Source organism: Oncorhynchus tshawytscha, linkage group LG09, assembly GCF_018296145.1.
Source record: "Oncorhynchus tshawytscha isolate Ot180627B linkage group LG09, Otsh_v2.0, whole genome shotgun sequence".
Classification (NCBI taxonomy): Eukaryota; Metazoa; Chordata; class Actinopteri; order Salmoniformes; family Salmonidae; genus Oncorhynchus; species Oncorhynchus tshawytscha.
This window is the reverse complement of record NC_056437.1, coordinates 23,349,894-23,638,251: the sequence shown is the minus strand read 5'-3', so window position 1 is coordinate 23,638,251 and position 288,358 is coordinate 23,349,894. Positions and strand designations below refer to the sequence as shown.

General features: G+C 42.5%; 1 protein-coding gene across 1 annotated transcript; it reads right to left on the bottom strand.

The window, feature by feature from the left end:
* Positions 1-67,596: 67,596 nt before the first annotated feature.
* On the bottom strand, positions 67,597-233,512 carry LOC112257611 (protocadherin-1). Its single transcript, XM_024431308.1, has 5 exons — positions 232,882-233,512; positions 214,723-215,544; positions 211,984-214,170; positions 114,337-114,556; positions 67,597-69,397 (listed from the first exon to the last, which is right to left on the bottom strand). The coding sequence occupies exons 2-5, from the start codon at positions 215,527-215,529 to the stop codon at positions 69,027-69,029; spliced, it is 3,585 nt and encodes a 1,194-aa protein (XP_024287076.1). The 5' UTR covers positions 215,530-215,544; positions 232,882-233,512; the 3' UTR covers positions 67,597-69,026.
* Positions 233,513-288,358: the final 54,846 nt, after the last annotated feature.

The window sequence follows — 288,358 nt, the reverse complement described above, 5'->3', positions numbered from 1 at the left end:
GCCCACTTGGAGTTTGCCAAAAGGCACCAAAAGATTATCTGGTCTGATGAAACCAAGATTAAACTCTTTGGTCTGAATGCCAAGCGTCACATCTGGAGGAAACCTGGCACCATCCCTACGATGAAGCATGCTGTGGGGATGTTTTTCAGCGGCAGAGACTGGGAGACTAGTCAGGATCGAGGGAAAGATGAATCAGAACAATGTACGAATAGGGAGTTCCTGGATGAACACCTGCTCCAGAGCACTCGGGACCTCAGACTGGGGTGAAGGTTCAACTTCCAACAGGACAACAACCCTAAGCACAAAGCCAAGACAATGGAGGCTTGGCTTTGGGATAAGTGTCTGAGTGTCCTTGAGTTGCCCAGTCAGACCCTGGACTTGAACCCAATCTAAAATTGCTGGAGAGACCTGAAAATAGCTGTGCAGCATCGCTCCCCATCCAATCTGACAGAAGTTGAGAGTATCTGCTCAGAATAATGGGAGAAACTCCCCAAATACAAGCGTGCCAAGCGTGTAGCGTCATACCCAAGAAGACTCGAGACTGTAATCGCTGCTAAAGGTGCTTCAACAAAGTACTGAGTAAAGGGTGTGAATACCTATGTAAATGTGATATTGCAGTTGTTTTATTTTTAATACATTTGTAAAAATGTCTAAACTTGTTTTTGATTTGTCATTATGGGTATTATGTGTGGATTGATGAGGATTTTTTATTTATTTAATCAATTTTAATATAAGGCTGTAAACTAACAATGTGGAAAAAGTCAAGGGGTCTGAGTACTTTCCGAATGTTCTGTATATTAGGATAATTTAGGATTTAGGCTGTACACTTTCATAAGCAGGACACAGTCTACACATTGCTTTGGGGAAAAACTATTTAATACGTAGCACATGATTGCAATTTGCCAGAGAAGCCTGTTACACCTCTGGGCAGCCAAATGTTCTGAGTTTTAACTACAAAGAACATACAATTGTTACAGTGCCTTCAGAAATTATTCACACACATTTTTCCACATTTTGTTGTTTTACAGCCTGAATTGATTGTTGAAATCTTTACAAATGAATTACATATTAAAAGCTGAAATGTGTTGAGTCAATAAGTAGTCAACCCCTTTGTTACAGTATGGCAAGCCTAAATAAGTTCAGGAGTAAAAATGTGCATAGTAAGTTGCATGGACTCCCTGTGTGCTATAATAGTGCTTAACATTATTTTTGAATGACTACCTCATCTCTGTACCACCCACATACAATTAACTGTAAGGTCCCTCTGTCGAGCATTAAATTCCAACCAAATAGACCATGGAGGTTTTCCAATGACTCGCAAAGAAGGGCCCCTATTGGTAGATGGTTAAAAAAGCAGATTTAATACCCCTTTGAGCATGGTGAATATATTAATTACACTTTGGATGGTGTATCAGTACACCCAGTCACTACAAAGATACAGGCATCCTGCCTAACTCAGGGACCAGAGAAGAAGTAGTCCACTCAGGGATTTCACCTGTTTGCAACAAGGCACTAAAGTAATTTTGCAAAAAATGTGGCAAAGCAATTCACTTTTTGTCCTGATTACAAAGTGTATGGGGCAAATCCAATACAACACATTACTGAGTACCACTCCATATTTTCAAGCATAGTGGTGGCTACATCATGTTATCGGTATGCTTGAAACTGTAAAGGATTGGGGAGTTTTTCAGGATGAAAAAAATGTACAGAATGGAGCTAAGCACAGGCAAAATCCTATAGGAAAACATGGCATTGGGAGAAGAATTCACCTTTCAGCAGGACAATAACCTAAAACACAACGCTAAATCTACGCTGGAGTTGCTTAGCAAGAAGACAGTGATTGTTGAGTGACCGAGTTACAGTTTTGACTTAAATCTACTTTAAATGATATTGTAGACCTGAAAATAAAATGGTTATCTAGCAATGATCAACCACCAATTTGACAGGTTAAATCATTTTTTAAGAATAATTGGCAAATATAGCACAATCGAGGTGTGGAAAACTCTTCAAGACTTACTCAGAAAGACTCAAAGCTGTAATCACTGCCAAAGATGATTTTAACAGATTATTCTAGAATGAAGGTTTGGTTGTTTACCTATCAGGAAGAGGCATCCAGAGAATTTGCAATGTAGCCACTCTGTATTTTGAATGCCTTTGAGTTAAAGGGATTGACTGACAGATGATTCATAAACAATCAATCAAGCACAGGCTGTCACCATCCATACCATTTATTTTCATTGGCCTTTGATTTTTTGGGGGACATCCATACACTTTTTTAAATAAATGATTTCTTTTGCCATTGGCATTTTTGTTATTGTTGTAGTTGATTTGACTACTTAGCTTGTTGAAAGGATAAATAAACATGTTTATATTTCCATGCTCAAAATGTGTTAATATTGTAGAAAGCTTTAACTGTACCAAATGGTTGGGGGTAATTGTGGGTTCAATTCATACTCAATTGTGTTCATGGTGTTCAGGTTTTTTGTTCTTATGTTTTAGCACAGATAAAATAGAACTATCTGCATGTTGTTTTGGCGTGAAGGTTGTTAAATGCCCTTTGTTTGGTTCCTCTCTTCTCTGTGGATGGTTCACCAACCAGTTATAATTAGAATAGATTTTACTCCCATCTGCTCTAAATGTAGTTGACATGAAAGTCATACTGTATTGTCTGATATGTAGTGACAGAAAAAAATCTGCTATTACTCTGTTTTTATCCCAAGGTTTTGACATGAATGAGTACTATACATTATGCAAATTATTAAGATTAACATTTTGTGAAATATTCATACAAAGGATGTTTACTTTAGTAAACCTTTTATTCCAAACGTACACATTCAAACCTATTTACAGTAATTAACATGCCAATGATTCATTCATCGTGCTCTGAATCTGAGGGTCACATAATAAAGGGGACATTTTGTGTTGAGCAAAATCAAAGTTTGTTCCACTTACCATGCAAATATGGCGTGTTTAGCCCATCAAAGGCAAACAATTTCCTTTTTTCATTGCTCAATTATGTTTAGAATAGCAATGCTTATAACTGTTAGCAAAATAAACAGAATAGCGATTGGAAAAACCAGTCATCATTACCATATATATACAATGTTTTGAATATGAAATTACTTTACCCAGTTAATGCATACTAAGTTTAAAAAGTTTCTTAAAAATATTCCGTAAACTGCAGAAATCATTTTGATTATTAGATAGCTACTGTTATTCCTACAAAATTAGATTTAGAATATCTCAAAGATGTGCTTCTAAAACTCCAGAGTGTAAAAAGTATTAACAAACATTCTCCTACTACCACTAAACCATTGAAAAAGAGACTGAAAAAACTGTGAGAAATGGAAATTCTTAATAGAAAAAAATGTCTGACAGGGCATAAAAAAGGATGTTTCAAAGGGGTAAAGTAAGTTATGCTTACCCACAAAGCAAATTGCTCTTGAGTTCATTGAAAAGGCATTATGTGAGGAAAGCCTTGTTTTTGTGGTCTGACAGTTTGAGTTATCAGGGAAGGCAGAAGCTCATCCATCTGAGTTTGTGTGCAAGGATTAATCCACAATCACATCCCTTTATAGAGGTCTGCTCCCAGTGCATCTCTGCCATCAATCACCCGATATCTCTAGCACAAACGCACTCACACAAGGACGTACGCACACACAAATTAACGCAAACACACGCAGACTTACACAATTATGAGCAGTCCTTGACTTTAATGGGAGCAGTGTTCTCTTCCTTATAGTAAGGAAGCAAGTGGTTTGCTTGTCTTGTCTCTCATTTTCGCTTGTCATTTTGAATGTGGTCATCTGACATCTGATTGAGTGCCTTTTTGCAGTGGCAACAGCATGTTCACAAATACACACATCTAGGTATCTTTAATAGTAAACAAAGCTCCCAAAGACTTCCATTTGGCCTCAGGGAAATAAAATGTACCTGCTGATAGTGTGGATGTGAAAAATAAAGAAGATCAGATCACAACATGTCAATACCACTGTGAAAAGGAAAGGACAAGATGTCTTCTCTGAGCTGTACAGAGAATAAACACAAATTGGACATGTTTCAACGGCAACCCTCATCAGTAATAATTTGCCTCTAGTTTTCATAAGACAAAATACTGCACACAGCATTCTGTTCCTTTTTTTTGTTTAAACTTGATAATTTCTATAACAACATGAGCATATCATTGTCACAGTCGTGTGTATAGGTGGCAGGGAAGTCAGGCGCAGGAGAATCAAAACTTGGTGGAATGGAGTAGTAATAACTTAAAACACATAACTCCAAAACCATGAAATACAATGAAACAAAGTGGGTGCGAGGACCCGTCGGGCACCAAATACAAAACACGAATAATGAACATAAAACGATCTCTGACAAAGACATGAGGGGAAACAGAGGGTTAAATACACAACAGGTAATGCATGGGATTGAAACCAGGTGTGTAGGAAGACGAGACAAAACCAATGGAAAATGAAAAATGGATCAATGATGGCTAGAAGACCGGTGACGTCGACCGCCGAACACCGCCCGAACATGGAGAGGCTTCGACAGAAGTCGTGACAATCATATTATAGCATAATTTACAGTAAATGAACACACCTACTCATTCAAGGCGTTTTCTTTATTTTTACTATGTTCTATATTGTAGAATAATAGTGAATACATCAAAACTATGAAATAACACATATGTAACCAAAAAAGTGTTATACCAATCAAAATATATTTTATATTTGAGATTCTTCAAATTAGCCACCCTTTGCATTGATGACAGCTTTGCAAACTCTTGTCATTCTCTCAACCAGCTTCATGAGGTAGTCACATGGATTTCATTTCAATTAACAGGTGCGCCATGTTAAAACTTCTACAGGATCAGTGTCCCAACCTCGGGATGGTTGAGCTAACGTAGGCTAATGTGATTAGCATGAGGTTATAAGAAACAAAAAAAAATCCCAGGACATAAAAAAATCTGATATGGGCAGAAAGCTTAAATTCTTGTAAATCTAAATGCACTGTCCAATTTACAGTGAAATAATACCATTCTATTGTTTGAGGAGAGTGCGCAATTATGTATGAATGCTGCTTCCATGTTTTGGCCAAAGCCTGGGCTAGAATGATTCATTATGGCCTTTCTCTTGCATTTCAAAGATGATGGTACAAAAAAAAACATGTTTTTTTCTTTGTATTTTACCAGATCTAATGTGTTCTATTCTCCTACATTCATTTCAAATTTCCACAAACGTCAAAGTGTTTCCTTTCAAATGGTATCGAGAACATGCATATCCTTGCTTCAGGTCCTGAGCTACAGGCAATTCGATTTGGGTATGACATTTTATGCAAAAATTTAAAAAAAGGGGGTGGATCCTTAAAAGGTGAAATGTCTTTCCTTCTTAATGCGTTTGAGCCAATCAGTTGTGTTGTGACAAGGTAGAGGGTGGTACAGACGATAGCCCTATTTGGTAAAATACCAAGTCCATATTATGGCAAGAACAGCTCAAATAAGCAATGAGAAACGACAGTCCATCATTACTTTAAGACAAGAAGGTCAGTCATTATGGAAAATTTCAAGAACTTTGAACGTTTCTTCAAGTGCAGTCGCAAAAACCATCAAGCGCTATATGATAACATTGTCTCTCAAGAAGACGGCCACAGGAAAGAAATACACAAAGTTACCTCTGCTGCATAGAATACGTTCATTAAATTTCATTACAGCCTCAGAAATTGGAGCCCAAATAAAAATTCCACAGAGTTCAAGTAACAGACACATCTCAACATCAACTATTCAGAGGAAACTGTCTGAATCAGGCCTTAATGGTCGAATTGCTGGAAAGAAACCGCTACTAAAGGACACCAAAAATAGAAAATACTTGCTGGGCCAAGAAACATGAGCAATGGACATTAGCCTGATGGAAATCTACCCTTTGGTCTGATGAGTTCAAATGAGAGATTTTTGGTTCCAACCCGCCGTGTCTTTGTGAGACGCGGAGTAGGTGAACGGAAGATCTCCTCATGTGTGGTTCCCCCCATGAAGCATGGAGGAGGAGGTATGATGTGTGGGGCTGCTTTGCTGGTGACACTGTCAGTGATTTATTTAGAATTCAAGGCACACTTAACCAGCATGGCTACCACAGCATTCTGCAGCGATACACCATCCCATCTGGTTTCTATCTATCATTTATTTTTCAACAGGACAATGACCTGAAACACACCTCCAAGCTGTGTAAGGGCTATTTGACCAAGATGGAGAGTGATGGAGTGCTGAGGTCCTCCACCATCACCTGACGTCAACCCAATTGAGATGGTTTGGGATGAGTTGGACTGCAGAGTGAAGGAAAAGCAGCCAACAAGTGCTCAGCATATGTGGGAACTTCTTATTTACAATGACAGCCTAGGAACAGTGGGTTATCTGCTTTGCTCAGGGGCAGATCGACAGATTTCTACCTTGTCAGCTCAGGGAATTCGATCTAGCAACCTTTCAGTTACAGGCCCATCATCCTAAAGGATACCTGCCACCCAATGGTTCCATATATCTTATTTCATAGTTTTGATGTCTTCACTATTATTCTACAGTATAGAAAATAGTAGAAATAAAGCAAAACCCTTGAATGAGTAGATGTGTCCAAACTTTTGACTGGAATTGTATATATTTGGTACTGTATATATATATATAGGAAATAAATATATCATTTGTATACATATTTATATATATATATATATATATATATATATATATATATATATATATATATATATATATATATATAAATTATGTTCTATATATTGATTCATGACACGTACTGAAATATCAAGATATGGTCTCCTGAGGCATTGTCACTTCAGGTCTCTTTCCTAAGCAAAAGGATATTCTGAAACAAACCAGTACCCTCACACCAATAACCAATATTGGTACATTTTTATTGGTGTGAGGGTACTGCTTTTTCAACATTTCACCGCGTTACAGATATTCACCCACACATTTTCTGTTGTATCGACATTTTGGAACGTTTTTCATGATGACCAATGGACACATCCAAAAACAGCGACAATGGTATACCATCAACTCTTCAATGTTATCCACTTTACTTGGTTGTATGTGATTTGTAGTAAGAGGTTGTTGTACATTTTGAAAGTTGTGAAGTGGTGATATTTTTGTTCTTTAAGCAGGATTAGCTCAGAGGAGTATTATGAGTGGTTGAGTGATGCTCTTCAGGTAAATCACTCAGAGTGATAATAGTGTACCTCTAATGGATTATTGCTCCTATTAGGGGACTGAAAATTATGGTTTCAAACTAATCGGCCATGCTGATGTCACAGCTCTGGCTTAGAAACTTCTACAACCCACACCAGGAAAAGATGAGCTGGCATCCTTGTGATACTGTATGTACTGCACTCCAGCTGAGTATTGATGTCACATCCTGACCATAGAAAGCCTTTATTTTCTATGGTGGAGTAGGTCAGGGTGTGACTGGGGGGTGTTCTAGTTTATTATTTTATGTGTAGTCTAGTTTTTGTATTTCTATGTTGGCCTGGTATGGTGCCCAATCAGATGCAGCTGTCTATCGTTGTCTCTGATTGGGGATCATACTTAGGCAGCCCTTTTTCGCACCTTCAGTTGTGAGATCTCGTCTTTGTTTGGTTGCATATTTTTGCACGACAAAGCTTTTCGTTTGTTGTGGGTTTTTTTTCTTTGCTGGTTCACATTTTAATAAAGTATGATGAACCCAAATCACGCTGCGCCTTGGTCTCCCGTTACAATTGATGAGCTGCATGAATAGCCAAAGTAAGTAAAGAAAATGTGCTGTAGTCCGAAACTTTAAATATATTTAGCAGAGTCTTTGCATTATATGATTGAACAAATTTCATATTTTCTTTTTGTTTTTTCCATGAAAGTACAGAGTGAATTTACATTGCGACAATGACTGGAGGTTGGCGAACTACACATTTTTTACTGCCGTAATTTTGCAGTGTAACTGCAGTTATTCTGTAATTACCAAAGAGTCCAAAATACCACAGTTTCAAAACTGCAGTCTTTTTTGTAAGTGTTCACAGGAGTTCACTGAACATTGCAAAAATGAAAAACAGATTAAATATTTGTGGAATATAACAGAAAAAAATTGAAACATAAGTACATTCTTTGAAAATATTAAAATGTGGTTTTCCAGCATTGAAGCCAGATTAATATTTTAAGCAGAAATGCTTTGGTTGTGCTGCGCTACAGAGAGCACTTTTTAAACATGTTGTGTTTCTGTCCAGCAGAGCCGTGGGCTCAGAGCACTTTGGCTGCAGCTTGGCGGTGGGAGAATGGCTTCCGTCCAGCTGAGATAATGGAATTGGTGTGTTCTCCCTGGTATGCGCTCCTGACTGGAGTCAGTTCTGTTAATAGCAGGAGCTTCAACTCGCAGACCCCTACTCTGGCTTGGGCGGCACATGGGGAGGAAAGAGGAGAGCAGTACATGAGGCAGTGTGAGTAGCACAGGCAGGGCAATGGATGTATAATGAATGAACCAGGGGATGGAACATACAGACAGAGATCTGTATGTAATGACGAGATGATCATGTTTCCACCCTAACAATGGAAGCCGTTGTCCCAAAGGCAGAAAGGCAGGCTACATACTTAAGTCCAAAATAAGCCCATAGAAATGCATTGGGCTTATTTTGGACAGATTTTGGAGAGAGTGAAACCTCTTAATTCGCCTCTTCCTCTCTGCTATAGTTCAGAATTCTTCTTGGAGCTGCTAATATGTAATCATAAAAGAGACAGGCCCACCACACTTCACTCCAAATGACTCACAATACAAATACATCAGAAAAGCCAAGAGCACATTCTGTATTAAATACCTTTGGTGGAAATATCCTACTGGTCAGACCCTTTTGAAGCACAATCGCAACTGCTCTGCATAGCTTTTCACCCCATGTACTAAACCAATCAAACCGTTCTGCGGCAGTAACTGGTTGTATAAGGCTGGGCAATTTGCTATGGGAAGGTACAGGAATACATGGCAGTTGTGTTGTGGCATCTGTTTTCACACACAGATCTATCTTTGGGTAAGTGTGAATCAGAATGATTAGGTGCTTTAATACCCGATGATGAAATAAAAAAAAAGTAATGGAATATCACAGTATCTTCATGGATATTACCCTTCTGTTTTGAGAATAATCTATTGCAATGTGAGCATGGTTGGGATCCAGTATGAGTCTATGCGGGATGCTCCTCAACAACCTGTAACAGTGCCTTGCACCCCCAGAAGGGAGAGAATGTCTGGTCCCTCCCATCAACATGTTGCTAGTATTCGATTGCAAATCTCTTCGCTCCATCTCATGCCTCCAGATATAATTGTCAAGCCGATGGTGGCTGTGTGGTAAATATTGATGGCAAATGCCAGCTGGATAGATTAGTGTGCGTTTTTGATTGTGGTCAATCCTATTCCGGATCAGCGTGGGCAGATGATATAAATGAGGCTTATTGTCTTCCAGCTCAGCTCAGTGTATGAATTCAGCATGATGTATTGCACACACTCTGTAGGAGGAATCAGGCTTAATCTTCACCTCCAGTTAATTACTGCAGACAAACAGAATGGACCACCAGAGACTCTTTTCTGCTGGCTGCCTCAAACCAGAAGAGATTTTCCCCCCACCAGCTGATTTGGTTTAAACTCACAGTAATCTTTGCTGCAAAACAATCTGTTTTCTCTATTATCAAATGCATTTTCACATGAGCTGAACAGATAGAGAAGGCTGTGTCTGTTCTCACTAATTACAGTGATTATTACTCAGTGATGATATAATAGGCACTCAAACAAATACTCTCTCCCCCCCTCACACACACACACTTTCACATTCACCACACACTTTGCTGCTACTGTCTATTATCTATCTTTTTCCTTAGTCACTTTACCCATATGATATGTACTACGTATCTACCTAAATTACCTCTTACCCATAAACAACAACTCGGTACTGATGCTCCCTATATACAGTGCATTCGGAAAGTATTCCGACCCCTTGACTCTTTCCACATTTTGTTACTTTACAGCCTTATTCTAAAATGTATTAAATAAAATAACAAATAAACAGAAATACCTAAATACTTATTTACATAAACTCTCCCTCACTCTGCAGTTATTTTTCATTTTTTACACTCAAGTGTACGCTCGTCTATGACTGTTGACACACAGGCGAGACACATACAGTTCACCTCTTGTACTGAATGCCAACTCCCTGAAACTCCAACATGTGCAGCTTCACCGGGAGCCAAGTCCTTCCCCACTGAGCATAACATGTTAGGATGATGACACTCTTTATAGGCCAAATTACAAGACTGATGATTAAACACATGGCTGTTCACTCACACAAAAACAAGAGTCCTGCTGCCTGCAGTCCAAATAACTATTGTATGCCAGAGATTCATTGGACTATATCCCATCACATACATCACACCATACAAGCAAAATGTTTTCTTCATTTGTTTTTTGGGGTCAGAATATGTACAACAAATCATTTCTATATGCATACATGTACAGTATAGTATATTCTCATGTTAGACTTTGTAATAGAGAGCGAGATAATATTTAATCACCAAATCCGGAGGTCTAGGATAAATTAGAATGGAATATACTGGAAGGTTCTATCTTGATTGTTTCTGACTCTTCTCTAGGAGAGATTTGGAAGCTGATCTGAGGATGTTCCCTGATGTCTCAAGCTAGGCATCTCCGGGTGCCATATGGCAACGGCTGTGTATGGAATAGAGAGAGTGTGGTAAACGGGCCACATTAAACCGAGCTATGTGTGACACTTCACAGCCAGAGTCTCCCTCCTCTTTGTAGTCATTATTGTATGAAAGTGCTGACCAAAGCGATTGCACCGCAGCCTGTGATCTCAAACACTAGGACATGTTCACCTGTCTTTTGTGGATGAAAACATTGACATCTGCAAAAACAAAACCAGAAGTAAAAAGTCGGCTGTATACGCAAGAAGGGGAACAGAGATTATTAGCGGTTGTGTTCGTTGTTATGTTATGTAGTTATATGCTCAGTCATACATTCTTCATTTAAATAATACACACCCCAGGAATATATTATTGCATGAAGAACAACACATCACTATTTTAATGTTTATTTTGCATGTGACCTTCTGTGAATAATGGATATTGTTAATGGAGCAAAATAATCTAACATTGTTTCCACATTATAATGACAATAACTTTAAGAAAATACTCATATATACTTTCATGGACAGTGCATCTCATTTCATAAAGTGTACATTGCTGCTGGCTCCGTACTGAAACTGAAGTGTACCACTTGAGAGTACTAATCGCCTCCTAAGCATGTCTGGTGAGTGTTTCTCTGTGCATCAATGTGCCTGGTGATGGTCTGTCTAATGTGAGTGCTATGGCTATGCCTGTGAGTCCCTCCTCACTACACTCATCTGGTCGCTTCATTGCACCCTAGGAAATATTTCATGATCTCTAAGTGACTAAAACACACTGTGAGCATTTTTGATCAGATCTTTACATTTTAATCTTCATAAGATGTTTAAAAAGTTTGAAGTTCTTTGCCCCATGATTCATTATGCATACTCTGGCATTCCATTTTGAGAAGTCGTATATTTTCTGCAGGCCACCATTATTATTTTAGTATTATTAAACTCAGCAGAGACCTTGTCTTGTCATCCTCCAGTGTCACTCCGTAATGGTCCTGCACAAAAAGTCTCCTGACTTTGCAGTTCAGTAAATGTTTTGAGACAACAATTTTATTGGCAAGACCTTAAGAGGGGCCCAGTGCACATTGTCAGTGTGACAGCCCATAAACGCCACAGGCTGTCTTATGATGGACCACTCAGATTATATCTTGTGATCAATCTTCAATCAGACCAGCTGTCACAAATTTCACCAGAGACTTCTGGTGAATGGGACTCATTGATTTCTGTCCCGGACGGATATGCCTTTTACTGATTCCACTGGCACTTTCACCATAAAAAACACACACAAAAACATAGATTTTGGGGTCTGAGATGGGACACTGCGGTGGAAGGATACAGTGAATCAGGAGACTAAGGGTGTGCAAACAATGAAACATGATGTTTTGATAATAAATTCTGAGTATGGCTTACAGCCAATGATGTTAGTGACTCACTCTCTCCAATCAGATGACTCCCTAACTAACAGCACAAATCATCATAATGTCAGTATATCAAAGGCTGTGTGAATCTCTACAAGCAGCAATAAAATCCAGAAAACCTACTTCCTTAACATTCAAAAGGTTGAAAATTGGCATACAAATTGTTGTATGTCCATCCAGTGGCCTGTTATGCCCTGATGTCTCAAGTTGCAAGTGAGGCTTACATTAGAAGAAACTTGTGAGATGAGAAGGAACTGGCTGACAGGACTGGCCATGATGAGATGATTGGGACTCAACAGGGTAGAGCAGCAGAGACGTTGGACTTTCATCAGTGGTGCTTGCTCACACGTTGCCTGGCGTGTAAGTTTGATGTGCACGTGACACAAGTAGAAAGGGATAGTAGCAATAGGATTAGTGGCGGACTGCCGGCAGATGCATCTCCCCCCTCTGACAATCACACAGCCACTGATCCTGCAGGGAAAAGCGATGGTCGCTGGGATTTCCATGTTCACCAATTAGCTTTGCTCTCCTGCCTGTCCGTCATGAATCATAAGGGATCTTGATCTCCTAATGGGGACATTGAGAGACTGTCATGTTGAACTTGGGCTATATCCTGTTAATGTAACGCATCAGTCAGTGATTTAAGAAATAGGCTGAGCTGATCGGCACTGAGTGATCTCATCATATGATCTGTGGAGGGAAATGGAACATTCCTGCATTATGTTATGATAGAAGTTGATTGGCTGAGCAAGACGGATGATTGAGAAAATGTGGTTGTGAATTTTATCTGGAGAAAAGCTGTACTGCATTTCCATAGTGACACATAACATGGGTCATGGGTCTGCAACTTGTTAAACAATCATGTCAGAATCTGTGATCTGTGTTACATTGTACAGTAGGTCAAGTTAAAGATAGAAACATCACTGTTGCCTATCAATATGATATAGTTCCTTCAGAAAGTATTCATACCCCTTGACTTATTCCACATTTTGATGTGTTACATCCTGAATTCAAATGGTATTAAATGTGTTTATTTTCTCACCAATCTACATACAGTACAATACCCCATAATGACAAAGTGAAAACATATATTTTTTTAAATGTATTGAAAATGTAATGCAGAAACATCTAATTTATATAAATATTCAAACTACTGAGTCAATACATGTTAGAATCACCTTTGGCAGCGATTACAGCTGTGAGTCTCTCTGGCTAAGTCTCAAAGAGCTTTCGACACACCTGGATTGTACAATATTTGCCCACTATTCTTCTTAAAATTCTTTGTGCTATGTCAAATTGGGTGTTGATCATTGCTAGACAACCATTTTCAAGTTTTGCCATAGATTTTCAAGCAGTTTTAAGTGGAAACTGTAACTCGGCCACTAAGGAACGTTCACTTTCTTCTTGGTAAGCAACGGCAGTGTAGATTTGGCCTTGTGTTTAAGGTTATTGTCCTGCTGAAAGGTGAATTTATCTCAGTGTGTAATGGAAAGCAGAATGAACCAGTTTATCCTATTTTGCATGTGCTTAGCCTCCCAAGTCCTAAATGATTACCCAGAACTGCACACCCAGAACATGATGCAGCCACCACCATCCTTGAAAACATGGAGAGTGGTACTCAGTAATGTGTTGTATTGGAATTGCCCCTAAACATAACACTTTGTATTCAGGACAAGTGAAATGCTTTGCCACATTTTTTAGGTTCTTGTTACAAACAGGATGCATGCTTAGGAATATTTTTTTTATTCTGTAAGGGCTTCCTTCTTCTCACTCTGTCAATTAGGTTAGTTGTGGAGTAACTACAATGTTGTTGATCCATCCTCAGTTTTCCTTAAAGGGATATTCAATGTCTGCTTTTTAAATTTTTACCCATCTACCAACACGTGCCCTTCTTTGCGAGGCATTGGCAAACTCCATGGTCTTTGTGGTTGAATATCTTCTTGAAATTCAGTGCTCAACTAAGGAACCTTAAACATAATTGTATGCGTGGGGTACAGAGATGAGGTAGTCATTCAAAAATCATATTAAGAAACACTATTATTGCACACAGAGTCCATGCAACTTATTGTTGAGCAAATCTTTACTCCTGAACTTATTTAGCATTGTCGTTCTTTAAAAGTAATTTCCTGACCATCTTACATAATTATACCCCTTTCAAAAACTGTAGAACTAAGAACAGATATAGCCCTTGGTTCACTCCAGACCTGACTGCCGTCGACCAGCACAAAAACATCCTGTGGACAACTGCAATAGCATCCTGTATTTCTAACTTCAAAAAGTTTTGGGACACTGTAAAGTCCATGGAGAACAAGAGCACCTCCTCCCAGCTGCCCACTGCATTGAGGCTAGGTAACATGGTCACCACCGATAAATCCACAATAATCGAGAATTTCAATAAGCATTTCTCTACGGCTGGCCATGCTTTCCTCCTGGCTACCCCAACCCCAGCCAACAGCATCCCCCGTAGCTACTTGCCCGAGCCTCCCCAGCTTCTCCTTCACCCAAATCCAGATAGCAGATGTTCTGAAAGAGGTGCAAAACCTGGACCCGTACAAATCAGTTGGCCCTATTACCAATCTGTTCAACCTCTCTTTATTTTTCTCCAAGATCCCTAAAGATTGGAAAGCTGCCGCGGTAATCCCCTTCTTCAAAGGAATGGCAATCTCTAGACCCAAACTGTTATAGACCTATATCCATCCTGCCCTGCCTCTCTAAAGTCTATTTTCACCTCCGGATGAAAAGCATGCCCAAAGTAAACTGCCAGATGCTAGTATATGCATATAATTTATAAATTGTGATAGAAAACACTCAAGTTTCCAAAACTGTTAAAATAATGTCTGTGAGTATAGAAGAACTGATATGGCAGGTGAGAACCTGAAAAAAATCCATCCAGGAAGTGAGATTTTTTTATGTTTGTAGTTTTCCTTTGACTGCCTTTACAGTATCCAATGACTTAGGACTCAGATTGCACTTCCTATGGCTTCCACTAGATGTCAACAGTCTTTAGAAATGGTTTCAGGCTTGTATTCTGAAAAATGAGAGAGTAAAACCACTGTGAATGAGTGGACCCTGCAGTGTCCCAGTACTGTTTACTATGCGCGACCGAGAGTGCACCTTTCTTGTTTTTCTTTTGTATTGACGAAGCTATTGTCTGGTTGAAATATTATTGATTATTATGACTAAAAACAACCTAAGGATTGATTATAAACATCGTTTGACATGTTTCGACGAACTTTACTGACACTTTTGGGATTTTTCTTCTGCCTGTTGTGACCGCATTGGAGCCATTGGATTTTTGGATATTTTGGGATATTAAGAGGGACTTTATCGAACAAAACAAACATTTATTGGGTAACTGGGAGTCTTGTGAGTACAACCATATGAAGATCATCAAAGGTAAGTGGTTAATTTAATCACTATTTCAGCCTCTACTTGGCTGGTAACTGTAATGTTTTGTGTGCTAGGCGCTGTCATCCGATGGTATGCTTTCACCGTAAAGCCTTTTTGAAATCTGAAACGATGGTTGGATTAATAAGAAGTTCATCTTTAAGCTGATGTATAACAATTGTATGTTTTCAAAAATTGTATTTTGAGAATTTCTGTTTTTGAATTTGGCGCTCTGCAATTTCACCGGATGTTGGCCAGGTACGACGCTAGCGTCCCACACCCCCTAGAGAGGTTAATGAACAGATCACTTTTTTCGAATCCCACTGTTACTTATCCGCTGTGCAATCCGGTTTTTGAGCTGGTTAGTGGTGCACCTCAGCCACGCTCAAGGTACTAAATGATATCATAACCAGCATCAATAAAAGACAGAACTGTGCAGCAGTCTTCATCAACCTGGCCAAGGATTTCGACTCTGTCAATCACCATATTCTTATCGGCAGACTCAATAGGCTTGGTTTCTCAAATGACTGCCTCGCCTGGTTCACCAACTACTTCGCAGACAGAGATCAGTATGTCAAATCGTTGGGCCTGTTGTCCGGACCTCTGGGGGTCTCTATGGGTGTACCACAGGGTTAAATTCTCGGGCCGACTCTTTTCTCTGTATATATCAATGATGCCGCTCTTGCTGCTGGTGATTCCTTGATCCACCTCTAAGCAGACCGACACCATTCTGTATACATCTGGCCCTTCTTTGGACACTGTGTTAACTAACCTCCAAACGAGCTTCAATGACATACAACACTCCTTCCGTCTCCACCAAATGCATGCTTTTCAACCATTCGTTGCCTGCACCCGCCCGTCCGACTATCATCACTACTCTGGACGGATCTGACTTAGAATATGTTGACAACTACAAATAACTAGGTGTCTGGCTAGACTGTAACTCTCCTTTGAGACTCATGTTAAACATCTACAATCCAAAATCAAATCTAGAATCGGTTTTCTATTTCGCATTAAAGCCTCCTTCACTCACGTCGCCAAACTTACCCTAGTATAACTGACTATCCTACCGATCCTCGACTTCGGCGATGTCATCTACAAAATAGCTTCCAATACTCTACTCAGCAAACTGGATGCAGTCTATCACAGTGCCATCCGTTTTGTTACCAAAGCCCCTTATATCACCCACCACTGCGACCTGTATGCTCTAGTCGGCTGGCCCTCGCTACATATTCATTGCCAGACCCACTGGCTCCAGGTCATCTATAAGTCTATGCTAGGTAAAGCTCCACCTTATCTCAGCTCACTGGTCACGATAACAACATCCACCCATAGCACACGCTCCAGCAGGTATATCTCTCTGGTCATCCCCAAAGCCAACACCTCTTTGGCTGCCTTTCCTTCCAGTTCTCTGCTGCCAGTGACTGGAACGAATTGCAAACATCACTGAAGCTGGAGACTTTTATTTCCCTCACTAACTTTAAGCATCAGCTATCTGAGCAGCTAACCGATCGCTGTAGCTGTACATAGTCCATTTGTAAATAGCCCACCCAATCTACCTACCTCATCCCCACATTGTTTCTATTTACTTTTCTGCTGTTTTGCACACCATCATCTGCTCATTTATCACTCCAGTGTTAATCTGCTAAATTGTAATTACTTTGCTTCTATGGCCTATTTATCGCCTACCTCCTCACGCCATAGACTTTCTTTTTTTTCTATTGTGTTGACTGTACGCTTGTTTATTCCATGTGTAACTCTGTGTTGTTGTTTGTGTCGCACTGCTTTGCTTCATCTTGGCCAGGTGGCAGTTGTAAATGAGAACTTACCTGGTTAAATAAAGGAGAAATAAAAATAACTAAATAAATTTTTAAAAAATTTAAAAAAAAATTCAAATATAAAAAATTAAAAAATAAAACTTACCATAACAAAGGGTGAATACATATTGACTTAGACATTTTAGCTTTGCAATTTTAATTCTTTGTAAACACATTTAAAAACGTCATTCCACTTTGACATTATGGGGTTTTGTGTGTATGCCTGTGACAAAAAATGTCCATTTAATTTTTTTTTAAATTCAGACTGTAATGCAACACAATGTCAAAAAAGTCAATGGGTTTTCTGAAGGCACTATATATACACAAACATTCAAAAGTTTGGGGTCACTTAGAAATGTACTTGTTTTTGGCGCAGTGGTTAAGGGCGCTGTGCCACCAGAGACACTGGGTTCATGCCCAGGCTCTGTCGCAACCGGCCGAGACCGGGAGGTCCGTGGGGCGATGCACAATTGGCCTAGCATCGTCCGGGTTAGGGAGGGGTTGGCCGGTAGGGATATCCTTGTCTCATCGCGCACCAGCGACTCTTGTGGCGGGCCGGGTGCAGTGCGCGCTAACCAAGGTTGCCAGGTGCACGGTGTTTCCTCCGACACATTGGTGCAGCTGGCTTCTGGGTTAGATGTGCGCTGTGTTAAGAAGCAGTGCGGCTTGGTTGGGTTGTGTATCGGAGGACGCACGACTTTCAACCTTCGTCTCTCCCGAGCCCGTACGGGAGTTGTAGCGATGAGACAAGATAGTAGCTACTAAAAACAATTGGATACCATGAAATTGGGGAGAAAAAGGGGTAAAAAAAAATGTAAACAAAAACAAAATGTACTTGCTTTGAAAGAAAAGCACATTTTTAGTCCATTAAAATAACATCACATTGATCAGAAATACAGTGTAGACATTGGTAATGTTGTAAATGGCTATTGTATGGCTGTTTTTTTAAATGGAATATCTACATATATCTACAGGCGTACAGAGACCCATTATCAGCAACCATCACTCCTGTGTTCCAATGGCAAGTTGTGTTAGCTAATCCAAGTTGATCATTTTAAAAGGCTAATTGATCATTAGAAAACCATTTTGCAATGATGTTAGGACAGCTGAAAACTGTTGTTCTGATTAAAGCAGCAATAAAACTGGCCTTCTTTAGACTAGTTGAGTATCTGGAGACATCAGAATTTGTGGGTTCGATTACAGGCTCAAAATGGCCAGAAACAAATATCTTTCTTCTGACACTCGTCATTCTCTTCTTCTTCTGAGAAATAAAGGCTATTCCATGCGAGAATTTTCCAAGACACGGAAGATCTCGTACAAGAACAGCGCAAACTGACCCTAACCAGAAAATAAAGAGGAGTGGGAGGCCCCGGTGCACAACTGAGCAAGTTGTCCACATTTGAGTCCAACTTGAGATTTTTGGTTTCAACCTCTGTGTCTTTGTGAGACGCAGAATATTTTAACGGATGATCTCTTCATGTGTGGTTCCCACCATGAAGCATGGAGGAGGAGGTGTGATGGTGCTTTGCTGGTGATGCTGTCATTGATTTATTTAGAATTCAAGGCACACTTAAACAGCATGGCTACCACAGCATTCTGCAGCAATACGCCATCCCGTCTGGTTTGCACTTTGTGGAACTTTTATTTGTTTTTCAATAAGACAATGACCCAACACACCTCCAGGCTGTGTATGGGTTATTTGACCAAGAAAGAGTGTGATGGAGTGCTGCATCAGATGACCTGGCCTCCACAATCACCCGAAGGAAAAGCAACCAACAAGTTCTCAGCATATGTGTGAACTTCAAGACTGTTGGAAAAGCATTCCAGGTGAGATATAATGCTGAGAGTGTGCAAAGCTGTCATCAAAGCAAAGGGTGGCTACTTCGAAGAATCTAAAATATATTTTGATTTGTTTAACACTTTTTTGGTTACCACATGATTCCATACAGTATGTGTTATTTCATAGTTTTGATGTCTTCACCATTATTCTACAATGTAGAAAATAGTTAAAATAAATTAAACCCTTGAATGAGTAGGTGGGTCCAAACTTCTGATACTCTGTTTATATATATATATATATATATATATATATATTTATATCAGCACAATACTGTTCATGTGACCTTTCATAATCTACGGAGCATCAGGTAAACACAACTGATGGGACCTATCCAGCATATTACATATCTGCACATCTTTCTACTCCATGCATTGAATATTTGTATTCTTAATGTTAACTTTATATATCATGTGCTTTGTTCTTCAAAATAGTTTGAATATATTTCCCCCAAAATGTATTATGTTTGAGATATAAGATTACATCAATCACAGCAGGCATTTTGTCATGAAGTGTTGTGTTCCTCAACTACGGATGTGACTGACCGTACTAGGTGGCATGCAGACATGCTGCAGTGCACACAGATCAGGGGGAGTGATTGTATTGCAGTGTCATGTGTTGTGATTGTGTTGTGCCTGGAGTGTTCCCAAGCCCTGTGCATTGTGTGGGGAGCAGATCAGCCTGGAGCTGCCTTGACAAGCACATCCATCAGTGCGGCAAGCTCAAGTCCCCGTCAGAGTAGCTGTGCTGCCTCGTACAACGAGGGAGGAGAGGTGTCACTCTTAAACAGGATATATGGCCTCGCACTGAGACACAAATGACAGAGTAAATACATTACAGTGGTGCAAGTCATCTCCATGGCTATATCTCTGTACTCCTGCCTCTGTGGTGGAATCAACGCAGAATACCAAGTTACTTTAGGAGAGCCTGCCAACAACATCTCTTACACACTCACATTAGATTAGCCTGCACCCCATTCATGATCACATTACAATAGAGCTATACAAATGCTCAAATACATTAGAATAGGTGTTCCGTTACAATAGCCTATGACTCTAATGCAATCACATAAGTTCAGCCACCACCTTACACACTTACATCCACATATACATTAATGTTATGTACATGTCACATTTGAAAATGCATCAACATCCTGATCCTAGTAACACCCTGACAAATCCATTCAAATAAAAGACATGTAATTTGATAAATACCTGTTTCACACCATGATCAGGCTATGCTCAATTAAACAAATACTTTGAATAGGGTCCACCCCCATTCACCCAAATACTGTACAGGTCACATACTTACCAACTTGGGAAAAAAAGTTCAAATCAAATCAAATTTTATTTGTCACATACACATGGTTAGCAGATGTTAATGCGAGTGTAGCGAAATGCTTGTGCTTCTAGTTCCGACAATGCAGTAATAACCAACAAGTAATCTAACTAACAATTCCAAAACTACTGTCTTATACACAGTGTAAGGGGATAAAGAATATGTACATAAGGATATATGAATGAGTGATGGTACAGAGCAGCATAGGCAAGATACAGTAGATGGTATCGAGTACAGTATATACATATGAGATGAGTATGTAAACAAAGTGGCATAGTTAAAGTGGCTAGTGATACATGTATTACATAAGGATACAGTCTGATATAGAGTACAGTATATACGTATGCATATGAGATGAATAATGTAGGGTAAGTAACATTATATAAGGTAGCATTGTTTAAAGTGGCTAGTGATATTTACATCATTTCCCATCAATTCCCATTATTAAAGTGGCTGGAGTTGAGTCAGTGTCAGTGTGTTGGCAGCAGCCACTCAATGTTAGTGGTGGCTGTTTAACAGTCTGATGGCCTTGAGATAGAAGCTGTTTTTCAGTCTCTCGGTCCCAGCTTTGATGCACCTGTACTGACCTCGCCTTCTGGATGATAGCGGGGTGAACAGGCAGTGGCTCGGGTGGTTGATGTCCTTGATGATCTTTATGGCCTTCCTGTAGCATCGGGTGGTGTAGGTGTCCTGGAGGGCAGGTAGTTTGCCCCCGGTGATGCGTTGTGCAGACCTCACTACCCTCTGGAGAGCCTTACGGTTGAGGGCGGAGCAGTTGCCGTACCAGGCGGTGATACAGCCCACCAGGATGCTCTCGATTGTGCATCTGTAGAAGTTTGTGAGTGCTTTTGGTGACAAGTCAAATTTCTTCAGCCTCCTGAGGTTGAAGAGGAGCTGCTGTGCCTTCTTCACGATGCTGTCTGTGTGAGTGGACCAATTCAGTTTGTCTGTGATGTGTATGCCGAGGAACTTAAAACTTGCTACCCTCTCCACTACTGTTCCATCGATGTGGATAGGGGGGTGTTCCCTCTGCTGTTTCCTGAAGTCCAGGCATCTCCCACGTTTTAACAGCCACCAAAGAGCTTCCTTCCTCCAAAAATCAGCACAAGCAACATCCATACAGGAATGACATTGACCACAGAACTTACACCCCTCCAACAAAGATGCCTTCAGTTGACGCTCCTCAGAGGAGAAAGGGGAGGAGAAAGGGGAGGACCATCCTTCTTACTGAAATTTCCTAAAAATAAAAATTATGAAACATAATTTTTTTCATTATTTTCAGACAAGACAACACTAAATACAGTGGGGCAAAAAAGTAGTTAGTCAGCAACCAATTGTGCAAGTTCTCCCACTTAAAACGATGAGAGAGGCCTGTAATTTTCATCATAGGTACACTTCAACTATGACAGACAAAATGAGAAAAGAAATCCAGAAAATGACATTGTAGGATTTTTAATGAATTGATTTGTAAATTACGGTGGAAAATAAGTATTTGGTCACCTACAAACAAGCAAGATTTCTGGCTCTCACAGACCTGTAACTTCTTCTTTAAGAGGCTCCTCTGTCCTCCACTCGTTACCTGTATTAATGGCACCTGTTTGAACTTATCAGTATAAAAGACACCTGTCCACAACCTCAAACAGTCACACTCCAAACTCCACTATGGCCAAGACCAAAGAGCTGTCAAAGGTCACCAGAAACAAAATTGTAGACCTGCACCAGGCTGGGAAGACTGAATCTGCAATAGGTAAGCAGCTTGGTTTGAAGAAGTCAACCGTGGGAGCAATTATTAGGAAATAATATTTTTTAGAAATATGTAACTTTCACACATTAACAAGTCCAATACAGCAAATGAAAGATAAACATCTTGTTAAGCTACCCATTGTGTCCGACTTTACAGCGAAACACCACATATGATTGTTAGGTCATAGCCAAGTCGAAAAAAACACAGCCATTTTTCCAGCCACAAAAAGTCGAAATATAGATCAAATGAATCACTAACCTTTGATGATCTTCATCAGATGACACTCATAGGACATCATGTTACACAATACATGTATGTTTTGTTCAATAATGTGCATATCCATATTTATTTGATTCCAAAACATCCAGTGATTTTGCAGAAAAACTCATAATAAACATTGACAAAAGATACAAGTGTTATTCACAGAATTAAAGATAGATTTCTCCTTAATGCAACCGCTGTGTCAGATTTCCAAAAAACTTTAAGGAAAAAGCATAATCTGAGAACGGCGCTCAGAACCAAAAACAGCCAGAAGAATATCCACCATTTTGGAGTAAAGAGAAGTTAGAAATAACATTATAAATATTCACATACCTTTGACGATCTTCATCAGAAGGCACTCCCAGGAATCCCAGGTCGACAATAAATGACTGATTTGTTCCATACAGTTTCATAAAGTCCGTCATTTATGTCCAAATAGCCACTTGTTGTTAGCGTGTTCAGCCCAGTAATCCATCTTCATGAGGCGCAGGCACTTAATCCAGACAAAAACTAGAAAAGTTCCATTACAGTCCTTTAGAAACATGTCAAAAAATGTATGGAATCAATCTCTAGGATGTTTTTAACATAACACATCAATAATGTTCTAACTGGAGAATTCCTATGTCTTCAGAAAAGTACTGGAACGAGAGGTAACTCTGTCGGGAGCGTGCGTCATGAGACCAAGGCTCTCTGCTAGACCACAGACTCAAAGACCTCTCATGAGCCCCTCCTTTATAGTAGAATCCTCATTGAAGTATCTAAAGACTATTGACATCTAGTGGAAGCCTTAGGAAGTGCAACTTTATCCATATCTGAATGTGTATTTGGTAGGCCAAGCTTTGAAAAATTACAAACCTCAGATTTCCCACTTCCTGGTTGGATTTTTTCTCAGGTTTTTGCCTGCCATATGAGTTCTGTTATACTCACATAGATCATTCAAACAGTTTTAGAAACGTCAGAGTGTTTTCTATCCACATATACTAATAATATGCATATATTAGCAACTGGGCCTGAGTAGCAGGCAGTTTACTCTGGGCACCTTATTCATCCAAGCTATTCAATACTGCCCCCAGCCCTAAGAAGTTAAGACCCTTGGAAACAAAGGGCTGTGAGACAGAGGTTTATTCCTGGACACATGAAAAGTGGGATGTATACGGAGAGTGCGGGGCAACAGAAGACAAACAGCAGAGGGGCTAAGGATTTTAGAGATGGGGAAAGGGCCAATGAAACGTGGAGAAAGTTTGCGAGACTCCATCCGGAGGGGAAAGCCATAGCCTCTGCCTAAGCCCATACTGGGGAGCAGGGGTCCGGTGGCGATCCGCTTGTCGCCGATACCTGGATGTGGTCTACAGAAGAGCGGCCACTTCAACAGAAGAGCGTATCTTCCAAATACGGCGACAGCGGCGAATGAATATCTGGACAGAGGGTATTCTGACTTCTTCCTCTTGCTTAGGGAAGAGCTGGGGCTGAATCCCAAGGAACACTCAAAGGGCTAGAGACCAGTGGCTGACCAGGGAAGGGTGTTACAGGCATGTTCCACCCACACGAGTTGCTGGTTCCTGTTGGTGAGGTTGGCAGAGATGAGACAACGAAGAGCCGTCTCCGGTTCCTGATTGTCACACTGACTCGCCGTTAGATTAGGGTGAAAACCGTCTGGCAGACGACCCAATCAGGGTGCAGAACACCCTCCAGCCATCTTATAGAAAACCTATCCACCACCAAACCTATCCAAACCACTCTCACCTCGTCTCAATCCATTTGTATATATCCTGCAGTGATGACGTATCCTAGGAAGGAGATGGTGGAGCGATGGAATTCACACTTCTGATAGACCTTCCAGATGTGGAGAACGTCTGTGCTGAATGGGAGAAGACAAGGACATTTTTGAGGTAGACAAACACTAACCGTTTCAGCATGTCCCATAGCACATATTTGACCAGGACCTGGAACACAGCGGGAGTGTTGGTCAGTCCAAATGGCATAACCAAGTACTTATAGTGCCCGCTAGCCATGTTAAAGGTTGTCTTCCACTCGTCTCCTCTCCTGGAACACAGCGGGAGTGTTGGTCAGTTCAAATGGCATAACCAAGTACTTATAGTGCCCGCTAGCCATGTTAAAGGTTGTCTTCCACTCGTCTCCTCTCCTGGAACACAGCGGGAGTGTTGGTCAGTTCAAATGGCATAACCAAGTACTTATAGTGCCCGCTAGCCATGTCAAAGGCTGTCTTCCACTCGTCTCCCCGTATCCAAACCAGATGGTAGGCATTCCGAAGGTCCAACATTGAGGAGTTGGTCGCTCCCTGAAGAGGTTCAACAGCCGAGGTGAAGAGTGGTAGAGGGTAACGTTTTTTAACTGTGATGTCATTAAGGCACCGGTAGTCAATACACGGGCGCAGGGTTTTGTCCTTCTTCTCCACATAGAAGAACCATGCGCCAGCGTGAGAGGCAGATGGATGAATACTCCCTGCAGCGAGAGTCCTCAATGTACTCCTCCGTAGCCTTGGTCTCTAGACCCAACAGGTGTTAAGGCTGCCACCGTGGTGGTGTAGTGCCCTGGAGAATGTCAATGGCGCAGTCGTAGGGTCAATGCGGATGGAGAGACGTAGCGCGGGCATTGTTGAAGACCTCCCGGAGGTCCAGGTACTCCGCGGGAATGGCGGAGAAATCCAAGCCTTCTCCCAAGCCTGCAGGAAGACGTCCTGCAGGCTTGTCTTTAACCTCCTCCTCTGATAATCTGTGAAAATACATGTCGAAAAGGGCTTCCGGTTTCCAGGCACTCTCAGTAGCCAACGTGCAAAAATCCACCCTTTTCGACATGTCTGCCACACTACCGGAGTCTTGATGTAGTTGGCGCAGATTACGAGCAGCCTCTCTCCTGAACAACGGAGAATCAAACACTTTTCATACCTCCGCCACAAACTCCTCCAGACTGAGGCAAACGGAGGACTGGGAGAGAAAAGCCAAGCAGGTTCCCGAATCTCCAGCGTAGCGCTCCGGAGGAAGTAAGCGAGGTTCTCCGGATACCGGGGTAGGCTGGATAGAAGCATCCCTGGCGGCGGGGTTGCTGAGAGTCTGGGGGATTACTGTAGTGGCTTGGTACCTAGTAGGGAATCTGCGGAATTGCTTCAACAATGTATTGAAAGTACGGTCAAAGCGTTCTGCCAGGTTATGGGTTCCCTCCATAAGGATTTGCAGTAGCTCCTCATGTCTTCCAATGGTGTCTCCTTGGGAGGAGACAGCGTTGCAGAGCTGGTCCAAGTCTGCTGGGTCAGTCATGGCCAGTTCGTACTATTAGGGCTCCTGCTAAGACCCAGATGAAGACACAGGAGGCGGATAGTATGAGTCTCAGAGTTTATTATAGTACAAGGGGCAGGCAAAAGGTAAGTCAAGGCAGCCAAAGAGTCATTATCCAAATCAGAGTCAGGAAGGTACAGGACAGGCAGGCAGGATCAGGGTCAGGACAGGCTGAAAGGTCAGAACTCGGAAGACTAGGAAAAACTAAAACTAGATCACAGGAAACACGAGAACATGCTGGTAGGACTTGATGGGACAAAACGAACTGGCAACAGACAAACAGAAAAAGCAGGTATAAATACACTGGAGATAATGGAGGGAGATGGGAGACACCTGGTGGGGGATGGAAACAAGCACAAAGACAGGTGAAACATCAGGGTGTGACACACATCTAACAAAGGTCATTTACAATCACATTTGCACTACACTCTCCGTGCAGGTGACATTGCACACATATCATCCTCAACAATCAGTACACAATTTCCCCATCCATAAAATATAATGATATAACTTTGGAGCACTTTGACATGATTAATGGAGCGTTTGTTTGAAGCACAGCTGTAATTCTCAAAGCTACTCCCACAGATAATAAAGCGGCATGAGAGACTGTCTGTCAGTGTGCTGGAGGACACAGACATCTAGCCTTGCTCTACTTCCTTCCTCATTCCCCCACTCAGCATGCCTCGTGGCTCATCCAAACATTATCAGATACGAAGAAACCACCCAAATATAGTTGTCGCTCTCCTCATTCACATTGCAATTAGAAATAGTGTCAAAAGCCATTTAGTGGTGTATTTCATAAACATGGTGGTCTTATAATGTTGCCATGTACAATAATGCTATCAGATACAGTAAATCCGGAAAGTATTTGGATCCCTTGACTTTTTCCACATCTTGTTAACGTTACAATCTTACTCTAAAATGGTTGAAATAAAAAACGTTCCTCATCAATCTACACACAATACCCCATAATGACAACGTTTTTTGGGGTATTGATTTTTTTTGATAATGTATTAAAAGAAAAAACTAAATATCACATTTACATAAGTATTCAGATCCTTTACTCAGTACTTTGTTAAAATCTCTCTGGGATAAGTGGGACGGTAGCGTCCCACCTGGTCAACATCCAGTGAAAATGCAGAGCGCCAAATTCAAATAAATTAGTCTAAAAATTCAACTTTGATTAAATCACACATTCAAAATACCAAATTAAAGCTACACTTGTTGTGAATCCAGCCAATGTGCCAGATTTCAATTTTATTTTACAGCGAAAGCAAACAATGCTACACTGCTCAAAAAAATAAAGGGAACACTAAAATAACACATCCTAGATCTGAATGAAGGAAATATTCTTATTAAATCCTTTTTCTTTACATAGTTGAATGTGCTGACAACAAAAAATGATCAATGAAAATCAAATGTATCAACCCATGGAGGTCTGGATTTGGAGTCACACTCAAAATTAAAGTGGAAAACCACACTACAGGCTGATCCAACTTTGATGTAATGTCCTTAAAACAAGTCAAAATTAGGCTCAGTAGTGTGTGTGGCCTCCACATGCCTGTATGACCTCCCTACAACGCCTGGGCATGATCCTGATGAGGTGGCGGATGGTCTCCTGAGGGATCTCCTCCCAGACCTGGACTAAAGCATCCGCCAACTCCTGGACAGTCTGTGGTGGATGGAGCGAGACAAGATGTCCCAGATGTGCTCAATTGGATTCAGGTCTGGGGAACGGGCAAGCCAGTCCATGGCATCAATGCCTTCCTCTTGCAGCAACTGCTGACACACTCCAGCCATATGAGGGATAGCATTGTCTTGCATTAGGAGGAACCCAGGGCCAACCACATCAGAATGTGAACTCACAAGGGGTCTGAGGATCTCATCTCGGTACCTAATGGCAGCCAGGCTATCTCTGGCGAGCACATGGAGGGCTGTGCAGCCCCCCCAAAGAAATGCCACCCCACACCATGATTGACCCACCGCCAAACCGGTCATGCTGGAGGATGTTCCAGGCAGCAGAACGTTCTCCACGGCGTCTCCAGACTCTGTCACGTCTGTCACATGTGCTCAGTGTTAACCTGCTTTCATCTGTGAAGAACAAATCAAATCAAATGTATTTACATAGCCCTTCGTACATCAGCTGATATCCCAAAGTGCTGTACAGAAACCCAGCCTAAAACCCCAAACAGCAAGCAATGCAGGTGTAGAAGCACGGTGGCTAGGAAAAACTCCCTAGAAAGGCCAAAACCTAGGAAGAAACCTAGAGAGGAACCAGGCTGGGGTGTGGGGTGGCCAGTCCTCTTCTGGCTGTGCCGGGTGGAGATTATAACAGAACATGGCCAAGATGTTCAAATGTTCATAAATGACCAGCATGGTCGAATAATAATAAGGCAGAACAGTTGAAACTGGAGCAGCTGCACGGTCAGGTGGACTGGGGACAGCAAGGAGTCATCATGTCAGGTAGTCCTGGGGCATGGTCCTAGGACTCAGGTCCTCTGAGAGACAGAAGGAGAGAATTAGAGAAGGCACACTTAGATTCACACAGGACACCGAATAGGACAGGAGAAGTACTCCAGATATAACAAACTGACCCTAGCCCCCCGACACATAAACTACTGCAGCATAAATACTGGAGGCTGAGACAGGAGGGGTCAGGAGACACTGTGGACCCATCCGAGGACACCCCCGGACAGGGCCAAACAGGAAGTATATAACCCCACCCACTTTGCCAAAGCACAGCCCCCACACCACTAGAGGGATATCTTCAACCACCAACTTACCATCCTGAGACAAGGCCGAGTATAGCCCACAAAGATCTCCGCCATGGCACAACCCAAGGGGGGGCGCCAACCCAGACAGGATGACCACATCAGTGAATCAACCCACTCAGGTGACGCACCCCTTCCAGGGACAGCATGAGAGAGCCCCAGTAAGCCAGTGACTCAGCCCCTGTAATAGGGTTAGAGGCAGAGAATCCCAGTGGAAAGAGGGGAACCGGCCAGGCAGAGACAGCAAGGGCGGTTCGTTGCTCCAGAGCCTTTCCGTTCACCTTCCCACTCCTGGGCCAGACTACACTCAATCATATGACCCACTGAATAGATGAGTCTTCAGTAAAGACTTAAAGGTTGAGACCGAGTTTGCGTCTCTGACATGGGTAAGCAGACCGTTCCATAAAAATGGAGCTCTATAGGAGAAAGCCCTGCTTCCAGCTGTTTGCTTAGAAGTTCTAGGGACAGTTAGGAGGCCTGCGTCTTGTGAACGTAGCGTACGTGTAGGTATGTACGGCAGGACCAAATCAGAGAGATGGGTATGAGCAAGCCCATGTAATGCTTTGTAGGTTAGCAGTAAAACCTTGAAATCAGCCCTTGCTTTGACAGGAATCCAGTGTAGGGAGGCTAGCACTGGAGTAATATGATCAAAAGTTTTGGTTCTAGTCAGGATTCTAGCAGCCGTATTTAGCACTAACTGAAGTTTATTTAGTGCTTTATCCGGGTAGCCGGAAGGTAGAGCATTGCAGTAGTCTAACCTAGAAGTGACAAAAGCATGGATAAATTTTTCTGCATAATTTTTTTACAGAAAGTTTCTGATTTTTGCAATGTTACGTAGATGGAAAAAAGTTATACTTGTCAAAAGAGAGATCATGGTCCAGTGTAACACAGAGGTCCTTCACAGTTTTATTTGAGACGACTGTACAACCATCAAGATTAATTGTCAGATTCAACAGAAGATCTCTTTGTTTCTTGGGACCTAGAACTAGCATCTCTGTTTTCCCTGAGTTTAAAAGTAGAACATTTGCTGCCATCCACTTCCTTATGTCTGAAACACAGGCTTCCAGGTAGGTCACTTTTGGGGTAAAATATATGGTGAAAACAATAGTGGTCCTAAAACGGAGCCTTGAGGAACACTGAAATGTACAGTTGATTTGTCAGAGGACAAACTGATATCTTTCCGACACATAAGATCTAAACCAGGCCAGAACTTGATCATGTAGACCAATTTGGGTTTCCAATCTCACTAAAATAATATGGCAATCGATGGTATCAAAAGCAGCACTAAGGTCTAGGAGCACGAGGACAGATGCCTCAGTCTGATGCCATTAAAAGGTCATTTATCACCTTCACAAGTGCAGTCTCAGTGCCATGATGGGGTCTAAAACCAGACTGAAACATTTTGTATACATTGTTTGTCTTCTGGAAGGCAGTGAGTTGCTGCTCAACAGCTTTTTTTAAATGTTTGAGAGGAATGGGAGACTCAATATTGGGCGACATTATTAAATATTTTTGGGGTCAAGGTTTGGCTTTTTCAAGAGAGGCTTTATTACTACCACTTTTAGTGAGTTTGGTACACATCCGGTGGATAGAGAGACATTTATTATGTTCAACATAGAAGGGCCAAGCACAGGAAACAGCTCTTTCAGGAGTTTAGTTAGAATAGGGTCCAGTATGCAGCTTGAAGGTTTAGAGGCCATGATTATTTTCATCAATGTGTCAACAGATACAGTATTAAAAACTTGAGTGTCTCCCTTGATCCTAGGTCCTGGCAGAGTTGTGCAGACTTAGGACAACTGAGCTTTGGAGGAATACGCAGACTTAAAGAGGAGTCCGTAATTTGCTTTCTATTGATCATGATCTTTTCCTCCAAGAAGTTAATGAATTTATCACTGCTGAAGTGAACGCCATCCTCTCTTGGGGAATGCTGCTTTTAGTTAGCTTTGCGACAGTACCAAAAATACATTTTGAATTGTTCTTGTTTTCCTCAAATAAGTTTGAAAAATAGGATGATCGATCAGCAGCGGAGGCTCTTCGATACTGCATGGTACTGTCTTTCCAAGCTAGTCGGATGACTTCCTGTTTGGTGTAACGCCATTTCCTTTCCAATTTTCTGAAAGCTTGCTTCAGAGCTCTGGTATTTTCTGTATACCAAGGAGCTAGTTTGTTGTGACAAATGTTTTTTGTTTTTAGAGGTGTGACTGCATTTAGGGTATTGTGCAAGGTTAAATTGAGTTCCTCAGTTAGGTGGTTAATTGATTTTTGTACTCTGACGTCCTTGGGTAGGTGGAGGGAGTCTGGAAGGGCATCTATGAATCTTTGGGTTGTTTGAGAATTTATAGCACGGCTTTTGATGATCCTTGTTTGGGGTCTGAGCAGATAATCTTTTGCAATTGCAAACATAATGAAATGGTGGACTGATATTCCAGGATTATGAGGAAAAACATTAAGATCCACAACAATTATTTCACGGGACAAAACTAGGTCCAGAGTATCACTGTGTCAGTGTGTAGGTCTAGAGACATGTTAGACAAACCCACTGAGTCGATGATGGCTCCGAAAGCCTTTTGGAGTGGGTCTGTGGACTTTTCCATGTGAATATTAAAGTCACCAAAAATGTGAATATTATCTGCCATGACTACAAGTTCCAATCGGACTTCAGGGAACTCAGTGAGGAACGCTGTATGTAGCCCATGAGGCCTGTAAACAGTAGCTATAAAATTGACTGAGTGGGCTGCATAGATTTCATGACTAGAAGCTCAAAAGACGAATATCTTTTTTTTTGTAGATTGAAATGTGCTATCGTAAATGTTAGCAGCACCTCCGCCTATGCAGGATGCGCGGGGGATCTATAGTGTTACTTTTCTCCCTCTGAATATTACCTCCCTCAACTGGTTTTGAGTGGATGTTTTGATGCTGTGCAGCTTTTCTCCTTCTTTCAGGAAAACGTGTAAGCTCATGATATGAATCTCACTTTGGCAGGACTGAAACACTGCTTTGCATGAGCGGCTGTAGTGCTCTGCTCTCCTATTGCCCCAAGGCATGCAGTTGATTTGTCACCAGCATACAGTGACTCATCGAAATACTGCAAAGACCCTCTGAGTTAACGTTCCCTATCTGCATGCTTCGTCACCATGGGAACAGGCTAAGGCACAACAGGGCATTAAAGTTACCTCACCACGACTGGAGATTAAAGCACACACATTTTTTGGAAGAAAACTATTCAAATGGAAACGGACTGGCCATTGCATCACCACTGTCTGATAACAACACACACTGTCACCACATCCGCCTAAATTCCTCCTGAAAGGAGAAGCAAAGTAAACAGGCAATATTTAAGTAATTGGCTTTAGAAGCTGTAGCTTTATTCATTTCATTTCCAGGCTGAATCAAAGGAACTTGACCTCGCCCGTCAGATCGTCTTCACTCTCGCTGTGATGAGAGATGGAGAGAGCTAAAATGTTCTCACAAGAGCTGGGAGAAAATACAAGTTTAGTCAAATGTGAAGGAACAACTCATTATAAAAATGAAACATCAGTTCAGCTGAATTTTTTTACATTTAAAAATTAATTTTGGCTTCACATATTCTCCAACAAAAGAGCACTTTGTGGATAAATGGTTAGTGTTACAGAAAAAAGGATATCTTCCTCGCACTTCTCAATTCTTTATGCAGACAACTTACTGTATATTCCCATGAGGGTACTTTTCCTTTCTTACAGGTAACTGTGAAGAGGAAGTCAGAAGGTTATCAAGTGCTTTTCTCTTTCACTTCCATAACATTTAGCAATTTTTCTCCCGTGGATAAACCCAGAAAAATAAAGCCCTGAACAAAATGTAATACATCCACACTGTGAAGCTAAAGCAGTTGAGAGCCGGTTGTAAACCACCTCCCCAATTCCCAGGCCTACTAAAAACACATTTCCATCAAACATGTGTAATATAATGGTACTGAGAGAAACATGCCTAGTACCCTATTGGATTTGGATTGTACTGCACTGCTGTATGGAACCTACAACAGAGATATGATGGTGTGGGTCGGTAAGTAGCTGCGATGTTTGAATCTCCCTTATTGAACAGACTGTTTGTGTCTCCCTAGATTAACAGATTGCTTGGCAAGTCCCAAAACAAAATCACAAAGAGAAGCCTCCCAAGGGGATCCAAAACTAGCAGCACTGGTGCAGCAAACAGGTGAGATACACGGAGAGTGAGAGAGAAACCGAGCAAGTATCTATGAAAGGAAAAAGTCAAATTCCAAAAGGCTTTGTGGAGTTCGAGGATAATGCCGAAAGCAAACAAGCTGGGTTTAGATTGCGAGGAGGCGTATTGTTAGGCCATTGAGACTTCTCACAGCCCAAGGAGGGAGACAATGATCTTCAATTACCAACATCTCTGTTTAATTTAGTGAAGACATGGAGGGGAGAGAAAGAGAGGGTTTTATTCTGTTAAGAGCTGCAGGGAGATGGAAAGAGTGGTTAGACCTTTACTTAGAGGGATAAGGAGATGGACACAGGGAGAGAGGAAGAATGAGACTTTTAATTAGTCAAGATCGACAGGGAGAAAATGTGTGAGGTCTAATTAGATCTGATAGACAGCAAGAAAGTGAGTTTCATTCTGAGTGAAATAGCTCACCAGAGAGAGAGTTATGTCACTGTAAAAGGAAGTTATAGATTTTATATCGTTGACAGCTGACATTTGCGGGGTAAACCTGTCATAATATGAGAACGTGATCATGCTTCGTTTTGTGTGTCAGCTTTATAAATGTAGGCATGTGTTGGAGTTGGAATTACCATAAAATACAAAGAGTCATGTTCCAGAAAGGTCCTTTCTCTGAAATAAATCATTTCTCCCTGAAAGATCATGGCACTGTTGCTCACATTAATTGAGAAATATCACTTTTTGATTCATAACAGAGAAATACAGTAGACTGAAATGCATTAATTAATAAATCAATAATAGGAACGCCTGCATCATATACTTTAAATGAAGTCAAAGAGTCCACCTTTGAAAAACCTTCACAACTTCAATCAAATCAAGTATGGGTGTGCACCTGCCATTTTAGAACGAATACATATAGACCAGTGGCGATCGGTAAAGTTCAAGATTAGGGTTTGTAGGTAGTCTGTCAAGCATCTACAGATGGTCTATCCAGATAAAGTTTCACTGACAATTTTTTTTAATGAGCTTGATTTTTATTACGGTCATTCATATTCCATTCACCCAGCTCAATGTATTTGTATTTATTATGGATCAGTAGCTGCCAAAGCAGCAGCTACTCTTCCTGCGGTCTAGCAAAATTAAGGCAGTTTATACAATTTTAAAAACATTACAATACATTCACAAATTTCACAACACACTGTGTTCCCTCAGGCCCATACTCCCCCCCCTACCACCTATCTACAGTACTAAATCAATGTGTATGTATAGTGCATATGTTAGTGTGTGTGTGTGTGTGTGTGTGTGTGTGTGTGTGTGTGTGTGTGCATGTGTCTGTGCCAATGTTGTGTTGCTTCACAGTCCCCGCTGTTCCCTAAGGTGTTTTTTTAATCTAATTTTACTGCTGGCATTAGTTACTTGATGTGGAATAGAGTTCCATGTAGTCATGGCTCTATGTAGTACTGTGTGCCTCCCATAGTCTGTTATGGATTTCGGGACTGTGAAGAGACCTCTTGTGGCATGTCTTGTGGGGTTTGCATGGGTGTCCGAGCTGTGTGCCAGTAGATAGACAGACAGCTAGGTGCATTCAAAATGTCAATACCTCTCATAAATTAAAGTAGTGATGAAGTCAATCTCTCCTTCACTTTCAGCCAGGAGAGATTGACATGCATATTATTAGTATTAGCTCTCTGTGTACATCCAAGGGCCAGCCGTGCTGCCCTGTTCTGAGCCAATTGCAATTTTAATAAGTCCTTTTTTGTGGCACCTGACCACACGACTGAACAGTAGCTAAGGTGCGACAAATCTAAGGGCCTGTAGGACTTGCCTTGTTGATAGTGTTGTTAAGAAGGCAGAGCATCTCTTTACTATAGACAGACTTCTCCCCATCTTAGCTACTACTGCATCAATGTGTTTTGACCATGACAGATTTAGGACCTCAAGGTTCCGTTTTAGGACCACTATTGTTTTCACTATATATTTTACCTCTTGGGGATGTTATTCGAAAACATAATGTTAACTTTCACTGCTATGCGGATGACACACAGCTGTACATTTCAATGAAACATGGTGAAGCCCCAAAATTGCCCTTGCTAGAAGCATGTGTTTCAGACATAAGGAAGTGGATGGATGCAAACTTTCTACTTTTAAACTCGAACAAAACAGAGATGCTTGTTCTAGGTCCCAAGAAGCAAAGAGATCTTCTGTTGAATCTGACAATTAATCTTAATGGTTGTACAGTGGTCTCAAATAAAACTGTGAAGGATCTCGGCATTACTCTGGACCCTGATCTCTCTTTTGAAGAACATATCAAGACCATTTCAAGGACAGCTTTTTTCCATCTACGTAACATTGCAAAAATCAGAACCTTTCTGTCCAAAAATGATGCAGAAGAATTAATCCATGCGTTCGTTACTTCTAGGTTAGACTACTGCAATGCTCTACTTTCCAGCTACCCGGATAAAGCCCTAAATAAACTTCAGTTAGTGCTAAATACGGCTGCTAGAATCCTGACTAGATCCAAAACATTTGATCATATTACTCTAGTGCTAGCCTCCCTAAACTGAATTCCTGTTAAGGCAAGGGTTGATTTCAAGGTTTTACTAATAACCTACAAAGCATTACATAGGCTTGCTCCTACCTATCTTTCCAATTTGGTCCGGCCGTACATACCTACACGTACGCTACGGTCACAAGACGCAGGCCTCCTAATTGTCCCTAGAATTTCTAAGCAAACAGCTGGAGGCAGGGCTTTCTCTAATAGATGTGAGAGACGCAGACTGTCTCAACCTTTAAGTCTTTACTGAAGACTCATCTCTTCAGTAGGTCCTATGATTGAGTTTAGTCTGGCCCAGGAGTGTGAAGGTGAACGGAAAGGCTCTGGAGCAACGAACCACCCTTGCTGTCTCTGCCTGTCCTGTTCCCCTCTCTCCCCTGGGATTCTCTGCCTCTAACCCTATTACAGGGGCTGAGTCACTGGCTTACTGGTGCTCTTCCATGCTGTCCCTAGGAGGGGTGCGTCACTTGAGTGGGTTGAGTCACTGACATGATCTTCCTGTCTGGGTTGGCTACCCCCCTTGGGTTGTGCCATGGCGGAAATCTTTGTGGGCTATTCTCGGCCTTGTCTCAGGATGGTAAGTTGTTGGTTGAAGATATCCCTCTAGTGGTGGGGGGCTGTGCTTTGTCAAAGTGCGTGTGGTTATATCCTTCCAGTTTGGCCCTGTCCTGGGGTATCATCGGATGGGGCCACAGTGTCTCCTGACCCCTCCTGTCTCAGCCTCCAGTATTTATGCTGCAGTAGTTTATGTGTCGGGGGTCTAGGGTCAGTTTGTTTTATCTGGAGTACTTCTCCTGGCTTATCCGGTGTCCTGTGTAAATTTAAGTATGATCTCTCTTTCTCTCTCTCGGAGGACCTGAGCCCTAGGACCATGCCTCAGGACTACCTGGCATGATGACTCCTTGCTGACCCCAGTCCACCTGGCCGTGCTGCTGCTCCAGTTTCAACTGTTCTGCCTGCGGCTATGTTGCCTGTCCCAGACCTGCTGTTTTCAACTCTCTAGAGACAGCAGGAGCGGTAGAGATACTCTAAATGATCGGCTATGAAAAGCCATCTGACATTTACTCCCGAGGTGCTAACTTGCTGCACCCTCGACAACTACTGTGATTATTATTATTTGACCATGCTGGTCATTTATGATCATTTGAACATCTTGGCTATGTTCTGCTATAATCTCCACCTGGCACAGCCAGAAGAGGACTGGCTACCAATCATAGCCTGGTTCCTCTCTAGGTTTCTTCCTAGGTTTTGGCCTTTCTAGAGAGTTTTTCCTACCCACTGTGCTTCTACACCTCCATTGCTTGCTGTTTGGGGTTTTAGGCTGGGTTTCTGTACAGCACTTTAAGATATCAGCTGATGTGAGAAGTGCTATATAAATACATTTGATTTGATTTTGATTTGTATTTGGGGAGTTTCTTCCATTCTTCTCTGCAGATCCTCTCTGCTCTGTCTGGTTTGATGGGGAGCGTCACTGCATAGCTACTTTCAGGTCACTCCAGAAATGTTTTATTGGGTTCATGTCCGGGATCTGGCTGGGCAACTCAAGGACATTCAGAGACTTGTCCTGAAGCCACTCCTGCATTGTCTTGGCTGTGTGCTTAGGGTCGTTGTCCTGTTGGAATGTGAAACTTTGTCCCACTCTGAGGTCCTGAGCAGGTTTTCATCAACGATCTCTCTGTACTTTGCTCCATTCATCTTTCCCTTGATCCTGACTAGACTCAAATCAAATCAAAGTTTATTTGTCACGTGCGCCGAGGCTATATACAGACACCGGTTAGTCGGGCTGATTAAGGTAGTATGTACATGTAGATAAGGTTAAAGTGATTATGCATGTAAGATGAACAAAGAGTAGCAGTAGTGTAAAAGAGGGGTTGGTGGGTGGTGGGTGGCAGGACACAAAGCAGATTTGTATTTACTTATTTCCCCTTTATTTAACCAGGTAGGCAAGGAAAATGCAAAAAAAGGCCATGGTGGGGAAGTAAATACAATATAGCAAGTAAAACACTGGAATGCTAGATTTGCAGTGGAAGAATGTGCAAGGTAGAGACAGAAATAATGGTGTGCAAAGGAGCTAAATAAATAAATACAGTAGGGGGAGAGGTAGTTGTTTGGGCCAAATTATAGATGGGCTATGTACATGTGCAGTAATCTGTGAGCTGCTCTGACAGCTGGTGTTTAAAGCTAGTGAGGGAGATAATTGTTTCCAGTTTCAGAGATTTTTGTACTTCGTTCCAATCATTGGCAGCAGAGAACTGGAAGGAGAGGCGGCCAAAGGAAGAATTGGTTTTGGGGGTCACCAGTGAGATTTACCTGCTGGAGCGCGTGCTAATGGTGGGTGCTGCTATGGTGACCAGTGACCTGAGATAAGGGGGGACTTTACCTAGCAGGGTCTTGTAGATGACCTGGAGCCAGTGGGTTTGGCGATGAGTATAAACGGGCGAGGGCCAGCCAACGAGATCGTACAGGTCGCAGTGGTGGGTAGTATATGGGGCTTTGGTGACAAAACGGATGGCACTGTGATAGACTGCATCCAATATATTGAATAGGGTATTGGAGGCTATTTTGTAAATGACATCGCCGAACTCGAGGATTGGTAGGATGGTTAGTTTTACAAGGGTATTTATGGCAGCATGAGTGAAGGATGCTTTGTTGCGAAATAAGAAGCCAATTCTAGATTTAACTTTGGATTGGAGAAGTTTGATGTGAGTCTGGAAGGAGAGTTTACAGTCTAACCAGAGACCTAGGTATTTGTAGTTGTCCACATATTCTAAGTCAGAACCGTCAAGAGTAGTGATGTTGGACGGGCGGGCAGGTGCAGGCAGCGATCGGTTGAAGAGCATGCATTTAGTTTTACTTGTATTTAAGAGCAATTGGAGGCCATGGAAGGAGAGTTGTATGGCATTGGAGCTCGTCTGGAGGGTTATTAACAGAGTGTCCAAAGAAGGGCCAGAAGTATTCGGAATGGTGTCGTCTGTGTAGAGGTGTTACAGAGACTCACCAGCAGCAAGAGCGACATCATTGATGTATACAGAGAAGAGAGTCGGTCCAAGAATTGAACCCTGTGGCATACCCATAGAGACTGCCAGAGGCCCGGACAACAGGCCCTCCGATTTGACACACTGAACTCTATCAGAGAAGTAGTTGGTGAACCAGGCAAGGCAATCATTAGAGAAACCAAGGCTATCGAGTCTGCCGATGAGGATGTGGCGATTGACAGAGTCGAAAGCCTTGGTCAGGTCAATGAATACGGCTGCACAGTAATGTTTCTTATCGATTGAGATATCGTTTAGGACCTTGAGCGTGGCTGAGGTGTACCCATGACCAGCTCTGAAACCAGATTGCATAGTGGAGAAGGTATGGTGGGATTCGAAATGGTTGGTAATCTGTTTGTTGACTTAGCTTTCGAAGACCTTAGAAAGGCAGGGTAGAATAGATATAGGTCTGTAGCAGTTTCGGTCAAGTGTGTCCCCCCTTTGAAGACAGGGATGACCGCAGCTGCTTTCCAATCTTTGGGAATCTCAGACAACACGAAAGATAGGTTGAACAGGCTTTTAATAGGGGTTGCAACCATTTTGGCAGATATTTTTTAGAAAGGAAGGGTCCAGCTTGTCTAGCCCGGCTGATTTGTAGTGGTCCAGATTTGGTAGCTCTGTCAGAACATCAGCTGACTGGATTTGGGAGGAGAAATGGGGAAGGCTTGGGCGAGTTGCTGTGGGGGGTGTAGTGCTGTTGACCGGGGTAGGGGTAGCCAGGTGGAAGGCATGGTCAGCCGTAAAAAAATGCTTATTGAAATGCTCAATTATAATGGATTTATTGGTGGTGACAGTGTGTCCTATCCTCAGTGTAGTAGGCAGCTGGGAGGAGGTGTTCTTATTCTCCATGGACTTTACAGTGTCCCAGAACTTTTTTGAGTTTGTGTTGCAGGAAGCAAATTTCTGCTTGAAAAACTAACTGCCTGTGTATATTGGTTTCTAGCTTCCCTGAAAAGTTCCATATCACGCGGGCTGTTCACTGCTAGTGCAGAACGCCATAGGAAGTTTTTGTGTTAGTTAAGGGCAGTCAGTTCTGGAGAGAATCAAGGGATATATATGTTCCTGGTTCTACATTTCTTGAATGGGGCATGCTTATTTAAGATGGTGAGGAAGGCATTTAAAAAAAATTTTTTTTTAAAAACAGGCATCCTTTACTGACAGGATGAGATCAATATCCTTCCAGGATCCCCCGGTCAGGTCGATTAGAAAGGCCTGCTCTTTGATGTGTTTCAGGGAGCGTTTGACAGTGAAGAGTGGAGGTCGTTTGACCGCGGTCCCATTACGGATGCAGGCAATGAGGCAGTGATCTCTGAGATCTTGGTTGAAAACAGCAGAGGTGTATTTAGAGGGCATGTTTGTTAGGATGATATCTATGAGGGTGCCCGTGTTTACGGCTTTGGGGTGGTACCTGGTAGGTTCATTGATAATTTGTGTGAGATTGAGGGCATCAAGCTTAGATTGTAGGATGGCTGGGGTGACCTGTTAAGGTATAGGGGGCAGCATTTTCACTTTTGGATAAATAGCGTGCCCAATTTCAACTTCCTGCTACCTCATGCCAGGAATATATGATATGCATATGATCAGTAGATGTGGATAGAAAACACTGACGTTTCTAAAACTGTTTCAATCATGTCTGTGACTATAACAGAACTTATGTAGTAGGCAAAACCCAGAGGACTAACTGTTCAGAATCTTTTTATTTTTTTTGCCTCTGACCGTTCACTCTGTTGTCTTGGCCAAGGGATATTTGATAGGACCCATTTTACAGTTCCTACGACTTCCACTGGATGTCACCAGTCTTTGGAATTTGGTTGAGGTTAATCATTTGTGCAACGAAGAAGAAGCACATCCTTGAACAAGGTTACACTGTTGAGAGTTGCGCAAGATGAAAAAAAGGAGCATGGTTTGTTTACTTGCTGTATTGAATACAAATGGCCCCGTCTACAATTTGATCGATTATTAACGTTTAAAAATACGTAAAGTTGTGTTACAAAAGTAGTTCGAAATATTTTGGTAAAGTTTATAGGCAACTTTTGAAATGTTTTGTAGTGATGTTGTGTTTTGGTAAGCTGTTTTTTTTCTGGATCAAACGTGCTTTATAAATGGACATTTTGGGTATACATGGACAGAATTAATCGGAAAAAAGGACCAATTGTGATGTTTATGGGACATATTGGAGTGCCAACAAAAGAAGCTCGTCAAAGGTAATGCATATTTTATATTTTATTTCAGCGTTTTGTGTCGCGCCTGCTATGCTAGCTCAGATAATAGTTTACTACTGGTTCCGAAATGCATGCTTTCAGATATATCTGACATATTTTCTGAAATATTTTTCTGAAATCTGACATATTGGCTGGATTCACAACGAGTGTAGCTTTATTTGAGTATCTTACATGTGTGATTTAATGAAAGTTTGAATTTTATAGCATTTTATTTGAATCTGGCGCTCTGCATTTCCCCAGGCAATTGGCCAGTTGAGACGCTAGCGTCTCCCTATCCTCAAGAGCATTTCCCAGTTTAGGTCGCCTAGCAGCACGAGCTCTGAAGATGGATTGGGGGCAATCAGTGTACATATGGTGTCCAGAGCAAAGCTGGGGACAGAGGGTGGTCAATAGCAGGCGGCAACGGTGAGAGACTTGTTTTTAGAGAGGTGGATTTTTAAGAGTAGAAGTTCAAATTGTTTGGGTACAGACCTGGATAATTGGACAGAACTCTGCAGGGTATCTTTACAGTAGATTGCATCACCGCCCCCTTTGGCCGTTCTATCTTGTCTGAAAATGTTGAGGTAAGGGATGGAGATTTCAGAATTTTTGGTGGTCTTCCTAGGCCAGGATTCAGACACGGCTAGAACATCCGGGCTGGCAGAGTGTGCTAAAGCAGTGAACAAAACAAACTTATGGATGAGGCTTCTAATGATGAAACCAATGCTATTACAGTTACAGAAGTCATCAAAAGAGTGCTCCTGGGGAATAGGAGTGGAGCTAGGCACTGCAGGGCCTGGATTCATCTCTACATCACCAGAGGAACAGAGGAGGAGTAGGATAAGGTTACGGCTAAAAGCTATGAGAATTGGTCGCCTAGAACGTCTGGAACAGAGAGTAAAAATAAATAAAAAACACACAGCCATTTTCCCCAGCCAAAGATAGTCACAAACGCAGAATTAGAGATAAAATGAATCACTAACACTCATATGACATCATGTTACACAATACATTTATGTTTTGTTCGATAATATGCATATTTCTATCCACAAATATCGGTTTACATTGACGGCATGTTCAGATATGCCTCCAAAATATCAGGAGTAATTACAGAGAGCTACATCAGATAACAGATATACTCATCATAAACTTTGACGAAAGATACATGTTTTACATAGAATTAAAGATACACTGGTTCTACACTGGTTCTTAATGCAACTGCTGTGTCAGATTTTTTTTAATCGTTACGAAAAAGCATCCCACGCAATAATCTAAAACAGCGCTAAGACGTAAATATATTTCTCCGCCATGTTGTAGTCAACAGAAATTACATGATAAATATTCCCTTACCTTCGATAATATTTCATCAGAATGCAGTGCAAGAGTCCTAGTTCCACAATAAATTGTTGTTTTGTTCCATAACATCCATTAACTAGTGTCCAATTAGCTGCATTTGCGTCCACTTTCAACTCACGTGCCCAAAAGCTGGCGCTGTTCCAGGTGAAATTGGACAAAAACTTCAAAAATATATATTCCGGGTCGAATAAACTGGTCAAACTAAGTAGAGAATCAATCTTCAGGATGTTATTTTCATACATATCAAATAACGTTCCAAACGGAGCATTCGTTTTCATCTGCAGTCAAATGGAACACAGGTGATATCAACAGACAATTGCGCAACCAGGAAATGGCATTCTGTCGGGACAGTGACTCATTCACCTCTCATTCGGTCAAAGTTCAGCCCAGAGGCTCCATTCCACAGTCTACTGAATGCTGACATCTAGTGGAAGGCGTAGGAAGTGCGGACATATCCATATCTTATTTGGATGTGAATAGGCGATGAGTTGAAAATCAACCAGCCCCAGAATTTCTACTTCCTGTTTGGAAGTTTGCCTGCCCTATGGGTTCTGTTATACTCACAGACATAATTCAAACAGTTTTAGAAACTCCAGATGATAAAATGCATATATTAGCAATATAGGACAGAGTAGAATGCAGTTCACTATGGGCACGCAATTCATCCAAAGTGAAAATGCTGCCCCCTATCCCTAACAGGTTGGAGAGGCATGCTTAGTCGAGTGTGTCGAGTGAGTAGTGAGGTTGGTTGAGGTAATGGCGATTCAGACAGCTAGCCGGGCCATCGGTAGCAAGCTAGCATAGGATGGAGGTCTGTTTTTAGCCACCTTGTGCGTTTCCATCGGTAGATTAGTGGGGTTCCGTGTGGTAGAGGGGTTCAATCCAATTGCAAAATAGATATAGTTATAGTGACCCAAGAAAATAAATGTCCGATAGACCTATTCAGATTGCAGCCGATAAGACAGCTAACGATTAGCGGGCCGCATATGGGCGTTCAGGTAACTTCAAGACGGAGGGGCCAGTTGGATAACTCCCTCAAATCAAATCAAATCAAATTTTATTTGTCACATACACATGGTTAGCAGATGTTAATGCGAGTGTAGCGAAATGCTTGTGCTTCTAGTTCCGACAATGCAGTTATAACCAACAAGTAATCTAACTAACAATTCCAAAACTACTGTCTTATACACAGTGTAAGGGGATAAAGAATATGTACATAAAGATATATGAATGAGTGATGGTACAGAGCAGCAATGGCAAGATACAGTAGCTGATATCGAGTACAGTATATACATATGAGATGAGTATGTAAACAAAGTGGCATAGTTAAAGTGGCTAGTGATACATGTATTACATAAGGATGCAGTCGATGATATAGAGTACAGTATATACGTATGCATATGAGATGAATAATGTAGGGTATGTAAACATTATATAAGGTAGCATTGTTTAAAGTGGCTAGTGATATATTTACATCATTTCCCATCAATTCCCATTATTAAAGTGGCTGGAGTTGAGTCAGTGTCAGTGTCAGTGTGTTGGCAGCAGCCACTCAATGTTAGTGGTGGCTGTTTAACAGTCTGATGGCCTTGAGATAGAAGCTGTTTTTTAGTCTCTCGGTCCCAGCTTTGATGCACCTGTACTGACCTCGCCTTCTGGATGATAGCGGGGTGAACAGGCAGTGGCTCGGGTGGTTGTTGTCCTTGATGATCTTTATGGCCTTCCTGTAACATCGGGTGGTGTAGGTGTCCTGGAGGGCAGGTAGTTTGCCCCCGGTGATGCGTTGTGCAGACCTCACTACCCTCTGGAGAGCCTTACGGTTGAGGGCTGAGCAGTTGCCGTACCAGGCGGTGATACAGCCCGCCAGGATGCTCTCGATTGTGCATCTGTAGAAGTTTGTGAGTGCTTTTCATGACAAGCCGAATTTCTTCAGCCTCCTGAGGTTGAAGAGGCGCTGCTGCGCCTTCTTCACGATGCTGTCTGTGTGAGTGGACCAATTCAGTTTGTCTGTGATGTGTATGCCGAGGAACTTAAAACTTGCTACCCTCTCCACTACTGTTCCATCGATGTGGATAGGGGGGTGTTCCCTCTGCTGTTTCCTGAAGTCCACAATCATCTCCTTAGTTTTGTTGACGTTGAGTGTGAGGTTATTTTCCTGACACCACACTCCGAGGGCCCTCACCTCCTCCCTGTAGGCCGTTTCGTCGTTGTTGGTAATCAAGCCTACCACTGTTGTGTCGTCCGCAAACTTGATGATTGAGTTGGAGGCGTGCGTGGCCATCCACGCACGCCTCCAACTCGCACGCCCCCTCGGGCAGATAACACCGGTAGTCCAGTCGTGAAGGCCCGGTGGGGCTCCACATTGGCAGTAAAACGGGTCTGGATAGGTGATTGTAGCCCAGGAGTGGCTGACGGAACTCTTCAGCTGGCTAGCTCTGGGATCGACGTAAGCCAATAGTCACACTGATAGTAGCTAGCTAGCTGCGAGATCCAGGTGTAAATGTCCAGAGCTTGCGGTTGAAATCCGGGGATATGGAGAGAAAAATTTGTCCGGTATGTTCAATGCCGGGGTCGCGTTGTACAAAATTGGCAATAACTTTTCGAGCTAAAGGATAGCTGATGACCAGAAACCGTGGTTAGCTGAATACTAACGTTAGCCAGTAAACTGGCTATTTTCTGGCTGCTTCTAGTTAGCTTCTGGCTAGCTTCTATTGTGGATTTCAGATTTGAGGTAAATAATACCTTTTTGAATTGGTGAGGCGGGTTGCAGGAGAGTGTTTTGAAGTTGAGTTTCTGGAAAAGAGAATATATAAAAGATATGTGAAGAAAGATGTAAATATATACACTGCTCAAAAAAAAGAGAATACTTAAGCAACACAATGTAACTCCAAGTCAATCACACTTGTGTGAAATCAAACTGTCCACTTAGGAACCAACACTGATTGACAATAAATTTCACATGCTGTTGTGCAAATGGATTAGACAACAGGTGGAAATTATAGGCAATTAGCAAGACACCCCCAATAAAGGAGTGGTTCTGCAGGTGATGACCACAGACCACTTCTCAGTTCCTATGCTTCCTGGCTGATGTTTTGGTCACTTTTGAATGCTGGCGGTGCTTTCACTCTAGTGGTAGCATGAGACGGAGTCTACAACCCACACAAGTGGCTCAGGTAGTGCAGCTCATCCAGGATGGCACGTCAATGTGAGCTGTGGCAAGAAGGTTTGCTGTGTCTGTCAGCGTAGTGTCCAGAGTACGGAGGCGCTACCAGGAGACAGGCCAATACATCAGGAGACGTGGAGGAGGCCGTAGGAGGGCAACAGCCCAGCAGCAGGACCGCTACCTCCGCCTTTGTGCAAGGAGGAGCAGGAGGAGCACTGCCAGTGCACTGCAAAATGACCTCCAGCAGGCCACAAATGTTCATGTGTCTGCTCAAACGGTCAGAAACAGACTCCATGAGGGTGGTATGAGGGCCCGACGTCCACAGGTGGGGGTTGTGCTTACAGCCCAACACCGTGCAGGACGTTTGGCATTTGCCAGAGAACACCAAGATTGGCAAATTCGCCACTGGCGCCCTGTGCTATTCACAGATGAAAGCAGGTTCACACTGAGCACATGTGACAGACGTGACAGTCTGGAGACGCGGTGGAGAACGTTCTGCTGCCTGTAACATCCTCCAGCATGACCGGATTGGCGGTGGGTCAGCCATGGTGTGGGGTGGCATTTCTTTGGGGGGCCGCACAGCCCTCCATGTGCTCGCCAGAGGTAGTCTGACTGCCATTAGGTACCGAGATGAGATCCTCAGACCCGTTTTGAGACCATATGCTGGTGCGGTTGGCCCTGGGTTCCTCCTAATGCAAGACAATGCTAGACCTCATGTGGCTGGAGTGTGTCAGCAGTTCCTGCAAGAGGAAGGCATTGATGCTATGGACTGGCCTGCCCGTTTCCCAGACCTGAATCCAATTGAGCACATCTGGGACATCATGTCTCGCTCCATCCACCAACGCCACGTTGCACCACAGACTGTCCAGTTGTTGGCGGATGCTTTAGTCCAGATCTGGGAGGAGATCCCTCCCACCTCACCAGGAGCATGCCCAGACGTTGTAGGGAGGTCATACAGGCACGTGGAGGCCACACACACTGCTGAGCCTCATTTTGACTTGTTTTAAGGACATTACATCAAAGTTGGATCAGCCTGTAGTGTGGTTTTTCACTTTAATTTTGAGTGTGACTCCAAATCCAGACCTCCATGGGTTGATAAATTTGATTTCCATTCATCATTTTTGTGTGATTTTGTTGTCAGCACATTCAACTATGTAAAGAATAAAGTATTTAAAAAGAATATTTCATTCATTCAGATCTAGGATGTGTTATTTTAGTGTTCCCTTTATTTTTTGAGCAGTGTATATACAAGGGACACGACATGACGAGGACAAAGGACGTCTGACTGCTATGCCATCTTGGAACACTTAAGATAGCCTGGTTAGCCAATGTGAGGGAGCACTGGTTGGTCGGGCCAATTGAGGTAGTATGTACATGAATGTATAGTTAAAGTGACTATGCATAGTATATGATAAACAGAGAGTAGCAGCAGCATAAAAGAGGGGTTGGGGAGGCACACAATGCAGATAGTCCGGGTAGCCATTTGAGTACTTGTTCAGGAGTCTTATGGCTTAAGGGTAAAAGCTGTTGAGAAGCATTTTTGTTCTAGACTTGGCACTCCGTTACCGCTTGCCATGCGGAAGTAGAGAGAATAGTCTATGACTGGGGTGGCTGGGGTCTCTGACAATTTTTCCTTCCTCTGACACCGCATGGTGTAGAGGTCTTGGATGGCAGGCAGCTTAGCCACATTGTTTTACTGGGCTGTACGTAGAACCTTTTGAGAATCTCAGGACCCATGCCAAACCTTTTTAGTTTCATGAGGGGGTTTGGCTTGTCGTGCCCTCTTCACGACTGTCTTGGTGTGTTTGGACCATTCTAGTTTGTTGGTGATGTGGACACTAAGGAACTTGAAGCTCTCAACCTGCTCCACTACAGCCCCGTCGATGAGAATGGGGGCGTGCTCGGTCCTCATTTTCCTGTAGTCCACAATCATCTCCTTAAACTTGGTTACATGGAGGGATAGGTTGTTATTCTGGCACCACACTGCCAGGTCTCTGACCTCCTCCCTATAGGCAGTCTCATCATTGTCCGTGATCAGGCCTACCACTGTTGTGTAGTCTGTAAACTTAATGATGGTGTTGGAGTCGTGTCTGGCCATGGAGTCGTGGGTGAACAGGGAGTACAGGAGGGGACTGAGCACACACACCTGGGGGGCTCCAGGGTTGAGGATCAGCGTAGCAGATGTTTTGGGGCAGCCCGTCTGAAAGTCCTGGATCCAGTTGCAGAGGTAGGTGTTTAGTCCCAGGATCCTTAGCTTAGTGATGAGCTTTGAGGGTATTATGGTGTTCAACGCTGAGCTGTAGTCAATTAATAGCATTCTCACATAGGTGTTCCTTTTGTCCAGGTGGGAAAGGGCCGTGTTGAGTGCAATATAGATTGCATCATCTGTGTATCTTCTTGGGCGGTATGCAAATTGGAGTGGGTCTAGGGTTTCTGGGATAATGGTGTTGATGTGAGCCATTACCAGCCTTTCAAAGCACTTCATGGCTACAGACGTGTGTGCTACGGGTCTGCGTCATTTAGGTAGTCCCTGCCACTGAAAAACAGACATGACGCTTGGCATTCAGACCAAAGAGTTCAATCTTGGTTTCATCAGACCAGAGAATCTTGTTTCTCATGGTCTTGGTTCCTTTTGGCAAACTACAAGTGGGCTGTCATGTGTCTTTTACTGAGGAGTGGCTTCCATCTGGCGACTCTACCATAAAGGCCTGATTGGTGCTGCAGAGTGCTGCAGAGATGGTTGTCCTTCTGGAAGGTTCTTCTATATGTTCTTGGTGACCTTACTGACCAAGGCCCTTCTCTCCCGATTGCTCAGTTTGACTGGGCGGACAGCTCTAGGAAGAGTCTTGGTGATTCCAAACTTCCATTGAAGAAGGATGGAGGCCACTTTGTTCTTTGGGACCTTCAATGGAACCTTCTTGTGCCTCAACACAATCCTGTCTTGGAGCTCTACGGACAATTCCTTTAATCTCATGGCTTGGTTTTTGCTCTGACATGCACTGTCAGCTGTGGAACCTCATATAGACAGGTGTGTGCATTTCCAAATCATGTCCAATCATTTGAATTTACCACAGGTGGACTCGATTCAAGTTGTAGAAACATCTCAAGGATGATCAAAGGATGATCAAACAGATGCACCTGAGCTCAATTTCAAGTCTCATAGCAAAGGGCCTGAAAGTTGTTGTTTTTTTGCAAACATTTCAAAAAGCCAGTTTTTGCTTTGTTATTAGGGGGTGTTGTGTGTAGATTGAGTATTTAAATAAAATAAGCCTGTAACGTAACAATGTGGAAAAAGTGAAGTGGTCTGAATACTTTCACAAATGCACTGTATCTGAGGTTGAGACAACCTAGCCTACAAATTAATTATAATCATAACATTCAGTATGTGCACAGGTCGAGTGAACATTTCTATTGGACAAATTATGTAGGTTCCTCCCCGTTTCATTACATTTAGGAAATGTTTTGCAATTTAATCGACAGAATGAATACACCCCTGATCACCCACAAACACAGTCCATTTTCATAGAAGCCAAAGCATCATCACTATGCTTGTGGTGTCATTCCTTCTCGCTTCTCCTCCTCTCATCCTTTCTCGTCTCTTGTGGACTTCAGTGCACAACACAACAGCTGTCTGTGAGCAGGAGCAAAAACCTCTCCAAGCCAAACCTTCTTACCATAACCGTTACACAGCCTACATCGTTGTCACCATATTGTCACCATATGAATGTTATAGTCAACAAACTACAACCAACACATTAGTAAACCAGCAATCCAATGTCTACAATCACACAGTACAATGTACAGCAAGTAGATTAGCAGTTGCACTGGCAGGCTCCAGTGGCAATAAATTAACAAAACCGAAAGCTTACTTTGGCTTGGAAGATTTGCAGTGCTGGATAGCCTTAGTCAGCTACCTAACATAAATAGCATTCCTCTCTGTTTTAGTACGGTTGTTTAGTAGGCTAAATTAGCTTGCATTAGCTAAGTAAGTGAAAGGTAAATTAACACATGTAAAAAAATACCATGAAACATAGCTTGTTCTCCCTCTCTTTTTCTGCTGCTTGTCCTTTATTTTTGAAGTAATTAATCTGTTCAAAAGTGTTCGACTATTTTCTCTCTTTGAGTCAACTACTCACCACACTTTATGCAATACAGTATTAGCTAGTTAGCTGTAGTTTATGCTTACAGTACTAGATTCATTATCTGATCCTTTGATTGGATGGACTGAACATATCAGTCATACTGCAAGAGATCAGATAGGTTGGAGGACGTTCTCCGGAAGTCGGCAACATTACTGTGTAGGTCTATGGAAGTTAAGTACTTAAGTAGTACTTTCACATGTTTTTACTTAAGTAGATTTTTGGGGTATCTGGACTTTGCTTTACTCTTTACATTTTTGACTATTTTTTTTATTTTACTTCACTACATTCCTAATGAAAGGAATGTGCTGTTTACTCCATACATTTTCCCTGAAACCCAAAAGTACTGGTTACATTTTGAATGCTTATTAACAGAACAGGAAAATGGTCCAATTCACACACTTAACAGGAGAACGTCCCTGGTCAACACTACTGCCTCTGACCTGGCGGACTCACTAAACGCACGTGCTTAATTTGTAAATTATGTCTGAGTGTTGGAGTGTGCCCCTGGCTATCTGTAAATTAAAAAAAAAAAAAAAAAATGATGCCATCTGGTTTTCTTTTTATAAGGAATTAGAAATGATTATACGTTTACTTTTCATAATGAAGTATATTTTAGCAATTACATGTACTTTTGATATTTAATTCAGTATATTTAAAACCAAATACTTTGACTTTTTCTCAAGTAGTATTTTACTGAGTGAATTTCACTTTTACTTTTTATGAAGGTATCTTTACTTTTACTCAAGTATGACTATTAGGTACTTGTTCCACCAGTGATGAGAACCATTAGCCTCCTAGTTTTTCTGTTGAAGTCAATGTGCCCAGAGAAGGACAGAAACTAGCTGTCCTCCTGCTACCCTAGAGGGTGCTGATGAGGCTACTGTAGATCATCATTCGAAACAGTGTGTTTTAAACAGTTATTTGGTGATGTGAATATATTTAGTATAGTTTTATCTAAAAATGTAGGATGGTCCTCCCCTTCCTCCTCTGATGAGCTTCTATGATACAGACACACCTGTAGAAATAGTTTAATCTAAAGCTGCTTAACAGCCCAGGTATGTAGTTAATCAGAAGCGCTGCTCCTTTTGATTTCTGTTTGGACAGAAGGAACAGGTCCTCTGGGAATGTCCCTGTCAGCATTCATCTTTTAAATGAGAATCCCTTCTCCCCTCCATCATGTAGGCTGTCTGTCCTTTTTGCAGGAGCTGTCAATTCTGCTTTCTCTGGCAGTTACAGCATCCCCAACCTAACGTAGTGGTCTCCATCTGTATCCCCCACAAACATCTTTACAAACCCATTAGCCAGGCATCAACCAATCACAGTTTTGCTGTTTGAACTCCCCAACTGTCTCCATAAACACAAAGCTAAGAGCTAACACGTTGCTCTTCCTCAAACACTTCAACAGACAAGGCTGCTGCTGTCCAATTGTTCATGTATCCACTTCCAGAGACCTAAGCTTATATACACCACTTAGTGGACACAATCCTACACTATCTGTCCGTACATATCCATCAACAATTTTTTTTTCACCTTTATTTAACCAGGTAGGCCAGTTGAGAACAAGTTCTCATTTACAACTGCGACGTGGCCAAGATAAAGTAAAGCAGTGTGGCAAAAACAACAACACAGAGTTACACATGGGATAAACAAACGTACAGTCAATAATACAATAGAAAAATCTGTATACAGTGTGTGCAGTTGAAGTCAGGAGGTAAGGCAATAAATAGGCCAAGTAATTAAGAAGTAATTACAATTTAGCAATTTACACTGGAGTGATAGATGTGCAGATGAAGAGCAAGTAGAAATACTGGTGTGAAAAAGAGCAGAAAAAACAAAACAAATATGGGGATGAGGTATGTAGTTGGTTGGATGGGCTATTAATGTGAGTCTGGAAGGAGAGTTTACAATCTAACCAGACAACTAGGTATTTGTAGTTGTACACATTATTCCAAGTCAGAACCGTCCAGAGTAGTGATGTTAGTCGGGCGGGAATGTGCGGGCAGTGATCGGTTGAATAGCATGCATTTCGTTTTACTAACATTTAAGAGTAGTTGGCAGCCACGGAAGGAGTGTTGTATGGCGTTGAAGCTCGTCTGGAGGTTAGTTAAAGCTTGGTCGCAAATGGGACTTCCAAATGGACAATGACCCCAAGCATACTTCCAAAGTTGTGGCAAAATGGCTTAAGGACAACAAAGTCAAGGTATTGGAGTGGCCATCACAAAGCCCTGACCTCAATCCTATTGAAAATTTGTGGGCAGAACTAAAAACGTGTGTACAAGCAAGGAGGCATACAAACCTGACTCAGTTACACCAGCTCTGTCAGGAGGAATGGGCCAAAATTCACCCAACTTATTGTGGGAAGCTTGTGGAAGGCTACCCGAAACGTTTGACCCAAGTTAAACAATTTAAAGGCTAATGCTACCAATTACTAATTGAGTGTATGTAAAACTTCTGACCCACTGGGAATGTGATGAAAGAAATAAAAGCTGCAATACATCATTCTCTCTACTATTATGCTGGCATTTCACATTCTTAAAATAACGTGGTGATCCTAACTGACCTAAGACAGGACATTTTTACTAGGATTAAATGTCAGGAATTGTGAAAAACTGAGTTTAAATGTATTTGGCTAAGGTGTATGTAAACTTCCGACTTCAATTGTAGGTCTGTAAGTGTTTTAGGGAGCGTTTGACAGTGATGAGGGGTGGTTGTTTGACCGCGGACCCATAACAGATGCAGGCAATGAGGCAGTGATCGCTGAGATCCTGGTTGAAAACAGCAGAGGTGTATTTAGAGGTCAAGTTGGCCAGGATGATATCTATGAGGGTGCCCGTGTTTACAGATTTGGGGTTGTACTTGGTAGGTTCCTTGATAATTTGTGTGAGATTGAGGGCATCAAGCTTAGATTGTAGGTCGGCCGGGGTGTTAAGCATATCCCAATTGTAACGGTTTTCTTGTGGTGATGGAGAGGCGGACCAAAACGCAGCGTGGTTATATTGATTCATGTTTAATAAAAAAAGATAAACACGAACACTACAAAACAATAAACGTGGAAAATCAAAAACAGCCCTATCTGGTGCAAAACACAGAGACAGGAACAATCACCCACAAACACACAGTGAATCCCAGGCTACCTAAGTATGATTCTCAATCAGAGACAACTAATGACACCTGCCTCTGATTGAGAACCATACTAGGCCGAAACATAGAAATACACAAATCATAGAAAAAGAAACAGACTGCCCACCACCAACTCACGCCCTGACCATACTAAATAATGACAAAACAAAGGAAATAAAGGTCAGAACGTGACAGTACCCCCCCCCCACAAAGGTGCGGACTCCGGCCGCAAAACCTTAACCTATAGGGGAGGGTCTGGGTGGGCGTCTGTCCGCGGTGGCGGCTCTGGCGCGGGACGCGGACCCCACTTCACCATCGTCTTAGTCCGCCTTATTGTCCGCCTCCGTGGCTTTCTAACCATGGCAACCCTTCTCAATGACCCCACTGGACAGAGGGGCAGCTCGGGACAGAGGGGCGGAAAGCTCTGGGCTGAGGGGCGGAAGCTCTGGGCTGACTGGCGGCACTGGCGGCCCCTGGCTGACTGGCGGCCCCTGGCTGACTGGCAGCACTGGCGGCTCCTGGCTGACTGGCGGCACTGGCGGCTCCTGGCTGACTGGCGGCACTGGCGGCACTGGCGGCTCCTTGCAGACTGGCGGCACTGGGCAGACGGGTAGCTCAGATGGCGCTAGGCAGACGGGTAGCTCAGATGGCGCTGGGCAGACGGGTCGCTCAGATGGTGCTGGGCAGACGGGTCGCTCAGATGGCGCTGGGCAGACGGGAAGCTCCGGCAACGCTGGAGAGGAAGGCTCTGGCAGCGCTGGACTGAGTAGCTCTGGCGCCTCTGGGCTGAGGGGCGGGAGCTCTGGCAGCGCCAAACAGGCGGGAGACTCCGGCTGCGCTGGAGAGGAGGAAGGCTCTAGCAGCGCCGGAGAGGCGGGATACTCCGGCTGTGCTGGAGAGGACGAAGGCTCCGGCAGCGCTGGACAGGCGGGAGACTCCGGCAGCGCTGGACAGGCGGAAGGCTCCGGCAGCGCTGGACAGGCGAGGCGCACTGTAGGCCTGATGCGTGGTGCTGGCACTGGTGGTACTAGGCCGAGGACACGCACAGGAAGCCTGGTGCGGGTAGCTGCCAGCGGAGGGCTGGTGTGTGGAGGTGGTACTGGATAGACCGGACCGTGCAGGCGCACTGGAGCTCTTGAGCACCGAGCCTGCCCAACCTTACCCAGTTGAATGCTCCCGGTCTCCCTGCCAGTGCGGCGAGGTGGAATAGCCCGCACTGGGCTATGCAGGTAAACCGGGGACACCGTGCGCAAGGCTGGTGCCATGTAAGCTGGCCCAAGGAGATGCACTGGAGACCAGATGCATAGAGCCGGCTTCATGGCACTTGGCTCGATGCTCACTCTAGCGCGGCCGATACGCGGAGCTGGTATGTACCGCACCGGGCTATGCACCCGCACTGGGGACACCGTGCGCTCCACCGCATAACACGGTGCCTGCCCGGTCTCTCTCGCTCCCCGGTAAGCACAGGAAGTTGGCGCAGGTCTCCTACCTGGCTTCGCCACACTTCCTGTGTGCCTCCCCCCAATACATTTTTGGGGCTGACTCTCGGGCTTCCTACCGTGCCGCCTACTGCTTGTCTCTCCAACTCCATTCTCCTATACCCCTCTTCGCACTGCTCCAGCGAATCCCAGGCAGGCTCCGGCACTTTTCCTGGGTCGACCGCCCACCTGTCTATTTCCTCCCAAGTAGTATAGTCCATACTCTTGCCGTCCAAAACGTCCTCCCATGTCCATTCCTCTTTTCGCTGCTCCTGCCTGTCACCACACCGCTTGGTCCTGTTGTGATGGGTGATTATGTAACAGTTTTCTTGTGGTGATAGAGAGGTGGACCAAAACGCAGCATGGTTATATTGATTCATGTTTAATAAAAAAAGATAAACACAAACACTACAAAACAATAAACGTGGAAAACCAAAAACAGCCCTATCTGGTGCAAAACACAGAGAAAACACAAATTATAGAAAAACAAACATAGACTGCCCACCCCAACTCACGCCCTGACCATATTAAATAATGACAAAACAAAGGAAATAAAGGTCAGAACGTGACACCAATTTAGGTCACCTAGCAGTACAAACTCTGAGGATAGATAAGGGGAAATCAATTCCCCTATGGTGTCCAGGGCACAGCTGGGAGCTGAGGGGGGTCTATAACAAGCGCTCAACAATGTGGGACTTGTTTCTGGAGAGATGGATCTTTAAAAGTAGAAGTTAGAACTGTTTGGGCATAGATCTGGATAGTATGACAGAACTCTGCAGGCTATCTCTACAGTAGATTGCAATTCCGCCCCCTTTTGCAGTTCAGTCTCTACAACGGAAATGTTAGGATGGCTAGGACATCAGGGTTGGCAGAGTGTGCTAAAGCTGTGAATAAAGCAAACTTAGGGAGGAGGCTTCTGATGCTAACATGCATAAACCCAAGGCTTTTATGGTTGCAGAAGTCAACAAATGAGACTGCCTGGGGACACACAGGGCCTGGGCTAACCTCTACATCACCAGAGGAACAGAGTAGGAGTAGGATGAGGGTACGGCTAAAGGCTATAAGAACTGGTCGTCCAGTGCTTTGGGAACAGAGAATAAAAGGAGCAGATTTCTGGCTGTGGTGGGATAGATACAGGGCATAGTGTACAGACAAGGGTATGGTAGGGTGCAAGTACAGTGGGGGTAAACCTAGGCATTGAGTGACGATGAGAGAGGTTGCATCTCTGGAGGCACCAGTTAACCTAGGTGCGGTATCCACATGTATTTGGTGTGGGACAAGTGGGCTATAGAAAGCATATTGACGTTAGAGAGATGCATAAAGCAATCACTTCTCACAGAAACACCACTGGATTAAACAAGTTCCCTTCCGATGAATAAAAGCTAGCAGGAAAATGGTTCCCATAGATACATCGAACACCACAATGTATTGCAGCACAAGGTTCCATCATGGTCCACAAAACCAAAAATATGTAAATGACAACAATACTGGAAATAAATAGACTAAACGACTGACCACAATACCGGAAAAAAATGAGTGACCATGAGGCCAGAAATAAATGGCTGACCATGAGACTAGAAATAAATGATTGGCCACAGAGCTGAAACTAAACCGTTGACCAAAGGAGGAGAAATAGATGACTGACCATCAAGTGAGGCGTGGGCTTAGCTCAGAGGGCTTGACAGCCGTGGGCATCTCTTGAACTCAGTGGTTTTACTGTGAGTACATGCTCAGTCTCATCTCCTAGTCCAAGCTGGCTGTCCCTGAAGATATGGGTCAGCCACTCCTAAAGGTTAGAGTCTGCCACTCCAGAGGAGCCAGGTCAGCTGTTGGAAGAGATTAATATCAATCGGCTGCTGATATTAAGAGTCTGTGGAGTGCCACTGACAGAGCCTGTAGCTGATACAAGAGCGTAGTGTAGGTAGCTCTTCAGATGTCACTGTGGTGACTGTGAATTTATAAGATGGAACTGTGAATACATTATATGAGGCTTGGGGACAGCATGATGAGGTGAGTCCAAATGGCCATGAGAGGATGCAAGACTATGGAGGTAGAACATAATGAACTGTGATGGTAGATTATGAACCTCTATGGATATGCATTATGAGGATGTGTAACATATAATTCCCCATCAACTGGTGAGTCATCATTGATAGTTTGCTGGAAATTTTCCAAACATTATGTGGGTTTGTGGGGTCTCCATTATGTTGAATAATAATAAACTCTATTTATCAATCTGACTCAATTATTATGTGAATGCTATAGGCCCATAATCGTATCCAGTGGGTATAGCCAAGGTTGCGAGCATACATGCTATATTGTGAATAACATTTACCATTAGACATTTCACCAAATAATAATTCTAGGAATACTATTCAGAAATGTGAGGACTATCCATTTAAAAGTAATCCGATTTTTTACAGTTACACAATAAGACTACAATTAACAAATAGTACATATGAGACATCTTAATGATAAAAGGAATACAAAATATCCTGTCTTCATGGCTTAGATAATTCACCACTATGACATGCATCAGGAGATTGGTTTACCAATCCCATATTTTATTCTTCCAGAGTGCCAAATCTTCTAAATAACAACCCTTTGCATGGCCCAAAACATTCAAACAAAGGCATGAAAACAACACACACATTCTTGGATCTAATCATCACACCTCAACACCGTATGTCGCTCCTCTTTGAACTATCTGCCATCCAACGAACAGAATAACACACTTTCTCTGTAAGAATAAATCCATAGCACTTAAAGCATATCAAAATACATAACTCTTTATGAACTCTTGAAACAATCCAAACATGACTATGTAATTCACACAGTAACATTAATTTAGTCAATTCAAGGTTTCGTCTGTCATCGTACCTCTCCTGGCGTTAGTGACCCCAGGACTTTCGTGGGAACGTTTCTTCATTGAAATTGACACAGATATGGTGTTTTTGACCCCTGTGATAGCCCACAGATGGCCTACCATTCAAACAATGCCATAAATCGTGATTGAGTCATCACGCTGTGCTCCCACACCAGCCAGTCACCAGTCGCGAGTATCACCTTTTCTCATTCTTCCACTACATGAGAATATTATGCCCTGAAAGTATGTTAGTAAAGACCAGATGATGAGATTCAGAACCGTATATCCTGAGCCTGTCTGTGTTATTGCATACATTGTGACTGCAAAGTATGACATCTTTGCAAAAGGTACACAGCGCTAATTCCATTTGGATTTATAGTTGTGGTTAATTAGATTACTGCCTAAGTGTCATGTTTCTCAGGTTTAGAGATGTAAATGTGGAGCAGTTTAAGTGTAGCCTGCGAGGCAGGCCACGGCAGGCAGGGAGGGAAGTGGTAAGCAAGCTCTCCCAGCTGACACAGAGAACCTGTAGTGTTCAACATGCCTTTATACAGGCTATAGTACTGCACGTTAATCCCTAACGTATAGCTGATAACCCTGTATGACTTATAATGCTAAACCTTGTGTAGAGGGCGATAAAAAAACATCTTACATTAAAGTGTGGTCATATTCATTAAAGTGGGATCTGTAGTGATGTTAGAGCTGTACTGTTTCACTTTGTTCTTTACAAACAGTACAATGGAGGAGAACTGCCTGCAAAACACAATTTTTTGTTACTTTACTGTACAAACAGCTGATGTTGCCTTTTGCTGCCTGTTGAAAACTGTTGGCCCTGATATGTTTTAAGTGTTAATGTCACATGCACATGTACAGTGAAATGCCTTTCTTGCAAACTCAAAACTCAGCAATGCAGTAATCAATAACATTGTACTACTAGAAAAAAGCACACCAGAAATAAGAATAAGAAATATGGCTATTAAATAATGGCTGGAATGGAGTGAATGGAATGGTATCAAACACATGGAAGCCATGTGTTTGATGTGCTTGATACCATTCCATTGATTCCATTCCAGCCATTACTATGATTTACTGTTACTATGATTGCTATTACTATCATTACTATGATTTAAGGTGCCACCAGCCACCGGTGATTGGAGGCCACAGGAGTGGAAATTGAGGCTAACAGTCACTTTGTAATACTTAATCAACTTTAATGTGATGTGAATGGGAATGGATGTCTTCTGAATCGGTAAGTACTGTGAAAACAAATTATTTCAGTAACAGTTTTTGTTGCAACAAAAATTGATTGTGTTTTTTTATGTAAGGTGATTTTGTCGTCTTTTGATTACTGCAGCAAGACACAGAATTACAATGGCCTAACATTAGCTGTTTGCAATAAATTGGGGATTGCAGCCATACCTCCTTAATGCACCGTGTATTCAGATCCTACAACAATTAAGCAATACAGACAGAGCTAACCTGTGGGGGAACGGAGTGGAACGGATAGGAGACAGTACACAGTGGGAATAGTCAGTAGCAGTGAGTGGGTAAAATTACCAGGGAAGCTAAGCCAGACGAAAAAGCCATATTGCAATCCATGTAACATATTACTTCATATGCCTTGACACCGTGATATACAGTACCAGTCAAAGGTTTGCACACACCTAATCATTCAAGGGGTTTTCTGTATTGTTGTACTATTTTCTACAATGTAGAATAATAGTGAAGACATCAAAACTATGAAATAACACATATGGAATCATGTAGTAACCAAACAAGTCTTAAACAAATCAAAATATATTTTATTTTTGAGATTCATCAAAGTAGCCACCCTTTGCCTTGATGACAGCTTTCCATACTCTTGGCATTCTCTCAACCAGCTTCATGAGATAGTCACCTGGAATGCATTTCAATTAACAGGTGTGCCTTGTTAAAAGTACATTTGTGGAATTTCTTTCATTCTAATGTGTTTGAGCCAATCAGTTGTGACATGGTAGAGGTGGTACACAGAAGGTTGCAAGTTCAAACCCCCGAGCTGACAAGGTACAAATCTGTTGTTCTGCCCCTGAACAGGCAGTTAACCCACTGTTCCTAGGCCGTCATTGAAAATAAGAATTTGTTCTTAACTGACTTGCCTAGTTAAATAAAGGTAAAAAAATATATTAAAAAGATAGCCCTATTTGGTAAAGACCAGGTCCATATTTTGGCAAGAACAGCTCAAATAATCAAAGAGAAATGACAGTCCATCATTACTTCAAGACATGAAGGTCAGTCAATACGGAACATTTCCAGAACTTTTTTTCTCTCACTATCGCAAAAACCATGAAGTGCTATGACTAAACTGGCTCTCATGAGTACCATCACAGGAAAGGAAGACTCAGAGTTACCTCTGCTTTAGCGGAAAAGTTATTTTGAGTTGCCAGCCACCTAAATGGCAGCCCAAATAAATGTTTCACAGAGTTCAAGTAACAGACACTGCACAACATCAACTGTTCAGAAGAGACTTTATGAATCAGACCTTCATGGTCGAATATCTGCAAAGAAACCTATACTAAAGGACACCAATAAGAAAAATACAGTTGATTGGGCCAAGAAACACGAGCAATGAACATTAGACTGGTGGAAATCTGTCCTTTTTGAGATTTCTGGGCCCAACCGTCGTGTCTCTGCGAGACGCTGAGTAGGTGAATGGATGATCTGCGCATGTGTGGAGTTCTGCATCAGATGACCTGGCCTCTATTATCACCCGACCTCAACCCAGTTGAGATGGATTGAGATGAGTTGGACTGCAGAGTGAAGGAAAAGCAGCCCACAAGTGCTCAGCATATGTGGGAACTCCTTCAATACTGTTGGAAAAGCATTCCAGGTGAAGCTGGTTGAGAGAATGCCAAGAGTGTGCAAAGCTGTCATCAAGAAAAAGGGTGGCTACTTTGAAGAATCATTTCATAGTTGATGTCTGCAATGTAGAAAATAATCCAAATAAAGAAAAACCCTTGAATGAGTAGGTGTGTCCAAACGTTTGACTGGTACTGTATAGCTCTAAGGCCGAGACAATAAGAAGAAACAGTGGCAGAATAAATTCAACCACACCTTTGTTTCATCACGACACATGGTTAGAACGTTGGGCCAGTAACCGAAAGGTTGCTAGATCGAATCACCGAGCTAACAAGGTAAAAATCTGTCGTTCTGCCCCTAAACAAGGCAGTTAACCTATTGTCTCGTGAAAGTCATTGTAAATAAGAATTTGTTCTTAACTGACTTGCCTAGTTAAATAAAGGTTAAATATATATATACTGTATATATATACATATTTATTTTTTTATCACAAAACCAGAGAGCAAATTCTGCCCTGTGAAGTCTACAAAACATATTACATGTACCAAACAGTTAAATGACCTACAGTATAGTTAAGCAAGTTAATGTCTGACATTTTCGGACTACTAAACAACTATTGATTTGGAACCACAGAGTCGCAAAGAAAACAGGTGATGTCTCCACTATTCCAGCACCATTTCAACATAATCTAATCACATGTGCTTAGTCCAATACAATGACAACTAAAAGATAACAAAAACAATTTAGTCCATTCAACATAAGCTAAATATGATATGGCTGTCCATGGAACTGATTTCTGTGTGTGTGTGTGTGTGTGTGTGTGTGTGTGTGTGTGTGTGTGTGTGTGTGTGTGTGTGTGTGTGTGTGTGTGTGTGTGTGTGTGTGTGTGTGTGCGTGCGTGCGTGCGTGCGTGCGTGCGTGCGTGCGTGCGTGCGTGCGTGCGTGCGTGTGTGTGTGTGCGTGCATGCATGCATGTGTGTGCATACAAGTAGAATAACATGTTGACTCACCCTACTTGTAGAGAAATGCCAATGCCGTCTCCTCTTTCATGTTGCCAAAACGGTCTGTGAGTCTGTCATGCACAATTTTAGTTTTAGTTTTCCTAGGCTACCTGACTAAAATGCTTGCTCGCTAGCCTAACTTTGATTCATGGGTAACGTTGCACCAGGCCAGCTAGTTAACAAGCCAAATCCAAACTTGCTTCCCTTGATACATTCTTTTGGTGTGCCAGTACCATTCACAGCTGAGCTCACTCAGTTTAGCTCAACGCTAATTGGCTATTATTTCATACTTGTTTTATCAGAGAAGGCCAAATGCTTGCTGACTTCCCTTGCATTCAATGTGACAGGCTGCAACAGTGTCATACTCTTTTTAACCATAAGGCATAGATGGGCTATACAGCTTTTTCAGGTGAGATAAATTCAGTTCTGAAAATTGAAGAACATTTCTGGAACATAGAGAAACAAAAGATACCTTACTTAGTATGTTTTTTATTTCATAACGTTTTTTAAACATTTTTTGGGGTGAAGCTTGGCTTACATGAATACGCGCCACTGGGAATAGGATATACTACTGTCACGTCTAATCAAGGTGGGTGGAATCAGGCGCAGAGAGCAGATAGCGATATAAAGTTTATTCTCCGGTGAACAAAACAAACACGGTCAACCCAAACACACACAGGGTGAAATTATCCAAACACAGGATAACAGACTAACCGGAGAATAAGAAACACAATAACACCGACAGACGAAAATGAATGACAAAATAAACAATCCCGCACAAAACAAGGGTGGGACAACCTACATTATATACAGACACTAATTAACTAAACAACACACAGGTGAAACAAATCAGACAAAACCAACAGATACACGAAAAGGGATCGGTAGTGGCTAGTAGGACGGTGACGACGACCGCCGAGCACCGCCTGAACGGGCAGGAGAGCCAACCTCGGCGGAAGTCGTGACAACTACAGTTTAAAATCATCATGGAAAAGCAATAGGCCTACATGTTGCGGACTGCTAACACAATTCCAATCTAACAATCCAATGTCATAAGAGATTCATCGCTGTGTGCATTTTCACTGGTGAATATTTCAGTTGTACAATTTAACAACTTTGAGTGTGTGGGCCTGGCTGAGTGCCTCGGAGACTGAACCTGACTCTGGGTGATCCCATTGGATCCCATCTGTACACACAATGTTGACAGTGGTCAATTGGACATGTGTTTGATTCCTGATGTGTTTGGGTCTAGTGGTGATGCTTGTATATAAGTCAGGGAACAGTGTTGGGTGTGAGCTGGGACCTCTCTCCGAGTGGTCTGTGGCTATAATAGGGGAGCTGTGTCACAGCCAGTAGAAGGCTCACAGGTATTTCAGGAATCACAGATGATTGGGAGATTGTAGATCAGGTGGGCGCGAATAGACTTACACGAGCAGGAGAGAGCGTTCATAGACACAACAAAGTAGAGGCTGAACTTCATGCGTTTTAGGAAATGCCTGATAAATGTGTTTTTTTCCTCATAGAACCAATTTCCTACTTGTCAAAAACTGATTAAATCAACGTTGTTTCCAATTTCAACGAAACAATCATTGTGATGTTGAATCATCGTGGAAAACTGATTGGATTTGCAAAAAGTAATTCACTTCAGGACATTTAGGCTTTTTTCACCCACGTTTAACCTAAATCCAATGACATGGTGAAATGTTTGTTGATTTCACATTGAATTCACGTTAGTTGAAAACTCAACCAAATGTAAATCAGGCTGTGCTCAGTGGCTTTTGTGTGTGCTGTTGTGTTTCTCTATGTGTGTGTGTGTTTTAAAAAATGAAGTTGGTTTATGCAGGACATGCTGTGCGGAATGTTCTCAAGTGTAGTTATCGACTTTACACAAAAACTGTAATGATGATCCACTTTAAATGGCTCCATTGATTTTAATGCAGCAATTACATCTTTAGTGTATGGAAGGCAATACATAAGACAGTAATACAAATGGCTGGCTACAACTATACACCAGGGTTTACGAACCACAAACCTTTACTGAAATATATGCTGTGTTAGTATAAAGGACAGTCATGCATGATTAAATATTTGTAATTGAAGGTACATCTGAATGAATGTTTATCTGCATGTGGTAAGTACTGTAACTACTGTATAAATCCCCAAGGGGGAAAAAAGAAAAACAAAATGTTTACATGTGCATTACCAGGACACACATCTGGATCAATCAACCAGAAAAGTAGTTTTTTCCCAAAATAAATGTAGATGTTATTACATGGTGTTAGATACATGTCACTGCCTAAAAGAGCATGGTTTGCCCTTCTGTTAAAATGGCATTTGGAACAATAACATGCTAAACTTGGAACTTGATCGATTTCATAAATGCATCACTGCCTGTTATGGCAACTGCTCGGCCTCCGACCGCAAGGCACTACAAAGGGTAGTGCGAACGGCCCAGGTCCTGCCATCCAGGACCTCTATACCAGGCGGTGTCAGGGAAAGGCACTAAAAATTGTCAAAGACTCCAGCCACCCTAGTCATAGACTGTTCTCTCTGCTACCGCACGGCAAGTGGTACCGGAGCGCCAAGTCTAGGTCCAAGAGGCTTCTAAATAGCTTCTACCCCCACGTCATAAGACTCCTGAACATCTAGTCAAATGGCTACCCAGACTATTTACAGTGCCCCCCCCCACCCCCTCCACTGCTTCTCTCTGTTGTCATCTATGCACAGTCACTTCAATAACTCTACCTACATGTCCATACTACCTCAAATAACATGTGCCCCGCACATTGACTTTGTATCGGTACCCCCTGTATATAGTCTCGCTGTTGTTATTTCACTGCTGCTCTTTAATTACTTGTTACTTTTATATCTTATTCTTATCTGTATTAATTTTGAAACTTCATTGTTGGTTAGGAGCTTGTAAGTAAGCATTTCACTGTAAGGTCTACACCTGTTGTATTCGGAGTCTGTGACTGATTTGATTTGATTTGTTTTAGTATATTTGTAAGAAATATGGCTTTTGGACACATTCATCTTCCATAGCAAGTAGCACACAGTTCAGGCTTTAGAAACATGGCTATGGGGCAAATGGTGTATTATATATAGAGAGGATGTAGCTCTGAGAAACATTTCTATTCGACAGTGTTTAATTGGAGAGTATGTTTCAAAGCAGCCAGCCCTGCCGCTGGTTTTATTTCTAATTGCCAGCAGCAAAGCACTTAACGAAGCGAGGGGAGAAGAGCGTGGGTGAAAGAGAGATATAGCGGCCAGGTTTCCATAGCAACAGCAGATCAACAGCGGCAGTAGCCAAGGGGTAGTTTAATCTTGAAGAAAAGGCTACAGGATCACTGTGTTTTCCCTGCTAGAACTCCTGCAACACAATATGTAACAAGACGTTGTATCACCAACAGGAGTCATCTAAAGGCATTCATGAACTCTATCTTCACGTTGAGAAATCTAATGACTAGGGATGTGAAGAGAGAGAAAAATAAATGCAATATATAACTGTCTGGGAGTCCCAAGTTTGGATGACTGTACCTTTCCTCCATATCCTCTCTGATTGTCTCATTATTTGTGTCCAAAAGCTCACATTGCAGTTTCTTTAGCATCCAGAAGGGGTCAGTTTGGTCTGCCTCAACTTCCATGGTCCGCTTTGAGGTTGCACTGTGCTTTTCTGACCACTGTTTTTTTATATCTCTGACCAGTTTGAGTTTATTCTATGAGTTGGTGTAAATAGCTCTAATAGTATACATCATAAGACTGGGGAGTAATTGTTTACATACTAAAAAGTATCGGAAACCACTGGATGTAGTATGGATGAAGATATCAATTTTTTACAGTGCAATCTTCATAGTCTTATCTTTATTTTATGGTTGATTATTGTGAGGTCTTAGGTCTTTCTCTCTATGGTTATCTAGCAAAACACATAGTGACTTCTCTGAATAACAATGTGGACACTTTCATGAGTCCTAAAATCTGATAATATCCCTAACACTGAGCCAGCACATCTCTCAACTGAGAGTCTCCTTCATATCTGCAGAGCGTAGACACATTAATAATTGATTGATAGACAGTCAGCACTACAGTGTAATTCTGAAATCCAATGGCTTGTCCTTATACAGGAGCCATTTGCAGGCCCAGATAGGTCCTGGAGGTGTCAGGTAAGTCATCGTTCAACACAATGCTGAAATGTAATACCCACCTAGTCCAAAAAGCCATAGATAATAGCAGAGAGAGAGAACATGCTTTTCAGACAATATTTGGGGACAATTAAAAATTGCAAACTGCAGGAGTAGAGGGTATGAGTCATGACCTATGGGTGCTATATGAATACAAAACACTACCAAGCTACATGTGATGGGATTTGTAGTTAATTTACACAATCAACGTAGTTGACACATGTACCAATGGAAAGAATTACTCCACTATTCTATCAATAAACATACTCAACACTCAATAAGTCACTGAAAGCATTATTTTTCCTGGACTAATTTTATTACAAAGTTCTTGAGGACTTATTACAAGGGAATTTTCTCAACATGCCAAAAACAGAACGAAATGGAACACATTGGAATTGAACAAATAGGTAGGATCCGACAATCCACTGTTCACGATCAACATATAGTCTGATAAAGTCCTCGGGAGCAGGGAGCCAGTGAAGGACTACGGTGCAGGCATAGAAAGGCCACATTCACACCGACTCAGCAAAGATCAATCCAACCAAGGCAAAATGTGCACATCTCAAGAAACACATTACAATTTTTATATGCCATCGGCTTTTGTAATACGTTTTAAAAAGCTTCACTTGCATGTACATAAAACTGTACAAAAACATGGCATCACAAGCATTTTGTTCTATATAAATATAACCAACAATTAGGATAACAACTTGGTACTCTCTTGCAACGACACACTTTCAAGGCAGCTTGTCTTTATTTTACTGTGTAGAACTGTCTCTGATGGTGATGAAATGTGCAGTGAATGTCAGCTCCTTGGGGAGAGGGTTCTTGAACCAAAACCAGCACTAAGATCTCATCAAAAACACTACTAATTATCTTTGGAATTCATGCTAAACTCATAGCCTGCTTGACAGCACACATGGGGATGTGTAGATCTATGTACAGTACACTTTCAAGAGAGATTTGTCATAGCTCACTTTGATTTTCTATTTAAGGAGGCTTAAGTCTCTATTCAATCCGTAGCGCTGAAGACCCACTTTATAGCACGACTGACAATAGGCAATGTTCCAGAGACTGCATTCACAGTAAACGCTGCATATGTCGGCATTAACTTTACATTTTAACGGGGATCTTCCGCGATACTTCGGCGATATGGATTGAATCCAGCCCTTAGTCTTAGAGAAAACTTCTTTGCCTATTCTCCAGTATCTCATCATGTCCATCAGTCCACAGCCACAATCACCTTACAAGACCACTACAGAGAGGCAGAGGATACTCAGGTGAACTTGACATTAAATAAAAAATACAAACTACACATGATTGGACATACTGTGGAGTGTATCAAGGGTTTTCATGCTATTAATGCTTTGATCCAGGACTTGACAACCATCCTGCTTTCTAGAGAGCAGTCAACACAAATAATAAATTAAGTATGAGTTCAAAGGACAGGTAAAACCATGTGATTCAGGATATTCAAACATACTAATTGATATAGGCTGGAGAGAAAAAGGTATAACACAGTTATTCTGGCTGAAAAAAAGAATGTGTATGCAAACACTGGTGTTGGTAAGCACTCAAACCCAGTGGTTTGATTTGAATAAGGGCTTCAGTCAAAATTGTTCAGACATGCCAGAGAGAAGCCACACCAAGTTATTCAGCCACACCAAGTGATTAGTAAAGAGATAAGCCTGTTGATTTATGCCAGATTCAGGCTGGAGTCAGATGAATCAGCGAATCTGAAAGGAGTCAGACAGAGCATAGGAGACAAAGCCAGTGTTGAGGCTGTATGACGTTGGCTTTATCACTCATCGCAATCATTCACACATATTAATAATTCCAGGTCAGTGAACTCACCCGCTGCTCTAGCTCAGTGAAGCTGCTTTGAGAGGGGGTTGGGGGGGGGGTGGTGTCTGCGACGGGGACCAAAAGGCTTCATCATCGTGTATTATGACTCTTGCTGGATTTTATTTCAGTGGCTAAATGGCTTTGAAAACAGCATAATGTGCTTTTCCCCCCTCAAGGCTAGGATAATCACCTGCCTTATTTATTCATGGCCATGTCCAGTAATTTCCACATGTTTTGAGTTGAATTATTCTACATGTGTTGCCAACGGTGGTGGGGTGAGGTGAGTCCAGATAAAAATACCGCTTTTTAAATTATTGTAGTTTTGCAGATGGATTTGGATTATGTGGCTGTTGTATTGTCTTCAGGCTGTATGCTCAAATATGCCCTGGCTAAGGACTCATTACACAAAGTAATTATGGGAGCCCAGCATCCATTCCCTTCCAGGCCCTTCCACCCCTTGCTCAGACCAGACCCACTGTCTCTCTCTCCATAGAAATACACTGTGGTCAAAACAGGGGCTAAGATACAAATCGAATCGAATCAGTGTACAAATCAAAAGCTATGAGTAATGCTACTGTGCTGCGAGGCAGGCCGGTGGCGTTATCATCATCCAATTACATACTACTGTTCCTGTGTCCTCCAGATGTCTGCTTTTAAATGACTTTGAAAATAAGTATTTGTCAAAGACAGCTGCTGTAGCCTAAAGGAATGTCCTCTATCTAATTGTCAATTGAAAAATGAGGAACAACAGCTAACAGCTTAACAACGTAACATAACCTGGACTCTGTGAATGTCAACTGGACTGAAAATATATGACTCCTACAACCAATATTTAACTTTATTTGAAATGGCAACATGCCATCATTGTTTATAACATGCACCAATGGATGCAACAGGTAAATTATTTTTAAACAAAATGGTGACCTGAGTGACCACTTTTTTTCTTCACCAAAACAAAAGGTCTCCTGAGTGGCGCAGCGGTCTAAGGCACTGCATGTCAGTGCAAGAGGCATCACAACAGTCCCTGGTTCAAATCCAGTATCATATCTGGCCATGATTGGGAGTCCCATAGGGCGGTGCACAATTGGCCCAGAGTCACCGGGGTAGGCCATCATTGTAAATAAGAATTTGTTCTTAATTAACTGACTTGCCTAGTTAAATAAAGGTAAAATAAAAATTAGTCCCAGATGATTACTGTAGCCTTCCTTTAAAGATGTGAGACCAACACAAGGAAACCTATCAGGATGTAAATGTAAAAAGCATAGTTTCTGTGAGACAGGGGAATTCAGTCACAGCACTCTAAGTCACCTTAGTGGCTCTCAGGACTGAAAAGTGCTGCGCTGAAACTCGTGTGAATAACTCCTTAGGCGGAGTTAGAACTATTGAAATTCACGCGGATCGTGAGGAGAAAACCTAACGAGGCTAGAGACACAGGGTTGAATGTAATGGTGACCTCTATGTGGAGAGCAACTGATTAGCTCAGTGTTATTCAGGCATAGGGAGGCATTGAAGAGGAGCTTTTCACACAGAACAGAGAATATATATATTCTCATCTACAGTGTAGGTGGGGAACCAGAGGCTCTACTCTGAGAGGGGCAAACACTATCAGAATGTGTGCTAGGGTTTTGGGAAAGATCAGTGTGATCAGGAGTGATGGCCTCTAAGTGTACTGTTTCCAGGAAAAGAGACGGGGCACAGTGCTGAGGCTCAGTGAAACACACATTATCCCATTAAATGCTGCCACACAGCTCGTATCACTGGCTTAATAGCTATCCAGGGAGCATGAGGTAACATGCTATGGTTCTATCATGATTGGGGGTCACAGATGTGTGTGTGAGATTGTGAGTAGTTGATTAATTCATTCAAGTGCCTTTCCACACTCTCCGTCCAAGTTTTTGGAAAACATTTCAATCAAGTGTTAAACAGCAGCAGCAAAGAAAAGCTCAAATGCTAAAATTCTGAGGCTATTGTTATCAGCTTGAGCCAGACAGAAATATATACAAGATACAGTGTACACCATTCACATGTATTTACAGCACTGTACATTAAGAAAGACCATTCCATTTGATTGTTAATCAAAAATGTTAAGTCTACCCTTAGGGCTTCATTGCCTGTCAGATGAATGTTATCTGGTTATGGCACTGATCACACATTGGATGTTCCAGAGAACATATCACAACAGGTTAGGGCTTAGCTAAGAAAATCACTAGTGTTTTAGGGATTGATTGTATGTTGATTTAGTGTGATATTACCACAAGTGTTTAACCAATGCTTTCAAAGAAACTGCATCGATAAATAAATCCATTAACTAATTAATACATTAATAAACCAATAAATATGTAAATAAATAAATTGAAAAACTCCTATTGCACATACCAATGATTCCACAAATCACATCCCATATTTCATACAGAATGGGTATTTATTTCAATAAATGGACTTTTCAGATCCTCTAAGAGCATGTTTCTTTTTCTAAAGTGGGTGTGTCTCTGTGGCTCCTCCTCTATCTGTGCACCAATCAGATGTGGGAGGTGGGGCTTTCTCACAGGTAGATCTCTTGTTTGGGGGTGTGGCTAGGAGGGGAGGTGGGCAGGAACTCAGAGGCCACGCTCAGGGGCACCTCCTCCTTTGGGCAGTCCTGCCTAGGGGCATGGCCGCTGTTGGAATAGGCACTACGGGAGGGCGGAATGCTGGCTCGGTACTCCTCGCCACCCAGCCTGGCGCTCCCGTTGGCCAGGCGGCCCAGGCTCCCTCTCTCCTGGTAAGGCACGAAGGTGGAGAGTTTGGGGGGATTCCTGGTCTTGCGCACTGGGGAGGGCTGCCCAGGCATCCAGCAGGCGTCTGAGTGACCCAGCTCACTGCACTCCTGAGTACAGTTACCAGTCATGGCCACATCAGGAATGGAACGCATATCTACATGGAGAGGAGAGATAAACACCCATGTTCAGAGAGGTTCAAATGTTTAACAGAAAAAGACAACAGAGGGAGTTTAACTGCAGATATAGCCCCTCACTGTTGACTGAGAATAAACAACAAGGTTATTACTGTGACTTCTAATCGGGAGTAGAAAACATGAGGAGTAGAAAACAGAAAGTTATTCTCATAACCCCGTGTTTGCTAATTAACTTGCAGTTGTTACCATGCACAGTACAACTGTTGCTATGTAGCTGTTGCTATACACTGTGACATGGATGCTACAGCATGTGCAGTCGGGTGGTTGATATTAGAGGAGACGAGATGTAGTTAATGTGTTCTATGAAGTCCTTCACTGCATGGGGCAATCATTGCTATGAGTATTGAGCAATGATTACGACTGTGTGTCTAGTGTTGATTGATACAGAATCTTCATTTGATCACTATTTTGTTGCTGCGAATTTTCCTGCACCGCATAAAACACACAATAGCCTATTTTTGGCCAGCTAATAGCCTAACCACCGATCAAGCAACATTATGGACTAAACGTTAAAATCCTGTTGCTGCAGGATTCTTTTGCCGTTACAAAACAGGTCAAATTAAGATCCTATTTTGTATGTCTGTGTGTGCTTGTTTGCATGTTCTGTTCTGCCCCGTGGCTCTATTGTGCTGTATGTAGGTTTTCATCTAGTATGTACAGGGTAAAAATGGTGCCCCCAATGTGTTTCTAAGGATAAAATAGAAGTTTAACACACAATCACACGTAATGATCAGACAACGCACAATGCTACATGTAGCTGCTACATGTAGCTCCAGAGAGATCCCTGCAGGGCGCCAGGGTAAACCCATTGTGGTATGGCTGTTATTGACTGGCAGGTCTGAAATGAGTCCATGTCCCTGATTCTGATCCATTTTTCATTCTACCATTCCTAATTAATTAAATAGGTCCATGACCTACTGACCTCCTTCCAAACAGCATTGATTCAAATCAATAGCTGGATATGGCTGTACTGTATACCTACACCATTTTTGGGCAGAAAATACAAGGTATGGTGACTGGGTCAAAGGGAACAACCCCTCAGTCAATTTGTACTGTAACTTGAAAGTACCTAGCTATGAACCCCCAAAACACAAATAACATAATTTTGTCAGTTCAGATTTATGTTCAATTCACATAGAAACAAGCAGAGCTAGCATAGCAACACTTAGATGTGTTTGCCTTGAATCTGCAGATGGAAGTCTGTATGCCTGCAGAAAAGCCCCAGGGGGACCAGTTCCCAAACAGTCTCTCTCTGTCTATACCCACAGCCAGCGCTGATGCAGGCATTAGGCAGGACTTCTGGGCTGTTCCACCTGTACAACACAGGGAACAAGAGCCTCCCAGTTCCCTTTAACACAAAGCCACAGTATTAACCCTTTTACCTACCGTGCACATCAACTCAGCCCAGCTCACATTGCTGAAATAAACAGACCCCAAACACACAGTGGACATGGAAGACACATCAAAGGAGTTGCACAGTAGATTAAAGGAGCAGCCAAAGACAGGCAAGTGAAAAAGGTTTTTTTTGGAAGCCTGTTTTCTCCTGGAGTGGAGCCTGAAGTAAATCAAGGTCTATGTCTGGAACAAACCCTTTAGAGTTTACAGTCTGGATAGTGCAGCTCCAATAGGCCGGGAGCAGGATGAGAGCGGGCAGCCCAGAGAGAGCGGATGGGCGAGCCACAGCACTGTAGGGCACTGGGTTTAACAGGGAGGTGATTGGATTTAGAGAGCAGGTGATTTGGTTTTGAAGAGAGGTGACTCAATGCTATTTTTCTCCCTGCACATCAAATCCTGGACTCTCCGGATGTGGAGACAGTACAGTATCAGCCAATGCAGCTCTCATTCTCGCTCATTCACTTAGTCTCTTTAATTTGACATTTCATATATTCCTTTTATTACATCAGACACACTTAGCCTTGAACAACAGGAAACCCTGCTGAGCCACATTCACTATCACATCCACCTCTCGTTCTTTGATTCCCAGTGAACTTCATCATTGATTCCAAATGCACTTCCTTCACACTGGTGTAACATGCACTCTACCATGCAGGGCCATGGAGGAGAGAAGGGGGAGGGGGCTGTGTGCAGAGCTTAACCCCCTCAGCTGATAGACACATGGGAGGGGTGGGTTTGCATGCATGCTGCATCAGGGTGCCAGTGGGAGGTGTTGGGTGTCTGAGGCAGGCTTTCTCTCGTCGACTGATCCCCTGTCCACTGGCATGGAGGGAAGCTGCTCTTCCAGAGATTTCACACTGCTCCTCACTGTCTGATTGCAAATGCTCCTCTTGAGATAATTTAAAGTAGCCACCCTTTGCCTTAATGACAGCTTTGCACACTCTTGGCATTCTCTCAACCAGCTTCACCTATAATTATTTTATAACAATCTTGAAGGAGGTCCCACATATGCTGAGCACTTGTTGGCTGCTTTTCCTTCACTCTGCACTCCAACCATCTCAATTGGTTTGAGGTTGGGGGATTGTGGAGGCCAGGTCATCTGATACAGCTCTCCATCACTCTCCTTCTTGGTAAAATAGCCATTACACAGCCTGGAGGTGTGTTGGGTCATTGTCCTGTAGAAAAAATAAATGATAGTGGGACTAAGCGCAAACCAGACGGGATGGTGTATCGCTGCAGAATGCTGTGGCAGCCATACTGGTTAAGTGTGCATTGAATTCAAAATAAATCACAGACAGTGTCACCAGCAAAGCACCCTAACACCACCTCCTCCGTGCTTCCCAGTGGGAACCACACATGCAGAGAACATCCGTTCACCTGCCTTGCGTCTGACAAAGACACGGCAGTTGGAACTAAAAATCTCAAATTTGAACTCATCAGACCAAACAACAGATTTCCATCGGTCTAATGTCCATTGCTTGGCCAAAGCAAGTCTCTTCCTCTTATTGGTGTCCTTAAGTAGTAGTTTCTTTGAAGCAATTCAACCATGAAGGCCTGATTCACTCAGTCTCTTCTGAACAGCTGATGTTGAGGTGTGTCTGTTACTTGAACTCCGTGAAGCATTTATTTGGGCTGCAATCTAAGGTTCAGTTAGTTGCCGAATTCTGAGAATGGTACCTCTAAATTACCTCTGCAGCAGAGGTAACTCTGGGTCTTCCTTTCCTGTGGCGGTCCTCATGAGAACCAGTTTCATCATAGCACTTGATGGTTTTTGCCACTGCAAATTAAGAAACTTTCAAAGTTCTTCAAATGTTCCGCATTGACAGACCTTAATGTCTTAATGTATCAATGGACTGTCATTTGTCTTAGCTTATTTGACCTGTTCTTGCCATAATATGGACTTGGTCTTTTACCAAACAGGGCTGTCTTCTGTATACCGCCAGTGGCAGCCAGTGTCGTTGATGATGAGGCAGGACCATTTTTTGGTTCATGAGTATGGCCTTATTTCTATTACAGCATGTTGGATGACTGTCATTCATGTTCCATTCACCCAGTTCAATGTAACATTGATAGGTTTAGGCTACTACATGGAACTCACATTTTCCCTATACCCATCATGAGGTTGCTACAACCTAGCCTATGATTGAAAGTTTACAACGTAGGTGCACACAGGTCGAGATACATTTTTAGATGACAGACAGTGGCACATTCAACAGCGCCTTGCACACTCTTGCCTGCATCTAGCATATCTAGTGTGTAATCATTAGCCCAACAGTTGCAAACAAGAGTTTCTATTGGACAAATGAATGTATTTTTATCCCTGTTCAGTTTAAGAAATGTTTTTCAACCGAATCGGCAGAATGAATCCACCCCTGATTACACATAAACACAGTTCACTTTAATACGTAGCAGCCACGTTGTATTCATTCTAGCCTCTATGCTCTCCTCCTATCACCTTTTCCCTTTGTGGACTTCAATGAACAACACATCAGCTGTATATGACCAGGCAATTTTTCCCCCCCAAACCATATCATAACTGCTACACACAGCCTACATTGTTGTCCCCATATTAGCTAAAGTAATGTCGTAGTCAACATAGCTAATTGAACTAATGTTAACCAGCTTCAATCATGCAGTAAATAATCAGTAAGCAGTTAAACAGGCGGGCCTCTGGAATTGGTCATTAGTCTAGAGAAGGGGGTTGAACCAAGAGCTCCCTGGATTTTGTATTGTCCTGCACCATGGTGCTACCCTACAGAGTGCTGTTGATGCTACTGTAGACATTTTTGCAAAACAGTGTTTTAATCAATTATTGGTGACGTGAATACATTTACAATAGTTTAATCTAAAAATGATAACTTTTTCAATGTTTTACCATTTTTAGTTTTGGGAAATTCACTGAGGATGATGGTCCTCCCCTTCCTCCTCTGAGGAGGACCCTCTGTATACCAACACAACTGATTAACACAACGCATTAAGAAAGTGTTACGGTTTTCTTCCGTCGAAAGAAAGTCAGACCAAAATGCAGCGTGGTAAGTTAGATACATGTTTAATAGCGAAGAAAAAACGGACAAAACAAAAACAACAAACGTAACGTGAAAACCTAAACAGTCTATCTTGTGCTAACACACACAGAGACATGAACAATCACCCACGAAACACTCAAAGAATATGGCTGCCTAAATATGGTTCCCAATCAGAGACAACGAGAATCACCTTCCTCTGATTGAGAACCGCCTCAGGCAACCATAGACTTTGCTAGAACACCCCACTAAGCCACAATCCCAAAACCTACGAAAAACCCCAATACACAAACACACCACAAAATAAACCCATGTCACACCCTGGCCTGACCAAATAAATAAAGAAAACACAAAATACTAAGACCAGGGGGCGTGACAGGAAGAAAGGAATTCCACAAATTAACTTTTAACAGGGCACAACTGTTAATTGAATTGCATTCCAGGTGACTACCTCATGAAGCTGGTTGAGAGAATGCAAAGCTGTCATCAAGGCAAAGGGTGGCTACTTTGAAGAATCTCAAATATAACATATATTTTGATTTGTTTAACGCATTTTTGGTTACTACATGATTCCACATGTGTTATTTCATAGTTTTGATGTCTTCACTAATATTATACAATGTAGAAAATTGTAAAAATAAAGAAAAACCCTTGAATGAGTAGGTGTACCCAAACCTTTGACGTGTACTGTATATAGAATTGTGGTTAATGCAAAATGTTTAATTTGTGAATGAAACATGTATTCAAGGCAACCCACAGACAGTGGAAACAAGACCCCATTTATGCAGATATTGTTACTCTATGTATTCTAAATATAGTGATTTAGTGTGATATCAAAATAGTCTGTAAATAGATAGTGATTTGTTCATGCATAGTGGGAAAAATAACATTCCTGGGTCTTGTGTTTGTTTGTTTTTCAGTGACATTGAGTGTGTTTACTAAAGCATTCACAGCAGTTTCCTTTGGTAGGCAGAGATACCTGACATTTTGTCACCCTCAAAATGAGGGAGAGAGGAAAAAAGAGGGGAATACAATTTGTGGCTAAACACATATGTACAGGTAACTGCCAAAATAAAGGAATCACCTAAGTAAATAAGGGATACAAAGTATATTGAAAGCAGATGCTTCCACACAGGTGTGGCTCCTGAGTTAATTAATTAATCAATTAATTAATTAATATCCCACCATGCTTAGATTCATGTATAAAAATGCCCAGCTAACCATTATTTTGGCTACCATGGCTAGAGTAAGAGATCTCAATGACTTTGAAAGAGGGGTCTCAAAGGAGCATAAAGGGGGCTTGTGGTGGCCCAATGCCCTATTAAGACACCTTATGTTGGTGTTTCCTTTATTTTGGTAGTTATCTGTACATAAAAACACACAAATAACCACAAATGCACAAGAAATATACACATTTTTCACCTATCTAATTCATACAAGAAATTCCTTGTTTTCAATAAATATAATTCTGATGTGCTTAGGTGGATTTAGGACAGCATATAAATTCTGCATACGCTCTCATTAAATATCAGTCCAAATTGCCATGGGAATTTTGGGGAAGCTCTTTGAGATCCTGAGACACTGATTGAGAGGAGAGGCAAAGCAACATATCCTCCCAGTGATTATTCCTGCCCGTCCTCCAGTCTTTAGCTGCTCTGTGCATCCTTTCTTCAGGCTAAGGAAGCAAAACTCAGCATGTTAATTTTTCACACAAAAAATGAGAAGTGAGTAACTTTCAAGAGAATATCTGATTAATTGTTGAACCTGTATCTGGTCTACTTTCTCACCCATAACGATCTTCTGAGAAATGCAGCAGCAACTCTGGGATTTAGCCTCATTAGATCTCCTCTGAAGTCCAGTCATCCCCTGCCAGCCAGCCCGCGCCTCCCACCCTCCCTTGTTGTTCCCACCTGTGGACTAATCCCTTTCATTCAGCTTCCTGTGTTTCTGACCGACTTTAAGCTATGAGGAAGAGAGGTCAGTGCAGAAGTCCTTTGGAGAAATCCTTGGAATCCTGGGACAGAAATAATCATAAAGTACAAAAACCACTGCACATCTAAGTGAGGCTCAGATGTGGCAGAACTGAGAGACACAATGGCTCAGGTGTTTCTGTGAGGCCAACTGTTTCGTTAAAGTGACCGTTAAAGCAGAGCTCCCACCTGCCCTTCACTGGTGGTTGTTCTACAAACATTGGACTATATGTTTAGATTTTTAATACATTGACTGCATGATGCAACTCTAATGATGATTTGAAAAAAGAGCCTTGAAAGGCATGAGCTCTGCTTTGTTTCTTTGCACAGGCTGTACACACTTCATCAGTCACCCATTCACAATTTGACACACATGATAATGCCTCGAATTTCACGGCGGCATCCCATTTGTGTGGCCATAATGCACCATAATGCACCATAATGCACCATAATGCACCCTAAAAAGAATCCATGCCTTTGTGCCCTTCTCCCTAAGTGTTGCGCACTCTGAAGCAGCTCTCACTCACATGGTTCTCCATCACGTGATCGGGTATTTCTCTCAGGCTACAAGTGAAGACAGACACATCGGAGACGCAACTGCATGCGTGCTTATCCAATTCCGAGGCGCATATTGAAGAAATTGGAAGAAATGTCCACATTTACTTTTCGTCATCCAACAAGATGAGTAGGCCTAACGAACAGCAAAAGCATAAGCCTAAGTCAATCGACTATTCCCCATAGTACAAAGGTTGACCTGTTCTGTGCGAGAAATAAATATTCCAAACATAGTCTGAGACAGTTGTTGGATTTGATAGATCCCAAATGAATACAACCACTAGCATCAAAACCACTTTTTTTTACGCAATGTGGCTGACACAACAGATCAGAATGTTTAGCTTAAAATGTTGATAAAGTATAAGGCTATTTCTTCACATGATAAGCGCAGCAGTGTGCACACGACAGTAGGCTATATGTGCGAATGTTCCATTAGGGGAAAACACCATTATCAAAAGTCACCACAAATACAATTATGCACGCAATGCTTTTATTATAAAGGTGCATTTTTATGGTGAAAATATTCTTCCCCAAACTTGAAACTCATTCGCTGTTTATGTATGCCAGTTAGGCTCTACACCCCTTGTAAAGCGGATTAAGTTATTTGGACACTTTAGTGGTGATACAAACCTTATCAAAACATGTAGGCCTATGGGCTAGGCTGTGAACAGAAAAAGTCGCTCAAAAAGCCATTGTTTCTTGCCTTAAGCTGGGCATCATTCACAAGTGATATCATTCATAAGAGATTGGCTATTATTGTAACTTATCAGACTATTCTTGATTTAATAATGTCTTTACCTATATTAAATCATATACAGTATTTGTACAAATTTGTCTTGATTTAGAATGGACCAAAAAAATGAAAAAAATTGGAGGATGCTTTTCCTGTGGTTCGTTTTCATACCAGCCTGGTAGGTGAAACTGCTGTTGTAAAGATAAGCAATGTGCTTAATATTAGGAAAGTTATAGTAGGCCTAGCCTACAGAAAGCTAAAGGGATCCTCCTCTTTTAAATAGAGGCCGTCACTCTGTTTTCTCTCGCAATTGCATAGCCTATAGAAATATTGGGCAACGTGAGCTCATGGGCTCTCATGAAGTGTTTGATTCGATTTTCGATAACATTTTCATTGTTGTCAGAATGATTAGAAGGATAATAGAGTGCTGAGTATCAGGCAGTTATCAAGTTTGGTAGGTTACTAATGACCATCAGCAGCATCAGAACTTGGAGAAGCCTAATTACCGTGACTAAACGGTCACATGGAATATGACTGCCTTCATGAGTTGTGACCGCCGGTGTGGCAGTAATACGATCACCGCAACAGCCCTAGTTGTGGATTTGATTCCCATGGGGGACCATTATGGAAGAAATGCATGCACTTAGTGCTGTAAGTCACTTTGGATAAGAAAAAATAAATAAAATACAGTGTTACAAGTACACATCACACAAGGAAGATGGAAACATTTTAAGAAATTGATCTGTGTCCTAATTGACCATATTAGACGGCAAAAACCCTGCAAGGGCACAGCTATTATTTCATATTTTTTTACTAGGCAAGTCAGTTAAGAACAAATTCCTATTTACAATGACGGCCTACCCCGGCCAAACCTGGGCCAATTGTGCCCCGCCCTGTGGGACTCCCAATCGCGGCCGGATGTGATACAGCCTGGATTTGAACCAGGGACTGTAGTGACACCTCTTGCACTAAGATGCAGCACCTTAGACCGCTGCACTATCCCTTGGTGAGCAGAGGGTTAATGACCTGCTTGCAGATCCATGTTTCTTTTGAAAAAATATGGTGAAACTGAGACTCAGAAACACTACTAAAAGAGGATTTAATTATTTTATCCAGATTAATAAATCCAGTCAGAAATGCAGAATTTGGATTAACTGTAAAAAATAAGACGCCCAATATAATTCCTTCTTTGAGACGCTTGACATGGTCCCCGCTGTCAAATGTTTCATGATCTGAAAAGCAAAAGTGATCCTATTTCAGCACTCATAGTCTTGGATACCTTGCAAATATGGGCCCAGAAGTATGCAGTATTTAAGAGAATGGGTGACGTGATGGTGAATAACCCAGTTACCAGTATTTCCCTGGGTTAGTTATGTCTAAGAAGCCTTAAAAGGAAGCATGAAATTCCTGATTGACAGTACTGCCATAGCTATATACCGAAAAAAAGAAGACGCAAGAGAGCTTCCCTGGTGGCACAGAGGATAAAAGACCTCACTTGGGAGCCAAACATTGCCAACTACAAATAAATTGTAAAAAATATAGTTGCGTTTGTATGATTAAATGCTGTTCAAATGTTCTATTAATTAAATAATGGGCAGTTTGTCAACATACAAAGTGTAAAAAATATGGATGGTTGTGCTTGTATGATTAAATGCTGTCCTACAGTATGAATTAAATTAAAATGCCATGTGTGTCTGTATCACCTTGTAGTGGGCCTACAATACATTTATCAAATAGAAATTGCCATTACATCTGGAAAGAAACAAGTGGGGATGTATTCCAATCTGCTTTCTTATGCTTTAAGGAGCGACAATTTCGCATGCTGAGAATGTTGTGGTAATATTAGGTATATAACATTTAAATATAACATTTTCGAAATGGTCTTGAAATGTTCTTAGGTCCTCCAAGACAGGGTAAAATGTATATTGCGTGAACATCAATGGAATATCAAGTTAAACCTCAAACAAATATTCTATGAACATAATAAACGAAAACTCAAACTGGACCGTTTTATCTCAATCTCTTCATTCAAAGACTCAATCATGCATACTCTTTCTGACAGTTGTGGCTGCATTGTGTGATGTATTGTTGTCTCTAACTTCTTTCCCTTTGTGCTGTTGTCTGTGCCCAATAATGTTTGTTTTGTGCCACTACTGTTGCCATTTTGTGTTGCTACCATGTTGTAGTTATGTTGTGTTGCTACCATGCTGTGTTGCTGCCATGCTATGTTGTTGTGTTAGGTCACTCTTTATGGAGTGTCCTATATTTTTGTTTAATTTATTTTTAAACCCAGCCACCATCTCTGCAGAAGGCCATTTGCCTTTTGGTAGGCTGTCATTGTAAATATGAATTTGTTCTTAAATGACATGGCTAGTTAAATAAAGGTTAAATAAAAAATACAAAAATACATTTTAAAATGGTCTCATTTGGAAATTGTGGAACATTGTGGGAATGTACTGTGCAACCTTCGTCAATATCACAACAATCTTATTGCAACATTAAGGGAATGTCCTGTGCAACCTAACTTAAACTGTATGAATGTCATCACACCTGAGCATATTGTGTGTTATGGGAATCTCTCTCTTTTACTGTTCCCACAACCAAATAAAATATTCTGGGAACCTTTATTAAAGAACTCAAATGCTGTTATGTCAACATCAAAAGAATGTTTTGTGCACCCTGATACAAACATGACCTGAATGTCAGCACAGCTGGACAGTTTTAGTGTTTGGTCTCTTGTCATATCCCCACAATGTTCACACAACCTAAATAAACATTCTAGGAACCTTTAAAGAACAGAGAAAATGGTTCTGGTAACATTCTTGTCTTTTGGGATGTCCCCATAATGTTCCCACTAGACTGTTCCCACAGCCTAATGAAACATTCTGGGAACCTTCAAAGAACAGACAAAATGTGTTCTGGTAACGTCCTTGTAACATCAGGTAAATGTTTTTTTGCACCCTAAAAGAAACAGTTTGTGTTTTGGGAACATTTGCAGGGGTCATGAACCACGGTGAATTGTGGGACACCCTCCACTGGCTGTGAGAAAGTCTTAAAGGCCAGAGCGTCTCCATTCCTCTGTGACTCGCTGGAAATAAGGAAGTACATGGCAGACCCACACAGTTCCAGTCCCTCAAGTGCCATCCATCATGGCATGGCAGTGCACTAGTTAGAGAGCGATTGAGCAGCTTTCGGTCCTCGTCGCACTGTGATGGAGAGATGATCCCTGGGCCCTCTCTCTGATCCCCGTTTGAGCAGCCCAACTGGGGCAGCAAACGCTCTATGATCCCAGGGATGGGTGAGACTGGGCTGGGAAAGTCAGCGCCAATAAGACTCAGAGCTCCACAGAGCTCCATCACCACCACTCTCTATTTCTGATCCTCTAATTACCCCCTCCCTGGTTCTGCACCCCTGTTGCTACGGTGGGACCCCAAGCCGAATAGGCCCTCTCCAGTGGCTGAGAGTAGAGTTAGACTAATGGAGACATTATTCTCCCCTTTTCATTATAACCACATACTCTCAGGACCCAGCTCGCACACATCTCATCACTTCCAAAATTGCAGCTTCAGCTCGCCAGTCCCTACTGATATGGTGTGAGCAGGCGCAAACCTATCCAAGCTTTCAATGGACAGAGAGAATGATTCCTCTTAAAATAATATATGCACACAGACTGTACAGTATATAGAGCTTAGAGATACTGGCATACTCGTCCACTATACAAGCTTAGCGGTAAAGCCGGACATTTATAGTGTGTGTGTGGTATTAAGAGCAGACATTTAATACTTGGAGACTGTAGTTAGAAAGATTATTTAGGGGAGCTAATGTGTATTCATATTCACGTGCTCTGACAAATAGCTACATCAATTTATAGTGATAATCTATGTTTTACAGCACTGGCATGGCTTTAAAGAAGCTTATTTTTTCACCCAGGGTTAAATTCAAGTGGAGAGGATTGGGATCAATAGAAACAGAAAGAATGTCAAGAAGTAGAACATGAGAATGTTAATAAGCCCTGTTTGAGTCAATCATGTCCCTCCTGACTTGTGTTCTTCTGGTAATACTGTGGATGAAAACCAAAACGTGTCTTTGATGAACACAACAGTGAAGAAATGGAAACACAGAGCAAACTTCCTGACATCCATTTCAAATGCAACATGGAATGCAGCCAAAATGAATTCAAGGTTCTGTCAAAAATATTGCTATTATAAACAGTGTTATTATAGTCTTACAGCAAACTGGACTGGCCTCACTGAATTATGAAACTTTGGGGAAATATTTTTAAGTGGAAGACAAAATAGTGTGATAGTGGCAATGGGTATAATTTGATAATAAGGCATCCTAATGTAGTTGTTACTGCAATCTGTGTCATGTGCTTTCATGCCAATCCACCATGAAGGACAATGAGCCATATGATTTCCTACATGATACAGTAGATCCTAATGTTCTCTCTTCTCTTTAGGGGGTATAGTTTTACAGCCATTGCAGTGAGTCGTTCGATGCATTTTCTGAGTGTGTGGGTTAGGGTCATGTTGCCAGTGACCACAGACAGATATGAGTTATCCAGACCCATACAGGGGCCTCTAGAGACATCTATAAATATGACACATCACAACATTTTAGTCATTTAGCAGACATTCTTATCCAGATCAAAATGGTTAAGTGCCTTGCTCTAAGGCACTCTGGCAGATTTGTCAACTAGTTGGCTCAGGGATTCAAACTAGCAACTTTTTGGATACTGGCACAGTGCTCTTAACCTCTAGGCTACCTGCTGCCCCTACATGAGACTTTTGTATTCAGCTCTATTGTCCCATAAACTAACCAGAAAAGGATAGGGTGAATCATTGTCAGTAGTGTCAAAGCGCTTGCCAGGTTAGAGAATGTAATTCTGCTACTGTAAGGCACTTTTCTACCACCGACCTGCTGGCTCTGCAGTAAAGATACAACAAAAAAACAGGGGCAACAAACAGCAGCAGCTGATTGGAGCTGAACAGAATGGCTGTGCTAGAATGTGCTCTGTATTAAGACCAGATTGCCCATGACAACATGCCTCGGGGGACCCTTTGCATGGGAGCCCATTGTTCAAACATTTTCACCCAGCCCCCAAAAAAGCTCTGAATCACATGACCTGTCTCCTCTAGGGTGGTAGTCCCAGGATATGCTGGCATAGGCCACAGTCCTAGGAGAGACTGGCAGAGGCCCCTGCAATCAATTCTACTAACAGGCCGGGACTCTGACAAGGCCCAGTGCCATCTGCCTGAGCAAAACCATTCCCCCGGATCGCCACGTCACTCTGGCACCCAGGCAGCAGCCCAAACTGGCACCCGCAAGACAAACAAGCCCCCTCAGACTCACACTCTGTCTCTCAGTCTGTCTCTTTCTCCATGTACCCCTCTTCTCCCTCTTTTTCTCGCCTTCTGTCCTTTTCCATATCACACTCACTGTTCTACTAAACTCACACACAACACAAAGCAGTGCAGTACATACACAGGGAAACACACATACACACACAGACAGAAAAACATGAATACACCCACACCCACGCACACAGAGACACATCATCCAGGAATGGCACCACAGTGTTACATTAAAGTGGCAGTACTGTCAGAAAATGTGATTTTCTTATTTGTTTTTAAGATATTAACACACTATGATGCCGAGAAATAACACTCTGTAATTGTGAAAATGACAATGCCCTTTTAGTGTAAGAGCCTTGGAGAAAACTAAATTGGCCAACAGCATGTCACAATCGGATCTGTTTATTCTGACAAATGACCAGTCATCTTTTATTTGCATATGGATCCTCCTACTTTGAATGGGTAAACTGTAGAGCAGGGTTCCCCAACTGGCTGAATTTGGCCTGAGGGTGGTTTTATTTGGCTCCAATCCGGCCCAAGGGTGGTTTGAGCAAAAATACACTTAAAAATGACTAAAGACAAATTGAAACTGTGTAGAAATGATAATGGGCCTACAGTCATACAGTTTCTTAACTGTCAGGCTCAAGACGAAGAGGCTGTCCAGCTCGAGACCGAGACGAAGAGATGATGCGAGATGCTCCACTCCCGTCAAAATCTGTCCATGCGAGAATACAGCGATAAGCAAACCAAGTGGGGATTTTTTTGTTTGAAATATAACACATCTTCAGTGAGGCCTTCCGGACAGAATGTGGCCCCCGGCACAAAATTTGTTTGACACCCCTGGTCCAGATGATCATATCCGCCAATCAGGGCTCTATTTGTAAATATATAAACATTAATATCAACATGCCCACACAATCAGACTGAGCATTTCAATAGCAAAATGAAGCTGAGGAAAATAAATGATAAAAATATATTTGGAGTTATTTTCATGAAATAAACACACACAGTGTGTTATTAGACATACAGTGGTGATTTTAAAATAACATTAAAAAGACTGCATGGGGCCATTAATGAGTTACTGTACATCTAGGCTGTTGGGCAGAAGGGAGGTTCAGTGCTTTAAAACAACCACAGGTAAAAATCTCTGACAAAATTTTAAAAAACAGAAATATTAGGCTACACACATAATCTGATACATTTGCGGGAGAAGAATCACACAGCATCGTTAAAGATCCTCTTTATTATGCAAATTCCATTTTATCTCTCCCTCTCACTGGCCCATATGTGCAGTGAGTTCGCACAGAGGCAGACATAGCACAGTGAGGCCCCATGCTGGGCACCTAGCCACATGGAAATGCCTCCATCTGGGGCACCCAGAGTGACTGTGTGTGTGTGTGTGTGTGTGTGTGTGTGTGTGTGTGTGTGTGTGTGTGTGTGTGTGTGTGTGTGTGTGTGTGTGTGTGTGTGTGTGTGTGTGTGTGTGTGTGTGTGTGTGTGTGTGTGTGTGTATACCAGGGGTCCTATCAGTGCCAGTGCCCATGCCACCACAGCCAGGAGGCTGAGCAATGATCCCAGTGGGAGTCATCATCAACCCGGGGAGAGGAGAACATGACTGGAATACTAGGAGTACTGTTGTCACTGACCCAGAGTATATGAGTATACTAAGTATACTGCTGGTCAACACTGACACAGAGTATACTGTTGCAGTCGCTGACCCAGACTGTATCATATATGAGTGGGGGCAGTGGGCACACTCAGGCTGTTGGGCAGTGGGCACACTCAGTGACCCAGACAGAGAGGATGTAATTGGGACAGTGTAGTGTCAAAGACTTGAGGTCATTAGTAATGTGAGGCAATGGCTGCGCTGTGGCTCATTACTGGTCTGGGTTACTGCTTCATTGGTTTAGAGATGATGGAAATTAGCAAATAAAATCTGTGATGATCAAGTCTTCTAATAATCATGACATAAAAAGACTGGAGGCACTTCACAAATTGTATGAAACAAAGTCACAACAACTCAATTAAGTGTTGAAAGAAGTGGAAATGGAATGCTGTCACTAGCTGGATGCCATTCCTTTACTTTCATCGCTGATTTTGTTTTGACAGGTCTAAGCTGTCTAATATGCCTAATGATTTTCTGAGAAAACTCACATTCAGACAATGGTAGATGAGTTATGATATTCTCCAAAGTCTGGCTTTGAAAACTGCTCAGGATTAGGACCAGTGTCAGAATATTCAGAAATCGAATTATGCACTTGCACAAGCACACTCAAACAATCACTCCCACTATTTTAGATGTGCTATAGCAGTGTTTCCCCTATATTCTGATGTTGGTCAGACAATCTGATGTTGTAATGTGTCACTCTGATCTTAAAGGCGCGTGTCTAAAGAAAAACATTTAAAAATATATTTTGTTTTTGACGTGACGTACTTTTAAGATCACAGTGGCACATTACAACATCAGATCGTCAGGGAAAGCTCCAAGTTTGCTTGTAATCCTGGAAGTGTAGCCAACCCTATTAATATATGTATAAATGTATGTCCCAGGAAGACCCCCCCTCCCCAAGGGAAACACTGGCTATAGTGTGAAGAGGGCGAATAAAGAATATGAATAAAGCAGTGTTTATGCACATGCACATAGGAGAAAGAAACTTATTGTAGGGCACTCCAACACAGACCCGGAGTCAAGAATGGGAATACAGAGGCCTACTGCTAAGGCCAACTAGAGAAATCAATAGCTGCAGATTATGTAGCATAAATCAAATATCACAGATTTTATTAACTCTGTCTGAACCTGCTCTCTGAAGACAAGAGTCTTAGCGTCAGGAGAGTGGATGCTTCCATCTCTATCAGTGACCCAGAACCTGAGTCAAGGACCGCATACTCCCAACCACACAACACTACACAGGCCTATTCCATTGGAGTAAGAGAACACATTCCATTACACAGTATCAACCCCAATGCTTTCAAATAACCAGCACTGATATAGTGACCAATTAAAAAGCTACAAGAAACTAGCGTACATAGTTCCTTAGGTCATTTAGATTAGACAAGACAGGGCAAACTAGGAGAAAATTGTTTCACTTATGGAGAGCATGTTTTGTATTAGGATAGATATTATTTGTAAGAAAGCTTTATGAAATTGAAAGGTGATTTAGAGCTCTACCAGAGTAGTTTGGGATGCACGTTGGCACTCAAAAAGATTTGTGATTTGTACGGTAGCAAAGTTAATTGAAGGTCTATTTTCAGTTTCTTTACAGAAAGACTAACTTCATCCAACCTTCACGAACAAAGGGGAACATGTTACAAAAGACCACAAAATTAGGAATTAGAATACTAATAAACAATTTCAAAGTAATTTAATATGATCTCCATGTGAAAGACAATGGTGAATCATATCATTACTGAGTCATCCTAACTTCAAGCTGCTTATGCAGACTGAATATCAGTTCACCCAGCCAAAGTCAAAGTGGGACATAAACTACTACCCCCCTATCCAAAAAGATACAGAAAACCCAAATCTTTTGCTGGGAAAACTTGGGGGGCCAATTAAAACCAACCGCAGGCCCCCAGTTGGGGACCCTGATCTAGGGCTTTGATGGTCATGGAATTTTAGATGACGGTTATTGGTCAGCAAAATGACCACGGTCACGGTTTTAATCATTTGAATAGCAAAAAAATTTTGAAAAACAGTGAGGGAAAAAAGTATTTGATCCCCTTCTGATTTTGTATGTTTGCCCACTGACAAAGAAATTATCAGTCTATAATTTTAATGGTAAATTTATTTGAACAGTGAGAGACAGAATAACAACAAAAGAATCCAGAAAAACACGTCAAAAATGTTATAAATTGATTTGTATTTTAATGAGGGAAATAAGTATTTGACCCCCTCTCAATCAGAAAGATTTCTGGCTTCCAGGTGTCTTTTATACAGGTAACAAACTGAGATTAGGAGCACACTCTTAAAGGGAGTGCCCCTAATCTCAGTTTGTTACCTGTATAAAAGATACCTGTCCACAGAAGCAATCAATCAATCAGATTCCAAACTCTCCACCATGGCCAAGACCAAAGAGCTCTCTGAGGATGTCAGGGACAAGTTTGTAGACCTACACAAGGCTGGAATGGGCTACAAGACCATCACCAAGCAGCTTGGTGAGAAGGTGACAACAGTTGGTGCGATTATTCGCAAATGGAAGAAACACAAAAGAACTGTCAATCTCCCTCGGCCTGGGGCTCCATGCAAGATCTCACCTCGTGGAGTTGCAATGATCATGAGAACGGTGAGGAATCAGCTCAGAACTACACGGGAGGATCTTGTCAATGATCTCAAGGCAGCTGGGACCATAATCACCAAGAAAACAATTGGTAACACACTACGCCGTGAATGACTGAAATCCTTCAGCGCCCGCAAGGTCCCCCTTCTCAGGAAAGCACATATACATGCCCGTCTGAAGTTTGCCATTGAACATCTGAATGATTCAGAGGACAACTGGGTGAAAGTGTTGTGGTCAGATGAGACCAAAATGGAGCTCTTGGCATCAACTCAACTCGCTGTGTTTGGAGGAGGAGGAATGCTGCCTATGACCCCAAGAACACCATCCCCGCCGTCAAACATGGAGGTAGAAACATTATGCTTTGGGGGTGTTTTTCTGCTAAGGGGACAGGACAACTTCACCGCATCAAAGGGACAATGGAAGGGCCATGTACTGTCAAATCTTGGGTGAGAACCTCCTTCCCTCAGCCAGGGCATTGAAAATGGGTCGTGGATGGGTATTCCAGCATGACAATGACCCAAAACACACAGCCAAGGCAACAAAGGAGTGGCTCAAGAAGATGCACATTAAGGTCCTGGAGTGGCCTAGTCAGTCTCCAGACCTTAATCCCATAGAAAATCTGTGGAGGGAGCTGAAGGTACGAGTTGCCAAACGTGAGCCTCGAAAACTTAATGACTTGGAGAAGATCTGCAAAGAGGAGTGGGACAAAATCCCTCCTGAGATGTGTGTAAACCTGGTGGCCAACTACAAGAAACAAGGGTTTTGCCACCAAGTACTAAGTCATGTTTTGCAGAGGTTGTCAAATACTTATTTCCCTCATTTTGACATGCGTTTTTCAGGATTTTTTTGTTGTTATTCTGTCTCTCACTGTTCAAATAAACCTACTATTAAAATTATAGTCGGATCATTTCTTTGTCGGTGGGCAAAAGTACAAAATCAGCAGAGGATCAAACACTTTTCCCCCCCTTACTGTATATACAGTACCAGTTAAAAGTTTGGATACACATGCTCATTCCAGAGATTTTCTACATTGTAAAATAATAGTGAAGATATCGAAGTATAAAATAACACATATGGAATCATAGAGTAGCAAAAAAACAAATCAAAATATATTTTAGATTCTTCAAGTAGTCACCCTTTGCCTTGATGACAGCTCTGCACACTCTTGGCATTCTCTCAATCAGCTTCATGAGGTATTCACCTGGAATACATTTCAATTAACAGGTGTACCTTGTTAAAAGTACATTTGTGGAATTTCTTTCCTTCTTAATACGTTCGAGACAATCAGTGGTGTTGTGACAAGTTAGGGGTGGTATACTGAAAAAAGCTATATTTGGTAAAATACCAACTCCATAGTATGGCAAGAACAGCTCAAATAAGCAAAGAGAAATTACATGGTCCGTCAATCCGGATAATTTCAATAACTTTTGAAGAATGGATGATGTCTGCATGTGTGCTTCCCACCGTAAAGCATGGAGGAGGAGGTGTGATGGTGTGGGGGTGCTTTGCTGGTGAGACTGTCAGTGATTTATTTATAATTCAAGGCACACTTAACCTGCATGGCTACCACACCATTCTGCTGCAATATGCCATCCCATCTGGTTTACTCTTTGTGGGACTATCATTTGTTTTTCAACAGGACAATGACCCGAAACACAACCCCAGGCTGTGTAAAGGCTATTTGATTAAGAAGGAAAGTGATGGAGTGCTGCATCAGATGACCTGGCCTCCACAATCACCAGTCTTCAACCCAATTGAGATGGTTTGGGATGAGTTGGTTCATCCAACAAGTGTTCAACATATGTGGGAACTCCTTCAAGACTGTTGGAAAAGTTACTCTGTGTGGCTACTTTGAAGGATATAAAATATAAAATATGATTTGTTTAACATTTTTTGGTTGACTAGATGACTCCATATGTGTTATTTCATAGTTTTGATGTTTTCACTATTATTCTACAATGTAGAAAATACAACAACAAAAAAAGCAACCCTTGAATGAGTAGGTGTGTCCAAACTTTTGACTGGTACTGTATATACTGTGTATACATACAGTACCAGTTTGGACACACCTACTCATTCCATTTGTCATTTTTCTTTATTTTTACTATTTTCTACATTGACTGACCTTCATATCTTAAAGGAATGATGGACTGTCATTTCTCTTTGCTTTTTTGAGCAGTTTTTTTGCCTTCCTGAAGATAAACAATGTATACGAAATGCTTCAGTCTGGTTTTAGACCCCATCATAGCACTGAGACTGCACTTGTGAAGGTGGTAAATTACCTTTTAACGGCCTCAGACCGAGGCTCTGCATCTGTCCTCGTGCTCCTAGACCTTAGTGTTGCTTTTGATACTATCGATCACCAGATTTTTTTGGAGACATTCGAAACCCAAATTGGTCTACATGGACACGTATTAGGACCACTATTGTTTTCACTATATATTCTACATCTTGGGGATGTCATTCCAAAAAATAATGTTAACCTTCACTGCTATGCGGATGACACATGACACTCAATGAATTTCAATGAAAGACCCAAAATTGCCCTCGCTAGAAGCCTGTGCTTCAGACATAAGGAAGTGGATGGCTGCAAACTTTTTACATTTAAACTCGGACAAAACAGAGATGCTTGTTCTAGGTCCCAAGAAACAAAGAGATATTCTGTTGAATCTGACAATTAATCTTGATGGTTATACAGTCGTCTCAAATAAAACTGTGAAGGACCTCGGCGTTAGCCAGCAGCATACCACCCTGCATACCACTGTGGGCTTGCTTCTGAAGCTAAGCAGGGTTGGTACTCATCAATTCATGGATGGGGGACCAGATAATGCTGGAAGTGGTGTTGGAGGGCCAATAGGAGGCACTCTTTCGTCTGGTCTAAAAAATATCCCAATGCCCCAGGGCAGTGATTGGGGACACTGCCCTGTGTAGGGTGCCGTCTTTCGGATGGGACGTTAAACGAGTGTCCTTACTCTCTGAGGTCATTCAAGATCCCATGGCACTTATCTTAAGAGTAGGGGTGTTAACCCTGGTGTCCTGGCTAAATTCTCAATTTGGCCCTCAAACCATCATGGTCACCTAATAATCCCCAGTTTACAATTGGCTCATTAATCCCCCTCCTCTCCCCTGTAACTATTCCCCAGGTCATTGTTGTAAATGAGAATATGTTCTCAGTCAATTTACCTGGTAAAATAACGGCTAAATAAAATTTAAATAAAATACTCTGGACCCTGATCTCTTTTTTGATAAACATATCAAGACTGTTTCAAGGACAGCTTTTTTCCATCTATGTAACATTGCAAAAATCAGAATCTTTCTGTCCAAAAATGATGCAGAAAAATTAATCCATGCTTTTGTTACGTCTAGGTTAGACTACTGTAATGCTCTACTTTCCGGCTACCTGGATAAAGCACTAAATAAACTTCACTTAGTGCTAATTACGGCTGCTAGAATCCTGACTAGAACCCAAAAATGTGATCATATTACTCCAGTGCTAGCCTCCCTACACTGGCTTCCTGTTAAGGCAATGGCTGATTTCAAGGTTTTACTGTTAACCTACAAAGCATTACATGGGTTTGCTCCTACCTATCTTTCCGATTTGGTCCTGCCGTACATACCTACACGTACGCTACAGTCACAAAACGCAGGCCTCCTAATTGTCCCTAGAATTTCTAAGCAAACAGCTGGAGGGAGGACTTTCTCCTATAGAGCTCCATTTTCATGGAATGGTCTGCCTACCCATTTGAGAGACGCAGACTCTGTCTCAACCTTTAAGTCTTTACTGAAGACTCGTCTCTTCAGTAGGTCATACCTAGTCTGGCCGATGTGAAGGTGAATGGGAAAAGGCTCTGGAGCAACGAACTGCCCTTGCTGTCTCTGCCTGGCCGGTTCCGCTCTCTCCACTGGGAATCTCTGCCTCCAGCCCTATTACAGGGGCTGAGTCACTGGCTTACTGGTGCTCTTCCATGCCGTGCCTAGGAGGGGTGCGTCACTTGAGTGGGTTGAGTCACTGACGTGATCTTTCTGTCTGGGTTGGCGCCCCCCCTTGGGTTGTGCCATGGCGGAGATCTTTGTGGGCTATACTCGGCCTTGTCTCAGGATGGTAAGTTGTTGGTTGAAGATATCCCTCTAGTGGTTTGGGGGCTGTGCTTTGGCAAAGTGGGTGGGGTTATATCCTGCCTGTTTGGCCCTGTCTGGGGGTATCATCGGATGGGGCCACAGAGTCTCCTGACCCCTCCTGTCTCAGCCTCCAGTATTTATGCTGTAGTATTTTATGTATCGGGGGGCTCGAGTCAGTCTGTTTTTTCTGGAGTACTTCTCCTGTCTTTTCCGTTGTCCTGTGTGAATTTTAGTATGCTCTCTCTAATTCTCTCTTTTTTCTCTCTCTCGGAGGACCTGAGCCCTAGGACCATGCCTCAGTACAACCTGGTATGATGACTCCTTGCTGTCCCCAGTCCACCTGGCCGTGCTGCTGCTCCAGTTTCAACTGTTCTGCATGCGGCTATGGAACCCTGACCTGTTTACCGGACATGCTACCTGTCCCAGACCTGCTGTTTTCAACTCCCTAGAGACAGCAGGAGCAGTAGAGACACTTCCTGCGCCGACAGAGATGGCCGCCTCGCTTCGCGTTCCTAGGAAACTATGCAGTTTTTTGTTTTTTTACGTGTTATTTCTTACACTAGTACCCCAGGTCATCTTAGGTTTCATTACATACAGCCATACTTACATACTGCAACGAAAACATGCGGTCTCTCCTTCACTGCAGCCGAAGTGAGTAAGACATTTAAACGTGTTAACCCTCGCAAGGCTGCAGGCCCAGACGGCATCCCCAGCCGCGCCCTCAGAGCATGCGCAGACCAGCAGGCCGGTGTGTTTACGGACATACTCAATCAATCCCTATACCAGTCTGCTGTTCCCACATGCTTCAAGAGGGCCACCATTGTTCCTGTTCCCAAGAAAGCTAAGGTAACTGAGCTAAACGACTACCGCCCCGTAGCACTCACATCCGTCATCATGAAGTGCTTTGAGAGACTAGTCAAGGACCATATCACCTCCACCCTACCTGACACCCTAGACCCACTCCAATTTGCTTACCGCCCAAATAGGTCCACAGACGATGCAATCTCAACCACACTGCACACTGCCCTAACCCATCTGGACAAGAGGAATACCTATGTGAGAATGCTGTTCATCGACTACAGCTCGGCATTCAACACCATAGTACCCTCCAAGCTCGTCATCAAGCTCGAGACCCTGGGTCTCGACCCCGCCCTGTGCAACTGGGTTCTGGACTTCCTGACGGGCCGCCCCCAGGTGGTGAGGGTAGGCAACAACATCTCCTCCCCGCTGATCCTCAACACTGGGGCCCCACAAGGGTGCGTTCTGAGCCCTCTCCTGTACTCCCTGTTCACCCACGACTGCGTGGCCACGCACGCCTCCAACTCAATCATCAAGTTTGCGGACGACACAACAGTGGTAGGCTTGATTACCAACAACGACGAGACGGCCTACAGGGAGGAGGTGAGGGCCCTCGGAGTGTGGTGTCAGGAAAACCACCTCACACTCAACGTCAACAAAACTAAGGAGATGATTGTGGACTTCAGGAAACAGCAGAGGGAACACCCCCATCCACATCGATGGAACAGTAGTGGAGAGGGTAGCAAGTTTTAAGTTCCTCGGCATACACATCACAGACAAACTGAATTGGTCCACTCACACAGACAGCATCGTGAGGAAGGCGCAGCAGCGCCTCTTCAACCTCAGGAGGCTGAAGAAATTTGGCTTGTCACCAAAAGCACTCACAAACTTCTACAGATGCACAATCGAGAGCATCCTGGCGGGCTGTATCACCGCCTGGTATGGCAACTGCACCGCCCTCAACCGTAAGGCTCTCCAGAGGGTAGTGAGGTCTGCACAACGCATCACCGGGGGCAAACTACCTGCCCTCCAGGACACCTACACCACCCGATGCTACAGGAAGGCCATAAAGATCATCAAGGACATCAACCACCCGAGCCACTGCCTGTTCACCCCGCTGTCATCCAGAAGGCGAGGTCAGTACAGGTGCATCAAAGCTGGGACCGAGAGACTGAAAAACAGCTTCTATCTCAAGGCCATCAGACTGTTAAACAGCCACCACTAACATTGAGTGGCTGCTGCCAACACACTGTCAATGACACTGACTCTACTCCAGCCACTTTAATAATGGGAATTGATGGGAAATGATGTAAATATATCACTAGCCACTTTAAACAATGCTACCTTATATAATGTTACTTACCCTACATTATTCATCTCATATGCATACGTAGATACTGTACTCTATATCATCGACTGCATCCTTATGTAATACATGTACCACTAGCCACTTTAACTATGCCACTTGGTTTACATACTCATCTCATATGTATATACTGTACACGATATCATCTACTGTATCTTGCCTATGCTGCTCTGTACCATCACTCATTCATATATCCTTATGTACATATTCTTTATCCCCTTACACTGTGTATAAGACAGTAGTTTTTTTGGAATTGTTATTTAGATTACTTGTTCGTTATTACTGCATTGTAAGAACTAGAAGCACAAGCATTTCGCTACACTCGCATTAACATCTGCTAACCATGTGTATGTGACAAATAAAATTTGATTTGATTTGATTTGATTACTCTGAATGATCCGCTATGAAAAGCCAACTGACATTTTCTCCTGAGGTGCTGACTTATTACACCCTCGACAACTACTGTGATTATTATTATTTGACCATGCTGGTCATTTATGAACATTTGAACATCTTGGCCATGTTCTGTTATATTCTCCACCTGGCAGAGCCAGAAGAGGACTGGCCACCCCTCATAGCCTGGTTCATCTCTAGGTTTCTTCCAAGGTTTTGGCCTTTCTAGGGAGTTTTTCCTAGCCACCGTGCTTCTAAACCTGCATTGCTTGCTGTTTGGGGTTTTAGGCTGGGTTTACGTACAGCACTTTGAGATATCAGCTGATGTTAGAAGGGCTATATAAATAAATTTGATTTGATTTGATTCTTGCAATTAATAATGACTTTGTCTTTTACCAAATAGGGCTATCTTCTGTATACCACCTCTACCTTGTCACAACACAACTGATTGGCTCAAACACATTATAAGGAAAGAAATTCCACAAATGTACTTTTAACAAGGCACACCTGTTAATTGAAATGCATTCCAGGCGAATACCTCATGAAGCTGGTTGAGAGAATGCCAAGAGTGTGCAGAGCTGTCACCAAGGCAAAGGGAGGCTACTTTGAATCTAAAATATAAAATATGTTTTGATTTATTTCACACTTTTTTGGTTACTACATGATTCCATATGTGTTGTTTCCTAGTTTTGATGTCTTCACTATTATTCTACAATGTAGAAAATAGTAAAAATAAAGAAAACCCTTGAATGAGTAGGTGTGTCCAAACTTTTGACTGGTACTGTAATATATATATATATATATATATATATATATATATATATATATATACACATATAATTTTTTAAATGCACATTATCTCCTCTCATTTGCTCCTGACCGCATGTGCTGATGCTGCAGGGAGGGGGCGTTGTCTAGGCCACCAAATACTAATTTCTACAACACTTTGCTTATTTAAGCAAGGAAAAACAAAGTTTCATCATGTTCTACAGAGTCCGTGTTGCCGTGGATATGGACTCCATTGCATGAATGCCTGGCTGTCCTGTCTTCAGTCAGCTGCACAGATTCATTTAATTTCCATGACAGTCTTCATCTATAATAATCGTTTACATGATTATACGTAATTGTGCCAGCCCTAAGTCGATCATAAACAACAGTTTTATTCTGCTGTTCCACAGTTTTCTCATAACAAAAGGCCACCCTGCATAGTATATGACATTCACGTCAGTCGTCTGCAGACCAACGACGCTTAAGGTGAGTGTCTCGAATTCACATATTGCTTTTCATCCATTCTAAATGCAATGACACAGAGTGCTCACCTCCTTGCTTTCCATCTGTCAATCATCTTGTGAGCCACGAATGATCCCAGGCATCAGTACACCCTGTCACCCTGTCACTCAATTTCATTCTAACAGAACAGAAAAAAGACACGACTCCTCACCACCATTCAGGTGGAGCTGGTGAGGGAGGAATCCCTCTGTCTCTTTTCATTCATTTCTCATCCATCATTTTTCCGTGGGCCTTCTCTGTAATCTCCCTGAAGTGAGAATCACATTTTAATTAGGTCTATCTATGGTTAGTGGTTCATCTTCCAGTCTCCCAGTCCCTACGTGCTGCTACGTGCTCACCCTGTGGGCTTTGCATCCTTATCAAAGATGACTCAGTCCCAGCTGCCTGTCAGGATCCAACATCTCCCTCATCTCTCTGACTTTTCATTCTTTAACCGCTCAAGCTCCGATCACAATCTTGTCTTCCTGCAACCGACAACAAAGCAAACCTGCCTAACAAAGTCCTATTTTCCTTGAAGGGAGTTTTGTTTTAATGCTCAGCCAATAAGCTGCCTGAGAAAGAATAAAACACAACAACACACCAGAAACTAAAGCATGTTTAATATATAATGTGTGAGGGCAGTGGCTGTGAATTCACAAACCGAACAGGAGACTGACTCCAACTGTTAGCCCATCACTCATCCTCTCCCCTAACACATAGCATTCCCAGGTGGAGCTGACATTTCTCTCCCTAAATGTCCTTTCTCTCCTCTGTCTGCTGCTGGGCAGATGACAGCCACTCCCCTCTTGGGGAGACTGAAGCTCTGGGAGAAGGCCACAGGAAGCCATGTTTTACCCAGAAAAATAGGAAACAGAAAGACTGCTTTGGAGATAAAACCAGTGGAATGGGTAAAAAGGCTAAATATTGGAGATGAAACCAATGAGAACATGTTGTGGAACAGTAAACTATTGGCATGCAAAGATAACTGAACCAGTGGATGATTTAGTGTATTGTGGTACAGGACTAACAATGCATTACTTTGAGTTACTTAAAACCCATTTGTGTACTTGTACTACATGGGTGTCAAATTCATTCACATGTCAAATTCAAATTCACATGTCTCTGGACCCACTCACTGTCACAGTCATACGCTGGACCTAGTTTTGTCCCATGGAATAAATGTGGTGGATCTTAATGTTTTTCCTCATAATCCTGGACTATCGGACCACCATTTTATTACGTTTGCAATTGCAACAAATAATCTGCTCAGACCCCAACCAAGGAACATCAAAAGTCGTGCTATAAATTCACAGACAACACAAAGATTCCTTGATGCCCTTCCAGACTCCCTCTGCCTACCCAAGGACGCCAGAGGACAAAAATCAGTTAACCACCTAACTGAGGATCTCAATTTAACCTTGCGCAATACCCTAGATGCAGTTGCACCCCTAAAAACTAAAAAAAATTCTCATAAGAAACTAGCTCCCTGGTACACAGAAAATACCCGAGCTTTGAAGCAAGCTTCCAGAAAATTGGAACGGAAATGGCGCCACACCAAACTGGAAGTCTTCCAACTAGCTTGGAAGGATGGTACCGTGCAGTACCGAAGAGCCCTTACTGCTGATCGATCATCCTATTTTTCTAACTTAATTGAGGAAAATAAGAACAATCCGAAATTCCTTTTTGATACTGTCGCAAAGCTAACTAAAAAGCAGCATTCCCCAAGAGAGGATGACTTTCACTTTAGCAGTGATAAATTCATGAACTTCTTTGAGGAAAAGATTATGATTATTAGAAAGCAAATTACGGACTCCTCTTTAAACCTGCGTATTCCTCCAAACCTCAGTTGTCCTGAGTCTGCACAACTCTGCCAGGACCTAGGATCAAGAGAGACGCTCAAGTGTTTTAGTACTATATCTCTTGACACAATGATGAAAATAATCATGGCCTCTAAACCTTCAAGCTGCATACTGGACCCTATTCCAACTAAACTACTGAAAGAGCTGCTTCCTGTGCTTGGCCCTCCTATGTTGAACATAATAAATGGCTCTCTATCCACTGGATGTGTACCAAACTCACTAAAAGTGGCAGTAATAAAGCATCTCTTGAAAAAGCCAAACCTTGACCCAGAAAATATAAAAAACTATCGGCCTATATCGAATCTTCCATTCCTCTCAAAAATTTTAGAGAAGGCTGTTGCTCAACAACTCACTGCCTTCCTGAAGACAAACAATGTATACGAAATGCTTCAGTCTGGTTTTAGACCCCATCATAGCACTGAGACGGCACTTGTGAAGGTGGTAAATGACATTTTAATGGCATCGGACCGAGGCTCTGCATCTGTCCTCGTGCTCCTAGACCTTAGTGCCGCTTTTGATACCATCGATCACCACATTCTTTTGGAGAGATTGGAAACCCAAATTGGTCTACACGGACATGTTCTGGCCTGGTTTAGATCTTATCTGTCCGAAAGATATCAGTTTGTCTCTGTGAATGGTTTGTCCTCTGACAAATCAACTGTAAATTTCGGTGTTCCTCAAGGTTCCGTTTTAGGACCACTATTGTTCTCACTATATATTTTACCTCTTGGGGATGTTATTCGAAAACATAATGTAAACTTTCACTGCTATGCGGATGACACACAGCTGTACATTTCAATGAAACATGGTGAAGCCCCAAAATTGCCCTCGCTAGAAGCATGTGTTTCAGACATAAGGAAGTGGATGGCTGCAAACTTTCTACTGTTAAACTCGGACAAAACAGAGATGCTTGTTCTAGGTCCCAAGAAACAAAGAGATCTTCTGTTGAATCTGACAATTAATCTTAATGGTTGTACAGTCGTCTCAAATAAAACTGTGAAGGACCTCGGCGTTACTCTGGACCCTGATCTCTCTTTTGAAGAACATATCAAGACCATTTCAAGGACATCTTTTTTCCATCTACGTAACATTGCAAAAATCAGAAACTTTCTGTCCAAAAATTATGCAGAAAAATTAATCCATGCTTTTGTCACTTCTAGGTTAGACTACTGCAATGCTCTATTTTCCGGCTACCCGGATAAAGCACTAAATAAACTTCAGTTAGTGCTAAATACGGCTGCTAGAATCCTGACTAGAACCAAAAAATTTGATCATATTACTCCAGTGCTAGCCTCTCTACACTGGCTTCCTGTCAAAGCAAGGGCTGATTTCAAGGTTTTACTGCTAACCTACAAAGCATTACATGGGCTTGCTCCTACCTATCTCTCTGATTTGGTCCTGCCGTACATACCTACACGTACGCTACGGTCACAAGACGCAGGCCTCCTAATTGTCCCTAGAATTTCTAAGCAAACAGCTGGAGGCAGGGCTTTCTCCTATAGAGCTCCATTTTTATGGAACGGTCTGCCTACCCATGTCAGAGACACAAACTCGGTCTCAACCTTTAAGTCTTTACTGAAGACTCATCTCTTCAGTGGGTCATATGATTGAGTGTAGTCTGGCCCAGGAGTGGGAAGGTGAACGGAAAGGCTCTGGAGCAACGAACCGCCCTTGCTGTCTCTGCCTGGCCGGTTCCCCTCTTTCCACTGGGATTCTCTGCCTCTAACCCTATTACAGGGGCTGGGTCACTGGCTTACTGGGGCTCTCTCATGCCGTCCCTGGAGGGTGCGTCACCTGAGTGGGTTGATTCACTGTTGTGGTCATCCTGTCTGGGTTGGCGCCCCCCTTGGGTTGTGCCGTGGCGGAGATCTTTGTGGGCTATACTCAGCCTTGTCTCAGGATGGTAAGTTGGTGGTTGAAGATATCCCTCTAGTGGTGTGGGGGGCTGTGCTTTGGCAAAGTGGGTGGGGTTATATCCTTCCTGTTTGGCCCTGTCCGGGGTGTCCTCGGATGGGGCCACAGTGTCTCCTGACCCCTCCTGTCTCAGCCTCCAGTATTTATGCTGCAGTAGTTTATGTGTCGGGGGGGGCTGGGGTCAGTTTGTTATATCTGGAGTACTTCTCCTGTCCTATTCGGTGTCCTGTGTGAATCTAAGTGTGCGTTCTCTAATTCTCTCCTTCTCTCTTTCTTTCTCTCTCTCGGAGGACCTGAGCCCTAGGACCATGCCCCAGGACTACCTGACATGATGACTCCTTGCTGTCCCCAGTCCACCTGGCCATGCTGCTGTTCCAGTTTCAACTGACCTGAGCCCTAGGACCATGCCCCAGGACTACCTGACATGATGACTCCTTGCTGTCCCCAGTCCACCTGGCCATGCTGCTGCTCCAGTTTCAACTTCCACCTGACTGTGCTGCTGCTCCAGTTTCAACTGTTCTGCCTTATTATTATTCGACCATGCTGGTCATTTATGAACATTTGAACATCTTGGCCATGTTCTGTTATAATCTCCACCCGGCACAGCCAGAAGAGGACTGGCCACCCCACATAGCCTGGTTCCTCTCTAGGTTTCTTCCTAGGTTTTGGCCTTTCTAGGGAGTTTTTCCTAGCCACCGTGCTTCTACACCTGCATTGCTTGCTGTTTGGGGTTTTAGGCTGGGTTTCTGTACAGCACTTTGAGATATCAGCTGATGTACGAAGGGCTATATAAATAAATTTGATTTGATTTGATTTGATTCCATGGAGGGCCTAGAGTCTGCAGATTTTTGATTTTCCTTTCAATTAAGGCCTAGACAACAAGGTGAGAGGATGAGTTCCTTTCTCATTAGTGACCTTAATTCATCAATCAAGCACAAGGGAGGAGCGGAAACCCACAGACACTTGGCCATCCATGGAATGAGTTTGACATGTGCTCTACTATATTTAGTACAATATCAAAACGAGCCACAAAACAAATTCTGTTTGGTGTAAAAGCATTACATTTGGAGTCAACATAGTTAGTACAAGTGTCTAGACAGGCCACAATGACATTTTAAGTTTGTCATTATTTATAATAATATTATATTTAAAAAATATTAAAAATGACTTTTGAAATACATTAAATGTATTAAATAGTTTAAAAGCCTATAGTTTTGTTATTTAAAATGTTCAAAGCCCAAATATGACAAATGTATTATTCAATTGTCAGTAGTTTCTGTATAGTACTGTATTTAGTCTTTCGACACATAGGGTTACACATTTTATTTTCAAGAATCAAGTCAAAATGATCTGATCTTAATCATTTTTGGTATATTGATTGCCTGGAACAATATACACTGAACCAATATATAAATGCAACATGCAACAATTTCAAAGATTTTACTGAGTTACAGTTCATATAAAGAAATCAGTAAATTGAAATAATTTCATTAGGCCCTATTCTATGGACTGGGAATACAGATATGGTCACAGATGCCTTATATAAAAGGTTAAGGGCTTGGATCAGAAAAACAGTCAGTATCTGGTGTGACCCCCATCTGGGATATGTTCAGCTTCCAGGAATTGTGTACAGATCCTTGCAGCATGGTGCCGTGCATTATCATGCTGAAACATGAGGTGATGGATGCGGATGAATGGCATGACAATGGGCCTCCGGATCTCATCACGGTATCTCTGTGCAATCAAATTGCATTCGAAAAAAATGCAATTGTGTTCGTTGTCTGTAGCTTATGCCTGCCCATACCATAACCCCAGAGCCACTATGGGCACTCTGCTCACAACATTGACATCAACGCTCACCCACATTTCTCCCACATGACGCCATACACGCCGTATCTGCCCTGTACAGTTGAAACCCAGGATTCATCCGTGAAGAGCACACTTCTCCAACATGCCAGTGGCCATCGGTTAAAACACCGAACTGCCGGCAGGTCAAGGCCCTGGGTAGGACAATGATCATGCAGATGAGCTGCCCTGAGACGGTTTCTGACAGTTTGTGCATACATTTTTCGGTTGTTGTAACATTACTCAGTTTCTGTGTTGTTGTGGGTTTGTGTATATGTGTATTTCAGGAAATGGCTTCCTGGATTCCAAAGCAGCTGATTGGTCGGCCCATCACTAGTTGGAGCTCTCACCCCACCCTCTCGTCAGGGGATACAGCTGTCTGCAATTACTGACTCCTTCTGCAGCTTTAAAAGCCAGTGTTCCTTTGTTAGGAGAGGGAGCTTCTTTGTATGTCCTGTGTTGGTTGTTGAGATGGTAAATTTGTTGAATTTGTTTTTTTTTGTGTTTTTTTTGTAGCTGCTGCTCCTGTAGTGGTATGTGTATACCATAGTACCTGGTGTTTTTGGTTTATTTAAATTGTTCACTAAATTTGAATGATTCTGTTTCATTTGTTCCACGGGGGAAGGCACCGTGTGTGTGTGTGTGTGTGTGTGTGTGTGTGTGTGTGTGTGTGTGTGTGTGTGTGTGTGTGTGTGTGTGTGTGTGTGTGTGTGTGTGTGTGTGTGTGTGTGTGTGTGTGTGTGTGTGTGTGTGTGTGTGTGTGTGCGCGCCCTGTATTTAAGCAAGAGCCCTGCGGGCATACATATACCTGTGGTATTTACTATGTCTATGCACACTAGGTATGACTGGGCGGACCACCCCTTGTATTTTGGTTTGCGCGCCAGGTCGCGCTAAGAAAAGGTAACCAGTGGGTAGGCAGGTAAGGCAGGAGAAGGGGAAACTTTAACCTTTGCTTTGGTTCCGGCCAGCCCCTTTTCCCCACCTTATCGTGTGAAGGAAGAATACATTCCCTGTAAACTGTAATAATCTCTGCCTCTGTCATCCTTACCCGCACCTACAATCACATACCTTTTTTCTACTCCACGGGGAGTTCGAGTTGTTGCAAGGTGTTGCGTTCCATCCAAGAGGCATACGTAACAGTTGTGGAAACTCAGTTTTATCAGCTGTCCAGGTGACTGGTCTCAGATGATCCCGCAGGTGAAGAAGCCAGATGTGGAGGTCCTGGGCTGGCTCCTTACGCGTGGTCTGAGGGTTGCGAGGCCGGTTGGACGTACTGCCAAATTATCTAAAACAATGTTGGAGCGTCTTTTTGGTAGAGAAATTAACAAAATTATCTGACAACGGCTCTGGTGGACGTGCCTGCAGTCAGCATGCCAATTGCATGCTTCCTCAACTTGAGACATTGGTGGCATTGTTGTGACAAAACTGCAAATTTTAGAGAGGCATTTTATTGTCCCCTACACAAGGTGCACCTGTGTAATGATCATGCTGTTTAATCAGCTTCTTGATATACCACAACAGTCAGGTGGATGGATTATCTTGGCAAAGGAGAACATGCTCACTAACATGGATGTAAACACGTTTCTGTAGAAAATTTGAGAGAAATACATTTTTTTGTGTGTATGGAAAAATTCTGGGATCTTTTATTTCAGCTCATGAAACATTGGACCAATATTTCAAATGTTGAGTTTTATATTTTTGTTCAGTATATATATCTAAAGAAGTCCACACACTCTCACATCCCTAGATTATATGCAGTATAAGCAAATACAATGGTGACTGGAAAATGAGTGATTTTACAGCATTCTCTCTCTCTCTCTCTCTCTCAGATCTTAAACATGTTCCAATCTTAACTGTATGGACCAATATAAAAAAAAAATCTAATGAAATTCACACACAGACACACACTCCTAAAGTATATTATAGAGTACAAGCGAATCCAATGCAAATCAATAGAGAATGAGGCATGCTACAGCAGTGCTAAACATGTTGCAAACCCCACCCTACCATGTTTGTGGTATGCATGTACACGTGTGCTTGGGAGAGAAAGAGGGAGAATGCTTTAGAATGCCTCACTTTCCATTGACTTGCATTGGATTTGTTAAAACTGTACAATATACTCTAGGAGTGTGTGTGAGTGGATTTCCTTAGATATTGCTTTTATGTACAGTCCCAGTCAATAGTTTAGGATTTTCTTTATTTTTCCTATTTTCTACATTGTAGAGAAACTATGAAATAACACATGGAATCATGTAGTAACCAAATAAGTGTTACAAAAATCTAAATATATTTTAGATTTGAGATTCTTCAAGGTAGCCAGCCTTTGTGTTGACAGATTTGCACACTCTTAGCATTCTGTCAACCAGCTTCACCTTGAATACTTTTCCAACAGTTCTCACATATGCTGATTACTTGTTGGCTGCTTTTCCTTCACTCTGGGGTCCAACTCATCCCAAACCACCTTAATTGGGTTGAGGTCAGGTGATTGTGGAGGTCAGGTCATCTGATATAGCACTCCATCACTCTCATTCTTGGTCAAATAGCCCTTACTCATCCAGGACGTACTTCCGGCGCCGACAGAGATGGCCGCCTCGCTTCGCGTTCCTAGGAAACTATGCAGTTTTTTGTTTTTTTACGTGTTATTTCTTACACTAGTACCCCAGGTCATCTTAGGTTTCTTTACATACAGCCGACAAGAACTACTGAATATAAGATCAGCGTCAACTCACCATCAGTACGACCAAGAATATGTTTTTCGCGATGCGGATCCTGAGTTCTGCCTTACAACCAGTGTAACCGAGTGGATCACATGCAGCGACCAAAAAAAAAAAAAAAACGACTCGGAAAAAGAGGGAAACGAAGCGGTCTTCTGGTCAGACTCCGGAGACGGGCACATCGTGCACCACTCCCCAGCATTCTTCTTGCCAATGTCCAGTCTCTTGACAACAAGGTTGATGAAATCCGAGCAAGGGTAGCATTCCAGAGGGACATCAGAGACTGTAACGTTCTCTGCTTCACGGAAACATGGCTCACTGGAGAGACGCAATCCGAAGCGGTGCAGCCAGCGGGTTTCTCCACGCATCGCGCCGACAGAAACAAACATCTCTCTGGTAAGAAGACGGGCGGGGGCGTATGCCTTATGGCCAACGTGACATGGTGTGATGAAGGAAACATACAGGAACTCAAATCCTTCTGTTCACCTGATTTAGAATTCCTCACAATCAAATGTAGACCGCATTATCTACCAAGAGAATTCTCTTCGATTATAATCACAGCCGTATATATCCCCCAAGCAGACACATCGATGGCTCTGAACGAACTTTATTTAACTCTCTGCAAACTGGAAACGATTTATCCGGAGGCTGCATTCATTGTAGCTGGGGATTTTAACAAGGCTAATCTGAAAACAAGACTCCCTAAATTTTATCAGCATATTGATTGCGCAACCAGGGTGGAAAGACCCTGGATCATTGTTACTCTAACTTCCGCGACGCATATAAGGCCCTGCCCCGCCCCCTTTCGGAAAAGCTGACCACGACTCCATTTTGTTGATCCCTGCCTACAGACAGAAACTAAAACAAGAAGCTCCCACGCTGAGGTCTGTCCAACGCTGGTCCGACCAAGCTGACTCCACACTCCAAGACTGCTTCCATCACGTGGACTGGGAGATGTTTCGTATTGCGTCAGACAACAACATTGACGAATACGCTGATACGGTGTGCGAGTTCATTAGAACGTGCGTTGAAGATGTCGTTCCCATAGCAACGATTAAAACATTCCCTAACCAGAAACCGTGGATTGATGGCAGCATTCGTGTGAAACTGAAGGCACGAACCACTGCTTTTAATCAGGGCAAGGTGTCTGGTAACATGACTGAATACAAACAGTGCAGCTATTCCCTCCGCAAGGCTATCAAACAAGCTAAGCGCCAGTACAGAGACAAAGTAGAATCTCAATTCAACGGCTCAGACACAAGAGGTATGTGGCAGGGTCTACAGTCAATCACGGACTACAGGAAGAAACCCAGCCCAGTCTCGGACCAGGATGTCTTGCTCCCAGGCAGACTAAATAACTTTTTTGCCCGCTTTGAGGACAATACAGTGCCACTGACACGGCCTGCAACGGAATCATGCGGTCTCTCCTTCACTGCAGCCGAAGTGAGTAAGACATTTAAACGTGTTAACCCTCGCAAGGCTGCAGGCCCAGACGGCATCCCCAGCCGCGCCCTCAGAGCATGCGCAGACCAGCTGGCCGGTGTGTTTACGGACATATTCAACCAATCCCTATACCAGTCTGCTGTTCCCACATGCTTCAAGAGGCCACCATTGTTCCTGTTCCCAAGAAAGCTAAGGTAACTGAGCTAAACGACTACCGCCCCGTAGCACTCACATCCGTCATCATGAAGTGCTTTGAGAGACTAGTCAAGGACCATATCACCTCCACCCTACCTGACACCCTTGACCCACTCCAATTTGCTTACCGCCCAAATAGGTCCACAGACGATGCAATCTCAACCACACTGCACACTGCCCTAACCCATCTGGACAAGAGGAATACCTATGTGAGAATGCTGTTCATCGACTACAGCTCGGCATTCAACACCATAGTACCCTCCAAGCTCGTCATCAAGCTCGAGACCCTGGGTCTCGACCCCGCCCTGTGCAACTGGGTACTGGACTTCCTGACGGGCCGCCCCCAGGTGGTGAGGGTAGGCAACAACATCTCCTCCCCGCTGATCCTCAACACTGGGGCCCCACAAGGGTGCGTTCTGAGCCCCCTCCTGTACTCCCTGTTCACCCACGACTGCGTGGCCATGCACGCCTCCAACTCAATCATCAAGTTTGCGGACGACACAACAGTGGTAGGCTTGATTACCAACAACGACGAGACGGCCTACAGGGAGGAGGTGAGGGCCCTCGGAGTGTGGTGTCAGGAAAATAACCTCACACTCAACGTCAACAAAACTAAGGAGATGATTGTGGACTTCAGGAAACAGCAGAGGGAACACCCCCATCCACATCGATGGAACAGTAGTGGAGAGGGTAGCAAGTTTTAAGTTCCTCGGCATACACATCACAGACAAACTGAATTGGTCCACTCACACAGACAGCATCGTGAGGAAGGCGCAGCAGCGCCTCTTCAACCTCAGGAGGCTGAAGAAATTCGGCTTGTCACCAAAAGCACTCACAAACTTCTACAGATGCACAATCGAGAGCATCCTGGCGGGCTGTATCACCGCCTGGTATGGCAACTGCACCGCCCTCAACCGTAAGGCTCTCCAGAGGGTAGTGAGGTCTGCACAACGCATCACCGGGGGCAAACTACCTGCCCTCCAGGACACCTACACCACCCGATGCTACAGGAAGGCCATAAAGATCATCAAGGACATCAACCACCCGAGCCACTGCCTGTTCACCCCGCTGTCATCCAGAAGGCGAGGTCAGTACAGGTGCATCAAAGCTGGGACCGAGAGACTGAAAAACAGCTTCTATCTCAAGGCCATCAGACTGTTAAACAGCCACCACTAACATTGAGTGGCTACTGCCAACACACTGTCAATGTCACTGACTCTACTCCAGCCACTTTAATCATGGGAATTGATGGGAAATTATGTAAATATATCACTAGCCACTTTAAACAATGCTACCTTATATAATGTTACTTACCCTACATTGTTCATCTCATATGCATACGTTGATACTGTACTCTATATCATCGACTGCATCCTTATGTAATACATGTATCACTAGCCACTTTAACTATGCCACTTGGTTTACATACTTATCTCATATGTATATACTGTACTCGATATCATCTACTGTATCTTGCCTATGCTGCTCTGTACCATCACTCATTCATATATCCTTATGTACATATTCTTTATCCCCTTACACTGTGTATAAGACAGTAGTTTTTTTTTGGAATTGTTAGTTAGATTACTTGCTCGTTATTACTGCATTGTCGGAACTAGAAGCACAAGCATTTCGCTACACTCGCATTAACATCTGCTAACCATGTGTATGTGACAAATAAAATTTGATTTGATTTGATTTGATTTGATTTGATTTGAGGTATGTCTGGTCATTGCCCTTTTGAAAAACAAAACCAGATGGGATGGTGTATCGCTGCAGAATTCTATGGTAGCCATGCTGGTTAAGTTCTAAATAATTGTCACCAGCAAAGCACCCCCACACCATCACACCTCCTCCTCCATGCTTCACTGTGGGATACATGCATGTGGAGATCGTCGGTTCACCGACTCTGCGTCTCACATAGACATGACAGGTGGGACCAAAAATCTCACATTTGGACTCATCAGACCAAAGGACAGATTTCCACCGGTGTAATGTTCATTGCTCGTGTTTCTTGGCCCAAGCGTCTCTTCTTCTTATTGCTGTCCTTTAGTAGTGGTTTCTTTGCAGCAATTTGACCATAAAGGCCTGATTCACGCATTCTTCTCTGAACAGTTGATGTTGAGATGTTACTTGAACTCTGGGAAGCATTATTTTGAGCTGCAATCTGAGGTGCAGTTAACTCTAATGAAGTTATCTGCAGCAGGGGTAACTCTGGGTCTTCCTTAACTGTGGTGGTCCTCATGAGAGCTAGTTTCATCATAATGCTTGATGGTTTTTGCAACTGCACTTGAAATGTTCAAAGTTCTTGAACTTTTCAGGATTGAATGACCTTCGTTGTCATAGTTCCACCTGTCACCATTGGGCTGCATAGACCCTTATGATTTCCCACTTAAATGAAGTGTGTTTTCTGTTGTCCTTTGCTGAAGCTTTATTTATGATTCCTCATCTGGTCTCTTCTCTGCAACTGTGTCCAACCTCCCCATGTCACAGCAAGCTTCAGCCCACAACATGGAGCTAGAAGTGATCACCCAGATCAAGAATGTTGTAACCCACCAAGGAGCACTGCTGGGGTGGCAGCAAGAAAAACTCTTCCAGATATCGGAAACCTTCCGGGCACTTACCGACTCCCTCCAAACACAGTCCAACTCCAACCCAGGAGGAGCCAATGCCCAATGTTCATCATCCAGTGCTGCAGGCGTTGCCGTAGTTCCTCCAGGGGACCTGTACCAAGATCCCAGCCCTTGAGCGGTATGACGGCCACTCGGGAGGATGCAAGGGATTCCTCTCTCAGTGCTCTCTGGTGTTCGAACTACGGTCCTCCTCGTTCCAAACCAATCGGGCCATGATCGCAACCATAATCTCTGTACTCTCAGGCAAGGCCCTGGCGTGGGCAACGGCATTGTGGGAACAACAGCCACCATCCTGCAGCTCCATATTAGCTTTCAATGCTGAGGTGAGACAAATCTTCGACCACCCAGTCAGTGGACGAGAAGCAGCCAGCTCACTGTTCAACATCTGCCAAGGGGCCAGACCAGTGTCCTCACTATTATTCTACAATGTAGAAAATATTAAAAATAAATAAAAACCCTTGAATGAGTAGGTGTGTCCAAACTTATGACTGGAACTGTAAATATACGCATATATATACACATGCACACACTACCACTCAAAAGTTTGTGGTCACTTAGAAATGTTGTAACGTGTGCGTGCGCTAGGAGTCGGGAATCAAGTTTAGGGAGTGAATCATTTAATAAATGAAACATAATGCAAAACAAGAAACACGGACTACACACAGACAGGAAACTAAAACAATAATGCCTGGGGAAGGAACCAAAGGGAGCAATATACAGTTGAAGTAGGAAGTTTACATACACCTTAGACAAATACATTTAAACTCAGTTTTTCACAATTCCTTACATTTAATCCTAGTAAAAATTCCCTGTCTTAGATCAGTTAGGATCACCACTTTATTTTAAGAATGTGAAATAATACTAGAGAGAAGTATTTATTTCAGCTTTTATTTCTTTCATCACATTCCCAGTGGGTCAGAAGTTTACATGCACTCAATTAGTATTTGGTAGCATTGCCTTTAAATTGTTTAACTTGGGTCAAACGTTTCCACAAGCTTCCCAAAATGAGTTGGGTGAATTTTGGCCCATTCCTCCTGACAGAGCTGGTGTTACTGAGTCAGGTTTGTAGGCCTTCTTGCTCGCACATGCTTTTTCAGTTCTGCCCACAAATCTTCTATGGGATTGAGGTCAGGGCGTAGCGATGGTCACTCCAATACCTTGACTTTGTTGTCACAACTTTGAAATTATGCTTGTGGTCATTGTCCATTTGGAAGACCCATTTGCGACCAAGCTTTAACTTCCTGACTGATGACTTGAGATGTTACTTCAATATATCCACATTATTTTCATCCCTCATGATGCCATCTATTTTTTGAAGTGCATCATACCATCTTGCAGCAAAGCACCCCCACAACATAATTCTGCCACCCCCGTGCTTCACGGTTGGAATGGTGTTCTTTGGCTTGCAAGCATCCCCATTTTCCTCCAAACATAACGATGGTCATAATGGCCAAACAGTTCTATATTTGTTTCTTCAGACCAGAGGACATTTCTCCAAAAAGTACGATCTTTGTCCCCATGTGCAGTTGCAAGACGTAGTCTGTATTTTTTATGGCGGTTTTGGAGCAGTGGCTTCTTCCTTGCTGAGCGGCCTTTCAGGTTATGTCGATATAGGACTTGTTGTACTGTGGATATAGATACTTTTGTACCTGTTTCCTTCAGCATCTTCACAAGGTCCTTTACTGTTGTTCTGGGATTGATTTGTACTTTTCACACCAAAGTACGTTCATCTGTAGGAGACAGAATGCGTCTCCTTCCTGAGTGGTATGACGGCTGCTTGGTCCCATGGTGTTTATACTTGCATACTATTGTTTGTACAGATGAACGTGGTACCTTCAGGCGTTTGGAAATTGCTCCCAAGGATGAACCAGACTTGTTGAGGTCTACAAATTTTTTTCTGAAGTCTTGGCTGATTTCTGTTGATTTCCCCATAATGTCAAGCAACGAGACAATGAGTTTGAAGGTAGGCCTTGAAATACATCCACAGGTACACCTCCAATTGACTCAAATTATGTCAATTAGCCTACCAGAAGCTTCTAAAGCCATGACATCATATTCTGGAATTTTACAAGCTGTTTAAAGGCAGTCAACTTAGTGTATGTAAACTTCTGACCCACTGGAATTGTGATACAGTGAATTATAAGTGAAAACATCTGTCTGTAAACAATTGTTGGAAAAATGACTTGTGTCATGCACAAAGTAGATGTCCTAACTGACTTGCTAAAACTATAGTTTGTTAACAAGAAATCTGTGGAGTGGTTGAAAAATGAGTTTTAATGACTCCAACATAAGTGTATGTAAACTTCTAACTTCAACTGTATATAGGGAATGTAATTTTTTTATTTCATTTTACCTTTATTTAACCAGGCAAGTCAGTTAAGAACAAATTCTTATTTTCAATGATGGCCTAGGAACAGTGGGTTAACTGCCTGTTCAGGGGCAGAACGACAGATTTGTACCTTGTTAGCTCGGGGATTTGAACTTGCAACCTTCCGGTTACTAGCCCAACGCTCTAACCACTAGGCTACTAGGAGGTGATAGAGTCCAGGTGACTCTGATGACGTGCAGGTGTATGTAACGATGGTGACAGGTATGCGCCATAACAAGCAGCCTGATGACCTAGAGGTTGGGGAGGGAGCACACGTGACAAATGTCCTTGTTTTTAAAAGAAAGCAATTTTTTGGGCCATTAAAATAACATAAAATTCATTAGAAATACAGTGTAGCCATTGTTAATGTTGTAAATGACTATTGTAGCTGGAAATGGTAGATCTTTTATGGAATAGGTGTACAGAGGCCCCTTATCAGCAACCATCACTTCTATGTTCCAATGGCAAGTTGTGTTAGCTAATCCAAGTTGATCATTTTAAAAGGCTAATTGATCATTAGAAAACCATTTTGCAATGATGTTAGCACAGTTGAAAACTGTTGTTCTGATTAAAGAAGCAATAAAACTGGCCTTCTTTAGACTAGTTGAGTATCTGGAGCATCAGCATTTGTGCGTTCAATTACAGGCTCAAAATAGCCAGAAACAATGAACTTTCTTCTGAAACACGTCAGTCTATTCATGTCCTGAGAAATGAAAGCTATTCCATGCAAGAAATTTCTAATAAACATTTGATCTCGTACAACTCTGTGTGCATCTCCCTTCACAGAACAGCGCAAACTGGCTCTGACCAGAATTGAAAGAGGAGTATATAGACTCTGGGATGCTGGCCTTCTAGGCAGAGTTGCAAAGATAAAGCCATATCTCAGACTGGCCAATAAAAAGAAAAGATTAAGATGGGCAAAATAACACACTGGACAGAGGAACTCTGCCTAGAAGGTCAGCATCCTGGAGTTGCCTCTTCACTGTTGGCAAAGAGACTGGTGTTTTAAGGGTACTATTTAATGAAGCTGCCAGTTGAGGACTTGTGAGGCATCTATTTCTCAAACTTGACACTCTAATGTACTTGTCCTCTTGCTCAGTTGTTCACTGTGGCCTCCCACTCTTTCTATTCCGGTTCGAGCCAGATTGGGCTGTTCTGTGAAGGGAGTAGTATACTGCGTTGTACGAGATCTTCAGTTTCTTGGAAATTTCTCGCATGGAATAGACTTCATTTCCCAGAACAAGTATGGTGTTAAGACTGGTGTTTTGCAGATACTATTTAATGAAGCTGCCAGGTGAGGACTTGTGAGGTGTCTGTTTCTCAAACTATAAGCCTATGTAGATATTCCATAAAAAAATCTGCCGTTTCCATGGAAATATACCAAAAATTATTCAGTTCTTAAACTGCATATACTCTAGGGGTGTGTGTGAGAGAGTGTGTGTGTAGATTTCTTTTGATTTTGTTTATATATATTTGTCCAGACAATTATTCAGAACATGTTTGAGATCTGAGAATAAGAGAAAACGCTGTAATATATACAGTATATTGGTCTAGGCCAGTGGTTCACAAATGTTTTATAGCCCCATACCCCTTCAAACATTAAACATCCAGCTGCGTACCCCCTCTAGCACCAGGGCCAGCGCACTCTCAAATTTAGTTTTTTGCCATCATTGTAAGCCTGCCACACACACACTATACAACACATTTATTGAACATAAGAATGAGTGTGAGTTTTTGTCACAACCCAGCTTGTGGGAAGTGACAAAGAGCTCTTATAGGACCAGTACACAAATAATAATATAATAATCAATCATTTTGCTCTTCATTGAACCATCTTACATATAAAATTGTGAATAACTCACCACAGATTAATGAAAAGGGTGTGCATGGAAGGATGCACACAACTCTGCAATGTTGGGTTGTATTCGATAGAGTCTCAGTCTTAAATCATTTTCCACACACAGTATATGCCTGTATTTCGTTTTCACGCTAGTGAGGGCCGAGAATCCACTCACACATAGGTACGTGGCTGCAAAGGGCAGGATACTCTGGCAGTGGCTTCTGATTCATTTACATTTTCACAGAACCGCTTGTTGCAATTTCGATGAGGCTCTCTTGTTCAGTAAGTGGACTGGAGGCTGGGCATGAAAGGGATAATGAATCCAGTTGTTTGTGTCATCTGTTTCTGGAAAGTACTTGCATAATTGCGCACCCAACTCACTCAGGTGCTTCGTTATATTACATTTGACATTGTCCGTAAACTTGAGTTCAGTTGCACACAAAAACTCATACAATGAGGCCTCCCGGGTGGCGCAGTGGTTAAGGGCCACCAGAGACCCTGGGTTTGCTCCCAGGCTCTGTCGTAACCGGACGCGACCGGGAGGTCCGTGGGGCGATGCACAATTGGCCTAGCGTCGTCCGGGTTAGGAAGGGCTTGGCCGGTAGGGATATCCTTGTCTCAACGCGCACCAGCGACTCATGTGGCGGGCCGGGCGCAGTGCGTGCTAACCAAGGTTGCCAGGTGCATGGTGTTTCCTCCGACACATTGGTGTGGCTGGCTTCTGGGTTGGATGCGCGCTGTGTTAAGAAGCAGTGTGGCTTGGTTGGGTTGTGTATCGGAGGACGCATGACTTTCAACCTTCGTCTCTCCCGAGCCCGTACGGGAGTTGTAGTGATGAGACAAGATAGTAGCTACTAACAATTGGATACCATGAAATTGGGGAGGAAAAGGGGGTTAAAAAGGGGAGAAAAATGTTTTTTTTTTTTTTTGTAACTGATGGATACACTGATGGAAAGACCTGTGTGTTGTCCTTGTTAATGCAGACAGAGAAGAGATACAATTTCTTAATCATAACCTCAATTTTGTCCCGCACATTGCATATAGTTGCAGAGAGTCCCTGTAATCCTAGATTCAGATCATTCAGGAGAGAAAAAACATCACCCAGATAGGCCAGTCGTGTGAGAAACTTGTCATCATGCAAGCGGTCAGACAAGTGAAAATTATGGTAAATAAAAACATCTTTAAGCTCGTGTCAATACTTTGCCCCTTGATAACCAGCACACTGTTGTATGATGTAAAAGCGTTACATGGTCACTGTCCATATCATTGCATAGTGCAGAAAATACATGAGAGTTCAGGGGCCTTGCCTTAACCATTTTCACGGTAGTATCCAAAATATCTTTCAAGCTGTCAGGCATTCCCTTGGCAGCAAGAACCTCTTGGTGGATGCTACAGTGTACCCAAGTGGCGACGGAAGCAATTGCTTGCACGCACATTACCACTCCACATTCTCCCTGTCATGAGTTTTGCGCCATCAGTACAGATACCAACACATCTTGACCACCAAAGTCCATTTGATGTCACAAAGCTGTCCAGTACTTTAAAAATATCCTCTCCTGTTGTCCTGGTTTACAAAAGAGGATATCTTCCTTAATTGACCCCCCATAAACGTAACGGACATATACCAGGAGCTGTGCCAGGCCTGCCATGTCTGTTGGTTCATCCAGCGGTAACGCATATAATTCACTGGCTTATATGCTAAGCAGTAATTGTTTAAAAAAGATCTACTGCTATGTCACTGATGAGTCGTGAAATAGTGTTGTTTGATGAAGGCATTGTCTGTATAGTTTTTTCTGGCTTTTCCCCCCAACATTGTCCCAAGCATATCCGCGGTAGCAAGAAGAAGAAGAATGAAGTCTTCCACAATAATATGGGGCTTGCCTGTATAAATATTATTAAGATCTGATCATGTGAACATGTATTCACATGACTTGATTCATGAAATGTGTAAAAAAACAGTAACCCCATTGGTCCAAAGACTAAATATAGTACAATATCAAGAACTCACATTGTAGACAAATGCTTTGGCCAACTTAAAACAGTCAGATTTGTCAATCAGTATGCTCAGAGAACAAGTGTAACAAAGGTCATTTTTTATTTCCGTTATGGACATGTTTGAGATAAGGACCTATGGTTCTTATTACGGGTGCATGGATGATCTTGATAGGGTTATCACTCTTTACTATGGGTAAAGGTTTTTCCATGGACCTAGACATCTGTGTGTATTATGCATAGTGCACAGCTTATATGGATTTAGTTTTGTTGTTTGAGCACTGTGTACGGTACACAGCAAAGGGAATGCATATCTCTAGATCTGGAACACCTAGCTACATTTGGCTGCGGAGAGAAAGCTTGGCGTAAGGGGAGGTAAATGTTTACGACAAACACAATGTTGTCTACCCAGATACTCCAGTAGTCTTTTTTAAAATTAGCACGCTTGTGTGAGATGGTCATTAGGAATGACTTAGAGCTCTGAGAGAGGAGAGCAGAGGGGCTGCTGAGGTAAAAGACAGAGACACTGAATGCTGACTCCACAACACACAGATCTATTAATCTATCCATCTGCCCCAGCAGCCAAAACAACAGCTAACATATCAATACAACACTCTGCAAACACAACACACATCACTGTCACTAACACTGTCTGCACATCAGCACCCTTTAATAAACAATCAAACAAACACACACACACACACACACACACAGCACAAACAAACACATCCCCACCTCAGGTCACAACCCTGAACCGAATCCCGAAACACTTTACAAACACCAGACTAACAACTACTATTACATACAACAGACACTGAAACTCACAGAGAATACAGGATCGTACCATTTTCAGGGTGCTCCATTTCCCCAATGCTGCCGTCTGGGGTGGTCCTCTCGTAGTGATCCTCAGGCAGGGTCAGGGGCCCGATACGGGGGCCAGATGATGACTTACTGCTGGGCGTCTCTGACTCCTCCAGGCCGCTGTCATAGTAACTGTGCTGAGATGCATCCTGCAGATCCTGCACCGGATTGGCTGTGGAGAATGTCACTCTGCGATGGGGGAGCTGAAATCAGAAAATATCTCCATCAACATAAAAGTCTAACATAAACCTTCTTAATAGATGAATTCACCCCTTGCAGAGATCAGTTTACTAAATGGCCAGTCGCCATATTCAACAATGGAAAGATGACTACTCATGGCCCACATACAGTACACTCCCCCACCCCCACCCACGCACACAAACACCCCTCGTAAAACTGAGGAAACCATTGGTGTAGCAGAAAAGGCCTTATTGCCTATTCTGTGCTGCTGAGAGTTTGTGGTAGAGATCAATAACCCAGGTCTGTACTCCACTCTCCCCTTCTCCATCTTCCCTTGTTCTCTTAGGCAGAACAGATCCATTTTAGCAGGGATTGGAAGCGATATGCCAGTCATTTTAGCACATATACAGGAACCATACAGGGCTGCTTTTAGAGTGTTCATAGAGCTATCAACACTGGGTTGTCAATCAAGTCTACCGGACCACTAATGCTCTCAGGATGGTTTTATTATTGTCAATCATTTTTTATCTATCAACCATTCATTTGCTCTTCCTCTCTGTTTCATTCATTCTTTCTTTCACTCACAATCAGTACTTCCTATTTGTATTCTGAAGTGTGGCCCCACATACACTGCATGTACACTTCTTCCTCCCACATGGCCCATTTGCCCGGGACAATTAAGTGTTAGCCATCATTTTAAACCTAACTGAACGCGATGCTTTCTAACTATGCAGACACTTTATAAAAACTCGCTATGTATGTGTGTGTATATGTACAGTATGTGTTTGTGAGTCTGTGCTTGAATGTGCACGTGTGTGTCTTAGGGCACATGTGTTTCCTCCCTTAATTAAATTATTCGGGGGGGCAGGTAGCCTAGTGGTTAAAGCATTTGGCCAGTAACCAAAAGGTTGCTAGTCCAAATCCCAGAGCGGACAAGGTAAAAATCTGTCATTCTGCCCCTGAACAAGGCGGTTAACCCACTGTTTCTAGGCCGTCATTGTAAATAAGAATTTGTTCTTAACTGACTTGCCTAGTTAATAAATAAACATACATTTATTTTTATCTGTAATAAAAACATGCATGCCGCACTTCTGGTGATACGTAAATGTAAGTGACATTATTTTATCTACCGTGAAAAATGTGGAGAATTGCAAATGGAATTGCTTGATCTACTGTATGAAAGAATACCATGGTCATGAAGAATGCAAATTGCATTGTTTGATCTGTGTTAAGGCCTACAAGTACCTTGCAACTCGGATATAATGTACTTAGTATACAGACTTTTATTGGGACGTGGGTTAGCATTGTTATTATGATATTTCAATCAAGCCGTTTATTGCTTTACTAAAACGGACTGAGGTAATGGTATTCTCAAGGAGAACTCTCAAACTGTGATTAAAGGTATCCTAAGCAGACACATTACTATTTAAATATAAGGGTGTATTTAGTTGTTTAAATATGGATTCTTGCTAAAACTGCTCTTGTAGGCATTGCTCGAGAGTCAGCATTTCCCTGGGTAGGCTATGTATGGTAGACTGGGAGGCTATGGCTACGCAGATGGGAAATAAGATTCATTTTTAGTCAGAACACAGCTACTCCACCAGGGCTGGAGTGGGTACAGAGAGGAGACAGAGGGGGCGTTCCGCTAGCAGTCGGGGTCAATTCTGAGTGCTAGAGGCGAATTGGAGGAGATTGTATAGGACTAGAGGCTGGAAACTCAAAGAATTGGATCTTGGGATGGGGCTTAAGCAAAATCAGAAAGCACTGTATGTGGTGCCGAAGAAGATGGCTGACGTCTTCCATGCTCATAACCGATTGTGCTATTTTGTTCGTTTTTTGCATTGTTTTAAATCATTTTTTACTTATTTTGTACAGAAATTTGCTCCTACCATTGCTTATGACCGAAAATAACTTCTGGCCATCAGAACTGTGAATACTCAACACGAACTGGAAGAAGCTTTTTCCTTTAAAACCTGTTAAGCCTCCCCCCTACTTTTTCGGAAATTCTGTTAAAAATCGCGCAACATTTTGGCGTCCTGCTACTCAGGCCAGGAATATAGTATATGCATATGATTAGTATGTGTGTATAGAAAACACTCAGACGTTTCCAAAACTGTTTAAATCACGGCTGTGACTATAACAGAACGTCTGTTTCATCGAAAAGCGCAGGAAAATCTGATCACTGGAGATGAAAAAAAAATATCCATGCGCCACTCCCAGGAATTGTTAAAGGTGAACCGTATTAAATGAGGCCGAGCTTGCAGTACCTACAGCTTCCACAGGATGTATAGAGTCTCCTCATTTGATTCTGATTTGATTCTTGGTAGATCCGACCAAAGGGAACCGATTCCCTCCGACCACCAACCTGAGGCATTGTCTCTGTGTTTTTCCGGACATTTTTCCACACGACCAACTATCGAATTTACATCGCCTCCTGATGATTTTTATAGCTTATTAACGTGTAGTTATACCTAAAGTTGCATTAGAAAGGTATTTCGAAGTGTTTTGTGAAAGTTTATCGTCGAATTTTTAACTTTTAAAAAATGACGTTACGTTATGAAACGCTATTTTTTTCCGTTTATCACACAGTCTTCATAGATCGATATCTAGGCTATATATGGACCGATTTAATCCAAAAAAAGACCCAGTATTGATTATGGGACATCAAGTTGTGCCAAGAAAGAAGATGGTCAAAGGTAATTAATGTTTTATATTTTATTGTGCGGTTTGTGTAGCGCCGACTATGCTAATTCTTTTGTTTACATCCCCTACGGGTCTTTTGGGGTGTTGCATGCTATCAGATAATAGCTTCTCATGCTTTCGCCGAAAAGCATTTTAAAAATCTGACTCGGTGGCTAGATTCACAATGACTGTAGCTTTATTTCAATACCAAGCATGTGTATTTTAATGAACGTTTGCGTTTTAACTAATACTATTAGCGTGTAGCGTAGCGCATTTGCATTTCCAGAGCTCTAGGTGGGACATCTGCGTCTCAAGTAGGCTCAAGAGGTTTAACGAGTCCAACTAGAAGTATATACTGCTCTCCCGGGGACAGGCCCAAATCCCCATCATTTGCGTGAAGAAAAGACGAAGGAACAGAGGATGCAGATCGGGCTGCCTTCGGAGAATCTGAAGGCGAGCGAGTAAACTCCCACTGCCATCAGTCCTACTTGCTAACATCATTGGAAAATAACATTGATGACCTACGATTTCAATTATCCTACCACCGAGTTGTGGCTGAACGACTGCACGGATAATATAGAGCTGGTGGGATTTTCAATGCACCGGCAGAACAGAGAAGCTATGTCTGGTGGGAGTGTGTCTTTTTGTCAATAACTGCTGGTGCGCGATGTCTAATATTAAAGAAGTCTCGAGGTATTGCTCGCCTGACGTAGAGTACCTTATGATAAGCTGTAGAACACACTATTTACCAGGAGAGTTCTCCTCTATATTATTCGTAGCTGTTTATTTACCACCACAGACCGATGCTGGCACTAAGACTGCACTCAACCAAGTCTATAAGGCCATAAGCAAACAAGAAAATGCTCATCCAGAAGCGGTGCTCCTAGAGGCCGGGACTTTAATGCAGGCAAATTTAAATCAGTTTTACCAAATTTTTACCAGCATGTCACATGTGCAACCAGAGGGAAAAAACTCTAGATCACATTTACTCCACAAACAGAGATGCATACACTGCTCTCCCCCGCCCTCCATTCTGACCATAACTATATCCTCCTTTCACGACTCCCGCCAAAGTCGGCTCCTCTCCTTGTTCGGGCGGCGCTCGGCGCTCGACATAACCGGTCTTCTAGCCATCGCCGCTCCACCTTTCATTTTCCATTTGTTTTGTCTTGTTTTTCCACACACCTGTTTTACATCCCCTCATTACTCTACTTGTACATATTCCTCTGTTCCCCCCCCCATGTCTGTGAGTGTAATTGTTTGTTGCATGTCATGTGTGATGCATCATGCTGTTTTTTTCGCCGGGTCTTGTTTGGAACCCGTAGTATTGTATGCTGTACATTATTTGTGTGACGAGTGTGCCATTCGCTTTTGCCTTTGGTGGGAGTGTCGTTACGCAGTTGTGTCAGACTGTTTTCCTTCTGCAAAATAAAGTGTGCTTGTTCACTCATCTCTGCTCTCCTGCACCTGACTTCAGTTAACCAGTTGCGCACACTGTTTACACCTCCTGATTCCTGCTTACATGCGAAAACTAAAGCAGGAAGTACCAGTGTCTCGCTCAATACGAAAGTGGTCAGATGATGCAGATGCTGCACCACAGAACTGTTTTGCTAGCACAGAATGGAATATTTTCCGGGATTCGTCCAATGGCATTGAGGAGTATACCACCTCAGTCATCGGCTTCATCAATGAGTGCATTGATGACGTCGTCTCCACAGTGACTGTACGTACATATCCCAACTAGAAGCCATGGATAACAGGCAACATCCGCATTGAGCCAAAGGCTAGTTCTGCCGTTTTCAAGGAGCAGGACACCATTCCGGACGCAATATATGAAAATCCCGCTATGCCCTCAGATAAACCAAGCAAAGCCTCAATACAGGACTAAGATTGAATCTTACTATACCGGCTCTGACACTCGTCAGATGTGGCAGGGCTTGAAAACTATTATGGACTACAAAGGGAAACCCAGATGCAAGCTGCCCAGTGACGTGAGTCTAACAAACGAGCTAAATGCTTTTTATGCTCGATTCGAGGCAAGCAATACTGAATCATGCACGAGAGCACCAGCTGTTCTGGATGTCTGTGTGATAATGCTCTCGGTAGCCGATGTGAGCAAGACATTTAAACAGGTCAACATTCACAAAGCCGCGGGGCCAGATGGATTACCAGGACGTGTACTCAAAGCATGCGCGGAACAACTGGCAAGTGTCTTCACTAACATTTTCAACCTCTCCCTGACTAAGTCTGTAATACATATATGTTTCAATTAGAAAACCATAGTCCCTGTGCCCATGGAAGCGAAGGTAACCTGCCTAAATGATTATTGCTCTGTAGCACTCACGTCGGTAGCCATGAAGTGCTTTGAAAGGCTGGTCATGTCTCACATCAACAACATCCTCCCGGATACCCTAGACCCACTCCAATTCGCATACCAATCCCAACAGATGAAGCAATCTCTATTGCACTCCACACTGCCCTTTCCCACTTGGAAAAAAGGAACACCTATGTGAGAATGCTGTTCATTGACTACTGCTCAGTGTTCAACACCATAGTGCTCACGAAGCTCATCACTAAGCTAAACACATCCCTCTGCAACAGGATCCTGGATTTCCTGACAGGCCGCCCCAGGTGGTAAGGGTAGGCAACAGCACATCTGCCACGCTAATCCTGAACACTGGGGCCCCTCAGGAGGGTGTACTTAGTCCCCTCCTGTAATTCCTTGTTCACCCACGACTATGTGGCCAAACATGACTCTAACACCATCATTAAGTTTGCTGACGACACAACAGTTCTTAGGCCTGATCCCGAAAATGATGAGACAGCCTATAGGGAGGAGGTCAGGGCACTGGCAGTGTGGTGCCAGGACAACAACCTCTCCCTCAATGCGAACAATATATAGGAGCTGATTGTGAACTACAGGAAAAGGCGGGCCAAACAGGCCCCCATTAACATCAACGGGGCTGTAGTAGAGCGGGTTGAGAGTTTCAAGTTCCTTGGTGTCCACTTCACCAACGAGCTGTCATGGTCCAAAAACACCAAGAAAGTTGTGAAGAGGGCACGACAAAAACTTTTCCCCCTCAGGAGACTGAAAAGATTTGGCATGGATCCTCAAAAGGTTCTATAGCTGCACCATCGAGAGCACACTGACCAGTTGCATCACCGCCTGGTATGACAACTGCCCGGCATCTGACCATAAGGCACTACAGATGGAAGTGCGTACGGCCCAGTACATCACTGGGGCCAAGCTTCCTGCCATCCAGGACCTATATAACAGGCGGTGTCAGAGGATAGACCATAAAATTATCAGAGACTCTACTCACCCAATTCAGAGACTGTTTTCTCTGCTACCGCACAGCAAGCGGTACCGGAGCGCCAAGTCTAGGACCAAAATGCTCCTTAATAGCTTCCACCTCCAAGCCAGAAGACTGCTGAACAGTTAATCAAATGGCCACCGGACTATTACATTGATTGCCACCCCCCTCCATTTGTCTGTATACTACTGCAACTCTCTGTTTATTATCAATGCATAGTCACTTAGCCCCTACCTACATGTATAAATTACTTCAATTAACCTGTACCCCCGCACACTGACCATGTTCACCCACGACTGCGTGGCCATGCACGCCTCCAACTCAATCATCAAGTTTGGAGTACAGGAGGGCTCCGAACGCACCCTTGTGGGGCCCCAGTGTTGAGGATCAGCGGGGTGGAGATGTTGTTACCTACCCTCACCACCTGGGGGCGGCCCGTCAGGAAGTCCAGTCCCCAGTTGCACAGGGCGGGGTCGAGACCCAGGGTATCAAGCTTGATGATGAGTTTGGAGGGTACTATGGTGTTAAATGCTGAGCTGTAGTCGATCAACAGCATTCTCACATAGGTATTCCTCTTGTCCAGATGGGTTAGGGCAGTGTGCAGTGTGGTTGAGATTGCATCGTCTGTGGACCTGTTTGCGTGGTAAGCAAATTGGAGTGGGTCTAGGGTGCCAGGTAGGGTGGAGGTGATATGGTCCTTGACTAGTCTCTCAAAGCACTTCATGATGATGGAAGTGAGTGCTACGGGGCGGTAGTTGTTTAGCTCAGTTACCTTAGCTTTCTTGGGAACAGGAACAATGGTGGCCCTCTTGAAGCATGTGGGAACAGCAGACTGGGATAGGGATTGATTGAATATGTCCGTAAACACACCAGCCAGCTGGTCCGCGCATGCTCTGAGGGCGCGGCTGGGGATGCTGTCTGGGCCTGCAGCCTTGCTAGGGTTAACACATTTAAATGTTATACTCACGTCGGCTACAGTGAAGGAGAGTCCGCAGTGAAGGAGACTCCGCATGTTTTGGTTGCGGGCCGTGTCAGTGGCACTGTTTTATCCTCAAAGCGGGCAAAAAAGTTATTTAGTCTGCCTGGTAGCAAGACATCCTGGTCCGTGACAGGGCTGGTATTCTTTTTGTAATCCGTGATTGACTGTAGACCCTGCCACATACCTCTTGTGTCTGAGCCGTTGAATTGCGACTCTTCTTTGTCTCTATACTGACGCTTAGCTTGTTTGATTGCCTTGCGGAGGGAATAGCTACACTGTTTGTATTCGGTCATGTTTCCGGTCACCTTGCCCTGGTTAAAAGCAGTGGTTCGCGCTTTCAGTTTCACGCGAATGCCATCAATCCACAGTTTCTGGTTTGGGACTGTTTTAATCGTTGCTATGGGAACGACATCTTCAATGCACGTTCTAATGAACTCGCTCACCGAATCAGCGTATTCGTCAATGTTGTTGTTGGAGGCAGTGGGGAACATTTCCCAGTCCACGTGATGGAAGCAGTCTTGGAGCGTGGAATCAGATTGGTCAGACCAGCGTTGAACAGACCTCAGAGCGGGATCTTCTTGTTTTAGCTTCTGTTTGTAGGCAGGGAGCAACAAAATGGAGTCGTGGTCAGCTTTTCCGAAAGGAGGGCGGGGAGGGCCTTATATGCGTCGCGGAAGTTAGAATAGCAATGATCCAAGGTTTTACCAGCCCTGATTGCGCAATCAATATCCTGATACAATTTAGGGAGTCTTGTTTTCAGATTAGCCTTGTTAAAATCCCCAGCTACAATGAATGCAGCCTCAGGATATGTGGTATCCAGTTTGCAAAGAGTCAAATAAAGTTCGTTCAGAGCCATCGATGTGTCTGCTTGGGGGGGAATATATACGGCTGTGATTATAATCGAAGAGAATTCCCTTGGTAGATAATGCGGTCGACATTTGATTGTGAGGAATTCTAAATCAGGTGAACAGAAGGACTTGAGTTCCTGTATGTTGTTGTGACCACACCACGTCTCGTTAACCATAAGGCATACACCCCCGCCCCTCTTCTTACCAGAAACATGTTTGTTTCTGTCAGCGCGATGCGTGAGCCATGTTTCCGTGAAGCAAAGAACGTTACAGTCTCTGATGTCCCTCTGGAATGCTACCCTTGCTCGGATTTCATCAACCTTGTTGTCAAGAGACTGGACATTGGCGAGAAGTATGCTAGGGAGTGGTGCGCGATGTGCCGTCTCTGGAGCCTGACCAGAAGACCGCTTTGTTTCCCTCTTACGACGTCTTTGTTTTGGGTCGCAGGCTGGGATCCAATCCGTTGTCCTGGGTGAAAGGCAGAACACAGGATCCGCTTCGGGAAAGTCGTATTCCTGGTCGTACTGATGGTGAGTTGACGTTGCTCTTATATTCAGTAGTTCTTCCCCCAGATGACCTGGGGTACCAATGTAAGAAATAACATGTAAAAAAAAAAAAAAACTGCATAGTTTCCTAGGAACGCGAAGCGAGGCGGCCATCTCTGTCGGCGCCGGAAGTACTACAACTAACCTGTACACCCATGCAACAGCACGTCAGCACTGACGTGAGGACTACCCAGTCCTCAAGCCTCCTTGCAGCATGCCTAAGGCACGTTCACGCAGATGAGCAGGGACCCTGGGCTGGTTTCTTTTGGTGTTTTTCAGAGTCAGTAGAAAGACGTCTTTAGTGTCCTAAGTTTTCATAACTGTGACCTTAATTGCCTACCATCTGTAAGCTGTTAGTGTCTTAACGACCTTTCCACAGGTGCATGTTCATTAATTGTTTATGGGTCATTGAACAAGCATGGAAAGCGGACGATACTACAGTGGTAGGCTTGATTACCAACAACGACGAGACGGACTACAGGTCGGAGGTGAGGGCCCTCGGAGTGTGGTGTCAGGAAAATAACCTCACACTCAACGTCAACGAAACTAAGGAGATGATTGAGGACTTCAGGAAACACCAGAGGGAGCACCCCTCTATCCACATTGATGGGACAGTAGTGGAGAGGGTAGTAAGTTGTAAGTTCCTCGGCGTACACATCACAGACAAACTGAATTGGCCCACCCACACAGACAGCATCGTGAAGAAGGCGCAGCAGCACCTCTTCAACCTCAGGAGGCTGAAGAAATTTGGTTTGTCACCAAAAGCACTCACAAACTTCTATAGATGCACAATCGAGAGCATCCTTTCGGGCTGTATCACCGGCTGGTACGGCAACTTCTCCGCCCACAACCGTAAGGCTCTCCAGAGGGTAGTGAGGTCTGCACAACGCATCACCGGGGGCAAACTACCTGCCCTCCAGGACACCTACACCACCCGATGTCACAGGAAGGCCATAAAGATCATCAAGGACAACAACCACCCGAGCCACTGCCTGTTCACCCTGCTATCATCCAGAAGGCGAGGTCAGTACAGGTGCATCAAAGCAGGGACCGAGAGACTGAAAAACAGCTTCAATCTCAAGGCCATCAGACTGTTAAACAGCCACCACTAACATTGAGTGGCTGCTGCCAACACACTGACTCAACTCCAGCCACTTTAATAATGAGAATGGATGGAAATTGATGTAAAATATATCACTAGCCACTTTAAACAATGCTACTTAATATAATGTTTACATACCCTACATTATTGATCTCATATGTATATGTATATACTGTACTCTATATCATCTACTGCATCTTTATGTAATACATGTATCACTAGTCACTTTAAACTATGCCACTTTGTTCACATACCCTACATTACTCATCTCATATGTATATACTGTACTCGATACCATCTACTGCATCTTGCCTATGCCGTTCTGTACCATCACTCATTCATATCTTCATGTACATATTCTTTATCCCTTTACACTTGTGTGTATGAGGTAGTAGTTTTGAAATTGTTAGGTTAGATTACTCGTTGGTTATTACTGCACTCGGAACTAGAAGCACAAGCATTTCGCTACACTCGCATTAACATCTGCTAACCATGTGTATATGACAAATACATTTGATTTGATTTGAGATGTGGCCAGGGCAATAAATTGCAATATCCATACTGTGAGACACCTAAGACAGCACTAAAGAGAGACAGGATGGACAGCTGATCGTCCTCGCAGTGGCAGACCATTTGTAACAATACCTGCACAGGATCGGTACATATAAACATCACACCTGCGGGACAGGTACAGGATGGCATCAACAACTGCCCGAGTTACACCAGGAACGCACAAACCCTCCTTCAGTGCTCAGACTGTCCACGAGAGGCTGGACTGAGGGCTTGTAGGCCTGTTGTAAGGCAGGTCCTCACAAGACATCACGGGCAACAATGTCGCCTATGGGCACAAACCCACCGTCGCTGGAAAAAAACAAGTGCTCTTCTCGAGTCGCGGTTTTGTCTCACCAGGGGAGATGGAGACATCCTCCTCCCTCATGTGGTACCCTTCCTGCAGACTCATCCTGACTTGACCCTCCAGCATGACAATGCCACCAGCCATACTGCTCGTTCTGTATGTGATTTCTTGCAAGACAAGCGATCTTCTGCTCTGGCCAGCAAAAAGCCCGGATCTCATTCCCATTGAGCACGTCTGGGACCCGTTGGATCGGAGGGTGAGAGCTAGGGCCATTCCCCCCAGAACTGTCCGGGAAATTGCAGGTGCCTCAGTGGAAGAGTGGGGTAACATCTTACAGCAAGAATTGGCAAATCTGGTGCAGTCCATGAGGAGGAGATGCACTGCAGCCCTTAATGCAGCTGGTGGCCATACCAGATACTGACTGTTACTTTTGATTTTGACCCCCCCTTTGTTCAGGGACACATTATTCCATTTCTGTTTGTCACATGTCTGTGGAACTTGTTCAGTTTATGTCTCAGTTGTTGATTGTTATGTTCATACAAATATTTACGCATGTCAAGTTTTCTGAAAATAAGCGCAGTTGACCATGAGAGGACGTTTCGTTTTTGCTGATTTTTTAAATTTTTTATTAATTTAGCTTATTTGGTAAATATTTTCTTAACTGTTGGTTAAGTATTTCACGGTAAGGGCTACACTTGTGGAATTCCACACATGTGACAAATAAACTTTGATTTGATTTGATGTAAATGTGAGTATCTGATAATCTGATCGTTGTCATATAGAATGATCAGGATTTGATCAATGTCACATGGAATGATCATGATAGGAGTGCAAGAGAACATACAGATGGAATTTGTCAGAATCAGAGAGTTTGAGTCCCAGACTGAGGAGTTGCTTGACCTGGCACAGTAGAGTGTAAATGATGCCCTGTAGCCAATCGCTGGCTGATGGAACAGACTGGGATCAGTATGTTCCTCTCACTTTAGGTGTGGTCTGATTTGAAGTGCTGCTCTAATGGAAGGAGAGACATTCTCAGCTCAGCATGGGCCAGGGAGGCTGGTGGGAGAGCTTTTTTGTATGCAAGTTCATTCACACCATTACTCCTGCATCCTGTCATATGAAACGGTGTGAACAGTGAGATTCGTCATTAGATGTGCCAGCTACATTCACACTTGCTGAGGCTGGCTGCAGTAGTGCATGGTAGCACTGTGACAACATTATGGCATTTCAAGGCCGGTGCACTCGTTAAGTGCATTTCCTCGGCATAGAAAGGGTTTCCCATGGAGAGTACTGTATTCTTCAGGGACAGTGAAGAGCATGAATACAATACAATACCTCACTGAATGGCAAGATGTAGCAGATGGTTAATCTAGCCATCTACTTGCTCCTTCTCTCCTCTCTTTCCATATAATGGGGCCCCTCCCTCCATATCCCCTTACATAAACGAAGGTTTTCTCTTCCTTTGTCCTAACACGTGTCATGACGTGGCCCTTTCTTGGTGTAGATTCTCTCTCTCACACTCTCTCTTATACCCAGGTTTTGTTATCTAAGGTCATAAATTCCTGGCAAAGACTCTCTCCCTCTGGAGTACAGAGAGAGAACAAAGGACTTCACTTGGCCAAACTCCTAAATCCCCAAAAATGGGATAATTAAACATTCTTTCTACTTTTGAGAACGTGGGAATAATCTGTGGACACTTAAGTGACAGTTATGTTGAGTGTGTTTCATTTGGTGATCTCATGAAGGACAGGAAACACACATAACTATCAGGGATCAAGGTACGACCCAGATGCAGACTGTCGAAGTAACAATGTTTATTGTAGCAACGGGCAGGCAAAGAGAGGTCAAGGTAGGCAGGGGTCAAAAATCCAGGGTAAGGCAAAGGTACAGGATTGCAGGCAGATTCAGGGTCAGGCAGAGAGGTCAGGCGGGCAGGTACAGGGTCAGGACAGGCAAAGTTCAAAAACCAGGAGGACGAGGAAAGAGAGGCTGGGAAAACGATAGGCGCTGACAGGAAAAACGCTGGTAAGCTTGAGCGAACAAGACGAACTGGCAACAAACAGACAGAGAACACAGGTATGAATACACAGGGGTAATTGGCAAGATGGGAGACGTCTGGAGGGGGTGGAGACAAGCACAAGGACAGGGGAAACAGATCAGGGTGTGACAATAACAGTATCTCTTAAAGTGTACATTTCCCAGCTGTCAGGTTTACATCTAAATATTGTGAAACGTATGTGATTAAACATTAAACTATTTGTGAAAAGATGTAATGTGATTTTAACCTTCTAAATTAGAGTATGGATTTTCATAAAGATTAACTAATCAGTGGCCACGCCCACGTGAGCATAGACATTACGTCGGCATCATGGAACCGCCCTTTCCTACTGAAACATATAAACCTACTCTTGATGAAATTCACACCAGACCATGCAAATGGTTGAATTTCTAAGACCAAAACATGCCGGGTGATGCTGATGTGTGAAGTGGCTTAAAACCTGTTAAGCCTCCCCCCTACTTTTTTGGAAATTCTGTTAAAAATCGCGCAACATTTTGGCGTCCTGCTACTCAGGCCAGGAATATAGTATATGCATATGATTAGTATGTGTGGATAGAAAACACTCAGACGTTTCCAAAACTGTTTAAATCACGGCTGTGACTATAACAGAACGTCTGTTTCATCGAAAAGCGCAGGAAAATCTGATCACTGGAGATGGAAAAAAATATCCATGCGCCACTTCAACCCATTGTTAAAGGTGAACCGTATTAAATGAGGCCGAGGTTGCAGTACCTACAGCTTCCACAGGATGTATAGAGTCTTCTCATTTGATTCTGATTTGATTCTTGGTAGATCCGACCAAAGGGAACCGATTCCCTCCGACCACCAACTTGAGGCATTGTCTCTGTGTTTTTCCGGACATTTTTTCCACACGACCAGCTATCGAATTTACATCGCCTCCTGATGATTTTTATAGCTTATTAACGTGTAGTAATACCTAAAGTTGCATTAGAAAGGTATTTCGAAGTGTTTTGTGAAAGTTTATCGTCGACTTTTTAACTTTTAAAAAATGACGTTACGTTATGAAACGCTATTTTTTCCGTTTATCACACAGTCTTCATAGATCGATATCTAGGCTATATATGGACCGATTTAATCCAAAAAAAGACCCAGTATTGATTATGGGACATCAAGGTGTGCCAAGAAAGAAGATGGTCAAAGGTAATGAATGTTTTATATTTTATTGTGCGGTTTGTGTAGCGCCGACTATGCTAATTCTTTTGTTTACATCCCCTACGGGTCTTTTGGGGTGTTGCATGCTATCAGATAATAGCTTCTCATGCTTTCGCCGAAAAGCATTTTAAAAATCTGACTCGGTGGCTAGATTCACAACGAGTGTAGCTTTATTTCAATACCAAGCATGTGTATTTTAATGAACGTTTGCGTTTTAACTAATACTATTAGCGTTTAGCGTAGCGCATTTGCATTTCCAGAGCTCTAGGTGGGACGTCTGCATCTCAAGTAGGATCAAGAGGTTAACATCTTGACGCAACCCATACCGTTAGCAGGATCATTTTCATGAACAACCGCTGAATTGCAGAGCGCCACATTTAAAACATTTTTACTAAAAATATTTATATTCATGAAATCACAAGTGCAATATAGCAAAACACATCTTAGCTTTTTGTTAATCCACCTGTCGTGTCAGATTTTGAAAATATGCTTTACAGCAAAAGCAATCCAAGCGTTTGTGTAAGTTTATCGAAAAAACATTATGAACACCTAGCATCAAAGTAGCTTGGTCATGAAAATCAGAAAAGCAATCAAATTAATCGTTTACCTTTGATGATCTTCGGATGTTTTCACTCACGAGACTCCCAGTTGCACAATAAATGTTCCTTTTGTTAATAAATAAATAATAATAATAAATAAATAAAGATTATTTTTATATCCAAAATACCTCAGTTTGTTTGGCACGTCATGTTCAGAAATCCACAGGCTCGAGCGGTCACGACAACGCAGACGAAAATTCCAAATAGTATCCGTAATGTCCACAGTAACATATTAAACATTTTTTATAATCAATCCTCAGGTTGTTTTTAAAATATATAATTGATTATATATCAACCGGCACTGTCTATTTTTCAGTAGGAAAGGGCGAGACAATGGCTGCCCCACTTTGTTGTGCAAGCAAAACTCATGGGAACACCCAGCAATCCACTACGCAATGTTATCTTTCTCGCTTATTTTTCAAAATAAAAGCCTGAAACTATGTCTGAATACTGTTGACACCTTGAGGAAGCGACAGGAAAAGGAATCTGGTTGATATTAAATGGAGCAAAGGCAGGCTATGGAACACGGAGCTTTCAAAATAGAAGCCACTTCCTGGTTTGATTTTCCTCAGGTTTTCGCCTGCAATATCAGTTCTGTTATACTCACAGACAATATTTTGACAGTTTTGGAAACTTTAGAGTGTTTTCTATCCTAGTCTGTCAATTATATGCATATTCTAGCATATGGGCCTGAGAAATAGACCGTTTACTTTGGGAATGTTAGTTTTCCAAACATAAAAATAGTGCCCTCTAGCTGAAAGAGGTTAAACTTACAACTCTACCAAAGGACAAGACTATAACACATGGAGCATTGGCTGCACGGCTGGAAATTGTTAAACTCTGAGACTATCGATTCACTACAGAATAAGTGAGACATTCTAGATGACACGAATTACTAGACTGAAGCTAGAAATTACGTAAATTTAGGATGAGAATACCGACAACCGCCGAAGCATCTATCTATGAGAACATTTCTGGATGGTACTCTGAAGTATCGTTTCTAACCACATACAACCACAAAAGCCTGACTTCAATGAAAGTTTACCAGAGACTCTGATGAAACCTACAGGATGATCGAGGATTCCAACAGAGAAGACAACAACGACATACGGACGTAAATATATATACATTGCAATTATTCTCTAATGAGCGTCTGTTCATGGGCAAAGGATTAGCATTTCAATTAATATAATTATAGACTGTGTAATGAATCCATTTGTCTTTCCCGCTCTTTCACAGTCCCACCCCTTTCCTTTTGTCTACCCAGCTGTCATATCTGCTTATCCCACTAGGGACTTTCCTGTCATTGTTACTAACCAATTTTTACTGTTTGTTTGTTTCTGTGATTATTTATTTAGTTGTAATGTGTCGAGTAAATAAATAATTAAATTACAAAAAGGAAAATAAATAAATAAATATGGTTTCTATTGACAATGGTGTTTGTTCTTCACTGGTTGCCCTTTTCTTGTGGCAACAGGTCACACATCTTGCTCCTGCGATGGCACACTGTGGTATTTCACTCAGTAGATATGGAAGTTTATCAAAATTGGGTTTGTTTTCTAATTCTTTGTGGATCTGTATAATCTGAGGGAAATCTGTGTCTCTATGGTCATACATTTGGCAGGAGGTTAGAAAATGCAACTCAGTTTCCACCTCATTTTGTGGGCAGTGTGCACATAGCCTGTCTTCTCTTGAGAGCCAGGTCTGCCTACGGCGGCCTTTCTTAATAGCAAGGCTATGCTCACTGAGTCTGGTCAGTCACAGTGGTCAGGTATTCTGCTACTGTGTACTCTCTGATTAAGACCAAATAATATTCTAGTTTGCTCTATTTTTTTGTTAATTCTTTCAAAATGTGTCAAGTGATTATCTTTTTGTATTCTCATGATTTGGTTGGGTCTAATTTTGTTGCTGTCTTTGGGCTCTGTGGGGTCTGTTTGTGTTTGTGAACAAAGCCCCAGAACCAGCTTGTTTAAGGGACACTTTTCCAGGTTCATCTCTCTGTAGGTGATGGCTTTGTTATGGAAGGTTTGGGAATCACTTCCTTTTAAGTGGATGGGGAATTTAAAGTCTCTTTTCTGGATTTTGATCATTAGCAGGTATCGGCCTAATTCTGCACGGCATGCATTATTTGGTGTTTTATGGAGGATATTTTTGCAGAATTCTGCATGCGGAGTCTCAATTTGGTGTTTGTCCCATTTTGTGAATTCCTGGTTGGCGACCAGACCCCATACCTCACAACTATGAAGGGCAGTGGGTTCTATAACTGACTAAATTATTTTTAGCCAGATCCTAATTGGTATGTCACATTTTATGTTTGTTTTGATGGCATAGAAGGCCCTTCTTGCCTTGTCTCTCAGCTCGTTCAAAGCTTTGTAGAAGTTACCTGCGGCGCTGATGTTTAGGCCGAGGTATGAATAGTTTTTTGTGAGCGCTAGGGCAACGGCGTCTAGATAGAATTTCTATTTGTGGTCCTGACGACTGAGATTTACTGTCAGGACCCAGGTCTGGCAGAATCTGTGCAGAAGATCTAGATGCTGCTGTAGGCCCTCCTTGGTTAGTAACAGAAGCACCAGATCATCAGCAAACAGTAGACATTTGATTTCAGATTCTAGTAGGCCGTGTGCTGCATACTGGTCGTGCCCTCGCCAAATCGTTAATATAGATGTTGAAGAGAGTGGTGCTTAACCTGCGTCCCTGTCTCACTCCACGGCCCTGTGGAAAGAAAGGTGTGTCTTTTGACAATTTTAAGTGCACACTTGTTTGTGTACATGGATTTTATAATGTCATATTTTTTTCCCCCCAAGACCACTTTCCATCAATTTGTATTACAGACCCTCATGCCGAATAGAGTCAAAGGCTTTTTTGAAATCAACAAAGCATGAGAAGACTTTACCTTTGTTTTGGCATGTTTGTTTGTCAATTAGGGTGTGCAGGGTGAATATCAAATCAAATCAAATTTTTTATTTGTCACATACACATGGTTAGCAGATGTTAATGCGAGTGTAGCGAAATGCTTGTGCTTCTAGTTCCGACAATGCAGTAATAACGAACAAGTAATCTAACTAACAATTCAAAAAAAAAACTACTGTCTTATACACAGTGTAAGGGGATAAAGAATATGTACATAAGGATATATGAATGAGTGATGGTACAGAGCAGCATAGGCAAGATACAGTAGATGATATCGAGTACAGTATATACATATGAGATGAGTATGTAAACCAAGTGGCATAGTTAAAGTGGCTAGTGATACATGTATTACATAAGGATGCAGTCGATGATATAGAGTACAGTATCTACGTATGCATATGAGATGAATAATGTAGGGTAAGTAACATTATATAAGGTAGCATTGTTTAAAGTGGCTAGTGATATATTACATCATTTCCCATCAATTCCCATGATTAAAGTGGCTGGAGTAGAGTCAGTGTCATTGACAGTGTGTTGGCAGTAGCCACTCAATGTTAGTGGTGGCTGTTTAACAGTGGCCTTGAGATAGAAGCTGTTTTTCAGTCTCTCGGTCCCAGCTTTGATGCACCTGTACTGACCTCGCCTTCTGGATGACAGCGGGGTGAACAGGCAGTGGCTCGGGTGGTTGATGTCCTTGATGATCTTTATGGCCTTCCTGTAGCATCGGGTGGTGTAGGTGTCCTGGAGGGCAGGTAGTTTGCCCCCGGTGATGCGTTGTGCAGACCTCACTACCCTCTGGAGAGCCTTACGGTTGAGGGCGGTGCAGTTGCCATACCAGGCGGTGATACAGCCCGCCAGGATGCTCTCGATTGTGCATCTGTAGAAGTTTGTGAGTGCTTTTGGTGACAAGCCGAATTTCTTCAGCCTCCTGAGGTTGAAGAGGCGCTGCTGCGCCTTCCTCACGATGCTGTCTGTGTGAGTGGACCAATTCAGTTTGTCTGTGATGTGTATGCCGAGGAACTTAAAACTTGCTACCCTCTCCACTACTGTTCCATCGATGTGGATGGGGGGGTGTTCCCTCTGCTGTTTCCTGAAGTCCACAATCATCTCCTTAGTTTTCTTGACGTTGAGTGTGAGGTTATTTTCCTGACACCACACTCCGAGGGCCCTCACCTCCTCCCTGTAGGCCGTCTCGTCGTTGTTGGTAATCAAGCCTACCACTGTTGTGTCGTCCGCAAACTTGATGATTGAGTTGGAGGCGTGCGTGGCCACGCAGTCGTGGGTGAACAGGGAGTACAGGAGAGGGCTCAGAACGCACCCTTGTGGGGCCCCAGTGTTGAGGATCAGCGGGGAGGAGATGTTGTTGCCTACCCTCACCACCTGGGGGCGGCCCGTCAGGAAGTCCAGTACCCAGTTGCACAGGGCGGGGTCGAGACCCAGGGTCTCGAGCTTGATGACGAGCTTGGAGGGTACTATGGTGTTGAATGCCGAGCTGTAGTCGATGAACAGCATTCTCACATAGGTATTCCTCTTGTCCAGATGGGTTAGGGCAGTGTGCAGTGTGGTTGAGATTGCATCGTCTGTGGACCTATTTGGGCGGTAAGCAAATTGGAGTGGGTCAAGGGTGTCAGGTAGGGTGGAGGTGATATGGTCCTTGACTAGTCTCTCAAAGCACTTCATGATGACGGATGTGAGTGCTACGGGGCGGTAGTCGTTTAGCTCAGTTACCTTAGCTTTCTTGGGAACAGGAACAATGGTGGCCCTCTTGAAGCATGTGGGAACAGCAGACTGGTATAGGGATTGGTTGAATATGTCCGTAAACACACCGGCCAGCTGGTCTGCGCATGCTCTGAGGCGCGGCTGGGGATGCCGTCTGGGCCTGCAGCCTTGCGAGGGTTAACACGTTTAAATGTCTTACTCACTTCGGCTGCAGTGAAGGAGAGACTGCATGTTTTCGTTGCAGGCCGGGTCAGTGGCACTGTATTGTCCTCAAAGCGGGCAAAAAAGTTATTTAGTCTGCCTGGGAGCAAGACATCCTGGTCCGTGACTGGGCTGGGTTTCTTCCTGTGGTCCGTGATTGACTGTAGACCCTGCCACATGCCTCTTGTGTCTGAGCCGTTGAATTGCGATTCTACTTTGTCTCTGTACTGGCGCTTAGCTTGTTTGATAGCCTTGCGGAGGGAATAGCTGCACTGTTTGTATTCAGTCATGTTACCAGACACCTTGCCCTGATTAAAAGCAGTGGTTCGCGCCTTCAGTTCCACACGAATGCTGCCATCAATCCACGGTTTCTGGTTAGGGAATGTTTTAATCGTTGCTATGGGAACGACATCTTCAACGCACGTTCTAATGAACTCGCACACCGAATCAGCTTATTCGTCAATGTTGTTGTCTGACGCAATACGAAACATCTCCCAGTCCACGTGATGGAAGCAGTCTTGGAGTGTGGAGTCAGCTTGGTCGGACCAGCGTTGGACAGACCTCAGCGTGGGAGCTTCTTGTTTTAGTTTCTGTTTGTAGGCAGGGATCAACAAAATGGAGTCGTGGTCAGCTTTTCCGAAAGGGGGCGGGGCAGGGCCTTATATGCGTCGCGGAAGTTAGAGTAACAATGATCCAGGGTCTTTCCACCCCTGGTTGCGCAATCGATATGCTGATAAAATTTAGGGAGTCTTGTTTTCAGATTAGCCTTGTTAAAATCCCCAGCTACAATGAATGCAGCCTCCGGATAAATCGTTTCCAGTTTGCAGAGAGTTAAATAAAGTTCGTTCAGAGCCATCGATGTGTCTGCTTGGGGGGATATATACGGCTGTGATTATAATCGAAGAGAATTCTCTTGGTAGATAATGCGGTCTACATTTGATTGTGAGGAATTCTAAATCAGGTGAACAGAAGGATTTGAGTTCCTGTATGTTTCTTTCATCACACCATGTCACGTTGGCCATAAGGCATACGCCCCCGCCCCTCTTCTTACCAGAAAGATGTTCGTTTCTGTCGGCGCGATGCGTGGAGAAACCCGCTGGCTGCACCGCTTCGGATTGCGTCTCTCCAGTTAGCCATGTTTCCGTGAAGCAGAGAACGTTACAGTCTCTGATGTCCCTCTGGAATGCTACCCTTGCTCGGATTTCATCAACCTTGTTGTCAAGAGACTGGACATTGGCAAGAAGAATGCTAGGGAGTGGTGCACGATGTGCCCGTCTCCGGAGTCTGACCAGAAGACCGCTTGGTTTCCCTCTTTTTCTGAGTCGTTTTTTGGGTCGCTGCATGTGAACCATTCCGTGGCACTGGTTGTAAGGCAGAACACAGGATCCGCATCGCGAAAAACATATTCTTGGTCGTACTGATGGTGAGTTGACGCTGATCTTATATTCAGTAGTTCTTCTCGGCTGTATGTAATGAAACCTAAGATGACCTGGGGTACTAGTGTAAGAAACAACACGTAAAAAAACAAAAAACTGCATAGTTTCCTAAGAACGCGAAGCGAGGCGGCCATCTCTGTCGGCGCCGGAAGTATTGCTATGTATGTAGTCTGTTGTACGGTCATTTGGTAAATAGCCAATTTCACATTTGCTCATTATTTTGCTTTCACTGAGGAAATGTACGAGTCTGCTGTTAATGATAATGCAGAGATTTTCCCAAGGTTGCTATTGACGCATATCCCACGATAGTTATTGGGATCAAATTTGTCTCCACTTTTGTGGATTGGGGTGATCAGTCATTGGTTCCAAATATTGGGGAAGATGCCAGAGCTAAGGATGATGTTTAAGTATAGCCAATTGGAATTTGTTGTCTGTATTTTTTATCATTTCATTAACGATACCATCAACACCACAGGCGTTGGGTTGGAGGGTTTGTATTTTGTCCTATAGTTCATTCAATTTAATCAAATGTTATTGGTCGCATACACATGGTTAGCAGATGGTAATGCGAGTGTATTGAAATACTTGTGCTTCTAGTTCCAACAATGCAGTAATATCTAACAAGTAGCCTAGTGGTTAGACCGTTAGACCGTTGGACTAGTAACCGGAAGGTTGCAAGTTCAAACCCCTGAGCTGACAAGGTACAAATCTGTCGTTCTGCCCCTGAACAGGCAGTTAACCCACTGTTCCTAGGCCGTCATTGAAAAGAAATTTTGTTCTTAACTGACTTGCCTAGTTAAATAAAGGTGAAATAAATATAAATATATGGATGAGCGAAGGCTGTGCGGCATAGGGAAGATGCAGTAGATGGTATGAGATGAGTGATGTAGGATATGTAGACATTATTAAAGTGCCGTTATTTAAAGTGACTAGTGATACCTTTATTAAATCCATTTATTACATTTATGAAAGTGACCAGAGATTTGAGTCTGTATGTTGGCGATGGCTGTTTAACAGTCTGATGGCCTTGAGATAGAAGCTGTTTTTCATTCTCTCGGTCCCAGCTTTGATGCACCTGCTCTGACCTCACCTTATGGATGATAGCGGGGTAAACAGGAGTGGCTTGGGTAGTTGTTGTCCTTGATGATCTTTTTGGCCTTCCTGTGACATCGGGTGCGGTAGGTGTCCTGGAGGGATGTCTCTCTGGAAGGCAACTCGTGATGCTAATTTCATCCACCTTGTTGTCTAGAGATTGGAGATTGGACATTGGCGAGTAATATGCTCAGAAGCGGTGGATGGTGTGCTCGCCTTCTAAGTCTGACCTGTAGGCCACTCTGTCTGCCTCTCCTGCGGCGACATCGTTATTTTCGTTCGGCCTCTGGGATAAGATCCCATGTCCAGGGTGGAGGTCTGAACAAAGGATCCGCATCAAGAGAGTCGTAATTGGAAAATCCAGTGGGTTCTGGTAGTCTTTAATAGTTGATTCTAAGATTTGTATTTGATCATGTATATGTTTTTGCTGTAGTTCTGATTTCTGACGTGCTGTTCCTTCTTTTTCCGTTGTGAAGTTCTGCATTGTTTTAGTAATTCACCTTAGTGAAGAAGTAGACTCAGGTTTTCTGGGTCGCTATGTTTTTGGTTGGATAGGTTTCTCAATTTCTTTCTTAGGTTTTTGCATTCTTCATCCAACCATATGTCATTGTTGTTCATTTTCTTCGGCTTTCTGTTTGAATTGTTTTAATTTGATAGGGAAGCTGAAGGTAAAATATACTGTTTAGGTTTTCTACTGCCTCTTTCCCCCTCGCTCCCCCCTCCGCTTGTTGCCCCAGCCTCCTGCCCCTGTCCCCCTCCCTCCCCCTCTGCTTGTTGTCCCATCCTCCTGCCCCCTCCCTGCCCCCTCTGCTTGTTGGCCCAGACTCCTGCCCTTGTCCTCCTCCCTTCCCCCTCTGCTTGTTAAGCCAGCCTCCTACCCCTGTCCTCCCCTATCTACTTCTTGTCCCTGCCTCCTGACTCTGTCCCCCTCCCTCCCCCCTCTGCCTCTTGTCCTCTAGTTTTCTGGTAGCTGTGTCTCATTGATAAGCCTGGATTATTTGAAGACTCCCGTTTCACACTGCTTGCCTCCAAGCTATTGCACCTACAGTACAAACACAACTATATGATAGAGAAAGAGAGAGGGAGCAAGAAAGAAAACGAGAGGGGTTTGTGGTGGTAACAGAGGAGACAGGAGTGAAATCGAAAATAAAAACAGAACCGTATGCAATTCTTTCGCTTCTGCTTCACTTTCTATGATTTTATGCTTGCTGCATCTCTTCAGAGGTGCACTCCTTCATTGTCATATTTGTTCGTGTAGCTCATTTTTCCTGTGCTCTCCTCCATGAATTCAGAGGAAGCGGCTCATTGATCCCCGCGTACACGCCCAGAGTGCCAGAGCCACAGCGCACTCACAACACTCTACAACTAACTGGTAATGCTGCTAAGATTTACATGCAGGGCCACTAACAAACTGTTAGAATTAACAATACATGCAGGCTCTCTCGAACTAATGCATGAGTTTGAATTGAACAAGGTACTGTATATACTGCTATAAACCTATATAACAGTATTATATAAGAGACAAGTTTTGCTTTACAGAACTCCTCAAAGGTGTGGAGAGTTACACACAGGTGTTAAATGTTGTTATATTATGATTTAATTGATCTTGGCAAATCTATGTCAAATGAGTATAATTAATCTCCAGATTAACTTTCAAGAAAAATCATTGACCTTCTAACACACATACTGTGAAGCAAAATAGATCCCAAGCGGCATCTCCCTTGCTAGAACTTGCTCGGAAGTGAATCATCTGACTTTGATCAGTTGGAATAAGGGTACATTGGTAAACAACTGGTCTCCAAAAAAAGCTCTGCTTACATTACTTGATAGACCATTTACTGCCACTTCACTATAAAATGTGTACTTTTGCTATGATTGCCCTAGTTAAACCATTACCCCTATCAACCCCTCTCTCTTTCTCTCCCTCTCTGCTGTCTTTTCCATGCTCCATGCAATTCTATCTACTTCTCTGCAAAAATCCTCCCCTCCCTCCATCTCTGTGCCTCTCTCTCTCTCTCTCTCTCCTTTGTCTCAATCTCTTTCCACACCGCTCTCCCGCACCATCTTCCTCTGTATCCCTCCCTTTCTGTGTCTGTCACTCTTGCTCTCTTTGGCAGAGTAGCTTGCTATTGGGATTTAGAGGAAATTGAATTTAATTATGAAGGAATTTCTCTACAGTACGATTGGCATCATTTCCCCCTCACAATAGAACATCATTCTCATATCTCTTGGTGTGGGGGAATGAAAATAGGCCGTGCCCCATTCTTTCTCTCATCCTTTTAAATTGAATTTTTCATATCACAAGTCCACTGAGACATCTGCCGTTTTCTTTAAGATGAGCAGAAAACCCATTTCATAACATCCGAAAGGCACAAACTGTGATTCAATGGGAAAAGTCAGACTTCCATCAGCACCGTATGTATTCCTCAACACTGAATGATAAAAGAGGGCAGCATTGGTGAAAACATACTAGTACTATGCACTGTATAAGTTTGCTTTCACAACCCATTTGGAACACTCCATTCCAACCTTAGAGGAACTGAGTGTCTTATTCCTGACCTCACTCCTCTCTCTCCTACTCCTGTTCTCTCTGCCTCTCCCTGGGGCATATGAGGCATTCCGTGTCTTTGTTTTAAACTTTAAAGAGGCAGTGGGTCTCATTCAATCTCCAATTGTTTTGTTTTAAGAGACTTAGGGCTGAAATGACAAACAAGGGAGGCTTTTACAGAAGAAGAGAAAATGCTGCATGAATCTACAAAATTATAAAATTACAGTAATTGTCATCATTGACAATACCTTAGCCATTACGAGATATGTAGAAAAACCCTCTGTACAACGTGACCACCCCCCCCAACATTTTGAAATGCTGAGTGACAGATTAGGGGAGGCAGCCTAAATATCATGCCAGATAGGGAATGAGCAAGATGGTGAGCAGGAGAGGGGAGAGAGAGTTGGAGAGGGAGAAAGAGCGAGGAAGAGAGGAAGAAAGAGAGGGCAGGGAATGAGAGAGATAAATGAATCCTCAATATTCACTCTCCAGTGGATACCTTATTCCATCTTTCAGAGTGAATATCTCTATTCCTGCAGCATCTGGCTGGGAGGCATGCACATAGACTCCAATTGCTTAAAAGTGGAACATAATGGGATTGCGAAGTGAAATGACAAAGCCTTCAAGCATGCTTAAGACTTTTCTTCTGGGCTTCCTCGGGTATTGTCTTTTTTTTCTACATCTTTTTTTCCCAGTAACTCTATTAATAGATTCTCATAGCCTTGGCACCCTTCTTCATTTGTTAGCCTGCATAGGAGATGTGATGTTCTGATTGACAAGTCATTTAAAAAGACAGGGACTCTTGGAAATGCTTCTGCAACTCATTCATGCGCTCTAAGTAATCCGTTAGAAACAATTGACGGGCATTCTGTGTGTCCCTTCATCTTATCAAATCAAGGAACTGATGACAAAAACAATAGGTCTTAATTAGTTCCGGAGCGGCTTTTTTCATTTCTGGCTACAAGCACCCTGCCACTGCCAAAGCAGTGGGACATGTTCCCTCACTTGATTTAACTCACCAGACCAGGGGATTCTGCAGGGCCCTAAATGACATACCAAAAGTCATCAGATCAAGAGATTATTCTATATGAGCTAGCGAGATGTGCTGTGTCTGTCTATGGCCAATCAATCACATGACTGCGCAGGCTAGATATAATCTAGTCTTGAAAAAGCAAAGGTATCAAAGCCTGAGAAGTATCAAAGCCTAGAAAACAAATAGACCAGATGATCCAGTGGTACATACAGTATATTGTAGCAGTGTTTATCCAGCATGCTGCACAGAGGCCAGGCTCAGATAGATGCCAGGCTGATAAATCTGCAACTTTCTCTACTTAAAGGGATACTGCAAGATTCTGGAATTTACTTACCCAGAGTCAGATGACCTCATGGATTTAAATAAACATGTCTCTGCATCCACTATAAAGGAAGTTAGCGGTACTGTAGATTTGTGAGCCAATGCTAACTAGCATTAGCACAATGAATGGAAGTCTACTGGTATGGTAGCATGGCGTTGCCAGAATATCACAGTAGCCCTTTGATGAATTAAAAGCTGTTTAATGATTGATAGGGACAGGGCTGGCTGTGGGGAGTAGGAGGTGACGAGGTTCAGCGAGGAAAAATACAGGTTAAGGCTTCAAAGCACTGTCGTAAGCGAGAAACAAACTATACAGTGAAGCCTTGTAATCAGAATGCATTGATTCAGTATTTTCAATTAAGTGTGAATGCATGTAGGGCTGAAAAGTTTGGACAAGTGCTCACTCATATGCATGCGTTTGCAGGGTGCAGTAAATCTCAGGCTTTGCAATTAAGAAAGGATTTTTACGATCCCTCTAAAACATAAGTTGCGTAATTTAGCGACGTGCTCAGAGTATGTTAAATAAACCCACACAAACATGTCAACTATAGGCCTAGACTATCGTCTGGCCATGAAGCCACAAAAGCAAACTAAATGGACAGACGTAGTAATAGTCTATATTCTCTTTTTAAAAAGATTGCTGGGAGCATTGCTATGGTTTTAAAAATGAAACTTATGTCTTCAGGTGAGTAGTTTGAGTTGGTCACAATAAATAATAAGTGTGTGCAGGCTAGGCTGTAGGATAAAAATGTGATAGTGTTGAAATAGATCCAGCATGAGATTGATGACAGATCTGATTAAATGATGGCTAAAACTAATGACACTGGGCCATGGTGGAAGTCCCTAAGCACAATATCTGGCATACATATTCTATCCCAATGTCCCTTCAAAGCTCATTTGAGTCATATCTGACATATTCATGGCTCATCATGTCAAATGCTGGTCATCAGAGGACAAGAATGATGAACCCTATAAGTACTGTGGGCCATTCTGTCATCTCCTGTTAGAAAAATACTGCTGATGCTTCAGAAATGACTTGAGTCTTTGATGTTCAGATTGATGCATGCTTGAAAAGTTAGTTTCATCACTGTGAATTTAGTGAGTGGTTAAGTATGGTCAAGTAGGACAGGGTGTGGAGTGAGTCAGTGGTTCTGAGAGGTTAACACATGTTATAATGTCTATGGTGTATAAGGCAGGGTACAGGAGTCATCATATGGCAAAGCATACTGTTTCATATGGTGGAAAGATTGTTATAACCACTTAAGTTCAATGCATATACAGTATCACGTTGCAGTTGATATAACCAGCATGTCAAGTTTTTCTTGAACTTTTATTGAATGCAATTGGATGCATTAGGGACTCTAGAGGTACAAGTTATCACTGCACTCATAAACAGAATTCCTTTGATGTGAATTAAAATGTCAAACTATTAATACGTCCCTGTTACCCACAGGCTACAACATGCATGTACTGTTACACTTAAGCCTTTAAACTATTTGCTAAGGTGGGGAAAGACATGAAGAAAGAGCATCCTCTATGTTCTGCATGGTAATTCCAATAGCAGCAAAGCAACATTGCCTACTGGTGTAGGTGGTAAAGAAGCAACACAAGTTATTGGCTATCCATAGCTGACTGTAATTGAAGAGTATAATTCTAAAACGCTATATATCCATTTTATGAAATGTTGGTAATTTAGCTTTATTTCTTTCAAGAACTTATTAAGGAGATTGTTGTGTTTTTTCACCATCCAATCATGTCATGGGGTTGCTAAATGACAGAAGTATTTGTTTGTCTCTCTGAAATTAAACTATCACAATTTGTTGCAAAAAATATATTTTCACCTCACTCTTTAATAGAAAAACGTGCACTGCACACAGTCAAATGTGCCAAATAATTACATTTTTCTAAAGATTTGTACAAATTATACATTTGTGAAATCAATATTTTAAAAATAAACATTAAAACATTCATCAATACAGTACAGTAAAATTAAATCGGGGCTCTGGTCAAAAGTAGTGCAATATATAAGTAATAGCATGCCTTTTGGGACTGGGCCTTACTCTAACTAAACACCATAGCATGAGAATAGATTCATGATACGAACATTCCATTCCAGCTAAACAATGGATATATAGCGTTTTGCATCAAAAGCCATTTTAATACACATCGAAAATATATGAAGTAAATATCTGAAAACAGTCATATTTCTCACACACAAAGTTACCCATAAACATTCCTTTCTGATGAAAATCAATTGTGGATACACATGTAGAGTTTAGATTTTTTTTTTTATATATATATTGCTACTGCTGTGCACCAGCTGTAGGGTTACACTTTGTCATTTATATTTATATATATATATATATATATATATATATATATATATATTTTTGTAATTTTAACAACAGCGGTCACATTGAGATTTACATCTCTTTTACAAGTGAGCACAGGCCAAGAAAGCAGCACACATATAGGAAAACACACGTGATACAACACAAGTTAAAACAAGTGCAAAGTGCATAAAGATCTCCAAAGAGCAGGCATAAAAACATGTGCAATTCGTGTTCAGCAGCCCTCCAATCTGGGATTTGAAATCATCAGGTCCTTCAGAAAAGTGTTCAAAGATGGGGCAGCAAAGCTAAAAGTACTCTTACCAGACTCAGTTCTTGTGCTGGGGACATTACAGTGCCTACAGGTTCACATTTTAATGTCATATGCACAAGTTCAGTGAAGTGCCTTTCTTGCAAGATCTAACAAAAAATGCAGTAATCGAAAAACAATGTAATACTAAAAATAACAGGGTAGAACAAAAAAGCACAATATATAAAAAATAAGAACACGACAAAATAAGTAAGCATACTATATACACATACTATATACATACAATATACACTATGTTCCAATCCCATATTTACAATGTGCAGGGAAACTGGATCGATAGAGGTAGATATGTATAGTGGTAAGGTGACTAGGCATCAGGATACACACTATCTGACCAAAGGTATGTGGACACCTGCTCTTCGAACATCTCATTCCAAAATCATGGGCATTAATATGGAGTTGGTCCCCCATTTGCTGCTATAACAGCCTCCACTCTTCTGGGAAGGCTTTCTACTAGATGTTGGAAGATTGCTGCGGAGACTTGCTTCCATCCAGCCACAAGAGATTTAGTGAGGTCGGGCACTGATTTTGGGCGATTAGGCCTGGCTCGCAGTCCATTCCAATTCCGTTCCAATTCATCCCAAAGGTGTTCGATGGGGATGAGGTCAGCGCTCTGTGCAGGCCAGTCAAGTTATTCCACATTGATCTAGACAACCCATTTCTGTATGCTTTGTGCACAGGGCATTGCCATGCTGAAACAGGAAAGTGCCTTCCCCAAACTATTGCCACAAAGTTGCAAGCACAGAATCATCTAGAATGTCATTGTAGGATGTAGGGTTAAGATTTCCCTTCACCGGAACTAACGGGCCTAGCCAGACCATGAAAAACAGCCCCAGACCATTATTCCTCTTCCACCAAACTTTACAGTTGGAGCTAAGCATTCGGGCAGGTTGCGTTCTCCTGGCATCAACCAAACCCAGATTCATCCGCAGGACTGCCAGGTGATGAAGCGTGATTCATGCTGAAGCTTGGCATTGCGCATGGTGATCTTAGGCTTGTGTGTGGCTGTTCGGCCATGGAAACCCACTTCATGAAGCTCGCAATGAACAGTTATTGTGCTGACATTGCCAAGGACAGGCGATTTGTAAACGCTACGCGCTTCAACACTCAGCGATCCCTTTCTGTGTGCTTGTGTGGCCTACCCCTTCACATCTGAGCCGTTGTTAATCCTAGACGTTTCCACTTCACAATAACAGCACTTACAGTTGATCAGCACTTACAGTAGATCTAGCAGAGCAGAAATTTGACAAACTGACTTGTTGGAAAGGTGGCATCCTATGATGGTGCCACGTTGAAAGTCAAGGAGCTCTTCAATAAGGCCATTCCATTGCCAATGTGTCTGTCTATGGAGATTGCATGGCTGTGTGCTTGGTTTTACACACCAGTCAGCTGAAATAGCCAAATTCACACATTTTAAGGGGTGTCAACAAACCTTTGTATATAATAAACAGAGTAGCAGTAGCATACTTGATGATTGTAAGTACGTGGGTGTTTGTAGAGTCAGTATAAATGTACAATGCATTCGGAAAGTATTCAGATCCCTTCAAATCAAATAAAATAAAATGTATTTATATAGCCCTTCGTACATCAGCTGATATCTCAAAGTGCTGTACAGAAACCCAGCCTAAAACCACAAACAGCAAGCAATGCAGGTGTAGAAGCAACATTGTTACATTACAGCTTTATTCTAAAATGGATTTTAAAAATCCTCATCAATCTGCACACAATACCCCATGATGACAAAGCGAAAACAGGTTTTTAGAAGTGTTTGCAAATTTAAAAAAATAATAATTTAAAAAAAGATACTTATTTACATAAGTATTCAGACCCTTTGCTATGAGACTCGAAATTGATCTCAGGTTCATCCTGTTTCCATTGATGATCCATGATGTTTCAACAACTTGATTGGAGTCCACCAGTGGGGCCAGCATCCGGGAGACGCCTCTTCACTGTTGACATTGAGACTGGTGTTTTGCGAGAACTATTTAATGATGCTGCCAGGTGAGGAATTGTGAGGCATTTGTTTCTGAAACTAGACACTCTAATGTACTTGTCCTCTTGCTCAGTTGTGGGCCTCCCACTCCTCTTTATATTCTGGTTAGAGCCCATGTGCATTGTCCTGTGAAGGGAGGAGTGCACAGCGTTGTATGAGATCTTCAGTTTCTTGGCAATTTCTTGCATGGAATATCCTTCATTTCTCAGAACAAGAATAGACTGACGAGATTCAGAAGAAAGCACTTTGTTTCTGGCCACTTTGAGCCTGTAATTGAACCCACAAATGCTGATGCTCCAGACGCTCAACTAGTCTAAAGAATGCCAGTTTTATTGCGTCTTTAATCAAAACAACAGTTTCAGCTGTGCTAACATAATTGCACAATTGTTTTCTAATGATCAATTAGCCTTTTAAAATGATAAACTTGGATTAGCTAACACAACGTGCCATTGGAACACAGGAGTGATGGTTGCTGATAACGGGCCTCTGCACGTCTATGTAGATATTCCATAAAGATATCTGCTGTTTCCAGCTACAATAGTAATTTGCAACATTAACTTCTTATGGCTGGGGGGCAGTATTGAGTAGTTTGGATGAATAAGTTGGCCAAAGTAAATGGCATGCTCCTCAGTCTCAGTTGCTAATATATGCATATTATTATTAGTATTGGATAGAAAACACTCTAAAGTTTCTAAAACTGTTTGAATGATGTCTGAATATAACAGAACTCATATGGCAGGCCAAATCCTGAGGAGAAATCAAAACAGGAAGTGAGAAATCTGAGCTTTGTATGTATTCACCAGAGTCCCCAAATGAAATCCCCTTAAGATATTAATGATGTTGCACTGCCTAGGGGTTCCACTAGATGTCAACAATCAATAGACATTTTAATGAGACCTCTATGGCGTTGTGGGAGTGAATGATAGCAGAATCTATCAGGTGTCTGGCAGTCAGCCATTTTCTGATCATGCTTATTTCTCATGGTATCCACTTGCGTTCCATTGCTCGTGAAGACACGAAGGAATACTCTGGTTGGAACTTTATTGAAGCTCTATGTTAAAAACATCCTAATGATTGATTCTGTACTTAGTTTGAAATGTTTCTTCGACCTGTAATATAACTTTTTGAAGTTTTTGTCCGATGTAACGCTGACCAGAATGAGCGTTTGGATATGTATTCCAAACGCGCTAACAAAAGAAGGTATTTGGACATAAATAACAGACATTATTGAACAACACAAACATTTATTGTGGACCTGGGATTCCTGGAGTGCTTTGTGATGTAGATCATTAAAGGTAAGGGAATATTAATCATGTAATTTCTTGTTTAAGTTGACGCCATCATTGCGGCTATTGTGACGTTTACTTCTGAGCGCCGTCTCAGATTATTGCATGGGTTTTCTTTTTCTGTGAAATGTAAAAAGAAATCTGACACAGTGGTTGCATTAAGGAGAGGTATATCTATAATTCCTTGTGTATAACTTGTATTATCATCTACATTTATGATGAGTATTTCTGTTGAATGATGTGGCTATGCAAAATCACTGGATGTTTTTAGAACTAGTGAATGTAACGCGCCAATGGAAACTCATATTTTGATAAATATGAACTTAATCAAACAAAACACACATGTATTGTGAAACATGAAGTCCTATGAGTGTCATCTGATGAAGATGATCAAAGGTTAGTGATTAATTTTATTTCTATTTGTAGTTTTTGTGACTCTGGCTGGAAAATCTTTTGCTGGAAAAAATGGCTGTGTTGCTGTAACGCATATTTGAAATCGGACACTGTGGTGGGATTATCACCGCCTGCTACGGAAACTGCTCCGCCCACAACCGTAAGGCTCTCCAGAGGGTAGTGAGGTCTGCACAACGCATCACCGGGGGCAAACTACTTGCCCTCCAGGACACCTAACACCACCCGATGTCACAGGAAGGCCATAAAGATCATCAAGGACAAAAACCACCCGAGCCACTGCCTGTTCACTCCGCTATCATCCAGAAGGCGAGGTCAGTACAGGTGCATCAAAGCAGGGACCGAGAGACTGAAAAACAGCTTCTATCTCAAGGCCATCAGACTGTTAAACAGCCACCACTAACATTGAGTGGCTGCTGCCAACACACTGACTCAACTCCAGCCACTTTAATAATGGAAATTGATGGAAATTGGTGTAAAAATATATCACTAGCCACTTTAAACAATGCTACTTAATATAATGTTTACATACCCTACATTACTCATCTCATATGTATATGTATATACTGTACTCTATCATCTACTGCATCTTTATGTAATACATGTATCACTAGCCACTTTAAACTATGCCACTTTCTTTACATACCCTACATATCTCATATGTATATACTGTACTCGATACCATCTACTGCATCTTGCCTATGCCGTTCTGTACCATCAATCATTCATATATCTTCATGTACATATTCTTTATCCCTTTACACTTGTGTGTATAAGGTAGTAGTTGTGGAATTGTTAGGTTAGATTACTCGCTGCTAACCATGTGTATGTGACAAATACATTTGATTTGATTTAGATTTGATTTGGTTAACAACAAGATTAGAGTTAAAATGGTATGAGATACATGTATGTTTGAGGAATTTTAATTATGAGATTTTTGATGTTTTGAAATTGGCGCCCTGCACTTTCACTGGCTGTTGTCATATCGCTCTCGTTAACGGGATTGCAGCCATAATGTCTACACTGTATTTCTGATCCATTTGATGTTATTTTAAAATATAATCTAAAAACAAGGACATTTCTAAGTGACCCCAAACTTTTGAACGGAAGTGCATGTATATTATTTTACTGCTCTAGGGATATAATTATTGTTTGGATAACCTTATTTACTGTTATGTATAGATTTTTGAAGTTAATTTCTTGAAGCCCTCGACCTGCTCCCGTCGATGTGGATGGGTGCATGATCCCCCCCTTTTTCCTATAGTCAACGATCAGGTCCTTGGTCTTACTTACGTTGAAGGAGAGGTTGTTGTTCCAGCCCCACACTGCCAGGTCCCTGACCTCCTCCCTGTAGGTCAGGCTTACCACCGTCGTGTCTTGATGATGGTGTTGGAGTCGTGCGTGGCCACGTAGTCGTTGGTGAACATGGAGTATAGGAGAGGACCAAGCAGACACCACTATGAGGCCCCCCATGCAAAACGTCAGTATAGAGGCAAAGTGGAGTTGCAATTCAACGGCTCAGACACGAGAGTCAGGGTCTACAGACAATCACAGACTACAAAGTGAAATCCAGCCACGTCTCAGACACCGACGTCTTGCTTTTGGACAAGCTAAACGCCTTCGCCCACTTTGAGGATAACACAGTTTCACCGACGCAGCCTGCTACCAAGAACTTTGGGCCCTCCTTCTCCGTGGCCCAGACGGCATCCCTAGCCGCATTCTCAGAGCATGTGCAGACCAGCTGGCTGGAGGGTTTATGGACATATTCAGTCTCTCCCTATCCCACACTGCCCTATCCCATCTGGTGAAGGTTTTGTCTATATACAGTGAGTTCAAATGAGGTAAGATAAGGGGGTTAAGGCAATAAATAGGCCATGGTGATGAAGTAATTACAATATAGCAATTAAACACTGGAATGGTAGAAGTGCAGAAGTGCAAAAGATGAATGTGCAAGAAGAGATACTGGGGTGCAAAGGAGCAAGATAAATAAATACAGTATGGGGATGAGGTAGATAGATGGGCTATGTACAGGTGCAGTGATCTGTAAGCTGCTTAAAGCTAGTGAGGGAGATATGAGTCTCCAGCTTCAGTGATTTTTGCAGCAGAGAACTGGAAGGAAAGGCGACTAAAGGAAGAATTGGCTTTGGGGGTGACCGGTGAGATATACCTGCTGGAGCGCGTGCTATGGGTAGGTGCTGCTATGGTGATCAGTGAGCTGAGATAAGGTGGGGCTTTACCTAGCAGAGGCTTGTATATAACCTGTAGCCAGTGGGTTTGGCGACGAGTATGAGGCGAGGGCCAACCAACGAGAGCTTACAGGTCACAGTGGTGGGTAGTGTATGGGGATTTGGTGACAAAACGGAATAGACTGCATCCAATTTGATGAGTAGAGTGTTGGAGGCTATTTTATAGATGACATCGCTGAAGTCGAGGATCGGTAGGATGGTCAGTTTTACGAGGGTATGTTTGGCAGCATGAGTGAAGGATGCTTTGTTGTGATATAGGAAGCCGATTCTAGAATTAATTTTGGATTGGAGATGCTTAATGTGAGTCTGGAAGGAGCGTTTACAGTCTAACCAGACACCTAGGTATTTGTAGTTGTCCATGTATTCTAAGTCAGAGCCGTCCAGGGTAGTGATGCTGGACGGGCAGGCAGGTGCGGGCAGTGATCGATTGAATAGCATGCATTCCGTTTTACTTGCATTTAAGAGCAGTTGGAGGCCACGGAAGGAGAGTTGTATGTCATTGAAGCTCGTCTGGAGGTTAGTTAACACAGTGTCCAAATAGGGGCCAGAAGAATTCAGAATGGTGTCGTCTGCGTAGAGGTGGATCAGAGAATCACCAGCAGCAAGAGCAACATCATTGATGTATACAGAGAAGAGGGTAAGCCCGAAAATTGAACCCTGTGGCAACCCCATAGAGACTGCCAGAGGTCCGGACAACAGGCCCTCCGATTTGACACACTGAACTCTATCAGAGAAGTAGTTGGTAAACCAGGCGAGGCAATCATTTGAGAAACCAAGGCTGTCGAGTCTGCCAATAAGAATGTGGTGATTGACAGAGTCGAAATCCTTGGCCAGGTTGATGAATACGGTTGCACAGTAATGTCTCTTATCGATGGTGGTTATGATGTTGTTTAGGACCTTGAGCATGGCTGAGGTGCACCCATGACCAGCTCTGAAACCAGATTGCACAGCGGAGAAGGTACGGTGAGATTCGAAATGGTCGGTAATCTGTTGATGTGGCTTTCGAAGACCTTAGAAAGACATGGTAGTATAGACATAGGTCTGTAGAAGTTTGGGTCTAGAGTGTCACCCCTTTTGAAGAGGGGGATGACCGCGGCAGCTTTCCAATCTTTGGGAATCTCAGACGATACAAATGAGAGGTTCAATGGGCTAGTAATAGGGGTTGCAACAATTTTGTCCGATCATTTTAGAAAGAGAGGGTCCAGATTATCTAGCCCTGCTGATTTGTAGGAGTCCAGATTTTGCAGCTCTTTCATAACATCAGCTATCTGGATTTGGTTGAAGGAGAAATAGTGGGGGCTTGGGCGGGTTGCTGTGGAGGGTGCCGGGCAGTTGACCGGGGTAGGGGTAGCCAGGTGGAAAGCATGGCCAGCCGTAGAGAAATGCTTGCTGAAATTCTCAATTATAGTGGATTTATCGGTGGTAAGTGTTTCCTAGCCTCAGTGCTGTGGGCAGCTGGGAAGAGCTTATCTTATTCTCCATGGACTTTACAGTGTCCCAGAACTTTTTTGAGTTTGTACTACAGGATAGAAATTTCTGTTTGAAAAAGCTAGCCTTAGCTTTCCTAACTGCCTGAGTATATTTGTTCCTAACATCCCTGAAAAGTTGCATATAAAGGGGGCTATTCGATGCAAATGCAGAACGCCACAGGATGTTTTTGTGCTGGTCAAGGGCAGACAGGTCTGGTGTGAACCAATGACTTTTTCTATAACTAGTTTTTTTTAAATGAATGGGGCATGCTTATTTAAGATGGTGAGGAAGGCACTTTTAAAGAATAACCAGGCATGCTCTACTGACGAGATGAGGTCATTGTCATTCCAGGATACCCCAGGCCAGGTCAATTAGAAAGGCCTGCTCTGAGGGGTGGTTGTTTGGTCACAGACCCATTATGGATGCAGGCAATGAGGCAGTGACCGCTGAGATCTTGATTGAAAACAGCAGAGGTGCATTTGGAGGGTGAGTTAGTTAGGATGATATCTATAAGGGTGCCCGTGTTTACGGATTTGGGGTTGTACCTGGTAGGAATGAAACAACACCTCCACTTTGCTGATCCACAACACAGAGGCCCCACAAGGGTATGTGCCCAGCCCTCTCTTGTACTACCTGTTTAACCATGACTGCATGGCCACGCACGCCTCCAACTCAATCATCAAGTTTGCAGATGACACAACAGTAGTAGGCCTGATTACCAACAATGACAAGACAACATACAGAGAGGAGGTGAGGGCCCAATGTCGACGGACCAAAGGAGCTGATCGTGGAAAGCAGAGGGAGCAGGCCCCTATCCATATCGACGGGACTGCAGTAGAGCAGGTGGAAAGCTTTGAGTTCGTCTGAGTACACATCACTGACAATCTGAAATGGTCCACCCACACAGATAGTGGGATCCACTGGGATTCTCTGCCTCTAACCCGATTACAGGGGCTGAGTCACTGCCTTTCTGGTGCTCTTTCATGCCGTCCCTAGGAGGGGTGCGTCACTTGAGTGGGTTGAGTCACTGATGTGATCTTCCTGTCTGGGTTGGCACCCCCCTTGGATTGTGCCGTGGCGGAGATCTTTGTGGGCTATACTCGGCCTTGTCTCAGGATGGTAAGTTGGTGGTTGAATATATCCTTCTAGTGGTGTGGGGGCTGTGCTTTGGCAAAGTAGGTGGGGTGATATCCTTCATGTTTGGCCCTGTCCGGGGGTATCATCGGATGGGACCACAGTGTCTCCTGACCCCTCCTGTTTCAGCCTCCAGTATTTATGCTGCAGTAGTTTGTCTCGGGAGGCTAGGGTCAGTTTGTTATATCTGGAGTACTTCTCCTGTCTTATCCGGTGTCCTGTGTGAATTTAAGTATGCTTTCTCTAATTCTCTTTTTCTATCTTTCTTTCTCTTTCTCGGAGGACCTGAGCCGTAGGACCATGCCTCAGGACTACCTGGCATGATGACTCCTTTCTGTCCCCAGCCCACCTGGCCGTGCTGCTGCTCCAGTTTCAACTGTTCTGCCTGCGACTATGGAATTCTGACCTGTTCACCGGACATGCTACCTGTCCCAGACCTATTATTTGACCATGCTGGTCATTTATGAACATTTGAACATCTTGGCCATGTTCTGTTATAATCTCCACCCGGCACAGCCAGAAGAGGACTGGCCATCCCTCATAGCCTGGTTCCTCTCTAGGTTACTTCCTAGGTTTTGGCCTTTCTAGTCAGTTTTTCCTAGCCAACGTGCTTCAACACATGAATTGCTTGCTGTTTGGAGTTTTAGGCTGGGTTTCTGTACAGCACTTTGAGATATCAGCTGATGTACAAAAAGCTATATAAATACATTTGATTTGATTTGATAGTGTGGTGAACAAGGCGCAACAGTGCCTCTTCAATCTCAGGAGACATATGAAATTTGGCTTGGCACCTAAACCCCTCAAACTTTTTTAGAGATTCACAATTGAGAGCCTCCTTTCGGGCTGTATCACCGCCTGGTACGGCAACTGCAGGGTTGTCCAGAGGGTGGTGCGGTCTCCCGAACACATCACCAGGGGTCAACTACCTGCCCTCCAGGACACCTACAGCACCCGATGTCACTGAAAGGACAAAAATATCATCAAGGACAATAACCACCCTAGCCACTCCTTGTTCACCCTGCTATCATTCTGAAGGTGAGGTCAGTACAGGTGCATCAAAGCTGGGACCGAGAGACTGAAAAACAGCTTCTATCTCAAGGCCATCAGACTGTTAAATAGCCATCAGTAGGCGTCTTCCACCCGGTTACGTAACCCTGCACCTTAGAGGCTGCTGCCCCATATACATAGAATTGAAATCACTGGCTACTTTAATAATGGAACATTAGTCACTTTAAAATATATATTTTTGCTTTACTCATCTTATACATACAGTTGAAGTCGGAAGTTTACATACACCTTAGCCAAATACATTTAAACTCAGTTTTAAACTATTCCTGACATTTAATCCAAGTAAAAATGCCCTGTCTTAGGTCACTTAGGATCACCACTTTATTTTAAGAATGTGAAATGTCAGTATGATTGATATCAGCTTTTATGTCTTTCATCACATTCCCAGTGGGTCAGAAGTTTATATACACTCAATTAGTATTTGGTAGCATTGCCTTTAAATTGTTTAACTTGGGTCAAACGTTTCAGGTAGCCTTCCCACAAATTTTCAACAGGATTTAGGTCAGGGCTTTGCGATGGCCACTCCAATACCTTGACTTTGTTGTCCTTAGGTCATTTTGCCACAACTTTGGAAGAATGCTTGGGGTCATTGTCCATTTGGAAGATCCATTAGCGACCACGTTTTAACTTCCTGAAGGATGTCTTTAGATATTGCTTCAAATATCCACATACTTTTCCTTCCACTTGATGCCATCTATTTTGTGAAGTGCGCCAGTCCCTCTTGCAGCAAAACACCACCACAACATGATGCTGCCACCCCCGTGCTTCACGGATGGGATGGTGTTCTTCGGCTTGCAAGCCTTCCCCTTTTTCCTCCAAACATAACGATTGTCATTATGGCCAAACAGTTCTATTTTTGATTCATCAGACCAGAGGACATTTCTCCAACAAGTACGATCTTTGTCCCCATGTGCAGTTGCAAACCATAGTCTGGCTTTTTTTATGGTCGTTTTGGAGCAGTGGCTTCTTCCTTGCTGAGCGGCCTTTCAGGTTATGTCGATATAGGACTCCTTTTACTGTTAATATAGATACTTCTGTACCGGTTTCCTCCAGCATGTTCACAAGGTCCTTTGCTGCTGTTTCAGGATTGATTTGCACTTTTCGCACCAAAGTTGCTGCCTCAGGGCCTGGACAACTTGCTATCAAGTTTGTCAAGACATTTTGCAGGAGAATGTAAGGGTATCTGTCCACCAACTGAAGCTCAACAGAAGTTGGGTGATGCAACATAACAACAATGCAAAAATGGAAGTAAATCAACAACAGATTGGCTTGAGCAGAAGAAAACACACCTTCTGGAGAGTCCTGACATCAACCCAATTGAGATGCTGTGACATGACCTCATGAGAGCAGTTCACACCAGACATTCCAAGAATATTGTTGAACTGAAACAGTTTTTTAAAGAGGAATGGTCCAAAATTCCTCCTTACCATTGTGCAGGTCTGATCGGAAATACAGAACATGTTTGTTTGAGGTTATTGCTGCCAAAGGAGGGTCAAACAGTCATTAAATCCAAGGGTTCACATACTTTTCCCACCCTGCACTGTGAATGTTTACACGGTGTGTTCAATTAAGTCATTAAAACATAATTGTTTGTGTTATTAGTTTAAGCAGACTGTGTTTGTCTATTGTGACCTAGATAAAGATCAGATCGAATTGTATGACCAATTTATGCAGAAATCCAGGTATTTCCAAAGGGTTACATACTTTTTCTTGTCAATGTATGTGACAAATACAATTTGATTTGAGGGACAGCATTGCGAAGGTGGTGTTGCCTACCCCCACCACCTGGGGTCAGCCCATCAGGAAGTCCAGGATCCAGTTGCAGAGGCAGGTGTTCAGTCCCAGGGTCCTAAGCCTGGTGAGGAGCTTGGAGGAGACAATGATGTTGAACACTGAGCTGTAGTTAATGAACAGCATTCTCACATAGGTATTCTTCTCATGTAAGTGGGTGAGGGCAGTGTGGAGTGCAATTGAGATTGCATCGTCTATGGATCTTTTGGGGCAGTTTGCAAATTGGAGTGGATCTAGTGTGTCTGGGATGATGGAGTTGATGTGTGCCATAAGCAGCCTCTCAAAGCACTTCATGATTACAGATGTCAGTGTTACAGGGCTGTAGTCATTGCGGCATGAAGCCTTAGAGTTCTTGGGAACAGGAATGATGTAGGTCATCTTAAAACGTGGATAGAAAGTCTACACACCCTTGAACCTTTTTCACATTTTGTTGAGTTACAAAGTGGGATTAAAATAGATTTAATTGTAACTTTGTGTCATTGACCTGCATAATGTCAAAGAGAAAATAACATTTTACACATTTTTACAATTCGTAAAATTTGGCTTAACAAATCACATAATAGGTGATTATGGACTCACTGTGCGTGAAATAATAGCGGTTGACAATGACTACTGTGATAGAAATATTACATATTTACTTGATTTGTTTGATATTAATAGTTAATGATTATATACTTAACAAATAGTAGGACATTTCTGTTCTGTTTAATTCTGTGCTTCTGTAAAGTGGTGGTTTCCACTCTAGCTTCCTGCAGTTAGTCTGGTCGTATGGTCAAGGAAAATTGGGTTTTGCTAGAGATAGCTTGAGCTGACAATGACTTGGTGATAAAAACCTAAAGATGCCATTCCATAGACAATATGTGGTGTGTGTGACCCGAGATAGAGATAGCCTGGAAGAGTTTAGAACAATCCCTCATTGTCTCATCTTCCTGGCATCTTGGAAACTAAGCCGGGTTGGGGGTTAAACAACAGCCCCGTGCAGATGACCACAGGATATGAACCTAAAGTGGCTTATGGTGACCCAATCTATATGTTAGGGGTGGAACCAGCCATGACTAAGCCTTCTTGGTATCAGCTATATAAGAAACAGCATGGTCTGTAAAGGGTAGGCTGCTTGGTGTGACGAGTCTCATTATTGCAATAATTAATCGATATTGAAAAAAGATGATTGTACTTGAATAGAATATTCCACCACACTACCCTTTCCTCTGTCCCCCATACATACATCTGTAATGTCCCTCAGTCAAGTACTGTACTTGAAGGAGCTTTAAGAAAGCCTCATACAGAAGGGCATTGATTGGTAGATGGGTAAAAATAACAAATCAGTAATTTAATATATATTTAAACAAGGTTACGTGTATAAGTACGCTGTGGATGATCTATTAAACCACCCAGACACATCAAAGATGATGTCCTCCTGAACTGAGCTGTAGGACTGGAAGGAAAGTGCTTAGGGATGTCACCATGAAGCCATTGGTTATTTTAAAACAGCTACAGAGTTCCATGGCTGTGATGAGATACAATTGAGGATTGATCCACCATGATGACTTAAACGACAGCGTGAAAAGAAGAATAGTTAAGAATAAATAGAATAGAATACAGAATAGAAAAAAAAAGAAAAAAAAAACCAAACATGTATGCAACAAGGCACCAAAGTAATACTCGAAAAAACACGGCAAAGGAATACAATTTTTGGCGTAAATACAAAGCCTTATGTTTGGGGAAAATCCATCACATCACAGAGTAACTTCCTCCTTATTTTCAAGCATGTAGGTGGCTGCATCATGCTATGGGTTTGCTTAACATCGGCAAAGACTGGAGTATTTCAGGATGAAAAGAAACAAAATCCTAGAGTAAAACCTGCTTAACTTTTTATGGCTGCAAGGGGCAGTATTGAGTAGCTTGGATGAAAAGGTGCCCATTGTAAACGCCCAGCTCCTCAGTCTCAGTTGCTAATATATACATATTATTATTAGTATTGGTATTATTAGTATTGGATAGAAAACACTAAAGTTTCCAAAACTGTCAAAATATTGTCTGTGAGTATAACAGAACTGATATTTCAGGTGAAACCCTGAGGAAAATTAAAACAGGAAGTGGCTTCTATTTTGAAAACTCCATGTTACATAGCCTCCCTTTGTTGGATTTAAAGGGATATGAACCAGATTCCTTTTCCTATCGCTTCCTCAAGGTGTCAACAGGCTTCAGACATAGTTTCAGGCTTTTATTTTGAAAAATGAGCCAGAACGATAACATCAAGTCAAGTGGTCACATGAGTTTTGCTCACGCAACAGACTTCGGATAGGTAGTGTTTTTCCCTCTCCTATTGTGAAAGACATTTGCGGTTGATATATTATCGATTATATATTTTAAAAACAACCTGAGGATTGATTATAAAAAACTCTTTCCTGTGGATTTCTGAACATAACACGGCAAACAAATGCAGGTATTTTGGATATAAAAATAATCTTTATGGAACAAAAGGAATATTTGTTGTGTAACTGGGAGTCTCGTGAGTGAAAACATCCGAAGATCATCAAAGATAAATGATTAATTTGATTGCTTTTCTGATTTTCGTGACCAAGCTACCTAATGCTAAGTGTACTTAATGGTTTATCTTGACAACAAGGTTGATGAAATCCGAGCAAGGGTAGCATTCCAGAGGGACATCAGAGACTGTAACGTTCTCTGCTTCACGGAAACATGGCTCACTGGAGAGACGCAATCCGAAGCGGTGCAGCCAGCGGGTTTCTCCACGCATCGCGCCGACAGAAACAAACATCTCTCTGGTAAGAAGACGGGCGGGGGCGTATGCCTTATGGCCAACGTGACATGGTGTGATGAAGGAAACATACAGGAACTCAAATCCTTCTGTTCACCTGATTTAGAATTCCTCACAATCAAATGTAGACCGCATTATCTACCAAGAGAATTCTCTTCGATTATAATCACAGCCGTATATATCCCCCCCCAAGCAGACACATCGATGGCTCTGAACGAACTTTATTTAACTCTCTGCAAACTGGAAACGATTTATCCGGAGGCTGCATTCATTGTAGCTGGGGATTTTAACAAGGCTAATCTGAAAACAAGACTCCCTAAATTTTATCAGCATATTGATTGCGCAACCAGGGGTGGAAAGACCCTGGATCATTGTTACTCTAACTTCCGCGACGCATATAAGGCCCTGCCCCGCCCCCTTTCGGAAAAGCTGACCACGACTCCATTTTGTTGATCCCTGCCTACAGACAGAAACTAAAACAAGAAGCTCCCACGCTGAGGTCTGTCCAACGCTGGTCCGACCAAGCTGACTCCACACTCCAAGACTGCTTCCATCACGTGGACTGGGAGATGTTTCGTATTGCGTCAGACAACAACATTGACGAATACGCTGATACGGTGTGCGAGTTCATTAGAACGTGCGTTGAAGATGTCGTTCCCATAGCAACGATTAAAACATTCCCTAACCAGAAACCGTGGATTGATGGCAGCATTCGTGTGAAACTGAAGGCACGAACCACTGCTTTTAATCAGGGCAAGGTGTCTGGTAACATGACTGAATACAAACAGTGCAGCTATTCCCTCCGCAAGGCTATCAAACAAGCTAAGCGCCAGTACAGAGACAAAGTAGAATCTCAATTCAACGGCTCAGACACAAGAGGTATGTGGCAGGGTCTACAGTCAATCACGGACTACAGGAAGAAACCCAGCCCAGTCACGGACCAGGATGTCTTGCTCCCAGGCAGACTAAATAACTTTTTGCCCGCTTTGAGGACAATACAGTGCCACTGACACGGCCTGCAACGGAATCATGCGGTCTCTCCTTCACTGCAGCCGAAGTGAGTAAGACATTTAAACGTGTTAACCCTCGCAAGGCTGCAGGCCCAGACGGCATCCCCAGCCGCGCCCTCAGAGCATGCGCAGACCAGCTGGCCGGTGTGTTTACGGACATATTCAACCAATCCCTATACCAGTCTGCTGTTCCCACATGCTTCAAGAGGGCCACCATTGTTCCTGTTCCCAAGAAAGCTAAGGTAACTGAGCTAAACGACTACCGCCCCGTAGCACTCACATCCGTCATCATGAAGTGCTTTGAGAGACTAGTCAAGGACCATATCACCTCCACCCTACCTGACACCCTTGACCCACTCCAATTTGCTTACCGCCCAAATAGGTCCACAGACGATGCAATCTCAACCACACTGCACACTGCCCTAACCCATCTGGACAAGAGGAATACCTATGTGAGAATGCTGTTCATCGACTACAGCTCGGCATTCAACACCATAGTACCCTCCAAGCTCGTCATCAAGCTCGAGACCCTGGGTCTCGACCCCGCCCTGTGCAACTGGGTACTGGACTTCCTGACGGGCCGCCCCCAGGTGGTGAGGGTAGGCAACAACATCTCCTCCCCGCTGATCCTCAACACTGGGGCCCCACAAGGGTGCGTTCTGAGCCCCCTCCTGTACTCCCTGTTCACCCACGACTGCGTGGCCATGCACGCCTCCAACTCAATCATCAAGTTTGCGGACGACACAACAGTGGTAGGCTTGATTACCAACAACGACGAGACGGCCTACAGGGAGGAGGTGAGGGCCCTCGGAGTGTGGTGTCAGGAAAATAACCTCACACTCAACGTCAACAAAACTAAGGAGATGATTGTGGACTTCAGGAAACAGCAGAGGGAACACCCCCATCCACATCGATGGAACAGTAGTGGAGAGGGTAGCAAGTTTTAAGTTCCTCGGCATACACATCACAGACAAACTGAATTGGTCCACTCACACAGACAGCATCGTGAGGAAGGCGCAGCAGCGCCTCTTCAACCTCAGGAGGCTGAAGAAATTCGGCTTGTCACCAAAAGCACTCACAAACTTCTACAGATGCACAATCGAGAGCATCCTGGCGGGCTGTATCACCGCCTGGTATGGCAACTGCACCGCCCTCAACCGTAAGGCTCTCCAGAGGGTAGTGAGGTCTGCACAACGCATCACCGGGGCAAACTACCTGCCCTCCAGGACACCTACACCACCCGATGCTACAGGAAGGCCATAAAGATCATCAAGGACATCAACCACCCGAGCCACTGCCTGTTCACCCCGCTGTCATCCAGAAGGCGAGGTCAGTACAGGTGCATCAAAGCTGGGACCGAGAGACTGAAAAACAGCTTCTATCTCAAGGCCATCAGACTGTTAAACAGCCACCACTAACATTGAGTGGCTACTGCCAACACACTGTCAATGACACTGACTCTACTCCAGCCACTTTAATCATGGGAATTGATGGGAAATTATGTAAATATATCACTAGCCACTTTAAACAATGCTACCTTATATAATGTTACTTACCCTACATTGTTCATCTCATATGCATACGTTGATACTGTACTCTATATCATCGACTGCATCCTTATGTAATACATGTATCACTAGCCACTTTAACTATGCCACTTGGTTTACATACTTATCTCATATGTATATACTGTACTCGATATCATCTACTGTATCTTGCCTATGCTGCTCTGTACCATCACTCATTCATATATCCTTATGTACATATTCTTTATCCCCTTACACTGTGTATAAGACAGTAGTTTTTTTTTTGTTGGAATTGTTAGTTAGATTACTTGCTCGTTATTACTGCATTGTCGGAACTAGAAGCACAAGCATTTCGCTACACTCGCATTAACATCTGCTAACCATGTGTATGTGACAAATAAAATTTGATTTGATTTGATTTTGATTTGATTTATCGTGTGATCGATACATTTACATAAACGCTTGGATTGCTTTCGCTGTAAAGCATAATTTCAAAATCTGACATGACAGGTGAATTAACAAAAGGCTAAGCCGTGTTTTCCTATATTGCACTTGTGATTTCATTCATATTTTTATATTTATTGATTGTAGCGCTATGCTATTCAGCGATTGTTGATGACACTTATCCCGTTAGTGGGATTGCAGCCATAACAAGTTAAGCCTTTCTTTACACCAGACACTGGTAAAGTAATTCCCCTTTCATCGGGACAATAACCTACAACACAAAGCCAAATCTGTGAAGATTCCTGAGTTTTGACTTAAATCTGAAAACTTCTGTCTAGCCATGATCCCAAACGCCTTGACAGAGCTTGAATTTTTTTTTCAAAAGAATAATGGGCAAATATTGCACAATACAGCTATGCAAAGCTCTTATGAGACTTACCCAAGACGACGCACAGCTGTAATCACAACCAAAGGTGTTTCTAACATGTATTGACTCAGAGGGGTGAATATTAATCTAATGAAGGTATATTAGTGTTTTATTTTTCCCTAAATCTTAAAAAATGTTAGAATTTTTCTTCCACTTTGACAGAGTTCTTGTGTAGATCGTTGTCAAAAAATTACAATTCAATCCATTTTAATCCCACTTTGTAACACAATAAAATGGCAAGAAATCCAAGGGGATGTAGACCTATGGGCATGGTATATAAAACACAGTTTTGAGATCTCAGACGGTAACGTCCATACATTTGGTATAATCATCTGATTTGATTTATTAGGATCCTAATAAATATATAAGATGGAAGAGTCCCATGCACTCATGGGTCTGTATAATACTGTACCTTTCTTTAAATTTGTTCTGGACCTGGGGACTGTGAAATGACCCCTGTGGCATATCTGGCAGGGTAAGTGTGTGTGTCAGTGCTGTGTGTAAGTTGACTATACAAACAATTTGGAATTTCAAACACATTCATGCTTCTTATAAAAACAAGACGTGATGCAGTCAGTCTTTCCTCAAATCTCAGCCGAGAGAGACTGGAATGCATAGTATTAATATTTGCCCTCAGATTACAATTAACCTCTTGTGACACCCCATCCCGTGAACGGGACCGTTGTCATCATCTGACACTAATTAGCATAACGCATCGGACATAAATATTCCTAGAAAATATTCCTATTCATGAAAATCACAAATTAAATATATTGAGACAGAGCTTAGCCTTTTGTTAATCACCCTGTAATCTCAGATTTTCAAAATATGCTTTACAGCCAAAGCTAGACAAGCATTTGTGTAAGTTTATAGATAGCCTAGCATAGCATTTTGTCCAGCTAGCAGAAGGTAACTTGGTCACGAAAATCGGAAAAGCAATCACATTAAATTGTTTACCTTTGATGAGCTTCGGATGTTTTCACTCATGAGACTCCCAGTTAGATAGCAAATGTTCCTTTTTTCCAAAAAATATTATTTTTGTAGGTGAAATAGCTCCGTTTGTTCTTCACGTTTGGCTGAGAAATCGACTGGAAATTGCGGTCACTACAACGCCGAAAATATTCCGAATTAGCTTCATAATATCGACAGAAACATGGCAAACGTTGTTTATAATCAATCCTCAAGGTGATTTTCAAATATCTATTCGATAATATATCAACCGGGACTGGTGGCTTCTTAATAGGAGAGAGAAACGCATTTGTCCTTTACGCACCAAACACTATGAGAGACTTCAGCTGACCACTGACACTATGTTGACATTCAGGCTCATTTTTCAAAATTAAAGCCTGAAACTATGTATTGTGATAGTAGACACATTAGGGAAGCCATAGAAAAAGTAATCTGGTTGATTCACTGCTCAATAGGGACGCATAGGAACGCAGAGCCTTCTAAATAAGAGTCCCTTCCTGTTTGGATTTTCTCAGGCTTTCGCCTGCAACATCAGTTCTGTTATACTCACAGACAATATTTTTACAGTTTTGGAAACTTTAGAGTGTTTTCTATCCTAAGCTGTCAATTATATGCATATTCTAGCATCTTGTCCTGACAAAATATCCAGTTTACTACGGGAACGTTATTTTTCCAAAAATGAAAATACTGCCCCCTAGTCACAAAAGGTTAAGAGCAAGACGAGCCTCTTTGTTCTGGGCCAGCTGCAGCTTAACTTTACCATATGATTGGACAATAATCAAGACAAGTTACACTAGAGCCTGCAGGACATGCTTTGTGGAGTGTGGTGTCAAAAAAGCAGAGCATATCTTTATTACAAACAGACCTCCATCTTTACCATTGAATCTTTATGTTTTGACCATGACAGTTTACAATCTAAGGTAACACCAATTAATGTAGTCTTCTCAACTTGTTCAACAGCCACACCATTCATTAACAGATTCAGCTGGGTTCTAGAACATAGGGAATGATCTATACCAAATATAATGCACTTAGATTTAGAGATGTTCGGGACCTGTTTATTACTGGCCACCCATTCCAAAACAGACTGCAACTCTTTGTTAAGGGTTTCAGTGACTTCATTAGATGTGGTTGCTGATGCATATATGGGTGAATCATCAGCGTACATGGACACACATGCTTTGTTTAATGCTAGTGGCAGGTCATTGGTAAAAATAGAAAGAGTAGAGGGCCTAGAGAGCTGCCCTGCGGTACACCACACTTTACATGTTTGACATTAGAGAAGCTTCCATTAAACCTCTTGAGGATAGGGAGATGCTAGCGTCTCAACTGGCCAATTGCCTGGGGAAATGCAGAGTGCCAGATTCAAATAAAATGCTATAAAATTCAAACTTTCATTAAATCACACATGTAAGATACTCAATTAAAGCTACACTCGTTGTGAATCTAGCCAACATGTCAGATTTTAAAAATGCTTTTCGCCAAAAGCATAAGAAGCTATTATCTGATAGCATGCACCCATCTGAACCAATAGTAAACAAAAGAGCTAGCATAGCAGGCGCTACACAAAACGCTGAAATAAAATATAAAATATGCATTACCTTTGACGAGCTTCTTTTGTTGGCACTCCAATATGTCCCATAAACATCACAATTGGTCCTTTTTTTCGATTAATTCCGTCCATGTATACCCAAAATGTCCATTTATAAAGCACCTTTGATCCAGAAAAAAACAGCCTACCAAAACACAACGTCACTACAAAACATTTCAAAAGTTGCCTACAAACTTTGCCAAAATATTTCAAACTACTTTTGTAATACAACTTTAGGTATTTTTAAACGTTAATAATCGATCAAATTGTAGACGGGGCAATCTGTATTCAATACAGCAAGTAGACAAACCATGCTCCTTTTTTCGTCTTGCGCAACTCTCAACAGTGTACCCTTGTTCCAGGATGTGCTTCTTCTTCGTTGCACAAATAATTAACCTCAACCAAATTCCAAAGACTGGTGACATCCAGTGGAAGTTGTAGGAACTGTAAAATGGTCCCTCTCAAATATCCCTTGGCAAAGACAACAGAGGGAACGGTCAGAGGCAAAAAATAAAAACAAATCTGAACAGTTAGTCCTCTGGGTTTTGCCTGCTACATAAGTTCTGTTATAGTCACAGATATGATTGAAACAATTTTAGAAACTTCAGAGTGTTTTCTATCCACACCTATCATATCATATATTCCTGGCATGAGTAGCAGAAGTTGAAATTGGGCACGGTATTTATCCAAAAGTGAAAATGCTGCCCCCTATACCTTAACAGGCATAACCCTTTGACTTTTATTAGATAGATAGCTCTGAATCAACGATATGGCAGAGGTTGAAAAGCCATAACACATGTTTTCTCAACAACAGGTTATAGTAATTAATATCAAAAGCTGCACTGAAATCTAACAGTACAGCTCCCACAATCTTCTTATTATCAATTTCTTTCAACCAATCATCAGTCAATTAATTTGTTTACAGAGAAATAGGGTTGTATTTGGTCAAACACAATTTTTTCCAACAGTTTGCTAATAGCTGGCAGCAAGCTGATAGGTCTGCTGTTTGAACCAGTAAAGTCCGCTTTACCACTCTTGGGTAGTGGAATGACTTTGGTTTCCGTCCAGGCCTGAGGACAAAGACTGTCCTTTAGGCTCGTATATGAAAGATAGATGGAAAGCTACTGAGGATGGTAGCTTACTCTATAGCCACTCCTATGAGTGGCAGATAGCCTAGCGGTTAAGAGCATTGAGATCGTAACCGAAAGGTTTCTGGCTTGATTCCCTGAGCAGACTTTGTGGAAAAGCTGTAATGTGCCCTTGAACGAGGCATGTAAACCCCAGTTGCTCTGGATAAGAGCATTTGCTATATGACAATCTTGTGAATGTTGTCAAAGCCAGGAGGTTTGTCATTGATCGATAACAATTATTTTTCCACCTCTACCACACCAACTTTACAAAATGCAAACTTACAGCGCTTTTCTTTATGCACCAGTACGTTGGCTCACTGTTCGTTGTTGGCATTTCCTGTCTAAATTTGCCCACTTTGCCAATGAAGTAATCATTAAAATAATTGGCAACATCAAACAATAATGGCGCCGAAGGAGATGGCTGCCATTTTACGATCCCGTAACCAATTGTTATATTGTGTATATTTTTTGTTTGTTTGGTTTGACACCTTTCAACACCCCTCATTATCACATCTATGCACGCAACCACTCACTTACACTGCAGATTAGTGACTACACACAACATTGTTAATTGTCTTAGGTTACTTCAGTCAATACATATATTTTTGTTATTCCTCATTTCCATGTTGTCTCCCTTTTTGTTACCGACTTCGAGCTGGACAAAGGAGATATTCATTAAGTACCAACGCATATTTTCAACTGGTTCTATTACTGAAATATGGTTCCTTTCTCCCACTTGTTTGATGTTCCCAGACTCTATGTTTAATAACAAAGACTATTCAAGAGTCCTTCAGTAGAGTCAGAGAGCGAGGGATGGGAGAAAGGTATTTATGGGGGGGTTCATAAACCTTTACCCACAGGCCAACGTCGTGACAGGAGTGATAGGCAGGATAGGAACTCTGTAGGTAAAACAAATGTATTTTCATTCTGCATGTGTCCCCTAATAACTATTCAATAAATTACACATCAAAACAGGGCATCATCAGAAAATACAACTGTACATCTGTTAATATCGTTGCTGTTAGGGCTGTGTTGGTCATGAAATTATGTCAGTCGGTTACTGTCATGCAAAATGACCATTATTTTTTAAAAGCACATTCAAGTTGCATACAAGCCGCTGATGTGTGCCTTTGGAATATCTACACTGAACACAAATATAAATGCAACATACAACAAAGATTTGAATGAGTTACAGTTCATATAAGGAAATCAGTCAATTGAAATAAATTCATTAGGCCTGAATCTATGGAGGGGCATGGATCAGAAAATCAGTTAGTATCTGGTGTAACCACCATCTGCCTCATGCAGCACAACATCTCCTTCACAGAGAGTTGATCAGGCTGTTGATAGTGGCCTCTGGAATGTTGTCCCACTCCTCTTCAATGGCTGTGCAAAGCTGCTGGATATTGGTGGGAATTGGAACACGCTGTCATACTGTATATGTCCAATGGGTGACGTCTGAGTATGCAGGCCATGGAAGATTTGGAATACTTTTCAGCTTCCAAGAAATGTGTACAGATCCTTGTGACACGGGCCATGCATTTTCTTGCTAAAACAGGAAGTGATGGCATGGCAATAGGCCTCAGGATTTTGTCACGGTATCTCTTTGCATTCAAATTGCCATTGATAAAATGCAATTGTGTTCTTTGTCTTTTGCTTATTCCTGCCCATACCATAACCTACTGGGGCGGCAGGGTAGCCTAGTGTTTAGAGCGGTGGACTAGTAACCGAAAGGTTGCAAGTTCAAACCCCTGAGCTGACAAGGTACAAATCTGTCATTCTGCCCCTGAACAGGCAGTTAACCCACTGTTCCTGCCAATTGCTAAGGGTGAATCCCCGATCCATCTCTACGCAGCTGACACCATTCTGTATACATCTGGCCCTTCTTTGAACACTTTGTTAACTAACCTCCAAACAAGCTTCAATGACTTACAACACTCCTTCCGTGGCCTCCAACTACTCTTCAACGCTAGTAAAACCAAATGCATGCTTTTCAACCGTTCGCTGCCCGCACCCGACCGCCATCACTACTCTGGACGGTTCTGACCTAGAATATGTGGACAACTACAACTACCTACATGTCTGGCTAGACTGTAAACTCTCCTTCCAGACTCATACCAAACATCTCCAATCCAAAATCAAATCTAGAATTGTCTTTCTATTTCACAACAAAGCCTCCTTCACTCACATCGTCAAACTTACCCTTGTAAAACTAACTATCCTACCGATCCTCGACTTCGGCAATGTCATCTACAAAATAGCTTCCAATACTCTACTCAGCAAACTGGATGCAGTCTATCACAGTGCCATCTGTTTTTTTACCAAAGCCCCTTATACCACCCACCACTGTGACCTGTATGCTCTAGTCGGCTGGCCCTCGCTACATACTCGTAACCCATTGGCTACAGGTTATCTACAAGTCTCTGATAGGTAAAGCTCCGCCTTACTTCAGCTCGCTGGTCACGATAACAACACCCACCCGTAGCATGCGCTCCAGCAGGTATATCTCACTGGTCATCCCCAAAGCCAGCACCTCCGTTGGCCGCCTTTCCTTCCAGTTCTCTGCTACCAGTGACTGGAACGAATTGCAAAAATCACTGAAGCTGGAGACTTACATTTCCCTCACTAACTTTAAACATCATCTATCTGATCACTGCAGCTGTACATTGTCCATCTGTAAATAGCCCACCCAATCTACAAAGCTCATCCCCATATTGTTTTTATTTACTTTTCTGCTCTTTTGCACACCAGTATCACTACTTGCACGTCATCATCTGCTCAACTATCACTCCAGTGTTAATTTGTTAAATTGTAATTACTTCACTACTATGGCCTATTTATTGCCTTACCTCCTCACGCCATTTGCACACACTGTATATAGACTTTATTTTTTCCGATTGTGTTATTGACTGTGAGCTCGATATAGTCTGTTGTTGTTTGTGTCGCACTGCTTTGCTTTATCTTGGTCAGGTCGCAGTTGTAAATGAGACGTTTTTCTAAACTAGCTTACCTGGTTAAATAAATGTGAATTAAAAAAATAAAATGCATGCCCCCTCAACTTGATACAACTGTGGCATTGTGGTGTGTGACAAAACTGCACATTTTAGAGTGGCCTTTTATCGTCCCCAGCACAAGGTGCCCCTGTGTAATTATCATGCTGTTTGAGAGAAATACGCTTTTCGTGCGTATGGAACATTTCTGGGATCTTTTATTTCAGCTCATGAAACATGGGATCAAAACTTTACATCGTTGTAGTTATATTTTTTTTCAGTATACATTTAAAAAAGTATAATAAATAAATGTAATATACACCATCACAATAGTTCCATTATTTATTTTAGGCAGGTCTGAAGAAAATGTATTTTCCTACTGTATGTTATCTGGCTATGTGTCATGCCATAGGCTGTAGAATTGTTAATTTAGCAGACAAGATATGCTTATAAGCCCCATGCCATTAATTTATATTAAGAAGAATATATTTTTCCCATTCTGGAGCGAGTGCGCATATGAAGTGGCTATGTTGTGCGTAAAAGGGATCATTAGAAACAGGTGCTATACGGTAGATTTAGAGTAATTTGGCCATTTATTTGTGAATGATACAAACTCAGCAAAAAAAGAAACGTCCTCTCATTGTCAACTGCATTTATTTTCAGCAAAATTCATCCCTTTACAATGAAGATCTGTGAAGTTATTTAGATTTTTATGAATTATCGTTGAAAGACAGGGTCCTGAAAAAGGGATGTTTCTTTCTTTGCTGAGTTTATATGTGTTGCATGATGTGACTATAGGCTGTTGATTGATTTAAATTCTTATGGCTGCAGGGGCAGTATTGAGTAGCTTGGATGAAAGGTGCCCAGAGGTGCCCAAAGTAAACGGCCTGCTCCTCAGTCCCAGTTAATAATATATGCATATCATTATTGGTATTGGATAGAAAACCCTCTGAAGTTTCTAAAACTGTTTGAATGATGTCTGTGGGTATTACAGAACTCATATGGCAGGCAAAAACCTGAAAAGAAATCCAAACAGGAAGTGAGAAATCTGAGGTTGGTCGATTTTCAACCCAGCCCCTATTGAATTCACTGTGGGATATGGATGGGCTTCCACTAGGGCTTCCACTAGGGCTTCCACTAGATGTCAACCGTCTTTAGAAACTTGAATGAGGCTTCTACCGTGTTGTGGGGCTGAATGGTTACTGGCAGAGAGCCATTTCCTGGTCACGCGCATTTCACATGATATCGACCTGCGTTCCATGGCTTTTCTACTCACAAAGGAATTCTCCGGTTGGAAATTTATTGAAGATTTATGATGAAAAATTCCTAAAGATCGATTCTATACTTAGTTTGAAATATTTCTAAGACCTGTAATATACATTTTTGAAGTTTTTGTTCCGAAGTTATGCGGGACCTGCACGAGCATTTGGATTTGTATACCTAAACCCTAACAAAAGAAGTTACTTGGACATAAATAAATGACATTATCGGATAAATCAAGCATTTTTTGTGGAACTAGGATTCCTGGGAGTGCATTCTGATGAAGATAATCAAAGGTAAGGGAATATTTATAATGTTATTTCTGGTTTCTGTTGACTCCAACATGGCTGATAATTTTATTATTTTTCTGAGCACCGTCTCAGATTATTGCATGGCTTGCTTTTTCCATAAAGTTTTTTTGAAATCTGACACAGTGGTTGCATTAAGGAGAGGTATATCTATAATTCCATGTGTATAACTTATGATGAGTATTTCTGTTGAATCGATGTGGCTATGCAAAATCACTGAATGTTTTTGGGACTAGTGAACGTAATGCGCCAATGTAAACTCAGATTTCTTGATATAAATATGAACTTTATCAAACAAAACATACATGAAGTCATCTGAGTGTCATCTGATGAAGATCATCAAAGGTTAGTGATTCATTTTATCTCTATTTGTGCTTTTTGTGACTCCTCTCTTTGGCTGGAAAATGGCTGTGTTTTTCTGTGGCTTGGTGGTGACCAAACATAATCGTTTGTGGTGCTTTTGCTGTAAAGACTATTTGAAATTGGACACTTTGGTGGGATTAACAACAAGAATACCTTTAAACCATGTATGTTTGAGGAATTTTAATTATGAGATTTCTGTTGTTTTGAATTTGGCACCCTGCACTTTCACTGGCTGTTGTCATATCGATCCCATTAACGGGATTGCAGCCCTAAGAAGTTTTAAGGAACATCGCAAAAAAAGTGGTATTACCTTCTGACCATTTGAGCAGACACATGCACATTTGTGGCCTGCTGGAGGTCATTTTGCAGGGCTCTGGCAGTGCTCCTCCTGCTCCGCCTTACACATAGGCGGAGGTAGCTGTTCTGCACTACCTGAGCCACTTGTGTGGGTTGTAGTCTCCGCCTCATGCTACCACTAGAGTGAAAGCACCACCAGCATTCAAAAGTGACCAAAACATCAGCCAGGAAGCGTAGGAACTGAGAAGTGGTCTGTGGTCACCACCTGCAGAACCACTCCTTTATTGGGGGTGTCTTGCTAATTGCCTATAATTTCCGCCTGTTGTCTATTCCATTTGCACAACAGCATGTGAAATGTATTGTCAATCAGTGTTGCTTCCTAAGTGGACAGTTTGATTTCACAGAAGTGTGATTGACTTGGAGTTACATTGTGTTGTTTAAGTGTTCCCTTTATTTTTTGAGCAGCGTATTTTCATCTATCAGACTGTTCTGAATTTAATCTTGTCTTTACTAATACCTGATTTTTGGGAGGATTTAGAATGGCCCCCAGGGGCAGGGGAATAAAGACGTAATCTGCATGCTCTCGTATAGCCACTGTTTGAGGAGCATGCAGACTCTCGTTTCATGACAGGTGATATTCCGCCCAAACTCTGCATGCCATGGGCTCTCCAACCCTGTTCCTGCAGCTACCCAGTGGTTAATATGGGAAATCAATTGAAATCTGTTTGTGAACATCAATAGTAACAGGCTTGATCGAATCCCTGAGCTGACAAGGTAAAACTCTGTTGTTCTGCCCCTGAGAAAGGCAGTTAACCCACTGTTCCCCGGGCGCGGATGACGTGAATGTCGATTAAGCCAGTCCCTCTCTCTGTGCACTTGAGAATGGAGTTAAGGAGAGAGAGAAGTTGGAAACGCACAGCGGTGGAATATGTTGCTAAAGCTAATGTCAGCCTATTAATTATGAAAATATAAAAAATGCCCAATTACTCGACAATTCAAAATCAAATTCACTGTAATTGTAGGCTAACTCCGTAAGCCGCTCTGCACAATCAATGAACCAACAGCATCGCCTAGGCCCATACTTCTCTCCCAGACTCATGGATAGTAAGTTTGGCACATGGCATAAGATAACCAGTCCATCCAGTATGCATAATAACACAATCCACACTAAAGGTGAATACTACAATTAGTTTAATTTTAGAGTATACTAGACCAATTATGAACCAAAGACATCTTACATTTTTGTTTTAAAAAAAGTATACCATGCGTAATATGCGATAGGCTATGTATTGCACAATCATTATTTTAATTACGTTTTTTTTCGGGTTTTGGCTCATATATAAGCCTATGTGTATGCATAAGCTCTAATATGCATATTGGTGTTTTGAATTAATCATCACCTTAGAAAGTGCTGTCCATTTCATTGTGTAAGGCTTTGAAACAACATCCACAATGACCATGCTTTCCCCTCAGTTTCAACCTGTTGTTGAACTTCTTTCTTCAAATTGATCAATTACAGTGAGGTCGGCTTTAAAAGCGCAATACTGTTTTGATGATTAGTGTTTGACGTGATTTTTGATCTCATTTGTATTGATGTCAGAGTGGTTAGAGGGACAATAGAGCCCCGAGTACCAGGCCATTAGCCACTTGATGGTCATTAGTGAGTTGGATACTACCAACACATGTCCAGAGTGCATAAGAGATTACCATGACTCAACCATAAAATTAATTCATAACTGACGAGCTGACAAGTGATGGACACACGTGTACACACATACACATATCTACCGACTCACGCACATCCACACCTCTCATTCTATGCTGCTCACAAATAAGCCCTGTTAATTTCACACTGAACAATGAACTGATCAAACAGTGTTTACTCAAAGAGACCCTAATGAGATATTGATTGAAGGTGGATTCAGTGCTCAACCAAACCCAACACTGAGCTTCTCAATCACACAAATTCATGATTAATACATCATTATTACAAAAAGTATCAGTTCCCCTCCCTCTTACCTGCATACACGGACACATACACACACTGCCCCCACCCTCATGGTTAATACATCAAACAGGATTGGATTCCGGAAGCTTAGACAGACATGGTTCTGACAGCCCATGATTCCTCAGTCGCTACTGCCTCCCCCTCCAGCCTTTCCAGCTTCTTTATTATCTATGAAGTATGTACGGGGGGTTACAGAACCCACTGACAAACTAGTTTCATTTATGTATTACCTTCGCTTTTGTAAGCTTGTATAATGTCATGTTAGAAATCAAACCTTACAACATATCAGGACTTTGTAGACTCCAGAGACATAACAATCAATAAACACATGCATTGATTAACACCTCCTTATTGTAGTAATACTACATCCCATCTGCATGGTGGTTATTTATATGTCCTTTATGAATAGCCTACCTTGTGCTAGTGGTATACAGTGGTGCAAAAAAGTATTTAGTCAAACACCAATTGTGCAAGTTCTCCCACTTAAGAAGATGAGAGAGGCCTGTAATTTTCATCATAGGTACACTTCAACTATGACAGACAAAATGAAAAAAAAAATCCAGAAAATCACATTGTAGGATTCTTTATGAATTTATTTGCAAATTATGGTGGAAAATAAGTATTTGGTCAATAACAAAAGTTTATCTCAATACTTTGTTATATACCCTTTGTTGGCAATGACAGAGGTCAAACGTTTTCTGTAAGTCTTCACAAGGTTTTCACACACTGTTGCTGGTATTTTGGCCCATTCCTCCATGCAGATCTCCTCTAGATCAGTGATGTATTGGGGCTGTTGCTGGGCAACACGGACTTTCAACTCCCTCCAAAGATTTTCTATGGGGTTGAGATCTGGAGACTGGCTAGGCCACTCCAGGACCTTGAAATCCTTCTTACGAAGCCACTCCTTCGTTGCCTGGGCGGTGTGTTTGGGATCATTGTCATGCTGAAAGACCCAGCCATGTTTCATCTTCAATGCCCTTGCTGATGGAAGGAGGTTTTCACTCAAAATCTCACGATACATGGCCCCATTCATTCTTTCCTTTACACGGATCAGTCGTCCTGGCCCCTTTGCATAAAAACAGCCCCAAAGCATGATGTTTCCACCCTCATGCTTCACAGTAGGTATGGTGTTCTTTGGATGCAACTCAGCATTCTTTGTCCTCCAAACACGACGAGTTGAGTTTTTACCAAAAAGGTCTATTTTGGTTTCATCTGACCATATGACATTCTCCCAATCTTCTTCTGGATCATCCAAATGCTCTCTAGCAAACTTTAGACGGGCCTGGACATGTACTGGCTTAAGCAGGGGGACACATCTGGCACTGCAGGATTTGAGTCCCTGGCGGCGTAGTGTGTTACTGATGGTAGGCTTTGTTACTTTGGTCCCAGCTCTCTGCAGGTCATTCCCTAGGTCCCCCCATGTGGTTCTAGGATTTTTGATCACCGTTCTTGTGATCATTTTGACCCCACGGGGTGAGATCTTGCGTGGAGCCCCAGATCGAGGGAGATTATCAGTGGTCTTGTATGTCTTTCATTTCCTAATAATTGCTCCCACAGTTGATTTCTTCAAACCAAGCTGCTTACCTATTGCAGATTCAGTCTTCCCAGCCTGGTGCAGGTCTACAATTTTGTTTCTGGTGTCCTTTGACAGCTCTTTGGTCTTGGCCATAGTGGAGTTTGGAGTGTGACTGTTTGAGGTTGTGGACAGGTGTCTTTTATACTGATAACAAGTTCAAACCGTTGCCATTAATATAGGTAACAAGTGGAGGACAGAGGAGCCTCTTAAAGAAGAAGTTACAGGTCTGTGAGAGCCAGAAATCTTGCTTGTTTGTAGGTGACCAAATACTTATTTTCCACCATAATTTGCAAATAAATTCATAAAAAATCCTACAAATGTGATTTTCTGGATTTTTTTTCTCATTTTGTCTGTCATAGTTGAAGTGTACCTATGATGAAAATTACAGGCCGCTCTCATCCTTTTAAGTGGGAGAACTTGCACAATTGGTGGCTGACTAAATACTTTTTTGCCCCACTGTATATGTAATCAGTTCGTGGAAAGGGAGTTTCCCCATCCATTCAAACGGCCACCTATACATATGTTAAGTTATGCCCTGGGCAATTAGGCTGCTTTTCTTTTAACCATTTGTAGTAAACAAGGCCTCTTCTGACAACAGGCCACTGAATGGAGAGAGCAGGTGGCCTATGGGATCAAAGCCTAATAAAATGGATAGTCATTAGTATATCAACAGCATTGAAATGCTTTATAATTACCACGGGTACTCCACAGCCTGTTTTCCCTATAAATACTGGGCCTAGGTTCTCTTTACAATTTACAATGCTTTCATTATGCTATTGAATTTTGAACAGGGTGCTGTATGCTTGCTGTCGCCGCATGAATTAGGAAACAAAAAGACTGTCTTTAGCCTTCATTTCAATTTCAACAACAACTATAATCTTGGCCCTGCCTCACATCATCAGTGTCTATGATCTGTTTTCCACATTATAATGGATGAATGAAAGCTATATTCTCCCAAGTGTCAATCTGGCTCCATTTCCCCATGTGCATTAGAAAAGACTACTGGGATTCTATGAAGTCCTAAATGCACCTTGCCAATCTGAAGGTAAGACACTTGACAGATGGATGTGAGAGAAAAGGGGAGGGCTCTCGGTGTTATGGGCATCCCATTGGACTGCTGATATGTTAAGTGTGGCAAGACTCAAATGCATGTGATCCACTATACTGCAAATCCTAAAAAGCGGATAGACAAGGCATTAAAATCACATTTCCAGGAGCATCATGCCCACCACTGCAGAGCAAAGGAGGCACGTAAATAAAGACCATAGTGTTAGACCCTGTCCATCAGCACATTTACACAACCTGATTTCTAAACTGTCCACTGCATCCATGTAGATAGATGTGTTTCCTATGTCAGTCAGAGGCTAAAGGGTGTCAGCGCAAACTAAAAGGGCCTCATTCACATAGGCCTGCACTGGACTCACTCTGTTATGCCCTGATCTGATTCACCTGTCCTTGTGCTTGTCTCAACCCCCTCCAGGTGTCGCTCATCTTCCCCACTTATCCTCTGGGTATTTATATCAGTGTTTTCTGTCTGTCTGTCTGTGCCAGTTCGTCTTATTTTGTTCTAGCCTACCAGCATTTTGTGTCTCAGTTCCTGCCTTTTCCAGTTTCTCTTTTCTCGCCCTCCTGTTTTCGATCCTTGCCTGTCCTGACTCCAAGCCCGCCTGCCTGACCACTCTGCCCGTCCATTGCCCTGACCCTGAGCCTGCCGTCCTGTACCTTTGCTCCTACTCTGGATTATCAACCCCTGCCTGCCTTGACCTGTCGCTTGCCTGCCCCTGTTACAATAAACATTGTAACTTCACACAGTCTGCACTTGGGTCTTACCTTGATCCGTGATACACTCTCAACAACAGGACCAGTTTTGAAACCCATAGAACAATGAGGGCCAATTTAACAGAACTACGGCTGATTGGATTCTTGATAAATATCCTCAGTCATTTAGGCTGTCATTGTATATTCATGGTGATGGAAATAGAGGCTAGAATAGCCCTCTGGGACTCTTTGGAAAACACTCAACTGACACGAAGATCCCTCAATATGTGCGGATGATATGGATTTCTGGAAGTGTGTGTGCAAAGATCCATCTGTGATATCAGTCATGTATTAATTGTGTGGATTATTGCCATTTCAAAAAGTATTACAGTACACTGTGTTACAGCTCTTTATAGAGGTATCATTTAGGTGACAAGTTAGGCTGCAATTAGTGACAACATAGGGAATGTGCATGTACAATACAATACCAGTATTTTGTGAAAAATCCACATCAGTGGTATTAACCTCAGTGGGTCTTACCTGGTTAAGTGACATTACCCCAATTTTATCAGTAGAGAAACACAACAAATTGGACATTCTTATTAGTGATGGGGGAAAAAAACACAATTATTTTGAACAATATATCGACACTGTGACTTCATACATATACAAATATGTAGCATTCGGTAGCGCTAGTTGGATGTACCTTCACCAAAACTCCAACTTCTTTTTAAATAGCGAGCCAATATGTTTTCAGCTATTTTTTTCAAAGACTAATCAAAACTCATGCTCTCGTGTCTCTGCAGCAGACATATAGCAAACAATATCTTTGTAATATCAAATCGCAACAGAATCACAGTATCGAATCGCAATACATTTCGCATCGGCACCTAAGTATTGTGATAATATAGTGTCGGGATGATACTGTACCGTGACATCCCTGGTAATTCCCAACACAGCAGGGTGAAGACATCCCCACACACGCATGAACAACGTGCAACTGAGGTTTCACTCGGGGAAGGTTGGTTGAGTTTACTGGCTAGCTTCTCCTGTTTTCATTAAATCTACAAAACTTTTTCAATAGACCTGTCACGCCCTGGTCAAAGTATTTTGTGTTTATCTTTATGTATTTGGTCAGGCCAGGGTGTGGCATGGGGTTTTTGTAATTGTGGTGTGTTTGTCTTGGGGTTTTGGTGGTGGTATTGGGATTGTAGCTTAGTGGGTTATCTAGCAAAGTCTATGGCTGTCTGGAGTGGTTCTCAATCAGAGGCAGATGCTTATCGTTGTCTCTGATTGGGAACCATATTTAGGCAGCCATATTCTTTGAGTTTGTCGTGGGTGATTGTCCTTAGTGTCCTATGTGTACTCTCGGTTAGTTTGCACTAGATAGGCTGTTTCGGTTTCGATTACGTTTATTGTTTTGTGTAGTGTTCGTGTTTCTTTGTTTGATTAAACATGAATCTCAATCGACACGCTGCAGTTTGGTCCGACTCTCCTTCATCACCACTAGAAAACCGTTACAAGACCACAATCTTCTCATCCAAAAGCATCCTACTTAAGGATTAAACCAGTCAGTGTGACATTTCTAGAAGTGTTTTCTGTGTATCAGCCTAACATATGCCTTCACCATTAACACACAGAAAGACATACGAGAAGATACACCGCAAGAGTTAATTTCAAAAGACCTGACATTAACTTGTCATGATGGAAATAAATTATGAAAAAACAGAAGAACTCTTCGGACCCCAGGAAGAGTAGCTGCTGCCTCTGACTGGAGTAGCTGCTGCCTTCAAGTCAGATAGTGTGGCTCTGCTTTGATACACTTCATCAAACATAAAGCACGTTTTGAAATAAAGCTGCAGCTCCAACTCCTTTATATGGACAATACTAGAAAAAAAACGAGACAATTGGGTTGTTTTAAATAATTTATATTTAATCTAAATTTGATTTGATGCCATTGCAATGCTAGCTTGCATTCCTAATCAGATCTACTGATGTGGCTCAGCAGAGGATGTTGATATTTGCTGGAGATAATGAACCACTCGAGGAATCCTGCCAATTATTTTTTTCAAACGTTGGTAGAGTCTAGGAAAAATGCCTCTATTTCGCTGCTGGCATTTTAGTGGCATTTTGATGTGAGGGTGTCTGGAGTGTCCCAGGAGGGTGTGCTAAATCCAATACAGACATTATAAACAACGATTTCCCTGCACCAGCTAACCATCCCATCTCTAACATCTTTGCTCAATACCTAAACCCAAATCCAGGTGACCATCTCAAATCAATAGGGAGAAATTAAATGTATGTCCTTTAACGTTGCATTATACTAACTCCCCCATCCTTTCATAAATAAAGGGAGCATTTCTCCTCATTGAGCAAGCATTTGGCGGACATAAAGCAGGTAACTGGGAGTAGTGCTGGGCTGGGTGACTCAGCGGCAGAAACTAGCAGCTTCCTGCTTAATTTAAGTTGGTGGTTTTCTCTTGCGCCTCCCTCCTCACCCATGTGATTGATGAATAGACTGGACAGCCCCGGCCTGCATTAGAGGTGTAATGGGAGCGTCTTCAATAAGGGTCCAACAACAACTCTTTCCTATTCCCTTTTAACTCTACATGTGACTCCATTCAACAGCCTTCCCGAATTGCTGAGTGGTGAACTCAACATGCTCTAAAAGGGTCTGTGTTTCCCTTAGTTTTTTTTTCAGCGGCAACAGGATATTTTTTATATTTATTTTTTTGGGTGTCCACAATATAGCAGTGGCGGTGCACTGCTGCTACAGTAAATGCATATAGACAGTGCTTGACTTGGACTGGAGCTAACCGGCGCTGAGGACGGGCACCTCAGAATTTCTACTGCTTGAGCTCCTGCACCTAAATATAAACAGTACCAGAACCCAGATATTAGTATCCGCACATATTTCAGTCCAATTAAAGCACTGCAGTGTAGCTATGCTATAACGTTTTCTTTAAGACACTAGCCAGCTGCTTGGTTTATCTGGAAAGCAATTTTTTGTTAAGGATATTCACTGCCCCTATCTACTGTTATTACATGACTGCTCGGGTGAGGCAGGCACGCATGCACAGTTACACTGCTGAGCCAGAATAGAAGATGGGAGAATGCATGAATTAATATACATAATAGTGCTGCTGTAAAGGTCTAGGGGGTTAAGATCAGAGCAGAAAAGCAAATAATATTCTGGGCTGCTATGGAGCTTTTAACAGCGGGTTTATCATACAGATGAATATTGAAGAAAGGGAGTGGAATAAACCACAGTAGCTAAACAACAGAGAAAATGTTACCCAGCTCCTGGTCATCACAACATCTTCAGCTACACAGACCTTTTAGTAATTTAGCATTCACTCTTATCCAGAGCGACTTACAGGGGCAATTAAGTGCCTTGCACATCCGACAGATGTTTTACCTAGTTTGCTCAGGGATTTGAACCTGCACTCTTTCGGTTACTGGTCTAACCCTCTTAACCACTAGGCTACCTGCCGCCCAGACAAGAGGATAATAAGAGTGCATTTTCTTTATTATCCTTTCTCTCTCCACTGTTTCTCTCTCCGCCCTCTCCTCACAGCCTTTCCCCCCTCTCCTCAGCTCTCTGTCACTCACTGCCCGCTGGGTGGAAGACCATGTCTGACACACTTACATTAGAGAGGAGACTGTTCTATTAGCTCAGCTCAAGATGTTTAAACCCTGCCAATTACTGATACATATTCCCTTTAAATGATGCATACACAGAGCTTCTAAGGTTGTGTGTAATGATCATTTCCTTTTGACACCATCCCAGTGTGTTTTACTGTGTCCAGTTCAATTCACATGTGAGAGAGGGAAAGGCTCCTGGATACCTGCAGTATGCTTCAGTTCCCATAATGAAACAGTACTAGGCTATATACCCCAACCACCCTTTGCTTTACTCTGGGCATATTTACAATTCAATCCTAGGCTGAAGTGCTCTACAATAATTTGCCCTGGTCTGCATGACATTACATTCACACAGTCTCTCTGTAATGCACTGAGAAAGCACCCCCTCTCTTTTCCCCAGTATCTTAGCAACCCCCTCCATTTCAGATGTGAGGGATACACCGTTGCACCTTCCAACTCACAACGCGTTCTCGCCTCCGCTCCTTGTCCTCTGACTTCCATCCTTCTACCTTTATCTGACCCCAATCCTCAGGTGAAAAGCTACAATCCTGTAGATCCACATGGCCATGTTTGTGCTTGTCTCTCTTCACCCTCCTCCCACTCTCCATGGTGGTTCTTATCAATCCTTTCAAACACACATACAGTTAAACACAATATAAACTCTCCTTTTCAACATACTGTACATACCCGTCTGTCTCTCTATTGATCAAGTAATACCACACATACCCTCTCTGTCTCTCTGAGTGCTCTATGCTATCCCGGCCCCAGGTGAACTAGAGATGAAGTTCTCCTTTAAAAGGGAAAGGTTGTAGCACTCACTGGGGCTCTCTGGAGGTATCTTTCCAAGCTAATATAACCCCCCTATTTTCTGGTAAGCATTATTACCAGTGAAATCAAGGAGAAGGAATTGAATTATGTTCAAGTCATCAGGGTTCCCCATAGGTAATTGTTTCTGAACCAGTGACTGTGGCCAACAGCAGAGCACAAAGGCTGAGACACACAAACAAGCCCTCAGCTGGAAAAATAAATAGCACAGTCACAGAACCGTAATCAAGCAATGCACAAATTGCTATAGTCAAATATGCAGGCTGTATCAAACGCGCACAGAGCCCTAGACACACAAGGAACTGTTATCAGATTGTATCAAAAACACACAGCTAATGAAATAAACCAAAAGTCATTATCAGATTCATTGGTCGTGTGTGCTCACGCAGGCAGTCGGAAATTGGGCTTTGTCAAAAACACACAAAGACCCGAAACAAATTAACAGGCTGACCCAAAACGTACGCATACAGTGCCATGATAACAGATACACTATAGGCAGAGATGGGACGGCAAGTAGCATTGGTCCAGTAAGCGAAAGGTTGCTGGTTTGAATCCCTGAGCCGACATGGTAAAACATATGTTGATGTGCCCTTGAGCGTCACTCTGGATAAGGATGTCTGCCAAATGACTCAAATGTAATGTGGCCTATACATAGGCTTTAAGACATTTACACAAAGTGAGGATTAAATAAACAAATTCACAGAGAACCTTGATCAAAGACACTTGGCTTTATGAAGAGTAATAATCAAACACAGTGGCTTATTACACTCATACATATAACACAAACTGTGTGTCGAAACTCAAATCTGACATATTAGCATTGCGCGCACAGATATGGGTGTGTTTGAGGGAGTTTATGTATTTCACAGGGTGGGTCCCAGAGTGTAGTTGACAGCTTGTTCATTTGATGAGGTTTCTGTGTGTGTTCGAATTCACAGCCCAAACATTGCTTTGCATCTTTCTATTAACTCTACTTCTCTGTGCCAAATGAGTGTGTTAAAGATCTCTACACAAACATTTGATTAAGCTGATTGATTGATATCAGGGGGACAATGTTTTCTAGACAGCCCGATAACACACAGATAACAACATTCTCCCTGCTCTACTGATTTCAGGTTTAATCAGAGTAGCTGTTGGGCTTTATTGACAGAATCGACTGAATGTTGGCCACCACTGATACAATAGGTTGAAGCTAATTGAGGCTGTATCCATTATCTGGTGTTTAGTAGGAGACGTTTTCTCATAATGCTGCCTTGTTTCTGGAAATAAATTGCTGTTTGTTCACACATCCTTCCTGGAACGTTCTGGGTCAGTGGGCCAGGTGTATGGCAAGTGTATCTAGTTATAGCCTCAGATACACATGGATGAGGAACAGAACCCAGACTGAGTATATGGACAGACAGTACCTTTATGAGATGGTTTTTAAAATGTCTCATACTTGACAATGATGCCGTTGTATGATTAGATTAGATGAGTTTATTAGTCAAGTGAACAGAGTCGCAGATGTAATCGCAGGGTACAGTGAAATGATTATGCTCCGAGCTCCTACAGTGCAGGTAAAAAACATGTGAATGAGACAATACAAATAATAATAACAATCTCCTGTATACAACTGTAGCAATGATAAATGTTCATTGATAACCCAACTGTTCTGAGACACCAAGACTACTCCATGGGTATTCTAAATACTAATGGAACACCCAGTACTATCCATGGTAGGAATTGTACAAAAAAAACAGGAAAACAAAATACAACAATGAATAAAGAAATAAACTACAAATACACTATGCCATTCAAGACAGGAGTGTTGTAAAATAATTAGTATTCAACTTTATTGATAGTGTTTATAAAAATAGAAAAGATAGCATTAGAAGGACAATTATTGAAATAATACATCTTCAAATATAAGTAACTAGAACACAAAAGCACTCAGAAAAAGGAAATTACATAAGAATCAACATGGTAGTGATACAAACACAGCAAACAGAGGACATAGAAGGCACAGTATGTGGGTATGTGTGGGTGTATTGTGATGGAAGAGGGGGTGTGTGTTTTTGTGATTGGAAAAGTGTGGTGAGTTAAGTGAGTGAAAAAGGAAAATGGTTGCAAATGCCAGAGCCCATGACCAAGAGAGTTTTCATTTTTGTGCAGATATGGGACATACATTTTAAAATAAATTACAAATAGTCTATTTATTTATTGTCCTATCATGATGGAACGGTCCCCAACCCTATACCCTAGACACATACCTGAGCGACCTTATGTGTTATAGGCATACTGCAAGTAGCCTATACGCAGCCAAGACAAAAAGATAAACACGGTCAGAGACCGACTAAAGCAGCACAGCCCCTTCAAGAGTCTGAGCCTTCCTGGCAGGGTTGGTCCAACAAAGCCAAAGCCACCGGGTGGATGAGCATAATATACAAGGAATTTCTCAAAGCTTGACAACCTTGTACCTAGCCTGTGTGTATTCTGGTGGAGTTCCCACCCAGGTAGCGGCAGTGCTGGCAACACTAGCAACACTAGCTGCAGATAACCCATGGGGAGGGGGGGTCACACTCGAACAATCAGAGAGGGGGCAAATTGTGTCCCTGGTGGCACAAAATAATCAAAAGGTCTGACTGCTCAGAGATGCTTGGGAAAATGGTCACAATGGAGTACAGCATGTGTGTCTTTTCAGAGGAAAGGGGTGTATTTGAGCTCCATCAGCTAGGACTTTACATTGGTTAAGCAAATCTCCCCATTCTTGCTAAAAATACATACAGCTACAACTGTATGCACTTGCACATCAACTCTTCTCGAGTTGGGCTCGGGGAAGGAAAAACTATTGAACATCTGAGCTTGTGGTTGTTTGTGGGGAAAGGGTGGGGAGAGTGTGTGTGTATGTATCCCACATCTGTTGCTAAGGGGTAATAGTGTTAGAGACTGTATAGGATGAATCACAATAATTGCTTGCCAAAAAAAAAAATGTAATGCCAGTCCTGGTTATAGGTAACATTCCTTCGTATGACTTGCCTACATTATTACACATATTATTAATTCATTGTGGAAATAAATTAAGATATGCAAGTCTGAAGTTTACATACATCTTAGCCAAATACATTTAAACTCAGGTTCACAATTTCTGACATTAAATCCTAGTAAAAATTCCCTGTCTTAGGTCAGTTAGGATCACCACTTTATTTTAAGAATATGAAATGTCAGAATAAAAGTAGAGAATTATTTATTTCCCCTTCAATTTCTTTCATCACATTCCCAGTGGGTCAGAAGTTTACATACACTCAATTCGCATTTCGTAGCATTGCCTTTAAATTGTTTAACTTGGGTCAAACATTTCGGATAACCTTCCACAAGCTTCCCACAATAAGTTGGGTGAGTTTGGTCCCATTCCTCCTGACAGAGCTGGTGTAACTGAGTCAGGTTTGTAGGCCTCCTTGCTCACACACACTTTTTCAGTTCTGCCCACAAATGTTCTATAGGCTTGAGGTTGGGGCTTTGTGATGGCCACTCCAATACCTGGACTTTGTTGTCCTTAAGCCATTTTGCCACAACTTTGCGCGTACGCTTGGGGTCATTGTCCATTTGGAAGACCCATTTGCGACCAAGCTTTAACTTTGACTGATGTCTTGAGATGTTGCTTCAATATATCAACATCATTTTCCTACCTCATGATGCAATCTATTTTGGGAAGTGCACCAGTCCCTCCTGCAGGAAATCACCCCCACAACATGATGCTGCCACCCCCGTGCATCATGATGGGATGGTGTTCTTCAGCTTGCAAGCCCGCCCCCCCTTTTCCTCCAAACATAACGATGGTAATTATGGCGAAACAGTTCTATTTTTGTACGATCTTTGTCCATGTGCAGTTGCAAACCGTAGTCTGGCTTTTTTAATGGCAGTTTTGGAGCAGTGGCTTCTTCCTTGCTGAGCAGCCTTTCAGGTTATGTCGATATAGGACTCGTTTTACTGTGGATATAGATATTTTTTATTTTTGTTTCCTCCAGCAGCTTCACAAGGTCCATTGCTGTTGATCTGGGATTGATTTGCACTTTTCGCACCAAAGTACTTTCATCTCTAGGAGACATAACGCATCTCCTTCCTGAGTGGTATGACGGCAGTGTGGTCCCATGGTGTTTATAATTGCGTACTATTGTTTGTACAGATGAACGTGGTACCTTCAGGCGTTTGGAAATTGTTCCCAAGGATGAAACAGACATGTGGAGGTCTACTATTTTTTCTGAAGTCTTGGCTGATTTCTTTTGATTTTCCCATGATGTCAAGCAAAGAAGCACTGAGTTTGAAGGCAGGACTTTGAAATGCATCCACATGTACACCTCCAATTGACTCAAATGATGTCAATTAGCCTATCAGAAGCTTCTAAAGCCATGACATATATTCTGGAATTTTCAAAGCTGTTTAAAAGGCACAGTCAACTTAGTGTATGTAAACTTCTGACCCACTGGAATTGTGATACAGTGAATTACAAGTGGAATAATCTGTCTGTAAACAATTGTTGGAGAAATTACTTGTGTCATGCACGAAGTAGATGTCCTAACCGACTTACCAAAACTGTAGTTTGTTAACAAGAAATGTGTGGAGTGGTTGAAAAACAAGTTAATGACTCCAACCTAAGTGTATGTAAACTTCCGACTTCAACTGTATATATCTAAATGACAGTATATAATACAATATAGGTGAGGGCATTGGAAATGCTTTTGTCAGTTAACCTGCTTCTGTTTTGTAGGTGACACTGTGTGCGCTCATTTTAAAGTATGGGTCCCAATCTCTGAGGCCCTAGGATCCAGGTGGACAGGGGTGGTCTGCCAGTCACTGGATCAACAAGCTAACTTGGGATGGGGGGGTGTTTAGCACGTGGAACAGTGGAGAACATTTGGAGGTTCTCAGTAGCAGTGAAAATATAACGGTACAGCTATTTTACACTCAATCATTATGGAATTGTTAATGGTAAGTTTACAAACATATTTTATGATAAATAGTATTTAAACATGTATCTAATTTTGGAAAATGGTGAAATAAGGATAGCCAGTTATAATTGTAATTCCTAAGCAGATAATAAGAAAAGACGATCAGAATATACCTGGCTAAAAGAGAAGGGGGGAGTATACAGTGGGGCAAAAAAGTATAGTCAGCCACCAATTATGCAAGTTCTCCCACTTAAAAAGATGAGAGGTCTGTAATGTTCATCATAGATACATTTCAACTATGACAGACAAAATGAGAAAAAAAATCCAGAAAATCACATTGTAGGATTTAATGAATTTATTTGCAAATTATGGTGGAAAATAAGTATTTGGTCACCTACAAACAAGCAAGATTTCTGGCTCTCACCGACCTGTAACTTCTTTAAGAGGCTCCTCTGTCCTCCACTCGTTACCTGTATTAACTGCACCTGTTTGAACTTGTTATCAGTATAAAAGACACCTGTCCACAACCTCAAATAGTCACACTCCAAACTTCACTATGGCCAAGACCAAAGAGCTGTCAAAGGACACCAGAAACAAAATTGTAGACCTGCACCACTGAATCTGCAATAGGTAAGCAGCTTGGTTTGAAGAAATCAACTGTTGGAGCAATTATTAGGAAACGGAAGACATACAAGATCACTGATAATCTCCCTCGATCTGGGGCTCCATACAAGATCTCACCCCGTGGGGTCAAAATGATCACAAGAACAGTGATCAAAAAACCTAGAACCACACGGGGGGACCTAGTGAATGACCTGCAGAGAGCTGGGACCAAAGTAACAAAGTCTACCATCAGTAACACACTACGCCGCCAGGGACTCAAATCCTGCAGTGCCAGACGTGTCCCCCTGCTTAAGCCAGTACATGTCCAGGCCCGTCTGAAATTTGCTAGAGAGCATTTGGATGATCCAGAAGAAGATTGGGAGAATGTCATATGGTCAGATGAAACCAAAATATGACTTTTTGGTAAACTCAACTCGTCGTGTTTGGAGGACAAAGAATGCTGAGTTGCATCCAAAGAACACCATACCTAATGTGAAGCATGGAGGTGGAAACACCATGCTTTGGGGCTGTTTTTCTGCAAAGGGACCAGGACGACTTATCCGTGTAAAGGAAAGAATGAATGGGGCCATGTATCGTGAGATGGAAGGAGGTTTTCACTCAATCAGCAAGGGCATTGAAGATGAAACATGGCTGGGTCTTTCAGCATGACAATGATCCCAAACACACCGCCCGGGCAACGAAGGAGTGGCTTCGTAAGAAGCATTTCAAGGTCCTGGAGTGGCCTAGCCAGTCTCCAGATCTCAACCCCATAGAAAATCTTTGGAGGGAGTTGAAAGTACATGTTGCCCAGCAACAGCCCCAAAACGTCACTGCTCTAGAGGAGATCTGCATGGAGGAATGGGCCAAAATACCAGCAACAGTGTGTGAAAACCTTGTGAAGACGTACAGAAAACGTTTGACCTCTGTCATTGCCAACAAAGGGTATATAACAAAGTATTGAGATAACAAAAGTTTATTGACCCAAATACTTATTTTCCACCATAATTTGCAAATATATTCATTACAAATCCTACAATGTGATTTTCTGGAGAAAAAAAAGTATCATTTTGTCTGTCATAGTTGAAGTGATGAAAATTACAGGCCTCTCATATTTTTAAGTGGGAGAACTTGCACAATTGGTGACTGACTAAATACTGTACTTCTCCCATGGGCAAAGAAAGTCAAAAGGGGTAATGATATTAATTAACAATAATTTTGATCCAAATGTGCAAACTGTCCAAAAACAGATCCGCAAGGTAGATGGATTGTTAATGGACCATAAACATATTTTGTTCATTCATTTACATGGTCCAAATAATCACGATCCATACTTCTTTGAAAATATATACAGTATAAAATAATTGATCAAGCCTACAAGCAATACAATACTTTATTATTATGGTGGGAGATTATAATACGGTTTTAAATACCTCAATGGATCGTAAAGGAAATCACCCTCATGCACTTAAGGAATTGTTTAATATTAATAGTTTACTATTTTTAAGGATATGAATAGTTAAGACATTTCTTTAGTGCCAATGCTGCGCTTCTGAGAAAGGATGGTCCATCTCTTCCATGTTCACTCTCCGCAGCTGGTCTAGGTAAGCAGTCAAGTTCATGAGATAGAGATAAACTTGAGCAAGAGGGAGACCTGTATTGTTTCCAATCACGAGTAACCTGGTCACACGGCATAAGACAAAGAGCCTGTGAGATTGACCACAGTTCATCAGTCCATCCTGTTCTTTTACTATCTTCCAAGGGCACATCTTTTGGGAGAAAGAAATTAATGGAAGCTAGCTTGGTAGAGAAAGGAGTAACGTAACTGCCGTTATTGCTTTTTTGTGTCTGCAATGACATGATACACCTGGCCGCAAGAAGAAAACAAGGTAGCTTATGATGCCCTGATCTGCGGGGAGGGGTGGAACCAACTATGACTAAGCAGTTTTGGGGTTTCTATATCAACCCCTTGAGTTTCTGTATTATTCGAGCACTCAATCGATTCACCCTATATGTGAATTTGGGGATGCAGGGTAGACTAGTCATTAGAGTGTTGGACTAGTAACCAGAAGGTTGCAAGTTCAAATCCCTGAGCTAACAAGGTACAAATCCGTCATTCTGCCCCTGTACAGGCAGTTAACCCACTGTTCCTAGGCTGTCATTGAAAATAAGAATTTGTTCTTAAAACCTCTGGGACCGTTCGGGACGTGAGCATCCCACCTCTCAACAGCCAGTAAAACTGCAGGGCGCCAAATTTATAACAGAAATCCCATAATTAAAATTCCTCAAACATAGAAGTATTTTACACCATTTTAAAGATACAATTCTCATTAATCCAACCACAGTGTCTGATTTCAAAAACGCTTTTCGGTGAAAGCAGAACATATCATTCATTATGTTAGGTCAGAGCCAAGTCACAGAAAGCATTCAGCCATTTTCCAACCAAAGAGTGGATTCACAATAAGCAGAAATAAAGATACAATTAATCACTAACCTTTGATGATCTTCATCAGATGACACTCATAGGACTTCATGTTACACAATACATGTATCTTTTGTTCGGTAAAGTTCATATTTATATCCCAAAATCTAATTTTACATTGGCGCATTACATTCATTAGTTCCAAAACATCTGGTGATTTTTGCAGAGAGCCACATCAAGTTACAGAAATGCTCATAATAGATGTTGATGAAAATACAAGAATTATGCACTGAATTATAGATTCACTTCTCCTTAATGCAACCGCTGTGTCAGATTGTTTTTAAACTTTACCAAAAAGCATAATCTGAGTACGGCGCTAGTGGAGAGTAGTGGAGAGGGAGAAGGGTAGTAAGTTTTAAGTTCCTCGGCGTACACATCACGGACAAACTGAATTGGTCCACCCACACAGGCAGCGCCTCTTCAACCTCAGGAGGCTGAAGAAATTCGGCTCGTCACTAAAAGCACTCACAAACTACTACAGATGCACAATCGAGAGCATCCTGTCGGGCTGTATCACCACCTGGTACAGCAACTGCTCCGCCCACAACCATAAGGCTCTCCAGAGGGTAGTGAGGTCTGCACAACGCAAGCAAACTACCTGCCCTCCAGACACCTACACCACCCGATGTCACAGGAAGGCCATAAAGATCATCAAGGACAACAACCACCCGAGCCACTGCCTGTTCACCCCACTATCATCCAGAAGGTGAGGTCAGTACAGGTGCATCAAAGCAGGGACCGAGACTGAAAAAGAGCTTCTCTCTCAACGCCATCAGACTGTTAAACAGCCACCACTAACATTGAGTGGCTGCTGCCAACATACGGACTCCAGCCACTTTAATAATGGAATTGATGTAAACAATGTATCACTAGCCACTTTAAACAATGCCACTTAATATAATGTTTACATACCCTACATTAATTGTCTCATATGTATATGTATATACTGTACTCTATATCATCTACTGCATCTTGCCATCTTTATGTAATACATGTATCACTAGCCACTTTAAAACTATGCCACTTTATGTTTATATACCCTACATTACTCATCTCATATGTATATACTGTACTGTATGCCATCTACATCTTGCCTATGCCGTTCTGTACCATCACTCATTCATATATCTTTATGTACATATTCTTTATCCCTTTACACTTGTGTATAAGGTAGTAGTTGTACAATTGTTAGGTTAGATTACTCTTTGGTTATTACTGCATTGTCGGAACTAGAAGCACAAACATTTCGCTACACTCGCATTAACATCTGCTAACCATGTGTATGTGACATAATATTTGATTTGATTTGACAAACTCAAGCCAAACAGATTTCCTCCATGTTGGAGTCAGATGTCAGAATAGCATGATCAATTTTCACTTACCTCTGATGATCTTCATCAGAATGAACTCCCAGGAATCCTAGGTCCATAATAAATGCTTGTTCTGTTCGATAATGTCCATCATATATGTCAAAATAGCTCCTTTTGTTGGGTCGTTCAGTACACAATCTAAACTCACCAAGAGCACTCATTAGTTTCAGACGAAAAGTCAAAAAAAGTTCCGTTACAGTCCATAGCATCATGTCAAACATTGTTAAAAATCAATCTTTAGGGTGTTTTTAACATAAATCTCCATTAATAATGTTCCAACCGGACAATTCCTTTGGGTTAGGGTAGAAATGAAGTGGAACGTAGCTACTGTGACGACCCTCCCACTCTGTCTGCCGTATTCTCTCTGTTATTTCCTTATTAGGATGCTGGTGGGCGGAGTTGGGAGGGTCGTCAGCTACATGGGAAACACCTGGGCCCGGTGTCTCCCAGGATAAATACATCGCTTCCCCATTCATGGAGGAGACTCTCTCCATGCAGACACCTTTATGGATTTTGTTGTGTTTCTTGGTGGTTTTTGGGTTGTTTGCGACAACATCTTTCAACACCCTGCATTATCACATTCATGCATGCAAAACACTCACTTACACCATTGTATATTTTCCTTAGTTGCTTTAGTTAATAAATATATCTTTTGTTACGCCTTATCTTCATGTTGTCTCCCTTTTGTTACGGGCTTTGAGCCGGTTCGTGACAAGTGGGGGCTGACGACCCTCCATGGGACAGCTTCTGCGCCACAAATTGATGAGGGTTTACGTGTTCACACTTACAATTTGCCCCAGCCAACCTCCTCCCCAGACCTCAGCGACCTTCGCACAGGAAGCAACATTTAAGAGGAAATACGAAAACAAGACCAGGAGGGAGCAGACAGGACAGAGAGAACATGACAATACGAAACAATGGTCAGTCACGTAAACATTTAGGAACAGGGCGCAAGAGAGAGCGCATCAGCAATCACGTTTTCAGTCCCCCGGATGTGCCTCACATCGAGATGGAATGATTGTAAAAATAAACACCATCGCATTATCCTCTGGTTTGGACACATCATGGACCTCAAAAAAGTGAGGGGGTTATGGTCAGTGTAGACCACAATGGGTACTACCCCCGACCCGACATACACTTCGAAGTGTTGTAGCGCCCAAATGAGTGCTACCGCTTCCTTTTCAATAACCGAGTAGTTCAACTGATAATGGTTAAACTTTTTGGAAAAGAAACTAACAGGCCTCTCAATCCCAGACACATCTGCTTGCAACGAAACTGCACCTGCCCCCACATGACTAGCATCCACCTGCAAGGTAAATGACAAATCCACGCGAGGAGCAGCCAGCACCGGAGTTGAGGTCAGCAACCTCTTTGCATCTTCAAAAGCGTGTTGACAACGAGTAGACCAAACGTAAACAGCCTTAGCTTTCAGCATATCTGTCAAGGGAGCGACCACAGTAGAGAAGTTATTACCTCCAATGTCAATATCATGTTCTATTAAGTTTGTACGTGTAGGTGTATCAGAAAACAAACCTGGAAATCTCTGAATAAGACCAACCATCTCTTTCCGCCCATCAACAGGTAGGTGAGTGAGAAGACTGTCTAAAATATCCAGTGTTTCTGAATTTTTCAATCTACCCTGCAATATACAATCGTCAGGACCAGGAACATCTTCCTCCTCATGCACAGATCTAGCACGACAAGAACCCAAGGAAACAACGGTATCAGCCAAAATAACAGGTTACCGTCCTCTGTAGAATCCCACTGTTCAGTCTCAGAGGAACGTACATAATAGGGTTTTAACATTTTTACATGGCACAGCTGGTGTGCTTTCCTCCATTCTGGAGTGGCAACTAGATAATTTTGCTCAGTGTACTGGCGCACCACTGTATATGGACCTTGAAACTTGGCTTGAAAAGGAGAACCAACAATTGGCAGCAGAGCAAGAACCTGGTCACCTGGACTAAAGTGACGAGGCTCAGTTCGGCGATCAAATATGGCCTTCATCCTCTCCTGTGAAGATGATAACTTCTCTTTAGCCATTTCACCAGCGGCGTACAGTCGTCGCCGGAAATCACACACATACGATAATAGGGACTGAGGAGGCTCGGGAGACTTCCAGTCATCCTGGAGAACAGATAAAAGTCGACGCACCCCATGTCCAAACACAAGGTCATTTGGACTGAAACCTGTGCTCTCCTGTGAAACTTCCCTAGCGGCTAACAGTAACCAAGGCAACCCCTCCTCCCAATCCTTATCCATCTCAGTACAATAAGCTCTCAACAAAGACTTAAGTGTTTGATGGAAACGTTCCAGTGCTCCTTGACTTTGCGCGTGATAGGCGCTAGACAAATTGTGTTTAATATGGAGCTGTTGAAGAACCTGACTAAACAGATGAGGTAAAATTAGATCCTTGATCACTCCGAATTACCTTAGGGATTCCAAACAATGAGAGAAACTGAGTCAAAGCTTTTAACACCGATTTAGTCGTGATAGATCAGAGAGGATAGGCAGCAGGAAACCTAGTGGTCTGACACATCACAGTGAACAGGTAACTGCTACCCTTTTTAGAACGAGGTAGAGGACCCACACAGTCAATAATCAGATACTCAAAAGGTTGGCTGAGTACAGGAATAGGAAACAATGATACTGGTTTAATAGCTTGATTAGGCTTACCAGTTAATTGACAGGTGTGACAAGTTTTGATAAAATCAGAAACATCCCTCTTTAATCTAGGCCAAAAGAAATGTCTTAATATGCGATTGTAGGTTTTCCTCACCCCCATATGTCCAGCAACGTCGCTGTGAGAAGTTTCCAACACCAACTCACGAAGCTTAACTGGTACAACAACCTGACTAATTGCCTCCCCCAGAAAACAACTATCACGAGACACCCACTTTCTGGGGATCAGTGGGGATCACGCAACTCTTCCAACGTGGGGTCATCCCGTTGCGCATTGATTAGATCTGACCGGGTTACAGATAACGGGATAACAGGGAAAACAGTGGCATACTTTGTATTATTATCATTAGTCGGCGCAGTAATCAGTTCGCCACGGCTCATAGAACGTGTCACTACACACGCAGAGAACACCTCTGGGAAACTGTACACTCTCATCAGGAATCCCAACAAATGACGGCTTAGTGGAAACCACTAGAGATGGAAACACGACTGGCCATACACGCTCACCAGCCAAGTTATTCCCAAGGATACCCTCAATAGGCAACGAAGGACGCACCCCCACAACAACTTCACCCTTCACCAGCCCACAATCCAACATCAGTTTATGCAATGGAACTGACAGAGTGTTCAAACCTATTCCCCTAATTAGAACACTATTCCCCGAATCGGTCTCAGCAGAAAAGGGTAACACAGACTCCAACACAAATGATTCAGAGGCATCTGTGTCTCTCAGGATCTTCACTGGCACTAGGTCTTTACTTCCTAACATAGACACAAAACCTTCCGTAATTAAAGGTAAATAGTCTGGATCAATATGGACTTTCACATTCTCCTGGGCCTGAGGAAATGAGTCATGAGTGAACTGATGTGGAACAGGTGCAGCTAACGCGGTAGGCTTAGATTTAGCATAAGCACCCTTTGACCTGAGAAGTGGACATTCGTTTTTCCAATGACCTGAACCTTGACAGTAGTGACACTCCTGCCCAAAGTCAGCTTTACCATGGGAGTCAGGCTCAACCCTAGTTGAATAGAACTCTGCCCGTGAACCAAAGTATCTCGGTGAGCGAAGCCCAAATCTATCCGAACGCCCCCACTCTTTCCGAATAAGGGGCTCTGCAAAGACACTTTTGTGAGTCAACACATACTCGTCCGCCAAAACCGAGGCTTCAGCAACATTCTTTACTTTCTGTTCGTTAATATACAATACGATCAGGAATTGTGTCCTTAAATTGCTCTAACATAATCAGATCACACAGCCCTTGGAAAGTCACAACTGCAGAGGCGGAACACCAGCAATTAAACTGTAAAGATAACTGTCACGCAAACTCAACATGAGTCTGCTTATCATCCCTTTTTAAAGTTCTAAATCGTTGGCGGTAAGCCTCAGGGACCAGTTCATAAATCTGTAACACAGCTGTTTTAACTTTATCATAACTGGCACTGTCGTGTACACTAAGAGCTGAATATGCTTCCTGCGCTTTACCAGTCAGCACACACTGCAACATTTAAAGCGCGGTCAGAATCAGGCCAACTCCTAGCGTCAGCAACCCGCTCAAACAACGAAAAGAATGTCTCGGGGTCCTTTTCATTAAACTGCAATAACCGTAAGTTCCCAACAATATCAAATGTCTCTGGGGCACGACCAAAAGCAGAACTACCCCTAGGTAAATCTGGGTCACCTTCCCAAAACAAACTCTCCCCTGAGATCTTTCCTTCCCTAACCAACTCCATACGTTCTTGTTGCAACTTGATTTTAGCACGCTCCAGATCTTGTTTAAATGCCAATTCCTTTTCATATTTTACACGATCATGCTCTAGCTTCTCACGATCATGCTCTAGCTTCTCACGATCATGCTGCCGATCATGCTCTAGCTTCTCACGATCATGCTCTAGCTTCTCACGATCATGCTGCCGATCATGCTCTCTCTTCTCACTATCATGCTGCCGATCATGCTCTCTCTTCTCACTATCATGCTCCAGCTGTAACAAAAGCAGTTCTTTCTGCTGTTCAAAATGAAGGCTACTAGGGCTAACCGATGGAATGGCCATTGTAACGTTATGGGGAGACGACAAATCCTCAGCAGAGGCTGGCCCAGTGGTAACTTCAAGAATACCACTCTCCATCAGATTGGCCTTCAATATCAACCTAATAGAATTCTTTAGACGTTTATCACTAATCTCAACCTTATAGTGTTCCGCGACCTTCAACAGCTGTTCTTTAGTACCTAAATCTAACAATTCCTCTGATGGAGAGCGAAAAACTTCTGCATAAGACGCCATAATCACAAAAAAAAATTCTCGCTCTTCCCTTCTGCTGAGCACACCAGACCACAACCCGAGAATTGACAATCACCCTGAGCACCACAGAAGAGAGATGAGATACGGAGCTTCCCCAAAACCTACAATAACTCAACCCTAGTCTTCGTGCAGATTTGCAGTGGGAATTTACACACTGTAGCCCGCTGGCAAGGAAAAACTCCCCAGCATGCTGGCAAATTCCACCAAGCCACGGATGTGACCCCGAGACAACTGCTCAGTCCACAGACACCACACAAAAATAACAAACATTAACCATGCCCAACATATTCCAAAAAATGAAACACGTCGCTAAACCTATCAGGGGAAAAAGGCTATAGCTCCGGGTAGCAAGTTCCACTACCCTACCCAAATCTCCCACCGAGGTACACAGCCGATTACTCACCTCAGACTGACGTCCCAACAGAAAGTAGAACAAGAGTTCAGGCTAGGCAGGGCCTGGAAACTAACCATTATACTCTCTCCAACACAGCACACAAACCAAACAACAAAGGCAACCAATACTGGGCCTATCAAACTCAAACAAAATATGCAAACCAAACACGTACCTTCACGGTCTCCCAAACCAATAGTTCAAAGATCCCGGACGAGCCCCCACTTGTCACGAACCGGCTCAAAGCCCGTAACAAAAGGGAGACAACGTGGAGATAAGGCATAACAAAAGATATATTTATTAACTAAAGCAACTAAGGAAAATATACAATAGTGTGTGTAATCAGTAGTGTAAGTGAGTGTTTTGCATGCATGAATGTGATAATGCAGGGTGTTGAAAGATGTTGTCGCAAACAACCCAAAAACCACCAAGAAACACAACAAAATCCATAAAGGTGTCTGCATGGAGAGAGTCTCCTCCATGAATGGGGAAGTGGTGTATTTATCCTGGGAGACACCGGGCCCAGGTGTTTCCCATGTAGCTGACGACCCTCCCAACTCCGCCCACCAGCATCCTAATAAGGAAATAACAGAGAGAGAATACGGCAGACAGAGTGGGAGGGTCGTCACACTACCTTTCATGTGAGCACGCCAGACCGAGGCTGTGGCACTCTGCCAGACCACTCTCTCAAAGAGCTCTTATGAGCCCCTCCTTTAGAGTAAAATCCTCAAAACAGTTTCTAAATACTGTTGACATCTAGTGGAAGCCTTAGGAAGTGAAACATAACTAATATCCCACTGTATCTTCAATAGGGACTGAGTTGAAAAACTACAAACCTCAGATTTCCCACTTCCTGGTTGGATTTCTTTTCAGGTTTTTGCCTGCCATATGAGTTCTGTTATACTCACATACATCATTCAAACAGTTTTGGAAACTTCAGAGTGTTGTCTATACGAATCTACTAATAAGTTGCATATCTTAGCTTCTGGGCCTGAGTAGCAGGCAGTTTACTCTGGGCACCTTATTCATCCATATCTACTAATTATATGCACATTCTAGCTTTTACGGCTGAGTAGTAGGCAGCTTCATTTGGGCACGTTTTTCATCCAATATTCCCAATACTGCCCCCTACCCCAAAGAAGTTTGAACTGTCTTGCCTAGATAAATTAAGGTAATATGTGTGTGTTGCTCCCTTGTTAACAATAATTTAATAAAGTGTTTGATTGCTTGAAGAATTATCCAAGTCTCTCCTGATTCTTTAGAACTTCCACGACAGTATTCACATCCCAAAAGAAATATAAAGTTAGCTAAAGTAGATAAGATCGGGCATCTGAGTGGCGCAGCGGTCTAAGGCACTGCATCGCAGTGCTAGCTCCGTCACTACAGATCCTGGTTCGATCCCAGGCTGTTTCGCAGCCGGCCGCAACGGGGAGACCCATGAGGCGGCACACAATTAGACCAGCTTCATCCAGCTGGGTTGTACTTGTCCCATCATGCTCTAGCGACTCCTGTGGCAGGCCCAGTGCACGCTGACACTGTCGCCAGGTGTACAGTGTTTTCTCAGACACATTGGTGTGACTGGCTTCCGGGTTAAGCGAGCATTGTTTCAAGAAGCAGTGTGTCTTGGTGGGGTCGTGTTTCAGATGACGCACTGCTCTCGACTTTCACTTCTCCCGAGTCCATATGGGAATTATAGCGATGGCAGAAGACTGTAACTACCAATTGGACATCACAAAAAGGTGTAAAAAAATGAAATAAATAGAAAAGTAGATAAGATCTTGCTCCGATGGAAAGGAAATACCTGCCTAATGACTTGTTTAAAAAAATATTCAGTCTTATTTGGAATGGCAAACTAAATTAAATAGGGCTATTTATATAACGGATATAAACTCGAGGGGGAAGAAATGATTAAATATGAAAGCATTAGACCTCTAACTAAAGGCTTCAGTCATACAAAAGCTACCAAACTGGTTATCTAGCAGGTTAGTAGGAATGGCTCACCCCGTGTTCAAGAATGGTCTTTTTTCCCTTTATTCAGATTACAACCTCTCACTTTCGGCTATTTGAAAATGAAATCTACAAAATATTTATTTAAACAAGTCATAGAAAATTGGTTACAATTTCTATTTAATCCATCAGAAATGACAGAACAAATATTATGGTTAAACTCCAATACACTAATTGATAGAGAAAAAAAAACAAGTTTAAAAACGGTATAATCTTTGTCAATTATATGATAAATAGGACTGGTGGAGTTGTCACACACGCAACAGGCAAAAATATATGGAAATGTCTGCCCAAAATTACCGCAACAATGTAAGAGACAAGTGTAAGGGGAAGAAAGTAAGGAACTTGTCTGTCAGCCCTGCATTACATACCAAAATTGGGTAAAGAAAATTGTGATAAATAAAAAAGTATACTAGTTTAATTTAAGGCCAAAAACATGGTTGGGAAGAGATTCTTTATGTACCGATTCCATGGCACATGATTTATGAACTGCTAAAAAATGTATCTAGGGTCATATTGTGTATGTCACGAATCCCGACGAAGATGGTCCCTCTTCCTGTTCGGGCGGCGCTTGGCGGTCGTCGTCGCCGGCCTACTAGCTGCCATCGATTCCCTTTTTTGTTTCTGTTAGTTTGGTCTGATTGGTTACACCTGTTTTGAGTTTAGTTTTCTTTGTGGGCTATTTAAGGGCACTAGGCCCGCCGGCTATTGTGCGGGCATGTTTTCTGTTCATGGTGTTGGATTATTTGTGGATTCTATTTTTCCGGACAGTTTAGTCCTGTTTGTTTGGACTGGTTATTTCATGCACCCTTGGGTTTGGCATGTCCGTTTTTCACTGTCTTTGGAATAAAGATCCACATTCGGAACTAAACCTGCTCTCTGTGCCTGACTCCTCCACCCTAGAAGCCTTCACAGTGTAAGAGTTTTTCCACTTGATACAACCATCCTAACTTTTGCTGCAAAGATACAGATTCATTAGATAATTTGTTTTGGTACACTACATATGTAGCTTGTTTTTTGTCGCACGTTTAGCAGTTAACTTTGCAAATTGCACTGCTGTGTCCTAGTCAGTCCATCAATAATATAAAAATCTTCGCAAATATGTTTATTTAACTTACAATCTGTAGAAACTATGAGAATAGAAGGGTTCAGAACTTTTGTGAAACATCACAGCAGCGTTGAAAAATATATGGCAACTGGATGGTGTTCAGAGATAGATGGGAAGGGTTAAGGATAGCTAAAGAATGGGACAAAAACAAACAAGATATAACTAATGTAAAATACTGTGTCCGTAAAATATATATAGTATGTATAAACTGGAAGTAGAAGCCTAAGTGTTGTTGTCTAATAGTCTACTCCAATTAGGGGAGGGATTGTAGGGTTAGGTTTTAAAAAATAAAGTAAAATGTATTGTAAAAAATGTAAACTATATATATATATATATATATATATATATCAAAATGTTAAACAATTTTAAATATATTTTAGATTCTTCAAAATAGCCTGGATGACAGCTTTGTACACTCTTGGCATTCTCTCAACCAGCTTCATCTGTAATGCTTTTCCCTGACAGTCTTGAAGGAGTTCCCGCATATGTTGAACACTTGGTGGCTGCTTTTCCTTCACTCTGCGATTCAACTCATCCCGAACCATCTTAATTGGATTGAGGTCAGGGGATTGTGGAGGCCTGGTCATCTGATGTAGCACTCCATCACTCTCCTTCTTTGTCAAATAGTCCTTACACAGCCTGGAGGTGTGTTGGCTCATTGTCCTGTTGAAAAACAGCATATCTGTCACGATCGTCGTAAGACCATTCAGACCAAAGCGCAGCGGGATTGGTTCCACATGTTTATTGACATGAAACACACAAAACAATAAACCGCAAACGATACGTGAAGCTATGGCGTGCTCACAGGCAACTACACACAAACACGATCCCACAAAACACAGTAGGGATATGGCTGCCTAAATATGATCCCCAATCAGAGACAACGATAAACAGCTGCCTCTGATTGGGAACCATACCGGGCCAAAATAGAAATAAACACACTAGATCACCCACCCTAGTCACACCCCGACCTAATCAAAATAGAGAATAAAAAGGCTCTCTATGGTCAGGGTGTGATAATATTGCTGCAAAATGCTGTGGTAGCCATGCTGGTTAAGTGTGCTTTGAATTTGAAAGAAATCACTGATAGTGCCACCAGCAAAGCACCCCCACACCATCACACCTTCTCCTCCATGCTTCACCGTGGGAATCACACATGCGGAGATCATCCATTCACCTACTCTTCATCTCACAAAGACACACCAATCATTTCATTTGGACTCATCAGACCAAAGGACAGATTTCCACCGGAATAATGTCCATTGCTCGGGTTTCTTGGCCCAAGCAAGTCTAACTTCTTGTTGTTAGTGTCCTTTAGTAGTGGTTCCTTTGCAGCAATTCGACCACGAAGGCCTGATTCACGCATTCTCCTCTTCACAGTTGATGTTGAGATGAATTTGTTACTTGAACTCTATGAAGCATTTATTTGGGCTGAAATTTCTGGCTTGTCACCGATTTACACAAACATCTGACTCCGAAACACCATGATCCAGAATCTGTTGGATGCTGGATTGGGGCGGTACTGTTTTTGGACAGTTTGCACATTGGGATCAAAATTATTGTTAATTAATATCATTACCCCTTTTGACTTTCTTTGACTATGGGAGAAGTATATTCCCCCTCCCCCCTTCTTTTTTAGCCAGGTATATAATGATACTATATACGTCTTTTCTTATTATCTGCTTAGCCATTACAATTATAACTGGCTATACTAATTTCCCCATTTACCAAAATTAGATACATGTTTCAATACTATTTATCATAAAATATGTTTGTAAACTTAACAATTCCATAATGATTGAGTGTCCATGTACAGTAGATGTACATGTTCTGTACATATATTTTCACTGCTGCTGAGAGAACCTCAAATTGTTCTCCACTAATCCACCCGCTGTCCACCTGGATCCTAGGGCCTTTGTGAGATTGGGACCCATACTTTAAAAAGAGCGCACACAGTGTCACCTACAAAACAGAAGCAGGTTAACAGGTCACACCGCTCAGGTAGGAGACGCGTTCTGTCTCCTAGAGATGAACGTACTTTGGTGGGAAAAGTGCAAATCAATCCCAGAACAACAGCATAGGATCTTGTGAAGATGCTGGAGGAAACAGGTTTAAAAGTATCTATATCCACATAACCTCAAAGGCCGGTCAGCAAGGAAGAAGCCACTGCTACAAAACCGCCATAAAAAAAGCCAGACTGTGGTTTGCAACTGCACATGGGGACAAAGATTGTACTTTTTGGTCTGGTCTGATGAAACAAAAATAGAACTGTTTGGCCATAATGACCATCGTTATGTTTGGAGGAAAAACGGGGAGGCTTGCAAGCTGAAGTACACCATCACAACCGTGAAGGACAGGGGTGGCAGCATCATGTTGTGGGGTGCTTTGCTGCAGGAGGGAATGGTGCACTTCACAAAATAGATTAAATCATGAGGTAGGAAAATTATGTTGATATATTGAAGCAACATCTCAAGACATTAGATAGGAAGTTAAAGCTTGGTCGCAAATGGGTCTTCCAAATGGACAATGACCCCAAGCACACTTCCAAAGTTGTGACAAAATGTCTTAAGGACAACAAAGTCAAGATATTGGATTGGCCATCACAAAACCCTGACCTCAATCCTATAGAAAATGTGTGGGCAGAACTGAAAAAGCATCTGCGTGCAAGAGGCCTACAAACCTGACTCATAAAAACGTTATAAATTGATTTGCATTTTAATGAGGGAAAAAAGTATTTGACACGCTCTCAATCAGAAAGATTTCTGGCTCCCAGGTGTCTTTTATACAGGTAACGAGCTGAGATTAGGAGCACACTCTTAAAGGGAGTGCCCCTAATCTCAGTTTGTTACCTATATAAAAGACACCTGTTCACAGAAGCAATCAATCAATCAGATTCCAAACTCTCCACCATGGCCCAGACCAAAGAGCTCTCCAAGGATGTCTTTCAAGATTGTAGACATACACAAGGCTGGAATGGGCTACAAGACCATCGCCAAGGAGCTTGGTGAGAAGGTGACAACAGTTTATTCGCAAATGGAAGAAACACAAAAGAACTGTCAATCTCCCTCGGCCTGGGGCTTCATGCAAGATCTCACCTCGTGGAGTTGCAATGATCATGAGAACGGTGAGGAATCAGCCCAGAACTACATGGGAGGATCTTGTCAATGATCTCAAAGCAGCTGAGACCATAGACACCAAGAAAACAATTGGTAACACACTACGCCGTGAAGGACTGAAATCCTGCAGCGCCTGCGAGGTTCCCCCTGCTCAAGAAAGCACATATACATGCCCATCTGAAGTTTGCCAATGAACATCTGAATGATTCAGAGGACAACTGGGTGAAAGTGTTGTGGTCAGATGAGACCAAAATGGAACTCTTTGGTATCAACTCAACTCACCGTGTTTGGAGGAGGAGGAATGCTGCCTATGACCCCAAGAACAACCCTGGGGGTGTTTTTCTGCTAAGGGGACAGGACAACTTCACAGCATCAAAGGGACGATGGACGGGGCAATGTACCATCAAATCTTGGGTGAGAACCTCCTTCCCTCAGCCAGGGCATTGAAATGGGTCGTGGATGGGTATTCCAGCATGACAATGACCCAAAACACACAGCCAAGGCAACATAGGAGAGGCTCAAGAAGAAGCACATTAAGGTCCTGGAGTGGCCTAGCCAGCCTCCAGACCTTAATCCCATAGAAAATCTGTGGAGGGAGCTGAAGGTTCGAGTTGCCAAACGTCAGCCTCGAAACCTTAATGACTTGGAGAAGATCTGCAAAGAGGAGTGGGACAAAATCCCTCCTGAGATGTGTGCAAACCTGGTGGCCAACGACAAGAAACGCCTGACCTCTGTGATTGCCAACAAGGGTTTTGCCACCAAGTACTAAATCATGTTTTGCAGAGGGGTCAAATACTTATTTCCCTCATTAAAATGCAAATCAATTTATAACATTTTTGACATGCGTTTTTCAGGATTTTTTTGTTGTTATTCTGCCTCTCACTGTTCAAATAAACCTACCATTAAAATTATAGACTGATCATTTCTTTGTCAATGGGCAAATGTACAAAACCAGCAGGGGATCAAATACTTTCCCCCCCTCGCTGTATATACGTATATAGTGCGTTCGGAAAGTATTCAGATCACTTTACTTTTTTCACATTTGTTACGTTACAGCTTTATCCACATCAATCTACACACAATACCCCAAAATGACAAAGCAAAAACAGGTTTTAGACATCTTTGCAAATGTATACAAATAGCTTATGAATATACAGTACCGGTCAAAAGTTTGGACACAAATTCTTTCCAGGGTTTTTCTTTATTTTTACTATTTTATACATTGTAGAATAATAGTGAAGACGTTAAAACTATGAAATAACACATGGAATCACGTAGTAATCAAAAAAGTGTGAAACAAATCAAAATATATTTTATAAGGGGATTCGTTAAAGTAGACACCCTTTGCCTTGATGACAACTTTGCACACAATTGAACTGTTCCGTGACCTGTAATGAATGATCTGTATGAATGAGATATATGAACCCTGTCAACATGTTCCATAGCTTTTCTGCCAACAGTTAAACAGCATAATGAGGCCTTCAGTAATGTATCAATAGAGGGTGACAATCATCTCCAGGGATAATAATGAGCTTTATCACACAATGACACACAGAAAGACACAATTTTATCAGCAGAACAATAGCAGACACTATGTTGTGGCTCAGTGGAAATCTCCAAAGGGGACTGGCTGCTTCATATAATACTTATCAAATCTCAGGTGACATTTCATATGGCTGCAGATCAGAGACAATCCGTCCCAGGGAGATTTCCTGCAGTTTCTGATAATCATTTTGTTGAGAGAGCAAAAAAATCCTGTGGTGCACCATCTCAGTCTTCGCTGGGAGTGCTTTGTTTACACTGACATGAATATAAGAAGGCGAGGCGAAAGATCAAATCTGATTTCTAAATCAGTAGGCATGGCAAGAGAATGTTGGTTTACATGGAAACGGTTGCCAATAGCAAATACAAAAAACACAGTGAGTTCAACAAATGAGTAAATTGAGAGCTGCATAATATTGACTGTGCAATGTAAAAGTAGGAAGCAAATACGGTTTATTTTCTACTTTTTTTATCAGCCTTGCTAAATTGCACTAGAATTGATAAACAATATTCGCGTGATATCTGTCATGCCTTCCATTGCTCGCTTTACTCGGATTTCATTATACTGTATATGCAATAGTTTCTCTGGCAATTCTGATAGATTTGCATTCATCTTGTATGCACTGCACTGTATACTATTGCAGTACAGGCCCTACAATTTGCATTATAATAAACTATCAGTTGCCTGCTCGCTGTATTCCATTTATGAACAAGATTGCGTAGGCTTTGTACAGGCTGTTCTGTAACTGCTCTACTCTATTGTGTTGATCATATTGAGTATTGGATTTTATAGTCCTCTTACTATTGCCTAATAATGGGTAGTCTTCAGCAGACTGGAGCTGCTGTATTAGCATGGGCATGGTGGATCTGGGAAGATTAAGACAGACAGCTCCACAGCATATCACGGTGGCCCTGCTGCTCTCTCCTTATCAGGCTTCAGCCCAATACACAGAACAACAGGGCTGAAAGAACAACAGCAAAGGAAGCCAAGCAATTAATTGCCTTCTCTGCCTGGCATCCCATTTCAACACTCAAGCAAAGAAAGTATATTAGAGAAGCAGGATGATGATTAAAGCTCAACAATAATCACAGATGAAATATACCTTTTATCCTGCCTTTAGTCAAATAGCACTAGACTGTAACCATACTATTGAAATGCAATACAAGTTGTGATACAGCCCTAGGCAATCTATGGGATTTCAATTGTATTAGTAGCTCGAATATTAGGCTAGTCACACGGGAATAATATATATATATATATATATATATATATATATATATATATATCATGTACAAAGACCTTTTCCATGGCAAAAGCTTCCTGTGCTTATACAACAAGGAAGGAGAAGGGAGAATGAGAGCAAGTTAGAGGAGAGAGGGAAGCTAAAAGAAAAAGAGAGAGAGAGTAAGAGTAGAAGCAGGAGCGAGAGAGTAAATGCAAGAGAGTAAAAGCAAGAGAGAAGTGGAAAGAAAGGAGTATACAGTATCTAGGACAGGTGGATAGTGGATATAAGAGTCAGGGAGGGAGGAAAGAAAGATTATAAGGGTGATGGAGGAGGTTGAGAGGGATGAGGCTGGCAGTTGGGGGAGAGGAGATGGTTCATTTGTCACTGTCAGATTGGTTTGCTTCTCCTTCATAAAAGCGAGGACAGGCCCTGCCCCCCCCCCACACACACACACACACTCCATCCACCCTCCACTCCATCCAAACATCCTCCCGTCCATCCATCCACCTCCCTTTCTCCCTACACTTGCCCCTCATTCCAGAACTGAAGATGAGGATCCACCCTGAGCTACAGTTCATTTTGTACACACAGTATTCTTTCTGCTTGCATGGACACAGTATTGTAACGACACTCAGTACAGTATATAGGCATATATCCAGAATGGAAAGTCCTAGAATGTTTAGCCTCGTTCCACGTAAAAAAAATACTTTACCGCTAAGCAATGCTATTGAAATCTCATTTAGAACAAATATAAAAACGTAATTGACAGAATTATCATATTGGAGTGTGTTTGTTAAGTGCTTGATAATAAAGTACGTCCATATAATCTCATTAATTCTTACAAAGCCTGAATGCCCTAATGAAAAAAAGATGGAGGTTGGAGAGGATAAATGGACATTTTGCTTTGGTGAAGCAGTAGCTAATATGATGGAAAAACAACGGTTCCGTTTGCCCAGTGCACCCATGGCCCCCCTTCCCTCCTCCCTGTATGTATCCCTGGTCCAGGAGCAGAGTGGATGCTGACATAGCACTCCTGATGCATCGCAGGCAGAATTGGACAAACTCATTTATTGGCTGAGAGTTGCCTGCGACCACCTCCATGTAATGAATGGTGTAGTCTGCGTCCTCTGTCGAAGCAGAGAAAAAAACTATTTGGCATGGCATATGTGGCAACCAGACTTAAGAACTGGAGGCTGCAGGTTCAATCCTCAGATGGGGACACCACTGTGTATCCTTGAGCGACAGTAATTAACCTGAATTGTCTGTGGTGTGCACTCAACTGTGTAATATGTAAAACCCAGAGATATGTTATTCAGCCATGCTGGATAATGATGTCTCCTGAGCAATTAAACAACTAGGGTAATATTTGTATTATGATTTATAGTATGTGTATTATTAGAGGTTATGTGTTTGTGTTGGGTCCTCTATAGTGGTCTCCTCCAGCCAAGAGCTGGTCCAACAGTGGGAGAGTGGGAGAGCTTGTCCTACGGTGAGAGAGTGGGAGAGCTGGTCCTACGGTGGGAGAGTGGGAGAGCTGATCCAACAGTGGGAGAGTGGGAGAGCTGGTCCTACGGTGAGAGAGTGGGAGAGCTGGTCCAACAGTGGGAGAGTGGGAGAGCTGGTCCTACGGTGAGAGAGTGGGAGAGCTGGTCCTACGGTGAGAGAGTGGGAGAGCTGGTCCTACGGTGAGAGAGTGGGAGAGCTGGTCCTACGGTGAGAGAGTGGGAGAGCTGGTCCAACAGTGGGAGAGTGGGAGAGCTGGTCCTACGGTGAGAGAGTGGGAGAGCTGGTCCTACGGTGAGAGAGTGGGAGAGCTGGTCCTACGGTGAGAGAGTGGGAGAGCTGGTCCTACGGTGAGAGAGTGGGAGAGCTGGTCCTACGGTGAGAGAGCGGAATAGGAAGAGTATTTTACCAGCAATAGACAAAGACACTGAGGCAAATTACCCATCTCATGCCTGTCTCTCCCATTCAATCCTATCTCCTTATCGCCTCACATACTACAGTGTTTATCCAATTTTCTTGCTTGATTTAAAGCACTTTAATTGGATTTCATCATCCAGACAGGTGTTTTTAAACAGATAATTAACACTGGAGTTTCGTCCATCTCTCTCTCACACACAAACCCACTCATCTCTGATCTTCTCCCTCTCCATTTGCCCTGTGTGGAGATAACAGTGTAAAACCACCATGAACATAATCAGTAGGCCTAAAGCACAAACATCTTAGTAGGTAATGGTTTGGTAATGTCAATAGAGTGAAAGGAGCTCCATTTGGTAGAGAGAAGAAATGCATTAAAGAAGTACTTCATACTGTATTAAAAGGATTTCCAAACATGATATTGAGATGAAACCATAACATTGAGAAAAATCGTTAACATTGAGAAATGTTAAAGACTTCAGGCACAAGCTATTCATCATACCTACAGTAAATCAGTATTCCCCAATATAATCATGATTCTGCTGCATACCAATTAAGCAACGGACAGATATCTTCAGAAGGTTAATCAAGACTGAGTTGGAGCACCCTGATAACACCTGCATGCCCTACAGGCCCTAGCCTGAGGAGTATTAGCCAACGCCTTTAATTAAAATACATGCGCTGATCATTACTTTTCACCGTAGGCTAAACAAATACATTCAGAACCACACTCATGCATTGTAAGCCAAAAGAGATTGAAGTACATTAACATGTCTCAGAGCAGCATGCACAATAAACTGTCCTTTTGACTAAGAAACACAATTAAAAGCTTGGTCGCATAGGCCATTAAAGCTGAGCATGGAAGGTTTAGTCTTCATTTATTCCAAGGATTCTTTTCATCTGTCATGCTGGAACATATTGAGTTCAACAAAGTTGTGTATGACTGATACAGGCAGGCTAAGCCATCAGAACAATTCCCATTGTCATAGATGCTAAGTTCTTCCCTATCATCCCATTTTCAAAGATTTATGCAATTAAGTCATGTTCTTCAGGGCCAACATGAAACAGCAGTGAACATCTTTTTGTAGCAACCCAAGAGCCAGCAGGGTTCAATATTTATGAAATGTTTTAGTATCTTTGGTCCCTAGTGTGGCGAAGACACAGAAAGAAATAATGATCACTTCTCATGTCAGCCAGCATTGGTCAGCAAGGGAAATGAAATTATGCAATTACTTATTGAAGAGTGGGGTTTTTTCAGGGCTTTTGGGTGATTTTGAAAAGTGGATCATTATCCACAGCGATGCACCAGGAAACAATAATTTACGGCCAAGTCAGGGAATCAGCTATTTTGGTTTTAGAAATTCCCAATTGCTGCCTAAAACACGTCTGCCTTTCAAAGATTTGGGTCAAACTCATCAAACGTAATTAGCATTGCACTAATCACTCGAGAGGCAGAGCCCTCACAGCTGCATACAGTGTTCCCCCAGAAATGAGTACAGAGGAGGTGCTAGAGGAGATGCTAGTGGAGGTGCTGTATGTTGGAGTGCAGTTAAGTGGGGTAAACTTCAGGACAAGCACACAATACACTATTTCTGATGCATTCTGTTCTGCTTTCAAGTCAGAGTATATTACATTATTAATGTCATTCATCTTTAATGTTGGGCATTTCTTTCTTGGTTACATGACGTTTTACTACGGGCACCTCATATAACCGAAGTTGCTGCCAAGCCCAGACCTCATGAAAGCAAATCAGCCTTAATGAAGAATATGTAATCAACTTCAGAGATAAAAACACTGTAAACACATGAGAAAACTAATCAGTCATGTGCATAGCGGTTACCAATAAAATCTACATCACAACAATTACTGCCAACAATCCATGTCCTGGCTAACTTATTGAAACACTGTATAAATTGGTATTATCATATTAATAAATATGTATTAAAATGAGCCTCATGTAATCAGATACCACAGCATAACGAATAAAATCCATTGGGAGTAAAGATTTCCAGTGAAAGATAGCCTTATGCTGACTTGGGCATTATGCAAAATATGACATTTAAATCTACAATTAAATAAATAAGCTTGATTGAATCTGTGTAACTGGGCACCTCTGTGGCTGAGTGGCCTTCAAGGTGTATGTGTGACTGTATACTTTCCTAATGGGTCTAAATGGATTGTATGGTGCTCTATACTGGACCTCTAATGGGGTTACATGTCGGACGGGTCTGTTGTTCTCCTCCCCACTTTTCTGTCTCTGTCTGAGTTCCTAATATGACCTGTAGACAAATACAAACCCTTCCCTCTTTCTTCCTTTTTTCACCTCTCACTCATTCACCCCTCGTCTCATCCCATACCCCCCTCTCTCTATCCCTCTCCATCACTCTCTCTGTGTACAAGGGATAAAACACCTCTGCAATGTTAAACATTCTGGAGGTTCTGTATGTTTCCATTGGCATGCACCATCCTGATGCTTGGTTAGAGACAGTCTAGTCTGGGTTTTTATCTTTTTCAATTCCCTCACTGCAGAGATGGGAGCGCGTTCACTGACTAAGTAAACACGATAGCTATCTGGCCTTAAGAAAACAGTTCTCTTTTGAAAATTAGCTTAGTTACACAATACACAGATTTCATACTGCACCAAGTTACAGACGAGAGGAGAATGAACAATATTCAGAGTTAGAAAAAGTGAGGAAGAGAGAGAAGGAAGAGTGCAAGAGAAAGTGAGGAAGGTAGAGGGAGATGGGGACGAGAGAGGAGTCTAGAAGTTAAACCAGCAGGAGAGAAAATACCGTGGCACATTATTGAGGGACGCTTTGGCGCTAAGCTGCTTATTGATAAAAGCACTAATCCGCCTGGCAGAAGGTAAGGAGGCTGGGATGTGTGGTGATAAAATATCTGAGCTAAAGGCAATGCCATCAGGGACCTGAGCCTCCACAGAGTTTTACCTAAAGGAGCTTCTCTTTGTATTTTTACATAAAAGTGGGAATCTGACCATGGGCAGCCCACAGAAAGCACCTGTCTGCAGAGAAATGAGAATGGAACATAGGCAACCAAAGGCTTAGCTTTACTTTAGTTTCAGATAGATGCTGGGAGAGTGTCACTTTCTAATATTATTCTGCCTGCATTGCCAGGTAATTTGATCCAATCAACATGGGGAAAAGGGAGTCATATTATAAGGGGGCACATTGGGCTCGAAGATCATTATCATCGTCATTTTTCCTGTGTACGGGTGCCACATATTAGTTACCATGACAACCTGTTCGTACATTTGCTCTGGCTAGGCTGTGGGTTTGAATGTGCCCTGGGAGCCTCACTTGGTCTCCAGCTGTAATCTCTCATAACAGGTAATCAAAGGAAAGTTAGTTGTAAATTGCCCACTTCAACATAGCGGCAGTGCAGAGTGCACTGTGATTTCACTTTACATTCTCACCATTCACACCCAATATAGGGTCTCCGAGACCAACCATCCCCGGCAAGTCAAACTCTGAGGTCATCCACATTTGCTAATCCCTTAATGCTAGGCCAGGCCAACCAGTGTCAGATGGCAAGCCTCGACTATTCTGTCTAAGAATGCTATGTCAATTAAATCAATCCCTATGTCCCGGTTCAAAGACCCTCAATTTCATTAGAGTCAGTGTGCTAATTGAAGTCGTTTGCTTCTCTGTTTCCTCCTTGTCCTCACTGTGTTGACTCGATCACCCCAGTGGGAGGCTTGCTGTGGCTCCAGGTGTATTAGAATGACTCATTACCTGGTGAATTTCCCTCACTGGGACATCTCTCCAGTATCTACTAACAAAATATTTGCTGACAATTGATCTGTCTTTCCACTCAGGGTAAATTAGGGTCTTGGTCTGCTATGAAATACTTCCTCCTAATTCTACATTGTTTCCTGCTACATAGGATGTTAGTGGGAAATGTCTGGTAGTGTTTTGAATCAGACAGTAGAAGATGTCTCTGCACTGTGTGTGTCTGATAAGGGTGCTATCCAGATGGATGGATCGAGAGAGAGGGTTGGGGGGTGGAAACAGAGCGAAAGAGAGAGTAAGAAAGAGCAGAAGTGAGGGAAAGTCTACATCATGGATGGCATGGATTTGCTCTGAACTGAGAGTTTCTGTGGTTTCAGAAAGAGAGAAAGTGATAAACAGAGTATTAGGCGTGACGGCATTGTAAAACATCTGAGGAGATGGAGAGGAGATTCTGCTTCTGGCCTCGCCCCTTGAAATGCATCTATTCACCTCTCAGATAGCGAACTCAAACTGGGGTAATCCTAGCTCACAGGGATGCCTAGAGTACACCCAGTGCATGGCCAGTTTAATAATAAAGTAGGGTTAATTAAGGCTAGCCCTGAATCCTCTCTGAGAATCCTTCAGGTTGGCTGAAGATGGAGTTAGGGAGCTGCCCGCTGCAGTGGCCGAGATGATGGCAGAGCCCCACAGGGGGACAACATTTAGCTATCTCTGACTAATAAGGCATTTTAATTGCGTGGATTTAATTTAAGTACAGATTTACGGCTTCACAAGCGCTCCTCACGCCCACTTACAAATGAACTGGGAAGGCCTTTCCCTTGATCTTTCTCTGTGTGCTAATATCTCTCACACTGGTTATTTCTCTCCTACGGAGGAGGGACACATCATTAAAATGCTATTTGAAAAAAAAGGTGTCAGATCTTTGGCCCGACTGTGCTAATTATCAACACTCTGGGCTCAATGTGAGCTAGTGGTCTCCCCGTTAACCACCACGTAATTTCACACATTTGGAATGAGGGAGAGCGTGTTGGGAAAACCCATAGATACATATCCCTCAACCCAACCGTAAGATCCCACCTTGCCGTAACATCTCACTCACTCACACAGCTCTGTATAGGCTTCAGATCATGTCACTGGAAAATGAAGTGGTTGTTTACTCTTAGATATCATCCTCCTCTTGACTGATCAGAGATGCAGCCAAGAGGCCCATGATCACTCTGGATGAACTGCAGAGATCTACAGCTGAGGTGGGAGACTCTGTCCATAGGACAACAATCAGTCGTATATTGCACAAATCTGGCCTTTATGGAAGAGTGGCAAGAAGAAAGCCATTTCTTAAAGATATCCATAAAAAGTGTTGTTTAAAGTTTGCCACAAGCCACCTGGGAGACACACCAAACATGTGGAAGAAGGTGCTCTGGTCAGATGAAACCAAAATTGAACTTTTTGGCAACAATGCAAAACGTTATGTTTGGCATAAAAGCAACACAGCGCATCACCCTGAACACACCATCCCCACTGTCAAACATGGTGGTGGCAGCATCATGGTTTGGGCCTGCTTTTCTTCAGCAGGGACAGCGAAGATGGTTAAAATTGATGGGAAGATGGATGGAGCCAAATACAGGACCATTCTGGAAGAAAACCTGATGGAGTCTGCAAAAGACCTGAGACTGGGACGGAGATTTGTCTTCCAACAAGACAATGATCCAAAACATAAAGCAAAATCTACAATGGAATGGTTCAAAAATAAACATATCCAAGTGTTAGAATGGCCAAGTCAAAGTCCAGACCTGAATCCAATCGAGAATCTGTGGAAAGAACTGAAAACTGCTGTTCACAAATGCTCTCCATCCAACCTCACTGAGCTCGAGCTGTTTTGCAAGGAGGAATGGGAAAACATTTCAGTCTCTCGATGTGCAAAACTGATAGAGACATACCCCAAGTGACTTACAGCTGTAATCGCAGCAAAAGGTGGCGCTACAAAGTATTAACTTAAGGGGGCTGAATAATTTTGCACGCCCAATTTTTCAGTTTTTGATTTGTTAAAAAAGTTTGAAATATCCAATAAATGTCGTTCCACTTCATGATTGTGTCCCACTTGTTGTTGATTCTTCACAAAAAAATACAGTTTTATATCTTTATGTTTGAAGCCTGAAATGTGGCAAAAGGTCGCAATGTTCAAGGGGGCCGAATACTTTCGCAAGGCACTGTATGTGCTGACAGAGAATGGCAGCACCAGTGTGCTGACATTCAACACTGCCAAAATCTTTGAGAAGCTCAGACACCTGAGCACATCTCCACTGAAAATGTGAGTCATTGTTGAGAGCAGCCTGGATGACTAGAGTAAGCTCTCCACACCACACTTGTCACTCCGCTAGGCAGCGACTTAATTATTTATTTGGGTAAATCTGTTCTTCCTGATGTGAATGGGGATGCCATACATGGAGGTAACATCTGCTAAGGTATGTCACATGAGTTTCATCATCTGTCTGTGTTTTTAAAGCCACCTGTCAATCAAATCACACACATCTCGAAACACTATAAACAGTCACGCAGAGAAACACAAACACCGAGATGGAGAGGCTAGCGTGATGCACAGGTGCACAAAACACAGTAGCAGTAGCGTGTAGCTGGACTAGACATTTATTTCCTCAGATATATCCAAAACCTACCTCGACACAGACGTACTCACATAGACCCAAACAAACAAACCCACTGCTGGGCTGCATTCCATTGTCACTTTGCTCACATATGCTGTCCATCACTGACACAGTGGTGACAGTGGGTGGCTGTTCTCTCTTCTAACTCTCTTCACCCACAGGGGCTTGCAATCGGCCAAACTGTCAGACAACATCTGCTGAAACTACCAACCAGCCACTAGCCAACCAGTGGTAACTCACTGGGCTAGAGTGTCACACACATATAAAGAGCCCAGTCACCCATTTCCCCTTAACAATAGGATCAATTCTTGAACATACTATACCACGCAGGTTAAGCTAATAGACTTGCAGAGATGCACACAATCAGTACATACAGTATGCACAAGGACAGACATACTGTCCCTAATTTATTTTTGCAATCTAATCCTCTCTGAGCCAATTAATATTTATGTTTCCATGGCAATGGTAGAAGGGTCAGAGCCTAGCCTAGGCTGAGTGCAGTGTGAAGTGTGAAGATAAGTGCAGTGTGAAGATAAGAACATATGACCTGTATGGTCTGCAGGGCACGAGGTCAGGCAGAAGTGTAAGAGTAAGTCACTCAGAAATGGACCTCGCCCTCTTCCTCACCTCCTCTGTTCACCAGCTAGCTTAATGAACCCAGGGGAAAAGGGGAGAGAAGAGGCAGGAGAGGCAGGCTCCGCTCCACCTCCCTAAAAGAGACCAAAAGCTATTTCTTGTGCCCTTTCTCCCTGAAAGTGAATGTACATTATCCTAATTGCTAAAGCCTTTTTGAAGTACTGATTGTGTGTGTAAATCAAGCGGTAAAAAGCAGGAAGCCATGAGCATTCTGAAAGTACTGCTTGATAATTTTTCTGCTGGAATTTCCAAGCTTAAGACCCCCCTCAATAGCCTTAAATATCACAGCCGTTCCACTAACAACACACCACCTCCTACCATTGTCAGAGACAATAATAAATAAACTGACTCTTACCTGTTTGCTGTTGTACTTTGGCTGGCTGGCCTTGTAGCTATAATCCGAGTACTGGTCTGAACCTGTTGAGTTGTCATCTCCTCCAATCCCTACGAAGGTGTTAGTGGCAGGGAGGTCCTGGACCACATGATGCTTCTGGGAGGCCGACGGCGACTGGGCCTGCAGCTGGATGGAGGGCAGGGGAGAGTTGGAGCGGTAGTGTCTGCCCAGGTCAGGGCTACCTGGGGGATATGTCAGGGGCAGGTGGATCCTGGGGCTGTCGTTGACCCCATCCAGGTTGAACTTGAGACTCTTCTGGAGGCTGACCTCTTCCTCCTCTCCCAAGGGCTTGGGGGACTTGGAGGGCTTTCCTTTCCTGCCCTTTTTGCCTTTGCCGTTCTTGGGCCCCTGCTTGGGGGTGTAAAGGTCCTTGGTCTCCTTCTTGCCAGCCTGGTAGCCACTCTTTGTCTCCCTCTGAATGCGGTGGCGGATAAACACCACAACCACAATCACCATGACAACGCCTGCCACTCCAGCCAGGCTGCCGTACAGGATGTTACTGCGCTGGGCGGCAAGGCCATAGTCAGGGTCACCAGCAATGTCTGTCTCCAGAGGCGTGTAGAGACTGTGTCCCACCAGCGCCTCCACCAGGCTGACATTAGAGATGGTCTCATTGACAAAGATGTGCACCAGGGCAGTAGTGTGGCGTGCAGGCTTGCCTCTGTCACTCACCCTAACCACCAGGCGATGGAGCCCACCATGTTTCTGGGTCAGCTCCTTGGCCAGGGTGATCTCCCCAGTAGTGGAGGAGATGCTGAAGAGTTCATAAGGGTTTCCACCAGTGATGCTGAAGACCAGCTCTGCATTGGGCCCAGTGTCCAGGTCTTCAGCTTCCACTAGCTCCACACGGCTGTCTGGGGAACCTAGAGGGGACAGGTGTCTGAAGGAGGAGTTGGAGGGCTTGGTGACCACAGGATCATTGTCGTTTTCATCCAGGACATTGATGGTAACGCCTACGTAGGAGGACCTGGGAGGCTCTCCCCCATCCACGGCCTTCAGACGGAAGCTGAAGCTGCTCTCCTTTTCCCGGTCAAAGGAGATGCTGGACAGAATGGTTCCTGTTCCATTCTGAACCACAAACCTTCCTCCGTCTGGCTCCACAGAGAGCTGCACTCTTGCGTTCTCTCCCTGATCTATGTCCAGCACCGTCACCATCCCAACAGCGCTGAGTGGGGGCATGTTCTCCAGAACAGAGAAACTGTAGCCACTCAGCATGAACTTAGGGTCGTTGTCATTGCGGTCCAGCACATTGACCACGACCGTGGCTGTTCCTCTGTGACTGGGGGAGCCTTTATCGGCTGCAGTGACCCTGAACTCATAATGCGCTCTATGTTCTCTGTCCAGAGGGCTTTGTGCCCTCACCTCCCCTGAGTCAGGGTCAATCTCAAACAGTCCTCTAGTAGATGTGTCTGCTACGATGCTATAGACAAGCTCTGCATTAGTGCCACTGTCAGGGTCTGTGGCAACCACGTCCACAACCTTGTCCCCTGGCTGGTTCTCCTCTGTAAAGTTAACCTCGAACAGGGTCAGGGAAAACACTGGAGAGTTGTCATTAACATCAGTCACCTGCACCTTTAATGAGTTAGTACTGGAGAGAGCTGGATTGCCAGAATCAACAGCCACAATCTCCACACGGTATTCCCTTACCTTCTCATAGTCCAGTGGGGTGGTGGTCTGCAGGAAATATTTTCTCTTGTTGTCAGTGGACGATTCACTGGCCGGGCGCAGCTGGAAAGGCACGTCCCCTGCCACCACACAGGTGACCACTGCATTCTCCCCCTCATCCCTGTCAGACACCTGGACCAAGGCCACCGCTGTGCCCACGGGCATGTCCTCTGATATGTTGGCCACACCGTCACTGTGGCTCACCAGGCCGATCCCACGGATCTCCACAGCAGGGGAATTGTCGTTCTGGTCAGTCACCTCGATAGTAACAAAGGTCTTGGAACTTTTGGGTTGGGGACCTTTGTCTCTGGCCACTACGTAGAATGTCAAATCGCTGATTTCTTCCCGATCCAAAGGCCCTTTGACATAGATGATGCCAGTGGAACGATCAATTCGCAGGAGTTTTGGCACTGGGTCTAATGCCTGGTGTAGCGTATACTCTATCTCTCCATTGGGGCCCATGTCAGAGTCATTGGCTTTCACCTGCAATCAGAGACAAGGGATTATGTAAAACGTTGGAATAAGGGTAAGAATTCAGGGATTATGTTAGCAAATGGAGGTATGGGTAAGGGGTTTAGGTTTGTCATTGAAGTTAGCTTACAGCAGGTGGGAGATAAGGGCGTCTAAATGTGCATATTAAACATATTTTGCCATAATATGTAAACACACCATCTCAGCTTCAGAGACACATGCTTGTAAAGGATGCAAATGTCAACTGAGGGTTTTTTTCAGCTCAAAAAATGTAAACCAAAACACCCACTCAGGAAAAACATTTCCTGAGTGGGCTACTTGTTCAAAAAACTTTCAATAAATTGCCTCTGCTGCCTTTGGCAACAGTTCAATAAGATGCCATTCTGAGAACATGTAAATTCAGGCATTTCATCATGGTAAAGCTTAGAAACCCAGCACTACATGCCAGATCCTAATGAGTTGTGGATATACAAACCACTATGTCTTCTCATAGTAAGAGTTGTATAAATCTATACAGTAGCGTACACAACACACTGATCACTCTGCAAGATTTAAACATTTTACCTGCAACACAGAATGTCCCACAGGGCTGTTTTCTGACACTTCAGCCTCATATGTGGCCTTGTCAAACTTTGGCGCATTGTCGTTTGCGTCAGCAACCACCACTCTCAGCAAGGCACTGCTGTAGCGCTGGGGGTTACCTCCATCCACAGCCTTAATGTTCAGGTCGTAACTGTCCTTGAGCTCCCGGTCCAGACTTCCCAGGACGATGAGTTGGGGCAGCTTCTCTCCCCTGTCCTCTGCCACTTGCAGGCCGAAGAGAGTCGCTGCATCTGGCCCCGCGGTTAGGGCGTAGTCAGCCACCCTGTTCCTCTCCGAGTCCCTGTCTGTGGCCAGGGGGATGGAGAACAGCGCCCCCATGTGGGTGTTTTCTGGGACTGAGATGGTGAGCACGGGGGAGGGGAATTGCGGAGTGTTGTCGTTGATGTCCTGGACCTCGATGCGACCCTCGATGAGCCTGGGGCTCTGGTTGTGGATCAGGTCTGTGACAGACACTTCAAACTCCAGGAAGCAGGGTTTGCCCCTGACCATGCTGCGGCAGGCTCTCAGTGTCTCCCTGTCTATGGGAATTTCTGTGGTAAAGATGTCCCCTGTCTTCCCATCTACACGCAGGTATGGAGCACCCACCTCTAGCTTGTAAAGGTGACCAGAGTCTGGCAGGCCCTGGTCTGATGCCAGGCTGCCTATCAGCGTGCTGGGCGGCTGCTCCTCCTGGACACGGTACAGGATACCAGCCTCAGCCCAACCACAGAAATCCAACACCAGGACCCACAACAAAACCGCTCCCATGTGCAGTTCCATGAAGTCCATCACCAGATTACTATCCTGCAAAGAAAGAGGAAAAAAATAACACTTAAATTTTTACTTGGGCTTAAGGAATTATCAGATATATTTAATGTGCTCTGAAAACAACAGTTATACATGCAGTACAACATGTTTTCTCCCAAGCACCATTGTCACTGTAAAAATGTTTGACTCTCAAAAGTTTATATATAACAGGGCCTTATCCAAAATGCAAATCTTTGCAGTTATTGAAACACAATGGTTCAGATGGAGATTTTCTCCTCATCTTAGTGCTGTACTGGGAACAAAAAGAGAGCAAGGAGCTGTCACGTTCATTGAAATGAGCGGACCAAGGTGCAGCGTGCATAGAGTTCCACATATTTATTAAAATGAAACTCACCAACAAAAATAATTAACAGCAAATGAGACGTAACGACTGGAGTGCTCACAGGCACTACACAAAAACAAGATCCCACAAACTAAGGTGGGAAAAAAGGCTCACTAAGTATGATCCCCAATCAGAGACAACGATAGACAGCTGCCTCTAATGGGAACCATAACCGGCCAACAAAGAAATAGAAAAACTAGAATGCCCACACAAATCACACCCCGACCTAACCAAATAGAGTAATAAAAAGGCTTTCTAAGGTCAGGGCGTGACAGTATCCACCCCCAAAGGTGCGGACTCTGGCCGCAAAACCTGACTCCATGGGGGAGGGTCCGGGTGGGCATCTAACCTCGGTGGCGGCTCCAGTTCAGGACGTAGACCCCGCTCCGCTTGCTGATCCCTCCGCTTCCGTGGAACCAGACCGTGGATCGTCGCCGGAGGCTCTGGACCGTGGATCGTTGCCGGAGGAACCGGACCATAGATCGTCGCCGGGGACTCCGGACCGTAGATTGCCACCGGAGGAACCGGACAGTGGATCGTCGCCAGATGCTCTGGACTGTGGATCGTCGCCGGATGCTCCGGACCGTGGATCGTCGCCGGAGGCTCCGGGCCGTGGATCGTCGCCGGGGACTCCGGACCATAGATCGTTGCCGGAGGCTCTGCACTGGGAACCCTTGCAGGAAGCTCTGGACTGGGAACCCCCGCTGGAGGCTCTAGGCCGCAGACTGTCGCTGAAGGCTCTGGACCGCAGACAGTCGCTTGGTGCTCTGGACGCCGACCGCCGCTGGGGGCTCTTAAAAAGATGAGAGAGGCCTGTCATTTTCATCATAGGTACACTTCAACTATGACAGACAAAATGAGGAAAAAAAATCCAGAAAATTCCATTGTAGGATTTTTAATGAATTTATTTGCAAATTATGGTGGAAATTAAGTATTTGGTCAATAACAAAAGTTTCTCAATACTTTGTTATATACACTTTGTTGGCTATGACAGAGGTCAAACGTTTTCTGTAAGTCTTCACAAGGTTTTCACACACTGTTGCTGGTATTTTGGCCCATTCCTCCATGCAGATCTCCTCTAGAGCAGTGATGTTTAGGGGCTGTTGCTGGGAAACACGGACTTTCAACTCCCTCCAAAGATTTTCTATGGGGTTGAGATCTGGAGACTGGCTAGGCCACTCCAGGGCATTGAAATGCTTCTTACGAAGCCACTCCTTCGTTACCCAGGCGGTGTGTTTGGGATCATTGTCATGCTGAAAGACCCAGCCACGTTTCATCTTCTATGCCCTTGCTGATGGAAGGAGGTTTTCACTCAAAATCTCACGATACATGGCCCCATTCATTCTTTCCTTTACACGGATCAGTCGTCCTGGTCCCTTTGCAGAAAAACAGCCCCAAAGCATGATGTTTCCACCCCCATGCTTCACAGTAGGTATGGTGTTCTTTGGATGCAACTCAGCATTCTTTGTCCTCCAAACACGACGAGTTGAGTTTTTACCAAAAAGTCGTATTTTGGTTTCATCTGAACATATGACATTCTCCCAATCTTCTTCTGGATCATCCAAATGCTCTCTAGCAAACTTCAGATGGGCCTGGACATGTACTGGCTTAAGCAGGGGGACACGTCTGGCACTGCAGGATTTGAGTCCCTGGCGGCGTAGTGTGTTACTGATGGTAGGCTTTGTTACTTTGGTCCCAGCTCTCTGCAGGTCCCAGCTCCTCCCGTGTGGTTCTGGGATTTTTGCTCACCGTTCTTGTGATAATTTTGACCCCACAGGGTGAGATCTTGTGTGGAGCCTCAGATCGAGGGAGATTATCAGTAGTCTTGTATGTCTTCCATTTCCTAATTATTGCTCCCAGAGTTGATTTCTTCAAACCAAGCTACTTACCTATTGCAGATTCAGTGTCCTTTGACAGCTCTTTGGTCTTGGCCATAGTGGAGTTTGGAGTGTGACTATTTGAGGTTGTGGACAGGTGTCTTTTATACTGATAACAAGTTCAAACAGGTGCCATTAATACAGGTAACGAGTGGAGGACAGGGGAGCCTCTTAAAGAAGAAGTTACAGGTCTGTGAGAGCCAGAAATCTTGCTTGTTTGTAGGTGACCAAATACTTATTTTCCACCATAATTTGCAAATAAATTCATAAAAAATCCTACAATGTGATTTTCTGGATTTGTTTTTCTGATTTTGTCTGTCATAGTTGAAGTGTACCTATGATGAAAATTACAGGCCTCTCTCATCTTTTCAAGTGGGAGAACTTGCACAATTGGTGGCTGACTAAATACTTTTTTGCCCCACTGTAACAGCAGCTCAGAATTTCAGATGATTTCCCCTCCTTAATTTTTGCCACATTAATTAAACCCATTGAAAATGTAGCTATTGCAGCAGTGTGATACTGTTTTCATTCACTAAGACAGATCTTCAGCACAGTGCTGAGGATATCAAAAATGACAAAAGCCAGTATTGAAAACGTATTTAATACATATTTGATTTCCAGAGCTTACACAGAAGTGAAAGTAAGTAAAGTGAAAGAGGCCCAGTGTACATTACAGCAGCTGTACAATACAATGCAGATCCTTAAAGATCTGAGCCTTAAAGAGCTAGAAGAGTGTGATGGTTCAAGGTTAGAGAGCTTCCTAGACATCATTAAATGTGTACAGTAGCAGCTTGTGGACCCAACACCACAGAAAATATCCAACACCGTTGGAAAAAAACACGCATTATGTTTCTTAACCTCGAAGACATGATGTAACAACGAGACTGAGAGCTTCAGAATTGGACTGATCGAATACTAGAGCGATACTAGAGAGGTCTGTTCCACCCAAGACTCCAGGTGCAGCACCCAGAGTCTCCCAGAGGCAGCCGCACACCATTGGTTGGCTTCATGTGGAACATGTTGCAGATTAGCAGGCCTGGCCTACGCCTTATCACAAAATACAGCTTTACTTTAGAGCTGATGAGAAATCCATCCTACTCTGCTGTTATGGCCTAATTTACACATTGTAATGTTCATGTTTTATTTCTAACCTGCTATGCCTCCTCATTAATCACTACCCACTAGTTTAACTTCTGCTTTGATCCATATTCACCAAGCTAAAGAATTCACTATTTTTTGGGGGCTGCAAACATTAGACTTGAATTATTTTCTGTGTGAGAGTTCTAGCAGTGTATGTCAGAATTCTACACCTCCGTGCATGTAACATTGTTCCAAAGCAGAGCAAAGCAAATACGTGTTCAAACTAAACAGCAAAACACAAGCATGTATAGAAATCCAGTTAGAAATCCAATTCTTCTGTATCCAATGAGATTGGAAGTGCAGGTTATTGATGCGCTAATTGCCTAGTTATTGATGTGTCCCTTTTTACATTTGCAGGGCAGCCTCCAATCAATGTGGATTGAATGATAGCTTGTGAGGTAAAAGCATGATTAGAAAGTACAATGTAAAGCACCATTTTTTAAACCATAGACTACAACTACACACAAACTAAATATGTTGCAATCTATTGAGATGTAACATATACATTTAATCGGAGGAGATCAGAGAAGATATTACTTTTCTAGCCTGATATAGACCATGCGGTGACAATGTGGAGACAAATTTAAAGACAAAGAGAGCTAGGTAATCTAAAGTGCATTATCATCCTCCATATCCACCCTCGCTGATAAAGACAGTCAACAAGTTCAAAAGTTATGATCCAATACAATATCTCCTTAAATATTGTTGTCCCCAACGATGAAATCGGGGAGGGGACTGTGAATCGGTCTCCGTTCGTCCCACCGTCCGTTTACTTTACTAAGGAGCATGATGAGAGCTGCAGTGAACTGAGCTACTGTACTAGAAAGATCTAAACAAGGTGGCCTCTTTGCCTTTTGTAGATAGACCTAATAGTAATCATAAACAAGCCTCATCGTCCTCCAATTCAGCCATCCATTTGCAAACAAGAGGCCTAATATCCAGAACGACAGTACTGTATTAACTACCGTGATAATAATTCAAAAGCTTCTTGGATGACTTGTCTAAAACAGATCCAAAGAGATCCAAAATACTAGAAGCTAAAATAAATCCTAATAAATAAATACTACCCTCTAAATTAAGCTAAATCCTATAATACCCACCCCCAGTAAGTGTCAGGAGTCTCCATACAGTGAATGAATGTCTCTAAGAGGTAATTTAAAGTCTCCTTAATAAAGCACCAACCACACTTCCCTTTAGATAAGAGACTCTCAAAACACTCATTAGAAGTGATCACATCATCACTTACAAGGAGATAATTACAACAATAGTCTTTCAACAGTCTCTACTCCAGATCAGGTACACAAACATTGTATTCTGTATGAGTGTGTGGACAGTAGCAACTCGGATTATAGTCACACATTCATTGTCAGATAGTCTATGGAACCCTCAATTCCAGATTAGAGGCTATAGGCTACACCAAGTAACAAACATAGTTTACTCATACCTATGAGTGGACTCTACTCCACTGAAGAGTCTAAGCCTAGTTTCCATTTCAGATAAGAGTCTATGCGCTTTCGTATAACAGATAAGAGCAGAAACACAATTACAACTCAACCTGGACTGCAATGAAGCGTGCTTTTGAGGGCCGCAGCACTTCAAATTGGGAGCATCCCTTCAACAGAGGGTGAGTTCAACAGCACTGGAATTGTGGAAAAGCCAGAGCGGGTAATGAGGGAAATGGCTTGTGTGATATTCACCAAAGAAAATAAATAAACAAAATCTCATGAAATTGTGATATTAAATTACTCATGCAGTTCCAGCTGTTTTACAAGTAAATATTAATAAAACATAGTCCCAGAGTTCAGAATCTGTTTAAAAGTGTATTTCTATCATATTGAGTGAGACAAAATATTTGAAGAAGAATATCAGCTACTCAGACCATGTTGAATCATTTCAACCATAGCAATAGCCATTACTGGGTCAGAAAAGCAACCCAAGGATTCTGTGTGTTGAGTTGTGCTCTGAAATCATGTCTCTCCATTCATCAAAATGCCATAGAGATTATAACCTTCGGCATGCAGTGAAAAATTATAGACATGAAAATGATCTTATCCTGATGTTTGTCAGCTATTTTCATTATCAGCTGCAACACGAGCAGCTTTTATCAACAGCTTGTACAAGGCATTCTGGTGACATCTGTCTTCCGTGTGGCAGTGACCTTTTCTCTTCCCCCACAGCCTGTTCACTGAAAGATCATGATCATCAACAGGTTATGGGATGAGCCTCACCAGCTATGCATCATTAACTGACTCATCATTCCTCTGCTTCACAATGATTGCATTCCAAATATACAGTAGGCCTATATTGCTATGGAACTAACGGTTTTCATTCCTTGGATTTACACCACATGGCAACACATTTCTCCTGAAATCACCCTGTTACCTTAGAGTTTAAATCACTCTGTCACAAACACACAGTACTGAATTATAAGAATGTGTGTAGCTCAAAGTTGAGTAAATCAATCATTGAAAGATTGAGTTAAATCATGAATAAGTATGTCAAATTTAGTTTGTTTTCATATGGTAAGCCTTCGTCCCGCAAAGCCTTTCAAGACATACTGTCTGACATAAATATGTACTGTAGTTCAGTGATGCTTTTGGGATGGATGGAAATGATAAAACATTTGATGAATCAATGGCTGAAGATAACACATCAGGGGAATGGCAGTCTGATTGAATCAACAAGTTTGAATGGCCGACGATGAAAACCCTGGCTTTAGCTTCAAGCTATACCCATACCTCACATATAATATGTACACAAATACAGAACTTTATCAGCTCATCTGACTCTAAAACATACCAGAAGCAGCTTACCAATAAACACATAAAAAAATGTTTTAAACACAATGGTTGAAAAGGGAACCCAACACCACGAGTCTGTCAGTTGCTTCATTCAGGCTCTGCTTACACAGGCAGCCCAATACCGCTATTTCTTCCCACTAATTGGTCTTTTGACCAATCACATCAGATCTTTTCAAATCGAACCACCAACGCGGGCACCCGCAATTCACGAGGACTGTGTTCTCTCATTGTCCGTGGCCGACGTGCATAAGTAATTTAAGCGGGTTAAGCCTCACAAGGCTGCCAGCCTAGATGGCATCCAAAGCCACATCCTGATAGCATGTGCAGACCAGCTGGCTGGAGTGTTTAGGGACATGTTCAATCTCTCCATATCCCAGTATGTTGTCCCCACTTGCTTCAAGATGTCCACCATTGTTCCTGTTCCCAAGAAAGCGAAGGTAACGGAACTAAACAACATTCACAAGGCCGCAGGGCCAGATGGATTACCAGGACATCTAGTCAGAGCACGCACTGACCAACTGGCAAGTGTCTTCACTGACATTTTCAACCTGTCCCTGACCGAGTCTGCAATACCTACATGTTTCAAGCAGACCACCATAGTCCCTTTTCCCAAGAACACCAAGGTAACCTGCCTAAATGACTATCGACACGTAGCACTCACGTCCGTAGCAGTGAAGTGCTTTGAAAGGCTGGTCATGGCTTACATCAACACCATCATCTGAGAAACCCTAGACCCACTCCAATTTGCATACCGCCCCAACAGATCCACAGATGACGCAATCTCTATTGCACTCCACACTGCCCTTTCCAACCTGGACAAGAGAAAACCTATGTAAGAATGCTGTTCATCAACTGCAGTTCAGCCTTCAATATAGTGCCCTCTAAGCTCATCTTTAAGCTCAGGGCCCTGGGTCTGAACCCCTCCCTGTGCAACTGGGTCCTTGACTTCTTTACGGGCCGACCCCAAGTGGTTGAGGTAGGCATCCAACACCTCCGCCACAGGGGTGCATGCTCAGACCCCTCCTGGACTCCATGTTCACCCTTGACTGCATGGCCACGCACATCTCCAACTCAAACAGTGGTAGGCCAGATTACAAACAATGACGAGACAGCCTAAAGGGAGGAGGTGAGAGTCCTGGTTGTGCGGTGTCCGGAAAATAACCTCTCCCATAATGTCAACAAAATGAAGAGCTAATTGTGGACTAAAGGAGACAGCAGAGAGAGCACACCCCAATCCACATTGATGGGGAAGCAGTAGAGAGAGTCAAAAGCTTCAAGATCCTTGGCGTGCACATCACTGACGACCTGAAATGGTCCCTCTTCACAGACAGTTTGGTGAAGGCGGCACAACAGCCTAAAACCCTCACAAACTTCTACGGATGCACCACTGAGTGCATCTTGTATCACCGCCTGGGTCGTCAATTGCACCGTCTGCAACCGCAGGGCTCTCAAGAGGGTTGTGCGTTCAGCCCAATGCATCACTGAGGGCACATTGCCTGCCTTCCAGTATACTGTATCTACAGGACCCACTGTCACAGAAAGGCCAAGAAGATCATCTGGCCTTCGAGGCAGAGTTCCTCTGTCCAGTGTCTGTGTTATTTTGCCCATCTTAATCTTTTAATTTTATTGGCCAGAGATATGGCTTTTTATTTGCAACTCTGCCTAGAAGGCCAGCATCCCGGAGTTGCCACTTCACTGTTGACATTGAGACTGGTGTTTTGTGGGTACTATTTAACTAAGCTGCCAGTTGAGGACTTGTGATGTGTCTGTTTCTCAAACTAGACACTCTAATGTACTTGTCCTCTTGCTCAGTTGTGCACCGGGGCCTCCCATTCCTCTTTCTATTCTGGTTAGGGCCAGTTTGTACTGTTCTGTGAAGGGAGTAGTACACAGTGTTGTTTGAGATCTTCCGTTTCTTGGAATTTCTCACATGGAGTAGCCTTCATTTCTCAGAACAAGAATAGACTGACGAGTTTCAGCAGAAAAGTATTTGTTTCTGGCCATTTTGAGCCTGTAATCGAACCCACAAATGCTGATGCTCCAGATACTCAACTAGTCTAAAGAAGGACAGTTTTATTCTTCTTTAAATCAGCACCACAGTTTTCAGCTGTGCTAACATAATTGCAAAAGGGTTTTCTAATTATCAATTAACCATTTAAAATGATAAACTTGGATGAGCTAACACAACGTGCCATTGGAACACAAGAGTGATGATTGCTGATAACGGGCCTCTGTACGCCTATGTAGATATCCCATTTAAAAAATCTGCCGTTTCCAGCTACAATAGTTATTTACAACATTAACAATGTCTACACTGTATTTCTGATCAATTTGATGTTATTTTAATGGACAAAAAAAAATGTTTTTCTTTCAAAAACAAAGACATCTCTAAGTGAACCCAAACTGTTGAATGGTAGTGTATGTACATACTGTATTCTAGTCATGGCTCACCCTATATAATTACTGCTGTACACTCATTTTCTATTCTTATAATGTCCATACACAACATTTATATATATATATATATATATATATACACACACACACACACACACACACGAGTCAAAACTTTGAACACACCTACTCATTCCTGGGTTATTCCTTATTATTTTTTTACATTTTCTATATTGTACAATAATAGTAAAGACATCAAAACTCTGGAAAAACACATATGGAATCATGAAGTTACCAAAAAAGTGTTAATGAAATCAAAATATATTTTATATTTGAGATTCTTCAAAGTAGCCACCCTTTGCCTTGACAGCTTTGCACACTCTGGGCATTCTCTCAACCAGCTTCACCTGGAATGCTTTTCCAACAGTCTTGAAGGAGTTCCCACATACGTTGAGTACTTGTTGGCTGCTTTCCCTTCACTCTGCAGTCCAACTCATCCCAAAACACCTCAATTGGGTTGAGGTCGGGTGATTGTGGAGGCCAGGTCATCTGATGCAACACACCATCACTCTCCTTCTTGGTCATATCTCTTTCACAGCCGGGAGGTGTCTTTTGAGACATTGTCCTGTTGATAAACAAATGATAGTCCCACTAAGCCCAAACCAGGTGGGATGGCATATCACTGCAGAATGCTGTGGTTGCCATGCTGGTTAAGTGTGCCTTGAATTCTAAATAAATCACAGACAGTGTCACCAGCAAAGCATTACACCTCCTCCCCCATGCTTCACGGTGGGAAACACACATGCAGAGATCATCCATTCATCTACTCTGCGTCTCACAGAGAAGACACGGCGGTTGGAACCAAAAATCTCAAATTTTGACTGATCAGACCAAAGAACCAATTTCCACCAGTCTAAATGTCCATTGCTCGTGTTTATTGGCCCAATTAAGTCTCTTATTCTTATTGGTGTCCTTTAGTTGAAGGCCTGATTCACGCTGTCTTCGCTGAAGCATTTATTTGGGCTGCAATTTCTGAAGCTGGTAACCCTAATGAACTTATCCTCTGCTGCAGAGTTAACTGGATCTTCCTTTCCTGTGGCGATACTTATGAGAGCCCGTTTCATCATAGCACTTGATGTTTTTTGCTATTTTACTTGAAGGTCAGTCAATTCGGAAAAGTTTCTTCATGTCTTAAAGTAATGATGCACTGTTGTTTATCTTTGCTTATTTGAGCTGTTCTTGCCATAATATGGCCTTGGACTTTTACCAAATAGGGCTATCTTCTGTATACCTTCCCCTACCATGTCACAACACAACTGACTGGCTCAAACGCATTAAGAAGGACACATTTCAAGTCTTGCCGTAGATTTCCAAGCAGATTTAAGTCACAACTCAGGAACATTCTGTGTCTTCGTGGTAAGCAACTCCAGTGTTGATTTGGCTTTGTGATGTTGGTTATTGTCCTACTGAAAGGTGAATTCCTTTCTCAGTTTCTGGTGCAGTTTCTAAAGCAGAATGAAGCAGGTTTCCTCCTGGATTTTTGTCTGTGCTTAGCTCCATTCCGTTTCTTTTCATCCTAAATATTCCCCAGTCTGTGCCAAAGTCAAACATACCCATACCATAATGCAGATACCGCCATGCTTGAAAATAAGGAGGTAGTTACTCTGTGATGTGTTGGATTGGCCCCAAACCTAAGGCTATGCATTTAGGCCAAAATGTATATTCCTTTGCAGTGTTTTTTTTGCAGTATTACTTCAGTGACTTTTTGCATACACATGCATGTTCTGTATATTTTTTATTATCACTGTCATTTAGGTCATTATTGTGGAGTCACTACAATGTTGCTGATCCATCTTCAGTTTTCTCCCATCACAGCCATTGAACTCTGTAGCTGTTTTAAAACATAAATGTCCTCATGGTGACATTCCTAAGCAGTTTCCTTTCCTGTCCAGCAGCTCAGTTCATTAGGACAACTGCGTATTTGAAGATTATGGGTGGTTTAATTATTATCTTGACTATGTTTTAACATGTATTCAATGTCAGATTTGATTATTTTTTTACCCATCTACCAATCACTGTCCTTCTTAATGAGGCTTTCTAAAACCTACTTGGTCTTTGTAGTTGAATCTGTGCTTGAAATCCAATAATTGACTGAGGGACCTTACAGATGTTGTCAACCACAGAGTGACTCCATATAACTTATGTGATTTGTTAAGCCAAATTTGACTTCTGAACTAATTTAGGCTTGCTTTAAGAAAAGGGGTGAATACTTATGCAACGACTATAGTTGAGTTCATTTGTAAAAATGTGTAGAATAAAATTATTACTATGACATTATGGAGTATTTTGTTTAGATCAATGAAAAAATATATAAATCTATTTCAATCCCACTTTTTAATGTAGTAAAATGTGAAAAAAGTCCAAGGGGGTGTAGACTTTCTATAGGCACTGTATATACTATATATATATATACACACAAAGTATGTGGACACCCCTATTTCAGTTTATAATATCAAGTACACAGCCATGCAATCTCCATAGACAAACATTGTCAGTAGAATGGCCAGTATTGAAGAGCTAAGTGACTTTCAACCTGTCATCGTCATAGGATGCCACCTTTCCAGCAAGTCAGTTAGTCCAATATCTGCCCTCATAGAGCTGCCCCGGTCAACCGTATGTGCTATTATTGTGAAGTGGAAATGCCTAGAAGCAACAACGGCTCAGCAGCGAAGTGGTAGGACACACAAGCTCACAGGATGGGACCGTCGAGAACTGAAGAGCGTAGTGCATAAAAATCCTCTGTCCTCGGTTGCAACACTCACTACCGAGGTCCAACTGCCCCGGGAAGCAACGTCAGCACAAGAACTGTTCATCGGAAGCTTCATGAAATGGGTTTCCATGGCCGAGCAGCTGCACACAAGCCTAAGAGCACCATACGCAATGTCAAGCGTCAGCTGGAGTGGTGTAAAGCATTCTCTGGAGTGATGAATCACACTTCACAATCTGGCAGTCAAACGGATTAATCTGGGTTTGGCGGATGCCAGGACAACGCTACCTGTCCGAATGCATAGTACCAACTGTAAAGTTTGGTGGAGGAGGAATAATGGTCTGGGGCTGTGTTTCATGGTTCGGGCTAGGCCCCTTAGTTCCAGTGAAAGGAAATCTTAACGGTTCAGCATACAATGACATTCTATATGATTCTATGCTTCCAACTTTGTGGCAACAGTTTGGGGAAGGCCCTTTCCTGTTTCAGCATGATAATGCCCCCTGTGCACAAAGCGAGGTCCAAACAGAAATTATTTGTCGAGATCGGTGTGGAAGAACAAGGCTGGGCTGCACAGCCAAAAGCGAGCCAGGCCTAATCCCCCAACATCAGCGCCAGACGCCACTATTGCTCTAGTGGCTGAATGGAAGCAAGTCCCGGTAGCAATGTAGTGGAAAACCTTCCCAGAAGAGTGGAGGCTGTTATAGCAGCAAAGTGGGAACCAACTCCATATTAATACCCATGATTTTGGAATGAGATGTTCGACAAGCAGATGTCCACATACTTTTGATCATAAAATATAAATACAGCATACATATATGCTCCAACTGCTCTTAAATGCTAGTAAAACCAAATGCATGCTTTTCAACCGTTCGCTGCCCGGACCCGCCCGCCCGACTAGCATCACCACCCTGGATGGGTCCGACCTAGAATATGTGGACAACTATAAATACATGGGTGTCTGGCTAGACGGTAAACTCTCCTTCCAGACTCATATTAAACATCTCCAATCCAAAATCAAATCTAGAATCGGCTTTCTATTTCGCAACAAAGCCTCCTTCACTCACGCCGCCAAACTTACCCTAGTAAAACTGACTATCCTATCGATCCTCGACTTTGGCGATGTCATCTACAAAATAGCTTCCAACACTCTACTCAGCAAACTGGATGCAGTCTATCACAGTGCCATCCGTTGTGTTACCAAATCACCTTATACCACCCACCACTGCAACCAGTATGCTCTAGGCGGATGGCCCACGCCACATATTCGTTGTCAGACCCACTGGCTCCAGGTCATCTATAAGTCTATGCTAGGTAAAGCTCTGCCTTATCTCAGTTCACTGGTCACGATAACAACACCCACCCGTAGCACACGTTCCAGAAGGTACATCTCACTGATCATCCCCAAAGGCCACCTTTCCTTCCAGTTCTCTGCTGCCAGTGACTGGAACGAATTGCAGAAATCGCTGAAGTTGGAGACTTTTGTTTCCCTCACCAACTTCAAACATCAACTATTTGAGCAGCTAACCGATCGCTGCAGCTGTACATAGTCCATCTGCAAATAGCCCACCCATTCTACCTACCTCATCCCCATACTGTTTTTATTTTATTTACTTTTCTGCTCTTTTTCACACCAGTATCTCCACTTCCACATCATCTGCTCATTTATCACTCCAGTGTTAATCTGCTAAATTGTAATTATTCGCTCCTATTACCTATTTATTGCCTAACTCATGCCTTTTGCACACACTGTATATAGACTTTATTTTTTCTACTGTGTCTTTGACTTGTTTATTGTGTTATTGGCTTGTTTATTGTTTACTCCATGTGCAACTCTGTGTTGTTGTCTGTGTCACACTGCTTTGCTTTATCTTGGCCAGGTCGCAGTTGCAAATGAGAACTTGTTCTCAACTAGCCTACCTGGTTAAAGAAAGGTGAAATAAAAATGTTTTTTTTTTTTTAAAGAAACGTCCTCTCACTGTCAACTGCGTTTATTTTCAGCAAACGTAAATATGTGTAAATATGTGTATGAACATAACAAGATTAAACAACTGAAACAAACTGAGCAAGTTCCACAGACATGTGACTAACAGAAATTGAATAATGTGTCACTGAACAAAGGAGGGGGTCAAAATCAAAAGTAACAGTCAGTATCTGGTGTGGTCAACAGCTGCATTAAGTACTGCAGTGCATCTCCTCCTCATGGACTGCACCAGATTTGCCAGTTCTTGCTGTGAGATGTTACCGCACTCTTCCACCAAGGCACCTGCAATTTCCCGGACATTTCTGGGGGGAATGGCCCTAGCCCTTACCCTCCGATCCAACAGGTCCCAGATGTGCTCAATGGGATTGAGAGCCGGGCTCTTCGCTGGCCATGGCAGAATACTGATATTCCTGTCTTGCAGGAAATCACACACAGAACGAGCAGTATGGCTGGTGGCAATGTCATGCTGGAGGGTCATGTCAGGATGAGCATGCAGGAAGGGTACCACATGAGTACAGGCCTCGGTGTAACGCTCATTCCTTTGACGATAAACACAAATTCGACCATCACCCCTGGTGAGACAAAAGTGCGACTCATCATTGAAGAGCACTTTTTGCCAGTCCTGTCTGGTCCATCGACGGTGGGTTTGTGCCCATAGGCAACATTGTTGCCGGTGATGTCAGATGAGGATCTGCCTTACAACAGGCCTACAATCCCTCAGTCCAGCCTCTCTCAGCCTATTGAGGACAGTATGAGCACTGATGGAGGTATTGTGCATTCCTGGTGTAACTCAGGCAGTTGTTATTGCCATCCTGTACCTGTCCCGCAGGTGTGATGTCGGATGTACAGATCCTGTGCAGGTGTTGTCATACGTGGTCTGCCACTGCGAGGATGATCAGCTGTCCGTCCTGTCTCCCTGTAGCACTGTGTTAGGCATCTCACAGTACGGTCATTGCAATTTATTGCCTTGGCCACATCTGCAGTCCTCATGCCTCCTTGCAGCATGCCTAAGGCACGTTCAAACAGATTAGCAGGGACCCTGGGCATCTTTCTTTTGGTGATTTTCAGAGTCAGTAGAAAGGCCTCTTTAGTGTCCTAAGTGTTCATAACTGTGACCTTAAGTGCCTACTGTCTGTAAGCTGTTAGTGTCTTAACGACCGTTTCACAGGTGCATGTTCATTAATTGTTTATGGTTCATTGAACAAGCATGGGAAACAGTGTTTAAACCATTTACAATGAAGATCTGCGAAGTTATTTTGATTTCCTGAAAAAGGGACGTTTCTTTGTTTGCTATATATATATATATATAAATAAATATGTAATGTATGCGTAACCGGCTGCAGGGAAGTCAGGCGAAGGAGAGCAGAATTGGGTAGCAAACGGAGCCCTTTATTACGGCGAACAGACACACGGCACTAAGAACAATAAACAAATACGGGTTGACATAACCCGGCGCAAACCAGTCTGATGTACACATACACGTAACATCAAACAATTCCACACACAGACATGGGGGGGACAGAGGTTTAAATACACGTGTGCGGAAAAACAAGACAAAACAAATGGAAAATATAAAATGGATCGGCGATGGCTAGAAGACCGGTGAAGTCGACTGCCGAACGCCGCCCGAACAAGGAGAGGAACCGACTTCGGCGGAAGTCGTGACAATATGTATATATGTTACACACTCACACACACCTACACTACCATTCAAAAGTTGGGGGTCACCTAGAAATGTCCTTGAATACAGTGTGGACATCGTTAATGTTGTAAATTACTATTGTAGCTGAAAAAGGCTGATTTTTTATGGAATATCAACACAGGCCCAATATCAGCAACCATCACTCCTGTGTTCCAATGGCACGTTGTGTTAGCTAATCCAAGTTTATCATTTCTAAAGGCTAATTGATCTTTAGAAAACCGTTTTGCAATTATGTTAGCACTGTCACGCCCTGATCTGTTTCACCTGTCTTTGCGATTGTCTCCACCACCCTCCAGGTGTCGCCCATCTTCCCCATTATCTCCTGTTTATTTACACCTGTGTTATCGGTTTGTCTGTTGCCAGTTCGTCTTGTTTCTCAAGCTTACCAGCGTTTGTTCTGTCAGCACCTGTCTTTTACCAGACTCTTTTTCTCACCCTCCTGGTTATTGACCCTTGCATTTCCTGACCCTGAACATTCTGCCTGCCCCTGACCCTACCTGCCGTCCTGTACCTTTGCCCTTATATGGATTTCCGATCTCTGCCTGACCTGACCCCGAGCCTGCCTGCCGTTGTGTACCTTTGACTCTGTTGCTGTAATAAATATTGTTACTTCGACACGGTCTGCATCTGGCTCTTACCATATCCTGATAAGCAAAACTGTTGTCCTGATTAAAGAAGCAATAAAACTGGCCTTCTTCAGACTAGTTGAGCATCAGCATTTGTGGGTTCAATTACAGGCTCAAAATGGCCAGAAACAAAGACTTTCTTCTGAAACTTGTCAGTCTATTCTTGTTCTGAGAAAGGAAGGCTATTATATGCGAGAAATTGCCAAGAAATGGAAGATCTCAAACAACACGTTGTACTACTCCCTTCACAGAACAGTGCAAACTGGCTCTAACCAGAGTAGAAAGAGGAGTGGGAGGCCCCTGTGCACAACTGAGCAAGAGGACAAGTACATTAGAGTGTCTAGATTGAGAAACAGACGCCACACAAGTCCTCAACTGGCAGCTTCATTAAATATTACCCGCAAAACACCAGTCTCAACATCAACAGTGAAGAGGTGACTCCGGGATGCCTGACTTAGATTTGTATATTGTATATATACACATTTTTGCCATTATGTGTGTATTGCTTGGTATTACTGCACTGTTGGAGCTAGAAACACAAGCATTTCACGCCACCTACAATAACATCTGCGAATCTGTGTACAGGACCAATATTGATATTTTTCAGTACTGATCAGATTGGTCAAATGACCAATTAGTTAAATCAAATATCTTAAATTGGGCTCCCTGTCTAAATGCAGCCGACAAGCAGCCCAATTCTGACCCCCCCCCCCAATCACAGCTCTGAAAAATATATTGTGAAAAGATCTAAGACCAATTAGCGGAAGATCAGAATTGGGCTGCCTGTGTAAACACAGCCTTAGATTCTCTGACTAAACTAATTCCTGTAGAACTAGTTTATACACATCATATCGATTTGAGTAGCCAGCCTATAGACTGTATATGCCTATTGACAAGACAACAATAATGTATTAGCTAATCACCAAGAGAATAAATGCTTACCCATACTCTGCCCATGTGTATTGTTGGTCAATATATGTGGGAGGGGTAGCCCCTATGAAGGTACAGTATGGACAGAGCATAGGTGTGAATCACTAATGAAATGCTTCCAGTCTCTGTAAAATAAAATGATGCACTGAAGAGCTGCGTCTTGAGTCATGTATAACAAATAATTTATTGTTAAAATTAGTTTTAATATGTGGGCTGGTTATCTTGATAGGCGATGTTAAACGAATATGGTCTGTATGTCTGGTCAGTATTTGCAGAGAGCTGACCGATAGGAGATCTCTTGCCCTCACTGCGGGAAGTGAGAGGGGGTGGGGGTGGGGGGGGGGGGGGGGGTAGAGTGATGACTCCATACCTTTAAGGGCTTTTAGTCACACAAGTGTCTGATTCAAGCTCTTGCACCTGCTTAAACGGATTCTCGGGAAACGAACGAATGGGGAGTGGTTTGCATTATCAATCTTTTAATGTGTAAACATGTACACTAGGTTATTTAGTGGCTGACTGTAGCCTTATCTGTATAGAACTAGGTGGTTTACCAGTATTTGGTTATTTGGTTTTTGGACATAACACAGATGCTGACCTAAAAACAAATGTATTAACAATTATGCCTCCAGTTATTAATTATGTATTAGCAATTATGCCTCCAATAACCCATTTAGAAATAGAGAAAGAACGGCTGACTTTTAGCTTAAACATGACATACTGCACAAGCATTTCTCATGGATGGCATTATTCTGGTTTTATGCAAATATATTTACCTTTGCCAAAGACTTAGGATCCTCTTCCCCGGTGGTCTTCCGCGTAACACAAATCTTGCCTGGGTTTGTTTTTCCTTCTGCAGTCCCAGAGGCAGGTATCTAACCCTCAAACCTCAGTCTCAATTAATGATTTCAAATACTGTATCACGAAGAAAAATCCCCAGTTGAGAGAAAATCCATTAGGACCATAGATAACTTGTCATTTAAATTCGAGGAATTCATTCCCATGTCATTATGCAGCCATCAATGTTACCACTGGCAAAAAAACGCTATTTTTCTGACCGAGGAAAATACCACAAATCAAGCTATCAATATATTTATTTCGTTTGTATAGATAGTCAATAGTAATGAACTCTTTGGGATTCTGGCGGTGACGTTCAATTGCTTTTCTCTACTCTAAAAAAAATGTTGCAACTGCACCTTAACGAAGATATGCGCTCATCTTTGACGAAGGTACAAGTTTCTCAACCATTGCGAAATACAGATTTAACGATATTTTAAAACGCGTATAAAATGTCACTAATTTGTCTTCATCACAGAACGGAATATGTCGCCGAGAGGAGTAGCCTAAACGAAGCAGGTTTGCTATGAGAAAGCAAGTTGGGATAATTTTTCAGCACTTGCTCTGCTCTCTAGACCGCGCATCAGAGCGTAGGAGGAGGTGGAGCTCCAGCCACGGAACCGCTCTCAGCCTCAGCAACTTCTCATCCACATCACTTTATGCCACAGGCTGAACACTGGACAATGACTTGAGACTTACACTGGGATTTTATCAACTACCGAAATCATGATGTTGGAACTTCCACACTAGGCTATATGTTAAAACACAGGGTTGCTGAAATGAATTATTATTTTAGGCTACTTAAGCTTAAGTTATTTGTTATATATTCCATCTCCAGAAGGGTGTTTCTAGATGGATAGGTTCCAGGTGTGATGTCATGCGTCAATAACCTCATGATAAATGTTTTTCACAAAATTCTAAAAACCTCTACTCACATATGTGATTATTTACTTGTTGATATATTCCATTTATCAGCTTTTGGCATTAGTTTGAGTGTAATGGAATCCAATTCAACAGAGAAAAGCACAAGGGGTGCTTTTTGCTCTTTTGGCGCCACCCTGAGGTGACTAGTTTATAGGGAGAAACAGAATTAATATACCACGCTGCCATCTTGTCTAAAATAATTGAAAATAGGCAGGCTACTGTACACATGGAATCTTTATTTGATTTGATGATTCATTGGGGCAGTATATCTATAGCCCAGGCATGTGTCTCCTAGTCCCCATTTGATGAAAGGGTAGCACATCAGTGGTCTCTGTGAACAGACAATTTGGAACAGGTTCTTAACCAAGGCATTGCATTGCTGAACCTCACAAACTCCTAATACTGTGAGTTATCAATTAAAAGATGCAGGTGGGTTTAGTTAAATAACATTGCTTAGGGCTATAAATCATGTCTCTCTCAACAGCCCAGCCTCCCAGTCCTCCCCCCACACTCCTTCCTTGCCACTGACACCAGTGATCATAGCTGCTGAGCATAAGCAGTGGCCCAGGAACAATGAGTCAAACACAATGCTCTGACACAAAGGAGAGTCCTGAACGTCTTACTCTGGAGGAAACATTATTTCCCCTCTTTCCACCCCTGGTAAAAGCAGCCTTTATCAGAGTTCACATCTCTGATCGACACTCCTCCTCCAGTCTCTCATTAGCTGCAAACAAACCGCTGTTGGGTTACCTCTCCAGGGTACTCATTAGGGGCTGCCACTCAAACGCACAGCTGCTCGCAGCCAATCGCGGCAAAGCTTCCACCCACGCACACCGGAGGGGTCAGAAGTGACATGTTGCCAAAATTCAGGTCTTAAACAATGTCTGACTCTCACACGGTTATTCTTAAAACATTTGCATGTCTGACTCCAAGCCCCCAAACATTTGCTGGTGGTGACGACCTCTGGAGAAGGACAGACACATATACAGTAGGTTACGTTAATGAACAGAAACACCTGTGGGTGGACATGATAGGTCCTGCCTGGTGATCTCTCACTTTCCCAATGTAAAATAGTTGCCATCCAGTCATGTGTGCCCACCTGTTGATGAGAGTGTTTTGTATCCCTAATGAAGGTGTTAATTATGACCACAGTTATGTCCAGTCAGTCAATCATTTCATTTAGAAAATACAACAACCCACCTCTTCTGCGCATCTGAGTTTAAGTTTGCTCTTGAGAACACAAGTATACCCTTGCTTGGCTACCCAGACTATTTGCTCCGGCCAAATGCTACGCCATACACACAGACATCAGTTTCTTCTCCGCAATGACTCTGGATCTGAGTACCTCCCCGACCCGTCACCGAATATGAACACTTTCAGGGCCGTCTGATTGGTCCAGAAACCGATGGGTTGGGCCAGAGCCAGAACACACATGGGTAAAACCAGAGTTTGAAAATTGCCATTGGCTTTGATATGCGGATTCGTTAGAGACGATCCAAATCGCTGATGACTTTGTTTTATACAACGCCCCTCATCACCACAAACAACTCCATGGTAGTCTCAGTATGTAGCAAACGACAGAGCAGTGGAAGAATTTAGTTTGAGTTGTCAGGCTAGGTATACCCAGCCCTTGAGTTCTCAATTTAATGTATGGTCTGGATCAATGAGCTATTATCCCGACGCTCTGTTTTAACATTTAAAAAAGTTAATAATCCTCACTTACGATACAGTTTTGGAAACCTTTCACATCAGGGAGAAATAATCCTTTGAACACAAAATATACACTTACAGTACGCAATTTAGCAAAGCTGCATCCTGGTTGCACCCATCAGAATAAAAAAAAAATACAACCACCAGCTGAGGTACCAAACTTCCTCCCCAGTTACGCTCCATTGGAGGACTACCTGACATGATGACTCCTTGCTGTCCCCAGTCCACCTGGCCATGCTGCTGTTCCAGTTTCAACTGACCTGAGCCCTAGGACCATGCCCCAGGACTACCTGACATGATGACTCCTTGCTGTCCCCAGTCCACCTGGCCATGCTGCTGCTCCAGTTTCAACTTCCACCTGACTGTGCTGCTGCTCCAGTTTCAACTGTTCTGCCTTATTATTATTCGACCATGCTGGTCATTTATGAACATTTGAACATCTTGGCCATGTTCTGTTATAATCTCCACCCGGCACAGCCAGAAGAGGACTGGCCACCCCACATAGCCTGGTTCCTCTCTAGGTTTCTTCCTAGGTTTTGGCCTTTCTAGGGAGTTTTTCCTAGCCACCGTGCTTCTACACCTGCATTGCTTGCTGTTTGGGGTTTTAGGCTGGGTTTCTGTACAGCACTTTGAGATATCAGCTGATGTACGAAGGGCTATATAAATAAATTTGATTTGATTTTGATTTGATTTGATTTGACATTTGAAGCAAAAACATATTAATGGGAGGAAGTGTAGTCTCGGTTGGAGGCGGTGTTCTTTAAAAAAAAGCCGGGTGCAACTTTCCTAAACTATTATTATTTTATATGAAAGTTAAGTTCCAAATGTTTCCGAAACTGTAGTGTTTGCAAGGCATATTTGCATTTAGACAGAGCATTTGGGCAGTGTTGGAGATTTGGGGAATTTCCCTCACAAGGCTAAATTGGAGTCATGAATAAGGGCAAAGTTTAAGTGTGTTTCCAACACAGCAACAACATTTCACATACTTTTCCTTGGACAGTCTTCTTCCAAAGACCTCTCAATGTAGGTGGACATTTATTTACAATCATTTGGTGACAATGCTCATTGATTACAGCCCCAAGATGTTCACAAGATTTTGAGCTCCTAGAGTAACCATGAAATATACCATCCTCATGTTTGATTCCCACACTTCGGCCAGGTGTTCATTTTTCAAGATCTCTTTGGGTTAAAGCAGCCACTGAACAGATTAATTGTGGGTAGTGATAATGTCTGAGTACAAATGACCTACTCTACCGCATTACACTTTCTTAGAATCAGGAAGTCTTTGTTTCCTGATTGTGTGACACAGGTGACTCATTTGCAGTACAATTTGTGGTAATGGCAGCCAACCCTGCTGTCAATCACCTGTAGTTCAGATTTTAATGGAAAAATACTTTATAATGATGTACTGTACAGTGTGTTCAGTCCGTGTGTGCATGTGTGTGTGTGTGTGCGTGTGCGTGCGCGTGCATGAGGAAGAGAGGGAAAACATTGTAATAGTTTGTGAATCACAAACAAAGCTGTTTGATTATGCATTTGTTCAGAGAGGAGATGGGTTCAACATTTCAGCACACAATATACATTTGCACTCATGAACATGAGAATAGATTTCGTCACGAAAAATGTTCGATTATCTCTTGCAATGTGTTTTTATCACAAAAGCTATTTCATGCAAGAGCTTTGTCGATTTATTTATAATTCACTAACAATTTGAAGGGAATTCAAGAGTTTGTGTTTGTGCTTCATTGTACAGTTTGCTACAACTTCCTGCTAATAATTCAGACATTACACTGTAAAACAGTAACTTCACCCCCATCATCATCGACGGGGCCGCAGTGGAGAGGATCAAGAGCGTGAAGTTCCTCAGTGTCCACATCACTGAGGACTTAACATGGGCCTCTTATACCAACACAGCCGTGAATAAGGTACGACAGTGCCTCTTCTCCCTCAGGACACTGAAACAATTTAGCATGGCCCCATGGATCCTTAAAACATTTACAGTTGCACCATCGAGACCATCCTGACTGGTTGTATTACCGTCTGGTATGGTAACTGCACCGCCATTGACAGGAAGGCCCTACAGAGCGTGGTGCGAACAGCCCAGCACATCACTGGGGGTGAGCTCCCAACCATCCAGGATGTACAGGCGGTATCTAAGAAAGGCCAGAAAAACTGCCAAAGACTCCAAGCACCCGAGAGACGAACTGTTCTCCATGCTCCCATCCAGAAGGTGGTACCAGTGAATCAAGGCTCAGACCAACAGAGTCCTAAAAGGTTTCTATCCCTGGCCAAAATATTGTTAGATGGCTAACAACTACTGCTCCCCCACACCTATGCTGCTGCTAAAATGATTAGTAATTAGATTTACTACTACCACTACGCTGCTGTTAATTAAATATTGATTGCCATTACCACTAGTGTATATCTATTTATGCTGCTAATTTTCACTATTGCTCCTATTTACATGTATATATTATTGCAAGTATTTAGATATTCCTGCTACAAGTCACTTTTCAGCCCTGTTTACATGTACTGTATATCTGCCTATCACACACACACTCACCACCACGCGAACACCCAACCACCCACCACTTATGCTACTGCCATGCTGTGTACGTTCTTCCTAATCCCTGCCTATACAGCGTGTACATGTCTTGCTCACTACTGCAGTATCTCTGTACATTTGGTACTGGCACTGACCCTGTATATAGCTTGCTCTCTTTTTTTATTATTTTTTTAAATTATTAGTTGATATTGAATACTGCACTGTTGGGTAGGGCTTGCATGTGACAAATAATACCTGAACTTGAACATCATAATTACCTAATAATGTGTATTTGTTTCCTCTCAAACCTAGACCGTGGGACAGGGTACCGTTGAAAATGTACTTTTTGCTCATTCTAGTCAGTCAACATCAATTTGCGCAATCTCTTGGCATTAGTGATCACAACTGAAATGAAGATATTGTTTTGGACTGGCAAAAGGAGAGGGAGAGAGATGAGTGCAGAAGTGGAAACCATAGCTAACGGTCTGACAGGACAAGGTATGAGACAGTGGCTGGTTTGATCTCTTGATTAGCCACTTGAAATACTACAGTGCTGTTTGATTCTCCACACAGCTCTCCTGATGTCCCCATATCTGCATTTTATTAATAGAGGAGGGCCAAAGGAAGGGAAGAGAGCAACACATTAGAACAGAAACAGAGAGTACGTGTCACGTGTTGCTCTCCCTTGTTTTTCTCCCAATTGGAGAACCCGGTTTCCCGATAGCGATTCAATTTAGGCTCACAAGTGTTTTAATTATGCAACTACCCTACAACGGCAGAAGGTAACAGCTTTCTCTACTCAAATCTTACCTAACATTACAATTATTTCACAATACTGACAACGATTCAGCTCCTAGAGAGATGTTGCCACCTACGGCTGCAAATATTGAGGCAGCTTATTCTAATGCTTACCCAATAAAATGCACTAAATAAACAATTTAGCACATCATTGCGCACGTTAGACTACACATCATTAAATATATTGAGACACATTACAGACAGTAGCTTACAACTAGAACTCAATTGATTGAACATGAAATGTATTTCAGTGTGATTGAAATAGGTAGGCCTAAAGCCTACTGTTTATGTTTTAATGCAGTTATTTCAATTGAAGCATATTTTTATACGTTGCTTGTTTGTATCAATTGCAAAGAAATTGGCAACTTTGTATTATAATCAACCTTTTTCTGAAGTTATTGCATCAGAGAGATGGATAAACCATGTGATTCTATGTTTAACGGAGATCTTCTGTGTAGAAAGTGACGTGGGAGGGCAAAAAAGCATCTAACAACACACTTAGCTGTTCTACAAGTGGTCTGAGGCAGGCGTTAGATTGAGTGTTTTCAAGTGCAACATTAATAACACTGGTTTTGGGAAACAGGAAGGTTTCCCACGAAGGTTCTAACGATGAACTTAGCCTTAAGATGCTTTTGGGAAAGCGATATCGTCACCGGGACTATGTCCCACTCAACCGCCGATGACTTTGCAACCAGAGGGGGACCATACTTGTGAGTTTGGTTGAATACGTCTGTTCAGCATGTCTCCCTCCTCATGCATGTTTTCCTCTCCCCTCTCTATCATCTGCATTGGACCGGACCATGGGTTGGGTTCCACAGACGCTTGATGACGGAACGACTACATCTCTGGGACTGAACATATGGTTGGTGTGAATGCGTGTGTGAATGGTGTGAACCCAAGATAGTTGTTTGATTAAATATATTTTTAAATATTCATAACCTTGTCTGTGTGGTGGCCTGGGACCTAAGAAATCTGTTTTTGACATCCCTTGAAGGTCTCAACGCACCTAAATGACACATGGTGATTCTCCAAATGAGTTTGCCTTCAGCATTCCACCAGCCTACTCTATGTGAGCCAATGAATAGCCTTCACAGATCTGTGCTTTAATGCCTGTTCAGTTCAGATGTGAAGGAAGACTATCCTTGATTCATTCTAATGGTTATAGGGAACTATTCTATACAGGTTCTGCAGATGGCATGCTGTTGTGTCAAGGTACAGTATGTATGGTAGGAGCTGGTAGAGGCAGGTGTTATTCTGTTAATCTCGTGACTAGTGTCATAAGGTTGTGTCATGTCCAAACAGGCATGTAGTGATGCGCCAAGCAGTGTGTCGAAACGCTTGAGTAAGCAAACCAGGTTGAAAAGGAAGAGGAAGAGGGCATGAGTTAATTATCACTGAAAATGACACTTTATCACAAACGCCAGTCTAATGCTCATTTATTTCGGTAGAGAGACAGACATCCAACAAACTATTTTTCAATATGCTTCCATTGTGTTTGGATTGCTACAAATGTTATTGTGCATAGTGTATTTTAGCACTCTATCAAAAGGCAGAGCAATTAGAAAAAATGTATCATTGTCCTCCAACCGAATAAGAATAGGCAGCAAAAACAGTGGAAGTTTCATAGAATGACTATAAAACGGTAATTTTGGATCCTGGACGTTGATTGGTTGATAGCCGTTATTTATTTCTGATAATTAACACATGACACCATAATGCCATAATTACATTTCAAGTCTCAATGAGCATCCACAGCCCAGCCAGACATGTATTAACTTAATCTCCCCCGAAAAAAAGTGTGTTAGACAATATTTCCCCATGCTTCTTGCCTAGAATTTGGTTTGGTACAGTGGGGTTAATACAAGCCTTGCTGTGTGCCTATCCAACCTGTGAAACATGTTGCTTTTTGTTTGTTATCCCCACCCCCTATGCTTGAGTTGTACATTTATTTATTGCAGTTTTACAGCAAATTTCCTGCAATTCTACACATTTTGCCATGACTTATGTCATGTTAATGAGCGTGACTCACCAAATCAATCGTGAACCCCTGAAGGTCAGGGCTCCTGGGCACATGCCCTGCGTTCCCAGTTGGTAATTACTACAAGTTCAGATAGCCTATTTTAAAAATCTAAAACATTTTCACAGACATGGGATAAGTGACATATAACAAGAGGAAAACTGCTGTTGCACAACCAAATTTCGAAATTGCACCTTGTGTATTCTACTATTCTAATTCTCAACAGTAAGATGAGACAGCGACTGAGTTCCTAACATTTTTTACATTCGGTGACCTAGTTTGAAGCTACGGTCCTGCTTTGTGCTGACAACTTCTCTGATCCAGGCAAATTCATTTATCAGGATCATTGTAATGCATACGGTGCCTTCGGAAAGTATTCAGACCCCTTGACTTCTCCAAAAAATTTTACTTTACAGCCTTATTCGCAAATATACTAAATATAAAAAAACAAAAATACCTTATTTACATAAGGGTTCAGATCCTTTGATAAGAGACCCTAAATTGAGCTCAGCTGCATTCTGTTTCCATTGATCATCCTTGACATGTTTCTACAACTTCATTGGAGTCCACCTGTGGTAAATTCAATTGATTGGACATGATTTGGAAAGGCACACACCTGTCTATATAAGGGCCTACAGTTGACAGGGCATGTCAGAGAAAAAACCAAGCCATGGGGTCAAAGGAATTGTCCAGAGAGCTCCGAAACAGGATTGTGTCGAGGCACAGATCTGGGGAAGAGTACTAAATAATGTATGCAGCATTGAAGGTCCCCAAGAACACAGTGGCCTCAATCATTCTTAAATGGAAGAAGTTTGGGACCACCAAGAGTCTTCCTAGAACTGGCCACCCAGTAAAACTGAGCAATCGAGGAAGAAGGGCTTTGGTCAGGGAGGAGCTCTAGAGTTCCTCTGTGGAGATGGGAGAACCTTCCAGAAGGACAACCAACCTTTATGGTAGAGTGGCCAGATGGAAGCCACTCCTCAGTAAAAGGCACATGACATCCTGCTTGGAGTTTGCCAAAAGGCACCCAAAGACTCTCAGACCATGAGAAAAAATATTATCTGGTCTGATGAAACCAAGATTGAACTCTTTGGCCAGAATGCCAGGCGTCATGTACGTAGAAAACCTCACACCATCCCTAAGGTGAAGCATGGTGGTGGCAGCATCATTTTGTGGGGATGTTTTTCAGCGGCAGGGCCTGGGAGACTAGGCAGGATCGAGGCAATGGATCAGGGCTCCCGAGTGGTGCAGCAGTCTAAGACACGTCACTACAGACACCCAGGCTGTATCACAAGGGGCTATGATTGGGAGTCCCATATGTCAGCGCACAATTGGCCCAGAGCCGTCCGCGTTTGGCCGGTGTAGGCTGCCATTGTAAATAAGAATATGCTCATAACTGACATGCCTAGTTAAATAAATAAAAACGTATAATTCAAAGATGAATGGAGCAAAGTACAGAGAGATCCTTGATCCTTGACCTCAGACTGGGGCAAAGGTTCAACTTCCAACACGACAACGACCCCAAGCACACAGCCAAGACAACACAGGAATGGCTTTGCAACAAGTCACTTAATGTCCTTGAGTGGCCCAGCCAGATCCTGGAATTGAACCCGACCGAACATCTCTGGAGAGACCTGAAAATAGCTGTGCAGAAACTTTCCCCATCCAAACTGACAGAGCTTGTGAGGATCTGCAGAGAAGAATGGGAGAAACTCCCCAAATACAGGTGTGCCAAGCTTTTAGAGTTATACCAAGGGATCTGAGTACTTTCCGAAGGCACTGTATATCCAAAGAATTGGCAATAGAAACAAAGGTCAAACAAATGAAAATGCACATAGTTTGCTGTCATTTCAGCTGCTTGAAGTGATTGCGTGTTAGGCAAACGAGATGTGACATTATCCTAGCTATCCTCCATAACTATCTTATTGGCTCGACAATCAGCGATATGTTGCCTATTTATGAATGATGTATTAAATCATTATTTATTGAAGTTCTTGCCTTTCCTTTTTGTGCAATTCTACAAGATGATTTACACGAGATGTCGTTAGATCTGAAGCAAAGCAAAGCAAATCTAATTTTATTGGTCACATACACATACTTAGCAGATGTTATTGAGGGTGTAGCGAAATGCTTGTGTTCCTAGCTCCAACAGTGCAGTAGTATCTAACAATTCACCACAACACACGTATCTAGAAGTAAAGAATGGAATTAAGAAATATAAATATTAGGTTGAGCAGCCTAATATGGATTATATTCTGATGAGCAGCCAACCACAGGTCTGCCAAAATCAATACCATTATTACATGAGTATTCTGTCAGCACCAAGCACACTGATTAAATGTATTGCATGCCAATCATGCTCGTGGATCATGCATGACAATCAGGTTAAATATCAATGTAAGAGTTACTCCTAGTAATCATACTCCTGTGTTGTCGTGAAAAAAACAAAAGGAATGTGTGAATGTTCTATTGATGTCCTTTCCTCATATTGCCACATTAATTATCAGTTTAGTACTGGGGGGGAGGGGCTTGGCAGGGAAATCCCTGATTGACAGCTTCAAAGGTTGAATGATTTACCCACTAATCTGTTCAGCAGCTGTCGATCATTAATTACCTTGCCTCACATGCTCTTGGGCACACACACACACATGCCTCCCTTTTCTAAAGAAAACCACAGAGTCTTGGTGGGAGAAGCTTGGCATAAATGAATAAAAGACAGTGGGATGAAGAATGGCGGAAGGATGGGAGAAGACAGAACTAGACGGGGAGGCACCAAAAGACTCAATGAGAGTGTGATAGTCTAGCAGGGAGACAGATGTGTATGGGCTTTTTCCTGTAATATCTGAAACAGAACTTCCCTAGACTGGGGTGATTGCTTTACCAGCCGACAGCAGCCCCTGACCATTACTCTTGCTGAGAAACGTCATGTCAGGGCAGCCAGATGAGTTTTTAAATGAGCATCACTTCTCCTATTTCAAATGGCCTCATGTTATGGCATCCTATAGGAATTAATTTTATTTGCTAGCTGCTTTCCTATATGGGGCCCAAATATAAACTTGATCAAAGCAGGGGGAGGCAGGTTTGGCCCTGTCATGGTGGGACCAGTGTGGTGTAGGGCTATAGTTCAAACACTAAATAGCCACTACAAAAGTGGAATGGGTAAAACCATGTGCTGCTCCTCTACCCCACCTCTGATGAATTAAAATTGTATTAAGTATCAGGTATCAAGGTAAGACCCAAGTGCAGACTGTGTGACTTAACAATGTTTATTGTAAAAGCAGGGGCAGGCAAACGACAGGTCAAGACAGGCAGGGGTCGATAATCCAGAGTAGGAGCAAAGGTACAGGACCGGCAGAGTGGTCAGGCAGGTGGGTCCAGGGTCAGGACAGGCAAGGGTCAAAAACCAGGAGGATGAGGAAAAAGAGAGGCTGTGAAAGACAGGAGCTGACAGGACAACCGCTGATAAGCTTGACAAACAAGACAAACTGGCACAGACAGCCAGAAAACACAGGTATAAACACCCAAAGGATAAGTGGGGAAGATGGGCAACACCTGGAGGGGTGGAGACAAGCACAAGGACAGGTGAAACAGATCAGGGCATAACATTAAGCTTTAGTGAGCACTGGGCATTTCCTCAGCCAAGAACAGGACAATGTGGATGAAGAATAGCCTGGTTGAGGTGGAATTGTTGTTGGAAGGAGTTTGAACATGAAGGGGGGGCTTTTTAATAGGACGGTTTTGATAGTAGGAGGAGAACTTAGATCAGTCGAAGAAACCTATAAAGACTGAGTGGAAGGGCACTTTCGATAAACACATAAGTGGCCCATGAAAAGGGTATGGGAGGGGCATTAGACCACGTATTATTAAACATAGTTAAATGTTTAGAGAGAGCGCAAGATCCTGTGGCTTCTGAGATGGAGTGGTCTCTGAAGCCTTTTGGATCAAAAAGAATGGTCTAAAAATAAACATGTACATGACATAAGGTAATGAGAGACAAAATGCTACAGCCACATTGTGAGCAGTGGGTTTTCAGAGACCCTACCTTAAACAGGAACCCCTTTACATAGGATAAATAAACATGCACTTTCAGTGATCTGAAAGTGATTATTTTAACAGGAGGAATGGGAGATGTTAGGGCGACACTTTAGACACAGAAACCTTTGTGTGATGCCTCCCCTCTCCCCCTATCATCTCTTGCTATTCTTCTCAGGTCTCACCAACTTTCATTATGTCTGTAGTTCTTTGTAATAAAGCTAGCCTCCGTGTTGCACACAATAGCCTACATAATGTATGCATAACTCTCTCTTAGGGTTAGTGTTGAGCAATAATGTATTGTAATTGTGTGAACATGCCGCAAGCTAGTGCTCCCCTTCCATTTTTAGCTCTTTGTTTACTCGTCTCACATACGTTTGTTTTTAAGCTCTCAGGCTATATGCCACTGGGCTATTAAGTGGGATTAGATCTCTATGATCCCCACAGCAACAGATGTGCAGCAGAAAGAGGAACATGACTGATAGTAAACAAGTGGGGCTGTATTGTCTGCACTAATTTACTCTCATATACCAAACACTGAACAAACACAGAAAAAAAACAGCAAATTATGTTGTGGTCCTCCTTTTAAAATGGTTTTCCAGCAGAAGTCTTAAATCAATAGCACAGATTTGAATGGATTAGTAAATACAGTATATTTCATTATAGTTTTCTAGTTCTAGATGTCATTAGTCTTACCAAGCTTATTTTTTGCCTTGGATTGATCCTTACCATTGGAAACCCCATTAATTTATGCAGCATTAGGTGCTGGTTGGTAATTATATATTTAAGCAATAATGCCTGAGGAGGTGTGGTATGTGGCCAATATACCATGGCTAAAGGCTATTATTATGCACGACGCAGTGCAGAGTGCCTGGATGCAGCCTTTAGCCGTGGTATACTGGCCATATACCACAAACTCCTGAGGTGCCTTATTTCTATTAGAAACTGGTTACCAACGTAAAAAGTAATGTTTTGTCATACCCATGGTATATGGTCTGATATACCACGGCTTTCAGCTAATCAGTATTCAGGGCTCAAACTACCTGGTTTATAATGATAAATAACAGGCTAACTGCAGAGAAACAGATAACTGTATTATTTCATCTTGTTGTGTTTTACAAGTAAACTAAACTTACTTTAACAACTATTAGGATCCATGCAGTACAATTTTGGCATAATATCCCATACAGATTAAACTCTAACAATGAATATCTTATTTCAGTATCAGCACGGGTTTATCATTTCCACACACGTTCCTGTCTCTGACACATCCCACACCTTATCACTGACAGATTCCAAAGTAGCATAATGCCAGCCTGCTCCTGTATTTTCACCCCTAGGCCAGCAGAAAGCTTTACAACTACCACATACCACTATGAATTGCTATGTTTCACTTTTAAACTCCTGAATGTAGCGACTCAGGAGGGAGAACTGAGTTAAACTATAAACGTTTCTTACCTAAGGGGTCTTTGTGGTACATAATCAAAGACAAAATTCAAATGCCATATTACTGCAACAAAATACACAATAACATGCCTGGATTAATTTAAATGATTATGTAGGTGAATATCCCAGTATGTTCATACTGTAGCTTATACACCGGTATGCGTGTTGATTTTCCCTGTGAGGATAAAACAAATCCGCATTTCAGACCGATAACCGATCCCTTACATTACACTCATTGTGTTGTTGGAAAGATTGGGATGGCAGACCAAGATATTTGTGTGTGAAATAGAGGTGGTAAACACAGAAAAGATGGGTAATGCATGAATGGCGATCGCAGGGGTAAAGTACATGGAAGCTACTGCTTTGATGTTTGCTCTGTGTTGTTTATATGAGCAATACCCCTTTGATCTCATAATGTGAACAGTCTGGAGTGGGGTGTCAGTGTATTACCTACTGCTAAAGTCTGTACCCCACACACCCACCTTTCACCAACTGGGAGGAGAGGGGGTTTTAGTATCAATCTGAACAAGACCACTCCTATTTTAAAATGACTATTTTCCTCACAAATCACCTGTCAGAAAGAAATTAAGTCATCCTTACACTTAAAGGTCAATGCCAGAGCACATACCAAAAAAACTGTTTTAGACTTATTTCCACTGTATAGCATCAAAGGCATGCTATGAAATTCCATGAGGTAGTCACATCATATGAGATAATGTCCTTATTCTCACCTTCCCATAAACATGGCAGCTGATGGAGGCCAGATGTGCTAGACCTTCCCTACCTTCAGTCCAGTGGCTTCCCTCCTTACCTCCAGTCCAGGCACACGTCGTTTGGGGATAGGGGTGGGGAAAGGAGGGGTGCTGTGTGTGCGTGTCTTTTTTAGCCGCAAGGGTTCACGCTGAGGAAATGATGCAACTCCAGGTGCTCACATGAGGATCTCTGCCGAAGCACTATCCTCACAGATCTGCACCTGGCTACTGGTTTTCTAAAAACAACTAAAACAAGTTTTACGCCAATCACAGTTTGGCTAAATGCAAATAAAAGCATTATAAGATATAAACGCTTCCTTGACGAAGATGTCACATCCACTAAGAGACATCCACAAGACAGCCAAAAAGCTTTTGGAAGTAGTCATATCTTATCTATACCAGACCATAAAGACTTTACTCATATAACATCTTGGAAGAGTTGATAGAAGTAACCCTGACTAATCTTCTGCATCTTACCCATCTTACCCAATCGTGCCTGCTCCTTACCCAAGCCCTGTAGACAATGGGCCTTCTAATCAGGTCCTGAAAAGCCATGTTTAATGCATACATATCATCTTGACGAAGAGGCAGAGAGGAGCCATATGATGAACTCTAGAAAATGTTCTCATCACCATCCATATGAATACACAACTAAAAATGTGACTGAATAATGCTCTGGTAGGACTTCAGAGCAATCTTAGTGAAGCTCCATGGTGATAATGTACATTTTCCATAGTTTAGCTTAAAACACCTATAAAAAGCATGTGGAATTGCAGCCCCCAGACCGAGTGCCATGGTTACCCATTTACAGGGCCATGCTGGGTAAGTGTTAGGTTGAGAAAGAAAAGTGCAGCGGTGCGGTGAAAAGAGAGCTGAGACCTGTCATAGAAAAAATAAGACAGGGTAGAAAATAAACCTGAATATGAAGCTCACTTGTAGACACTTACCCAAGTGGTCATATCATGCTGTGTCTGTTGCCTAGTTACCCTTTGATTCAGATTTGATTAAAAAGATTGTCTGGAAATGGTCAAAAAAAATCGCCACTGTTGATTTGCAATATTGATTAAATGCATATCAGAAAAGGTTACAATCACTTGTAACCTTTCACTCGTGTTATCTCTGTTAGAGTATTTGTAAACTACATTGAATTTGTCATATATGATAGCTTGAAATAACATTATGATCAAACTAAATGTCAAAGAGCAAATATATTTCAGGGTATGTTTGCAGGCAAATATACAAGTCCATCAGTAATTTAAAGATGCACTGAGTAGTTCAGCAACGGAACACCAATGTGTTACGCTGGTCCATAGGATCCTATAGTTCTAACAATGATGCTTTTGGGAAACCAAACCCATTTTTATTACTTCTTTCAGCAAATGTACATTCCATTGTACTTTATTTTGCCTACCTCTTGTTTTTCAAGCTTGCAGTTTCTCTGAGGTGAGGATTATTATGAACAAAGAAGTTGTGATGAGAAGGCTCTCATTACTTCAGTCCAATTGAAACGGGTCCTATTGGGCAAACATTGCTGCTCTTTCATGCCTTCCTCATGTCACCATGGCAACACACCAAACCCTGCAGGCGTCTGCCAAACTGATAGTCCATGTAACACAGAGCGCACACATACACCAATTCACCCACCGACCCATCCACCCACACACACAGAAACACACACACACTCACTGAATTACGCACACACACTAGTACTTTGTAAAGTCCTCTTATTGGCAACAGCTATGGGGTTTGTCATATATTTGTAATAAAGCCAGTATTTCCTATCTTCTTAAACCAGGGCTAATTTGCAATAATTGTGGAGAAGTAAATGGCCTCCGGCATTCAACATCTTGTGATGCAGATCTGGCTAATGGCTTTATGTTGAGATAGAATCAGCACTTGGGGGCAGGATCACAGAGTGGAAGCCGATCACAAGACCTTCCCTGCGGGGCGTAATGGCATTTGCGCTTTTAGGAAACTAGAGACGACACTCAATGTGACAGTCTAGCACCTTCTGCAGTAGGTCTACAAACAGTGAACTACCTTCCTGCCTGCCAACCACTTCTTAGCAGATGATACAATTAAGTTTAATTTGTCGTATGTACAGGATACACATGGTATACACCATCCAATGAAATGTTTGCAGGTTCCTTCGACAATGCAACAATAAGTAAACGGCGCAGTAGAATAGAACACACATTTTAGCACAAGTATATTAATAAAATTATATTTCTATAGCTCTTTTCATAGTATCTCAAAGCATAAATATAATAGAATTTGGTTTTGTACAACTGATTAGAAAAGGTCAGTGACTATCAATAATAATTTCTAGGTAGATTAAGTTGGTTAAGAAAGTTTCTCATGTGTGACAATTTGCCATAATTAGACTGATGGCATTAGTAGCAGTTGCATCTAGACAAACTATATCAACAGTAGAGTACACTAAACAGTATTTATGTAGCGTTGGAGCACAAATGGCATAAAATGCCCCCCGGGTCAGTTTAGTAGTTATCCGATTCACTTGAGCTCAAGACAGCTTTTCTCTTATTCACACATTGAAAGAGCTCTCTGATGACCTAGCTCCCCAATTGAAAATATTAATTGGAGTGTGAAACACAATCTTTAAAAAAAAATGTTTTTGCAGATGATTCCACTTGTACAAGTTTGTGAGTAAAAAAAATAGGCTAAGCAAATGTCTGTTGGTAATGATCATCATACAGTATGTTTGTTTTTGTTTACTTCATAAATAGGCTACAGTACATTGTAAACTGGTCTAAAGACATGGGCTGTCATTGAAAATATTCCCTGCCAAGTTAGTGTGAATCAGCTCCCTGCCAAAATACTCACACATAATACGTAAACACGACCACTGACCTACATCTACACGCATACAGAGAAATACTGTTAACATACATGCACAAACATGTCTTAGGATCCGCCACCGTGCAGAAGATTTAAATGATCTTCACTCGTTAAAGTAACCGTCCCTAGTGCAGTCTAATTAGCATTTAATAGGACACCAAATCCAGTGCAGGAGGCTTGTTATTTAAGGATAAAGCTCATCTCTCATTTGAATGCTTGGTTCATAAGCTGCACTAATTAAGTTTCATTAGCATTATTAATTAAACATGAAAAGTTCCTCATTCCCCATCTATGTTGGCGTCTGCTTCAGAATGGCATTGAGTGACACCTCACTGCAGCACCATTGGAAATCACCTTCAAATAAAACATGCCTCAATGACTACATGGACTCTGGAATGGATCAAACTAATTGAGCTATAACTAACACCTACGTTGAAGACAGTAACATCTGCTAAGTGTGATTACAAATGCCAGTATCACCAAAGGAACATGACCTTGGGACCGGCCATTTGAAACAAACTGTACAACATACACCTACAAAATATCCCAATACGTGGACTACGACCACAGTAGACAAAGGCAGTCAGTCAAAGGTTTCATATTCCTCAGCAAGAAAACCAATAATGTCTCTCAGTCTCTCAAACAGAAGTGGGAACTAACAAAGAGTCACTGACAACCAAACGAAAAAGGTGGGGTTTTAGGAGGGGTTCTGAAAGACACTCTACAACTGAAAGTTGACTAGCAACAACTGGGACCTAAAAAAGACACCCACTATATTTACCCACTAAGAGACAAACAAAAGGAAAACCCACACCAAAATTAAAGACAGGAAGCAAACCAAAAACTTTAGCAAAATTAAAACAGGGAAGATCAGACAAATGCATGTTTTTCTAGAAATCAAATAGGGAGAGCCAAGTAAAGGTGTTGAGCCTCCACTTCTCACAAGTGAACCAGAGCACTGGGCCAGCCACTCTTAAATAGCACCTGGGACAGCAGAGGTGAAACACCTTCCCACTAACGAGATGACAAACCAGCACAGGTGTAACACATACTGACTAACTAGGTGACACCAATCGGTGAGCCCTATGTGCTAACGTGATATACGTGCTAAAAGTTCAACCACACTAAGGAGTGCTGGTTTGTTTGCATTCTAAGTGTTTACTGAGGACAGCTCTGAAACCCACAATTAGTGCCATCGTCCCCCCAATCTCAACAAAGCCCTTTCAAAAGCCTAATTCCACTTCTCTGTCACTTGTGACACATATAGTTACAACAGGTGTTGAACCAATTGCACACAGTGAGGGAGAACCCTGTAGCATGGCACTTGGCAGTATATCTTGGCACTTGGATTTGATTAGTCTTTTGGAAGTTGGAAATTAGCTGACTTGGGTCCAGATGATGCCAGTGCTGATATAGACACACCAGTCCTCATCTCTTACAAGACAGGGCTAAGTGAAACAAAATCAATTGAGCCATATACTTGTTCTCTGTGCCTGGGCTATGTGTTGGTGTTTCCCAGCCCTGTCTTCTACCCAAACCAGCTTGCTGTTGTGATCTTATCATGAGCCGTATGCAGCGTCATGAGCCTTATGCGGCGTCCAAGAGACATTTGTTGTTTCTGAGGAAATGACAATGACAACTCATACCATATTGGTTGATTGAAATTGCAAAGCGGGCTTAGAATTGATCGGTAAACTACTGTGGGTGAGAAATTTTGACAGGCTTTTTGCATGGTATTTCAGTATTTTAAGGCTTCATCATGATACTCTTGCAAAGACGTCAAGCAGTTTTACACCAAATATTCAAACACAGTAGCACCCATTAGCAGGCACTTTAATGTATTGTTGTCAGGTGGTCCTCAAGGACAAGAAATCCCGTAGTACCTGAATGGGAGAGAAAAGAGTCCCATAGGTAAGCCAGCTCGAATAAAAATGAGTTTTGCCTTCTGTGTCGTTTCCCAAATGCCTCCCCTTGGCAGCCTAAAGCTTTTCCGTCAATGAGAGATGTAGTTGGATGCACAATAAAGCAACATAACCTGCTTTCATTTTCAGCCAACAGATATTCTGATACAGTCTATTTGGGGAAAAAGACTATGCTTCTGCATAAGAAATGTCAACATATAGGCATATGCCAGCGAGACCTATTTATCCTCTCCATGCTATTTACTTCTCAGACTCCACAATAAGCACCAGCCTGTAGAGACACTGCAAACACAACTGCTCTCATTTCATCATACAGGGCATACTTATATTACTTGTAATTGAAGGACATGGGAAATTAAAGATTAGGTTCAAAAGCAAATGCATTTTGATGTTATGGTACTGTAGATCACATACAGTGCCTTGCGAAAGTATTCGGCGCCCTTGAACTTTGCGACCTTTTGCCACATTTCAGGCTTCAAACATAAAGATATAAAACTGTATTTTTTTGTGAAGAATCAACAACAAGTGGGACACAATCATGAAGTGGAACAACATTTATTGGATATTTCAAACTTTTTTAACAATCAAAAACTGAAAAATTGGGCGTGCAAAATTATTCAGCCCCGTTAAGTTAATACTTTGTAGCGCCACCTTTTGCTGCGATTACAGCTGTAAGTCACTTGGGGTATGTCTCTATCAGTTTTGCACATCGAGAGACTGAAATGTTTTCCCATTCCTCCTTGCAAAACAGCTCGAGCTCAGTGAGGTTGGATGGAGAGCATTTGTGAACAGCAGTTTTCAGTTCTTTCCACAGATTCTCGATTGGATTCAGGTCTGGACTTTGACTTGGCCATTCTAACACCTGGATATGTTTATTTTTGAACCATTCCATTGTAGATTTTGATTTATGTTTTGGATCATTGTCTTGTTGGAAGACAAATCTCCGTCCCAGTCTCAGGTCTTTTGCAGACTTCATCAGGTTTTCTTCCAGAATGGTCCTGTATTTGGCTCCATCCATCTTCCCATCAATTTTAACCATCTTCCCTGTCCCTGCTGAAAAAAAGCAGGCCCAAACTTTAAACAGCACTTTTTATGGATATCTTTAAGAAATGGCTTTCTTCTTGCCACTCTTCCATAAAGGCCAGATTTGTGCAATATACGACTGATTGTTGTCCTATGGACAGAGTCTCCCACCTCAGCTGTAGATCTCTGCAGTTCATCCAGAGTGATCATGGGCCTCTTGGCTGCATCTCTGATCAGTCTTCTCCTTGTATGAGCTGAAAGTTTAGAGGGACGGCCAGGTCTTGGTAGATTTGCAGTGGTCTGATACTCCTTCCATTTCAATATTATCGCTTGCACAGTGCTCCTTGGGATGTTTAAAGCTTGGGAAATCTTTTTGTATCCAAATCCGTCTTTAAACTTCTTCACAACAGTATCTCGGACCTGCCTGGTGTGTTCCTTGTTCTTCATGATGCTCTCTGCGCTTTTAACGGACCTCTGAGACTATCACAGTGCAGGTGCATTTATACGGAGACTTGATTACACACAGGTGGATTGTATTTATCATCATTAGTCATTTAGGTCAACATTGGATCATTCAGAGATCCTCACTGAACTTCTGGAGAGAGTTTTCTGCACTGAAAGTAAAGGGGCTGAATAATTTTGCACGCCCAATTTTTCAGTTTTTGATTTGTTAAAACAATTTGAAAAATCCAATAAATGTCGTTCCACTTCATGATTGTGTCCCACTTGTTGTTGATTCTTCACAAAAAAATACAGTTTTATATCTTTATATTTGAAGCCTGAAATGTGGCAAAAGGTCGCAAAGTTCAAGGGGGCCGAATACTTTCGCAAGGCACTGTATCTGTTGCTGTGTTGAAGTCTACTCTAGACTAAGGGTGCATGCAGTCTCCAGGCCTGTAATGAACTGTGTGTTGTTGATGGCTTATTTTTGATTTGGTTCTGAGAGGGTGCCGTTGGGGAAATATGAGGGAGGTGTGAAGAGAGTTCTAGATTGAGCTGTCTGACTGCTGAGATGTGCTTCTCTGTCTTAATCAATGGGCTGTATCGAATCAACAACCGCATTCATATTTTCCACTTGGACTCCCTGTTTATTGTCAAGCACATGGTTGATTGGTGTTGTGTTGCTCAATGACAGAATGTTCTTTTCGTGATGCACAAGAGGTAAAGACAGATTATGTATTCACAAGTGATCTGACATGCCTATGCCAGTGTCTTATCATATTACAGACCATTAACCTCTGTCAAATTGAACCAACTTCTTCTACAAAGTAAATTGTAAACCAATTCGAGACAGATGAGTGCACTCTACCTGCAGCATTTCTAATCTGAATAGGCAGTGCAGTACTATTTACATCATCATACCGTGCATGTATTTCCATGTTTGGTTTAGTACTGCACGATAATAGTGAATATTCAGGCAGAAATTCAACAGCAGTTATTTTACTCTCAAATGCACTTTTATGAAGCATGGCTCACTAATGTGCAGGTCACAGCGTTCAAACGTGCTCAGGTCCATGAATCCATCCAATAAAATGATTAGCATGTGTAATTAAACAGCATTAATTATACCGTATCTCTCCATTAAGGATTAGCTACCCGTGGCTTCCAGTCAGAGCAGCTAGAAGAGGTAGCGTGCTACATGAAGTGAGTCTGGTGATAGGGCCAATGTGATGATTAGGTTTGGGGTGCAGCTATACTCTCCCTCTCTCTCCTGCGACTTGTCTTTCCATCATTAGGAACAACACTAACTCGATTTCAATCCCTTTCACTCTGTCACTTTCCACCACTTGCTCTCTAACACTCAAAGACTATTTTAATCACTGTCTTTCTCTGCTAGTGTTTCACTCGCTCTCAGATACATATCAATCATCCTCTCCACTGGCCTCTCCCTAACTTACTCTCACACCCAGGAAGTGTAACACCGCTTTTATAATTCCCAAATTCATTGACAAGATATTTAAGGCACCATCTCGGATAATGTAAGGCAGGCTGTCACGTTGTTCGTAATAATGATGGTCGGACCAAGGCGCAGCGTACGTACGAGTTCCACATACTTTTAATGAATAAAGTGAAACTTAAGCAAAATACAAAACAATAAAGACCAAGCGAACCGTGACGACAAATGCTGTGCTAACAGGCAACTAAACATAAACAATATCCCATAGGTGGAAAAAATTGCCACTTAAGTATGATCCCCAATTAGAGACAACGATAACCAGCTGCCTCTAATTGGGAGTCATACAAATCACCAACTAGGAAAATCAAACCTAGAACCCCACATAGAAAATATAAACTAGAACAAAAACCCCTAGTCACGCCATGTCCTACTCTACCATAGAAAATACAGGTTTTCTATGGTCAGGATGTGACACAGGCACACAATTTCACCTCACATGCAAGTGAAGTGAGCTGTCTTTGTTGCTCAAAAATGTAATTAATTGTGTAATAATGTATATTCCATAAAACATGGTCACAGCCAGCAGACAGTTCATGTGACAGTAACAGTTTACTGCTGAAGCTGTGATCTCTTCAAAACCAGATTATTGAACAACATATTATCAGATCATGACTAAATCATTGGGGAAGGATAAGGAATTATTACCACAACATCACCGTTTTGGAGAAAAAAAAGAAAGAAATTAGCCACATTAGACCCACCTTTTAAAACAAAATATATAAAATTAATTTAACATTTATAGATTCTGTAACTGCATTACCTTTTAAAACAAAATATATTTGATGAAGAGTAGCACCTCAAAGCCTGTTCTCACTTGTTTACAAGGTCTAATGACCTTACCAGAAAATAATTAATTCCATCCATCACTAAATAATAGGTTCACTGTTTATCCCCATTTTGAGGCAAGGAGAGTTTATCCTTTGATAATTAGCGTCTCTCAGTGAGGAGCTTAAAAATAAACAGAGGTGTTAGTTATGTGTGAATAAATAATTCCATGCTTTGATAACAACAGGACACCCTCAAGCAGAGAAACAGTAGCGAGCTACAGCTAATTAAGACAGGATTTGGCTGAAAAGCAAGGCTATTTTTCCACATTATGCATAGATTTATTTATGAATGCATGGACTACATTCGCAGTGGCCTAAAAATGATTGGGATACCAACAAATGCTTTGCATCTGATTATCACAATAGCGTGGTGATATGTTGTGCCTTCGACCATCGTTTTGCCACATATTTGTGTCTATGCCAGCCTAATTGTTGAAGTTAACACACAATGTCCCCATTCTGTGTTGCTTTTGTTGTTATTTACAGGATTTCTGAGCAAATCTTCCCCGTGAAGAATACCAATAATCCATCTCGTACCCCTTAATGGACCTTCATCAACACGTCTACAAACACTAACGTCATCCGAAACCTTTACAGTACCTCCACACCCAAACATCATGAGAAAATGTCACAACCATAAGGTCGAAACACCCATTAGATGCCACTTCCCTGACATTTCATCCACCCAGTACATACCTAACACCTCAGCTGCCCCGACAGCTCTGCTTGTCCACTTCACATCCACATCCCTCACAGCAACACCAGTCCAAACAGCCCCAGTCTCCCATCGCCCAGCCAGGGTTCCACTGATATCTGCTCCACAAAGATGCAATATATCTCCGAATTAGGAATCGAGATGAGAGATTCATTAGGCAGCTGTTTAATTCATGCAAACATTTTCCTATAACAATAAATAAAACCATCTACATTCCCCCTGTGAATCATCATTAATATGGACCCTACTTTAGAGAGAAGGGACTCGAGTGTTGCTCACTAAAGAATATTTTTTTAAACCTTAATTTTACCATGACATCAATCTGCATGAAGACACAGGAACAATGAGCGACAGAGATACATAGAATTCACAGAAATTAGTTTCTGGTAACATCCTTGATAACACTGATGACACTCAGTGTACCTCATTTCTATACATAAGCCTGCACTATGCATCATCTCATGTTTGCATTTCATAACTAGGCCTCTATCTATTTAAATATCACAAGAGTTAAAGATTGACTCAATGGCTGGTTCACATCTAACCAAACAAGAGTAGACCAATACAAATCAAATCAAATTTTATTTGTCACATACACATGGTTAGCAGATGTTACTGCGAGTGTAGCGAAATGCTTGTGCTTCTAGTTCCGACAATTCAGTAATAACCAACGAGTAATCTAACATAACAATTCCACAACTACTACCTTAAACACACACGTGTAAAGGGATAAGGAATATGTACATAAAGATATATGAATGAGTGATGGTACAGAACGGCATAGGCAAGTTGCAGTAGATGGTATCGAGTACAGTATATACATATGAGATGAGTAATGTAGGGTATGTAAACATAAAAGTGACATAGTTTAAAGTGGCTAGTGATACATGTATTACATAAAGATGGCAAGATGCAGTAGATGATATAGAGTACAGTATATACATATACACATGAGATGAGTAATGTAGGGTATGTAAACATATTAAGTGGCATTGTTTAAAGTGCCTAGTGATACAGTTTTTTACATCAATTTCCATCAATTCCCATTATTAAAGTGGCTGGAGTTGAGTCAGTTTGTTGGCAGCAGCCACTCAATGTTAGTGGTGGCTGTTAACAGTCTAATGGCCTTGAGATAGAAGCTGTTTTTCAGTCCCAGCTTTGATGCACCTGTACTGACCTCGATTGTGCATCTGTAGAAGTTTGTGAGTGCTTTTGGTGACAAGCCTAATTTCTTCAGCCTCCTGAGGTTGAAGAGACGCTGCTGCGCCTTCTTCACGACGCTGTCTGTGAAGAAAGAAAGAAAGAACTTAAAACTTACTACCCTCTCCACTACTGTCCTGTCAATGTGGATAGGGGGGTGTTCCCTCTGCTGTTTCCTGAAGTCCACAATAATCTCCTTTGTTTTGTTGATGTTGAGTGTGAGGTTATTTTCCTGACACCACACTCCGAGGGCCCTCACCTCCTCCCTGTAGGCTGTATTGTCGTTGTTGGTAATCAAGCCTACCACTGTAGTGTCGTCTGCAAATTTGATGATTGAGTTGGAGGCGTGCATGGCCACGCAGTTGTGGGTGAACAGGGAGTAGAGGAGAGGGCTCAGAACGCACCCCTGTGGGGCCCCAGTGTTGAGGATCAGCGGGGTAGAGATGTTGTTACCTGCCCTCACGACCTGGGGGCGGCCCGTCAGGAAGTCCAGTACCCAGTTGCACAGGGCGGGGTCGAGACCCAGGGTCTTGATGACGAGTTTGGAGGGTACTATGGTTTTAAATGCTGAGCTGTATTCGATGAACAGCATTCTAACATAAGTATTCCTCTTGTCCAGATGGGTTAGGGCAGTGTGCAGTGTGGTTGCGATTACGTCCTCTGTGGATTTATTGGGGCGGTAAGCAAATTAGAGTGGGTCTAGGGTGTCAGGTAGGGTGGAGGTGATATGGTCCTTGACTAGTCTCTCAAAGCACTTCATGATGACGGAAGTGAGTGCTACGGGGAGGTAGTCGTTTAGCTCAGTTACCTTAGCTTTCTTGGGAACAGGAACAATGGTGGCCCTCTTGAAGCATGTGGGGACAGCAGACTGGGATTAGGATTGATTGATTATGTCCGTAAACACACCAGCCAGCTGGTCTGCGCATGCTCTGAGGATGCGGCTGGGGATCCAGTCTGCAGCAGCAAAGCCAAGTAATCATATTTATGATCCTTAGAATACAAGCTACTTAGAATTCTTATGCGGGTAGCACTGATCCTTCACACCCTCAAACACAGTGTTAGACAATTTTGAACGTGTATATACAGTATATTTAACACCACCTCAACATATCCTTTCACCATGCTCTCACACACTCTCACCCACATGCAGATACACCCCAGACCTCAAAATTCACTCACAGGCAACTCTTTCCACAGGCACTACAGGGTGAGGCAAACAATATAGATTGTTGTCTGGACACATGGGCATCCTTTTTATTCTCTCATTTACAGGATCACATTTTTTATGAATTAATCAAAAGTTGCAGGGTTTGGAATTGGATTCTGCTTTGTGTTAAACTGAAATTAATTTTCATTTGTTTCCCTCAGAATTCATGAGGTTTTTGTTTGTTAGCTGAGCACAATGAATGAAATGACCCCTTTAATTCAATTGATATGACAAATAACTGATTTAAAGATTCAATCAAGATTCCACTCCAGTCATTTCAGTTCTGTCACTGTTTTGTCAGAATAATGATAAAGTGTTACCTCAAACATAAAATCACACAGAGCATTCAGTTGAACAGCATCTGCATTGTATCTCAGTAGACAGGCTTTGAATAGAGTCTCACATACTTAAGTAAATAAAAACAATACACACAAATGATACATACATGTATACACCCAAGTACACCCATGTCTAGTAATCGATCCACGCTGTCAACCTCACTGCTGATTGACTATCTATGATGGGGTGAAATGTGTTTGGTCAGCATAAACACAGCACCCACCAACAGCCAGCCAGGGATTATATTAGCTAGCATAATGTAGCCCTGACCTTGCTAAACTCCACCAGCATAAAAATATGACCTGTTGCCTGTCTAGGGGCGTGTGGGTGTCTGTCTGTCTGTCTGTCTGTCTGTCTGTCTGTCTGTCTGTCTGTCTGTCTGTCTGTCTGTCTGTCTGTCTGTCTGTCTGTCTGTCTGTCTGTCTGTCTGTCTGTCTGTCTGTATGTATGTATGTATGTATGTATGTATGTATGTATGTATGTATGTATGTATGTATGTATGTATGTATGTATGTATGTATGTATGTATGTATGTATGTATGTATGTCTGTCTGTCTGTTTGTTTGCCTGTCTATTTCCTTCCCTCTCTCTCGGTCTCTCTTTCCAACCAAAATCAATGTCAATGAAATATGTAGAGACACTTATCGTCACTCACTTGACCACAGAAAATATATGAGTTTGAGGAGGAACTCAATTTAACCTTGCACAATACCCTAGATGCAGTCGCACCCCTAAAAACAAATAACATTTTTCATAAGAAACTAGCTCCCTTGTATACATAAAATACCCGAGCTCTGAAGCAAGCTTCCAGAAAATTGGAACAGAAATGGCACTACACCAAACTGGAAGTCTTCAGACTAGCTTGGATAGAAGGTACCGTGTAGTATCGAAGAGCCCTCACTGCTGCTCGATCATCCTATTTTTCCAACTTTATTGAGGAAAAAAATAACAATCCAAAATGTATTTTTGATAATGTCGCAAAGCTAACTAAAAAGGAGCATTCCCCAAGAGAGCATGGCTTTCACTTCAGCAGTAATAAATTCATGAACTTCTTTGAGGAAAAGATCATGAAGGTCCTGGTCAGTCCTTGGATGGGAGACCAGATGCTGCTGGAAGTGGTGTTGGAGGGCCAGTAGGAGGCACTCTTTCCTCACGTCTAAAAAAAAAATATCCCAATGCCCCAGGGCCCTGCCCTGTGTTGGGTGACGTCTTTCGGTTTGGACATTAAATGGGTGTCCTGACACTCTGAGGTCATTAAAGATCCCATGGCACTTATCGTAAGAGTAGGGGTGTTAACCCCGGTGTCCTGGCTAAATTCCCAATCTGGCCCTCAAACCATCATGGTCACCTAATAATCCCCAGCTAACAATTGGCTCTTTCATCCCCCTCCTCTCCCCTGTAACTATTCCCCAGGTCGTTGCTGTAAATGAGAACGTGTTCTCAGTCACCTTACCTGGTAAAATAACGGGATTTTCTTTTTTATAATAATAATACAATTTAAAAAAGATAATTAGAAAGCAAATTACGGAATCCTCTTTAAATCTGCGTATTCCTCCAAAGCTCAGTTGTCCTGAGTCTGCACAACTCTGCCAGGACCTAGGGTCAAGGGAGACACTCAAGTTTTTTAATAGTATTTCTCTTGACACAAAGATGAAAATAATCATGGCCTCTCAACGTTCAAGCTGCATACTGGACCCTATTCCAACTAAACTACTGAAAGAGTTGCTTCCTGTGCTTGGCCCTCCTATGTTGAACATAATAAACGTCTCTCTATCCACCAGTTGTGTACAAAACTCACGTAAAAGTAGAAAAAGCTGCTGCGCAGAAACTCACTGCCTAGATTAAAAAAATATAATCATTACTCCAGTACTAGCCTCTCTACACTGGCTTGCTGTATTTAACCTTTATTTAAGTAGGCATATCAGTTAAGAACAAATTCTTATTTTCAATCACAACTTAGAAACAATGAGTTAACTACCATGTTCAGGAGCAGAACAACATATTTTTTTCTTTTGTTAGCTTGGGGATTTGATCATGCAACCTTTTGGTTACAAGTCCTACAATCTATCCACTAGGCTGCTTGCTCTCTCTACACTGGCTTCCTGTCAAAGCAAGGGCTGATTTCAAGGTTTTACTGCTAACTTACAAAGCATTACATGGGCTTGTTCCTACCTATCCTTCAGATTTGATCCTGCCATACATACCTACACCTACGCTACGGTCACAAGATGCAGGCCTCCTTACTGTCCTTAGAATTTCTAAGCAACCAGCTGGAGGCAGGGCTTCCTCCTACAGAGCTCCATTTTTATGGAATGGTCTGCCTACCCATGTGAGAGACGCAGACTTGGTCTCAACCTTTAAGTCTTTATTGAAGACTCATCTCTTCAGTAGGTCCTATGATTGAGTTTAGTCTGGCCCAGGAGTGTGAAGGTGAACTGAAAGGTTCTGGAGCAACGAACCGCCCTTGCTGTCTCTGCCTGGCTGGTTCCCCTCTCTCCACTGGGATATTCTGCCTCAAACCCTATTACAGGGACTGAGTCACTGGCTTACTGGTGCTCTTCCATGCCGTCCCTAGGAGGGGTGCGTCACTTGAGTGGGTTGAGTCACTGACGTGATCTTCCTGTCTGGGTTGGCGCCCATCCTTGGGTTTGTGCCGTGGGGGAGATCTTCGTGGGATATGCTCAGCCTTGTCTCAAGATGGTAAATTGGTGGTTGAAGATATCCCTCTAGTGGTGTTTGGCCCTGTCCGGGGGTATCATCGGACGGGGCCACAGTGACTCGCGACCCCTCCTGTCTCAGCCTCCAGTATTTATGCAGCAATAGTTTGTGTCAGGGGGCTAGGGTCAGTCTGTTATATCTGGAGTATTTCTCCTGTCTTATCTGGTGTCCTGTGTGAATGTAAGTATGCTCTCTCTAATTCTCTATTTTTCTAGGACCATGCCTCAGGACTACCTGGCCTGATGACTCCTCAGTCCACCTGGTCGTACTGCTACTCCAGTTTCAACTATTCTGCCTGCGGCTATGGAACACCGAACTGTTCACCGGACGTGTTACATGTCCCAGACCTGCTGTTTTCAACTCTCTAGAAACAGAAGGAGCGGTAGAGATACTCTGAATGATCGGCTATGAAAAGCCAACTGACATTTATTTCTGAGGTGCTGACCTGTTGCACCCTCTGACAACTATTGTGATTACTGTCATTTGATCCTGCTGGTCATCTATGAACATTTGAACATCTTGGCCATGTTCTGTTATAATCTCCACCCGGCACAGCCAGAAGAGAATTGGCCACCCCTCATAGCCTGGTTCCTCTCTAGGCTACCTACCTCATCCCCATACTGTATTTATTCATTTATCTTGCTCCTTTGCAAACCAGTATCTCTACTTGCACATTCTACCATTCCAGTGTTTAACTGCTGCCAATGACTGGAACGAACTACAAAAATTTCTGTAACTGGAAACACTTATCTCCCTCACTAGCTTTAAGCACCAGCTGCCAGAGCATCTCACAGATTACTGCACCTGTATATAGCCCATCTATAATTTAGCCCGAACAAATACCTCTCCCCCTCCTGAATTTATTTATTTGCTCCTTTGCACCCCATTATTTCTAACTCTACCTTGCACATTCTTCCACTGCAAATCTACCATTCCAGTGTTTTACTTGCTATATTGTATTTACTTCACCACCATGGCCTTTTTCTTATTTTTTTGCCTTTACCTCCCTTATCTCACCTCGTTTGTTTACATTGTGTATAGACTTATTTTTCTACTGTATTATTGGCTCTATGTTTGTTTTACTCCATGTGTAACTCTGTTGTTGTATGTGGCAAACTGTTTTGCTTTATCTTGGCCAGGTCGCAATTATAAATGAGAAATAAAAATAAAATAAAAAGGTTTCTTCCTTGGTTCCAGCCTATCTATGGAGTTTTTCCTTGCCACCATTCTTCTACACCTGCATTGCTTGCTGTTTGGGGTTTTAGGCTGGATTTCTGTACAGCACTTTGTGACATCAGCTGATGTAAGAAGGGCTTCATAAATACATTTGATTGAATGGGTTCCCAGCTATTAATCAAGTTATGTACTACTTCAACATCTACCTAGCTAGTCTCTGTTAAAATGTGAGTGGTTATACTTACAGTAATGATAACTATGTTTCTGTTCTTCTGGTGCAGCTATTAGGTGAACAGAATGTGCATAGGAGTATGAGATTGCATAACACGAGGGAAAATGAATATCATGTGCCATCCATCACTCTTGTCAGGCTGGTGAGGTGGTCGTCCAGGGTGGAGACATTAATTTGATTTCCAATGCAACCTGATGAGCAGCAGGAAAATGTTACACATTTTCTGTCAATATTCATTATTGCAATGTCAAGACTCCCCAATTTCCGTGATTAAAAGGTGTACCTTTACTTATCTCTATGTTTGTGCTGCCTGTGTAAGGTTTGATGTAGGACTGCACTTTTTGGGGTTTTCCTATTTTTAGGTTGTTGTCCAACACTCACTGTTAACCAATATGTGAAAGACTGACTGTATCCATGGGAATTAATAGTCTCACTTAGAGGGGAGGAAGGATGCAGTCTTTTGTCAAAACACTGTGGCACTCTGTAGATCTAAAAAACACATCATTAGAGCCACACTGACCACGGAATCCATTTGAAAGTATAACCTAACAGTTTAATCTAATCTAAAGTATGTGGGATGAGGGCCCATTAGTTGCCTATAATAAACAAGAACACATCATGAAATGAATCTCCTCTGTAAGAGTCATTTAATTAAATGCATGACTATGTGTCAGTGTGAGTGTGCTGCTTTATCATGTGTGCATGTGTGTGCATGTATTTATTAGTTTGTGTTAGTTGCGTGTGCCTGCATGCATGCGCATGAAAGAGAGAGAGAAACTTATATATATTTCAGGAAAGGAAAAAAATACAAAATTTTCTCATTAACAAACATGTTCTTATCAAACTTCAGAAGACATTTTATAATATGTTTTTTTTATGGTCCTAGAGTACATAGAGGGGAGTTACTGCTGTCAATAAATGTAAAAATATTTTTTTTTTTAAAGAATGCAAAAACTGAGTAACAAGGTTTTCATCAGATATACACAAACAAATATACACACACAAATTGAGAGAGAGAGAGAGAGAGAGAGAGAGAGAGAGAGAGAGAGAGAGAGAGGTTGTGTTGGTGTTAAAGTCTTTGTTAGTATTCCTGAATCTGTGGATGTAGGTTTTCAGTGTTACTTTTTTTACCCACATGAATGTCGAAATGAGGCACTGTCAATGTGAATGCATGTTTATCATCAAAATTCCTTGCATGATTTGTAGGTGGGTTGAACATGATCTTCTTTATCAAGATAGCTGGCACAATGAAATAAGACTGCACATCTCCCAGGCTACATAGTGTACTTTGCATATGACATGTACAGTACAGGCCCCTATAATCCGAAAAATTGTGCTCACGTGAGAGCACAGAGTATCAAAGAGCCATTTCTCCAATCAGAGGAGGCATCAAATCAGGACAGAATGACAGTATTTGTTGTTAAAGTTCATTATGATAATAAAAAAAAGCTATTACTAAAAATAACATAAGGTAGAAAAAAATAAGAAGAAATAAGAAGAACCCAAGAAAGTAAGTAATCATACTATATTATCCTGTTTGGGATAGGGGGCAGCATTTTCACTTTTGGATGAAATGCGTCCCCAGAGTAAACTGCCTCCTACTCAGTCCCAGATGTTAATATATGCCTGTTATTAGTATTATTGGATAGAAAACACACTGAAGTTTCTAAAACTGTTTGAATGATGTCTGTGAGTATAACAGAACTCATATGGCAGGCGAAAACCTGAGAAAAATCCAACCAGGAAGTGGGAAATCTGAGGTTTGTAGTTTTTCAAAGCTTGGCCTTCCCGAATACACAGTGTCTATGGGGTCAAGTTGCACTTCCTAAGGCTTCCACTAGATGTCAACAGTCTTTAGAAACTTGTTTCAGGCTTCTGCTATAAAGGAGGGGGGAATGGGAGCTGAATGAGTCAGTGGTCGGGCAGAGTGTCTCAGGCGGTCCCGACAGAGTTAGCTCTCGAATGGAATTCTCCGGTTGGAACATTATTGAAGTTTTATCTTAAAAACATCCTAAAGATGGATTCCATACATCGTTTGACATGTTTCTACGACCTGTAACGGAACTTTTCGAGTTTTTGTCTGGACGTAGTGCTCGCGCCTCATGAAGATGGATTACTGGGATGAACACACTAATAACAAGTGGCTATTTGGACATAAATGATGGACTTTATGGAACGAACTGGGATTCCTGGGAGTGCATTCTGATGAAGATCATCAAAGGAAAGTGAATATTTATAATATTATTTGTAACTTCTGTTGACTCCAACGTGGCGGATATTTCTTTGGCTGGATTGGGCTCTGAGCGCCGTACTCAGATTATGCTTTTTCGGTAAAGTTTTTTTGAAATCTGACACAACGGTTGCATTAAGGAGAAGTCTGTCTTTAATTCTGTGAATAACACTTGTATCTTTTATCAATGTTTATTATGAATATTTCTGGGATTTGATTTTGACTATCTGCAAAATCACTGGATGTTTTGAAATCAAAACATTACTGCACGTAACGCGCCAATGTAAACTGAGATTTTTGGATATAAATATGCACATTATCGAACAAAACATAGATATATTGTGTAACATGATGTCCTATGAGTGTCATCTGATGAAGATCATCAAAGGTTAGTTATTAATTTTATCTATATGTCTGCTTTTTGTGACTCCTATCTTTGTCTGGAAAAATGGCTGTGTGTTTTTGTGACTTGGCTCTGACCTAACATAATCATATGTTGTGCTTTCTCTGTAAAGCCTTTTTGAAATCAGACATGATGGGTAGATTAACAAGAAGTGTATAATTAATTTGCTGTATTGGACTTGTTAATGTGTGAAAGTTACATATTCCTAAAAAATATTTTGGAATTTTGCGCGCTGCCTTTTCAGTGGAATGTTGTCGAGGGGTTCCACTAGCGGAACGCCTGCGCTAGAAAGGATTTACAGTTAGTTCCAGAAGCATATTTACAATGTGCAGGGATACGGGATGATAAAGGTAGACATGTACAGTGCATTCGGAAAGTATTCAGACAACTTTACTTTTTCCACATTTTGTTACGTTACAGCCTTATTCTTAAATGGATTTTAAAAATCCCTAATAAATCTACACACAATACCCCATAATGACAAAGCAAAAACATGTTTTTTTGATTTTTTTGCAAATGTATTAATTAACAATCAAAAACTGAAACATCACATTTTCATAAGCATTCAGACCCTTTACTCAGTACTTTGTTGAAGCATCTTTGGCAGCGATTACAGCCTCGAGCCTTCTTGGGTATGACGGTACACACTTGGCGCACCTGTATTTGGGGAGTCTTCTCTGCAGATCCTGTCAAGCTCTGTCAGGGTGGATTGGAAGCGTTGCTGCACAGCTATTTCCAAATCAAATCAAATTTTATTGGTCACATACATATACTGTGTTTAGCAGATGTTATTGCGGGTGTAGTGAAATGCTTGTGTCCCTAGCTCAACAGTGCAGTAGTATCTATAAATAGACACAAATCTAAAAGTCAAGTCAGGGAATTAAGAGATATAGAAATATTAGATTGAGCAATGTCGGAGTGGCATTGACTAAAATACAGTAGAATATAATACAGGATATACTGTACATATGAGAAAGTAAAGCAGGTCTTTTCAGTTCTCTCCAGAGATGTTTTCTTCTGTTGAATCTGACAATTAATCTAAAACTGTGAAGTACCTCGGCGTTACTCTGGACCCTGATCTCTCTTATCACGAACATATCAAGACTGTTTCAAGGACAGCTTTTTTCCATCTATGTAACATTGCAAAAATCAGAAACTTTCTGTCCAAAAATGATGCAGAAAAACGAATCCATGCTTTTGTTACTTCTAGGTTAGACTACTGCAATGCTCTACTTTCCGGCTACCCGGATAAAGCACAAAATAAACTTCAGTTAGTGCTAAATATGGCTGCTAGAATCCTGACTAGAACCCCCCAAAATTTGATCATATTACTCCAGTGCTAGCCTCCCTGCACTGGCTTCATGTTAAGGCAAGAGCTGATTTCAAGGTTTTACTGCTAACCTACAAAGCATTACATGGGCTCGCTCCTACCTATATCTTTCCGATTTGGTCCTGCCGTACATACCTACACGTACGCTACGGTCACAAGACGCAGGCCTACCTAGAATTTCTAAGCAAACAGCTGGAGGCAGGGCTTTCTCCAACAGAGCTCCATTTTTATGGAATGGTCTGCCTACCCATGTGAGAGACGCAGACTTCGTCTTAACCTTTAAGTCGGTTGGCCGGTTCCTGACGTGATCTTCCTGTCTGGGTTGGGTTGTGCCGTGGCGAAGATCTTTGTGGGCTATACTCGTCCTTGTCCCTCTAGTGGTGTGCGGGCTGTGCTTTGGCAAAGTGGGTGGGGTTATATCCTGCCTGTTCGGCCCTGTCCGGGGGTATCATCGGATGGGGCCACAGAGTCTCCTGAGCCCTCCTGTCTCAGCCTCCAGTATTTATGCTGCAGTAGTTTGTGTCGGGGGGGCTAGTGTCTGTCTGTTATATCTGGAGTATTTCTCCTGTCTTATCTGGTATGCTGTGTGAATTTAAGTATGCTCTCTCTAATTCTCTCTTTCTTTCTTTCTTTCTTTCTCTCTCTCGGAGGACCTGAGCCCTAGGACCATTCCTCAGGACTACCTGGCATGTTGACTCTTTGCTGTCCCCAGTCCACCTGGCCATTTTTTTATTTTTATTTCACCTTTATTTAACCAGGTAGGCTAGTTGAGAACAAGTTCTCATTTGCAACTGCGACCTGGCCAAGATAAAGCATAGCAGTGTGAGCAGACAACACAGAGTTACACATGGAATAAACAATTAACAAGTCAATAACACAGTAGAAAACAAAGGGGGGAGTCTATATACAATGTGTGCAAAAGGCATGAGGAGGTAGGCGAATAATTACAATTTTGCAGATTAACACTGGAGTGATAAATGATCAGATGGTCATGTACAGGTAGAGATATTGGTGTGCAAAAGAGCAGAAAAGTAAATCAATAAAAACAGTATGGGGATGAGGTAGGTGAAAATGGGTGGGCTATTTACCAATAGACTATGTACAGCTGCAGCGATCGGTTAGCTGCTCAGATAGCTGATGTTTGAAGTTGGTGAGGGAGATAAAAGTCTCCAACTTCAGCGATTTTTGCCATGCTGCTGCTCCAGTTTGAACTGTTCTGCCTGCAGCTATGGAACCCTGACCTGTTCACCGGACGTGTTACCTGTCCCAGACCTGCTGTTTTCAACTCTCTAGAGCCAGCGGGAGTGGTAGAGATACTCTGAATGATCGGCCATGAAAAGCCAACTGACATTTACTCCTGAGGTGCTGGCTTGTTGCACCCTCGACAACTACTGTGATTATTATTATTTGACCATGCTGGTCATTTATGAACATTTGAACATCTTGGCCATGTTCTGTTATAATCTCCACCCGGCACAGCCAGAAGAGGACTGGCCACACCTCATAGTCTGGTTCCTCTCCAGGTTTCTTCCTAAGTTTTGGCCTTTCTTGGGAGTTTTTCCTAGTCACCGTGCTTCTACACCTGCATTGCTTGTTGTTTGGGGTTTTAGGCTGGGTTTCTGTACAGCACTTTGAGATATCAGCTGATGTAAGAAGGGCTATATAAATACATTTGATTTGATTTGATGTTTGATCGGGTTCAAGTCCGGGCTCTCGCTCGGCCACTGAAGGATGTTCAGAGACTTGTCCCGAAGCCACTCCTGCGTTGTCTTGGCTGTGAGCTTAGGGTCGTTGTCCTTATGGAAGTTTAACCTTTGCCCCAGTCTGAGGTCCTGAGCACTCTGGAGATCATCAATGATCTCTCTGTACTTTGCTCCGTTTATCTTTGTCTTAATCTTGACTAGTCTCTCAGACCCTGCTGCTGAATAACATCCTGACAGCATGATCCTGCCACCACCATGCTTCACCATATTGATGGTACCAGGTTTTCTCCAGATGTGACATCTTGGCATTCAGGACAAAGAGTTCAATCTTGGTTTCATCAGACCAGAGAATCTTGTTTCTCATGGTCCGAGAGTCCTTTAGGTGCCTTTTGGCAAACTCCAAGCAGGATGTTGTGCATTTTATTGAGGAGTGGCTTCCGTCTGGCCACTCTACCATAAAGGCCTGATTGGTGGGATGCTGCAGAGATGGTTGTCCTACTGGAAGGTTCTCCCATCTCCACAGCGGAACTCTAGAGCTCTTTCAGAGTAACCATCGGTTTCTTGGTCACCACCTTGACCAAGGATCTTCTCCTCCGATTGCTCAGTTTGGCCTGGCGGCCAGCTCTAAGAAGAGTCTTGGTGGGTCCAAACTTCTTCCATTTAAGAATGATGGAGTCTGCTGTGTTCTTGGGGAGCTTCAATGCTGCAGACATGTTTTGGTACCCTTCCTCAGATCTTTGCTTCGACACAATCCTGTCTCAATCCTGACATGTACTGTCAACTGTGGGACCTTATATAGACAGGTGTGTGCCTTTCCAAATAATGTCCAATCAATTGAATTCAATCAAGTTGTAGAAACATCTCAAGGATGATTGATGGAAACATGATGCACATGAGCTCATAGCAAAGACTGTGAATTGTTATGTAAATAAGGTATTTCTGTTCTTAATTGTTTATACATTTGCTACATTTTCTAAAAACCTGTTTTTGCTTTGTCAATATGGGTTATTGTGTGTAGATTGATGAGTAACATTTTTTATTGAATCCATTTTAGAAAAAGGAAGTCAGTGTTTTTCAGTGTCAGTGTACGTGAGTGTGCAGGGACTTGTGAGGGTGCATAGAGCCAGCTTTTAAGTTATTTAGCTGTCTTATTGCTTAGGGATAGAAGCTGTTCAGGTGCCTGTTGGTGTCAGACTTGATGCACCGGTACCACTTGTCATGTGGAAGCAGAGAGAACAGTCTATGGGTTGGGTGGCTGGAGTATTTTAGGATTTTCCGTGCCATGCTTTCACACCACCTGATGGAATGTATAGGTCCTGGACGGCAGGGAGCTCTGTCCCAGTGATGTACTGGGCTGTCTACAACACCCTCTGTTGTGCCATGCGATCGAGGATGGTGCTATTGCCATAAATCAAATCCAAGTTTATTTGTCCCGTGCACCGAATACAACAGGTATTCAACAGTGCAACAGGACCTTACAGGACCTTACAGTTAAATGCTTACTTACAGGCTCTAACCAACAGTGCATTTTTTTAAGGCATTAGGTGAATAATAGGTAAGTAAAGAAATAAAAACAACAGTAAAAAGACAATGAAAAATAACAGTAGCGAGGCTATAACAGTAGCGAGGTTATATACAGGCACCGGTTAGTCGTGCTGATTGAGGTTGTATGTGCATGTAAATATGGTTAAAGTGACAATGCATGTATGATAAACAGAGAGCAGCGTAAAGAGGGGTTGGCGAGAGGGGGTGGCAGGACCATACTAAGCAGGCATGCAGGGATGCAGACAGTCAAGATGCCCTCAATGGTACAGCTGTAGAACTTTTTGAGGATTTGAGTGCCCATGCCAAACCTTTTCAACCTCCTGAGGAGGAAGAGGCACTGTCACGCCTTCATCACAATTGTGTGCGTGTGTGTGGACCATTTTAAGTTCTTAGTAACTTGGACACAGAGGAACTTGAAGCTCTCAACCCGCTCTACTGCAGTCCCCGAATGTGGATGGGGGCATTCCCCCCCCCCGCCCTGTTTCCTACACTTTGAAGTTTGTAGAAATGTTAAAATAATGTAGGAGAACATAACACAATAGATATGGAAGGAGAAAATCCAAAGAAAAACCAACTGGAATTTTTTTGAGAGAGAGACCATCCCCTTAGAAATGCAAGACAAAGGTTAGCTCCCTGGATGCAATTCCCATGGCTTCCACAGGGTGTCAGCAATCTATGTTCAAGGTTTCAGACTTGTAACTTCAAAAACGAATAATAAATATCAGTTTTAGTAGAAGGACACAATCTTGGAAATTCGTGTTTGCGCGTTTCCTATTGAACATACTTCTTTCGAAATAAATGTTGTAGTTTAATTACATTTAACGATATCTGAGGAGTAAATAGAAACATATTTTGACTTGTTGAAACAAAGTTAAGGGGTAGATTTTTGGATTCCTTTCTCTGCAAGTTGAATGAGTGGATTTCTCAAATCTGTGGCGCCAACTAAACAGGCTTTTTGGGATATAAAGAAGGATTTTATCTAACAAAACGACACTACATGTTATAACTGGGACCCTTTGGATGACAAATCAGAGGAAGATATTTCGAAAAGTAACTGAATATTTAATCGTTATATGTGAATCTATGAAACTTGTGCCGGTGGAAAAATATTTTGATGTGGGGCGCCGTCCTCAAATAATCGCATTGCATGTTTTAGCTGTTTTCTGTAATAGCTACTGTAAATCGGACAGTGTAATTAGATTAACAAGAATTTAAGCTTTCAGCAGATATAGATACTTGTAAGTACCAAAATGTTTAAAATCCATATTTATGATTATTTATTTGAATTGTGCGCCCTCCAGTTTCACCGGAAGTTGTCCCGCTAGCAGGACACCGATCCTTACGAGGGCTATAATCAGCCTCTCAAATCACTTCATGATTACAGATATGAGTGCTACAGGGTGGTAGTCATTGTGACAGGAAGCCTTAGAGTTATTGGGAACAGGAATTATGGTGATGCGTTGTGCAGACCTCAGTCTGACATCAACCACCCGAGCCACTGCCTGTTCACCCCTCTATCATCCAGAAGGCGAGGTCAGTACAGGTGCATCAAAGCTGGGACCGAGAGACTGAAAAACAGCTTCTATCTCAAGGCCATCAGACTGTTAAACAGCCACCACTAACATTGAGTGGCTGCTGCCAACACACTGATACTGACACTGACTCAACTCCAGCCACTTTAATAATGGGAATTGATGGGAAATGATGTAAATATATCACTAGCCACTTTAAACAATGCTACCTTATATAATGTTACTTACCCTACATTATTCATCTCATATGCATACGTATATACTGTACTCTATATCATCGACTGCATCCTTATGTAATACATGTATCACTAGCCACTTTAACTATGCCACTTTGTTTACATACTCATCTCATATGTATATACTGTACTCGATACCATCTACTGTATCTTGCCTATGCTGCTCTGTACCATCACTCATTCATATATCCTTATGTACATATTCTTTATCCCCTTACACTGTGTATAAGACAGTAGTTTTGGAATTGTTAGTTAGATTACTTGTTGGTTATTACTGCACTGTCGGAACTAGAAGCACAAGCATTTCGCTACACTCGCATTAACATCTGCTAACCATGTGTATGTGACAAATAAAATTTGATTTGATTTGATTTGATTTGGTGGTCATCTTTAAACACGTGGGGATTACAGGCTGGGACAAGGAGAGGTAAAAAATTATAGTTAATTTGTCTGCCAGCTGTTCTGCGCATGCTCTGAGAACGCACCACGGAATACCGTTGGGCATGTTCCCGCCTTGCAGGTGTTGACCCAAAGACCTTACTCACGTCGGCCTCAGAGAATGAGATCACCCAGTCCTCTGCTTCGGTGGCGGCCTTCACACCTGGCACGATGTTATAATAGTCGAAGCGTGCATAAAATGCATTGCGTTCGTCTGGTAGGTCATGGATTCCTTTGTAATCCGTAATGGACTGGAGCCTCTGTTACATGCGGTGGATGTCGGAACCTGTGTAATATGATTTCCCCATAGTCCTATATTGTCCTTTTGCTCGTTTTATGACTCCTTGGATGTCAGAGCAGGGCTTCTTGTGCTTATTCCTGTTCTCAACTGTAGCCTCAGGGTTGTCTCTAATAGCCCTATGTGTGGTGGCACAGCACTGCCCTTTAGTTTAGCACCAACCTCAGTGTTAATCTGGGGAAGTAGAGAACCTTCACTGTGGGGACGACGTACTGATGCATTTCCTAATAATGCCGGTGACGGAGGTGGTTATCGGCGGAGTCTCTAAAACATTTTTCAATCAGCATCAGCAAAGCAGTCCTGTGGCATAATCTTTGATTCTAGTGACCATTTCTCAACGGAGTGAGTAATGGGTACTTCCTGTTTGAGCTTCTTGTTGTAAATAGGAAGCAGTATGGAGTCATGATCTAATTTGCTGAATGACGGACGAGAGAGGGCCTTAAATGCTTGCTTGTGGGTAGAATAACAGTGTTCTCTGACTTTATCGCTATGAAAGGGAAATCACACAGTCTAATTAAAGTGTGAAGACACCACTGGCATCGCCTCACTCGGCTTCTGCAGTCATACTGGGAGAGGCAACAAATATAAAATCAGCAAAACAACCCTTTTTCAGGACCTGTCGTTAAGACACTAAAAGCTTACAGACAATTAAGGTCACAGTTATGAAAACTTGGGACAATAAAGAGGCCTTTCTACTGACTCTGAAAAACACCAAAATAAAGATGCCCAGGGTCCCTGCTCATCTGCATGAACGTGCCTTAGGCATGCTGCAAGGAGGCATGAGGACTGCAGATGTGGCCAGGGCAATAAATTGCAATGTCCGTACTGTGAGATGCCTAAGACAGCACTACACGGAGACAGGACAGACAGCTGATCATCCTCGCAGTGGCTGACCACATGTAAAAACAACTGCACAGGATCGGTACATTCAAACATCACACCTGCGGGACAGGTACAGGACAGCAACAACAACTGCCCGAGTTACACCAGAAACACACAATCCCTCCATCAGTGCTCAGACTGTCCTCAATAGGCTGAGAGTGGCTGGACTGAGGGCCAGACAGACAGGACTGGCAAAACGTGCTCTTCACTGATGAGTCATGGTTTTGTCTCACCAGGGGTGATGGTCAGACTCGCTTTTATCATCGAAGGAATGAGCATTACACCGAGGCCTGTACTCTGGAGCGGGTTTGATATGGAGGTGGAGGGTCCGTCATGGTCTGGGGCGGTGTGTCACAGCATCATTGGACTGAGCTTGTTGTCATTGCAGGCAATCTCAACGCTGTGCGTTACAGGGAAGACATCCTCCCCCCACATGTGGTATGCCTCCTGGAGGCTCATCCTGACATGACCCTCCAGCTGGACAATGCCACCATACATACTGTTTGTTCTGTGTGTGATTTCCTGCAAGACAGGAATGTCAGTGTTCTGCCATGGTCAGCAAAGAGCCGGATCTCAGTCCCATTGAGCATGTCTGGGACCTGTTGGATCGGAGGGTGAGGGCTAGGACCATTCCCCCCAGAACTGGCAGGTGCCTTGGTAGAAGAGTGGGGTAACATCTCACGGCAAGAACTGGCAAATCTGGTGCAGTCCATGAGCAGGAGATGCACTGTAGTACTTATTGCAGCCGGTGGCCACACCAGATACTGACTGTTATGTTTGATTTTGATCCCCCCCCCTTTGTTCAGGGACACATTATTCCATTTCTGTCAGTCACATGTCTGTGGAACTTGTTCAGTTGATGTGTCAGTTGTTGAATCTTATTATGTTCATACAAATATTTACAAATGTTAAGTTTGCTGGGAAAAAATGCAGTTGAATGTGAGAGGACGTTTCTTTTTTTGGGGGTTTACCTGCTTTTTTCCCCCTCAAATAATTGTATTACTGTTTTATTTTTGTTATCTGAGAGTGATAGAGAGCTCAAATGGAGAGTGTTGGGGTTCCTTTGTGAAGAGCTGATATAGGGTCCTGATTCTGGACCCCAGCACTGAGCAGTAAAAGCCTGTCTGATGTGTCACTTTTGGTGTCCAGTTGGAAAACAATGCAGTGAAATGGGGTGGATGTAAGGGTGGGGGAAAAGGCTAAGAGGAATTATGTGTGGAAGGTTAGACTCTAGCACCACAATACTGGTAATTAGCTTCTATTTCCTTAAATCAGCTACCCTCTCTTCCCCCAACCAAACCCAGGGATTATGTGTAAATTAGCTATTGAAATAACAACAAGGAACGTACCAGATAATTAGAACAGAAACCAATTAAACTCTTAAAAGGTCCCTCACAGTCATCCTATTACCCAAGTCATAATAGCCTTTGAATGACCAAAATCACTCATAATATTTTTACCCTAGTAAAATGCTCAGAATTGAAGATATTGTAGCTTTTCTCTCATCTCTATCAGGATGCCTTGAAAGAACAGGCTCACCTTGACTGACAGCTCTTTAAAACACCCTTGTTGTTGTTGCCAGGTAACAAGGTAAACAATGGGCCACATTTCATTCCGAGCCTAAATAGTATGCTTCACCCCATACTCTCTGCAAAATGCTCTCATGGTCAACAGAGCTGATCATGGACTGTTGGATATCAGACAAACAGCAGCAATTCACAATTGCATTATATTGTTTTGTAACTAATTACAGAATACACTTCACTGTAACACTTCACAAGAATTAGTAAAGCCTGAGTCATAGTATCAAATCCAAATCAAATCAAATGTTAATGGTCACATACAGGTATTTAGCAGATGTTATTGCGGGTGTAGTGAAATGCTTGTGTTTCTAGTTCCAACAATTCTAGTTCCAACAATATCTAACAAGTAATATCTAACAATTTCACAACAATACACACAATACACACACATCTAAAGTAAAGGAATGGAATTAAGAATATATACAGTTTTGGACAAGCAATGTCGGCGCGGCATAGACTAAGATACAGTAGAATAGAACACAGTATATACATATGAGATGAGTAATGCAAAATATGTAAACATTATTAAAGTGACTAGTGTTCCATTAATAAAGTGGCTAGTGATTTAATGTCTACGTATGGGGCAGCAGCCTCTAAGGTGCTACTGATGGCATTAACAGTTTGATGGCATTGAGATAGAAGCTGTTTTTCAGTCTCTCTTCCCCAGCTTTGATACACCTGTACTGACCTCGCCTTCTGGATGATAGCGGGGTGAACAGACAGTGGCTCAGGTGGTTGTTGTCCTTGATGATCTTTTTGGCCTTCCTGTGACATCGGGTGCTGTAGCCCTGCGGTTGCAGGCGGTGCAGTTGCCGTACCAGGCGGTGATACAACCCAACAGGATGCTCTCAATTGTGAATCTCTAGAAGTTTGTCAGGGTTTTAAGTGCCAAGCCACATTTCATCAGTCTCCTGAGGTTGAAGAGGCGCTGTTGCACCTTCTTCAACACAAAGTAACAAAATGTGATATAATATCACATAAAAGTCCATTACTTGTGCTTTAGGAAATGCAACCAACTACATAGATTGATGGGGAGGGGAGCGGGAGATGAGGGGGTCCCATGTCCCCGGCTTCAATCAAACAGGTTGCATCACTCGCTTGGCTTCAGTCACCCCTAAGATTGAAGTTGGATACTAGTCCAGCTATGGCCTTCTCCTTTTCAGGACAGACAGGAGACCTTGGATGGAAAGCATGCACACCTTCCCCACATACTCTGCTGGATCAAGAGTGACCACGTTGAAGAGGAGATCCAGGAGACTGTCTACGTAGCCTGTAATGTTTTTGAAAGGGGAAATGTTTGTTAAAATAGGTAGTGATTAGTGAATTCTCAATTGCTTTGAAATTAATAACTATGACTTACAATGTGTCGGACCTCAGTAGCAGTGCGTGGAAAAAAGCCATATTAAAACCTATGTGTTGTGATAATTTCGTTGTTTGCTCTATTAATCCAGTTCATTTATATGCCTTGCGATCGTGATATATAGGCCTATAGGCCAAGACGATAAAAAAGACACAGTGGCAGAATAAATATAACCACACCTTTGTTTATGACAAAACCGGATAGGAACCTCTGTCCAGTGAAGTCCACAAAGCATGTTGCATGTGCAGTAACAGACAATTACATGACAAACAGCATGGTCAAGCAAGTTAATGTTTCCGACATATTCGGACCACCACAGAGAGTTATTGATGATGATGCTGCCGAATGAGATTGTACTATTGCGTGTGTTTTTCGTCCTTATTTGTAACTTATTTTGTACATAATGTTTCTGCCACTGTCTCTAATGACCGAAAAGACAGCGATTACTCACCTCGTACTGAACAACGACTTTTTCTTTAACGAGTCAACGTGAAGCATTTACTTCAGACACATGACAAGGCCCAAATACCCGTCATTCGTATGAAGAAGAGATGGAGATATCGGGGACGTAGGTTGGGGTGCCTTGTAAGGAAACAACAGCGAGTGAGTAATCCCCCTCTACCAACAGTCCAGTTAGCCAACGTGCAGTCACTGGATAACAAAATGGATGAGCTCCGACCAAGACTATCCTACCAACGGGACATTAAAAACTTGAATATCTTAGGTTTCACAGAGTCGTGGCTAAACGACAACATGGATAACATACAGCTGGTGTGGTTTTCGGTCCATCGGCAAGATAGAACAGCCGCCTCCGGTAAGACAAGGGGTGGCGGTCTGTGTCTATTTGTAAATAACAGCTGGTGCACGAAATGTAATATTAACTTCTCGCGTCGAAGCCATCCCGGAACCGGGATCGTGAATACAGCCTCAAGCTCATTACCATAACGCAACGTTAACTATTCATGAAAATCGCAAATGAAATGAAATTAATATGCTAGCTCTCAAGCTTAGCAGATGTTTTCAATGAGGAGACTCTCAGTTAGAAAGCAAATGCTCAGTTTTTCCTGAAAGATTATTTGTTTAGGAGAAATCGCTCCGTTTGGTGCGTCACGTTTAGCTACGGAAAAAACCTGTATCCAGGAGTGTAATTATCCCCGCAGCTCATTAGCATAACACAACGTTAACTATTCATGAAAATCGCAAATGAAATGAAATTAATATGCTAGCTCTCAAGCTTAGCCTTTTGTTAACAACACTGTCATCTTAGATTTTCAAAATATGATTCTCAACCATAGCAAAACAAGCATTTGTGTAACAGCTAGCGCAGCTAGCGTAGCATTTAGCGTAGCATTTAGCGTTAGCATCAGCAGGCAACATTTTCACAAAAACCAGAAAATCATTCAAATAAAATCATTACCTTTGAAGAACTTCAGATGTTTTCAATGAGGAGACTCTCAGTTAGATAGCAAATGCTCAGTTTTTCCTGAAAGATTATTTGTTTAGGAGAAATTGCTCCGTTTGGTGTGTCACGTTTGGCTACCAAAAAAAAATGAAAATTCAGTCTTCAAAACGCCGAACTTTTTTCCAAATTAACTCCATAATATCGACTGAAACATGGTAAACGTTGTTTAGAATCAATCCTCAAGGTGTTTTTCACATATCTCTTCATGATATATCGTTCGTTGAAAGCCTCCTCTCTCCTCTCAATCACTGGATGACTGCGTGCAGCTTGTAGATTACGCACCAATTTAGACAAAGGACACCGGGCGGACCCCTGGTAAATGTAGTCTCTTATGGCCAATCTTCCAATGATATGCCTACAAATACGTCACAATGCTGCAGACACCTTGGAGAAACGATAGAAAGGGCAGGCTCATTCCCGGCGCATTCACAGCCATATAAGGAGACAATGGGAAACAGAGCTTCAAAAATTCTGCCCATTTCCTGGTTGAAGTTTCATCTTGGTTTCGCCTGTAGCATGAGTTCTGTGGCACTCACAGATAATATCTTTGCAGTTTTGGAAACCTTAGAGTGTTTTAAAGCTGTCAATTATATGCATAGGTCGAGCATCTTTTCGTGACAAAATATTGCGCTTAAAACGGGCACGTTTTTTTATCCATAAATTAAAAGAGCGCCCCCTATATCCAAGAAGTTAAAAACGACTTAAGGATCCACCCAGTTTTAAAATTTTCATCTAAAATGACTTACCCAAATCAAACTGCCTGTAGCTCAGGCCATGAAGCAAGGACATGCATATTATTGGTACCATTTGAAAGGAAACACTTTGCAGTTTGTGTAAATGTGAAATGAATGTAGGATAATATAACACAATGGATCTGGTAAGAGATAATGCAAAGAAAAAAACATGCGTTTCTAACCCGGACGCTTATAAGGAATCGAGCTATGCCCTCTGACGAACCATCAAACAGGTGAAGCGTCATTACAGGACTAAGATTGAATCACACTATACCGGCTCCAACCCTTGCCAGATGTGGCAGGGATTGCAAACTATTACGGACTACAAAGGGAAGCACAGCCACGAGCCGCTCAGTGACACAAGCCTACCAGATGAGCTAAATAATTACTATGCTCGATGTGAGTAAGACCTTTAAACAGGTCAACATTCACAAGGCCGCAGGGCCAGACGGATTACCAGGATGTGTACTCCGAGCATGCGCTGACAAACTGGCAATTGTCTTCACTGACATTTTCAACCTGGCCCTGCCGAGTCTGTAATACCAACATGTTTAAATTAGACCACCATAGTCCCTGTGCCCAAGAACACCAAGGTAACTTGCCTAAATGACTACCAATCTGTAGCCCTGAAGTGCTTTAAAAGGTTGGTCATGGCTCACATCAACACCATTATCCAATAAACCCTAGACCCACTCCAATTTGCATACCGCCCCAACAGATCCACAGATGATGCAATCTCTACTGCAATCCACACTGCCCTTTCCCACCTGGACAAAATGAACACCTACGTAAGAATGCAATTTATTGACTACAGCTCAGAGCTCAACACCATAGTTCCCACAAAGCTCATCACTAAACTAAAGACCCTTGGACTAAACACATCCCTCGGCAACTGGATCCAGGTAGGTAACACCACATCTGCCACACTGATCCTCAACACGGGGGGCCCCTCAGGGGTGTATGCTCAGTCCCCCTCCTGTACTCCCTGTTCACCCATGACTGCATGGCCAAGCATGACTCCAACACCATTAGCTAGAAACTGCAAGCTAGCTAGCTACATTTCCATAACTGTTTAATGCTTTTTGACCTATCCCCAAATTGATATAATTGGTTCAGAGTTTGTTTTGATATTTCAACCTGGTTGTTGTGATCGCATTTGGTGTGGGGGGACAAAATCTATTTGCGCACGTCCGGTCTGGGCATGTAACAGATTCAATTCCTTGGTGTCAACATCACCAACAAATTATCATGGTCCAAACATACCAAGACAGTTGTGAAGAGGGCACGACAATGGCTATTCCCCCTCAGGAGACTGAAAAGATTTGGCATTGGACCTCAGATCCTCAAAATGTTCAATAGCTGCACCATCGAGAGCATCATGACCAGTTGCATCACTACCTGGTATGGCAACTTTTTGGACGAGTTGAGTTCTGTTATGTCATTTTTTTTGAATGGTTGTAGAGGAAGTCTTCATTGATCACATTTTTGATTACACATTGGATAGATATTATGGAAATTATAGATTTTCTGGAAATGTTTTGGGTAATGTAAATCTATTGCCTAATGTGAAAACGTTGTAATCTACTGTAAATTACAGTACTGTAGCATATTACTTTCAGCACTCCTAAGGGCTATTTGAAACACATACAGTATCTTGCATTGTTTGCTATTGGATTAACTGGCAGGTAAAACAACTAAATTGAAAATATCTCATTATGTTGTGTTTTGGTGATTAAACAAATGTTCTCATTACATGTCACAATAAAATTAACATTTTTAATCAATGGTTGTGTAGTCAGAGATGTTTGCAGTCCAAATGAATGCACAATAACAGGTTTTTAATGAAAGACTTGCCGCGTTATAAGTGTGACCAGTTTGGATTTTTGTACTAAGAGTTGTAAAAATAGTATCAAAGTGATCATAAAAACGGTATTTTATTTAACTCATTGTAAGAAAAAAAGTTTGATCCAAATCAAAAAGAAAAAGTATGTGAACCGTTTGGAATTACCTGGATTTCTGCGCAATCACTCTAAAGGCCTTCAAATCCAATCAATGAGACGAGATTGAAGATGTTGGTTACAGCTGCCTTGCTCTATAAATAACACTCACAAAATTGGAATTTGCTTTTCACAAGAAGCATTGCCTCGAACAAAAGAGATATCAGAAGACCTAAGATTAAGACTTGTTGACTTGCATAAAGCTGGAAAGGGTGGCAAAGTATCTCTAAAGGCCTTGATGTTCATCAGTCCAACGGTAAGATAAAGTTCCGCACTGTTGCTACTCTCCCTACGAGAGGCCGTCCTGCAAAGATGACTGCAAGAGCACAGCGCAGAATGCTCAATGAGGTTAAAAAGAATCTTAGAGTGTCAGCTAAAGACTTACAGAAATCTCTGGAAGAGTCTACAATACTTAAAACACTAAACAAGACTGGTGTTCATGGGAGGACACCATGGAAGAAGCCACTGTTCTCCAAAAACAACATTGCTGCAGGTCTGAAGTTTGCAAAAGAGCACCTGGATGTTACACAGCGCAACCGTAAAAATATTGTGGACAGATGAAACTAAAGTTGTGTTGTTTGGAAGGAACACACAACACTACGTGTGGAGAAAAAAAGGCACAGCACACCAACATCAAAACCTCATCCCAACTGTAAACTATAATGGATGGAGCATTATGTTTTGGGGCTGCTTTGCTGCCTCAGGGCCTGGACAGCTTGCTATCATCTACGGAAAAATGAATTCCCAAATGTATCAATACATTTTGCAGGAGATTGTAAGGCTGTCTGTCCGCCAATTGAAGCTCAACAGAAGTTAGGTGATGCAACAGGACAACAACCCATTACACAGATGTAATTCAACAACAGAATGGCGTGAACAGAAGAAATTACACCTTCTGGAGTGGTCAGTCCTGACCTCAACACAATTGAGATGCTGTGGCATGACCTCGAGAAAGCAGTTCACACCAGAAATCCCAAGAATATTGTGGAACTGAAACAGTTTTGTAAAGAGGAATGATCCAAAATTCCTCCTGACCATTGTGCAGGTCTGATCTGCAACTACAGAAAACTTTGTTTGAGGTTATTGCTGCCAAATGAGGGTCAACCAGTTATTAAATTCAAGGGTTCAAATACTTTTTCCAACCTGAAATGTGAATGTTTACACGGTGTGATCAATAAAGATATGAAAAAGTATAATTGTTTGTGTGTTATTAGTTTAAGCAGACTGTGTCTATTGTTGTGACTTAGATTTTATGACCAATTTATGTAGAAATCCAGGTAATTATAAAGGGTTCACATACTTTTTCTTGTCACTTTATATTTATTTAATATTATATGAATGCTATAAATTAAAATGGCTAATTTGGGTGCAATCAATTAGCTTAATTTCTCACAGAATAATGTGCCAGGAATGCTAGTCTTATCGGTTTCTAACAACAGAAAAAAACTCACAACAATCTGAGATGGTGGGTGTCAAAATCCTATTTTCTGTTCATCCCATTAGCTTTGATCTGGATGGAGAGGGTCTGCCTGCTGTCCCCATCCTAACAACCTTAAATTGACCCTCAAATAGGCAGGCCACTGACCCACCTTGTAAATATTGATTTACTCTGTTTGATTAGTAATGTACCAATTGTTCTTAAACAGTACATAAAATAAACCCATTTCTTTGAGAAAATCAAGAAAGGAGTCTGGGAACAAATGCATAATTCATGTTTGTTTTGAAGTGGCCTCAAGAAACTGGCAACTCCTAAATAATGCATGACTTTGCGTCTTTGTTAATCGGGTTTGCACTGAACATTACGTGCTTTCATCCATTCCTTAGTGTCGATTCTAGCCAGCCATGGTTATTGTGCAGTATTGATTTCCCTAAAACCCCCACGTGCCAGAAAACATTAGTCAGCTCTGGCCAGGAGCCAATTGGTCTTCATAACTGGGGGTCCAGCGTGGTGGAAGGTGAAGGATATTTTCTATCTAATACGTATATACAGACTTTGTAAATCTCTGGTCCAGGAAAAGCTGGACCAGAGAGATCAATAACGTTGAAGATACAACAATTGCCAATCATGAGAAATCTGCATTTAGACTTCTCCATGCCGAAAGAGATGAGTAAAACCCCAATTAGATTTCTACAATCCTGAATGGCATGAACCATTCACCTCAAACTATCTGTATTTAGAATGTCCCCTGGTTGCTGGACCTTGAAGGCAAAGTGCAAAGAACAAATAATATTATTAATTCCATTTGTGCAATGTAAATGATGGAGCTGAAATACATTGCTTTAATGTGTACTTAAACATACCTGGGAATTAAGATGTGTTAGTTTTAAAACTTGTTGTCAAGATAAAAAAAATAGTACATTTCTCTGATAATAGCACCATACAGTAAAGCTATAATTGTTTGAATACATACAGGATCACACATAAGTAAAATGCATCCTCATCAGTATATTGTTGTAATGATGTGGAAAGAGCAACCTTAGATGAAAGAAGTAGAATTTTAATGCTTTGTCAAGTCACAACGCATATTTAGCTGTCTATCATTTCCTCATGTTTACTGTGTGTTTAAATAGTCAAGATTGAATTTGGGTTATTCGATTTCAGTTTATTAAACCATTTCCAGGAGTCAGGGCTATTTTTGTTTTTATGTCAAAGCATTGATCATTGTGTCTGTCATATTCGCAAACAGAGAAAGATAAGTCAGCGAAGCACATTTCCAAGGGCTCATAATCACAATTATAAACACACTGGAGCAGAGTTGGTTCATTTTCTCTTTTCATTATTTCAGAGCTGAGTTTAATCATATACAAGGAAATAATGAGTCAACCTAATCAAGGACTTCCGCTACTCGCTCAACAATGATTATACAGTCAGACCCACTGCCATGTTGTATGATTTATGACAGGACATGATGGATATTAATGGATTTGGTAATTGGTGCATATGTTTATGAAATTGGCTGTCTGGCTCTGACATTACAGGCTGTCAGGTAATGCAAACCTTCTCCAGAGACTGCCCAACTGAGGAGAGCATAAATAGAATGGATGTTTTAAATTTTGGTTCAAGAGGCACGCAGTGGATTCTAGGTGCCAAAAAAAGAAAGGTAATGTCACGGCCACTCTCAAAGGGGTTTAGCTCTTGAGAAAGAAATGGGTTTTCTGTACAGTAGTTATTGGGAACTATGTTTAGTAACTGGAGAAGAAAACGGTATTTGCAGGGCTACTCTTATGTGAATAAACCTGTAAACTTGGCATATGAGAAAGTGCTAACCTTGAAGAGACTTAGTCTTAATATTTGACACTAGCCTGGTCTCAGATCGGTATGTACTTAAGCCAACTCCTCTGGCTAATGACAAAGAGAATAGTTGGCTAGTCGTAGTCAGAAGAGTTGGTTTAAACACTTACAGTTCTGGGACCATGCTGATTGGACACATGCTTACTCCTCTCAGTGTTGTTTATTCTACTAGTAAATATCAACTCTTTAGTCCACAATGATATGCTTTTATGCGCTGAAATATTTCTTGAATATTGTGGCCAGATAACAGGACTGTTGGGATAAACTCCCACCAATGCTGGCTTTTTCATTTTGTGTTCGCTTCATGCCTTTTTCAATAATTTCAATTGCACAATGCTATTCTGCAACACTTGGAAAATAATGTATCTGTTGAGAATACAGAACTGTGCAACAAAGGAAAAGGTAATTGTATGCACAGCAACAGTTCCATAGCTTTAATGTTCTTAGTACACCAATGTCAATGAAGAAGTGTATTTCTGAGCCAAATATTGTTAATATCCCCTAGATTCAGAGGTTTGAGCTAAGGTGCTGTTAGGCAGGCAGTGGCTTCCTTGGGCTCCACACAGACAGTCTCAGGAAGATAAAGGCTCAATGTTCTGCCTGAATGGACTCCTCTCCTCTAGGCCTCCACATCTGCCCCTGGGCTCACAGTTTCTCATTAAAGGCAGACAAAGAGGACATGTTTTTCAGTGTTTGATGGACATGAGAGCAGAAACACACTGTCATCAGCAGCCTTCACACGAAAGGCAATGGGGCTGAGAGAGAGAGAGAGAGAGAGAGAGGGAAACAGAAATAATGTGTGGCTTATCACTGCTCTGAATGTAACGACCAAAAGGCTCCTTAACAGCTTACACCCCCAAGCCATAAGAATGCTGAACATTTACTCAAATGGTTACCCAGACTATTTGACTCTTTTGCGCAGGCTAGATGTACACTATCTGGACACTAACTACACACTCACACATATTATACTGACACACACGCACACGGACAGACACACACACACATGCATATTAACGACACACACACACATTCACATTCCTTCAAACTCTTCACATACGCTGCTGCAACTCTCTGTTTATTATCTATGCATCGTCACTTTACCCCTTCCTACATGTACATATTACCTCAACTTACCCTTACCCCGGCACATTAACTCAGTACCGGTAACCGTTGTTTATAGCATCGTTATTGTGATTTTATTGTGTTACTATTTTTCTAATTCAGCTATTTTTTCTTAATTACTTTCTTAAAAACTCTGCATTGTTGGTTAATGGCTAGTAAGTAAGGTCTAAACCTGTTATATTCGGTGCATGTGGCAAATAAAATATGATTTGATTCGATGACTGAACTCAAACACTAATAAACGTAGGCTACGGCACACACACGCTGCATGCTGTCACGGATCCCTTTGGAACTTTCATTACGCACATCTGTCCCATATTCCCACTGATTAGTGCTTGTATAAGTGTGCCCTTTGGTTTTCATTGGGCTTTCGATTATTGTTCCAATGTCCGTTGGTGAGTATGAGTACCTGTGCTGACTGTTTTGGGCTTTCGTGCCCTTGTGGATTGCGCAGATGATTACAGGGCTCGTCCCGTTTGTTAATCATTGTGCACGTGTGTATTTATTTGAGGTACTCCTTTCTCTTTTGTTTGGGTTTCAACCCTGGGTTATGTGTATGTGTTTGTTTGGTCTTTGTCCCTGTGGACTTACACGGCACGCAGTAATTTGGGGTATAATAAAAACCTTATTACACATTAGTGCGCCTGTCTCCCGAAACATTCATGCCAGCGTGACAGAATAATCAACCATGAAGGGAGACGGCGGGAATGGCCCGTCCAACGACGCTGCGACTGGTTCGTGCGGAGCCGCCGCAACAGGTCTGTCCGACGCCACTGCTACTGGACCGTCCAACGACGACACAACTTCAGCAGCTGCATCGGGTCCTGCATCGGGTCCAGCAGCATCTGTGGAGCCAGTGCCCTGGGGACTCCGGTGTCACAGATGCAGTGGAAAACTCAGCAAGTGAAGAGGCTCTACCTGACTGCAGGCTGGGGGACTGGCGTAATTAGGCCTGCACAGTGTCCTCGAGGACGGTGTCATTGCGCTGCTGGTGCAGCGTGTCACGGGGGGTGCTGTCACAGATCCCTTCAGAACTTTTATTACGCACACCTGTCCCCTATTTCCACTGATTAGTACTTGTATATATGTGCCCTTTGGTTTCCATTGGGCTGTCGATTATTGTTCCAATGTCCATTGGTGCGTGTGAGTACCTGTGCTGTGTGTTTTGGGCTTTAATGCCCTTGTGGATTGCGCAGATGATTACGTGTCTCGTCCCATGTGTTAATCATTGTGCGCGTGTGTATTTATTCGAGGTACTCCTCGCTCTTTTGTTTAGGTTTCAACCCTGTGTTTTGTGTACATTTTTGTTTGGTCTTCATCCCCATGCCCTTACACGGCAAGCCACAATTTGGGGTATAATAAAAAAAACTATTACGCATTCCTGCGCCTGTGTCAGGAATCCTTCATGCAAGAGTGACACACGCACAAATTCATACACACACAGACACACCCAAAATGGCAATTATCAAAGGAATGCCAATTAAACATGCACATCTTTGTTGTGAAAAACAACAAGATGTAATGTTTTCCTACTGATTTCCTCACTTTTTCACATTTTTATTCCCACTGTGTTGCTTCAGAGTCACACAGAGAGTGACTGAACCAACATGAGGGGCAATGCTCCATTGGAATTTATGGACCATGACATAGACTATTACCCACTTATAGTTACTACCAACCCAACTGTGCAGTCCTGGCTCAGATATTTAATTTCCACATTGCCCTTTTTAGCAAAGTTCCAGCAACTGTGTTGTAGTCGTAACCAGTTCAACACAGTTTAGCTTGGCTCGGCTCAGGTCAGTGGTGTGAACAGTGTATATCGCCGTCTTAAAAATACAATGAATAGATTGTAATGGTTTATAACTATATATGGACAGGAAGTGACCCAAATCTGTATCCTTATTGCCTCTGTCTTCTTCAGCCCCACTGACAACTGAATCACTGTCAGGCACAGTTTGTTCTTGGCTGTAATGAGTTTTGCCTCTGGCTAAAATCAGTTAGACACTTCTTTAGTCTTTGTAAGATTTAGAATGTGTGGTTTCCTTTTCTTGGGCACTGGGTACTTTCATGAATTGTATTCTTATTCTTGTGGAATCAACTCTAAGTTGAAAAAGGAAGCATTTATTACACTCGAGTGAATGAGTTCTCCCTATTATCAATATATTATAATCAAATGTTATCTGTAAAAAACACAGTTTACAGCAGGTATAAACACTGCAGCGAAGTGCTTACTTACACACAGCATGTGTCCCTATCTGAGTCCACTGTATAATGTTCAAAACAGAGAACATACCCATGTATCTAACTAACACTTGACTGTGTAGTTATAATGTAAAATACCTAGATATGCTACCCGTCTACAGTATCTACTCTAGGCAATCTCCGTCATGGGGATTTAAACTAATGTGGAAGCATGCCGACACACGATGTGCCTTGATCTCAGTTCCTCCTGGGACCCTCTCATCTGGAGCCAGTCAGGATAGCATCAGGTGGTTATCAAGGCCAAGAACTCCCACACTAACAGAACAAGCAAAACCCGCCTGTGAGCCAAGTCTAATTAAAAACACGAGGCCAGATGTTTTGCCTCCACTGTGTCTTTTCCCAAATGTATTCCTTTGGCAACTGAAGCTACAATGCCAAGCTGAGACACATTTTGAAGTTCATTAAAGCAATATTAAATGATTTTACTCCCGGCAAGAAGATATGCGGATGCTTCCAATTTTATCTAGGACATAGTGCTCATGTTTCAAAATAGAGCAGGTAATAAAACAAGTCTAGACTTAATCTCTTGATGAGATGGGATGGTAATTATTCATCATGGGAAAATATGTCAGGCCTGGTGTCAACCAACAGGTGTGTTGTTCACA

Excerpts from the sequence above, each read along its gene's own strand:
- LOC112257611 (XM_024431308.1), bottom strand. The coding sequence starts at position 215,529 with ATGGACTTCATGGAACTGCACATGGGAGCGGTTTTGTTGTGGGTCCTG. Across the intron at positions 114,557-211,983 it reads CAAAGTACAACAGCAAACAG|CTCCCCCATCGCAGAGTGAC; the intron begins GTAAGAGTCAGT and ends TTCTGATTTCAG. Across the intron at positions 69,398-114,336 it reads AATGGAGCACCCTGAAAATG|ATATGCGTTCCATTCCTGAT; the intron begins GTACGATCCTGT and ends CTCTCCATGTAG.